The 221,683-nt window shown below is 57.6% G+C and overlaps 11 protein-coding genes across 25 annotated transcripts; 10 read left to right on the top strand and 1 right to left on the bottom strand.

The window, feature by feature from the left end:
• Positions 1-12,247: 12,247 nt before the first annotated feature.
• Positions 12,248-33,621, top strand: IP6K2 (inositol hexakisphosphate kinase 2). The gene is made up of 6 exons (XM_048069383.2): positions 12,248-12,365; positions 26,530-26,813; positions 28,923-29,145; positions 29,853-30,028; positions 31,315-31,490; positions 32,837-33,621. Exons 2-6 carry the CDS (start codon positions 26,612-26,614, stop codon positions 33,332-33,334), a joined length of 1,275 nt encoding a protein of 424 aa, XP_047925340.1. The 5' UTR covers positions 12,248-12,365; positions 26,530-26,611; the 3' UTR covers positions 33,335-33,621.
• An 8,592-nt stretch (positions 33,622-42,213) lies between these two features.
• On the top strand, positions 42,214-90,833 carry NCKIPSD (NCK interacting protein with SH3 domain). Of its 4 annotated transcripts, XM_048072597.2 has the most exons (14): positions 42,313-42,452; positions 55,662-55,845; positions 61,445-61,557; positions 62,308-62,509; positions 66,213-66,300; positions 68,484-69,112; positions 75,669-75,839; positions 77,277-77,363; positions 78,144-78,282; positions 83,390-83,470; positions 84,762-84,890; positions 86,814-86,906; positions 88,461-88,633; positions 89,196-90,833. In XM_048072597.2, the coding sequence occupies exons 2-14, from the start codon at positions 55,807-55,809 to the stop codon at positions 89,397-89,399; spliced, it is 2,148 nt and encodes a 715-aa protein (XP_047928554.1). In that variant the 5' UTR covers positions 42,313-42,452; positions 55,662-55,806; the 3' UTR covers positions 89,400-90,833. The 4 variants fall into 4 exon arrangements, with proteins under 4 accessions (XP_047928551.1, XP_047928554.1, XP_047928561.1 ...); XM_048072594.2 differs by lacking the exon at positions 55,662-55,845 and having other exon boundaries at positions 42,214-42,452; XM_048072604.2 differs by lacking the exons at positions 42,313-42,452; positions 55,662-55,845 and adding an exon at positions 52,792-52,839.
• Positions 90,834-92,333: 1,500 nt separating this feature from the next.
• On the top strand, positions 92,334-121,083 carry CELSR3 (cadherin EGF LAG seven-pass G-type receptor 3). Its single transcript, XM_048072476.2, is given in 36 exon segments — positions 92,334-95,506; positions 100,321-100,953; positions 102,096-102,318; positions 102,451-102,566; positions 102,875-102,963; positions 103,208-103,365; positions 103,575-103,738; positions 103,922-104,047; positions 105,360-105,529; positions 105,716-105,901; positions 106,029-106,096; positions 106,098-106,140; positions 106,394-106,562; positions 106,828-106,969; positions 107,147-107,267; positions 107,550-107,733; positions 107,823-107,924; positions 110,017-110,111; positions 110,325-110,534; positions 110,993-111,176; positions 111,338-111,487; positions 111,820-112,000; positions 112,234-112,401; positions 112,746-112,872; positions 113,030-113,236; positions 113,322-113,496; positions 113,700-113,812; positions 114,098-114,177; positions 114,809-114,935; positions 115,622-115,735; positions 115,853-115,989; positions 116,085-116,191; positions 116,900-117,073; positions 117,234-117,434; positions 117,617-118,697; positions 119,120-121,083. Coding segments are annotated over 36 exon segments (9,438 nt in total). The 5' UTR covers positions 92,334-92,421; the 3' UTR covers positions 119,148-121,083.
• A 136-nt stretch (positions 121,084-121,219) lies between these two features.
• Positions 121,220-129,090, top strand: SLC26A6 (solute carrier family 26 member 6). Of its 2 annotated transcripts, none has more exons than XM_013184237.3 (19): positions 121,220-121,512; positions 123,507-123,661; positions 123,783-123,922; positions 124,030-124,140; positions 124,429-124,604; positions 124,704-124,868; positions 125,020-125,172; positions 125,380-125,462; positions 125,557-125,704; positions 125,805-125,918; positions 125,993-126,070; positions 126,223-126,318; positions 126,422-126,528; positions 126,652-126,721; positions 126,886-126,978; positions 127,223-127,327; positions 127,912-128,097; positions 128,191-128,245; positions 128,554-129,090. In XM_013184237.3, the coding sequence occupies exons 1-19, from the start codon at positions 121,495-121,497 to the stop codon at positions 128,781-128,783; spliced, it is 2,283 nt and encodes a 760-aa protein (XP_013039691.3). In that variant the 5' UTR covers positions 121,220-121,494; the 3' UTR covers positions 128,784-129,090. The 2 variants fall into 2 exon arrangements, with proteins under 2 accessions (XP_013039691.3, XP_066859077.1); XM_067002976.1 differs by lacking the exon at positions 121,220-121,512 and adding an exon at positions 122,770-123,251 and having other exon boundaries at positions 124,517-124,604.
• A 284-nt stretch (positions 129,091-129,374) lies between these two features.
• On the top strand, positions 129,375-138,525 carry UQCRC1 (ubiquinol-cytochrome c reductase core protein 1). Of its 2 annotated transcripts, none has more exons than XM_048072493.2 (13): positions 129,375-129,531; positions 129,889-130,029; positions 130,518-130,604; positions 131,608-131,737; positions 132,522-132,720; positions 133,376-133,455; positions 133,563-133,678; positions 134,076-134,219; positions 134,951-135,111; positions 136,122-136,207; positions 136,713-136,801; positions 137,359-137,434; positions 138,268-138,525. In XM_048072493.2, the coding sequence occupies exons 1-13, from the start codon at positions 129,472-129,474 to the stop codon at positions 138,330-138,332; spliced, it is 1,434 nt and encodes a 477-aa protein (XP_047928450.2). In that variant the 5' UTR covers positions 129,375-129,471; the 3' UTR covers positions 138,333-138,525. The 2 variants fall into 2 exon arrangements, with proteins under 2 accessions (XP_047928450.2, XP_047928460.1); XM_048072503.2 differs by having other exon boundaries at positions 129,399-129,513.
• Positions 138,526-148,871: 10,346 nt separating this feature from the next.
• Positions 148,872-177,687, top strand: COL7A1 (collagen type VII alpha 1 chain). 9 transcript variants are annotated; one of them, XM_067002838.1, is made up of 120 exons: positions 148,872-149,081; positions 151,056-151,137; positions 151,390-151,570; positions 151,647-151,806; positions 151,887-151,980; positions 152,088-152,246; positions 152,414-152,577; positions 152,649-152,778; positions 152,911-153,030; positions 153,542-153,691; positions 154,339-154,458; positions 154,545-154,694; positions 154,795-154,911; positions 154,985-155,134; positions 155,315-155,443; positions 155,557-155,703; positions 155,819-155,944; positions 156,016-156,159; positions 156,243-156,368; positions 156,448-156,594; positions 156,673-156,801; positions 156,875-157,021; positions 157,168-157,287; positions 157,383-157,529; positions 157,608-157,744; positions 158,106-158,232; positions 158,310-158,453; positions 158,549-158,709; positions 158,805-158,846; positions 158,986-159,012; positions 159,119-159,163; positions 159,344-159,436; positions 159,671-159,742; positions 160,086-160,121; positions 160,195-160,248; positions 160,404-160,472; positions 160,556-160,669; positions 160,900-160,926; positions 161,076-161,129; positions 161,224-161,286; positions 161,377-161,436; positions 161,519-161,554; positions 161,703-161,747; positions 161,950-161,985; positions 162,088-162,132; positions 162,240-162,275; positions 162,351-162,386; positions 162,474-162,506; positions 162,667-162,738; positions 162,847-162,906; positions 163,006-163,041; positions 163,212-163,292; positions 163,436-163,471; positions 163,554-163,598; positions 163,689-163,760; positions 163,931-163,975; positions 164,092-164,118; positions 164,192-164,233; positions 164,338-164,418; positions 164,545-164,580; positions 164,676-164,711; positions 164,833-164,913; positions 165,068-165,103; positions 165,312-165,383; positions 165,526-165,570; positions 165,760-165,795; positions 165,953-165,988; positions 166,101-166,205; positions 166,324-166,359; positions 166,473-166,508; positions 166,672-166,710; positions 166,814-166,849; positions 166,950-167,081; positions 167,262-167,471; positions 167,555-167,590; positions 167,772-167,816; positions 167,985-168,056; positions 168,235-168,279; positions 168,528-168,590; positions 168,947-168,991; positions 169,283-169,318; positions 169,525-169,560; positions 169,683-169,727; positions 169,944-169,976; positions 170,119-170,181; positions 170,270-170,305; positions 170,409-170,489; positions 170,595-170,663; positions 170,752-170,787; positions 170,869-170,910; positions 171,012-171,056; positions 171,160-171,204; positions 171,326-171,361; positions 171,449-171,508; positions 171,650-171,775; positions 171,903-171,974; positions 172,114-172,149; positions 172,382-172,441; positions 172,573-172,617; positions 172,698-172,733; positions 172,838-172,873; positions 172,955-173,011; positions 173,138-173,209; positions 173,293-173,364; positions 173,449-173,484; positions 173,565-173,645; positions 173,721-173,774; positions 173,953-174,006; positions 174,082-174,144; positions 174,235-174,297; positions 174,490-174,606; positions 174,882-174,959; positions 175,035-175,088; positions 175,283-175,331; positions 175,440-175,487; positions 175,750-175,839; positions 176,094-176,204; positions 176,368-176,481; positions 176,603-176,782; positions 176,870-177,687. In XM_067002838.1, the coding sequence occupies exons 2-120, from the start codon at positions 151,065-151,067 to the stop codon at positions 176,920-176,922; spliced, it is 9,117 nt and encodes a 3,038-aa protein (XP_066858939.1). In that variant the 5' UTR covers positions 148,872-149,081; positions 151,056-151,064; the 3' UTR covers positions 176,923-177,687. The 9 variants fall into 9 exon arrangements, with proteins under 9 accessions (XP_066858939.1, XP_066858938.1, XP_066858933.1 ...); XM_067002837.1 differs by lacking the exon at positions 148,872-149,081 and adding an exon at positions 150,016-150,162; XM_067002832.1 differs by lacking the exon at positions 148,872-149,081 and adding an exon at positions 150,036-150,162 and having other exon boundaries at positions 154,548-154,694.
• A 128-nt stretch (positions 177,688-177,815) lies between these two features.
• UCN2 (urocortin 2) lies at positions 177,816-179,734 on the top strand. The gene is made up of 2 exons (XM_048072131.2): positions 177,816-178,407; positions 179,074-179,734. Exons 1-2 carry the CDS (start codon positions 178,405-178,407, stop codon positions 179,533-179,535), a joined length of 465 nt encoding a protein of 154 aa, XP_047928088.2. The 5' UTR covers positions 177,816-178,404; the 3' UTR covers positions 179,536-179,734.
• A 140-nt stretch (positions 179,735-179,874) lies between these two features.
• On the top strand, positions 179,875-200,757 carry COPG1 (COPI coat complex subunit gamma 1). 2 transcript variants are annotated; one of them, XM_048072111.2, is made up of 24 exons: positions 179,875-180,100; positions 183,839-183,891; positions 184,048-184,128; positions 184,893-184,964; positions 185,416-185,495; positions 185,951-186,026; positions 186,163-186,255; positions 187,517-187,603; positions 187,704-187,861; positions 188,478-188,611; positions 189,380-189,447; positions 189,879-190,067; positions 190,537-190,632; positions 192,130-192,373; positions 192,758-192,833; positions 193,777-193,880; positions 193,988-194,113; positions 194,520-194,588; positions 194,963-195,105; positions 196,092-196,263; positions 197,238-197,335; positions 198,656-198,794; positions 199,774-199,872; positions 200,457-200,757. In XM_048072111.2, exons 1-24 carry the CDS (start codon positions 179,890-179,892, stop codon positions 200,585-200,587), a joined length of 2,799 nt encoding a protein of 932 aa, XP_047928068.2. In that variant the 5' UTR covers positions 179,875-179,889; the 3' UTR covers positions 200,588-200,757. The 2 variants fall into 2 exon arrangements, with proteins under 2 accessions (XP_047928068.2, XP_066858940.1); XM_067002839.1 differs by lacking the exon at positions 179,875-180,100 and adding an exon at positions 181,122-181,270.
• Positions 200,758-201,084: 327 nt separating this feature from the next.
• HMCES (5-hydroxymethylcytosine binding, ES cell specific) lies at positions 201,085-206,223 on the top strand. Its single transcript, XM_048072121.2, has 6 exons — positions 201,085-201,354; positions 202,864-203,007; positions 203,173-203,292; positions 203,987-204,156; positions 204,602-204,794; positions 205,212-206,223. The coding sequence occupies exons 1-6, from the start codon at positions 201,172-201,174 to the stop codon at positions 205,416-205,418; spliced, it is 1,017 nt and encodes a 338-aa protein (XP_047928078.2). The 5' UTR covers positions 201,085-201,171; the 3' UTR covers positions 205,419-206,223.
• Positions 206,224-207,462: 1,239 nt separating this feature from the next.
• On the top strand, positions 207,463-209,379 carry LOC106037920 (histone H2A type 2-B). Its single transcript, XM_048072143.2, has 2 exons — positions 207,463-207,567; positions 207,679-209,379. The coding sequence occupies exon 2, from the start codon at positions 207,739-207,741 to the stop codon at positions 208,117-208,119; it is 381 nt and encodes a 126-aa protein (XP_047928100.1). The 5' UTR covers positions 207,463-207,567; positions 207,679-207,738; the 3' UTR covers positions 208,120-209,379.
• Positions 209,380-213,271: 3,892 nt separating this feature from the next.
• On the bottom strand, positions 213,272-214,346 carry H1-10 (H1.10 linker histone). Its single transcript, XM_048072127.2, has one exon. The coding sequence runs from the start codon at positions 214,224-214,226 to the stop codon at positions 213,555-213,557; it is 672 nt and encodes a 223-aa protein (XP_047928084.1). The 5' UTR covers positions 214,227-214,346; the 3' UTR covers positions 213,272-213,554.
• Between the last annotated feature and the right edge of the window lie 7,337 nt (positions 214,347-221,683).

Genomic DNA, 221,683 nt, shown 5'->3' with positions numbered 1-221,683 from the left:
AAGGATGCTCCCCGCGGTGAACACATGGGGACAGGGTGAGGAGGTGCTGTCCCCTTGCAAAACAGCTACCAAAAATAGCCTGGGTAAATAACGCCCCGTATGCCCTTGCTGACTCAGGACCTTGTGCAAGTCTTCACCTGAACCCCCCCATCGCTGCTCAGGCTGCAGGACCCCGCGTGGGTCCGAGCTGGTGTCATCCTGCCCATGGCCTGGCCCCGTGCTGCCGTGCTGTGCCGTGCCATGCCATGCCAGCCAGGGCTTGCTGCAGCCCCTGCTTTAACACCTGCACCCCCGTCTGGCTGCTTCCCCGGCTCAGTGGATGAGCACGGGTGGGTAGTAAACAGACTCAGGAAATGGGAATGTGAACCAGCACTGGTTCCCCGCAGGTTAAATAGGAATTACTGCACCCGCTAATCCCTTGGCTCGGCCACCAGGAACAGCCCAGCCGGGACAAATCCTGCATTTCGCAACCCTGTGCGTGTGCTGGAAATAGGCTGTGTTTTCCCCCTGTCCTTGCAGCCACCCCTCCTGTTCCCCCATGCTTGGGATCTGCACCTTGTGCCTGTCCCAGAGCCTGGTTTCTCATGGCTGTGGTGTCTCCTGCTGTGCCAGGCTGCTCCGCACGGAAAGTCCCCAAGGCTGGGAAACGAAACAGAAACGGCTCTGGGGCAGCCTGTGCCTTGTGGGTCACAAAGGGCCAGCAGGGCAGGAGGGATGTTGGGCACCCTGGTGCCACTCCTGCAGGTTTGGAGATGGTGCCCCAAGCACCGATGCTCGCTCTGGTGTCTGGGGGCATTTCCTGATGGCTGCTGCCCATGGAAGCCCCCAGCCAGGGCGGTTTCACGGCTCGGAGGCACGCATGACCCTGGCAGCGGTGCCTGGGCAGCGCTGGCAGCATCGGGCGTCCCCGGTGCCCCGTGCTGGGCCCTGGCCAGTGCCCTTGGGATCACTCCTCTGAGAGCTAAAATTAGCCACGACATCAAAGCAGGGAGGAAAAAAGAGAAAGAGAGAGACTTTGTTTACTTTAATCAAAAATAATTTGCGGCAATGCATCTTCTTCCAAAGCAAACAGAGCAGGAGCCCGTCCTTACTAATTTGGGAAGCTGAAAGGGAGTTAAATAAAAACCCGGACCTGTGACAGGGAAATGACCAGTCTGCCGTGCGGAAATAGAGCTGCAGGAGCCAGGCAGCTCGGCCCGGGGAGCGGGCAGGGCAGGGGAAGGGGAGAGCCAAGAGGGAGGTGCGGCTGCGCTCCGGCATCGGGCATGAAATGACAATAACGTTGGGCTGCCTGCGCCGGGAGCCCAGGGAAGGGCGCCTTACTTGTGCTTGTATACGAGGGCAATACATAATGTGTGTTACTAAAACGTATGTCTGTGTTGTAGGTGTGATCACACGCCTAAAACCTCGCAGCCGGCACAGCAGTGCAAGGCTGGAGGAGCACGGAGGAGTGTGCGATGGGCACTGCTGCTCTGCGACTGCCCCTTTGCTCCACGAGGGATGGGGCTGGGGACGAGCTTGTCCCCCTGCCCCACGCGGAATCCCCTCCGTGTGCTGTAGGTGGGCGACAAACCCATCATTTTGGGTGCCGTGGCTGATGCTGGGGATGCTCCCCTCGCCCGCAGGACAGGAGCCAGGCTGGGCAGCGCGGTGGGCTGCAGCTGCAGAGCTGAGCACTGAGGAAAACAAGCACACGGGCAAACCCCAGGGCGAACACGAGCACCCAGAACACCCACACCCTAATGACAGGGCGGGCTCCCTGCCGCCGCGGCTGCCTCTCCAAAGACAGAGCCGTGCGCGTCTGCCCCCGATGACTGCTTGAAATGGATGGATAGAAAGTGGGTTTGTGGCAGGGAGACCGAAACAAAAGCAGTTTTCTCTGTGGTTTGGTCCCCAGCGGAGGGCTCTGTAAGAGCGGCACAGCCCTGCGTGCGGAGGTGCAGAATTGCCCCATCGGTATCGCCACTGGAAAAGGCGTTTTGCAATGCTGGCGGCCTGAAAAAACAACCAGCTCCCACGGCTGCCCGTGCCAGCCCGACTTTCTCACCCGGGGTGAATGCAGGCTGATACCATCTCCAGTGATACAACGTGTTTTTTCCCCCGAGGGCATTTCTTTAATTGGAAAATTGGGCTGAGGAGAGCCCTTCCACTGGGCGCAGGTGATCGCTAACAGTAGCAGGCGGTTTGCTGGGTGCCAGCCCTGACTCAGGGTAATTCGGCGCTCCCCACCCAGCCAGCTAAATTGGCAACACTAAAATAAAATAAAATAAATAAAACAGCTGAAGTGTTCATAAGGGCCTACCACAGCAATGCTTGGCAGAGCCTCTTGAGAGCTGGGTCACAGCCGGCCCCATGGGGACGGGTGCCCCCGGCTGGGTGCCAGCCCCGCGAGCAGCTCCCTCGGGTTGTCCCCATGTCCCTGCCCCTTGCGTCCCCACCCCAGGGCTCACCTCTGGGATTTCTCTCCAGCACGCCGGGCAGATTTTGGCCAATTCTGCTTGCGGCCCCCCTGCTGTGTGTATCCACAGGGGAGAGGGCTTGTGTCATCTTCCTCTCTGAATTTCAGTCTGCTTTTTCAGCAGGCTGAGGGTTTGAGTTGCTGAAAGCAGCACAGCCTGACACAGAAATGTCTCCCACCACTGCGGGAGCCCTGCTTGGTGCCCCCACCTCAGCGTGTAGCTTGTTCGGAGACCCCTCGGGGCCGGCAAATGGCCATAATCGTGGGGCAGAAGTTGTACCTGTGGCCCCTGTGGCTGCTGAATGAAGGCTCTTTGATTATTTTTACCTTTATTTTTATTTTTTTTTTCTGGGCCCTGTGAAGACCCCAGGGACTGCTCTGTCCCACGTCTCCCAGGTTAATTTCCTCGGGCAGGTTATGATCTGTTAATTCGGTAAGAAACACCATGGGTGAGGTTTGGGTTTCACCAGGCGGGAGGCCAAGCGAAGGTCAGGCTCTTGGCTTGTCCCCAGCCTGGTGGCTCCCCATGGCCACCGCTCCGTAGCGTCTTAGTGGCGTGGGGCTGCGTGTGGGAGGGGACATTTTGAGGGGTTTTGGTGGAGCTGCTTGCGGTCTGTATGCACGGCTGACACCTCAGGGGCTGGTGGCCTGGTTGGGGTCCCCAGCGAGCAGGTCCTGGCGTCTCTGGGCACCCAACCACCACAGGGGTTCTCCTTGGGGACAGTTCTCCTTCAGGAGGTCGCCCTGTGCCCTAGCCATGGGATGGCGGGGGGCTGCCCCTCCGCTCTCCGCAGCTCTGCTGCAAGCAGGCCTCTCCCCTCCTCCCCCTTTTATTCCAGCACTTTGATGTCCTTATAATGTATTTTTGCAGGCCAGTTGTTTTCATGATAAAATGGAAATGTTTCCCGTGGGCGGCTTTGAAACGAAAGGCTGAGCGAGGAGGCTAAAAATAACCCCGGGGAGCCGCTGGCTGCCAGAGCTGCTGGGCCCTGTGCTCCTGCGGAGGGGACCTGGTGGCACAGTCACCAGGTTGATGAGGGGACCCTCACCAACATTTAACCCTGGAGCTTGCAGGCTGGTCCCAGGGCCGAGCCCTGGTCTGTTTTCCCCTGGAGCTAGGCTTGGGTAGGCCTCATTTGGGGCAGAGGTGTCCCCGCCATGGCGGCTGGTGGCCCTTGGCGGTGTGAGGACGTGAGTGGTCCCCACAGGACCGTGGGTGACAGTGGCTCACAGGGGTGCTCTGCGCTCCCCGTGCTGCCTGCAGCAAGGTCGGAGATGGTGAGCAGGAGCCGGTGGTCACCGTGGCGGGGTGGTCACCGTGATTTGGGCACAGAGGCAGGACAGGGCTGTCAGCCGCCGTTTGCTGGAGGTGACACTGCTGGAAGTGACACAGGCCATGGCTCTATCTGAAACAACTGCCCCGTTAGCGGGAAAGCTCAGCCCCGCTTGCCCTGCTGACGCATCACCTTCCCTGTCATCTTCTCTCAGTTGTAGCTCATTATATGGACTATAAATAGGTTTTTCTCCCCATGGCCGTGGCCCAGCTGTCACTGTCCCCCTCCCAGGCGTGACGTGAGCGGCTGGCCTCCTGGCAGGGACTTGAGCGGCAGTGGGCGAGTGGCTCTGTCTGGGGCCGCCTCCTCTTCGCCTTATTTTGGGCGATTTCTTGGCAACAGCCCCCCCTGACGCTGCTGTCTGGATGTCCCCGCACCACCCCTTCCTGCAGCATCCTGAGCCCTGGTGCCAGCCGGTGCGGTGACAGGCTCTTGGTGGCCTCAGGGGACACCGCGCTGGGGTGGCCACGCAGGAGGAGACAAGCAGGAGCCCGTGCCCTGTGCATCTTCAGCCTGAGGCTTCTACGGGTTTGGTTTCCAGTGCTGGGTGCCAACAGCAGATTTTTAGGGCCAAGAAGAACAATGATCCCCATTTAGTGCCATCTCCTCCGTAACAGGGACCATTGTGACTCTGACATTCCTTGGCAGCTATTTGCGCGGTTAATTACCCTTGCTCTTAAGCAAACGGGTAATTGTGCTGAGGGGTGGAGGCTGCTGACAGAAGAGGTTGGGCGCTGGAGCTGCTTCCACCTTGAGGAGCCCAACTCCGTGAACCCGTACAGGTTCGGGATGAATTTTGGTGCATAATGAATTGATCACTTGGCGGATGGAGGGGAATGTGACAGCACCACCCGGTAGCTGTCAAAGAGCTGCCATCGGAAGGGAGAGGCAGCCTGGGACCTCCAAGACGGGGACTGTCCCAGGGAAAGCAGCTGGGGACCTCTGCAAAGAGGTGTGGGCAGGACTCATAGCCCAATTTCCAGAGCCAGTGCTGCCCTCAGACGACTCCTGGTGTCCGCCTGCACACTCGCAAAGACCTTCTTGCCCCAATTACTGCCGTGCCCTGGTGTCTAGGTGCTCCTTGCATTAACGGCCAGAGACATAATGATTTTAAAGTCAGGGCTGAGATGCTGGAAGCTGCTCCCGCAGAGTAGCCCACTGGGGCAGGGCTGTGCCAGCTGAGCTTGCTCTGTGATGACCCCAGCTCTTGCTGAGCAGCACGGAGCTCGTTTCTGCGGGATGACGGAGGTAACGGATAATGATAATAATAACTGTAATAATAATCCCTCCCAGCTCTCAGCAGAGGTGCTCTGTGTGCTTCATGGGCAGGGAGGAACTAAGCCTCTTGTCGCCTTCGCAAGGATGGGAAACCCAAAGCGAGCCCGGGTGCGTGCCCGGCTCTGGCCTTGCACCTCCCCATGACGCCAGTTCGCCCGTGGCGAGGGAACCAGAACGCTGGGGCCAGCAGGATTTTGCAGGCTTTTTCATTAACCTTGGCCCAGATAGTTTGCTTGAATAATCCCTGCATGCATTGCCCAGATCAGGGCAACGTCTGCCTCATCTCTGAGATGAGAGAGAATCACTGGGAATATTTTTTCAGATAACTTCTCCAGTGTCATGCCCCTGTTGGCAGATTGGGACCAAGAAGGGGGCAGCAGCGCTTGCTCCGTGCCAGGCAAAGCTGCCACATTCTTTCCTCACTTTGCTCACAAGCCTGCCCTGCTCCAGATCAGCCCACAACATCTTTTATTTTGAGGTCAGTGGCAGCTGCTGGCACGCCTGGCCTTGCTCTCTGTTTATTTTTTAAGCAGCTCAATGCAAATACAAAATTAACTGCTTCTTTGGGTCGCTTTAACTGTTTCATTATTCCCCTGGAGGAATTGAGGACGAATTAACGTGTTGCTGGTGGCCTCTGCACAGCTGTGTCCATTTGCACCGGATGAGGCTTTGGTCCTTCTGCTTAATCCTGGGCTTGGTCATTGAGCCCTTGCTAATCGCTGCCTTGCCCTGGGCTCACGTACAACCTGCAGCGTGACTCTGCCTTTGCTTTCCTCCAGAGGACGGAGGAGAAGGGGAGAGGGGTCTGTGCAGCTCTCCGGTGACCGTCTGCATGCTCTGCCCGCCAGGGATGCGGGGGGGCCCTGGGGAGGTATTTGTCCCCCGGCCCCCCGCCATGGCCCTGCAGCGACAGCAGCCAGGAGCGGCGGGTGGCCAGCGAGACGTCATCTGTGTGCTGGGAGCACACGCTGTTCCCTTTCTGCAAGTGACTCGGGAGGAAGGAATTTAATGCAGAATTTCCTCCTTAAGGGCTCTGGCCCTCGTTCTGGGCGCAGGCTCTCAGGGGAGGGATTTTGGCCGGCTGGGATGCAGGGGGCTGGGGGGGCTGCGTGGGATGCTGCTGAGGGGCCATGCAGGGGTCCCCCTCTTTCCCCCTTTCTGCTGATCTCTCCTGCACAGCTTTCAGTAGCTAGCAGGGGAGGCTGGAAGACGGGGCGGCTGGGAGAAGTGCGGTGGCGGTGACAGTGCCAGACACGCTGAGGGCTCGCGGCCCCGCACATGGCAAGCCTGTGGCAGGCTCACAGTGGAGCCACGTGGCCGGCCAGCACGTGAACTGCTCTCGCCCAAAAGCAAGAGCCTCTCGCCAGGCTGGAAATCGTGAGCTTTTTGCAGGAGCAGCACTCTGTTATGTGCCCTGCAGCCGTGATATTTGGCATTCACTCCCTGCTGTTTCAGCCCCGCGGTGGTCGGGGTGCTGGGAATGGGCAGCAGCAGCACTTGCAGTGCCATCCACTTGTCACGGGCACTGAAGCTCTCTGCAAATTCCCCTCTAAGAAGTAGGTCAGCATCAAATCTCTCTTTGGAAAGAGGAGAAGTGGAGACGATTAATTAACTTGCTTGGTATCTCACAGCCAGGCAATAGCGATGCTGCCGGAAAGCATCCCCCGGTGCCAGGGGGAGCCAGGCTCTTTCGGTGGGCGCTGCTCGGGGCACCAGCAGCACGGAGGTGCTCCTTGCTTCTTCTTCCCTGGTGGGTGCAGCCTGGGCACCTCCCAGCTGCTGTCACGGCAGCAATGCGGCTTGCTGTAGCTGATGCCTGGATGTTCGCAGCCAGCTTCTGTTTAAAAGCAGCTCGACTGGCGGTGATGTAACCCGGCACCAAAAATAGCTGCAGGAAGAGTCCCTGGAGCAGCAGGAGAAGCTGCCGGGGAGGGCGATATGGGCAGGCTGGATCCACAAGAAATGACATTTCCAATCAGTGCTGCTTCGCCCTGACCCCTTGGCATTGCCAGTCCTGCTTCCTCCCCGATGGCTGCATTTTGGGGCAGGCTGATGGATGAGCAGGCAAGAGAAAATAACAGGAGGAAAAATGCATCCAGGCTCCTCCACGGGAGATAAACCGGGGGCTGTCTCTGGGGACAGATGGCTAAAGGGATGAGGAGGACAGAGGGGCTTTGGTCCCTGCTGCGGCAGGTTAGTTCCTGTGTGCCCTTGGCACGAGCCCCGCGGTTATTCGGTGGCTGCAGGTTTGGCTGACAGGGAGCAGAGCTGCCAGCGAGCTCAACAAGCAGGATTCACGCTGAATTTCTGCAAGGAAGCAGATCTGCCATGTAGCGCTCGGCCCATCTGCAGCAAGAGCGATGAGCGAGGAGTCACAAGCCCTTTTCTTCCTGGCTTGGCTGCACAAAGGCACCCTGTGATGTGTGAAATACAGACAGTCTCCTCTGAACCGCTATTTTTGCCAGCGTTTCTTTCCCTCAGTTGATTTACTTGTGCAGAACCTTGCAAGCATTAAATGGGCTTGAATGGGGACGAGAAGTTCTCTGCAAAACTGGTTCTTCACCGGGGTGGCTCAGTGAGGGACATCTGCAGCTCTGACCTCCTCCTGCCTCGCAAACACCTCACACGGGGTCTGCTGGGGCCCTGGTCCTGCAGAAACACAAGGACAGCAGAATTTGGGGGGCACATCTCCGAGTGAAACCCGGCTGTGCAGAGCAGTTGCAGAGAAGATGGTAATTGGAGGGTGCGGATGGCAAGCTGGCAGCAGCTGAAGGACGAGCTCTCTCGTTTTGATTGATATTTTTAGCTAAAGTGGCTTTTCCCTGCCCTAAATAGCCCGCATGGCTGAGCTCCTCCAAGCAGTGACGGCGATGTCTGCGTGGGGAGCTGCGGTGGGGTGGGAGCGTGGCACATTGACCAAACCCTGGTGTCAGCCGGCGTGGGAAGTTCTCAAAATGTTGCCCCAAGGAGCTTCACCTCCCAGCCGTGCTCCTCCGCACCCCAGGGAGCTGGTCTTTGCTGAGGTGAGACCACGGCAGGGTGAATGCTCAGAGGGCAGAGAGCCGCTCGGCGTGGCACAGGCTGGGCGCCGAGATGGCCCCTGTGCCACTGCCTGTCCCCACTGGGATGCGGAGACGAGCAGGAGAGCAGGGATTTATTCACTGAGAAACGTCTGAGGGAGGCTCAGGAGAAGCAGAAATAGAAAGTGAAGCTGCAGGAGGGCGTACGGTGGGGGCCGGAGCTGCCTGAGCAGAGAAGCGAGAAGAGGAAACCAAAACCACCGGTGCTTTCCTGTCGGGACGGCCACCCTGCACCGAAACGGCTGAGCTCGCCCACGGCGCAGAGCCCCGGCAATGCCACCCTGTGCCAGGGCTGCAAGCCCCGGGGAGGTGGCACCCACGGGACTGCAGGCACTGCCTTGCCGGGCAGGAAAACATAGAAAAATTGCAAGGAAGAAAGATTCTTATGGCCTGCCCTAACCTTTGGGCTATCTACATATTGTTCTGCTCATGTGCCTTTTGACAAGTAATGGTTTTATCTTGCAAGAGCGCAGAGGAATTCTGCTGTGCCAGCAGCTCGCTAGGGAAGAGAGAGTCCTGCTGGAGAAGTGCAGCCGCAGGAGACATGGCCGATAAAGGCTGGGGAAGGAGAGACACGGCAGTAGCTGGTGTTTTGTTATCAGGAGCCCAAGCTGGATCTATGTAACACCCAGATCTCTGAAGGGGGCGAACATCTCTGTGGGAAGGGGCAGGGAGCAGTTTGCCCGTATTCCTGGCTCAGAGCTCTTTTCCCGGACACTCTCCTGCTACTTTCCCGGGTGCAAGCAGGTCCCAGCAGGACCCTGGCGCACGTAGGGCATCCAAGGCTTTGCAGGACATGGAGAGGCGCAGCTGGGCCGGTGAATACAGCTGGGCTGTGCTGCTCGGTGACCGCTCTTCCTGGCTGGGCACTGGTGCTGCTCACGGCTTCAGCACTGCTGTGTCCTCCCCGCTCGCCTGCAGCGCAGCCAACAAACCGAGCCCGTAAACCATAAGCTACAGATGTTTTTGCTTGTGGTTCCTGGATCTGATCAAATCAGTTAAAAGGAACTTGGAGGGGGGAAAAAAAAAAACATTCCATTAATCACAGCCTCCTGCAGGAAAGCGCGGATCCATCACCTGTGACCCCTCATGCCCTGGCTCATCAGGCAGTGGCTGTCAGCTCCCCATCCCCGCAGCTCTTGAGAAATCCCAGAGCAGAGCTTCCACCCTGGTAAACAGAGCCCGGCCGTGTTTATGCGGTGTTTATCCCTGTGCCTCAGCCCTCAGCCTGTAACTGCTCAGGGGTGACAGAAGGTGCTTGGCAAGGCCGGCAGCAGAGCTGCAGAGGCTCTGGCAACCAGCTTTGCTGCCCACGCACAGAAATCCCCCCATCGCTAGCCTTCTCCTTCCAGCTCCATGCTCCTAATATTATTATTTTTGACCCCGCCAGGACTGAGGATAGAGCATGGAATCTATTTCCGTGCAAGGCATCTTTAAAGCATGACATTTCCCATCTTCCTTATTAAATTAAGTGCTGTCCTCCTTTAGTGGCCTGGCTTTTTGTGTACTGAATCAGACACAGCATCTGATGAAATGTTTTGCAAGTAAATAATGAGAACCATGTGCATTAATTTGAACTAATGTAGGCACAACAAAAATGGCACAGACCACAGGCTGAAGACTGAGTGTGAGGATTGTGCAGTGGGGAAGAAAACTGTCTTGGGTTGGAACTGGGCTGATCTGGTGAGAAGTGACTGAATTTTTTTGGCTTACATCTTCTGATTCAGGGTCTCAGTTTTCATTTATATAATGAAATTTCGCAGCCCTCATCCTGGCAAAAGTAATATTGAACCATGGAACTTCAGAGCATTCCTCTGCTCCCTGTAAAAGAGGAACAGTCCCTTGGCCCTTGGCCAGGAGACAACAAAATGAACGTGCATGAACTTTATGTTCAGGGGTGTTTCCTCTGGGTCGTGTATTTAACACAGCCCAGCAAAGAGGATTTTTCTCTGCTGCTTCTTATATTGTATGAGTTCTGTTAATAAAGGGAAGTGCTTGTTCCTTTAAACTGTCAGTCTGGTGCTTTTCAACGGCTCTTTAAAAACGCGAACATAGATATACACGCACACACAAGGGAGAGGAGGGTGTTTAGGGAAGCAGGATGTTTATTGCCTATTTACTTTGTGAATGGTTTTGGCAGTGTGAGACAGGCACCTTTCCCAGTGCCTGCCTGAGCAGATCCCTACTGGCTCCAGAGACACCTCCGCTGTCTCTGCGAGCAGCTCCCCGGGGCCTGCGGAGCTCAGCGGCTTCGGCTCCATAGCCCCGCGCCATTGCTTGGGGTGCGATGTTCCCCAGCAGTGGTGTGGGGCAGCCCCAGGATCAGCCCCGGGTCTGTGTCTGTGAGCAGGGCTCGCTGCAGGCTGGTGGCAGGGAAGTGACCGTGAGCCACGTGCGGTCAAGGGCAGCGGGGGAATGAAAGGGGCAGCGAGAGCCGAGCAACAACACAGCCCTGCCAAGCCACGCTCGGTGTCAACGTCTTCGCATTACAGGCATGACCCGGATCGGGGAAGCTGATCGCAGGGAGGCAGGAGATGTCTGAGTGACTCGTGTAGCCTGGAATTGCTCCCTGGCTAATTAAGAGGGACGGAAAGAAGAGCAGCAAGAAGCAAGGCTTGAGGAAACCTAATGCTTCCGTGATCCTGTGGGAACGTCCCCAGCGCTCGGAAGGACCGTGCTGTCACACAACGGGAGCTCTGCGGCTCCCACCTCCCTGTGGCTGGGGGCATAAATCAGGCAGGAACTTGGACCAGCTCTGGGCTGTTTGTAGTATTCCTGGGCTTGCAAACACAGATTAAAACTGGTAGCATGTAGTGATAATCTCCAGTCATAACTGCCAGTCTCTTGGGTAAATTACTGACCTGACCACTCATGGCCAGCTTCAGCCCAAAGAGATTGGACTTAAAGTCTTTAAAAACCCAAGGAAGGTCACCAGTGGTGAATGGTGAGAGACGCATAAGAAAATGCGTTTTGAAATTAAGACAATTCTTATGGCACCAACCAGATAAATCAGAAAACTGTCAACAGGAAGCCCTGCTTGGCTTCAACTGTTACCCGAGCGAGACTGATGTATTTTAAGCAGTGAGAACCAGCACACATTGTTATTTCTTATAGAAGACTGTATGCACGCTAGTGTTTTAGTACAAGGAGAAACCCAAGACCTCCTGTCCTCTGAATCTCTTTCATGAACCTATGCTCAGGCCTCTGGATCGAGCAGCGTTCCCGGGCCCTGTGGAAAGCATTTGCACCCCAAGCCCGCGCTCGGCGGTGGGAGCTGTGCACGGTGCGTGTCCCCAGGGACACCCTGTGCTCCCAGCCCCTCTGCAGCTGGTCTCCAGAAACGTCAGCCTGCCTCCGCAGACAAAGGGTGCCTTTTGCTGGGTGTTTTGCAAAGCAGAATTGTGGCGGCTTGCGCAGCTTTTAGCTCTCTGACCTTTATTTAAATGAAACGCGGAGTAATTTGTATCTAAGAGGAGTTGTTCTGTCTCATTAACGTGATTAAATAGATGGCAGGGCGTCACTAAGTTCATTGCCAGAGAGACTGTCGCTTAGTAATTTAAACCGCAGCAATCCCATTATTCAGCCTTTTTCCTTCCCAGCCCCGTGTTGTCACAGGCCCACCGGCGGGCCGGCACACAAGCCCTGACTGCTGCAGTGGCACCACGAGGTCCCTCAGGGTGAATTGAGGCAGGGTCGCCCCTATAAAACCTGTGTAACCCTACAGATGTTTAGGGTCAGATGTTTAGGGTCAGATGTTTAGGGTGAGCCTAACACGCACAGCCCCATGGGCCTGTGTGGCCTCAGTACCGGGGCTCCTCCTTGATGGGGAGGCTGGGGAGCCACCGAGGGGGCATTATTTGAGTGTTTTTGGGCCACTAGTAGTGATTTTGGACGACAACCCGGGGCAAGACCCCTGCCACCTCAGCGGGGCCCTGAGGGGGACAAGCTCCCCCCCTCAGGCGGCCTGAGGCGCCCCGCTCCCTCCCGCCCCGCTCCCCTAGCAACAGCGGCAGCTGGCGGCCGCCCAATCAGCGCGCGGCGGCGCGGGCCGAGCCAATGGCGAGGCGGGCCCGGAGGCGGGGCGTGGCCTCGGGCCGGGGTGGGGATGGGAACGGGAGGGGGGGAACGGGAGGGGGAGGCCGGCCCCGCGCCGCCATTTTGGCGTCTGAGAAACAAAAGAGGCGAAGCCGCCGCCGGCGCCGGCCCTGACAGCAGGTAATGGCCCGGCCGCCGCTCCGCGGCCCTCCGCCGGCTCCGTGCCCTCCTCAGCGTCCCGGGGGTGGGCTCTGAGGGGTGTGGGGGGGGCCCTCTCCCCACCAAGCTGCGCGCTGGGGTGCTCCGGGGGTGGGTGGTGGTGGCTGGGGCTGGCTGTGGGGTGAGGGAGGGAGGGTGGGGTGAGTGGGATGGGATGGGGTGAGTGGGATAGGATGGGATGGGGTGAGTGGGATGGGATGGGGTGAGTGGGATAGGATGGGTTGGGGTGAGTGGGATGGGATGGGATGGGGTGAGGTGAGGTGGATGGGTTGGATGGGATGGGATGGGGGGTGCTGCCCCAGTGTCACCCCATTTGTGCCCTGCGCCGAGCTTTCAGCCTTATTCTGCCTCATCCCACTTGGCCCTGCCTCGTCCTGCCTCGTATTGCCTTGTCCTGCCTCGTCCTGCATCGGTGCCCCCGCCGGTGCGGGGCTTCTGGCCCGTCTGTGGGAGGCCGCAGTGGTGTAGGTGTAGGTGTTAGCCTGCTTCGTGGAGTCGCCGAGGTCGGAAAACCCCTCCGACACGGTCTGGTGTTGGTTTGTGAGGTGTTGGCCCTGTGCGGGATGTGCTGCAGGTTTGGGGTCTGCTTCGTGAAATTGCGGAATGACAAAATAACGTGTTGGGGAGCGTTGCGTAACGGGATGTGCCGTTCAGCGACGCCGCCGCGCGAAGTCGGAAGCGCTCGGGGACGTCTCGCTACGTGCTGCCCCGAGCATCGCGGGCTGCTGCGGCATCCTGCTAACGCGGCTGGGGGCCCTCGGGTCCCCAGCAAAAACACTTGGGGTTGGGGCTTTGGAAGTCGGCGTTCAGCTAAAGGAAATAAACGTTATCGTTGTTGATAGAATAACAGCCTCTTGGTAGCTACACCCTGATATGTCCTTGGCCTTAATTCCACTGTGAAAAGTACACATGTTGAACACAGATACCTTTCCTGATACAAGCTGGAACTTAATTGCCCTTACTTCTAGTCTGTCATCTTTTACTTTTTGGCGTGGTGCCTTATGTGTCCCATGGCTACTCAGATATTTAAAAAATGCATCCAGTGCGTGTGTGCTTCTTATCCTCATGGACATCTAAGGGGGCCCTTCTGTGCCAAATAATGAGGTCAGAATTTTAGTATTTAGTTCTGAAACGTTTAAGCTAATGCGGCTCTGAGTTAAGCTAATGCGGCTCTGAGTTCTTTTAACTTTTGAGTTAGATGCCATGGGATGTGTTATTGGTATTCAATGTGTGAAATTAAGTGGGAATATTACAGGTCAAATATGATCCTTGAGAATAAAAAGATCAGGATTATTTTGGCTTTTTAAATGTCTTGAAGAATTGGTATCCGTGCTCATGGCTTTGTTTATTAAAGATAAACGAACTATTTGTAACATTTAAAATTGCCTTTGAGTTGTTTTTGCATATTTTCAGGGCATATAATATCCTGGAGTGGAGACTGCTTTTATATATACATACATGAGCACACCAGTATGTGTGCTTTAAAATGGATTTGCCACCTAATGCTTACTTCCATTTGGGTTCTTCAGCATCTTCCAGACTGTTGTTGAAATTTGTAAATGTAGGGGGGGGGAGAGGGAGAACAGGGGACAACAATTGAACTGCAAACAGCCAGGAGTGTTTCTTCTCCTAAAATAGTCTCAGGTGACCAGAAGTGTAGCCTGGTTAAGGCTTGCGGAAGGATTTCAGGGAAGAACTGTAAGATGTTGGCAAGGATTATAGCCATTCATGTATACTTCTTCCTAAAAAATTAGGACCTTAAACGGGGCCAAGTAGCTTTTCATAAATTTAGATTCATTAATGTAATTGAAAAGCTCTTTTTCTCTCTTCTGCCTTTGCTGTTTATATCTGCCTGGAGTAATCTGTTAACTTGTCTGCAGTACTTTGGTTGTACTAATAACATAAGATTTATGTCGCTATCTCTTCTTGAAGCAAGGTAGATCAGAATGAGCATAACGACGTGGTACAGTAACTTGGGATGAAGCTGGAAATCTGGATAGTGGTCAGACATGTGAACGCGAGGCTGTGTGCTCTGAAAAATTCCTTCCCTACCAGTTGCTTGCAAAGAATACTTCAGATTTGTCAGGCATGAGGTTTTGTAAAAGCAGGATGAGAAAAGATGTTAAAGAAAGAAACTCTCAGCCGCCTGTCAGTGGTTGGGCCCGCAGCCAGATCAGTGGTATGGTGACACTTTCTAATTGTCCTCTGATCAGCTGGGCGGTGAGAGAGGATGTTTTCGGGATGACTTTTTTCTTCTGAAGGTTGGGGAGAGTAGGCATGCCTTGTCATGAGGGAGAGTGCCTCAGTCTGTCAGCAGTGTTGCCGTGGTCACAAATGTCTGCCTTGGTTTAGGGAAAGGTGGCGGCACAGCAGTGTATGGTGTCAGGCTGATGGTGAAAAACCTGCTGGTGATAGAGAGTCCGTGAAGAAATTTCACCTAAAGTGATAAACGGTAGTCACTCTGAATCTTTAAACACTCTGAATCTTTAAATCTTCACTGTCTAAGTTCAGGGAACTCAGGTAAAGGTTGGGAATTTGGGGCTGACTGGTATTAAATGTCACTTATTTTGTGATCTTCTTCTGGGGGCATTTGGAAATCAGGGGAGCCGGGTCAGGTGCTCCTCCAGGAAGGCAGGAGCGCTGCTGCAGGGCCAGGGAACGGAGCTGGTGCTTCCCTGAGCTCTGGAGCTGCTCCAGACCCACAGCATGCGGAGTAAGTGCCTCTGTGGTGTCCCTTTGATGCTGCCCTGCCTGGGGGAGCCGCGCTTCGCGTGGGAGAGACGTGGGGCAGCCGTGGCGAAGGCGGGGTTTTGGTGTGAGGTACGGTTTGATGTGGCTTGTGACGCCGAGCCAAGGTATAACTTCCTCCTTTTGAAGAAGTTCGTTGGTTTCCTTCATATTTCTGTACCAGTGTTTAAATGCAGAGCTGGTGTGATGGGTAGCAATGCCTTCCAAAGCTGAGGTGCTACATCGAAAGGTGGAAAGGGCAGAAACGGAGCCGCAGATAAAAATTTAGACTTGAACGCCCTCAGTACGTCAATATTTTTATATTCATCATGGGTCTTGTGCATCTGTCGGGCAAAGACTAGAGCCCCGGCACCAAGGCAGCCAGGTATTTTACACTGGCATGGACAAACCCGCTGCCTCGCACCCGCTCCACGCACTGAGCGGCGGCTGAATGTGCTGACGCTCGGCTCGTCCCTGTTGGCAGGCGGCTGCGCGCGGTGCCTAGGCAACGCGGGTCCGGCTGAGCATCTCCGTGCCTCGCTCCCAGAGCTGAAAATTTTCCATTGCAGGGGAGAGGATTTTTCCTCTGTCTCTAATTCTTTTATCTGGCTTTCCGTCTTGCCCAAGGTTAATGTATCTTTGAAACGGTATAGGGATGGTTTTCAGGTATTAAGAGGCCACGCTATATGGTTTTAAGGTATAATTGTAGGTGGATATTTCTCTAGCTTTTCTTAGAAATGCCTCAGTACAATGTTATTTGGGGGCTTTTCATAATAACGATTTGGTTTCAAAATAATTCGTTTCTTCCCCTTTGCAAAAAGCTCGGTGACACAACATAATGAGCTGGAAGTAGCCAGAATATTTCTGTTCCTGCAAAGTCTGAATTTCTGCTGATGCAGTGGAAGCAAAATTGTTCAAATGAAGGTTGTTTGCTGATGTTTAATCAAGTGTTTAGGAGCTTGGAATCATCACTGGGTGTTTCATGCTGCCTCTTGACTTGTGTAGGACTAAGTCTTTGAGATCCTGAGCCTGCCTCTGAAAGCCAGGGTGTGTTGGAATAGGGCAGTGATAACCTTCGTAATAGGTACAGAAAGTACTCCCGCTGTGCTGGCTGTCGGATTCTTAAATTATCTTTGATGACTCTGCACCCGGATTGCTGGTGCAGATGGAAGGTCTTTTCCTGGAGGCGGCTGGAGCCAGCAAGTGCCCAGTTTTGCATTGTTTTACTGGAAGAAGTCAAGGTTTGCTCATAAAATGACTTGGGTCTCTGAGAGTCCTGCTTGGTGAAGACAAGCTCTGTGCGTGTGCCGTGATGAACGGCTGGGAGGCAGTGCACGAACTGGGGTTGGTTTGGAGCTGCGTACGTGCTGATCGGCCAATTAGTAGGCCCCACAGAAACAGTAATTACTGACTTCACACAGCAGCCTGTTAGTGGAACCGCGAGTCTTGGTCCCGGTGTTCTCATCCTGCTGTGCTGACACTGACGGAGCTGGAAGGAGCTGACGAGGTGGGGACGACTCGCGGAAACTGGCTGATGAGGCCCCAGGTTGTGGATGGGGCAGGCAGACCCAAGGGCAGCAGATACAGCTCTTGGGGCTGTCCTGCCTCGGAAGATCGCATTTGGAAGAAGGAAGCGTTTGGGGGCTTTATGCCAGAACAAGACCGGTATCACAAGTACCATCGGGTCCGCATTAGAACAGGCATAGCAGAAATGTTGATTTTCTTCCTGAGGCACAGATGGCTCTGACGGCAGTACCCAAATAGCAGCGCGGTGCTGTGATGCAGAAAACTTCAACAGTGCCTGAAACCCTATCAGGAATTGTGGGTGCTGCCTAATTTTATGCTCATTGAGGATGACAGCTTCCTTCTAACAATTGCTCTTTTGCTTTTCACATCTTTTTCCAGAAGAACAGCACAGTATCTGTCTTGTGCTTCGGATATACGTTAAGAATGCGATGGCAAATTACCGCTTTAATCTGACGTCAGCCTACAGATGCTAATGTAGTACCTTGTCCTGAAGTGGAACTGCGGGCACGATAGGCATCATCTTGATGTCTCTGAGGTGTTAGCTCTTTCAGAAGGTTGGTTCCATTTAACTAGAGGTTTGAGGTTAAATTTGGTGGATGTGTTCGTACTGAAATAATTAGCTTTGTAACAGGGAATAATACATGTAAGCAAACAATAAAAAATCGGGTTTAGCTCGATATAATTGGCCGGTTTTCTGGAGGGAAGCCTGTGAATATTAAACCAAAGGGAAAGTTCTAGAGGAGGGAACAATGTGTTGGAGAATCACTTCAGAATTCATAGAATTAAGTAGTCTCCCAAGGATGGGGGGTAAATTGAATAAAGGCTGATTAAGGCACAGCGAGTTGAGTGGTGAGAGGGGGGCTGTCTGAGGCTCATTCTATTGAAACAAAGCCTTTTACATATTTAACTGTAAATGCCTAATGGTGGTTTCTTGTGTTTAAGAGTGAATAATGATCTAACATCACCACACAGTTTGATCTGAAAAAATAAAATGGTCTTTCATGAGCTTGATTTTTCCCTGACACATTTTTTTCAAACAGTAGGCTGTTTTTCAGAAACACAGAATTGGAACGTGAGCACAGCATGGATGGTGGTGCAGTATTGCAGGGTTTTGAAGAAAAAATAGTTTTTTGGCAGTCATCCTGTCTGAGCCTTCCCTTTTTGGTTAGTGATGGTGTCTCTTTGAAGGCACTTGGGCAAGCCGTGCTTGCTCGTGCTCTAAAAACTTCCTGTAAAGCAGCAAAGGTCTTTGAGGGCATAAAAATTATCCTGGTTGTGTCCCAGTTAATGGACTAATAAAACTAGCTCATTTTTTTGCATTATTGAGTGTATTTCAGCCTGCTGGGGCGTGAGAACGATGCAGCCAAGCTCCTGTGAAAGCTTCCTTTTACGGATTACTGAAACTGATAAGATTTTTGTCAAGTGTTTCTGTACTGCTGTTTGAGTATGTAAACTGTGCGAGATGAGGATGGATTAATTCTTTGACAGTAATTATTATGTGAGCCTGTAATTGGTCCCAGATGGTGTACTGGGAGATCACTGAAAGATGAAAAATGTAAATATTTTTTAAAAGAAACATTTTTTTTATGTTAGCAAGCATACTTGTACAAAAGGCCCTTGTCCCTTTTTATTGTGTAAATAAAATAATATTGTGGTTTTACTGTGCTGCACTGGAGTCATTCTTGTAAAACTCCTCTCCTGTCCTGACCTGCTCGTGTCCAATCTGTACTTCAGCAAGAAGCACAGAGAAATCACTCTTTTCGTGTCCAATCTGTACTTCAGCAAGAAGCACAGAGAAATCACTCTTTTCGTGTCCAATCTGTACTTCAGCAAGAAGCACAGAGAAATCACTCTTTTCTGTGTTCTGGAATTAAATTTCTGTAGTGCTTAGGCATCCTGGAAGGAGCTCATGTTCAAGGTCTTGGGACCGAATTTTATTTCATTATCCCTCTAAGAAGCATGAAAGGGGAAAGAAGAGTGTGTAAAATTGCTGAATCATGTATCGTCTCCCTTTAGGATGTGAGTCCAGGCTTTTAGTTGGTTAGAGATGTGTTTTCAGTAGCTTGAAGTGTTTTGAAACAAATGCAGTTTCAAAAGATCCGTTAAATGCATCTCGTGAACCTCAGCTGCTGGGGAGTGGAAACTCCATCTGTCATGAGCATCAGAAGTAACATCTCAAAGCCAACACTCGAGGAACCGTGGCTTGAACTGTGGATGAGCATTTCACGTCTGCTTACTGGCTCTGTCTGGGTTGTTTTTGACCAGTTTCTTCTACAACAGGTTGCTTTTTTGACCAGTTTCTCCAAAAAGGGACTAAACTTTGTTTGGAGTATGTCGGTGGCCAGCAGGTCTAGGGAAGTGATTGTGCCCCTGTACTCGGCTCTGGTGAGGCCGCACCTCGAGTACTGTGTTCAGTTTTGGGCCCCTCGCTACAGGAAGGACATGGACGTGCTCGAGCGAGTCCAGAGAAGGGCGACCAAGCTGGTGAGGGGTCTGGAGAACAAGTCTTACGAGGAGCGGCTGAGGGAGCTGGGGTTGTTCAGCCTGGAGAAGAGGAGGCTCAGGGGCGACCTTATCGCTCTCTACAGTTACCTTAAAGGAGTCTGTAAAGAGGTGGGGGTTGGTCTGTTCTCCTACGTGCCTGGTGACAGGACGAGGGGGAATGGGCGAAAGTTGTGCCAGGGGAGTTTTAGGTTGGATGTTAGGAAGTACTTCTTTACCGAAAGGGTTGTTAGGCATTGGAATAGGCTGCCCAGGGAGGTGGTGGAGTCACCATCCCTGGAGGTCTTTAAAAGACGTTTAGATGTAGAACTTAGCAATATGGTTTAGTGGAGTACACGGTACAAATGAGTATGCATATAATTAGGAGGCATGAAATAGGTAACTGTAGGTTGTTGGCGCTATTCTTCTTGTAGTTTATTTATAGATTATCTTTGTTTGGCATGGCATTCCTGGAAATTTTGGCTCAAGGAGTTGGACTGGATTTGGACATGTAAGCTTGAGTTTAAGACCTTTGGAAGGGACTTGATAGCTGCACTTCAGAGCAATTCTCATTTAGGACAACTTGGTCACAGTTTCAAGGGCCAATCCCAAAAGTGCCGTGTCCTTGGATGGAAGGGTTGGAAACACAGTTACCAGGCTGCCGACTTCATGGTAATGAGAAAGGTGTGGACATGAATTTATTTTAACTTCAGTGCTTGAATTTCGCTTTCTTTTTTGTCTTGAATAACACTTTCACATGTGCAGTCCATGCAATTTAGCTCTTGCTGTCATATTTTCAGAAGATTAAAGGCTGAGTGCTATTCTGGCTTCTCCATTACAAAGGGCAGTATTGTCTTTTTATAGCAACTGGTGTTTTTAGCCACTGGTGCCAGAATGCTGTTTTAAGATGGATCAGTTTCTAAATAGGAAGTTTAAGTAGCTTAGCTTTGGTGGTTCGGGTTTCTTAGTTTCCATGGCATTTTTACTTGGAAAAGAGGCTAGTTCTTAAATTACACAATCCCTGGAAAAACTGCATGGGTCAGAATTGTGTGTTCTTTTCTGGCTGGGTATGCTTAGTAACCTGTAACTTGGCTTTATTTTAGTTCTAGGGAGATAAAATAGCTTTGAGGGGTAAATCTGGCATTTCTCTGCAGCTTTGCGTCTGTAGTTGTTAAGCTTGCAGGTTACAAAGGGCGTAGGGAAAGCCAAAAGTGTTGCTTTTTGGTACTTTGTACTCTTTGTACTGAGCACCCAAAATCTGCGTTGAGGTTGGAGAAACTGCCTTCCCTGGCTGAGCGGCTGCCCTGTGTGCTCCTGGTAAGAAAAAGCCAGAAGCTCTTGGAGGCTGCCTTGGTTACTGCCTCGCTTTCTAAGACAAAATGTAGGGGAACTGGGCTCTCCTGGTGGTGTAGGGCTGGTTTAAGGTAGGGATGATGGTCCTGCATGAGGAGCAGTGATGGAACATGATGCAAGTCAGGCTTTTGTGTTTGTTTTGTGAAGTTGTATCCAAAAGTCCTGCTGGTATCTGCTACAAGAGGTGGTCTGCAGCTGTGGGGTTACAGTTACAGGTGTGAATGACTCTTAACCTGTGGGGCAGTGGCTTTCTCCCATAGTAAATATTGCTGGGATTGGGTTATATTTAAAGGAAAAAAATAGAACTCTGTGTTAAGAGAGTAAAAGGAGATAGTAAAAATATTGCTGATTTTTGTTTAAAAAGTCCATGAAAATATACTTCTTTCTATATGTGTGTCAGTACTGGAATGCTTCATCTTTCGTTTGTATGTTACAGGTGAAAGTGGTGTTGGCCAGGAAGGGCCCAGCGCTCTCCCTGCAGAAGGGGCTCTCTGTAAGAGGTGCTGGCTGTGGCAGCCAGTGCCGGGCTGCCCTTCCCTCCTTTCAGTGCGGGGGAAAAAGGTCGAGTGCCTCTAGGGTCACACACCTGACGATGTCCTCAGAGGAGCCTGGGGTATTTCAGGGGGTTCTCCTGCACATCCTAGTTGTTTTAAACACCCCTCAACTTCTTTGGTTTGTTTAGCACTAATTTCGAAGAGCTGTAAAACTGGTAAAGGCTTAAAAAACAGTGAAACTTTTTTAGAACTAACTGCTTCCAGCTGTGTTTTGCTTGTCATGTGCCAGTGATGGATGAGCTCTGGCACAGAGCACAGAATTTTCTTAAAAGCTACTGCCAGTGGGTGTGTTCCAGAATTTATTGCTACGTTCCTCCAATAGCCCAGCAGGAAAAGTGTACACAACTTGGAATGGGAGTGCCTGTAACTGTGCGCCGGAGGGCCGCTGCTGCTGCTTTAGTCTGTTGAGCTGGTGAGCAGGTACTTTCCACCTGACAATAAGTATGCGTTTTTGTTGGTGGGAGTCTTTTGTATGTCTGATGTTAAAAACAGGATTAGATTTCTACCTCAGTGGGCCAAGGCTGCTAGCTGGTTAGTTCTGTCACTTGCCCAGAAGGGCTTTGCAAGCTTGTTTTGTGTAAACTCCGTTCCAGGATTCATGAATAATTCTGGGTCCCTAGGTCCATCTATTTTGTGGGATTTAGTAAAGGACTTCAAGGAATCTTTTTTCCTTCGGTGAAGTTTTTTCGTTGTCCCAAACTACATCAGTGTGTCACTGCAATTGCCACCCATTTGATAAGGGCAGAATAGAGGAAAACTTATCCTGTGTCAGCACTTCTAAGAAGCGGGTGGTTTCTTCTCCTGGCCTGCCCCAAGCACCTTACGTTCCCCAAGCAGGATTCGCTTTTTTGGATTTTTGTACGGGTGGCTTGCCGTGGGGCGGTGGGGATGAGCCTGTCATTGCAGCGCCTGACTCCCAGCGCCCTCGTGGCTTAGCAGCGAAGGCTAGAGCAGAAATATTTCTGCTTGGGGAATGAAGCACATGGAGCCTCGGTGTGGAGGAGTCGATAGCTCACTCCTTTAAGTGTTCCTGCTGAGTATTTTTACAAAGCCTCATGCTTGCTCATCTCTGAGTACGTGTCCTGGAGACAACTTAATTATCATTAGATTGATGAATTTGCTGCAGAGGAGCTTAAGTAACGTTGGTTTGCATAGAAATTTGTAGCTCAGCTTTTTTCTTAGTGGTCTCAGTAAGTGGTGTAGCGAGAGGCATCACAGCTGCTCGGCTTAATGCCGCGCTTAACAAAAAGACATTTTTTTTCCAATCTAGTCAGTCTTTAAAAGAGAGCTCAGTTGTGAAGTTTTCTGAAATACAGGGTGGAGTGTTGGGGGATATGCTATCCAAATTTGTTAAGGAACCTTGCAAAGACCTACAGCGTGCTGCTGCCGTCTGTCTTTGCTCCTGCATTTAGGGAAAACGAAATGAGAGAAGTAAAAAGCGCAGTGTGCTCGCCTGTCGGGTCTCCCCTTCCTGATTCTGTGGCTCTTCGCCCTGTGCTGGAAGCACTATTAAATCTGCTGTGCTCCACTTATGCTTCTGCTCTTTGGGGAAGGGCTTCTTGTTTACAGCAAAAAACGTTTTTGGAGACTTTACAGTGCGAGCACACGCGTGTAGTGAAGATGACCTTTTCCCTAAAAATCAGTTACCAGAATAGGTGATTGTTTTCTGGAAGTACGCAGAATGTGAGGCTGCTCTCAGCCGTGGCTTTTGGAAGCGTGTTACTCTGTGGGCTCAGCACTTCTACCCTAACGAGAAAAAAATGCTAGAAACTCTCTTTTACTGTTTAACCTTAATTACATTGTTGTTATTCAAGGTAGGAAAGGTTTCAAAAGCATTTTGTGGGGCTGTTTTTACCTTATTTAGAGGTATAATGATCCTGAAAGTTAGGAATCTAGTAAAACAGTTGTGATAAAAGAATGCGGAAGGTGGTTTTTTTTTTTTCCTATCGAGAAACAGCCTATTGTACAGGGCTTGGTTCCTATTCTGTATGCAGTTTATTTCTATAGTTTTGTATTTCTGACACTGTGGTAAGGTAACTGACTGAGCACTGGAGGATTGGGGTATCCCCGTTCCTGTCTTAAGATCTCATGGAGTAAAACGCACCAGAGCAGCTTCTGTTCATGAGCCAAGCAGCAACTACAGCGAATGTCAGAAGCAGTTCTTCACTGATGCTAGATGGGGCACGTGTGCTAATAAAATAGTGCTGTGTGTTTCCATCACGATGAGCCACAAGTTGTGCGAGAGCTTTGAGCCTGGGCCCATTTAACCAGTCTCATGGCTCTGATATCCCAGCGCTGGGTGCTCCGCGTTGTTGGGTTCACGTCCCTCACGGCTCGGGAGTGGGAGACTTGCAGTGCTGGTGGCGGAGCAGGAGAGGAGGCTGGCCTCCTGTGCTACACGGGGACTTGTAGCACACCTGTAACTGCTGCAGTTAGGGATGTGGTAGGTTCTTGGTGTGCTTCTTGCTTCAGCTGTGAAGGGTCGTTCTCTCCGGTCGCTGTAATGACTTACCTCTGAGACCTGCGGTATAAGTCCAGATCTGTGCACAAAGCAGGTGTTGGGTTTCGCCAGCTTTCCGTAGCTCTTCGACACTGATGTTCGCATGTTCCTCCATCCCTTTTCAGCTGGCGTTCTGAGTATTCTTCAAGTTGAGCCGGCTTTCTCTTTGGCTGCTTCAGTGGCTCATGGATTTTCCTCTCTCCTGTTGCTGGCTGTGTGATTTTCTCTTTCCTCAGAACCACTTTGGCTCGGCAGGGTTATCACGTCGTGCAGCAGCTGTGCCGTGCAGGTAGCTGCTCTGCCAGCTTCCCCTTTGCACTGCCCAGTGAGCCATGGGAAGGCAGGCAGAAAGCTTTGCCTTGTCTGTCGTGCTGCAAAGCTGACTTGGGTCTCTTGGGAGCTGCGGGTGGCCGCCTGATGTAAAAGTCTCTGCTGGGGGAGCCCGGTTCAAGCAGACTGGTTCGGAGGGCAGCTCTGCATCAGAAAGTCTGCTGTCGCAGGGGCTGGGGGAAGGGGGTTGTTTTTGCCAGCTTGTTGTGCAGTAAGGAGTCGCTGCCTAATTGAGAGCCGTGCTCTCCAGAGGCTGCGTTCGTTAATGCAATTCCGTGTGGGACTGAGCGGAGAATCTGTAATGCCATGAAATACCTGCCAAAGGATGCCGTCACCTGAGATTAATTTTAGTTTTAAAACTCTGCAAAGATGAGTGCATTGTGGTGTTCTGTTGCTGGTCACTGTCATGCTAGGCTGAGAATAAGATGTCATTACACATCACTCTTGTTTTATAGATTGGGGTTTTTAACATCTTTTGCTGCTTACTGTGAGAATGACATTGCTCAAGCTATTGTTGTGTCTAGACAAGTTTGTTTGCCTCCTTCAAGTTACGTCAGGTTTTTCTTAAAATGCTCGACACTTGTGAAGGAATTGCACATCTGCTTTTTTTTTCTGATGTGTTTTTTGAACAAAAGACTCCATCAAAGGCACTTAGAAGCGTGTGGTGGTGGGGTAAAGGGCAGAGTACACTGAGCCTGAGTTTAGCGTCTGGGAAAAACGCTGAAAAACAGCTAGCCTGTGCGCTTTTTTCTCTGAAGAGCATTGAAAACAAGCTGGTTACAGAATCAGGTGATGTACTACAAAAATCTGAAATATCACTTGAGAGTTGTGCTGTGTTTTTGGGAGACAAACCCAGCAGAGCTTGTTAATGCAGGCACGGTAAAGTTGTCTTTTCTGATGCGAGTTCCCTCCTTCTCCTCGGTATTCCCGTTTGCCTTGTGGTCACGCCGACCAAGCGCTCTGTGTTTGACTTGTGTAGATGTTTCTAACATTTCTCGCAGCCTGCCTAAATATTGCGTAACGGCTATTTTTGTAATATCAGAACTATAAAAAACCCTCGCTTTGTGAGCCCTTGAATGAGAGGTTGCAGCGTGTGATGTGCTGCCAGGTCTGGGTCTTTCAGGAAAGTGAAGTGGTGCGAGCAGTCAGGGCTGTGCTCCGCGATCCCATCTGAGTGCGTGCGCGCCGTGGCGAGGGATGTTGTCCAGGGTGCTTGGGCACCTGTTAAAGAGAACTCCCTGAGCTGCTGCTAGTGAGCTCCCTGAAGATGCGCTGGGTAAACGAGGTGGTGCGTTGCCTGTGCCGGAGGTGCTTTTTGCCGGGCAGTGCTTCCTGCAGCAGCAGCGTGCGCAAGGCTCAGCTGCTCGGGCAGCTCTGATGCGCCGGGACCGGGGCTCCCCAGGTGGTAGAGGACAGGGGTGTTGCGAGCTGCTTTTGAACCACTGCAGGTGCCAGTCGGCGTCGGTACTGCGGGGTAAGCAGGAAGGCGGCCTCAGGATCAGCGGCTTGTGAGGAGCGCCCCTTGCAGGGGCGATGCGCTGCGGTGCTGGTGCTGTTAGAGGCGCAGCCGTGCTGGTGTAAGGCTCCCCCAGCACGGGGTCTCGCTGCGTGTGCCTAGCCGTGCCTCCCTGCCTCGGCAGCACTGCTCTGGCTTTCGCTGGGAAATTCCAGCAGTGTTGGCTCTAAGAGATCCCCATTAAAACTCCTGAGTCCTAAAATCACTGCTGCGTTATGCAAGTACAGACGGGTGCGTAGCAGTTCTTTGGCAGCACGTGGCAGAGCCGTGCTGGGGAGCGGAGCAGCTCCCGAGGCGTGTTTGGGGAGGTGGTGCCTTACCCAAGGTGAGCTTGGGGTGGGCTCCCGTGCGTGCAGAGGGGTCCTGCCCGGCAGTGCTCGGTGCCGTGGGGGTCGGGCAGGGCCTGCCCCTCTCTGTGCTGGTGTGGGGCTTGGAGCCAAGCGGATTTGGCAGTGGCAGGTGTCCGGGGTGAGGCCGGGAGGCTTTCCCTGCCTGTTGGTTGGTGCTGAGGGGGGGTGAGGGTGCTCTGGGAGGAGCTGCAGGTGATGAAAAACACCAGGAAAGCAGCTGGGGAGGGGAGGCTTGCTGATTCAGTGCTGCTCTTGAGGGTCTTAAAAGCAAAGGGGGAGGAAAAAACCCAACTAGGAGGTGCGTAGCGAGTAAGCCGGTATCGATCTGTTATCCGCGGGCGCGGGTAAACATTCCGGGAGCTGAGCTGGGCTGATCGATGAGGTTCTCCGAGCAGTTGGTTACTTCCAGTAAGACGGACGGGGCGGGCTGCAGGTGCTAGCGGTCCTCAGCTCTCCGAGGGGAGCGCCTGGGAGGCCGAGCAGAAGCAGAGCCGTGCCCGGGACGCCCGGCAGCCCGTGCGGGCGGTGCGGGACCGCTGCTGTAACGCGGGACCGCTGCTGTAACGCACCGCGCGGGGGGGGGGGGGGGGGGGGAATGACCCCTGGCCCCGCCCACCGAGTCATGGCCACGCCCCCGGTTCGTTGGCCACGCCCCCCTCCGCTCGCCATTGGTCGGCGGGCGGTGGGCGGGGCTTGCCGTGGCGCCCTTCTGGCTGCTCCCCCGGCGCGGCCGCAGTGGGGCGGCGGCGTGCGGGGCTGAGCGGGCGCCCTGTGCTTGCCTCCGCAGCCGGCCGCGCTGGAGCCCGCGCCTCGGCCAGCCCCCTGGCTCCCCGCCGCCGTCCCCTGCCTCTGTCTAATGCGCTACAAGGATGAGCCCAGCGTTCGGAGCCATGGAAGTGGAGCACTATTCCAAGGGAGTGTTGCTCGAGCCCTTTGTCCACCAGGTCGGGGGGCACTCCTGCGTCCTCCGGTTTAACGACAAGACCATCTGCAAGCCCCTCATCCAGCGGGAGCACCAGTTCTACGAGACCCTCCCGACGGAAATGCGTAAATTCACTCCGCAGTACGAGGGTAAGTCGCCGACGCTTAGCGGGGCTGGGCGCTGTTTCCTCTAACTGCGAGCGTGCCGTGCTCTCTGTTGTCTCTGAAGTCTCTTCTACAGGAAGAGATTTTAGGGTTTTCTTTTCATGTATTTTGATGTTGTCTGAGGCAGGGTGGAAATGCTTGCCAAGTTGGCGTTTGGGCTGACTAACAGCATTAGAGTAGAGCAGCTCTGCTGGTGATAGCCCATATATCTCCCTTAGGCACAGGTAAGTAGCTAACAGCCTGTAAATGTTCTCAGTAATTTGCTGCTGCTTTTTTTTGTGGATTCTTTTTTTTTTGCCACTTGTTTAATGTCTGTTTACAGGGATTTAATAAGATTGGTTGCTGGTGTTTTGTGTGAGCTTAGTTGTGGTCTCTCTTACTTTTGGATGTGTCCTCTCTCTCTCATTTTGATCACAATAAATACATGTCAGTAAAGTGTCTTGTTAACTATGTGCAGTGTTGTTTCTGCCATTAAGGAAATGAAAATTCATGGCATTGAGGTAGGCAAGGATCAAGTAGCCGTGATGAGGCTGAGTCAGATGTTATGTAGGAGTGGAAATTCCAGTTCTCCTAAGCGTTGCGCTAGTTAACAGAAATACTTCTCTTTCCCTTTGGTATTCCATCCACTGCTGCCTAGTGATTAATAAATAATGACCGAAGCATTTTTTGAACGGAGTTGCTTTTTAAAGCACACTGACTTGAACAGCTGTAAGGGTGACCGAGTTTTGCATACTGTTTGTAAAACTGGTGGAAGACTTCAGAGGAGATGTCGCAGAGTTATGCTCCCTGCGTGCTTACAGAGACGTTCTGGCACATCGTACTACACATTATGTTGGACTGGAAGAAAATGTGGTCATTGAATGATACTTTTCACAATGTAATAGAACAATTGTACCAGTGTGTGTGGCTTTTGGGGGAGTGTGGGGAGGGATAAGGGGCCTCACTCGGTCCTTCTCTGTTATTTTTTCCAGGATAAAGCCAAAGGCCATTTGCTGGCTGGTTTTCCCCATTTTTTCCTGTTGTCCTTTCCTTTGTGGCAGCAGGACTGTCAGAGCTTCTGTGCTCCCTGCCCCAGCTACTGTAGGTCTCAGAGCCGCCTGCCCAGCTCAGAAGTGCCACTCTCTCACCGAGACCTCTCCCCTCTGGCCTAGCGATGAGCTGCAAGAACTGTGCAGATTGATTGATTTGAGAATAAAGAGAGAGGACTGAAAAATAAAATTAAAAGACAATTCAGACAACCGTTATGGCTCCTTTGCTAAGTGTTGAAATGTGCTAATGTAGCACTAAGGGCATCTGTCAGAGCGCTCTGCTAAGACTCTTAAGACGCAGTGTAGTGCTCTAGAGACTCTTGAGAGGGAGTTTGAGAAGGAAGTGCTTTCAAGGTTCACCTTGTTTCTGTGTACCACAGTCAGATTTGTTCTGTATCGCATTCTGTTATTTATTTCACGAGACTGCTGCATTACCAGTATCAATAAAATATATTCCAAAACAGAGGAGAAAATGTATAATTAAACGTGGTGATTCTAAGGAGAAGCGTTTGGACTAGTTTCTGTTGTAATGCGATGTTTTCTTGTGTTGTTGCCCTGCTTGCAAGTCTTTCCTTTCCCCTGGGGTTCTGTTAACCAGATCTTGTTTGGATAAGTGCTCTTTGTTTTGCTGCCATGCAAAACTCGCAGCTTTTGTTGTTTTTTTTGTGCAGGTCACTTCTCACTGCAAGATGTTAACACATGCTTTACATCTCACTTAGGGTCAGACCAGTCAGGTTTTTCAAATTAATAAAAGCTTTTATTAATTGAAATTGTCTCCTGTTATTATTTGGTTCTTAATTCTGCATCAGAGAGAGAAAAGAACTTTTTGTATCGTTGTCTTGTTAATGTGATGAATTGTCTTTTGTGGGGTGTCATTTTTGTCTAGGTCTTTTGATATTTGTTAGGTTGACAGATGAGGTTTGGCCTGTGGCGAGATAGAAACTAAGGACAAGGGTAAGAGAAACAAACCAAAAGTTGCTCTATTCTCAGTGTAACATTACGTGTTGTAAAGGGCTCGCTCCTCACTTCAGCAGTTCACAGCTTCTTATGTTCTGTCTCTCTTCAGGTGTGGTGTCAGTGAGCTTTGAAGAGGATGAAGATGGAAACTTGTGTCTAATAGCATATCCGTTAAATGGGGACCACGATAACTTGGAAAACTTAGATAATTCTGACTGTGAACCCAAAAGTAAGCTGTTGCGATGGACTAACAAAAAGACAATGTTGTTAGAAAACGAGAAGATATCTAAGGAGTGGGTACGACAGCACAGGAAAGAGGAAAAAATGAAAAGGTAGGTTTGCTAGGGAGAACTGGACTGCAAAGTGTTAAAGCAGAACGTTTTTTTCCTGCCAAACTGGGGTGTGATCTCCAGAACTCCAGAGAATTCTCCAGACCTCCAGCTTTCAGTTTCTTTTCACATTTTGTTTTTCCTGATCTCAGTGCAGTCAGGGTCAGTAGTGAAACTACTTTGTGCTCAGCCTGCTAGCATATTGAGTCCTTTTTGCTGTGATCAGTTGATAAGAGCTTTCCAGTGTTGGACAACATATATTACAAACAAACCACCACATTTCTGCTGTGCTGGAGGATCCTGCTTTGTCCCTGTTAGTGATGCATTCCCCCCACCCCACATTTACAATAATTGTGACCACTCTGAGCTGTGATGCATTGTGCTAAACCACTGTCCTTAGCAAAGGGTAGACCTTAGAGTATCGGTTATTTCTGCAGAAGTAGCTCAGATAAAGAATGTACAAATAGAATTACTAAATGTTCTGTAACATGACTCGGCTGTATGCTGGTCTGTACTAATGTGGAAGTAGCTTTACAAAGGTTGATACATTATTGATTTGGAAGTTGTCCAGATGTACAGAAAGCAAAACAAAACTTAGGCTAGCTGTTGGTGAAGGTGAGCAAAACAGATCAAAAAGTTAAACCCACTGATGAACCTTTCGAGGAGCTTGTTTTGGAATTTGACTCTAATGTACTGCTTCTGTTTTCTAGTCACAAATTGGAAGAAGAATTTGAGTGGCTGAAGAAATCTGAAGTTTTATATTATACTGTAGAGAAAAAAGGAAATGTCAGTTCACAGTTTAAACACCATAATCCTTGGAGCATGAAATGTCACCAGCAACAGTTACAACGGATGAAGGAAAATGCAAAACATCGGAATCAATATAGTATCCTTTCCTGAAAAGACCTCATGACAATGGAATGAGAAGGGCTCTGCTTTTTATTTCTTGGACGTGGCAGATAAAAAACTCAGCACAGGCTTAACTGTAATCCAGAGAGACTCTGTGAAGCAGTCGTTTACTTGGTGACTTTGAAGGGATTGCCAGCTCCAAAACGCAGGCTTTTGTAGCATGTAGTAAAGTAGCTAGGCTAAGAAATCTAAATAACTTGATTTAAATCTACATACTGTGCATTAGTTAGTGGAAAGGCTTTATAGTATGCTGTGTTTGGGATCTTCCACAAAACCAGTTTATTAGCGTAAGCTTTCAAGGGAGAATAGGAATTCTGTAGCTTTTTTTTCATTGGCAAGAACCACGAATATTTGCGTTCAGTATTGGTGATCTTAAAAACAAACTTCCTCTTTGCTTTTCCAGCAACTTCTCAGTGTTGCTTTAAATATAAGGGATAGGATGTTCTGATGCAAGGAGTTGTCTGCTTCTAGGAGTCTCCTCATAGTGAGACTTTTTGATAAAGAGAAGTTGGATATAAACTGTCAGGATGGGAGTAAAGAAAAAAGTGACAAAGTGCAAAAGCTGAAGCCCACTTCTGGGCTCTGCAGCTGTAGGTAAACATCTCTCCCCTGTGCATTCTTGGGGGGTTATTGCTGTATGCAGGCTTGCATGCAACCAGTAAATCTTGCAAAAATATTAGTGTCTATTCACTTTCGTAAGCAAATTCCCCTATGTGAGGAGTTCTGGTGAATGAATTACCAGAACAACTCGGTGACTAAAACTGTTCAGATTGGTAGAAAGTACTTGATGGCTGTTATCACCTACAGTGAAGCCATGACGATTATTGAATTATCTAAGTACTAGTGTGTAATGTCTCTGAAACAGATAGCAAATGTTCTGAAGTATTATTGAACTTTGGCATTTCAGATGTGGAAATGCTTCGGCATTTTTTCAGTAGGAACTGAAGCACATGCAATCTTAATTTCCCACAAAAGATAAGTCTTCTGCTAAGTAGGCAATACTTCATAATTCGAAGTCTGGCTTATCTGCCAGATCGTGTTTCTGTGTGACCTAGTTATATTTTTCCCACTTAATGTAGAAAATTGCTTGTCTTTTTTTAGAGACCATTGGAACTGGGAATAGATATTCACTATGATACCAAGTCTTACCTAAGTTTTGATAGGCTACTGTATACTTGGTGTGCTTAGAATGAAGATTGTGACACTAAAATCTGTCTGCAATAAGCTGCATTCTGTTGTGAGGGTTGTTCCTTAACTAGTCAGAATTCATTTTGCTGGAAAACCTGACATCTCGATATGAAGTACCATGCGTGTTGGACCTCAAAATGGGAACCCGACAGCACGGAGATGATGCATCAGAAGAGAAGAAGGCTAATCAGATTCGCAAATGTCAGCAGAGTACATCAGCTGTTATTGGAGTCCGAGTTTGTGGCATGCAGGTGAGAGGAATTACATGCAAGGGGACAAGCTTGCACCCGTTTCTCTTGGTGTTTTTTTGGCTTAGGTAGTAATCCTGTATGTTGCTGTCCTTGAGATGCTGTGCTTCATTCCCTTCCACCAGTTGAAGGTGGCAGCATCTGCAGGAGCAGCCTGTAGCACCTTGTGCATCCCAGTGATTGTGTTCTCTGAGCAAGGAAACAGACTCCTGCTCCATAACAGTAGCTGAAAAATGTGTAGTAAATTTATTGATGTGGTTAACATCTTAGGATAGCGTAAGAAACAATTGAAGGTCTGTTGGCACATGTGTTTTAAATAAAATGCGGAAATTTGCCAAAATATTAACTAGTAATTAGGTCCGTCTTGCAGACTTTGCAAAGCCATAGATCTTTCACTGCTTAAAGTGGAGTTGTTGTGAAGTGTTGACAAGAAGTGGATTAATAAGCATGATAGAACTATTGGTCAAACAAGATAGATGTGCGGACTTTCACCTGAGTTGTTTACTTGTTTCTGTATTCCTAGAGTGACAAGTGGGAAACAACTTGTTTGTTTTTGAGGCTTTTCCGAAGCCTCTCTCCTCCCATCCAGTAGATTCCAGGAATGCCAGCAGTGTTTGCTAGGACTTGTTCCACAGCATGACTCTTGGCATGCTTGGTGTTCAGCTCACTGTTTCAGTTCGGAGAAAAGCACGAGGCAGAAACAAAAGTGTGGGAGCTGCATTTCTGACTGCAGGGCTGGCTTGCCAGTTCGTTTTCCAGTTTAGACCTGTGGCGGAAAACAGAGGCACCTGCAATCCTTACGTGATGTAGATACTTTGGCATTAGCGAGCTGTGTGATGTATGGAACGCTGTGCTATAGGAAGCAATCTTCCTGCAGGAGCAATTCTGACTTCTTTGAAATATAGAGGATTATGGGGCACACCTTGTCTTGTAAAGTGGTGGTTGCTGTCACTTAGAGCCCAGCATTCTGGGACTCGTGGTGTGCCTGTGAGCAGAGGCAGGTAACGAACTGAGTGAGTGGCTGTGGTACAAGCTGGAGCGTGACTTTGGAGATCTTGGCCACAGCTTTCCTCATCTCACTTAACCTCCCCATTCTTACATTCCAAGTGGAAAAGCTCAGATCTAAACTGAAGGAATTTTCCACTTCCTCTGTGCCTCCAAGCTCCATAGACACGGCTGGATGTGTTGTTGCTAACAGTTTCTGTAACTACAAGAGCAGTTTTAAGAGCAGTACCTTGTCTTGCAAGAGCTTTGCATAGCATGTCTCCCACACCTTGTCCCCATGTCTTCGCAAAACTGTTGCCAACAATTTTAACTCTTCTTTTCTCTTGTCTCCTTGAAACATGCAGGTCTACCAGGCAGGCACTGGCCAGCTAATGTTCATGAATAAATACCATGGAAGAAAACTCTCAGTCCAAGGATTTAAAGAAGCACTTTACCAGTTCTTTCATAACGGCAAATACCTGCGCAGGGAACTCTTTGAATCTGTTATTAAAAAACTGACTGAACTCAAGTCTGTCCTGGAGAAACAGGAGTCTTACCGCTTCTATTCGAGCTCCTTGCTGATCATTTATGATGGGAAGGAAAGGCAGGAAGTCGCTGTTGACTCAGACCCAGAGGACTTGGAGGACCTTTCAGAGGAGTCTTCAGATGAGTCAGCAGGAGCATATGCCTACAAACCCACTGCTAGTACTGTTGATGTTCGCATGATAGACTTTGCCCACACAACCTGCAAGTACTATGGAGAAGATAGCGTGGTACATGAGGGCCAAGACACGGGTTATGTTTTTGGACTTCAGAATTTAATAGATATTATTAAAGAAATAAGAGACGAAAGTAGCGAATAAACAGTGTGAATGCACAGCGGTAGAAAGCACTATTGTGACTCTTCGTATTCCAAAATTATTGGCCACTTTCTGGTGGTAGGAAACTTTACAGGCTCTGCAGGGATGGTCCCATCAGAGTCAGACTTGTTCGGAGGGCATTTACTTACATTGGTGCTGGACCTAGCACTGGCAAAACTTGGTATCCTTATTTATTTTAACTTTCTTAAACATTCCATATTTGATTACTCAGATACCTCTGTTATCCCTGTGTGTATACGTTCCAATAAAATTCTTTTTGTTCATTGTAAGCGCTGCTTCTGTCATTGCTGCTGGCTGAGGAAGAGGTGAAATTCCGAGATCTTCCTGGGTGCGTAATGCAAAGGCAGCGTAAAACCAGCACGGCTCACCTGGCTCGTTACGCTGCGTGCAGAATAACATCACTTCTGGGCTTCCTCTCAAGAACGATGAGCAAGTCCAGTGGAGAGCTGCCAGCCTGGCCAGGGGCCGGAGCACCTGCCTTTGAGGAGAGGCCAAGGAACAGGGCCTCTGTAGGTCAGGGAAAGAAAGACAGCTCAGAGCAACCAAACACACAAAGGCTGGATGGAGACCTCCAGAGGTCTCCCAGCCAGAAAAAAAAAAGTGACTTTAAGTGAGAACTTGTCTTTTAAAATAGCCAACAAGCTGTTTCCAATTTCAGGACCTTGTAAACTGAATCCCCTGCTGTGTAACCCGTTTCTATATACATTTTCTTAATCTAGGCTGAGCCAAGACATACGTAAGAGACTCCTACAGGATTAGCTGTTACAGCAGCTCCCAGGGCAGGGCTGCAGAGCCTGAAAGTTACCCTAAGTAGCTTAAAATCTTACTCGGGACAAATAGGTGGGAAGAAGTGTCAAAAGGTGAGAAGACAGTGAATAACGGCACCAAAGATAAGAGTAACTCCACTTTTCCTTTTGGAAGAGGCCTGTTTGTTTATCTAGCCATTATTTATCTAGCCATTTTTTGCTGGCTGACTTCTCCCCTTGGGCAGCTTGCAAGTCATGGTGATAGCACAAATGGGAAGCGGGCTGTGAGGAAGGCGCAGGAGCACAGGAATGCTGTTGCTTATTGCAGTTGTTCGGAATAAAGCAGCGAGGGCATGCAGAAATGAAGGGGTTGTGGAGTTGGGGTGGTGCTGGGGTGCTCTTCCCCGGCCCATCCTCTGCCCACAGGCATGCCAGGGCAGGGGGACACAGGGAAGGCTGCGGGTACCGGGGCGGGAGGTCGTCCTCCTGAGTCCCTGGGTACCCCCCAGTGTCTGGAGGGAGCATGTGATCGGCAGGGCGACAGCCAGGCTCTTGCTATCAGCTTCTCCCGTTCAAAGTCTGCTGGCTGTCCTGTGCTCTTTTGTACTTTTCTGAGAGGTTTTTTACCTTTACTCTTGCAACACGAGTTGGTGGTTGCTTTTCTTGTTTGTTCCATAGTACCTGTGCACAAACTGGTGTTGGTATTGAAGGGTTTTTTATGTTTTGCAGTCACCCCGCTGTTCTGTGGCCGCACTTGGAGGTGGGGGGATTCCCCAGGAGGCAGGTTTGTCCATCACTCCCTTGCCATTTTGTGCTTCGTGAGTCTCCGTGCTCAGCCCCGCTAAGCTGCTCCTGCCCTGAGCTGTGAAAATGCCCGGGGAGGGGGCTGGGGCCGTGGGCTCCGCGTGCTTTTGGGTTGCAAAATGCTTTGGGCAGCGATCAGCGAAACTCCCTGCCGTCCCTCCGCCCTGTGCCCCAGGTGTGAGTCAGTGCCGGGAACCAGGAGGGGGACTGGGAAGCAGGAGGAGGATTGCTTGAAGCAATGTGACGTTTACTTTCGGGTTCTGCCGCGCAGGCTGCGGTGCCCTCTGCTAACGAGCTAATGCCGAGCCTCCTGGCAGGCGCTGCAGTCACCCAGCGCCGCTGCGGAATATAAATAAGCCTGGCTGTGCAGATTCATCTGATACACGGTTTGACTTTGTAGTCTGAAATTAGCAGGGATAAAGTCCTCTAATGTACTTGTGTTACGTATGAACTCTGGAGGGAATTCATAAAATCCGATGAGAACAATCGCATTTGCTCTGATGCAAGCTGCCTCCTCAACAAGCCCTCTTTGTTCTGCTGCTCGCAGGCAGGGCTCTGCCCGGGGAGCGGCGTAACGGGGCTCGAGACTGCTCTGAGCCCCACAGTGCCCGCAGTCAGCCCTGGAGCAGTTGGGGTGTGTGATGGCAATTATCCGGGTGCAATGGGTGCGTGAGAACAGGGGGAGATGGACCTCGCTTCTCCCTGCTTAAACCCTTTTGCCAGTCCTTTTGCTTGACAGAGAAGCAAAGACAGGGTCGGGGAGCGGGATGGGGAAAGCAGGGGCAGCTCTTCTTTTAGATGCTTTAAAAGGAGCAAGATCAAAATGTTGGGAGGAGGACGTCCCTCGCCTGCCCGTGATCTAAGCCCCTTCTCGTGCTGGCGCTTGGCCCAGCCCACGTCCTCCAGGGTTAACGTGGGGGCGACCCAGACAGCGAGCGGCTCTGAATGGAACATTATCCTGCAAAGTTCAAGAGCGGGGCTGTTTTCCTTCCATGCTGCTCTGCACAAATTCCTCCGAGCGGTTCCTTGTGTTTGTGGAAAGCGAATTACGTAAAGCCGGGCCGCGGCAGCAGCAGGGCTCCTGCTGGCACCCCTGGGCGCGGGGCTCTCGGGGACTGTCCTGCCTTTCCCTGGGGCCGTGCACGCCCGGAGCGGACACTTGTCCTGCCTTGCTCCCTTGGGACCAGGGCGGCCGCCCTCTGCCCTGGAGCTGTGTATTTGTGCGAGGCTTTTCTTCCAATGCTCCTGTTTTTTTCCTGTTTTTCCAACATCAGCACAGGGCCGATGCTGGCAGGCAGCAGCAGGCTGACCTTGTGCTCTGGAGATGTCCCCTCGTGGCCGGAGGGACACCCACGTGTCACTGCAGGTACCAGGGAGGAAACCTAAAGCAGAATAGCCCCCTTCCCGTGGCTGTAGAGCACAGAGAGCTGCAGACCGAGCACTGCCTTGGCCGAGGGTGATGCTGAGTGCACGTCCCTGCTCCCCTGACCCCTTCCTCGTGGCGCCGCTGGCTCCCCGGTGTCTGGTCTCCTCCCCGGCCGTTTCCTGATGCTCGGAGGAGACCCACCTTTTCCTGCCAGCCCTCCTGAGCACCCCGCCTTCCCTCCCGCTGCTGCCTGATGGCATTTTGAGGGGCCAAGCGAGGTGCAGCGCCTGGTCCGGGAGCCGGGCACCCGCCGCCCCGCTGCCTCCCCGCACGATGCTGCGCCAGGCTCACGGGGACCACTCATTACACAAATAGGTCACTTCTAGCCCAAAAACTGGGGCAGGAGGCGGCTGCTGGGAATCGCCACGGGTCGGCTGGATGGAGATGAATCGCATTCCTGTGGCCGGAGCTGCGAACCGAGCCCCGCTTGGACGGCGGGGACCTGCCAGCAGCGTGTCCCTGGCACTCGTGGCCCGGGGGGTCCCCAGGCTGTGGAGGAGGTCCCGCGGCGCAGGGCGGCCCCGTGCCGGGTGCTGCGGCTGGCAGGGCCGGGCTGCTTCCCCCGGCTGGGTCCCTGCCAGCAGGCAGCACCAGGCAGCACGGAGCAAGGGCAAAACGTTTCCTCAGCGCTGCGATGCCCGCCCGAGCGTGCGTCCCCCCAGCCTGCAAAGTGCTGTGCCCCCAGCAAGGCGCAGGGCACGTCCCGCTGTGGTGTCTAACAGTGCCGGATTCAGGTTTATGTAACCGGGGCAATAAAACTGGTTTCGAGCCATTTCCACAAGACCATTAACTGGGAACAGAAACTGCTACCCTGCGGCAGAGCGAGGCGTCAGGCTGCGCCCCAGCCAGCAGCGCCGCCGCCAGGGGATGAGCTGGGGTGTCGCGGCTGCACGTGGCAATCCCCGAGGGCATCCACGAGCACCCACGGCCATATGCCATAGCGGGGCTGGGGCAGCCATCTGTCCCACACACGTGTCCGTCCGTGGCACCGGGAGCTGAGGGTCCTGTGCTGGTGCTTGCCCGGTGCCGCAGCCCGGAGTCCCCGGGGCAGGGTGGGGAGGACACGGAGCAGCGCGTGTCCCGGGACGGGAGCTGCCAGGAGGCGAAGCCGCCTTCCCTGCATTGTATGGAAATGAGGGCGAGACGAGCGGCCTCCCGCAGCCCTCGGCCTCCCAGAGCCTTCCCTCGCAGCCTGCGGCCCGGCGGAGGCAGCACAAAGCCCACGCCGAGCCCTGCATTGCGGGCTGGCAGCCGCCACGCTGGGCTGTCTGCGCCGGGCTGACAGCTCCTCCCGGGGCCGTGGGCTCTGTCCCACTGCCTCTTTTCTGTCCGGGGCGCAGCTGCACGGAGCCGAGGGGTTGTTTTTCTGAGCGGAGCTGGCCAGGAGAGCCGCTCGTCGTGAAACCTGCAGCGTGTCTGCGCGTGCAGGCTGAGCCCCCCGGCTGTCCGCGCCCGCTGCGCTCCCTACACCCGTCCGACCTTCTGTCTTGGTCGTTTCTAGGAATTGCAGCTGTTGACAGCAGCTGGATGTTCCTTCCCCAGAGCCGAAGGAGGGGCCCTGGGCCCCGGCCAGCCCGTCCATAGGCTCCGTGCACAAGCGTTGCGCAAGGCAGCCCCGGCCGCTCGGCTCCATGCTGCTGCTTCCCATTTGGGGCCCCCCCAGCTGCCCCACACGGCCCCAGTCTGGCTGTTCCCCATTGCTGGGTGTGTCTGAGGGCTTCTCCTGCCAGGGATTTGGGGGAGCAGGGTCCCACAGGGCGCACAATGGGGCCTCATGGGGATGGTGGCAGGAGCCAGGTGTCCCTGGTGGGTGTCCCCCTCTCTGCCGTCCCCTCTGGGGTGCTCACCAGCAGGGTGGCCAGGACCAGGGGGTGCCGAGCCACCCGCTCCCAACCCTAGTGAGTTTTTCCACGAGGATGAGCTGCCAGGATGCCAGGAAACATGAGGATGGCAGAGCAGCATCCCGGTGCCGCCTCCCGGTGCCATTCACGGTCACCCCGCTTCCCGGTGGACTTGCCCGGTTTCCGGAGCCCGGGGTCCCGCAGCGCCTCCCGCCCCGCCTGACATTTCACCCAGAGAGGCCCCGCGGGAGCACAATAATATTTGCACACCTAAAAGTGGAAGGATCGATCCCGCTGCTGTTTTGCAACTTGTTGACGAGCGGGCGGTGCGGAGTTATATAAGTGTACATAGCGCCGGCGGGTTTGTGTTGCGATCGTATGAGCGCCCTTGTGCAACGCTTCCCATCCGGGCACCGCAGCGGCTTCCCCGGGACCACTGCTGCTGCTCAGCACCGAGCCCCCGCGGGAGCAGCCCCCTGCCCGCGTCAGGGGCTCTGGGGGTGCTGTGGAGGCAGCGGGGATTGAAGGCCTCGTGCCTCCCTGTTCCACCTCCAGGCCTGGGAACCGTTTTATCGCTTTTTCCCTCGGTTTCCCAGTGTGATGGCGTTGGTCTCCCCTGCTTTGAGGGCAGCAGATGAAAGTGCTGTTATCTGGGGGCTGAAGGTCACCTCTTGAAGTCACACGAATGACGCAGTGGGATCCTTGCTCGTTGCCCCACTCAGCCCTAGATAAATCACCTGCAGCTCGCAATTAAGAGCCGGTTCCTCATCACCGTGGGCAGCAGCCGCTCACCCTGCTCTCAGGGTGCCGTCAGAGGCTCCTTGCCCTCAGTGCACCGCAGCCGGGTGCGGGCTCAATGCGCTGCCCTGCGAGCCCCTGGGCGAGCCCCAGCCATGGGGCACGGCACAAAGCCCCCCTTGGGGGTCTGCTGGGACCAGCCCAGGCGGGTGTCCTCACCCCGCCGCGACGCCCTGGGGCAAGGAGAGGGGCTGCTTTGGGGCTCCATGGGACAGGCAGAGCATCGCCTCGGCTTCCCCACCCCGATGGAGGAAACCCAGGCCCCTTCCCGATGTGCTGAACCGAGGGAGTGCCCACGGTGCTCGTGTGGGAGGCTGGGGCCTCCACGTCCCGGGGCTGCCTTCGCCTCCCGGCACACGCTGTGCTGCTGGCTTCACGGAAACGGAGCTCCCTTATCCCAGTGCAAACAGGAGCTGGGCCGCATCCAGGCCCTCACCCGGCGGCCTGCAGGGCAGACACCTCGGCCCAAAGCGAGCCCCCAGCAAATGGTGCTGATCCAGAGGCTCCAGCACTTCTCTCCCAGCCCGGTGACCGTAACGCCCGCAGCGCCTGTGCCAACGGGTGCTGGGCATTCGCTGCCCGTCCCAGCCCCCCGGGGATAAGTGCAGGGGGGTCTGCAGCGAGCGGTGGTGCTGAGCAGTCACGTAGCTGGTGCCGTGGGGCTCCTGCACGCCCAACCCGGAGGGGCCGTTCTGCTCGGCGCAGCGATGCCAGCCACGATAGGGGACGCGGAGCCCTCTCGGAGGAACACAAAACAGATTTAATATTGTCCAGAGCAAGGAAACCTCACCCTGGAATACAGCTAATCTCTACGGAAACACCAAACCGCTCCTGTTCTGAGCGCTGGCTCTCCACCTATTCTTTCTGTGCCCTCAATTGGCGCCGGGCGATTTCCACGGCCCCTGCAGCTGGCAAGGGCACGGGGAGCCCGGGGCCCCCCCAGCCGGGCGGTGACCTGCACCCCGGGGGAGCACAGCCCCGCTGGGACCCCAGTGTGAACCCGTGCCCCGGCAAGGTGCTGCTTTTCCAGACGCGTCCTAATTACCTTCCCAAACATCCGTCCTTGAAGGCGGGTTGGAAACCGCCCCGAAGACGGCTCTGCAGCACCAGGGTGCTCTCCCACCCGGCTGTCGCCGTGCTTTGTGACAACACACACAGCAGACGGGTTTTTGGGGTGTCCCAGGCCGGAGGGCACCGTGCATGCCCTGGTGCCGGGCAGAGGCACCCCACAGCCATGGTGCGTGGCCTCCCCAGCCGGCGGTGCTGCAGGTGGGTGCCGAGGGCAGCACAGCACCCTGCCCGGCCGCCCCGTCCTGCTGAGCTCGGGGCCTGCAGCGGTGCCTGTCCCCGCAGCCTGCAGCCCGCACAGCGCTGCAGACAAACCTGCAGCCGAAATGCGTCCGCGTCAATTCGCGAGCCATTGGTGCCCTCTGCTGAGCAGCAGCCTGCTGGGGAGCACCTGCACCATGCACCTGTGAGCTGCGAACTGCGTATTGCTGCACCCCCGCGTCCCTGCACCTGCACCCTGCACCCCTGCGACCCCGCGTTTATATCCTACACCCTGCATCCCTGCACCCTGCATCACTGTGACCCTGCACCTAGATCCTACGCCCTGCATCACTGCACCTGTATCCTACACCCTGCACCCCTGCACCCCGTATCCCACACCTGCATCCCTGTGCCCTGCACCCCTGAATCACTGCACCCCTGAACCTGCATCCTGCACCCCTGAACCCTGAGCGACTGCACCCCTGCACCTGTATCCTACACCCTGCATCACTGCGCCCCTGCACCCTACATCCTGCAGCCCTGCAGCCCTGCAGCCCTGCACCTTTATCCTGCAGCCCTGAACCCTGTATCACTGCATCACTGCACCCTACGTCCTGCACCCCCGCATCACTGCACCTGTATCCTACACCCTGCATCACTGCAGCTCTGCACCCCTGCACCCTACATCCTGCGCCCTGTATCACTGCACCCCACCCCTGCACCTGTACCTGCATCCCGCACCCTACATCCTGCACCTGTATCCTGCACCCCGAACCCTTCATCACTGCACCCCTGCCCCTATATCCTACACCCTGCACCCTGCATCCCTGAACCCTACAGTCTGCACCCTGTATCACTGCACCCTGTATCACTGCACCCCAGCCCTGCGCCCTGCACCCTGCACCTGTACCTGCATCCCGCACACCATACATCCTGTACCTGTATCCTGCAGCCCCGAACCCTTCATCACTGCACCCCTGTACCCCTATATCCCCACGCCCTGCACCCCTCCCCCTGCACCCTGTACCCCAAATCCCCACCCCCGTACCCCCAAATCCCCACCCCTGTACCCCAAATCCCCACCCCCGTACCCCCAAATCCCCACCCCCGTACCCCCAAATCCCCACCCCTGTACCCCAAATCCCCACCCCGTACCCCCAAATCCCCACCCCCGTACCCCCAAATCCCCACCCCTGTACCCCAAATCCCCACCCCGTACCCCCAAATCCCCACCCCGTACCCCAAATCCCCACCCGTACCCCAAATCCCCACCCCTGTACCCCCAAATCCCCACCCCTGTACCCCAAATCCCCACCCCCGTACCCCAAATCCCCACCCCTGTACCCCAAATCCCCACCCCCGTACCCCCAAATCCCCACCCCTGTACCCCAAATCCCCACCCCGTACCCCCAAATCCCCACCCCGTACCCCAAATCCCCACCCGTACCCCAAATCCCCACCCCTGTACCCCCAAATCCCCACCCCTGTACCCCAAATCCCCACCCCTGTACCCCAAATCCCCACCCCGTACCCCCAAATCCCCACCCCCGTACCCCCAAATCCCCACCCCTGTACCCCAAATCCCCACCCCTGTACCCCAAATCCCCACCCCCGTACCCCAAATCCCCCCACCCCCGTACCCCCAAATCCCCACCCCCGTACCCCAAATCCCCACCCCCGTACCCCCAAATCCCCACCCCCGTACCCCAAATCCCCCCACCCCCGTACCCCCAAATCCCCACCCCCGTACCCCAAATCCCCACCCCCGTACCCCCAAATCCCCACCCCCGTACCCCCAAATCCCCCCCACCCCTCTCCCCATGCACTCCCCTCCCCGCCCCGTGCCCTCCGTGCCGCCAGGGGGCGCTGCAGCACACCTGGGCGCGGGGGGCGTGGCCACGAGAAGGGGGCGTGGCCACGGCGGCGTCGGTGGGCGTGGCCAAGCGGGGGCGTGGCCGCGCGGTGACGCGCGGGGGGCGGGGCGTGCGGCGAGGGTTGGCGCGCGGCGGGCGGGCGGCGCGGGGTGGGAGCGCGGCGGTGCCGCCATGTACCGGGCCCTGTACAGCTTCCGCTCGGCCGAGCCCAACTCGCTGCCCTTCGCCGCCGGGGAGACGTTCCTGCTGCTGGAGCGCAGCAACCAGCACTGGTGGCTCGTCACGCGGGCGGGCTCCGGGGAGACGGGGTACGCGCCGGCCTCCTACCTCCAGCGGCTGCAGGTGGGCAGCGGCACCGGCACCGGGACCGGGAGTGGGAGTGGGAGTGGGACCGGGGGTAGGACCGGGACCCACCGGGACCGGCACTGGGAGCGGCACCGGGAATAGGACCGGGAGCGGGACAGGGAGCCACCGGCACCGGGAGCGGCAACGGGAGCGGCAACGGGAACGGCACCGGGAGCGGCACCGGGAACGGCACCGGGAGCCACTGGGACTGGGACCGGGGGTAGGGCCGGGACCCATTGGGACCGGCACGGGGATCGGCACCGGGAATAGGACCGGGAGCGGGACAGGGAGCCACCGGCACCGGGAGTGGGACCGGGGGTAGGACCGGGACCCACCGGGACCGGCACCGGCAAGGGGATCGGCACCGGGACTGGAACCGGCACCGGGAGTGGGACCGGGGGTGGGACCGGGACCGGCACGGGGAGCGGCACCGGGAGCCACCGGCACCGGGAGCCACCGTGGGGACCTCCCCGCGCCGAGGCCGGGTCCCCGGGGGTCCAGCCCCGCCGTCCCTCGGTGGAGCTCCGCGGGGCCAGCGCCGCTCCCGGCCTCACCGAGCGGCTCCGGTGCCGGCCCGCGGCGTGGCGGGGCCGCGTTAGTGCGGGGCAGCTGCGCGCAGCCCTGCGTGGGCCTGGCCGCGGGGCCAAGCCCCGGCATCCCGGCGGGATGGTGCTGCGGGTGCTGCTGGTCCTGGCGCTGCTGGTGGTGCTGGTGCTGCTGGTGCTGCTGGTCCCTGGGGCGCTGCCCCAGCCCCGTGCAGAACCAGGAGCTCTCCCTGCAAAAAGCCAGCCGATCCCTTGCCTCTGCCGCACAGCAGATCGGGCGGCCAGGAGGGGCCATCCCTGGATAAATAAGCCCTTAAGCTCCTTACGGGGGCTGTTTAGTTGCAGGGCAAAGGCCCCGCTAAACGCCGGGTTGTAAACCCCCGCGGTGGCGTTGCCGCTCTGCAGCCCCCGCTGCGTTTGCTTGTGTGGCGTGACGCCTGCTCGGCCGTGGGTGCAGGAGGCTTCTCCCTTGCAGCAACTCCTTTTGGAGCAGCCTCCCTGTGTTGTTCCACCACGCTCCCTCTGGTTGCAAAATCTTACAGGAAAAGCGTGTTTTGCTGAACTTGCATTCATTTTAATGTGCTTAATGTTAACACTCAAAGTGCTCCGAGGTCACTTGCAACATGCCGTGGGTGACTCCTGACAGTCTGTTACTTCACTGACACTGGTGTAGAATTGCTGGTGACTTTGTGGGCGCTCTCCTCTTGTTTAGATGCAACTTCCCAAATGCCCTTGGATCTGGTGGCAGGAAACAGAAGAGCCTTCCCTGCATCCTCCCATCTTTTTTTGGCAGTTAGGTTTCCGGAGCTAGGACTGGCCTGGTGGTGCGTGAGGCAGCAGGACCTCGTTTGCTGCTCTGCAGCTGCAGTCGTGCCCAGCGTGCCTGGCTGCTTCCCGCCGTAGCATCCTGCCGGCTCTGAAATCAGAACCCGCTTTTATTCACGGCAAGCAAGCAGGCCCAGCTTGGGAGTGAGCATCCTCTGCCTGAAAGCTTGCTTGTGTCTGTCTGAGTGTCCGGATAGGAGTATAAGCAATTTGTCACCCAGCCTCGCTTTAAAAAGGACACCGATACCAGTTAGCAACGGTGATTTGGGAGGCAATTAGCGCTGCCCCATACATCACAGGAAAAACAGGGGTAACGATGAGTGTTAGCATGCTTAGCAGGGAGAGCAGTGGCCAACAGGAGTCACCATTGTAAAAGTAAGCCTGGGGCTCGTTAGCAGTGCAGTCAGGTTTCAGGTAAGCACAAGGTTGCACAGCAGTCGCAGCCAGCAGCAAATCTCCCGAAAGCCCCTCGCAGCAGCCCGCCGAAGTGAGGCTCGTGGGAGAGGATTGGGCTGCTTTCGCTGGTGCCATCCTCTATGAGGAGCATTAGCTTTCTTCCAGGCTCCTCTCAATTTTCGGGTTTTTTGCTCAGCTTTCATAGATACAGGTAACTCGCGCCTTGGCTTTTCTAGAGGGGAAAAAATAATTCCCATTTATTATTGAAAGCTTATTCTCGGCTGGTGTCTCCTTGTCGCAAATGCTGCAGAAGTTTGCACTGAAATCCTTGTGGCTAGCAGTGTTGCTATTCAGAGAGTTGTAGGGAAAAGAAAAAGAGACTCTCCAGAAGCACATAATGCCTCTAAGAAGCGAGCTGGGCCCCAGCCAGGGCGCGTGGAGCTGCAGATGATGCGAAGTTAATTGTGGTCAATTAGGAAGGCCCAACTTCAGCCGGTATTCCTGCTGATCTTACTCTTCCGTGGTTCCCCTTTGGCTGTGTTATTAAGAGTCATTTCAAGTCGAGTGTGGCTCCAGGGATAAATACTGGAGCCACCAAGGAGCAGGAGGGGAGGATCAGGCCGTGGGCTGCTGGACGAGGGTAGCATGCGAGTTAAAAGCAGAGAGGTGCTTGCCCAGAGGCCGGCCTCGTGCGCGACCGAGCCCTGGCTCCGCAGGCCCGTGGTGGTGATCGCAAGCAGGCCGGCTGCAGCACGAGCGTGGTCCCCTCGAAAAATCGTCAGAGCGAGGGACAAGCGCTGGTGTCTGGGGGATCTACTGCCGGGCAAATGCTGCTGCAGTGGAACTGTCGGCACGAGTGCCGTGGCTTCTGGCTCTGCAGAGAGCTGCCCGTCTGCACGAGGTTGGTCCCGTGTCTGCAGCGATGGGCTGGTGCTTACGTGGTGGATGGTGGAAAAACGTGGAGGTTAAAATGGAGCTCAGGGTTCCTCTGGGGTCAGAAAGTCACTCCAGCAGATGGGCCTTCTGGTGCTTCATAGGAAGTAGTAAAAGGTTCAGTTCAGGAAGCTTCCTTAGGAGCAGGGGGTGATTTGGTGTCGGGACGGGGGGAATGCCAAGCCTAGCAAGTTAGGGTCCTGTGACTGGCTTAAGTAGTACATACATTACCATGATTATGGTGGGCCATGTAATTTCGTAACAGGAGTCTGGATTACTCCAGTTTCGGCTGAAGGCTGCAGTGGTTTGCTCCTGGATATGGGACCTGCATAGGGAGCAGAGTCTGTGTCGGCCCTCATCTTCTCCAGACACCACAACTGGTTTTGCCCTGTCCTCGGTCCGTCCTAGCCCAGGCTGTGTTCCCCCATCAAGAGAAGTGTTGATACTACACACTGAGGTGGGGGTGGCAGCTGGAAACCACCGGGCTTTGTTGGTGTATGACGGTGGCGCAAAAATAAGCGGCAAGTTGTGGGGCTGGTTTCACATGCTGCCCGCTGCCCGACAGAGGCAAGTCAGCTGCGCAGCTGTGCTGAGCAGTTAGGAAATAGCTCTGAAATTATTAATAGCCTTTTCAAAATTCCTTAAAGTTCATTTCTAATAACTGAAAAACGGTTGGAAACGTTGAATCTCTGGTCGGTTGAGGCCTTCTCTTAGCTCTTGCGCATTCCTGTTGTAGCTCTGGAAGAGCAAGAAGGGAGTTGTCTAGGTGGGAAGGTGCTCGTGCTGGTTGCCAAGAAGCTTTGGACCATCTGGTTAGAAAATGGACACAGCCAAGAGTATAGCAAGCATTTGAAGGATGCCTCGGGTTGCTATTTGCTGTATCTTCTGCAAGAACAAACAGGCATGTGATAAAAATAAGAGGCTGCTTCATGCAGCCTAGCAACAACTGAGAATCCCCCTGCAGCATAAGCAGACGCACAGAGGCACAGCGCAGGTACTGCCGGTTTGTTTGGTGGGCACGGGAATGGTTTCGCTCCCCGAGCTGCAGAGAGAAGCGAGGGTTTTGTCCAGGAGTGAAACGTGAGCTCCATTTGCTCGCAGGAAACTCCTGATTCATTTTGTGGCGTTGACGCACGCTGTGGGCTAATCTGGCTGCTTTTCTGCCGAGGTAGCAAACGCGTTGGTTCAGCAGCGAAGCAGCACGTGCTGCAGTGCTCACCGAATGCTCAGATGCTCCGTTCGTGATGCTTGTTAGGAGGCAAATCCCCAGCCACTGGAAATTTGAGCTTTAGCAATTGTGCTCAGCTGTAAGGGAGCTACGTGGTAGAGCTGTTCTCCCTCATCTGCGCCAAATCCGGCTCTGGCTGCTGGCAGGTTTCTGCCCTTGCTCCTGGGCAGAAGACACAAGTGCAAGCTGTTGAACGTACAGACCACCTCCTGCACTGCTCTGGAGCCTCAGTTGCCATTTGTCATCTGTTTCGGATTTGACAGAGCTTTTAATGGGCGTGAGAGCTTAATCAGAGCGCTCAGATCCTGAATAAGCACTTAAACTAAAAATAAAGTTTTATTTTGGAGAATAAGCAGCTGGCAGTGCTTTGCAGCTGAGGCTGTGTTTCTTGACACACGTAAGAAACTGAAAGAATGAGACATTTTTCCCTGGGCTGTGGAAATAACAGAGATGCTATCATATCAGAGCTGCTAATGCTTCGAGATCAAGTTTTATTCTTGAAACTAAATTACACAGTCAGGGGAATTATAACCATTTCTAATTACTGTAGCTAAAGACTCGAAATTTTAGCCAGAAGTTCTGCAGTCTTTCACAGCTCAGAATGATTAAAGTAGAAATGCGCTAATGATCTTCAGCTTTTGCTTTGCTACGAAGATATGTTCTTACTTAGGGTACTTTGACTAAAAATAATTAGGCATTTTGGTTTCAGATGCAGTCTGCCCCGAGAGCTGGACTCCCCCATTTGAGCAGTAGGGGCAGGCTGCGCTTATGAGTGCGTATTAGTACTTTGATCAGGAGAGGAAGGTTAAACTTTCTTCCCTTGTTTACACCTGCAAAATGACTGATTTGTTATTTGTTATCAAAGGGAAGGACTGCTGGGTTTGGACAAAGACAAGAAGCGTCTGCTCAAAATGGTAGGCAAGGTGCTGAGCCTTGTGGGCAGAAAATGCAACCACCCTCCCTCTCACCCATTTGCAGGGAAAAGACTTCAGTAATGACTGAATTGTGTACACTTATCGAGCGAGGTGCGTCTGTGATTAACACACGGGACGCAGGATCTGGTTTCTGTTCAAATCCCCCACCAGCTCGCTGTGGGGCTCCACGCACGTGGCGCTCTCTACCAGATCTCGATCCCTGGCCTGTAAGTGAGGAGGGAGGCAAGAGGCCACGATGCAAAATGTAGTGGATGCGAATCGAAGGTGATGGACTCTGCGATCAGCCCATGGGAGAGAAGGAGCTCCGAAGAGCAGGGAGAAGAGATTTGTATTGCTTTATCTTGAAGGAAAATGTGCTGGTGTTAGTGATGATGGGAAAACAGCGTAAAGAGGGTGAAGGGCTCCGCGCTAGAGAAGAGTGACCTCCGTGCTGGGTGCGGGCTGTGTGCTGGGAGAGGCTTTGGCAGCAGCAGGTTGTATCGTGGTTGCTGACTGGCCTGGGAGGATTCCCTGCAGGGTCTGGGGCACATTAATTCCTGGGGGGAAGGTCAAATCCCAAGGTACAAAATAGGTATTTACATCTCTCGGCTGAAACCTGGAAAACAGCTGAATCTGTTAAGATCATTGCTAGGAGAGCTCTGTTGGAACAGGAACAGCCTCCTCCTTTTCTTCCTTGTATAGCTCAGATGTGCATAAAAATAAACAGAATTTTTAAGAGCATCCCAGCTTTACTCCCTCATGAAGGATTTAAACTTCGGCATTCCCATTCAAGGTTATGTCTTCAGCGTTTGAACTGTCAGTCTGGGCCCTGGAAAAAGGGTAAAAAATTCCAGAAGGGGTTATAAGGCGAGAGGAAACGGTAGCCTTTGTGTGTGACTGTAGCCTTAGATAGTCCCTAAGAAAACTGGACTACACAGAGGCTGCCATCCGATGTGGTCAGTGCTATAACCAAAATTTTACAAGGCGCAGGTTCTGACGGAGCTCTGTGTGCTGGCTCACAAGTCAGGCTTGACCTTTACTTGTCAGGCCTGATGTGCCTTGATTTTTATCACACGGCGAAACCTTTGCTTTAAAAACAAACAAAACAGCAACCCTTTGAACTTGTCATAAGCGAAGTGGATCCGAGGACGTGATTCACGACCGCGTGTGTTTCTCTCTGCTCCCCTGCAGCCTGCCATTGCTTTTGTGCCGTGGGGACATGAAGTGCTGGTTTGGGCAAAGCTCCCTCGCCACTAGCAGAGGAGCAGAGCTGTCCCAAACGCAAGACCTGCTAACCTGCAGCAAGAGAGGAGAAGTAGCTTTGTGTCAGCTTCATCTCTGTTCAGGCCCTGCTGTGCAGAGCTGTGTGCTTTCCTTGCAAGGGAACAAAATACTAAATACTTGTTCTCTTTTTCGAATAAGGCTTAGACAAGAAGGGGAAGTAAAACTTTGGCAGCGTGGGCTTTTTAGAATGGGATGGAAAGTTCCCGGCTTTGTGTTTCCTGGTTATTTGTTTGCCTGTGCGAGTTGTTTATAAGGAGCTGTCACTGCCTTCCTGCTTGGCAGCTAGGTGGCTTTGATCGCATGCAGGCTGCGTCTGTCCTCCTGTCTGTCTGCTGCAGCTATGGAGCCAGCGGCACGCAGCTGCGAGTGGATTAAACCCACTCCCCGAGCTTGGGCTGTTGCCTTTTGTTCCAGCAACGTGGGTCCCATCTACACCATGTTGTCCCTGCGTCCTGCTCAGGCTGCTGGGCTTGAGCTTGTGAGCGTGAAAGCAGTCCGAGACACTGACTTCTGTGCCTGGCATCTGGAAATGCCAACATACACTGATATTTCGCTTTGTTCAGCTGCTCAAGAGGTTTAATTTAAAAGAAAAAATAAAAAATGAAGCTGTCGGACTAAGTGTGCTAGATAATTCCAGGCTGTGGGTCATGTCTTGCTAAATCACTGGTTCCAGATTCAGATTAGATCCAAGTAATAGCTATTATTTCTCTTTATTTTTCTTCCCCCAGCACAAGTTGCGTAGTGCATTGCAGGATGGAAATCCGAGGGCAGGCCCCAGCTCCAAAGCTTTTATTATATTAGTAAAAAAACCAAAGGGGTGAGGGGGAGATGTTGGCAAGACCTGCAAAAATAGTGACTTGCCTACGAGGAGGAAGGGCTCAGATGGGGCGGACAGGAACAGTCCTCAGTGCCTGTCACGGTCTTGTCTTTGCTCTCCAAAGCTGCTTCAGGACCTGGGGCTGCCTGGCTCAGTGAGCCACCTGCAGATGAGATCTGTGGTGCTTTTGTTGGAGAAAGGTCTCTGTCCGTCCCACCAGCAATGGGCAGGAGGCTGAGCCAAGCCCCAGGGCTGCATCCTCCCACCTCTGGTAGAGGAGGAGGTAGGAAGGAAGCCTTGGCAGGCCAAGCAGGCGATTTTCATCCTCTTGCAAGTGGAAGATCAGAATTGTTGCTGACAGATTTTCAAAGTCGGGGGTTTGGTGCCGGTCGAGTTCAGCGCAGTGTCTGTGCGCTGCCATGGGTGTGCTTAGAGCAATGGCAGCTCCTAGAAAAAGCAGATGGCTGCCTGAAGAGATCAAACTGAAGCTCCCCACGAAGCAGACAAACACAAACCTCCACAGCCTCTCGGTCTAATGTGGTGACAATTCCATTTTGGGTGAACTCGGTGAGTTCTGGGGCTTCCCAGGCTGCTCGAAGTTAGCCTTTTCTCCTCCACTCCTGAGGAAAGGATGCGTGTTTGCGGGGGAAAGAGGGACTAATGCGATTTGACCATCTGAGAGGAAGTGCGGTATGCCCGGTGGATAAATGGCAGGACCGCGGTCCCTTCCTTTTGGTCCTGCTCCCGAGGAGCATGTGGGAGAGGCAGGCAGCAGCCGGTCGCCTGTGCAGGAGCTGTCGGGAGTCTTTGTGTCAAGTGCTGCTGTCAGTGGAAGCCCACGTTTGTTGACAAGTAAAAATAATAGCTGCATTCAAACCCAATACCTTAACTAAGAACAATAAGAATAAAAATTCTTTACATACTTAACACATAAGCTTAGGGACTTCCCTGAGCCTTGTAGAATCAAAGTGTTTGTAGCTGAAGACTTTTTCCAGTTGACATCACGTCCCTTGAAGTGCTGTGTTCTAAGTGATGAAGTTTTTGTCTGCCCTAGAATCACCTTTATTGACTGAGCCTAAAAAATTTATCCCCTTTAACTTGTTTTTGGAATTGATTTAGGGCATCTGTCTTCAGTAGCTTGATTACAAGAGATAACTGCAATGAAATAATTAGTTATTATGTTGCACAGGCCTTTTAATAAAACTTTACATCAGGGATAGAAAGAAACCCCTCCAGCAACCAGGGAAGCATCATCTTGTCTGTGGTCTCAGGCTCTCGTAGAAGCCTTCTCCTGTGTTACGGGCTGGCATCTGAGACTTCGACCTGCATGAACCACGTCTGAACCGGGTGTGCTCTTGAGCTCTCACTCAGAGGCCTAAGGTCTCAAGATGACATTGAGCTCTGATCGCTTCAAAAGCTTTTAAATGTACTATGCTATTAATGGCTGAGCAAAAAATTCTCCTGACAAAACCACTGTTGACAACGTTTGGTCTTGCGTAGCTCTGGAGATGTGGAGGAACACCTGACCGTCTGAGAGTTGGGCCGTGGGGTGTGCAGAATCATCTAGGCTGGAAAAGATCTTCTAGAGCATCAAGTCCATCGCTAACCACCAGCTTGACCTACCAAGTCCCATCACTAAATCATGAATGCGTGAGGAAGAGCAAACAGCTCAACGTGTAGGTGTTTGGAGGGCGAAATACGGGAGAGGCAGCCAGCTTGGGCTGCCCAAAGCGCGCACATGAGAGCTCCTGTTGCCTCTTGCTTGCTATCAGGCAGCTTCCACCCACTTCTTGGGGTCTTGGGCACCAGAGGGTTCTTCTCCAGGTCCCCCCATGGAGGGGCCACCATCTGGCTCTTGGACTTGAGCTAGGTCCTGGCCATCTCCCTTCCCACAGGATTTGTTGTGCTGGAGATGGGCTGGAAAGGCTTCCTGCAACGTGTTCATTTTAATTTGCTCTCGTGCTGTTGAGTGAAGTGAAAGCTGACAAGGGTGAGTGGGGCATGTGAAAAGGTGGACGTGAGAAATCAATACTGTAATAAGACAAATGAGTCGGGGTGAAAGTTTTGTGCCTGAGAAGTGAGCAGTCCAACAAATGTAGGTTTTTCTTATCCGCTGCCTTGGGAAGTGAGGAAAACAGGATTATGGCTGTTCTGCTGCCTTTAGCACAATGTCCTAAGAGGACATTTCCCTCCTGTTCCAGTTTCTTCATGTTTTCTGGGGAGCCAGTGCCATTCTAAGCTGCAAAAGGAGATGGGATTATAACTTGCAGCTAGAGCAGGAGGCTATTTTTTTCCTGCAGATAGTGTGGGACACTAATGAATTGCTTTTCTTCCGTGACCCACCTCCTATTTCACTATGGGTGAAATGTCAGCAAATCTAGTTGAACCCTTTAATCTTCTCTACAGGGGGGAGAAGAACACTAAACAACCCACGGATTTGTTCTTGAACTGAATCTGACGATAACAGCAAGTTAGCCTCATTCCACTGACAAACATAGCTAAACTTGCAATTCTCAAGATACTTTTGTAGGTCAATGTGGAAACTGTCACTGTGTCTAAGTTTTGCAGCACAGAAAAATAGTGCATTGTCCACTCCCACCATCTGCCAGTCAAAAAGCAACTCACAAGGCTGCAGAGTCTTTATTTCACAAATTTCTGGCTTTTTTTGGCTTATGCTCTGCCATTTTGGTCGTGCACATAACAGTTCTAGTTGTAAGATGCAGCTACGGATCTTGATGGTGTCTTTGTTCCTTTTGGGGCAAGAGTTCACGTTAGATTTATCATTGTCCCAAGATAGCTCAGTTGCGTCAACTCCCTGAATTTGGGTAGCGTCTCGGTGCTGATTGCTTCAGCAGAAGCATCCCCTTTACCAGGAATAAATGTGCTTGCAGCAGCACCTCTTAACTAATAAGCATGTTGGCATACTTGGGATTTTTGTGTATGGCCAATTAGCATGATCCACCTCTTGACAATGCAGCCTGGGGCATATTTCAGCCCTTCCGATGCCTTTTCCCTCGCTGCCCTGCACCTGCACCCTCAATGGTCTTTAAATGGCTTTGTTATAATTAGCCAGCACACTTAACTTCGTGTAGCTTTTCTGTATAGCTCGCTAATAAGGCAGTGGTGTGACTAGCATCCCCTGCTGCGTAGCGCAGCTCGGAGCGTGCCAGTACATCTGGTTGCCACAGTCTATGGTGATGGGGGAAAAGGGCGATGCCCATCGTCGTTCAGGTGTTCCTAATGGCCCACCTGAAAGCAAATGAGCATTTGAATCTTGTCTCGAGCCCAGCTGTCAGGTTGTGTGCAGGCTGTGTGAGGAGGTCCTCGGTCTGCTCCCTGTCTGCAGAGGCCTTATGGTTTGCTCGTACCACCACCAGCAGCCTGGGATGACGTGCGGTCTGTTCACAGGATGGTGGAGCAGGACGTGCCTTTTAAGAGTCAGGTAGCTCTTGTTTAAATCCCTTATGGAGTATTTTGCACCCAGGTTAACGTCACGAAAGAGGGAGGTGCTGGGGCGAAAGGCTTGTTTGGGGGCACCGGTGGAGCCGATGTGTGCAGCCAGAAGGTGCTGGGGAGGGAGTGGCTGCATGTCGTAGGGTATCCTGGTCTCCTGGTACTGATACTTCAGACACCTGTGCCTGTGAGCCAGGGAGGCTGTGGACAGAAGAGACATTGCTGGTGAGATCTGTAGCAAGGGAGCGTTATATAGAAATGAGTTGTTTTTATGGGGTACCTACTTTGGAAAAACTTCATAAGTGTGCTTGCTCTCCTGGGTCCCTGGCTTGAAATATCGTTAGCAGAAGTCCTCAAGGATCTCGGTCCACCTGATGTGCTCCGGGTTGTCTGAAAGGATGATGGTAAGAGGACTATTTACCATCCGTCCACCTTGGAACGGAGCCTTGCTCCTTGGGAAGGTGGTGCTGCTCTCCCTGGGCATGGCGGCGGTGCAGGCCTGGCCTTTCTGGTTGCTGTTGCATGGAGCAATTTCACTCCTTGTGCCAAATGTTCAGGGATTTTCGTATGGTGTTTTGGGGGCTGTTTCATCTCACAGTATAGGTGTCGTATCTGATCCCATTACCGTGATAAGCTGCATTTCCGAAAGGACGTGCAGATATCCTGAAGACGAGAGGTGCTTGTTACAGAGGAAAGCACTGGGTTTTCTGGGTGACATAATATGGTTTCTGATTCTGCCCTGCTGACCTTCTTTTAGTTTTGGGGCTTGAAGAGGGAGCCACATCCCGTCATGGCAGAAGCAGCTTTTGCTCTGCATGCAGAGCCTGGGATGCTGGAAAACTTTTTTCTCTCCAGACTGCCAGCTGATCCTGCGGCAGGCAGGCTGCCTTTCATCCTTCCGACCGGAATAATCTTTGTTTGGGGAGAGCTTTGCGAGGCCTCTCTCAGGTTTGCTGCTGGTAACGCGAGGCAGGTTTCCATCCCGCGGTGACGGCTTTGTGGGAAGGAGCTGATAAAAAGATCCTGGGGACCGATGTTTGGTTTATGATTTTGTGCAGTTTGCATCTGTCTGGGATTAAAATGAGCTGAGGACTTTCCTGCACTCGCCCTGTGAGGATGGCAACTCCTTTTCCTCATTAGTGGCTGTAATAAAGTCCGTGTGGCTGTTCGTGCAGCAGGCACCGGAAAACTGCGCTTGTTCTCTGCGTGACGGGCCTGAGTTGTTCGAGCCCGAATCTGTGGGTTCTGTGTTCCCTCAGATCTGGAGCTGTCAGCTCTCCTCTCCCTGTTCCCTTCATCCCTGGCCAGCACTGCTGGCAGCCGCCGTGCCTCCGACTTCTCTGTCCGATGTTCCCCACTGGTCCAGCGTGGGCTGCGACGGCAGCTGGGCTTTCTGCCACAGCCCCCTCTTCCTGCTCCTTTGCTAAGAGGAGCTTCGCACTTTGCCTGCCGTTTTGGCTTTTGGCAGTGCATTAATTATGCCTGGAGAGCAGCATAGCTGCAGTTTGCCTTCTCCCTCTGCCGTTCCACAGGAGAGGAAGGATTTTGGAAGAAAAGCTGATAAATCAGAAACGGAGATGAATCACAAGTTATTGCCTCCGTCTCACGTAGCTGTCTGCTCTGGAATCTGTGTCAGGCTGGGGGATGCGGTAGGAAAGTCCCCTTCAGTTTACACGCACGTACATGTTCTCCTCTCGCATATGGCTTTATGCATCAATGGCATTGACAACCTGTTTGCAGATTTTTGTGCTTGACCCCTGAAAACCTTGCTTAGTCGATTCTTGTGTGCTGGAAATTTACTCCATGGCAAAAACTTGAATTTCCTGGTCCTGCCTCTTGTATTACTGTTACCTTCCCAGCATTTTGCTACAATCCCTTCTATAGAAATAAATTTTGAGAAAGCAGGACCTTCCTTCTTGAATGAGGAGCCAGGAACTTGCATGGTTTCCCAGGCTTGTTTCTTCTGGGCTCCATCTTTGCCCCATGTCTAACTAACACTTAGCAAATGTAATCAGCTGCAAAGTGTTTCTGCAGCTAGGTTTTTGACTCACATCCATGTCTTTGTTATTCAAAATAAATATGGCCTGAGACTTGTAGTCTGCACTGCATGTCTCCAATGCTCTGGGAAGTCACAAATTAGTTGCATTTGTGATCATGCTTAATGTAGATTCTTCTTAATCCACTTGCAATAACTGCATGTATGTAACCTAGGAGCTGTACTGAATCTCCCTGAGAAATGAGGGGCATCTGCAGTGGGTTTTTTTGGGTTACCAAACTGAAGACTAAGGATAACTGCAAACACTAGCACAACTGTTGTGGTATTTTTTTCTTCTTTTACTGCTAATATGTCAAAAGTCCTGGAATAGCTTCTTGCACTTCACTGCAGCAGCTTTCCTTCCACCTTTATATATCCTCGTTCGTAATCCTGAACTTTCTGCGGTGTAGAGACTATCTGCAGCTTTCTTTTTCAGTAAGTAGCAGATGGTAGCTCTAAAATATATATTAAATATATATATACACACATATGTAAGTAGAAACATGTTTCCCTTGCACAGATGCAGTGATTGTTACTTGATCATGCCTGATATTTTCCCTTCTTGACGATTGTGTGCCAAAAGGATATTAAACAGCGAAACCTTAAAGAGGGGGAGCTCTGTAGTCTGGCAGCTATTTGCCTGGGACAGAGGCAGAGAAGTCCCCCGAAGCACTGAGAACCATAAGAATTAAAGCATCAGGGAATGGCAAGATATGTAAGTATGTGTTGACTGCTTTGTTTTAAAAACCTATGTCTCTGTGCTTTTATTCTCTTAGCGTGTTTTGGCTTAAGAGACGTGTTCTGGTTACTGGAGGGCACAGAATTGCAAAGGGAAGAAAGCAGGGGCTGATTCTGCTGATCAGCTGCACGGGATCATCGTGGCCAGTAAGCAGGGTCTGAGCATGGCTTGAGAGACTCTGGATGAAGCGTTGGCACCTTCGGAAGTACACGTGTGCATTGGTGGGTTGCATGCATTTCGTTGTCCCTCAGCGTGTCTCTGCCGCCTTCTCTCTGACTGCAGAGTTGCCTGCTGCCGAGGGAGAAACCGGCCTCTGGCTGCAGAGCAGTTGAAGCTTGGTTGCTGTGCGTCCCTCTGCTGCCTTTGGGATTTTGTGTATTCCAAGAGCCACTTCTGCCTCTGCTGTCCCTAGTTAGGATATCTCTCTTGCCAGGGACTCTGGCTTCTGCTTTAGCATGATTTGCACAACTTAAGCCCTTTCCCTGGCTCTCCTTTCTCTTCATTTCTCATTTGTGCATGCTGTCCGCTTGAGCAGCAGCTGTCAGCGTACAGCAGAAAACACTGATCTGTTAAAAACCCACTACGGCGTATCAGCAGGAATTCAAGATCCGTTTCTGGGCTGACTCTTTGTCAGAAGAGCTCAGCCATGTCTTTGTTTGCTCACTAGCTAGGAGGAGATGCTGCAGGTTATTTGGGAGCATTTCTCATATTATTTGCTCAGTAACCAGGACAGTTGCCCGTTGTTTCACTTGCATTTTTATCATGCGTTTTTAAGTGCTGCAAGGCACAGCAGATTCACACTGACAAGAATAAGTTAATGCCTATCTCTTAGCCAGCGGCCTTGGGACTAAAAAATTCTGATTGGGGCTCTAAAAAGGGGAAGAGGAAAGAGCTGAATTTCCAAAAGTGATACAAATGAGCTGAGTTTTTTTTTTTTTGTATGAGCTGTGTGTTTCAGAAGAGGGAACTCGTATTGGGTACATCTCTGTCACGGGCCTGGCAGAACAAAGGCTGGTTGATTTTTTTGTAAATTGCTGCAGCGATCATGCAAATCTGGAAGGATTACAGTGTGCAGACAGTCGGGCGGTGACTGGGGACGAACTGCATGTGACCTAAGAGGTGGTGTTTGTCTCTGATTTGAGCAACAAAGAACCAGTCTGTGCCTGTGTACGCTAGCGGGATAAATATCCTAATTTCAGCAGTAGTCCGTGTCAGTGCAGCTGCATGAAAACTGAGCTGTCACTGGAGACAAAACTTTGTCTGTCTTGTTATGAGAGCCGGAGCAATGACATGAAGGTAAAAATCAGCAGCCCTGCTTGGGCGCTGCTATTATGGCAAAAGCTGCTGCTGGCAGCTGCTGAAATGAGGGCACCGATTCCTGCACATGCTGAAGAGCAAGCGCCTTTGATCATGAAAAACTGGGGAGGCAAGGGAAAAAATTCTGTTTTCCTTGGATCAGCCTCCTGCAGAGGCAAAGAAAAGCCTGCCATACGTTAATGGGCCACTTTCATAAAATGTAGGAGTCTTGCACGCACAGGGTGGCTCAGCCTGTGTTTGCTGCGCTGATGCAGCTGTCAACCTGTTTGTCTAGAAAATGCTTTTCTGAAAGGTATGATTATTCTAGACTACTGAGCAAGTTCTTCTGTGTGACTGCATTTAAACAACACAGGTGCTGAGCGGGGCCACGCACGTGGAAGAAATCAAAACAAGGAGGGAGGGGGACGATGTTTTGGGTACCCCTGGGAGACCAGGGGAGGAGATGGTGCTACCTGCCTGGTCAGGACACTGGCAGTCTTAGCCGTTCAGAAAACACTCAGTTTTCTCCGCAGCCCATTCCTCTGCACATGGGGAAGGCAGAGGCTTGTGAAGGAGGCATCCTGTGCATGTCTTCTCTCTGGGGAGGCTTCTCCCGAGGCAGCGTTTTCTAGCGTGCGGAAGATGAAAGCAACATGAGCTGCAGGGACAAACGCATCCTCGCTCATGCACATGCATCCGCACCCCTCAGCGTGGCTGTGCCCGGCGTTGGCCACGCTCAGGTACTGCAAAATGTGCTGGAAAGATGCTTCTTGAAAGCATGTCTGTGGCTCTGGGAGAGGCATCCGTCCCCTGCCGGCTGAGGAGCGGGGAGGGGGGTGTGAGGAGCTGGGGCCTGGTCCTGCCCCTCCTCACGTGGGGAGTCTCCTGTGGATGGGGGCAGAAGGAAATTGGCTGGCGGCTCTGGGGAGAGCCTCTGTTTGCTCATGTTATTAGCAAGGAGAGAGGAAATAATGATTTATTGATGCTGCTGTAATTCTCCTTCACTGGGCTATGAAGGAAGAAATTCAGATTTCTCTCTGATATTCCTGGGTCTAATTGAGATGTAACTCCTTCCTGGAGGGGAGCTCACCTGCAGGGGGGAGCTGTTGGGTGCTGGAAGTGCCCTTCATTCTCTACCACAACTCGAGCTGTGTGCGAGGCATCCCATTAACCAGTCTAGTTGGTGATTGCTCTTCCTCAGCCCCATGGTATATCCAGACAGGCCTTGGCAGGCTGTTCATAGAGTCCAGGGTTTCTCTGCTGCAGCACATTTGATGGTACCAGGGGTACCTGACAGCAGGGTGATGGCCGCTCCTCTGCGGAACGAGATGCTGTAGGAATGGCTCTTCAGATGTATCGATGCATCACCCAAATACTCCTCTCTTTTCACTTACTTTGAGCAGAAGAAAGTCCTGTTGCTTCCTATCACACAGATGTCTATGCCACCCCTGCTGAACAAGAGCCTGCGGGTGCCACCATGCACCTTCATCCCATGTGGGCCTTCCCTTCAGACACTGTCCCCACAGGATCTCCGCTGCCTTGTCAACCCTGTGCCTTTTAGGGGATTTGTTAGGGTGTGTAGTTAACAGCTAGCGTGATGCAGCGGCTGCTCAGGGCTCTCTGGCCCCCATTACCAGCACACTGCAATAAATCTGGCTGAATTCCTGGGCTTTGTGCGGCGTCTCCTCTGACAGCATGCCATATAGCCGTGCCCTTTTCATCTGCTCCCGTCTGAGCCGGAGCTTAGCGTGCGATGAGCAGGGTTTCGTCTCTGTGTATCCTCGAGTGTGGGAGGGGACAGGGAGCACGTTTGTAGTGAAGGACCCTGGGGGGACAGTGGTGCGAGTTTCCCTTGCATCAGCTTGGTGGCTCTGCTCCCTGTCCTTGGTGTCCCTGTCCTGCAGGCCATAGGTCTCCAGGACGGCACACAAGTGTGCAAGGAGGTGCAGGAATGCACTGCGTGACCAGGATCTGTGCCTGTGTGTGTCCAACGAACTCTGAGCTTCCTTGGGAGCAGGTGCCGGGCCCGGCAGGTGAGTCTCTGCCGGAGCTGGCAGTGTGGGGTCTCTGGTCCCCAGCCAGTGCAGGAGAGTGCCCGTGAGCTGGTCACCCTGCGAGCCCTCGGCAGGGGGAAGCGGTGCCTGAGGTGTTGGCAGACCTGGCTTTTACCTCCATGCAGTCTGTGCTCCTTTTAACTGCAGTGGGCTTGTTTTTTCCCTCCCATCCTGTTCAGACAAAGCGATGCTGTTTTGGTTAACCTCCAGGAACGAGTGGCTGACTTGTTCCTTCTAATCGCTGATTTATGCAGGATCTTGATTTGTATTTTTTTGAGTTTATTAACATAGTGCTGCGTATCCCAAAAACCCCCGATCTGCCAGCTGAACAGACCAGCGAGCAAGGGAAAGGGACGCACTTTATGAGCAGCATGATCATCATAAAGTGCAAGTGGCAAGTTAATGCTGCTTTTTTATTCAATCCCTTTTTGACAGGGCTGTGTTAATAGAGGGTTGGGTGGTGAAAACAAAGGAAAGAGCACAGCAGCAAAAAGCCAGTTGTCACAGCACTGTTGCATCAGTGTGAAAATGCTGTGCTTTATCAGAAAAGAAGCACCGTCTCCGTAACAAATGGCATCACACAGAGCGAGCAGCAGCACCAGCCTGCGGGTTTCTGTGGCCGTGGTGCCAGGGGCAGCTGTGTTATGGGTACACCGGGTGCTGCCCTTGCTGATCTATGCGGCCTTTCAGTCAAGGGTGGGAAGTAGGGTTCGCTTAAACGATGGGGAAGTCAGCAAAAACTATGTAATAATGTGTCTTTCCTTCCAACGTCCCTTTGAATGCATTGGAATGAGCTGTGCTCCATTTCCTTACTTAGAGCTGCAGTCAGAGGCGGTGAAATTCTCACCATGATGGGGCTGCTTGGAGGCTTTATCACAAAGTTGCATTCTCAGTGTTTTTTTGGCCTTGATTGGATACCTTAATGGATTTTGTAGATTTATTTTAACACACCTGCTTTTTAAATTTATTTTAAGATTTCCTGCATTGCTTTGTTCTTTATCTTTCTTTCCTAGGAAAACAACCAAAAAAAATTCCTCCTAAATTTTTCACTTTCAAAGCTGAATATTCCAGAGAAGGCCTCTCATCCCCACCTTGTTTGGTTTGTATTTTTTTCCACAGTCTGCAGTCGCTGTTAATTCACGTTTGGTTTAGTAATTAATCAGGATATAAATAATACATAGCGTGTTTATCAGGAAGCTGCATGCCAGTGCTATGGAGGCAGGCACTTTTGGCCCCTGCAGGGAGGGGTTGCCTTCTGCTGCTCGGCAGCCCCCTAAGGCCAATTAAGGTGCATCCTTGATGAGATTCCAGCCGCTCCTTGGCTGGATAAATGGCTGCTGTGATGCAGGGAGGGGGGCACAGCGAGCGAAGATGAAGGGGATGTTGGTGTTCAAACAGCTGCTGCAGGTGCCGGAGCCCAACCTCCCCCCCTGCCCCTGCTCACCCCCTGCGTGCAAGGGCTGAGGCCGTGAGAGGAGATGGCGCTGGAGGTGTTGAGGAGCTGGCGGTGAGGAGATGGCTCTGGCGGCCTGTGGCAGGCCTGCAGCTCTCCTGCACATGTGGCAAAGGCTTGGTAGCACGTCCTTTGCCTTCAGCTTCTTTCTTGTAAAGGTCTTTTCTTTTGAAGATGTGTCAACTGTTGTTAAAGCCTTGAAGAACATCCTAGGCATGGAAACCTGCTTGTTGTTCCCTTGCCCCTTCACCACAGCTCTCTCCCAGCCTCCCCCATAAGCCAGGGGAATGACGCCTTTTGGTATTTCTTGTTTCAAGGCTGGTGTTTATTTCGGCTGCAGCAACGAGTGCTAAGCTGGCTGGCAGGAGGAATAAATGTTGCTATGACAGTTTGGGTGGAGATTTGGAAAAGCCACTGCAAGTTGCAAAACAACCGTCAAGAAAAACAGCAAGCAAAGATGCCAACCCAGAGCCAGGTGGCTTTGAAGGCCACCAGCTTGTGGCTGGGCCTGTAATACTTATGGCTGCATATCTGCTCTAGCCAGGGCAGTGAGAGCAGCGAGAGTTGAGCTTGCAGTAATGGGGTCCCGAAGGCTCCCTGTAGCAGGCCGAGTACCCGGGGCTGCTGCATGCTGCTGGAGCTCTGCCCTGGTCTTCCTGCAGTGATCGTGGGACTTGAGTGCCGGAGGGGTGAGGGAGACAACAGGGCTGTGGTGTGCTTGCTGGAGCTCCACACAGGGACTTTGTTTTCCAACCATAAGCCTGGAATGGGCAAACCGTGTTTGAAGCACAGAATCGTGTATGCTTCCTTTGGAGGGAGGAGGGAGAAGTGAGCCTGTCACAAGATAGATTCAGGCTCAGGGACCTGCATGTTGGCCTTTCGGCTCATGCGGTGTCTGCGCCGTGGGTTTCGTGTACTGCCGTCTCTCCTGCGGTAATCTCTGATGCTCCCCCCAACCCCACCAAAAGAGTCACGGCTGAGGCAGTACAGTAACGTGCAGGACGTTGTGTTTCTCAGGTGCTGGAGCAAGATGTGGTTCTCCAGTCTATCGACCGTGCCATCGAGGCTGTGCACAACGCAGCCATGAAGAATGGAGGGAAGTACAACCTGGAGCAGAGGGATGTCCTTCAGTAAGTAGGACAGGAGCCGGGGTGAGGTGCAGGTGGAGGGTGCTCGCCGTGTGATGGGTGTCTTTTCTGTTCCTGGGGGAGAAGTTGGATGTCACTGATCTGAGTCACTCTGCTGCAAAGTGCTGATGTGCTCGGAGCTGGCTAGTGTTTGAGCTGATGCTACTCCTGTCGACCATGTCCAGTACAGCAGTGCTTTGGTCTTGCCACTCTCTCCCTGTACCTGTAAAGAAGAGGGAACGTTTAGCTGCACTATAGGCTTAGAAGAGCAATCCAAAATCTCTCTGGCTACATTTTCTCCTCTCCACCAGCGAGGAATTGTAGAGGTTGTCGGCTATGTGGCACAGAGCCCTTAAAATGTTCTCAAATAATTGCTTGTGAGGAGAATTTTATTTTTTTCCTCCTCTGACACCTTGCACTCTGCACTGAGGCACACTGGTTTAATCTCAGTTGAACAGTGATTCTAAAGTGCAGGCAATTTCTGAAGCTTGCAATGCAATATGTGACTCTCCCTTGAGGAAGAGGCATTTTTCTCCTGTGAAGTGATGAATAAATCATAGGCTTCTTGCAAAGCCTCTTCCTTCCTCCCCCAAAAGTGCTTCCTTAGTTGTTAATGAAACTGGAGTCGGTACTCAGGGTAATATAACCCGTTCTGGTAAATATAACCCCAAAGCAATATATCATTTAAATGTTTCAGCATAGTCGCTCCCATCCTTTAGCTTTGCTGTTCCTGATGTCGTCATTCCATTTCAGAAAACTGATCCATCACCGGAAGGAGACTGTGTCCCGCAAAAGTCACTCTCCCACCCCACAGGGGATGGTTATGACACAGTCCACCAGCGATCACCATCTGGATGTGGCACGGCAGCCCAACGGGGTGTGCCGGACGGGATACGAACGACATCACAGTCTTCCGAACACAGAGTTCGAGGAGGAGGATGAAGGTCTCTATCAGGTAACAGCAGCTGGATACCTTCTAGGTTCCTCCTTCAGTGGTGTGATATTGCTTTTCTTGTTTAATAAAATGCCTTTGTAGCTGAAGCATATCAGGTGTTGTGTTGCTTGCCTGGGGCTGTTGCAGTGTCCCTGGGTGCTCTAAATTGATCCTGTGCTCTATCCAAGAAGTCTGGAACAGTTCCTCTGTCGTTTACACTTGTAATGGCTTTTGGGATCCTTGACGAGATCCAAGATCTTTTGGTGATGTGCAAGTGCTGGTCTAGATTGCGTGACTGTTTCCTGATGACTTTCTAAAAGAGTTGCAAGCTCCCCAGAGAATACTTTGCAAAACAGCTTTGATGTAAGCAAGCAGAACTCCCTCTGAGGACTGAGCACTGCTCTGTTTCCCCCTTGTTAAATCTGCACAATACCATCTTCGGTTCTTAAGTGTTTATCTGCTGTGGCTGCCAATGTTTACTACTTTTTTTTTTTTAAAAAAAAGATCCTTTGTCTGAATATTCCTTGTCATGCTGCATTAAAGATAAAATGCAGGGAATATGATTTAGAGCGGATTTTTTATTTTTAATCTAAGTGGTATACAGTTCCAAGGTTACCGCGTGGCATCAATGAGGCTTCAGAGAAGTAGCCAAGGACAAGGACGGATGCAGCAGTTGTTCAGGAAGAATGATGGGGCAGATTATGCTGTGTGGGTATAGCTGGATGTTAGGGCTAAAGGCTAAGCGGGGATGAGCACAAAGATTTTTTTTCTCCTATAGATGATCATGTACACCATAGTTTGTCTTCATCTCCACGCAGTTATCTTAAATGGGCAGTGTTTATAAGGTACTGATATTCTGTCACTCCTAGCAGATGAGGCTTCTTTTACACACAAAGAATTGCAAGTTTACAGAGATGAAAGGTAGCTCTGGCTCATGCAGAATGCAGTGATCCCTACAAACCCCATTTTTCTTCTTAGTTTTCTTTTCTGGGCAGCCAAACCAGCTCCGTTCTCAAGCCTCTACGTTATAAGCTAAGAAAATGGAGCACCTTAAGGCCCATTCACCGTGCTGATTTTCCTTCTTTATCTGGCATGTGGTTTGGTTGCTTGCCAAAAAGGACTCCTTGGCTAACAGAGCTGTTTCTGTCTGGGTGACACTGAGGATGCAGTCGAAGGGATCCTAGCTTTGCCCTGTGCTGAAAGGGCTCGTTGATCTTATAACTGCTCAGTAGAGGAATTTCCTGTATGCTTTGAAAATACGAAAATGGAGGAAGCATCATAGCTTTCTTCCACTGTATCTGGTTATGCAGCTGCCTAAGAGACCTACTGAAATCTGCATTTTTATCAGTAACTCCAGAAAAGCAGAAGTCTCGGGATGTGCTTTTCTTTGCTTTGGATTTTCAGGGGCATTTTATGTTTGCATATAAAAGCTTGAGCAGAATTTGAAGTGCAAATTTCCTGTTGGTAGCTTTGCTCCCTGGGAGCTGAACTGGATAAAGTCCTTGGTGATGGCACCCATGCTGAGTCTCTCCTCTGTAGTTAGCATGGGGCAGGAATCAGGGGCAGTTCTACACCAGCTGCCAAAGGAGGAGGTTGGGCTCTTGGAATATTTTCTCTGGTCCCTTGGCAAGCTCCATCCTCTGTTCTTGCCTCTGTACAGGAGACGTCAGAGCTGCAAGGACTCCTGTATGGCCGCCTTCCCCACGGCAGCTGGACAGAGGGTGTTCTCTGCCCTTTCTTCCCCTTCCCTTGACGATTTTGGTGTTGTACATCCTCTGCTTGAACCCACTCGGTGGCTGGAGCGCAGGGACAAGGGAGCGGACAGCCATCTGTCACCCCCCGACGCCTGGCCGTGCCGCGGCTCGCAGCTTGGGCAGGCATTAATGCTGCGAAATTCACTTGATGCTTTGCATTCCCATTGCAGCCGCTCGGGCTGCGGCATGGGGCTGTCTGAACGGGGCTGGAGGGCTGCCTGCGTGAGGCTATGTAGGGCTCTGAGCTAACAGCAGCCGTGCATCTATTAATTTACACACTAATCCGTAATAGTTGTGTTAAACTTGCATGGTAAATTTGGAAGGGACTGAAGCCGTGGAAATACTCCAGAATGACCCAGCCCTAGCAGTCTCCAAATAATGTCACGCTGCTGCTCTAAACTCTACGCCCGCCTGCCTGCTAAATCCTGCTGCTTCTGTAATTGTGGCTGTGCTGTGCCAAGCAGCTCCGACTCGTGCTGTCAGCTCTGCCCGTCTGCGGAGAGGGGTCTGCTTTTAGCACAGCTGAGCTTTCCAGATTTTGGACCAGCCTCCCAGCTGCACGTTGCAGAGCCCCTCCTGATCAGTTTTGGCGCTCTCAGCTGTGCGGTCTCTTTTTGGATCGCTTTAAAAAAGGACAAGTACCTGCTTGCTGGATTCCATCTGGTTCTGCGTGCAAGTATCATGTAGCATTTTGCCCAGATAACAGTGTGAGATGGATTGACAATAACAGCAGAGCTCAGCCTGGGAGTTTGCAGCAGTATCTCATTGTCATCTACTGGCTAAAGGCACTTGTAAAGAAGTGCCTTGCTACGTGATGTAGTAAAAGGTTGGATACGTTAGGTGTTAGGTGGGAGAAGGGGATCACGAAGCCCCTTTCTAAAGGTTCCTCTGTCTGGTTCACAGAAAGGCTTCTCTTCCAGGGCTAAAGAAACCTAGAAAATCATCACTGTGTGATGGCCTGAATGCCACTGGCAGATTCCAGCTGGTGCCAGCCTGGGCTGTCAGAGATGTTCACCCATCACCTCCTGTCCCTTCCCATTCGGAGCTGAATGGTTTTGTTGCAGGCAGCAAGCGCAATATCTCATAAAAGCAGAGGCACGTTTCAGGCAGCCAGCCTCTGAAACAGAAGTCCCGAGAGACCCAGATGCGCATCTCCTGACCCAGGGCATCGGAGTACTGATGCAACGTGCTTCTGCTTAGTTTGGCCGTTGTGTTCAGCTTCCTGCTGAGCAGGGGTTAAACCTGAGGGTGCAGCTCACCGGGGAGATTCTGAGTGAGAGAGCTGTAGGGGACCACGGTATCTGAATCAGAGCACAGGAACTTGCATGTTCCTCCCTCAGCATTCCTAGCAGAGGAGACGTGCAGCAGGGACAGCAGAGTTAGTGCAGCTCCCCAGCAAAAGCCTCTCCCAGCGGGTTTTGTTGTAGGTAGTGTAGGATTGCACAGAGGTTCCAGCCCTATTTTCTCCCTCCTGCATGAGCAGGAATAGCAATGAAAGCATGGAAAAGGCATTTACACATCTCCAGTCCTTGGCTTTGTCTTTCTGCAAGGGTATTTGTAGCTGATGTAATGGATCTCTCCCGAAGAGTGTCTAAATACGCGCTCTGTTTGCAGCCTCTGTGGAGCTATTGAGAGTAATGTAAAGTCACGGTGAGTGTGTGGGATTGCATTTGGAAGAAAGGAGGAGTAAATGCTTGACAGGTCTACACGGCGTGTGCTGTGTGCTGCTGAACACAGCAATTAAACAAGGGCTGCTTTTCCCGTCGCGGGGAGGGGATGAAGCAGGTTTGAGTCCTGCTTTGTTCTTCTAGGAAGCCGCCTATTAATATCTGTCCTCCCGAGAAAACTTCCCGGAATGATGAGAGAGATGTAAGGACAAATTTACACACGCACACAAGAAAGAAGGTTTCATAACAGAGAATGTCTTTATTGTCTACCTCCTTTGATTGCTCTGAAATCTTCCCTTACAGATCCCACCACAGCCTCGACGCGCTGCTCCTATCACGCCCCCACCTCCAGAGAAACGCAAGAACGCCCAGATTGCTGCGCCCGCGAAAAGTAAGGACAGCCTGCTTTGGGGATCGTGGGCAAGAAACAGGCAGCACAGCAGTCACAGTGACCAGCTGCTTTTGCTTTCTGCTTAGAAAGACATCCCTTCGGTGCCAGCAAGACCGCTAGGTCTTAAATTCCTGCAGGTTTCAGGCCCAGTGACGTCGGGCTGGTGGCCAGTGCTCCTTTGTGTGTCCTCTGGTCTGTGGGGGGCCCTGGCAGCCTGGCACGGTGCTTTCTCCTGCTGGCTGCAGAAAGATGCTGGGTACGGTGTCCCCCTGGGAATCAGACCAGCCTTTCTGCCTGCTCACCCAGCTAGAGCACTGCCTCGGGGTACAGGAGCCTGGTGGCCATTTCTCTCCCGACACCGCATTGGGACTTTTCCAGGCTGTGCTAAGTGCAGTGGTTCACCAGGGGGAGCTCACAGGTAGTGCTTTTGGGACAGGCTCAGGTCTGCTTTTGGCTGCCTGCCCGTCGGGTGCTTTCTTTGTACAGTGGTCAGATGAGATTTTCATGAAATCAGCGGCTGGTCTCTGTAAGAAGCAGTGGTAATGCCAAGGGCATGTACGTGCTGCCAGCAGGCAGGGGGACCACTACTTGTGAGCACTTCTGAGCAGAGCCAGGCGTCGGGGCCAGCACAGGAGCTTCTCCGCCTTCAGCACGGCGGGGCTGGCAGAGGGAGGGAGCAGTCCTTTTGCTGAGATGCTGTCAGCTTGCCCAAGGGCTCTCCTGTGCTGTGATAGACACGCAGTTAGTGACACAGCTCATTTCAAGCTTGCTCCCCTGGTGAGAAGCAGGGCAGATGCGTTGAATTGTAGGTAGTTGATGGAAACTTGAGGCTGGCACCAGCTTCCGTAATGGTATTGAGCCATTTTCACCGTGGTAGTGGGACATGGCAAAGGTCAGTTCCCTTGAACTCATTATCTTGATTAATGAAACAGTGGGGGCTATAATTTGTGTGCCCTCCTCTGTGAAGGAGGGGAGGAGGAAGAAAGGGACGCTGACCCCCCACAGTGGGAGGGAGGGGTCCTTCCTTTCTGCGTAGCTTGTGCTTTGCCATGAGATTGGAGCCTTCCTACCGGTGGCTGGACTGGTGGAGGGCTTCCAGAAACAAAGGGCAGGAAGACTGGGGTCTGGCCAGCAAATGCACAGCAAAGGGTGTGATTTGTGCTGGCTGCGAGACACACAGGAGGTGTTCCACGTGTCTGTCCCACCGGACCCTCATCTGGTGAAGGGAAGGATATTTTGCCTGAAGGCAAGGACATAAGCAGTTGTATCAAACCAAACAAACCCTGCAAGGCAGCAGGGATACTTGGGCAGGTGATATCAGCTGCGCTCCCTGAGCTCTAGGTGAAGATATCCCAGTGTTTGCCCAAGTAAGTGTCTGTTTTTGTAGTCAGGGAAGGGCCTGGATATGTTTCTGCCCCCTAGAAATAACTGGGCAAGGTTCACCGCAACTGTATATTAGAGCGGATGCTAGGAAAGAAAACTCTTAACGCCTCTTTGGTTGTAGTGTGTTTTTTCCTGGAAAGGCTGGACAGCCACCCCTGCTAGAGTGAGTCAGCACTAGAGAAGCGTGTAGAAGTAGGGTAGAGCAGATAACGTGGCGGGATGTAAAAGCAGTGTGTGCCAGCAGGCCTGTGGGACTCGTGGTCAAACGTTCAAGTGTGCTGAAAAGGAGTGACTGCAGGTGTGTGCCAGCCAGACGTGAGCCTCGCTGTTGCACTGACCGTGGTGCACGCTGGTGCTGCAGCGAGAGGTCTGGGCAGGAGAGGGGTGCTGGCATGCGAAGCCATCAGTGGCTTGCAGTTCTCGGGCACCAGTATTCAAAAGTGAGGGCTCATATCCTGAATCCAGAAAAAAGACCATGCTAAGCCAGGGGAAAAGACTCTTTCTGTCCCTTAGTCCTGTTTCTCCCTCCCTCCTTTCCCCTGCGTAAAATACTAAGCCCTTTGAAGGGTATTTATCTCAATAGGGTAGTTTTCCCCTTTCTAAAGAGGTGATTGTGTGGGAATGCTCCAGAGGGAACTTGATACAATTTTGCTTTGAGATAAGTGAGGCAGGAAGAGGAGTTAAACTGCTCTGGTAGCATGCACAATGAACCTTTTAATGGACCGCGCTGTAGCAATTTGTTTTTTCCTTTTTTCCCTTTGATGCTGTTGCTAAGGCATTTTTAATTGTTCCCTTTTCAGATGCTGTTGAAATTATCCCCGGGTCAGCTTCTAGTGCCTCCTCCATGAGCACGACATCCCTGGATACCTTGTACACCGCTTCCTCCGCCTCGGAGACCGCTCTGCCGACAGCCACCTCCAGCCCTGCCAACACGCCTCCCCCCGTGCCCAGCCGCAGCGTGCACACCACCATCACGCGCAATTTGGACGCCGGCTCCGTCACCCACTCCCGCTACGGGACTTCCTCGAAGGACGGGGCCAGCAAATCTCCCCAGAGCAAGCGGGCTGCCCCAGCACCGCCGTCTGAAGGCGGGGTCCGGAGGTCCCACACCGTGGATGGGGAGAAGGCCCCGCAGGGGAAGAAAGCCGCCCCAGCAGCCCCAGCAAGCCTGGATGCTTTCAGCTCCCTCTGCCTCGAGGATAAGAAGGCGGCTGCGGTGGAGCCGGTGCCACCAGAGCCCAGTGGGCTGGTGGCATCCGTTCCCAAGACGATAGGTGCCGAACTGATCGAGCTGGTCCGCAGGAACACCCACCTCAGCTACGAGCTGTCCCGCGTGGCCATCGGCGTGGTGATCGGCCACATCCAGACCTCCGTGCCGGTAACCAGCGGCATCATGGAGCAGATTCTCATCTCCGTGGTGGAGAGTAAGGTAACGCACGTGGGGTGCTGCTGGCTGGCTGCTCTGAAAGGCCACGGCGCCAGTGTTAAGAGCTCAGGAGAAATTCTGTCCTGGTGTTCGGGCTGGGAAGTGCAGGGAGATGCCAAAGAACAGGGGAAAGCACGAGCTGGGTGTAAATAACGAGCTGGGGAGACCAAGGGTTTAAACCAGGCGTGAGTACTGGCCTCAGGGAAATGGAAGACAGGAGTTTGTTCCCCAAACAAGCTGCAGATATCCAGCTTAAATCTGAGTTTGGAGCTGGGAGGCGGTGGTGGAGGGGTGGGTGCTTCGGAGGAGGTTTCAGCGGGGGAAGAGGTGGTGGTGTGGGTGGCAGTGAATTGAACCACATGAGGGCATCGCTGGGAGATGACCGCCTTCCGGGTCCCAAGGGCGGTGCTGGTGACCGAGCAGCGATGGGATGGATGCAGCAGGACTTGAGATGACAAGCAGGGTTTATTCGGGAGCATTTTTTTGATCAGATGGGAAGGGGAAATCATGAAGCCTGTGCTTAGCAGTCATGATTGTCGTTAATCAGTGAAAGCTTGCAGAGGGACCCTAAAGAACTCAAGAAATTAAAAGGGAAAAATAAATAAAATTGCAAGAGACTTGCTATCAAAGAATGGGGAATAATCCAATGAGGCTGTGTTGAATGTTTAGCATTAATTCACTGTACCTGTGCAGAAGCAAGAAGGAGAATAACTATTCCAGCTTGTGGCTGTGGCAAAAAGATGGATTGGTATTGAAAAAAATAAGCAAGCTTACTTGTTTTCCTTCTCTTTTTACTCTGATGCAAGTTGCTGACCACTGATTGTGAAAGCTTATGGAGAGCCATTGTGGCAGCATAAAATCGGAGAGAAATTAACAGTGACTTTTAAAAGAGGTATTTTCTGCTACAGATGCAACAAATAGAAGCTGTGGAAAATGGAGCCTTAGTAATAAGCGCTTTTTAATAAAAGCCTTGTAATAAAATAAGGCATTGTATAAACTTTTTCTTCTACTGTGCTGTACATACTCTGCATAGATTCAGCATGCCTATGCATAGTATAAATCCGTGTGGTTCTTGTCTCTCTTGACTGTGGAGTTCCCAAAGTTTCTGTTTGTCTGGCTTGGTCTTTCATCAAAGTGATAAAAACTAGTTTTTCACAGATGTGTACTTCTCTATTATTACATTAAAACATTCCTCGGCCCTATTTTTTTTTTCAGAACAACTGCCAAGGAGTAGTTTTTCATCCACTGGAGGAAGAGAATTATCTTGACCTTGTTCTAAACCTTATACCAAATGATCACATTGTTCTTCCTTCCTCTGTTACAGACAGAGAAGGGGGAAATAAGAGTGCTTCTTGCAGCAGTCGTTGAAATAGCAAAGCACATCTGGGCAGCCCTCTGCTTTAGTTGGAGGGATAATAAGTTTTAGCTCCCACTTGTTAAATACAGCCCCAAGGAGTGCGTTTCCTATCAACATCTAAGATTGGAGTTCCATTGCTGATGGCAAAATTATAATGAACTGCTCAGAGGCATTTGAATATGAAAACTACTGGCATTCAAATTTCAGATCAAATCATGATCTAGTTAAACGTCTCATGGAATAGTGTCCCGTAAGCAATCAACAGTTCTCAGTTTGTGGCTATAACCCGACGGTTAATTGCTTCCTGCTTCAATAACAATACAGGGTAATGTGTGGGCTAGATTCAGCAAAAAAAAAAATTAGCTGTTTCACACAAATGCTTTGGCTCTGACTCTGTTACTAGGATCGTGGACAAGACTTGAATATTATTTTTATCTTTATTGTATCCTGAGAACAGGTGTTGAACGTAACGCCACAGAAGTCAGGTTGTGGAAGGTGATGGTGTGCCAGGTTTCTGCAGCTGGGATTTGAGAACCTGTTTCATGGCCATCGCTGCAACCGGTTTGAAAGGCATGGGAAGAAATTCTGACGGTGGCGCGGGGGCGAGGATGGATCTACCTGCAGCTGATAGATAGGTCACTTACAACATCTGTGAGGCTTAAAAATGCCTGGTACAGTCTGCCTGTCTCTGCTTAAGAGACTTCATTACGTATCTTGAGCGGCGCTGCTCTCAGAGGGAGAGGCAGGGCTGGCTTGCCCAGCGCTCGGATGTAAGTGTCGTGGTTAGGGCGTGTGTTTTTCCTGAGCATCCCACAGAGATGTATCTCCGCTGATGGACAGCAGCCTGGTGCCAGGGGAGGTTGTTCCTTCTAGAGTAAAAGACCAGCTCTAACTGCAAGGTGGCTGTACTGCTGCGGCTCCACCAGCCCAGTTTAATGGTACAAATTACTGCTGTAGACTTTGTGTTGTTCAGTATACCAAATCGTTCCACCATCTCAGGGATTTCTGTGTAGATTTGTTGCTGAGTCGTCTGTTCTAGGTCAAGGGCATTTTCTTCTTTAATTTATAACTTCTGAAATCCCTCTGCACCCCAATCCATGCAAATACATGGTTGATATTTTTGCATGCTTTCCTCAAGGTTTTTCTTCTACCCCCTAAAACAAAGTGAGATTTTATCCTTGATTAAAACTTTGCTGTGGTTATAGTAGGTATACCTGTTTCAACCTGTTGTATCACAGCCTTTAATTAGTTGTATCCTTTCTGCTCTTATTCCAGTCTTAATTTGAAGTCAAATCACTGGTTTACTAAATCAATTTCGGAATCCATTACCTCGCTCTTATTCCCAGTGCTCTCTGAAGGTTGAATCGCGGTGGCATTTCCCTTTTATTTACCTTGCTCCTCAACTGCGGAGTCTGTACAACCCAGAAGTGGGTTTTGTGGAGGGAGACAAGACCCCTCTGCTGGGGCAGCCTTGCACCCCAGCCTCTGGAAAGGTGCTGCAGTGGTAGGCTGGGAGAACAGCTCAGGCAAGGAGGGCCCGCAGGGGCTCATCTCTTTCAAGAGAGACTTCAGAAATACCGCACTGCTTTGGGAAGCCTGACCCGTGGGAGCAGAAGTGCCCAATTGGCTTCCCCATTTAGGAATTGGCCTGGCCTTGGCAATGTCCCCTCCTTGTGAGCAGGGTGGTGACTGGGCAAAGCAAGCGAAGGGAGATGACAGCTTCCTTTTCGTTTTCTTTTCAAATGCATCGCTGCAAGAACCGTGTAAGCGATAAAGTGGAGCTGGCTTTCATGGGATCTCTTTGAAATTTGGCTGTAGCTGAAGACAGTATAGATGCTGCCTGATTTCCAAGCATCTAGAGAATCGCTGGAATTAGTATGTGTCGGTGATGTGTGATTGCATTCAGCTCTGCAGAATTATCTCTTGTCTGAGAGGAGGGGAGAGCACCGCAGCTGTCTTGTCTAGGGAGGTCGATTTCAGGATTTGTTAAGCTGAGTGTGAGGCAAGAAAAATCGCCTAATAAGATAGCTACACCTTGAGTGAGCGTGCTTAGAAATCACTTACCTGCTTTTTATTGAATTAGCAGTGCCACTTGTTACTCAACCATCTCTGGTTGCCTTCGATTGAAGCTCGGAAGCTACCGACAAAGCCCTGTCGGTCAGCTGGGGCGTGGAGATCTGCCCGGGCTGCTGGGTGAGGTCAAACGGTTCTTGGCCATGCTGGAGACGGAGGAGCAAGGTAGGGGGTCGGGGTGGGACGTGAGAGGGCTTCCCTTGAAGGGCTGGGCTGTGACCTGTCACCACTACATGTGCTCATGATCCGCCTGCTGTCCCCGACGAGCCCCGTCAGACCTCGAGGCTGGCGTGGCCGCGCTTCTCCAGCTCTGCCCCGAGCCCTCGCTGCCTCTCGCCTTCAGTTCCCCTTCGTTCTTTGGCTGGCTCTGCTTAAAGAAGAAATTGCTTTTAACGAGACACAAATGCTTCTCTGGGGTTTGGCTTTTCTCCGAGGGAGTCTTTGTCCCTTTGCTTTCCTGGGATAATGGGGAAGTCAGCGGGGTGAGTGCTTTCAAGGCTGACTCATCTGGCTGTGCTGTTAGCGTATCTAAGCAGGGCTCCTCCTTAGCGAGATATTGTAAGAAACGTGAATGTGGAGGGGGGAGGAATGCATTAGTGCTTAGGCAAGTCCTTTGCTCGCTAATTGCTAGAGGAGCAGCCTTCACAGGGCCGTGCCAGCGTTCACGCAGCCGTCTGCGCTCAGCGCTGGATGGGCCGCAGTCACCCGGAGAGAGACCAGTACCTCTGCAGAGCAAGCGTTTGCTGGGCTGCAGATGGCACACCTGAAAAGCAAAGGCTGCGAAGACCTTACCCAAACACGGCCAGCGTGGTGGGAGCCAGCCCAGCTCCCCTCTGTCTCTGTGACACCTGCGTGTGGCAGCTGTGCCTCCCTGCAGCGCCGCATCCCCGCGGGGGCCAGGTTTGCTGCCCCAGCAAAGGCAATTCCCAAAATGATCCCCCTCAAGCAGTTGTCTCAAATCTATATGAAAAGCTGCTGTATGACTTCATCGACTGTACGACTGTTCCTCTCCTCCGAGTCCTTTAGGAGCTCGATGTTCGGTGAAGGTGTAAGGGCTGCAGGTGAGGGGTCGGAGGAAGCAGATGTGTGATAAGAGGTTGAATCAAGCGGTGATTAAAACAGGTAATTGTTGAAGTGCTCACCCCGAGACACCCCGGCAGTGGAGCGAGGTATGGGAGCGGGGAGCCCTCTCTGGCAGCTGGGGCACGTGAGGCCAGGAGGCGACACTGTGGTGCCGCAGGTCCTCCTGCAGAGAGGGAGGTGGCAGGGCCAAGCGAGCCCTCAGCAAACCTGCTCTGTGCTCAAACACCACGCAGCACCGACTTCTTGTCTGTGCTCGCGTACGGAAAGCAGTCCGTCCTCTCTCAGAGCTGGCTGCCCAGTTAGCTGCTTGGCCATCCGCAGCTCCCCGGTAGTTTAGAGAGAGAGTCTGATGTTAGAATTAAACTTGCGCGTGTGCTCCTTCATTATCTGCTGGCAACGATTATGTAATGAACAGCCGGAACAAAAATATTTTCTTATTATGTAATTGAAACATTGAATCAAAGCCTTAATTAGTTCACACCCCAAATACCACGAAGCAAATTGCTAACAATCCCGTCTCTAATAAAGCAGATTAAATGTTACAGTTAATAAACTTGGAGCCGTTCTCCCAAGAAGGCTGCAGGGCTGACGATGCACAGGAGGGGTGCGTGCTCCTTCGCTTGGCAGGCGCGTGCCGCCCTTACTTTGGGTGTGTGGCTGTTTGTTGTCCCTGGCGGAGGACACGGGCTCGTTTTTCTGTGCAAAGTCACTCTGCTGGTATTGTGAGCTCAGCTTAAGGCTCGCTGCCACCAGCTGCGCAGCCGACCTGCTGAAAGGAGCTGTGCCAGGGCAGGATTAAATCTTCTCTGGGTGTTCGGGAGGTGAAGATGCTGCGCGGCAGCGGGGTGCCCTGGCTGATAGCAGGGCAGGCCTCTTCACACTGAATGCTCGTGACTTGTCACCACATGCTGCAAGACAGCTTCATCCCGAAATTGCTAAGGCTTTGGTCTCGGTGAGTTGGTTAGCCCTGTTGTCTGGATTTCTCAGCTCATTTCTCTTCTACCTTGCTGATCTCCTGCTGTTTGTTGTCACTGCTGCCAAGCCCTTGTGTATATAATTTAGGTTCTTCTGCAAATTAGTTCTTACCTCTCCTAATGCTGCCTAAGCTCATCATCTGTAATCAGCCCCATTCCGTGTGCAGGTTCCTGATCTTGCTCTGCTTTCAGGAAACCAGGTAGTTCTTACGATACCCTCACATCATTCAACATCTTGTTTGTTTTGCGGGGAGTAACCCTGGGGTTCAGCGAGGTTGGGGTGCCTGATGCTCGTGGTGCACACCGGGCTGCTTTTGTGAACAGTGCAGCAATGTTTTGCTGCCCCGTGGGAAGGGGGAATCAGGGTTTGGCTGGTGCTGGGCGTAGTACTCTGGCCAAGCGTTTTGAATCTTCTTTAAATATTCAGAAATGTGCAGAGGGCTGTAGTCATCTGAGCTGGCTTGTTGCCGTAAGTTTGTCTTATAGTACGTGGGCATTCCCCTTAGTGCAGCATTCACCCCCTGCACAGGGAGATGGCTGCTGCTGTTCTGTGAGCACGCTGCCCTGCTGCTGAGGGAAGTGGGAAGTTGGTGATGTGCGAGTCTGCTATGTTACCGTTCTGTCACCCAGAAAAGAGCTGGGAACATTGGCTTGACTGGCTCGGCCATAGGCTGTTACAGGCAGTAAGGAAAAAAAGGGTGTGAGTTGCTTGAGTGAGGCTTCTTGGATATTTCAGCATCCTTGGAAGCCAGCGAAAGCTCCAGCAGGGTGATGACAGCTTGGATTTAAAGACTTTGTGACTGTGCACCAGTCCTGGCACCTATTTTTGAGGGCAGGAGTCCAATTTGATTCATTGGCTGCACTGGCTGTGAAAGGAAAGGGGGGGGAGTAGAGACCCCAAAAAGTAGGAAAGCTGAAATAATGGCCAGGTCTTAAATTTACTGTCTTTTTGCTGCCAGTTCTTGACTGAATGAGGCCAACTGCCAGTCCTGAGACGAAGATTGCATGAAACAATCACCCGAACAACAGCTACCTGTCAGGACCCCAGTGACCACTGACTGTCCTCTTGCAGGATCTGAGCTCAGGGCTGCCCTCGGGACAGATCTGCCACGATGAGCAGCGGCTGGAGGTGATCTTCGCAGACCTGGCCAGGCACAAGGACGATGCTCAGCAGCGCAGCTGGGCACTCTACGAGGACGAGAACGTCATCTGCTGCTACCTGGAGGAGCTGCTTCGCATCCTGGTGAGCAAATTTCTCTCTTTGCAGGCATAGCACAGCAGACAGATGCTGGTGAAGTTCCTCTTTTTTTTTTTTTCTGGTCTCCTTTGTCCTTGTGTTGCCACCAGATTTGCTGTTTCAGGGAGTATAGGCTTCTTGTGCATCTCTTACAGTTGGTGTGAAGCCTTGCCCCTTCTGTGCAGGGTCCTCAGTGCTCTTGAACTGCCTTTCACTCCGCCTTACAAAGCGCTTATGAAAGGAATCACAGAACTGTTACTCATGGTGGTTGTGGTATATACCTCTCACAGGAGAATACTAACCTCCCCTTCAAAAACAAACAAACAAAAAAACTCCCAGAGCAAATATTGCACAGGTAGGTCCATTTAAAACACCTTCTGTGGCTGGTGTGGCTGACCAGTGTGTGCAAGTTGACATCAGGGTCTGTGCCATATCCTGAGCGCTCCCTTCTGTGGTCTGCTCGTACCCTCCCTGCTGTAAGTCTTTAGTGGAAGCGTGATATAGAGCTGCACCAAATTGTAGCTTCCAAAGCTCTGCTGGTCTTTGTAACCAGTGTCTTAACTGGCTCTAAATACGTGGAATTTCTCAAGTATACAGCGTGTCCAGGCAGACCAAGTTATTTTCTCCCTGCCTTTATTCCAACAAGTACTTGGAGGGTGATGCCCAGTAAATGCAAAGATGTGAAAGTTCTTCAGTTCTCATGAAAGAGAGCTTCAAAGCTGGTTTTGCGAGCAAGTATAAAACACTTATAAATTTATAAAACGTTTGTGTGTATGGGAGAGGTGCATCCCCGCAGTGCACAGCAGGGGGAAATGCTGTTCTGGTGCTGTCTCTAGGCCGTATAAGCCCGCCTGTGTACGGGGAGCACAACGGTATGGGAGCTGTCACCTGGTGCAGTGACATGGCCTGTGTTACAAACAGGCGCCAGCACTGACTTTGCTGTGGCACCTGTTTTGTATTCCTCTCTGGTTCTGACATAAGCAGAACAAATTTTTATTTTTTTGTGTAGTAAATGCCGTTGTCTTTTTAGCTCAAAACATGAGCTACCGTCTCACTGCGGGGCCTGCTTCTTTGTGTAACAATTTCCTCCAAATTCAGCGTGGGGGGAGGTACAGTGCTTCTCAGTATGGGACCGGCACTGGAGCTGCCATACAGAACTGCAGTACATTCATCAAGGTACTGCTCAGGTCAAGGGGTTTTTAGATGTTTTCAGCCCAAGACGTGCTGTACTGCAGAGATGTTTCTTAAGAATTCGCTTTGATGCAGAATCTCCAGGGTGGTGGGTTTGGAGCTGTTTGTGCTCTAGCTTTGGTTGCTTTGTAAGGTGGTTGAGCTGGGGCTACTGAAATCCAAGAGCAGCTATAGCCTCCCTGGAGCTCTCTGCGGCGGCCGCCTTGCTGCTTTGATGTGTCACTGGGCTGACCAGTTCATTCCTGCTTCCAGACAGATGCAGACCCAGAAGTTTGCAAGAAAATGTGCAAGAAGAATGAGTTTGAATCCGTCCTGTCCCTTGTGGCATATTATCAGATGGTAAGGTGGCAGCGTGCCTTGAATATCTCTTCTTTTTGAGGCTTCCCTGAAGATGCAAAAGAGCAGGGTTGCTCTGATGAATGTATGAAACACGTTCCCCCTGGACAGGGCAGTTCTGTGAACTTGTTGGAGTTGTAGCACGTCTCTTCCCCGTGCTGGCAAATCTCGTGTTATGCATGCACGCTGCATGGAAGAGCAGAGGACGCTACAGACGCCGAAGCGGAAGCTAGCCCTGTGAAGGGGAAAGCTTGCTGCTTTTATTAGCTCCGTTGAGGGACAGAATCACCATCTCTAATGTCTAGAGAATGGATATCCGAGGATGCCTTGGGTAAGCTGACAGGCTGTGACTGCTCCTCATTTAATTGATGCACTCCTGTGCATTAGTAAATGGCTTTGCTTAGGAAAGTAGGTTGTGAGCAGAAGCCTTGGGAGTGAGGAAGAAAATCAGTATTCACAGGAAGAATGGAAGTTTTGCCTTCAATGGCTACGCAGCGTTGCTTTGCTCCCCTCTTTCCTGGACCTTGCTGCCATAGGATGCTGCGGGGCTTGGAGGCTTTTCCCCATCCTGTCTGAGTCCCCAGCTGCAGCACATCAAGCCTTGCTGCGTTTAGCTGTCATCTGGCACATCTGTATCTGAACCCAGAGCTCAGCATTAGGTTCTCTGTTACCCTGGGAGGATCTGTAGCCTTCCCAGCAGTGGGAACTTTAGCCAGTTATGTCTCTCACCTTTGGGTAACCCTCATCTGTGACATGATTTGATCTAGTAAATTGTTTTTGCAGGAACACAGGGTGCCACTGCGGCTGCTGCTGTTGAAATGCTTTGGAGCCATGTGCAACTTGGATGCTGCAGTTATCTCAACGCTTGTCAACTCTGTGCTGCCCATGGAGCTGGCCCGGGACATGCAGACTCACACACAAGGTGAGCCAGAGCTGCTGTGCTCAGGTCTCCAGGGCCATCTTTCCCTTAGATAGATGGATTACAGCAGCGCTGGTAGCCTGTCACTGCCTGACTGCTCTACATGCTCAGTGCTCTGGGGGTAAGGGTGTCTGTTTTTACAGTTTTTCAGGTTATTACAGATGTAAGTGGAGAATGCATGGGAGAGGATGTTTCAGTCCAATGATGCAAGGCCCTTCAGCTCTTGAACGTGCCACTAGTGATCTGTGTCACTGCTTGTACAGGTCTTAAAGCACGTTTTGAGCTGTTCCAGTTTGATTCATGATGCTGACCAGAGACACCTGCGGACCTGGAGGTTGTGTTGCCAGATTTTGCTGTTGTTGTCCCCCAGAGCTCCTACTTAGCTTGGTATCCTTTGTCTCCCAGGAAGAACCAAAGAGCAAGGTGAACATGCAGTAATACTGCCATGACATTACATTCCAGCCCCTTATGCATTCCTGGCCTGGGGCAGTCACAACTTTACTTCTCATTTTGAGGTCAGTCTATAGGCCACCAGTGTTGCCAGTGGCATATACTACATTTTCCCTTAAGTGGATATTGAAAATGTGTTTTGTTCTAATTGCGGCCTGCAATTAAAGTAGCTGTTGAGTGACTGTGTGGATCAAATCAGAAGAAGCTGCATATTGAGGTCTTGCTGCCTGCGCACTGGTTGCAGCCTGCACCCTGTTGGTTTGCTGTGAGCGTCCTGGGGCCGATGGAGAAGTGCAATTTGGAGATGAGCCTGTAGGGTGACGGTTCTGCTCAGAACAGGACCGTCACACCCATTTCATGTGAGCCAGGGAAATGTCCAAGATGACTGCCTTGGACATGCATAATAGTTGTCCCTGTCCGCAGCGTGCTGCTACGGCCTGTGCCAAACAGCCTGTGTGGTGGACAGGGTTCATGGGGTTAATCCGGTGTCTGGGCAGGGGTGTGGAGGGTGAAAGCCAAGCCACGAGGCTTTGTGATCACCTTTGCTTAGATGCTTTGGAGTGCAGATATTTCTCGTGTGGGGACTGACTGAAAAATCCTGTTTGAGCTGAGGGCTGCACAAAGCGCGCTGGGTTAGTGTGGAGGGGGACTGAGATCATTACGGCTGTGTTGGCTAAGCTTTCTCCTTGTGTTACCGCAGCATATCAATTATATGCAGTGAACCTGTCACGCTGTTGGTGTTTTTTCTGAGTATGTGCATGAGAAGCCTCTTCCCTAGGCGGAGGTATTTCTGCCTGAGAAGCAAATAATACTCGGTTACAGAGCTATGACTGTGCTTCTCTGACAATGCTACTGATTTTGTGCTGCCAAAAATAAACTTTATTATGTACCTGTCACTAACTTGTAAAGATTGTCTCCAGGTGAACCTCTCCTGTGCCATGCAAGCAGCCTTCAGTCTTCTGCTCTGTTCAGCTGATCCTGAGCTGTCTCAGAGCCCCTTGTTACGTCCTGCCTGGTCACGGCGTTGCTGTCCAGGGCATCTTCCCAGGGGCTGCATCATCCCAAGTAGCACAGCTACCTCTGCCTGTTGCTTGTGCTGGAGCATCAAGCTCTGACATGGGTGACTTCTGTACACCTTTGCTGATCTACCTGTGGTGGGCTGAGTCAGGCCCGTCTCCTAGCAAGTGTGAGACTCTGCTTTGGGGACCTAAAAGCATTGCAGCGGAAGTGAACGGAAAGTGGCTCTGCTACGTCCCCTGGACTTCTAACCTGCCGCTGTGTGGTGTCCCTTCTTTCCTTAACTTTGTCTCAAGTGAGATGCTATTTGCCCTCTTCACTGTAATATGTAGGCAATACTGTTAAACAGTTAAAAGCTGCTCTTCTTTGGTTACAGGAGCCCCTCAAAGTGATGTCCTGATGCTCTGCTGCCTTCCTCGTGCTAATGCTTGCAAGCACCTCATCTGTGCAGCATCCAATCCTCCTGGCCTTCTCGGCAGGGCTGCGGCGAAGTAACCATCCTTGACCCAGACGTATCTGTCCTTCAGAGGTGACTTAGGGCATTAGTAGTTCCCTGCTGCCATTCTGGTGCTTACTGCTTCGTGTCCTGCTGCCAAATGGCAAGCAGTACCTCGTGTGAAAACACGACCTTGAATGCTGGAATGACTTGAGCGTATTTTGGTACTAGGAACTGGGGAATAGCAGCTGATCCATGACATCCCGTGCAATAGCTAATCCCTTCTGCGGATGGCAGGGGCTGGAGCAATCAGTGCCAGCACTGAGCCACCGGGGACTGTCGAACTGGCTGCAGCAGCTCTGTGGGATCCCTCCTGGCTTGTTACTGAAGAGCAGCCGAGGCTGAAGCTCTGCGCGTGGATGCTGGGTGCCTTTGATGAGAAGGAGCTTTACCCTGGGGTCGAGGCAGGCGTGTTGGCTGCTGGCCAGTTCTTCTGCCAGATGCTTGGGTCTTATTGCTTCTGGACAGCCACTTCCCTCTGATGCGCCTGGCCTGCACATCTATCAGTGTTAGAAGAGCTTATAATAAGACACAGTGAGGCAGAATTAGCCAGAACAATTCCATAGAAAACAGACGGGGATAATCCACTCAGTAATTGTGACTTTCTCCCCTGTTGCAGCTCAGTGTACATGCAAGTCAGCTGTCAGGCTCCTTTTATTTGAGTTGTAGACAGCTGCGTCTGCTCCCAGCGCCTGAATTCGTGCTGCTGTGTTTAGAGGTGGAAAGCAAGGTCTTTGAAGGCCTCTGAGAAATTCCTGTCACACATAACAGCAGCTTTCTTGCCAGCACCTCAGCAGGCTCGGGAAGTGCAGGCCGGTGAGCACACAGCCGCATCTCTGCCACCCTTCGTGGCCACTTGAGTGACATTCATCGGTCTGACGTCAACAGCGTCCCTCTGCTTCAGGAGAGTTGTGTTAATGCTATTTACGTGCTTGCAGCCACGCGTGCTGCTCTGGAAGGAAAAAAAAGGCTGTGCTTCGGCTGGCAATTACTCTGTTCTTCAGCATCTTAAAGGGCGCAGCCTTGGATGAGACTTGTGACAGCAGGAACACTCCAAAAACTTGTAGAGTCTGTGGTGAGCAAGTGCACCAGGTTAATCCAGATTTTCTCCGAGTTCAGCTTTCAGACTGTTTTCATCATCCTTTCATTCAGCATTCTTAGGCAAATCCAACAAGATTTGCCACCTAATAGTGAGTCTGCTGTCAGCCAAGATGAATGGACAATAGTTCATGGCAGATGGGCCAAGGACATGTGAAACCACCCTCCCCATCCATATCTAATTAATCTCCTTCCCTATTTTCTACAACTGTATGTTTATCACTGGCTTCTAGTTCTCAGATCATTATTTTATCGCTCCTGATGCGATGAGAGAAAATGCTTTGATTGTGAAAGCCTTATTAAGAACACAGGAACAGCAGGTCCCTATATCTACTGCAGCATCCCGCCTCTGGTACCGGCTCCAGATGCCTTGGAGGAAGGAGTGAAGAGACCACGTAGTGAACAATTAGGAAAAAAGCACTCCCAAATGTGGGAACATGCCCACGGTAGCTGGTTGGTTACACCTAGGAGCAACTTTTACCTGTCAGCTCCAACCGTGCAGGTTCCTGCTACTTTTGTCAGTCTGTTCCTACTACAGTGAGCTTTGGCATCACTGACACCTTGTAGCTGGGAGGTCCTTATGTAAGTATGAAATATAGTTAAGTTATTGAATGTCCTCCCTCTCCATTTAGCAAGAGTAAACAGCAGTTCCCAGCTTTCTTTGCTGCCACGTGGTCCAGACTGCTCTCATACTAACTCTTAATCTTTTTAATGCATAAAGCCCCAAATGATACGTTCTTACTAAAGTATTTGCTGTTCGAAACCTCAAGCATCTTGTGGAGTTTAGACAAAGTCTGCACGTTCCTTATTTACAGAGACTCTGCTTATTGAGATGACTTCTCAGGATTAGTAGGCAGACAGGATTTAATTTTTTCCCTCTTGCTAACAGTAAGTCTGTGAGCTGCCAAGTGCTGCAAGTCCAGTGGCCAATTCCAGGAGCACCTAGTAGCAGTGAAGGCATCAGCCTGCGCAGTCAAAGTCAAACTGCAGGACACAGGTGCTTAGAGCTGGATCGATCTGTGCACAGAGCAGTGATGTGTCGTAATGGGTCGGTGGGGGAACTGGAACCAGTATGTCTTGCAGGGAAGGATCAGACATCAAAGGGACTTCTTTTTTTCTGGTCCAATAAGAAGTACTGTTTTGGTCTTCTAATAACAAAACACATGGTTTTCTTGTAACAGGTGCAAGTAGGCTATTTGTAGGCTATTTGGGCAGAGGTAGCTGAACTTTATTTAGCCAGTACATGTGGTAACCTGCTTCATAAAAATAGTACAACTTTTCTTATCATCCTCAGAATCGCTAAAACGGATGGAGGCTGCCTTTTGTTACAACACAGATCGTATTCTGTGACTTTTTTTTCCCCCTGCAAATATCTACTGAGGTGTATCAGTTAATTAAAATTCCGGGAAGGCACCGGCTGTGGTTCTGTGGGATATTTACATATAGCTGCTGCCAGCAAAAAATTGTGTTGGACTAGCAGGCTGCAGGACGTGTTAGCGCTGGAGATGCGTGTGGCCTGGGAAGCGGGCAGATGCACAGCCGGAGTCGTGAGCGGGGATCTGGGCTCCCCAGAGACCTCTCGTACCTCCGGGCAGAGCTGAGGTAGCACAAGTGGAGCAGTGCAGAGACGGTAACGAGCAGCACAGCGGTCCGGGGGTGGTGCTGGTTGGAACAGGCGGTATTTCAAGGTGGCCAGATGGATGCTTTTTTGGGTTCAGTAATTGCATAACTATGGTATGCGTCCTGGGACTGTGCAGGGGAGGTTTTTAATTATTCAGATCGAGTTTGCCCAGATCCTCTTAAGTGGAAGGGAAAAAAAAATTGAGAATTTTGTTGTATTTTTAAATTGATTTAGAAATGCATGGCACAGAAGGCTTGTGCTTAAACAAGGGGAAAACACCCTTATAGTTCAATAAATACAGGAACAAAGAGCAGTCTAATCAGTGTTAAATGTCTGTACGGAATGTGTGACTTTGCCTCTGCAGCTAGGGAATAGCGTGTTGCACCCTCAGAAGAATTAATGGCAGGACCTCTGGGTTTGTCTTGCAGATCATCAGAAGATGTGCTACTCTGCCCTGGTGCTGGCAATGATATTCTCCATGGGGGAACCCCTTCCCTATCATCACTACGGTAAGAGTGGCACGTGCTCGTGGCTGGGTAGGATGGCAGAGCTGATGCTGGGACATTTAGGGCACGTCAGCAGGCACAGGAGAAGAGAGGGAGCTTTTCTGGTGGCCAAATCAGGGACAGCTAGGGGAGAGCTCAGCGTCAGCAAGGCAAGAATGGGGTCTGCTCTTCACCACTAGAGCCTGCCTGCTGGAAACAGCTGAGATGACAGATTTTCAGAACAAGCAGCACACGTCTGGGTTGGAGCGGTGGAGGGCTGATGCCATGCTGCAGAAGATGCAGTTTGGCCCATCACTTATGGCTAAGTGGCATACTTATCCAAATATTTTTTTTACTGCTGTCCTTCAGGATAACACGCGCCTCATTTGTCTGAGACATTCCGTCTGCTGATGAGGCTGAGTCCAGATTGTTCCACGAACGCCCACTAAATCCATCAGCTGCATAATGTGGCCTCTCCTTGCTCTCCCTTGTAACAGTGTGGTGCAGCCCTGTGAGTTTCAAGCTCTTAGTGAGAGCAGAGATGATTGAGAGTATTGCAATCAATAGGGAAGTGCAAATGTTCCAGATCTGTTTTATCCATTGTCCTCTCATTCCAACCTTCAGCTAGAAAGCACTCTCTGCCTGTCTCTTTCCTTGGCCAGGTATTGTTTTCCCAATACTTGGGAAGCTCTGGGTTCAGTTTTCCTCAGTTTTCCTATAGAAACACAGTAGAGATTTTCATAATCATCTCCTCAGCAGCTTCACCTTAACACCCCAATAAACACGTACAAGATTTAAGCCGGTGCAGCAGGGACTGAGGAGTGAGCCTCCACATCTCCTGCTTTTCTCTCCTCGTGTAACCCTGGCAATTATTTCCAGCAGGTGGACTTATTTGCATGAGCTCCTGAGCTTTCTTAATAGCTAAATTGAAAAATGGGTTATTACTAATGATCTGGATGATTATTCTTTTTTAAACAGACGGATTAGACCCGTGGTCAAGAATACAAATCTCTTCCTATCTGAAGCCTTCCTTGGTAGCAGTGATGCTGGAACAACAGCTAAAGCAGAATTTGGCATTTTATTTACTCCAAAAAATTGCCAGTGGGAGACCAACATTCAGCATTTGTCTGAACTGTGGGTAGTTCTCTGAGTCATTTGTCTCTTGCACAAAGACATTTGTTAATTCCCTGGTGGCTGACACTGGCACTCTACTAATGGTTTTAAGCATAAAAGCATGGGGAAGTGGTTTGCACGGTCCCTTGTTACTTGGTTTATTTTCACAGTGCTGTAAATGCCCATCTTTCTCCTTGTGCAGAACATCTCAACTCTCAGTTTGTGCAGTTCTTGCTGGACGTGATTGAGGACGGGCTGCCCTCAGACACCACTGACCAGCTGCCTGACTTGTTTGTCAACGTCCTTTTGGCCTTCAATCTCCACATTCCAGGTTGGTTTGGTGCTGTTCTGCCTTGGCAGGATTTCAGTGGTCTGGAGCAGCAAGGGGATGAAGAATGGGGATGCTGAATCTCCCTGGGACTTAAAGGTGCTGTGATAACCTGTCCAGCTCCCATAGCCTCTGGCAGTACACTGTTTCCCCCAAGGCTTTTGTGTTGTTCAGTATTGTTCAAAACCCCAGAGGAAAGAACAGCCTGAGAGCCCATTTCCTACCAGCTGACCCTCTGAAGCCCAGTGGATTTCTCTCCATACTTGCAAGCTGGCTGGATCAAAGCAATTGCTGGCCTGTGCTTGTAGAGCGTGCACGTGGCTGACTCAGGCACAGTTAATTTGGAAGAGAAGATGCTCCAATGGGCATTTCTTGAAATCAGTCCAAAAAGAAAGTCGTCTGCTTTTTGTAGGTCTTTACAGACCTGCTTACGTCACTGCACCTCTTGCGCTTCATTCAGTGCTCATGCACTGGGGCCAGGCTCTTCAACCTTAGCCTGAGCTGCACGCTCTCCTGGCTCCCCTCATTCTCAATCCTCCCTTCCCTGCTGAGCTCCTTAATAGACAAAACCTCTGGTCCCTAGAGAAGGGCATTTGCCCTATCCCTACCAGGGCTGTCTGTGAGCTTCAAAGTCTGCTGTTGGATGACTGGAGTAGTGCCATGTCCTGGTAAGAGAGGCCGCTTGTTCACCCTGAGTGTGCAAAACCTCCTATTGCTCCAGTGGTCTTTTAATTATTTCCTCTTGGTCAGCTTCATGCCTTTATCCTTGGCTTTGTGGAGAGAGGGGAGGATAAAGGAACAAGGACATGTCCAGTAATTTACCTGTTATCTTGAGTTGTGCTTCATTAATATTTGTGGGAAAGTTTCTAATTTCATGTGAAAGTTGATTGCACAGAGGCTGATCAAGCATAGTCTCTGCTGCTTTCGTTCATTACACCTTCTCACAGCTACCCATATACTTCCTGACTGCAGTAATTAGGCAATAATGCATGACAGGCGGTGTGTTTCTGGGGGATTATTGCCCACCTGGGGTGTAGCCAAGAGCGGTGACTTGTTCTCTGATGCTAAGAACATGTTAAATGATTTTCAGGTTGCTTATTAGTGGATGGAATTTTTATTCCTCTGTCTGCAAGGTTCATCTGTCTTGTATTTCAATTGTGTGGAGTTAATATAATTCATTTTAGCAGATTTTTTTTTTAAACTGATGCCTTTCAATGTGAAGGATCCTAAAGCCCTTCACAGCCCATGAAATATTACAGGGTCGCCAATCCCGATGCAGAAGTAGCCACACTGTGCTGTTCGGATGCTTCTCAGCAGGCACACTCATGTGCATGAGGTCTGCTGGGGTGTGTGTATTTTAGCTACAAGAACTCACCCCCAAAGCAGGTCAGGGGACATCTCCCGGAGGAACTCTTCAACCCTTCCTGTGGCACAGCCCAGTGCTGAGTGTTGGGAAGAAGTACTTTTCCCTTCTGGCATGCTTCTAGGAGCTGGCCGTCACCTTTTGTGAGAGCTTGCAAGGCAATAAATTCCAGTGGGGCACTGCTGATGCAGAGTGTGAAGGTGCTGGAGAGAGGAGCCCTTGGCTTCAGAGGGCTGTGAGCAGGGGCCACGTTCCACAATATAAAGCCTCTGCAAGGTATTTTGGCCTGCTGAACTGAAGCCCACATGTGAATCTGATGCACACAGAAAGACCTAACTATTTAATGCATTGCTTCCAGACTTGTTTCACCTCTCCTATCGGTCCCTCTCCCTGCTTGCCCGTTCTGGGGGGCTGAAACTTTTTGGTTCACGCTGGTTCCCGGTAGCTCCCCAGAGCAACGATGTGGAGTAGGAGCCCTCTGCTGCTTTTTTTTTGTTGGTGGTGGTGGTGTTACTGTGGTCTCAGCAAACAAAGGCATGTGCTGAATGAGGTTTCTTCCCTAGTTCCAGAACACAGCGTGATCATGACTACGATAAGCAAGCACTCGAATGTCAAGACGTTCACGGAGAAGCTGCTGCTGCTGCTGAACAGGGGAGGTGAGTGTTCGTGGCATTGTTACGGGGCTGGTGGGGGGCGCAGCTAATGGTGACTCAGGGAGAGGAGCCCGGTGCTCCTGAAGGGCTGGGATGTGTCGGATGCAGGTAGCTGAGGAGCTGGGGGCTCGGGCAGGATGCGGTGCTTCCCGGTGAGTTTGTGGGGGTGACAGGCTGCATTGCTGAGGACGGAGCTGCATAAAGAATGAAGCGATACTGACTGCAGCAGGGAAGGGAGAAGAGGCCTCTGGGCCAGCTTTTCCATGCAAAGTGGTGTTCCTGTGTCAGACCAGCCCCGTCTCGCAGTGCAGCTGCCTCTAGGCAAGCTCTTGTCGGGAGGAAAGCTGGTGCTGGGCCACTTCTGTCCTCGGACAGACGGGGCTCCGTCAGCGCTGGCACACAAACCACAGCGTGTGCTGGCAGTCAGCTGCTCCGGGGGACAGATCCAGAGGGAGTTCCTGCTTTCCGACAGGCCGCTTAGAGTGAAACTTCCCATCTCAAAATTGCCAGCAGAGGGTTAGCTCCGTGCCTGCTCCAGGCGTGGAGTGAAAGCCGCTGTATGTGCAGAGCTTTTGCACGGCAGATTGTTAGAAAGCTGGAGATCGCTGCAGGCAGAGCAGTGCCAGGTATTTCTGCCTGTGCTGCATGCCACTATTGTGCTTTCTAATACCTTCTGGATCACAGGGGCTTTGCTGCCTGAGATTCATTTTGTTGATTTGCTGGTAAATAACTCATCCTGTGATGCTTGCAGCTCATCTTACTCAGGCTTTAGTTCTCTTTGGGGTTGCAAATCAGTCTCCATGCTATATCAGCTTGAGGACAGCCTGGATATCCGTGCTCCTCTGTCTGGCCTCGTCCCAAAGCCTTTGTTTAGCCTTTTCCATGCCAGATTCCCTACAGGGATCACCTTACTGTGAGGGGCTGGGGGAAGAAAGGGGGGGGGGGGGGGGGTGAAAACCTAATGAAGATGCTTCTCTTGTGCCCTCCTTCTGCTGGAGGGTCCTGCAGTGTTCTAGAGCCCCTCTTGGGGTCTGCAGGGACGTGTTTTGGTAGAAAACAGGACATGACGGCTAATTTAAACTTGGAGGTGTTTCTTTTCGTGCTTCCAGGATGGTACTAGCCTTGTCTCCATGGTGAAAGCGTGTCTCTGACATAGGCCCTGGTGGGCTTTTCAGAGGGGTCATTCGACCAGACTTAATAAACCAGGGCGAAAATGAGTGGTAGCTGTTGAGCAAGGAGGGGAGGCACTGGGAGGAGGTGATGCACTAATGAGCTTTCACCTGGGATGTTAGGTGAAACATAAACAATGATTAATGCTAATGCTAATGAATTTGGACTCTGCTTGGTGCCCTGCAGAGCTGCCATCCTGATTACACAGCTTTGTGTGAGGCACGGAGGTCTGCCAGCACAAAAGCTAGCTGTAGGGCGGGGAGCAGCTCACAGAGGTCAGGGGCAGCCTCCTCCAAATCCTGTAGGGCCTAACGCAGGGGTTGACACTGAAGACGGAGGAGGTGGGAGGAGTACTTGGCCTTAATGCAATCTCTCTGCCACCTCCAGATGATCCAGTTTGTATCTTCAAGCATCAGCCTCAGCCGCCACACTCAGTGCTGAAGTTTCTGCAGGACATCTTTGCCAGCAAGGATACAGCCAGCATCTTCTACCACACAGACATGATGGTCCTGATAGACATCCTGGTGCGGCAGATCGCTGATCTCTCCCCTGGAGACAAGGTGCTCGCAGGAGGCTGTAGGCTTTGAAAAAGGGAGCACAGTCCCTAAGAAATAGTGTTTTTCCTTGTCCTCTGTAGGGCCTGCTGATGCAGACAGGAGTGGAGTCCTGGGGTGGGCACAACATTTCTGGGTGCCCAAATCTGTCTTGGGGTCTGGGGAGGAGGAGGGGGGATTTATCCTGCCTGGCACACCGTCGTAGAAAGGTGTATTTGAAGAAACATCTGCCAGGCTTTTGGTGGTCTGCACCCTTCTGTCCAGCAACTTTTGGGCCCCTCTGTGAGTCGTAGAAGTAGGAGGGACCTCTTGTTTTTTGTTAGTGCAAGAGGAGGGGGTGTGTCTGTTTGAGTTGGTCAAGAGCAATATTAAGGTGCTGCGGGAAAAGTGCAGTTTTCCATACCACTGAGTCCTTAAGCAAAGCAGGTGCCTTTGGAGTTGCTCTCTGGCTGGTCGTGCAGCAGCAGCTGTTCCTGTGCTCATGCTGTAATGGAGGCTGGCATGCTTGTTTATCTCACTTTGAATCTTTCATTGTGCTCTCTGTTTTTTCTCCCCTCCCACTTGGCAGCTGAGGATGGAGTATCTGTCTCTGATGCACGCCATCATCCGCTCCACGCCGTATCTGCAGCACCAGCACCGCCTCTCTGACCTGCAGGGCATCTTGCAGCGCATCCTAGGGGAGGAGGAGGAGGGGCAGCAGTGCCAGATGGACAAACTGATCATCTTGGAGATTTACAAGGAGTTCCCAGAAATCTCTCCTGGTACCAGCTAACTGCCCCTCGGCTCGGACTGGAGTTCGAACCACTTGGATCAAAGACGTCTCTTGTTGACACTTTCTCCTCGTTTCCTTCCAGTACAGCTCATACCTTATATTCCTCCGTGCGAGGCCTAGGTTCGGACAGTGTTCACCGGCCCTTTAGAAACGCAAGCAGCAGAAAGGGCATGGGGTGCCCTGGGGCCTGGCGCTCCGGGAGATTGGCGCTGGGCAGAGCGGGGTGGGCGCTGGCACGTGGTTTGCCTCCAGCACTCGGGCAGGAGGCATTTAACCAGCACGAGGGGCAGAGAGCTCGAGAGGGACTTAGCCAGGGTGGCGGTGTGCGTTCAGCTGCGCTGGTGTCCTGAGGTCCCGAAGCGAAAGGCCTTTGCCTTCGAGTATCACTTCTTTTCCATGTGCATCTCCCTGCAGTGTCCAAGTGGAGTCCGCTGGTGCTTGGAAGAAGCTTTCGTAACATCTGTTTTGTTCGCTGCTGCTAGTGCCAATGTGCTGCAGCCCTGCCAAGGGAGGTAGCCTGCTCGCTGTCTAACGCCTTGTCTAGTGAGCCTTCCCCTCCCTCCTGGCCCTCAGCTTTGACTAGAGGTAGCAGTCCACGTAGGGTCATAGAGGTCTTAGCGCAGCAGCTGCTTTTTTCAACCTGCTTTCTGTAGTGATCTTTAAATCTGAATTTCTTGCCCACTGTGGCAGCCTAGAGCTAACGGCTGCCTGGGCGACGCTGCTCTTAGGAAGCCTTTGGCGTGGACACAGTGCAAAGACACGTCCTGCCAAGCAGAAGCTGCTGCTTGCTGCCTCTCTAGCAGCATTGCCCCGGGCAGAGGGGCTGCGTGTGGGCAGGGGCACTCTCTTTGTAAAGCCTGTGGATTTTCTTGCCTTGAGCTTTGTAGCAGCTCTGCCTCGCTGCCCTTCCTCTCCATGCGGCAGCGCTCAGAGGCAGCGTGAGCCTGGTGTCCAGTAGCTGTTTGTGACTATGCACGAGTGTGGGGAACCCTTATTTATATTTCCTCTATGTTTCTAGCAAATGGGATTAACCTGTTTCCCTGTTACAGATGGTCACACACACTAACATGGGTCTCTTAAATATTCGTGTCCGCAGTCTGGTCACTCCCTGTCCCCAGCTGTTCCTTTGCAGTATCCTGGTAGGAGCTATTGGCATTTGGAACTGGAAGTACTGGGCGCTGTGTTTTATAGCTTGAGGAAACGACACCTGAGCTCTGCTCTGCAGGCCTGGGCTCTGGGCACAGGGGCAGCGATGCTCAGGAACAGAGGAGTGAGGACCCCCTCCAGTCAGCCTGGGAGCGTCCAAAGCATAATAACCGCCCTCATAGAGAAACCTATTTTTCCCCTGTAAAAATGTATGAATGTCAAAAGGGGTCCTGTATTTTCTTAAACACTAAGTGTAACATGCAGAGGAATAAAATGTCTTAAACTGGACTTGTGTGAATGTAGCTCTGTCTGTCCCAGCGTGGTGTGGGTGAGCCCTGTCGAGGGGGGGACTGAGGCAGAGGGGTGGCTGGGTGCCGGCTGTGGGGTGGGTGTCTGCTGCCTGGAAAGCAAAGCACCGGCTGCTCACCCCAAATGGGAGTGGTGCTGCAGTCACTTTTCCCACACTTGGCTTCCAGCACTGAGACACGAGTTTCCATGAGCCGTTTCAGGCCGTTATTAGGGTGCTATCTCCTCGTATCAGCGTGTTTGCGGCAGCTCGGGGTGTTGGGGGCCTGGTGCAGCGGAAGCAGTCTGCGACCTCCACCTCTGGTTTATTGTCTGGAATGATTCAATTACGACTATTTTGTGGCAGTAATACCCCGATGACTTCCTCATCCTCCCGAGCTGCCAGCTGCGTAATTAGAGCAAATAAACTTGAAAGCTTTCCTAATTTTTTTAAAAGCATCACCTCTCTTCTGATTGGATTTCTTGATGGGAAATGCTGTGGTTAAGGAGGCACGATGCCTAAGGAGCCGGTGGCAGAGGCTGGCGTGAAGCTGGCACGTCCTGGTGGGGAGGTGACAGCGCCCGGTCTCCGATGCTGGCCTGAGGGCTGTGACACTTCCCCGAAGTAGGTCAGGCTGTCACCGGGCCAGGGCTGCTCTGCCACTTGCTGTTAGGCTAACAGGGCTGGGGCAGGCACCCGGAGAATGTGAATCCCCCCGGGCACCGCACGCACACAGCTCGGTGCTGACGCACACACTGGCCCGTTACAAGCTCTCGTGCCAGCTTCTCCGGGGCTTAGCAACCTGCACCCACCACATGCTGTCCTGAGTGGTGGTGGTTGCGCTCGGTGGGCGCAGGGTCAGGGGCCAGAGGTGGGTTTGACACTGGGGTTCGCGCTGCAGCAGCAGTATGTGGGGTGTTGTGGCCCCGTCTGCAGCCGGTATGGGGCTGCTGAACCCCCCTGGGGACCCAAACCCCTCGGTGGCCCCCAGCCCGCTGTGCCCAGGGGCTGACAGCATCTCCTCGCCTTCCTCCAGGTGTGTCGCCCAGCTGGGCTGGGCTGTGCACGGCGGCACTGGGTGCACCCAGGGTGCTCCCTGCCCTGCTCCATCCCCACTCCTCCCCACACACCGCTCCCTCATTTACTCTCACCCCGACGTGTCCCTTTCTTCCCCAGCGCGCACCCCGTAACCTGCACCTCACGCTTCCCTGGTGCTGGACGCTAACGGGACCACAAAGCCCATTACCGGGGAGCCCGTTACAAGCGTCAGCATCTCGGGCCGCGCTGTTCGGCACCGAGAACGAGGTGACAACGAGAACGAGGGCTGTCGGTTCGGCACAACCCGGCGGCACCGAGGCCGAGGATCCCCCGGCCGCCCGCCCGCCCTCCTCAAGATGGCGGCGGCGGGCGGGGCGGGGCGGGGCGGGGCGGGGCGGCGGGAGCCATGTTGGGGCTGCGGGAGGAGCCGCCGCCACCCCCGGCCGCGGCGGAGCGGAGCGGGGCGGGGGGCGCCCATCGCCGCCGCTAGGCGGGGGCGGCGCCGAGCCCAGCCGCCGAGCGCCCGGCCCGGGCGGCGGCCGCCGAGCCACCATGGCGGCGGAGGAGCAGCAGCGGCAGCAGCCGCCGGCCGCCCCCAGCCGCCGCCGCCAGCGGGGACCGCCGCCGCTTCTCCTCCTCCTCCTTCTGCTGCTGCTCCCTTTGTTCCCCCCCGGGCTGGGGGCCGCCGCGCCGCCGGGCAGCGGGGGGTGCCCCGCCGCCTCGCCGTGCTGGGTGGCGGCGGCGGCTGCCGCCCCCCCGGGGCTGCCCCCGGGGCTCCGCCGCCGGTCCCCGCAGCGCTGCCCGCCCCGCAGCGCCCCGCCGCCGCCGCCGGCATCGCGGGGGAGGCGAGCGGCCCCCAACCGGCACCCGCTGTTCCCGCAGTACAACTACCAGGCGGAGGTGGCCGAGAACCAGCCGGCGGGGACGGCGGTGGTGGCGGTGGCGGCGCAGGACCCCGACGGGGGCGAGGCGGGGCGGCTGGTGTACTCCATGGACGCCCTGATGAACAGCCGGTCGCGGGAGCTCTTCAGCATCGACCCGCGGGCCGGGCTCATCACCACCACCCAGGCCCTCGACCGGGAGAGCATGGAGCTGCACTACTTCCGAGTGACGGCCGCCGACCACGGGGCGCCCCGGCTGTCCGCCACCACCATGGTGGCCATCGCCGTGGCCGACCGCAACGACCACGACCCGGTCTTCGAGCAGGGCGAGTACCGGGAGACCATCCGGGAGAACGTGGAGGAAGGCTACCCCATCCTGCAGCTGCGGGCCACCGACGTCGACTCGCCGCCCAACGCCAACATCCGCTACCGCTTCGTCAACGAGCGGGCCGCCCACGCCGTCTTCGAGATCGACCCCCGCTCCGGCCTCATCACCACCAGCGGGCCGGTGGACAGGGAGAAGATGGAGAGGTACTCCCTGGTGGTGGAGGCCAACGACCAGGGGAGGGAGCCGGGGCCTCGCTCCGCCACTGTCAAGGTCTACATCACGGTGCTGGACGAGAACGACAACACCCCACAGTTCAGCGAGAAGCGCTACATCGTCCAGGTGAGGGAGGACATACGGCCCCACACGGAAATCCTGCGCGTCACCGCCACGGACTTGGACAAGGACAACAACGCACTCGTTCACTACAACATCATCAGCGGGAACAGCCGGGGCCAGTTCTCCATCGACAGCGTCACTGGGGAGATACAGGTGGTGGCCCCACTGGATTTCGAGGTGGAGCGGGAGTACGCCCTGAGGATCCGGGCGCAGGACGCAGGGCGCCCTCCCCTCTCCAACAACACCGGCATGGCCAGCATCCAAGTGGTGGACATCAACGACCATGCCCCCATCTTTGTCAGCACCCCTTTCCAAATCTCCGTCCTGGAGAACGCCCCCCTCGGCCACTCCGTCATCCACATCCAGGCCGTGGACGCGGACTACGGTGAGAACGCGCGCCTGGAGTACAAACTGACGGGGGTCTCGGCCGACACGCCCTTCGTGGTGAACAGTGCCACAGGGTGGATCACGGTCAGCGGGCCCTTGGACCGGGAGTTGGTAGAGCACTATTTCTTTGGGGTAGAGGCTCGGGATCACGGCTCCCCGTCTTTGTCTGCGTCTGCCAGTGTCACCATCACGGTCATGGATGTCAATGACAACCGCCCCGAGTTCACCCAGAAAGAGTACTTTATCCGCCTGAACGAGGATGCGGCTGTGGGGACCAGCGTCCTCAGTGTCACAGCAATTGATCGGGACGTGAACAGCGCCATCACCTACCAGATCACGGGAGGCAACACGCGGAACCGCTTCTCCATCAGCACGCAGGGTGGGGTGGGGATCATCACTCTGTCCCTGCCGCTGGACTACAAGCAGGAGAGGCGCTACGTGCTCACCGTGACGGCCTCCGACCGCACCCTGCGTGACAACTGCCATGTTCACATCAACATCACCGACGCCAACACGCACCGGCCCGTCTTCCAGAGCGCCCACTACTCTGTGAGCATCAACGAGGACCGGCCTGTTGGCAGCACTGTGGTGGTGATCAGTGCCACGGACGATGACGTGGGGGAAAACGCCCGCATCACATACTACCTAGAAGACAATGTCCCTCAGTTTCGCATCGATCCAGACTCCGGGGCCATCACTCTCCAGGCAGAACTGGACTACGAGGACCAGGTCACCTACACGTTGGCTATCACTGCTAAGGACAATGGGATCCCTCAGAAAGCAGACACCACCTATGTTGAAATCATGGTGAATGACGTTAATGACAATGCGCCCCAGTTCGTCAGCCCTCATTACCAGGGCATGATCTCTGAGGACGCACCTCCCTTCACCAGCGTGCTCCAGATCTCTGCCACCGACCGGGATGCCCACACCAACGGGCGAGTGCAGTACACCTTCCAGAACGGGGATGACGGGGATGGAGACTTCACCATAGAGCCCACCTCAGGCATCATTCGCACCGTCCGCAGGCTGGACCGCGAGAACGTCCCTGTCTATGAGTTGACTGCGTACGCTGTGGACAGGGGCATTCCTCCTCAGCGAACTCCTGTCCATATCCAGGTTACCATTCAGGACGTGAATGACAATGCCCCTGTCTTTCCAGCCGAAGAGTTTGAGGTCTTGGTAAAGGAGAACAGCATCGTAGGCTCTGTCGTGGCCCAGATCACAGCCGTCGACCCAGATGAGGGACCCAATGCCCAAATCATGTACCAAATTGTGGAAGGCAACATCCCCGAGATATTCCAGATGGACATCTTTTCTGGGGAGCTCACAGCCTTGATAGACCTGGATTATGAGACAAAACCAGAGTATGTGATTGTAGTGCAAGCCACCTCTGCCCCTTTGGTCAGCAGAGCCACGGTCCACATCAAACTCATTGACCAGAACGACAACAGCCCTGTTCTCAAGAACTTCCAGATCCTGTTCAATAACTACGTGTCCAATAAGTCCAACACCTTCCCCTCAGGGGTCATAGGGAAGGTCCCAGCATATGACCCCGATGTGTCCGACCGCCTCTTCTACACCTTTGAACGGGGAAACGAACTGCACTTGTTGATTGTAAATCAGTCGAGCGGGGAGCTGAGGCTGAGCCGCAAGCTGGACAACAACCGTCCGCTCGTGGCCTCCATGCTGGTGACCGTCACAGGTAGGCTGCGAAAATCTTTAAATGCCTTGTTGCTCTGGGGTGATAACGCCTGCGGGCTTTGCGTGGTCCTCATGGGCAGCCTGTTCTGCACCTGGGGTGTTGGGGACTGGCAACAAGGTTTGGATGGGGACTTGCTTCAAATCGGGAAATCCCGGAGAGTCTGGGAATCGTGGAAGGGGAGATGTGCTGTACGAGAGCGTTTTGCGAGGGGGGCTGAGGTCGGTGGTGGTCTGTAAGAACAAAGCATCGTTACTCGGCTGCGAGGATCGCATGCAGCTGCCAGCGAGGCACCTTTGGAGGTGCTGTCACCGGCAAAGCTGTGCCGTGGGGCGCCGGCCAGGCGAGCAGCGGGTTCCTGGGGTGGCCGCTTCTCCCCGTGCCCCTAATGAGCCGTCTCCCTGCCGGCAGCGGGTGCGCTTCCCGGCCGTGCCTGGGAGCGACGAAGCCGGGCTGCTGGAGGGTGCTGTTAGCAAGCAGCTCGGGTCTGGGTGCTGGCCGTGGTACCTAGCGGTGGCTGGGGCTTCCAAAATGCGGTGCCGCCGTTCTGAAGCCAACTTCGTGTTGCGGATGACGGCTGTAACAGACCTCAGGTGCTTAAAACTCTTGCATCGTGTGTGTTGCTGGGGTAGCTGAATGCTTGTGGTAGCTCCCTGGGGTTGTTTGGGGAAGTGCTAGGGTTGCCTCCAGCCAAGCTGGGAATGGGGCGAAGATGGACAGGGCTGGTCTGTGAGCGAGCGGGGTCTGCACCTGGAGCCCCCCGCTGCCCAAGCTCTGCCGGTACCACGGGCCTTTCTTTGCCTGCGGATGTGTGATCTGAAATGGAGGCATCCATCCATCCCTCCCTCCATCCATCCATCCCTGGCTGAACTGAGGAGCAGTGCTGGGGGAGGGAGGGCAGGAGCCCTTTTCGGAGGGACCAAGCACCAAATTCCCGAGCGTGCCTGGGGAGCGGTGCGTTAAATCGCGGTTCTCCCCTGGCCGCCAGCTGACACCCTTCCACCCGCTCTCCATCCAGCTAATTGAGCAGGGGGAGGATTTCTTTCAGGAGATGGAGCGGTGGAAGCAGACCTGCTCAAGGCAATCCGGCATGGCCAGCTCCAGCCTGCCGGTGGATCGGGGCTCTTTGGGGACTAATAGTAGCCGCAGGGCTGGCTGGCACCGCACGCTATGGGCTATATGCGTGCGGGTTGCCGGAGATGGGGGCCGGTTTTGACCTTTCCAGCTTCTGCCCCGGTGTTTACAGGAGCCCTGCCTCCTCACGCACTTAACCCCGCACAAAGGCAGGAGAAAATCACGTCCTGAAGTCCTGCGCTGAGCCGCCTGGCAGCGAGAGGGCCCCTGCAATTAGCGTGTCGTCATCTTCCAGCGGGAAGGGAGAGTGCGAGAGGTGCGCCGGCGGAGGGGAGGATGGAGGGGAAGAGGTGTGCCGGGGGGATGTGTGCAGCCAGGCAGTGGAAAGCAGGCCTTTTGTTGGCTTTGGTGGAGCTGCAGGGGTCTGGCTTGGGTTTTTCATTCTTTACCATCAGACCTCCCAGCCGACAGCCCCCGTGCTGTGGCTCTGTGCAGGGGTGGGGGCTTGCAGAGAGGATGGCCGGGTGGCCCAGACCCGGCTGCATTGTCTGCCTGGCCGGCTCCTGCCTCCTGCGGGAAGGTGACAAAAGCACGTAGCTGGGTGCTGCAGGGCTCAGCACCCAAGGCACGGGGTCCTCCGCAGGGGGAGCCTCGCAGAGGCAGGGGGCCACCAGAAACCGGCCCCTTTCTGGGGGACCGACGGGCTCAAAACCGCCTGCAGCTCCTCGCAGACGTGCGGGCACCGACGTCTGCTCTAAACAGCTGTGCCCGCGGCCAGCAGCGCGGTGTGGGGTCGGTGTGTGGCTGGGGGCTGGAGAGGTGCTGAGAGGAGCCCAAGTGCTTGTCCTGGTGTCCCTCCGTGCTGGCCTGGGCTCCTCCTGGCTGCCGGGCGGGTTTGCCCTGGTGCTTTCGTTCACCCACGATGTCTCCTGGCAGGGAGGCTGCCCCCCAGAACACGTGTGTCCCCACTCCTGTGTCTGAGCAGCTCCGAGCCTTCATTTCAAGTCAGGGATGGGGTCCCAGGGCTGCCTTTGCCCTGTACAACTTGCGTGTCTCTTCTCTCGAGGAGCCCCATCCAGGAGCCTCCTCCCCTGTTAGGTCCATCACGGCTGGAGGAGCTGACCATGAGTTAGGGTGGGAGGTGTGGGCTTCCTTTCTGGTTAGGGAATGGTTTTGGAGTTGTCCTGAGGCCTGAGGGATGGAGGAGAGGGGCTGAGGGCCGCAGCGTTCCCTGACAGCGACGGGGACCCCGAGGTCCTCGGGGTGGGTGTGTGGGCTGGATCCCGTGCCTTTGTGCCACGTAGGAGAAGGGGGGTGACAGGAGGGATGCGGTCTGGCCCTGGCTGTAGCTGCCCCCCCTGCTGCTTTTGGAGCTGGTGGGCGTCACACTTGGACACGCAGCCATGATGACCTGGTGCTGCTCGGCACCGGGGTCGGAGCCTCCCGCGGCCCCTCTCTCCCTGTAGGCGTGTTCTGGGGCTCCTCGCTCTGCCGCATGAATATTCACCAGGCACCAGCTCTCCGGCCCCAGGATTTAATCAGAAAGGGTGAGCATCCATGATTAAAATGCCTCCCAGGGGGGTCGGCGCCTCCAGCCAGCTTTGGGCTTTCTTTTGGTAGCCTTTTTTTTCCTTCCTTTTTTTTTTTTTCCTCCTTATTTACCGAGGGTCATTCTCCCAGCCATCTGCTTCCCCTTGCACGGAGCCAGCGGGGAGGCAGCCCTGGGTGCGGGGTGGAGGCTGGGCAAGGAGTTACGGGGGAGAGCTGTGCTGCTGGGGCAGGACCTCACGCCGCAGGGGGATTTGCCCCCCGTCCCTGTGGAGGATGGCGCTGGAGGTGCCAGGCACCCCGCAGCACGACCTCTTCCCAGGCTGCAGCCTCCATCCTCCTCGGAGACTTCGCTGCTCCCCGGCCTGCCTCAGACCTTAGCGTGGCGTTAGCTGAGGCTGAATAACGGCCGTAAATCAGGCGGACGCCTGCCTGCCGGCTTCCACGTCAGCGTGGAGCAGTTTGATTTCAGAGGGAGGTGCCCCCCCCTTCAGCAGGAGATGAGCCCCCGGGCGGCTGCTGGCACCTCTGCTCGCCCGCTCCCAGCCCCGCGCCTGCCTTATCTGCGGAGCGCCAGCCCTGGGATTTGCAGGGTCGCTGGAGAGCCGTCACCTTCTGAAGACGGAGCGAGAGAAAAGGGAGATGTTTCGGGCCTTAAATCTTCCAGCACCGCAAACTTCAAAAGGGGTCGGGGGGGAATCAAAAGGCTCTGCGGCGTGTGAAGCAGCGAAGGCGGCGTGGCAGCGAGGATGGAGCCGTGGCGTGGGCAGGGGGTGGAGGCTGGGTCCCCAGGGGAAGGAGGTGGCTGGTGTTCCTCACCCGTCGGCCGTGTGTATGGGATGGGCTGGTGTAAGTGCTGTTTTGGGGTGGTGGTGGTGATGGAGAGCTGGCTTTCCAAAGAAACTCGGAGGCTTCAGGCTCCCTGTTCCGTGCGGGGTAGGAGAAGGAATCGTGGGTGACCACCACGTGCTGCCGACGCACGTGGGGATGGTGCGAATGGGCTGGGAGGTGGCTCGCCCCGTTTCCTTGGGAGCGGTGGGGCTCTTGGTGAGCCTCATCAGGCGTTTGTGGCGGTGGGCTCCCCGGGTGGGGTGCTTCTGGGGTGGCCCAAGTGAGGGGGACGTTGGCTGTTTTATGGGGCCAGCAAAGGGCCAGGCGCTGGAGTCTGGGGCAGTGTAACCTGGTGAGGCAGGGGAACGAGCTGGGGTGGCTGTGTCTGAGCAGGGTTTGGGGCTTGCTGCCCTGGCACACCCCTGGCTCTCCATCCTGCTGGAAGAGGTGCTGCGTGCAGGCTCTCCTAGAGAAAGTCGGAACATGGTCGCTTCTGTCTGTCTGTCCTGGCAGCCCTTGTGCTTCCACCCAGACGTGGCCAGCACCGCGACACCGGTGTTTTGCAAAGTACTGGTGGCTGTGAGAGGCTCGGATGGCCACGTGCTGGGAGGCAACCCAGCAGGTCACGGCAGGCCCGGTGGCTTTGCACGGGCTGTCCCCCTTCCCCAGGACTCATGGCTGTGGCTGCCGGTGGCTTTTCAGCACGCCTGGCAGGGGCGAAGCTGCTGCCAACAGCCCCGGCGCTGGCGGAGCGCAGCCACGCTCGGAGGTGGCTCACGTGGTGCGGGGTCCCAAGGGGCAGGGAGTTTGTTTCCAAGGAAAATAAAGATTAAAGGGAATTAAACAAACCAGAGATGGGCCCAGGGAGGACGGGATGCGGAGCAGATGGTGAGAAGGGGGAAGGAGGGAGCTGGGTACAAAAGCCTCGGAGGCCCTGGAGGAGAGAGGAAGGAAACGGCAGGAAGAGAGCGTGGGGAAAGGCAGCGTGCAGGGGGCACGGGGCGCAGCGGGGGCGGAAAACACCCCGGGCGCTGGCATCGGGCTCCGGTGTTTGCCCAACCTCCTGCTGGGACCTCCTTCTGCCTGTTTCTCACCACCATCCTTGCTGACGAGAGCTCAGTTTGCTGCCCAGAACCAGGATTGGATGGAAACCTGGGAGTTATCTCAGTGGAGATCCTGGCGTGGGGGACAAAGCTCAGGCGTGCATGTGGGGACGCCCTGGGGCACGTGGCAGCTGGATGCTCCCTGGGCCGTGGCTTCAAGCTTCCTTAGCTGAAGACCCAGGCCTTCGGGGGCCGTTTTCGGGTGCATGGCCCGGGGTGGGAAGGAGGAGACCTGCAGCGCGTCCCTGTTCCCTCCCCCAGACGGCATCCACAGCGTGACGGCCCAGTGCGTCCTGCGGGTGATCATCATCACGGAGGACATGCTGGCCAACAGCATCACGGTGCGGCTGGAGAACATGTGGCAGGAGCGCTTCCTCTCCCCGCTGCTGGCCACCTTCCTGGAAGGGGTGGCCACCGTGCTCGCGACGCCCAAGGAGGACGTCTTCATCTTCAACATCCAGAACGACACGGACGTGGGCGGCACGGTGCTCAACGTCAGCTTCTCGGCGCTGGCGCCGCGGGGCGGGCACTACTTCAGCTCGGAGGAGCTGCAGGAGCAGCTGTACATGAAGCGCATGGCGCTGACGGGCGCCTCCATGCTGGAGGTGCTGCCCTTCGACGACAACGTCTGCCTGCGGGAGCCCTGCCAGAACTACATGAAGTGCATCTCCGTCCTCAAGTTCGACAGCTCGGCCCCCTTCATCGCCTCCCCGTCCACCCTCTTCCGCCCCATCCACCCCATCACCGGCCTGCGGTGCCGCTGCCCGCAGGGCTTCACCGGCGACTACTGCGAGACGGAGATCAACCTCTGCTACTCCAACCCCTGCCTCAACGGCGGCACCTGCACCCGCAGGGAAGGGGGCTACACCTGCGTTTGCCGCCAGCACTTCAGCGGTGAGTGCCGGGCCGGGGGGGGTGGGGGGGTCTCGGCCTCGCCGCCGAGGTCCGGCCGCGCTCCCCGCTCTCCTGTTTCCATGGCGCTGGATGCGCAGGGCTGAGGTTGCCATAGAAATGTGCCGTGCGGGGAGCTGGGATGGAGGGATGGAGGGCTCCCGGGGACCTTTGGCGGAGCGGGAGGAGCGAGCTGGGCCTCGCCTGGCTGGGGTGCGGGGTCCTCGGCCCTCTCCCGCTGTGGTGGGCTGCGGGACTGTCTGAGGTGCTGTTTTTTTGGCCAGTGCCGGCTGGTGTGGCGGGGCTGCGCACCCCATGCTGGCACTGCGGGCGATGGGGAAGCTGCTGCCTCAGCCTCCCCGCTGAGCGTGGAAGGGGAGGCTGGGCCTCGCTGCCCCGCTGGGCGGGATCCAGTCCTGGCTTTGGGGTAACGCCAGGGGCCAGCCAGTGCCTCACTGCCACGAGCCCCCACCAGGCTGCCGAGAGCCGTGCTGGCCACCCTCAGCTTGGGGTCGGGTGAAGGAGGCCCGTGGCTACCAGGGAGGAGGAGGAGGAGGCCCTGCCCTGCCCTGCCCTGCCCGCCAGGAGGGGTGCTGGGGAGGCAGGGGAGCGCGGCAGCAGATGGCTGCCTTGGAGCCACCGTGGCTCCTGGTGAGATAAGCAGAGGCAGTGGTAATTAACCCCCGGCATTTGAAGCGTGAACAGCCATTAGCAGAAGGGTTAATGAGCTCGTTTCCCTGTCACTTCGTGCTGTCTCTGCATCCTCCTCCTTGGGTGCTTCTGAGCAAGTAACGGGAGCTGGGCCGGGGGCGTAGGACTGCGGCTGAGCAATTCATGGCCCTCTGTGGGGCCAGCACAGCCCCCTGCGCCACGCCGCTGCCGCATCAGCCTCGCCAGGGGCCTTTGGGGTGGACAGAGCCAGCTGAAGAGAGGCCAAGGAAAGCTGGCAAGCTGGGCTCTGAGGTCAGCTGTGGGTGTGGGGGAGAGGGAGAGGAGTTCCCAGCCCTCTGCTGGAGCTGAGCAAGCCGGTTCATAGAATCATTCCCGTCCTCCGCCTGCCCCAGCTGCCCCACAGCTGGGCCTGTGCCCCGGGGCGAGGGTCGGCCGAGGGGACGTGTCCCAAACCCCTTGTCGTGCTCCCACAGGCGAGAACTGCGAGGTGGACAGCCGCTCGGGGCGCTGCCAGCCCGGCGTGTGCCGCAACGGGGGCACCTGCACCAACGGCGCCGACGGCGGCTTCCGCTGCCAGTGCCCGGCGGGCGGCTTCGAGGCGCCCTTCTGCGAGGTGTCCGCGCGCTCCTTCCCGCCCCGCTCCTTCGTCATGTTCCGGGGCCTGCGCCAGCGCTTCCACCTCACCCTCGCCCTCTCGTGAGTGCTCTCCCTCCTCTGCTGGTCCCTCCTCGGGACCCTGTGTTACCTCGCCTCGTCCCAGTGCTGGGACAGCGGGGTTTCTGCACGCGCCCCGTGCACACCCTGCGCTCCCGCTCCCTCCCTGCCCAGGTTCAGCACGGTGGAGCCCAGCGGCCTCCTGCTCTACAACGGGCGCCTGAACGAGCGGCACGACTTCCTGGCGGTGGAGATCATCCAGGGGCAGGTGCAGCTGAAATACTCCACAGGTAGGCTCAGCCCTGCCTGTCGCGGGATGTGGGGTGTCACCGGGAGCTTCACCTCCAGCCTTGGCCACGAGCCGGTCTGGGGATGAGGACCCTCTTGGGTGGGTGCTGGTTGTCCTCCTGGTCCCATTGCCTTGCCTGCCCCGGGGGGTGCCAGGATCAGCAGTTAGGAGCACTGGGCACAGCCTGCATGCAGGTCTCGGGCCCTGGAGCTGCTGGGCACCGTCCCAGGGCTGCTGTCCCCTACCCGGAGGGTCTGACACGCCGCAGGGCCACCCGGCTCCCCACAGCACTTATCCCTGTCTCCGCAGGGGAGTCCAGCACGGTGGTGAGCCCCTACCTGCCTGGGGGCGTGAGCGACGGGCAGTGGCACACGCTGCAGCTCCGCTACTACAACAAGGTACTGTCCCCTGCTGTCCCCCTGTGCGTGTGGGTCTGTCTGCCCGTGGGGCCACCCGCCTCGTCCTCACCTGCACCCACGTCGGGCACCGCGTGCTGTCCTCAGCCAGGCGTGTCCCTCGTGGCTCACCTGTGCCCGGCGCGGTGGTGCCGGGGCCACCCGCCCTTTCCCTGCTGTAGTGTGAGCCGTGGGGTGTCCGGCTCCGGGGGGCCGTGAGCTGCTGACACCCCGCCTTTGGTTTCAGCCCAAGGTCAGCGCTCTGGGGGTGGTGCAGGGCCCCTCCAAGGACAAGGTGGCCATACTGACAGTGGACGAATGCGACGCCTCGGTGGCCCTGCAGTTCGGCAGCGAGATCGGGAACTACTCCTGTGCCGCCGAGGGAGTACAGACCAGCTCCAAAAAGTGAGTTCCCCGGGGGCTGCCGGGTGCTGCTGCAGTGGAGAGAGGAGCAGGGCAATGGGGTCCCCTGCAGAGTCTGCCCTACATCTGGGGCAGCTGTAGCATCAGGGGCCCCAGCTGTGTGTGCCTGTCCCCGGGGATGTCAGCCTCCCAGCCCCTAGCCAAGGGAGCCGTCCGGCCAGCCTGAGGTCACTGGGCTTCTCTCCTTGCAGGTCCCTGGACCTCACAGGTCCCTTGCTCCTCGGAGGGGTCCCCAACCTGCCGGAGAACTTCCCCGTCACTCACCGGGACTTTGTGGGGTGCATGAGAGACCTGTACATCGACAGCAAACGCATCGACCTGGCCTCCTACATCGCCAACAACGGGACCACTACAGGTACCGGTGCCTCTGCCCCCTGCCAGTGCCTGTCTTCTGCCGCAAGGAGCAGGGGCTGTGCTGAGCGGCTGGATCTGCCCCTCGGGCAGCGGGGCAGGGCTGGGGGTGGCGGTGCCTCGCGTGCGGGCTGGAGGGAGGGGGTGACAGGGTCGAGGCTGACGTAGGCACCTTTGGTACCTCCAGGCTGCCATGCCAAGCACACCTTCTGCGACTCCAACCCCTGCAAGAACGGCGGCACCTGCTCGGTCAGCTGGGGGACCTACTCCTGCCTCTGTCCTGTGGGCTTCGGGGGCAAAGACTGCCGCCACAGTGAGTGAGCGGGCGGTCCTGAGCACGGGCAGGGTGGGTGTGGGCAGGGTGGTGCTGTGGCAGCAGGGTAGGGGGTACGTGTGGGGAGAGCTGGCTCTGTTGTCCCTGCGTCTACTGATCCCTGTGTATCACAGTATCACAGTATCACAGATTTCTAGGTTGGAAGAGACCTCAAGATCATCGAGTCCAACCTCCAACCTAACACTAAGTACTCCACTAAACCATATTGCTAAGCTCTACATCTAAACGTCTTTTAAAGACCTCCAGGGATGGTGACTCCACCACCTCCCTGGGCAGCCCGTTCCAATGCTTAATAACCCTTTCGGTAAAGAAGTACTTCCTAACATCCAACCTAAACCTCCCCTGGCGCAACTTTCGCCCATTCCCCTGTCACCAGGCACGTAGGAGAACAGACCAACCCCCACCTCTTTACAGCCTCCTTTAAGGTAACTGTAGAGAGCGATAAGGTCGCCCCTGAGCCTCCTCTTCTCCAGGCTGAACAAGCCCAGCTCCCTCAGCCGCTCCTCGTAAGACTTGTTCTCCAGACCCCTCACCAGCTTCGTCGCCCTTCTCTGGACTCGCTTGAGCACCTCCATGTCCTTCCTGTAGCGAGGGGCCCAAAACTGAACACAGTACTTGAGGTGCGGCCTCACCAGAGCCGAGTACAGGGGGACAATCACTTCCCTAGACCTGCTGGCCACACTGCTTCTTATACAGGCCAGGATGCTGTTGGCCTTCTTGGCCACCTGGGCACACCGCTGGCTCATATTCAGCCGACTATCAACCAATACTCCCAGGTCCTTCTCGGCCAGGCAGCTTTCCAGCCACTCATCTCCCAGCCTGTAGCTCTGCTTGGGGTTGTTGCGCCCCAGGTGCAGGACCCGGCACTTGGCCTTGTTGAACTTCATGCAGTTGACCTCAGCCCATCGCTCCAGCCTATCCAGATCCTCCTGCAGAGCCTTCCTGCCCTCGAGCAGATCGACACACGCACTTAGCTTGGTGTCATCTGCAAACTTACTGAGGGTGCACTGGACACCATCATCCAGATCATCAATAAAGATATTAAAGAGGACCGGCCCCAGTACCGAGCCCTGGTAGCATCACCAGTTCTTGGAAAATGGAGTTGCTGTGGCTCCATGCACAGGAGGCATCAGGGAGGACAAGGTGGCTGTGTGCGGGTGCTGGTGTCACTGAGCCAGCAGCATGAGCTGCTTGCTGTCCATCCTCAGCCTTCAACGGCCCTTTGTCCTGCAGTGCATGAGGGCAGAAGAAGGTGCTCCCCATCCCTTCTCACCTCCACTTTCCTTTCCAGCCATGCACCATGCCCACTATTTCCAGGGCAACAGTGTCCTGACCTGGGACTTCAAGACGGACGTGAAGATCTCGGTGCCGTGGTACCTGGGGCTGGCGTTTCGGACGCGCCAGCCCGACGGGGTGCTCCTGCAGGCACACGCCGGCCAGTACACCACCCTGCTCTGCCAGGTAGGGCCTCAGCACCCGTACCATCCTCCCCAGGGCGGCTCTGCCCTCCTCACTGACCCCAGCCCAAGCAGAGGGTGGTGTTCGGCAGGGCTGGGCTTCCCTCCCCGTGCTCAGAGTGCGCAGGGAAGGTAGGATGGAGGCAGCTCACTTGGCTCACTGCTGCCTTTGCTGCTTCCCTCCCTGCAGCTGGCGGGGGGCCTGCTCTCCTTCACGGTGAGCAGGGGCTCGGGGCGCAGCACCAGTCTGGTGCTGGACCAGCTGCAGCTCAGCGACGGGCGATGGCACGACCTCCAGCTGGAGCTGCGGGATGTCCGCAGCGGGCGAGACTCGCGCTACGTCATCACCCTCACCCTGGACTTTGGGCTCTACCAGGTACGTGCTGCGTGCGAGACCCCAGCCCCGGGACAGGAACCACTGGGGGATGCTTTGCCTGCACCCTCAGAGGGGGCAGGGATGGGATGGTGGCAGTTGGCCCCCGTTAATCCCTTTTGTTCTGCAGGATACGGTGGTTGTCGGGAATGAGCTGCATGGCCTGAAGGTGAAACATCTGCACGTGGGGGGAGTCCTAGGGCTCTGGCGAGGTGCAGAACGGGCTGAGGGGCTGCATACAGGTGAGTCCATTGCTCTGAGCCTTCCCTTTCAAGCGGGTCTGTTAGGTGGAGAGGCGGGAACGCAGGCCTGGGAGCTGCTGCCAACATCCCTCCTGCTGGTGATGCTCCCCCTCTGAGCATTCAGGGCTCCGAGGTGCTGTGAGGCAGCCTTAAATCCGTGGAGCGGGGTCAACGGGGAAGAAGGGTGGCTGCACCCAGGGGTTGTGGAAGTTAGGCAGACTGGGGCGTTGTGTGACTCTCCCCTGTGTTGCAGGGTGTGCGACTGGGTGACAGCGTCACCGGGACCGTGCTGCCCAAGCCCAGCCATGCCCTGAGGGTGGAGGCTGGCTGCAGCGTGCCGAGCCCCTGCGACTCCAGCCCCTGCCCAGCCAACAGCGTCTGCAAGGACGAGTGGCAGAGCTACTCGTGCGTGTGCCTGCCAGGTAGGGCCTGCAGAGCCCTGCCACCCCTTGGCTCTCCACACTGCGCGTCTTCTCCTCTGCCCCTGGGGCTCCCACAGCCTGCCTGTGACTGCTCTCCTGCCCCTTCCTTGGGCAAGTTGTGTGCCCAGAAACCCCTCTCAGACATGCAGTGGTTTTTGTGGAGGGCAAAATCCCCCCCGAGCCCCTTGAATCCACTCTTGGGCTCTCCGGCCGCTCCTGTGGAGAAGGTGCTTTCCTTACGTGGTGCTCTCTGTCTGCACCTCAGGGTACTATGGAGGGGACTGCGTGGATGTCTGTCACCTCAACCCCTGCAAGAACAAGTCCGTGTGTCGCCGCAAGCCGGGCTCGCCCCTGGGCTACGTGTGCGAGTGCGCAGGGAACTTTTTCGGGCAGTACTGCGAACACAGGTGAGATGCAGGGCGCACAGCAGGGCCTTGGCCTCCAGTGCCTGGCTCTGTGCTGCTCGCCCATCCCAGCTGTGTGACACCTCGCTGCCACCCTGCTCCTTGGAGCTGCTGGGCTGCTGGGAGGAGAAGGCCCAGGAGATGTGGTCGGTGTAACGGCGGGGACGTTTCTGTCCCTAGGATGGACCAGCAGTGTCCGAAGGGCTGGTGGGGGAACCCCAGCTGCGGGCCGTGTAACTGCGATGTGAACAAGGGCTTCGATCCTGACTGCAACAAAACCAACGGGCAGTGCCACTGCAAGGTGAGGGGCAGCTGTGCCCGTGGGGACATGGCCTGCCTGTGCCTTGTCCCCTCCTCAGGCCTGGCAGCTGCCTGGGCGCTGCTTTGTGTGCTTGGCCCTTGCTCACCTCCTTGTGGCCCTCCCGGCCCAGCAAGGTGGCGATGGGGCCAGCCAGCGGTGCTTGCAAGTGGGGATCTCTGTGACAAGTCCCCAGTGGGCAGCCCTGGCTCCAGCAGTTCCCCAAGCACCTGCCTGGGCTGCTGTCCCCATGGGCAGTCTGACGGCCGTCCCCGTCTCCCCCAGGACTTCCACTACCGCCCGAAAGGCAGCGACACCTGCCTGCCTTGCGACTGCTACCCCGTGGGCTCCTCCTCGCGCTCCTGCGACAAGGAGACCGGCCGCTGCCACTGCAGGCCCGGGGTCATCGGCCGCCAGTGCAACAGCTGTGACAGCCCCTTCGCCGAGGTGACACCCAGCGGCTGCGAGGGTGAGCGGGGACGTGGCAGGGCGCTGGCACCGCGGGGCTGGGTGCGAGCTGCCCCGCCGTGACCGGCCCCGGGCCGCCTGTCTCCGCAGTGCTCTACGACGGATGCCCCAAAAGCCTGAAAGCAGGCGTGTGGTGGCCCCAAACCAAGTTTGGCTTGTCGGCTGTGGTGCTGTGCCCCAAAGGCTCCTTGGGTGAGTTGGGCATGCAGTGGGGAGGGGAGAATCCGGGTGTTGTGCGGGGGCTGTTGCAGCCCCAGCAAGGTCACCCCCTCGCAGTACTGTGCCGGTCCCGTTTAGCTGGGCTGGAGGGCTGGGAGCAGGAAGGTGGAGGAGAAAGCACCCAGCCCGAGGGCGAGCACAGGGGGCTGGGAGCAGGCTGTAGGGCCAATGCCGTCACCCAGCCTCTGTCCCCACCTTCTCCCTGCTGCCTTTCGGTTTCATCGAGGCTGGGGTCAGGCCTGGCACAGCGAGCGCTGTGCGGGGAGCAGGCACGGTGTTTGGTGAGTGCCTCGGGTAGAAGTCACGGCCCCGGTTGGAGAAGGCTGTCCTGGGTGACGGCAGAGGTGCGAGCAGGGTGTCTGGGACTGCAGGGCAGCGCGAGCCCCAGGGGACAATACAAACCCTGTCCTTCTCCAGCCGTTCGCTCCGGGAGGAGGCAGGTTCGGCTCCTAACTGTTGTCGCTTCTCTCCCCGGTTCTCTCGCCATCCGTGCTCAGGTTTGAGGGGTGCAGGTAAGGTTGTTCCCACCTCCCTCCTCCCCTGCTCTAAGGACTGTGCCACGTGGCTTTCCCTCCCTGCTCCCTGCCTGGCACCCTGCACACCCCTGCGCTTTCCCTGCCGCTTCTGGAGCTGCCGAGTGTCTCCCCAACGCTTTGCCTGGCCTCACCGCTCCTACACGCCGCTTCCCTGCTCCCAGCACACTAACCAGCACAAACCTGGCTCCCGCTGTCCTTAGCCTGCAGCATGGGCTCTGGGTGGCCCCGGGGGGCTGCTGAGCGGGGTCTGCGCTCTGTGCCCCGGCCGGGATGGCTGCTGACTGTCCTGGGCTGCTTGCTTAGGCTGGGAGGGGAAGGAGCTGGTGATGAGCGCTGGATGGCAAGGTGGGGAGGAATGGCTGCGGGGCGGAAGAAGGGGGAGCTGCTTGGTGTGGTGGAATGGGGCAGGAGCTGTGCAAGGTCCCGTTCCTGCTGCCCAGCAGGCAAGGCGGAGGCACACGGGGTCCGGATTCTGCAGCCGAGCCTGGCCACAGGCATGGGTGAAGGCCTGTTCTCTGCCGGGGGAAGGCCGGCAGCAAGGAGGTTTCTTTGTTCTGTTTGCCCCCAGCTGCGGTGGTGCTGGTCCCTGTGCTTATGCAGCTGGGGAGGGGGCGGTGGGGATGCGCAGTGGGGAACTGGGGCTGGTGGGAGGGAGCAGGCTTGGCAACGGGGCTTGTCCAGGCAGGAGCTGGGCTCTGCCCCAGGCTCCCTCTCCCCTCCCTGGGCACGCTGCTGCCTTCTCCCAGCCATGGGCGCTCGGTGAGCTCCCCTGCCCTGGCACCTTCCCCAGGAGGGACTGGTGCGCTGGGGTCACCCTGCTCCCTTGTGCTCAAGGCGCGCACGGTGACGCTCCCGGTGTGGGCGCTGGCAGTGCTGTTAGTGGTGTTAGCAGCCGATCCCGTTCCCTGCTGGTGTCTCTGCTCCTGCCCAGCAGTGCTCGGGCCCCAGCCAGGGACGGGGTCTTGCAGTGGGTGCTGTACCCGTGCTGCCGGATGGGTTGTCCCCCACCGCCTTGGAAGACGAGCCCCTGGAGCAGGCTCACCAGTCCCACCGCAGGGCTCTCGTCCCGGGGCAGCTCCCCCATGCAGACGGGGGCAGCCCCTCAGCAGGCGTTGCAGACTGAGCCAGGGGAAGCCTGGGGCTGCGCGGGCTTCTGTAGGTTGGGGTCAGATGTGTCTTGAGGACAGGGACACGGCCCCACCAGGAGCCAGGGGGTTCACCCTTAGCCCTGCCACGTCACTTATTGCTCTTTACCACTCTGTGTGACGGTGCCTGCTGCCATGCAGGCTGCGTGAACCACACGAGGAACCAGCTCACGGAGAGAGGGGCTGGCAGCAGCCTGCAGAGGTGGTGCAGACCAGAGGTGATGCTGGTGCACAGCAGGAGGACAGCTCTGGGGTGCCACAGGCCCTCCCCATCACTCGCTGGTGCTGCTCTTTGGGGTTACCTGGTGCAGTGTTCTGCTGGGGGGCACAGGGGGGGAGCTGCATGTCCTGCACCCTTTGATGCGATCTTCCTCCCGCCTTCAGGCGCAGCCGTCAGACACTGTGACGAGGAGAAGGGCTGGCTGGAGCCAGATCTCTTCAACTGCACTTCGCCTGCCTTCAAGGAGCTCTCCATCCTGGTAATGCACTGCTGCGTGTCCCTTTGTCTGCCCGAGACTCTCCCTGCCCAAGTGACCACCGCTGCGAGTGTCCTCAGCTCGTGCTGTGGTTTCAGAAGTCATTCCTGGGCCCTGCAGGACCCGCAGCACCCCACAGCCCGCTCCCTGGGAGCTGCGGGATTCCCCGGGGAGGAACCACTGCGGGCTAACCCCCTCCTTTCTCCCTGCTGGCAGCTGGAGGGCTTGGAGAGGAACGAGACCGAGCTCAACACAATTGAAGCCAAGAAGCTGGCCCACCGGCTGCGGGCGGTGACGGACCACATGGAGCACTACTTCGGCAACGACGTGCACATCACCTACCGCCTGCTGTCTCGCCTGATGGCCTTCGAGAGCCGGCAGCGCGGCTTTGGGCTGACAGCCACGCAGGATGCCCACTTCAACGAGGTGAGGCCTTCCCCTGCGTCGGAGCGGCTGCTGCTGCTGCTCCTCTGTCAGCCACCCATGTCTCTGTGGGGTTTGAGGAGGTTGTGAGGCCGCTTCGGGGTGCTGGGCTCCCCAGCACTGTGCAGGCATCGAGGCCCAGGAGCAAGACCAGCGGAGGCCGCCTGCGTGGCCAGGGCTGGAACACAGGAGGGATGAGGAGAGGCAGAGATGGGTTTGCTCAGCCTGGGGGAGGGAAGGCAAAGAGAGGTCTCAGTGCTGTTCCCAATTCCCTATTGGGGTGGTGCAGAGATGTCTCTGCAGGACACTCACTGATGAACATTAAGGTGGGTGTCCATCGTAAGAGAAACCACCACGCTGGGCAGAGGGGTAGGGTGCTGGCAGCCTGGGGGGCAGGATGTGTCCCAAAGGCTCTGCTTCCCTCACCCCGTGCTCCCATGTGCCCCATCTCTCCCGTGCAGAACCTGCTGCGCGCGGGCAGCTCCGTGCTGGCGCCCGAGAACCGGGAGCACTGGGCCATGCTGCCGCACAGCGAGCACGGCAGCGCCAGCCTGATGGAGCAGCTGCGGGACTACTCGGGCACGCTGGCCAGCAACATGAAGCTCACCTACCTCAACCCCGTCGGCGTCGTCACCCCCAACATCAGTAAGTCGGAGCCGGCTGGCGGTGGGGCCTGGCCGGGGTGGTGCAGAGCTGTGGCTCCTGCAGTCCCTTTGCCAGAGACATCAACCCTGGGGTGCCCCGGAGCGTGGTTGCTCTCCAGGTGGCCATCCTAGAGCTGGCGTTCACTAACATCTCCTCCGCAGTGCTCAGCATCGACCGCATGGAGAACCACTCGCACATCCGCCGGCGCTACCCGCGCTACCACAGCAGCCTCTTCCGCGGCCAGCCCGCCTGGGACCCCCACACCCACGTCGTGCTGCCGCTGTCGGTGCTGAGCCCCCCGAAAGCTGAAGGTGAGCATCGCTTGGGGCACAGCGCGTACAGGCATGGCTTTCAGGGGATGTGTGCCCCCGCTGAGACCTAGCTCCTGATGGTCTCACGAGCCTGGGAGCCCTGCTGCTGCCAGCAAACGCCAGCACCGCTTCTCTCTGCGGTCCTCACCAGCTTTGGGTGAAGATTGTGGAGAAAAGCCCCCAGATCCCGTGGGCTAGTGAACGCAGAGGGCACTGGCTGCCTCCTTCAGCCTGGCTGATGCCCAGAGGCCAGGGCACCGCTAGGGTCCCCCAAGAAGGCGCGAGGCCGTGTGTGTGTGTGCCCATTCTTACTGTCCCCTCGTGTGCCTCAGCTGCCCCCACGGCAGTGCCTACGCTTGGTGGGGGCGAAGGGAACTACACCATGGAGAGCTCCTCCCCGAGGCAGGCGCTGCCGGAGCCCGAGCCCTCCCTCACTGTCATCATCCTCATCATGTACCGCACCCTGGGGGGGCTGCTCCCCCCGCGCTACCAGGTGGATCGCCGCAGCGTCAGGTACGTCCTCCTCCCCTTCACCTTCTGTGAGCACTGGCGGGGAGAGGCTGCCTGGACTCCCCCGAGTCTGGGTGCTGGGGCTGGGGTTTGGTCCCGCAGCACTCTGCCCCATGCTTCCTGACCCCTTGGTGTGGGTTGGGCAGAGCTGTTCCTCCCGAGGTGTCAGCACGGGGCCTTAAGGAGCCCTGCAGCCCCCAGGCACGGCGATGGCAGAGCTCTGTCGCTCCTTGCAGGCTCCCCAAGAATCCTGTGATGAACTCCCCCATCGTGAGCGTGTCCGTGTTCAGCAATCACACCTTCCTGCGGGGGCCCCTGGACACCCCTCTCGTGCTGGAGTTTCGCCTGCTGGAGACGGCCAACAGGAGCAAGCCTCTCTGCGTCCAGTGGAACCACTCCAGCCCGTGAGTTGGGCATGACTGGGCTCAGCACTGCCCCACAAACCGCTTGCTTTGAGCTGCTTTCCGCAGGCAGCTCCTAGTTCCCAGAGTCTCTCTGCCCGTGACAGGCTGTGTGCCTGGGCAGCACTGGGATGTGGGGGGTTCTGCTCTCTCCCAGGGGCTTCATTCCTGCTGGTAGGGCATGGTGGGGTCCCTGCAGGGCTCTGGCTCCAGTATTTCAGCTGCGGGAGCGCAGCTGTATCTGCTGGTAGAAAAACGTTGCTGATGGTCCCTCTGCAGTTCCTTCCCCAAGCACCATGCTCATCTGCCCTCTCTCCTAAGCGCGCTCTGCTTTTTGGTGGCTGCAGGACCAACCCGTCGGGCTTCTGGACAGCCAGAGACTGTGAGCTCGTGTACCGAAACACCACGCACGTCCATTGCCAGTGCTCCCAGTTTGGCACCTTTGGGGTTCTGATGGACAGCTCGCACCGAGAGGTAACCTCAGCCTGCAGGGCTGGGGGCAGCGGGGGGAACTTAGCCACCAGAATAAGCAGGCACGGGCAGAAAATTCCCTGTGGGACGCAAATAGTTTGAGAGCTTCCCACGTCTCCCCCTAACGCTGCCATTTGCCTTTGCTTCTCTGCTGCTGCAGCAACTGGAAGGTGACCTGGAGACGCTGGCAATTGTCACCTACTCCTTGGTGTCCCTCTCCCTGGTGGCCCTGCTGCTCACCTTCTCCTTCCTGACCTGCCTCAAAGGCCTCAAGTCCAACACGCGTGGCATCCACTCCAACATATCAGTCACCCTCTTTTTCTCTGAGCTGCTCTTCCTCCTGGGCATCAACCGCACCGAGAACCAGGTCCGTGGGGTTGAACAAGCACACCCGTGAGGGCAATGAGCGCTGGCGCAGCGGGGCTGTCTCTGAGTGGCTTTTGTCTCCCCAGTTTCTCTGCACTGTGATTGCCATCCTCCTCCACTGCTTCTTCCTCTCTACCTTCGCCTGGCTCTTCGTTCAGGGCCTCCACATCTACCGCATGCAGACCGAAGCCCGCAACGTCAACTTCGGGGCTATGCGTTTCTACTACGCCATCGGCTGGGGGGTGCCCGCCATCATCACCGGTAGGAGCGATGGAGATATGGTTGTGATAGGGAGAGTGTGCAGGCACTGAGGAGTGCCGCGTTGTCCAGCTGGGGATGTGTAGCACGGGCTGTTGCCTTGCTTCCTGGGGACAAACAATCCCTCGGTGCGTCTCTCTGTGGCCCCCTGGATGGGCACGGGGCGCCTGCTGGGTCTGGAGCCGGCCTCTCCCTTCCTTCCCCAGGGCTGGCTGTTGGCCTGGATCCTGAGGGCTACGGGAACCCTGACTTCTGCTGGATTTCCATTCATGATAAGCTGGTCTGGAGCTTTGCAGGCCCCATTACTGTCGTCGTTGTGGTAAAACCCTGTCCTGTTTCACCCACAGCCCTCTCCTACCTCCCTTCTCTGCACCACGGGCACTGCCTGCCCCTCTCTGTATTCTCCTCTCTCTGCTAGAGCCCCTCTCTCTGTCCCTGCTGGCTCCAACCAAACCTGGGGGAGGCCAGGGCTTGGGCGTTAAGGGGAAAGGAGGGGAGCTTCATGTGTGCCTGGTGGACCTGGAATCTGCCCATGCTCTGTGCTGGGTATATTGGGTCAGAGCCAGCCCTTGGCACAGCTTCTAATCAGTGCCAACACTTTCAGATGAATGGGGTGATGTTCCTGCTTGTGGCCAAGATGTCCTGTTCCCCAGGCCAAAAGGAGACCAAGAAGAAATCGGTTCTGTGAGTATTAGTGGCCAAGTTCCCAGCAGAGCTCCCGTGGGTCATGGTTTTCAGCATTTTCAGCGATCATCCCTCCTCTTCCACCATCGCAGAGCGCATCAGTGTCAGCCTTGCAGCTGCTCTCCTCTCCACCTGGTGGCCATGTTAACTCTTCCTAAACTTTGTCCTTTCCTCCTGTTCCTTCATCCCTGTCTTCACACTGTCCTGACAGTCTGTCCCCTTCCCTGCCTGCCCTCACAGCCACCCGTCACATCTGCTCTTGCCAGCTCTCAGCGCCAGCTTCTTCTGCTCCTTAAATGCTGCTGGCAAAACCTTTCCCCACTCACCCTCCTCTTGGGCCAGCCCCGGAGCTTGGCTCAGCTCTCTGCGGCTCCAAATGACCTGTGTCGTTTGGGCCCTGTGTTTGCCACGTGTGATCCAGAAGGGAAGGCCCCGGGCACGGGGGTAGCAGAACGGCTGCGTGGCGACGTGCCTGCAGCGGGGAGCAGCCCGTGGGGCAGCGAGGAGGGCTGGGCAGGAGACACACCTTCCCCTCTGGATCTCTGTCTGCGAGCGCTAGACTGTAGATTAACAACACGCACTAACCTCTGGGTGTGTGTGTGTGCCTGTCTGTCTGTCTCTCTCCCTCCAGCATGACGTTACGGAGCTCCTTTGTTCTGCTTCTAGTTATTAGCACTACCTGGCTCTTTGGCCTCTTGGCTGTCAACAACAGTGTCCTGGCTTTCCACTACCTCTACACTGTCCTCTGCAGCCTCCAGGTAACTGCCCAGCCTCCACCAGGGGAGGCCTGGGGGGCGAAGGTGCTTTCTCTGCCCCCCACCCCACTTTGGGGCTGCGGGGGGTCCCCTGCAGAGACTGCGATGGCCTTCGGTGAGGCTGGGGTGTGAGGGGCGGGAGCACCCTGCCACCGAACTCGCAGCTCCTCCAGGCCCCGCGTGCCGCTGCGGGGAGGAGGTGCTGGGGTGGCAGGAATGGCACGCGTGTGGGCGCGAGGTGCTGAGCTCAGAGCTGGCACCCACGGGGCAGTGAGGGACATCTTGAAGGGGCGTCCCTGCTCTCGGAGGGCAGAGCAAGAGAACAGCCTGCAAAAAGAGGTGTCGCACCCCAAACATGACCCACAGCAACACCACGGCCACCACCACGGTCACTCTGAGGCGCCTTGCTGGGGATACCTGCGTGGGGCTGGTGGGGCTGCGGGGGACCTGCCAGCCCCTCCTCGGGCACTGCCTGCCTGGGGGACTCAACATCCCTTTCTCCCGCACCCACGGCCACCGGCCCAGGGGCTTGTGCCTGTAGCTCTTGTGGGGATGACTCTTTGGGGGCCCAAGAGGGCCACCACGTTGGAGGCCAGCAGCCAGCCACCCCTCCTGCCCCTGCCGCAGGGAGCACAAGCCCGCTGCCAGGGGCTCCCCACGGCCCGCATGCTCACGCTGTCTCCCCCCAGGGCCTGGCCGTGCTGGTCCTCTTCTGCGTGCTGAACGAGGAGGTGCAGGAGGCCTGGAAGCTGGCCTGTCTCGGCAAGAAGGGGCAGAGCGAGGAGGCTGCTCGGAGCACGCAGGTGGGGGAGAGCGAGAGCAGCCCCGGCTGGGCGCCTGGAGGTGTGGGAAGGAGGGAAGGTCATCCCCTGGGCTGCGTCTCCTTAACAGAGCCCGTGCTTCTCTCCCTGCCTTAACAGGGCCCCAACGCGTACAACAACACGGCGCTGTTTGAGGAGAGCGGCCTCATCCGCATCACCCTGGGGGCCTCCACCATCTCGTCGGTGAGCAGCGTGCGCTCTGCCCGCACCCACTCCAGCCAGCGGGGGTACCTCAGGTAGGGGAGCGGCACGGGGCTCCGGGGTGCGCAGAGCGCCTGGGCAGAGCCAAGGGCTCGTGGCAGTGTCACCACTCGGGCCCTGTGTCTTTCAGAGACAACATGACGGCACGTCAGGGCTCGGCCCTGGATCACAGCCTGCTGGGTCACGCCGGCCCCACGGACATCGACGTGGCCATGTTCCACCGTGATGCTGGGGGAGGTAAGGCTTTGGGACTGAGCCAGCACGCCCTGAATTAACTCGGGCTTAAAGAAATCATTCCCTGGGTAGGCTGCGACTGCGTGGTTGTGTCCTCCAGCCCGTGTTTGGCTGTGACTCCCAAACAGGCTGCAGATATGAGGGAGAGGCAGCACCTGTGTCGCTTAGCGCAGCTTTTCCCTGGACAGATAGGAAAGGGCATAATGAGCCTCCGGGGAGCTAAAGATGGAGGAGGCAAGAATTGCCCTGGGAGCTGTCAAGGGGTCCCTGGGGACATGTGTTGTTCCCAGGCAGTGATACAGGACGAGAAGAGGCTGAGGGAGCTGGGTTTGCTCAGCCTGGAGGAGGAGGGGGCAAAAGGGACCTTAGTTCCCTTGAAGGGAGTGGAGAGATGGAGCCGGGCTCTTCTCATGGGTGTCTGGTGGTAGGGCAGAGGCAGCAGGCTCAGACTGCACCATAGGGATGGACAGTAAGTTGTGAGAGGGCAGTCGGCCCCGGTGCAGGTGATTCTGTGTTCCTGGAGGCAATCAGAGCCCAGCTGGCTGAGGCGCTGGTCACGCTGCTGCAGCTGGCCCTGCCCCGGGAGCAGAGCCCCCTGGTCCCTCCCTGCCTCTGTTACTCAGCGTCTGTCACCTAACTGCTCGCAGGCACTAGTCTGCCCTTCCTCACCCACCCTCTTCCCGAATGTCTCCCCCACACACGTCCCTCCAGACCAGGACTCGGATTCGGACAGCGACCTGTCTCTGGACGAGGAGCGCAGCCTCTCCATCCCGTCCTCGGAGAGCGAGGAGAACGTGCGCCTGCGGGGCCGCTTCCAGCGCCAGTTCAAGCGAGCGGCGCACAGCGAGCGCCTCCTCACCAACCCCGCCAACACCACCCCCAAAGGCAAGGCCCGCGGGCTCTGGCAGGGGAAGGGGCGGCCTCGGGTCTGCTGCGCCACGGGGAGGCACGGGGCTGGGCCATGTCTTGCTGTGACTTCGTTCACCCCTCATAGAAGTGTTCTCTCCCTCTTCCCCGGGGTCTATTTCGCTGCGTCCTCCACCAGACGTGGACGGCAACGACCTGATGTCGTACTGGCCGGCGCTGGGCGAGTGCGAGGTTCACCCCTGCTCCCTGCAGAAGTGGGGCTCCGAGAGGAAGCTGGGGTTCGATGTCAACAAGGATGCGGCCAACAATAACCAGCCGGACCTGGCCCTGACCAGCGGGGATGAGAACTCCCTCACCCAGACCCAGCGGCAAAGAAAAGGTAACAGCCTGCAGCACAGGCGGGCGAGCGCGGTCTGGCCTGTCTGAAGTCACTGTGGCCCCAGAGGCTCAGCATCAGATCCATCTTGTCACGCCCCCGGGGAGGTACAATGCATCTCCCACAACTTCCGTGCTGGTTTCTCTGCTCTGCAAAGATCTGACTTCTCGTTCTGTCTGGCGCAGGGATTTTGAAGAACCGCCTCCAGTACCCTCCAGCTATCCAAGGCTTGCCGTCCGTGGGCAGGATGACCAACGAGCTGTCCTGGTACAAGACCTCCACACTGGGTCACAGGGCTGTGCCCGCTGCCTCCTACGGCAGGATCTACTCCGGGGCGGGCAGTCTGTCGCAGCCGGCCAGCCGGTACTCGTCGCGGGAGCAGCTCGACATGCTGATGAGGAGACAGATGTCCCGGGAGCAGCTGAGCAGGAACAACTCGGGGGAGTGCTTGGAGACTGTGCCCAGCCGACACGGGTCCAGGGAGGAGCTGGACACTATCCCCAGCAGGCATGGGTCTACCGAACACCTAGAAAATATCCCGAGCAGACATGGGTCGAGAGAAAACTTGGATCTGCTTGCTCCTCGGCCCAGTCAGAGAGATCACGGGAACACGCTGCCCCGGAGGCAGGGCTCCAGAGACCACCTTGAAACTTTACCCTGCAGATTTGGGTCAAGAGAGCAGCTAGACTGTGGGCTGGTAAGAGAGGTCTCGAGAGAGTGGCTAAACACATTGCCAAGTAGGCAAGTGTCTAGAGACCGAATAGATACATTGCCAAGTCGAGATACTTCTCGAGAACAATTGGATTTGCTTTCTAGAAGACAGCCTTCAAGGGACCAGCTAGCATCGGCTAGACAAACTTCAAGAGAGCAGCTGGACTTTCTCTCCAGAAGATCTAATTCCAGAGAGCCTCTGGGTACGGTGCCCAGCAGGCAGCCCTCGCAGGAGAATCTGGGGAGTCTCTCTAGGAGACAGCTGTCTAGGGAAAGCCTAGAGCCGCTGTCTAGGAGGCAGCCTTCCAGAGAGAACCTGGAGGCCATCCCCAGCCGCCATCCTTCCACTGAACAGTTAGATATCCTTTCTTCCATCCTTGCTTCTTTTAACACCTCCGTCCTGTCCTCGGTGCAATCTTCCAGCACGCCTTCGGGCCCCCAGACCACCGCCACCCCCTCTGCTGTGCAGACCTCCTCGCCGCCCTCCGCAATGTGCCCCTCGACGCCTTGCTCCACCACCTCCCACAGCATTTCGGAGCTGTCGCCAGATTCAGAGTAAGTGCGTCCCTTCCTCAGCCAGGTCTCGTGCGTCGTGCGGCTGCCTGGCTCCTTCCCTCGGGGTTTTTGCTTGGAGGGGAGGGCCGTGTATAGGCGAGCCCCCAGGGTGGGTGGCAGATGTCTCCTGGCCCTGAAAGGTGGCTGTGTAGGGAGGACCCTTGGCTGCGGCAGCTCCAGGCCGTTGCAGTGCACAAGCAGAAACATCCAGCTCTGTACCCTGCTGGCACTGCCGCCATCCATTCCTATTCCATCCCCCTTTTCCTATTCCCTGAACGCAGGGACTTGGACACAGTGGTTCCTGCCCTGACCCGGGAGCAGGTTTCTGTCCCCATCTGACGTAGCCGGGAGGCAGTAGGGAGCGCAGCTGGAGCCCTGGGGAGGTGCTGTGGCTTAACGCTGTTTTTCTTTCCTCCGAGAAGAATAATGAGAAATGAGGGCCATTCCTGAGGGGCCGAAGCCGTCCACAAGAGAAACAGAAGAGGCAGGGCCCTTCGCCTAGCCGGACACTGCCAGCTGAGGTTTGGTGTCCCCAGGGGCGGGGGCCAGAACTGATGGTGCTCAGAGGCCCCAAAACCAACCCTGCCTTTCCCTGCCCTCCGGGCTGAGGGGCCAGCAACCCAACCACCCGCCTCCGGGAGCCTGCAGGCTCCCTGCTGCTGTGCTCCCCTCGCCTGCCCGCTGTGAGAGGTATCGCAGGAGCCCGCTCAGGCGAGGGTCGCGTCGCTGACCCCCCGGGGCTGAACTCTTCCTTTGCAACCCGTTTCTGTGCGGGGGGCACGTATGTGCGTGCGTGTGTCTGTGTGTGTGTGTGTGTGTGTGTGTGTGTGCGGGCAGGGGGATAGAAAGGGAGCCCAGGACATGGGGGCAGGGGAGGGTTTTCTACCTTTTTGTATCTTTGTAATCAGAGAGAAGAGAAATTTCTATGGTTATTTTTGCGGATGGTCTGTTCCCAGGACCTGGGGCACCTGTCTCACCCTTTTCTGGCATCCCTGGGGTACCAGGGACCAGAGGGCTGGATAGAAAGCACTGGGCAGCCCTCAGGGCTTTGCCAGCACCACTGCTTCCCCTCCCCAGGGCAGGCAGCGAGTGCCCAGCCAGCCCTGCTGCCCATCTCGCCCTGCAGCTCCCCACGCGTCTCAGTGGGGTCCCCCTGCTGCCGCGGTGTCCCTCAGCCCCCTGCAGCCGTGCTGGCCCCGCAGCCAGGCCTCCCCCTGCTCTCACTGGGGCTGCCCCCGTCTGCAAACCAGGGCTGTGCATGAGCGAGAGGGCTCTGGGCAAGGAGCTGGATAGCCCTGGCCCCGTTTGGGGCAGCTCAGCAGTAGGTGAGGCTGTTTCAGAGCCGGTGCTCGCCCTGCAGAGGATGACCAAGACATGGCTCTGGCCTCCGGTGCTGGCATTGCCCACAAAAGTTATTCCTGGCCGCTTCCCTGCAGGCTCTGTGTATGCACGCACACATCCCTGCGCTCCCCTGCCGGCGGAAGCTCCCAGCTCAGAGCAGCCTGGATTTCAGGAGATGAAGAAAAACAGCACTTTGCCCCCTCTGGGAATCCAGGCCGCTCTGCGGGCTTCTCTGTGAGCCGGGGGGCTTGCCCCGTCCCCAGCCTCCCCCTGCCAGGCAGCTCGTTCTGTGCCTACACCGGCCTGGGAGCGGGGGCCGCCGGCTCGGGGGTCCGGCACGCTCCCCCCGGCCCCCCCGAGGCCGTGTCCCCGCGGTGCTACCGGGGCCGTGCCCCCGCACGCCCCTCGCTGCCTTACTGCCGCCTCGCCTCGACGCCCGGGATGTTTACATGGGGGAACTCGTGCTTGTGCCACCGTCCTCCGGGGCTCTGCCCGGGCAGCAGAGGGAAGGGCTGGCCTCCAGCCCGCTCCAGGCCCGGAGCTGAGCGGCTCTGTGGGCCCGGGGGGGCTGCGGCCCCTCTCCCCGCGGCGGGGAGGCTCGCCGACATGTTTACACACCCTACGGGACCACTCGTTTACACGTTTCTCTCCAGCTCAGGCAAGGGGACCGCAGCCTGCTAGTGCCAAACGGAGAGCAAGTGACAAGTGCCAAAAAAAAACAGGAAAAAAAAAGAGCATGCAGCGGAGCTGGTGGCGTCTGGGCAGGGAGCAGGGGGCAGCCTGTGGGGCTGCGGCCCGGTCCCTGACTGCGGTGCTGTGGCCTGGGCTCCGGGGAGCATCCTCCTGGGGTTTGGGTTTGTTCCTTTTGGGGGTTTTTGGTTGTTTTTGTTTTTGTTTTTTTTTCTGTTTTTGTTTTTCTTCGGTTGTTGTTCTCTCTCCATATCCCGACTCTGTGGGCAGGGAGAAGCCCGCACTCCCTCCCTGGCTGTGTAAAAGTGTATCATGGAAGCGCCAGATTTGGAAATAAAAAGTCTATAAAACGGCAGCGGGCTCTCTGCTCTCTCTCCCTGCGCCCGGGGCACGCGGCAGAGGATCCACACCAGGGGCTTGGCAGCGGCTCGCAGCCAGCGCTGCCGTCTCGGTGGCCCTGGGTGAGGTGACGGCAGGTGACGGGGGACCGCAGGCCCTGCCAGCGGGCGGAGGACTTCAGGCCAGGTCACCCGGAGATGGAGTCGGCTGCTCCGGTGCCCCGTGGCCCTGGCTGGCATCCCACAGGCCTGCGGAGCTGCCGTGTGTGTGGTTAGCCGTGGGGCCCTGGCAGCAGCCTGTGCTCGCAGCCAGCAGCCTGGGTGAGGCCAGTGGGAGGAAACCTGAAGGCAACGGCATTGGTCTTGGGCCACGAGGAAGGAAAGGAGGCACCGAGCGCGATCCCGTGTCTTCCGTCCCTCCCTTACTGATGGAGGGGAAAGAGCAGGTGAGCAAAGGGCAGCATTGACCCAAGCACCCTGAGCAAGGTTTGCTATCGACGAGCGCCGTCCCTCCCTACACCCTCCTTATCGCTGGCCTGAGCCCAGGCAGCCCCCGAGCTGCGGGCCTGCGGCGCTGCCATTGCTCGCATCCCCTGGGGAGCCCCGCGCTGACGGTCCTGGGCATCCCACGGGGACTCCCACGTTGGTGGTCCTGAGGCTGAAAAAGATGGGCTGGGGACGGTCGGGTGGCCAGGCCATGGCCAAGGGGCTCGGGTGGGTGGCCGTGGGCAGAGCGTGCCAGGGTGGGGCAGGGTCAGCAGCTGGGGTACAAGAAGCAGCGATAAGGAGGCAGTAAATAGTACCTGCTGCTATCAGCTGCTACCGAACGGGAGCCCTGTGATGGCCTCTGGTTTGGTGCCAGGTGATCAGATAAAACCGTGGGGAGGCAGCGGGGGAGCGTGCGCTGAGCACTGCCTCTGCCAGCCCCGGTGGGCTGCTGCCCGGCCCCAGCACAGCTGCCCTGGGCCCGTAGGAGCCGCTGCCCCGGGCTGGAGCACCGGGGGTGCTGCAGGGATGGAGGGGAGCGGGCTCGGTCCTGCTGCTGAACGCCAGCCGAGGAGGCTGCGTGCGATGGCCGTGGTTGTGCTGAGCTTGGGGAGGGCCAGGATCCCCACGGGCTGCCTCCCCCCCAGCCAAATGGGCCCCGACCCCAGGGATCGTGGTCCCGTATGTCACCTCGTGTCACGCACCAGCCCCTCTGGGTGCTGAGCACCGTCCCACCACCGAGGCACACCGGGACCCCCCGGTATGCAGCGGGGCCCGGCCAGCCCAGCCCACAGGTGCCTGCGTTCCCACTGCTGCGTCACGGTGAATCCGGGCCAGGCGTGGCTCAGAAATATTCCTGAATAACGGCAATAGGAGGTGGTGGCAGAGAGCAGGGGAGGTGTGAAAGGGTTCAGCGGTACTCAGGTGCCCGCCAGGGAACTTTGGAACAAGATAACGGCCGGCTCTGCTCACGCTGGGGGGAGCGGGGCAGTCCACAGGGCACAGCACGCCCGTCCCCTGCAGGTAAACAGGGGCTGCAGCGTGCACAAAACACTCGGGGTGATGCAGCCAGAGGTACCCCTGCGCCTGGCCGCAGCTTCTGCTCTGGGATGTGCTGGGGCTGCAGGAGCACCCATGGGAGCTCTGCGGACACGGGAGGGTGACGGCTTCCCAGGAAGCTGGCAATTCCTTGGCAGGGCAGGAGGAGGGCATTAGGGAGGGAGCGGTGTCTCAAAGATCACAGGAAGGTATTAATAGGAGGGAGCAGAGCGTGCGCCCGGCTGGTGGCACCCGACTGGCGTGGGCACAGCAGGTAGGAGGGCCGGGGGCGATGCGGGGACTGGGGCTGGCACAGCCCTGGGGCCCCCACGAGTGGCTCGTGTGTCCAGCCACGAGCAGGCAAGCATCCTTGGGATGGAGGCACCTCAGCACGAGCCCCGAGCAGGGCTGAGCTGCGGGTGTGCATGGAGACACCTCTGTCCTGCCGTGCAGATTCCCCCGTCCCTGCCCCGCAACTCCGTGCCCCCCGGCTCAGCCCCCGCTCTGCAGCACAGGGGGCTGGGGCACCGGCGAGCCCGTGACGCTTGCCAAGGGTTGAAATTCCTGCTCCCCTCATGTGTAAAGGGACAAAGTCTGCGGACGAGGCTGGGGGGCTGGCCAGGGCTCTGCTCCGCAGCAGCGCTGCCCTGGCCGTGCCGCAGTACGTACGGGCTCTGGGCTGGATGGAGGAGGAGGGCAGGCGGTGCTGAGGGGGGTCCTGTGCAGGTGGGCAGAGGGGGACACCCCGCTGCACCCCAGGGTGACAGATGGGGTGCCACCGCCCCAGTGCCATCCAGCGCCGCCTTCGTGCAGCGGCACCATTCCCGTTAGCGCTGCTTTCTGTGACCTTGGAGCCCTCCCTGCTCCTTGCCCCGGCTCCCCAGGCGCGGCTGAGCCCTTGCTCGTCTGCCCGCAGCGTGGGGGGCCAGGGGCCATGGCCACGGAGATGGTGCTGAGCCACCGGCCCGGGGTGCCCCGTGGCGAGGTGCTGAGCGAGGCCGAGCTGGAAGAGCTGGCGCAGCGGAAACCTCCCAGCAAGACCTCGGTGCGCGGCTGTCTCCGGAAGGCGAGGTAGGGCTGGGGTGGATGGAGCTGGGTGCTCCCCGCGGGGCCGCATCCCTGGGTCCCTCCGCTCCCTGGCAGCGCTGGTGCCCCCACGCTGGTGCTCAGCTCCTGCTCCTTCCCCCGGCAGATGCTCAGCCTCCACCGCCAAGTCCCTGCTCTTCCGCTTCTTGCCCGTCCTGCGCTGGCTGCCCCGGTACCCGGTGAAGGACTGGCTGCTGGGGGACATCACCTCGGGCTTCAGCGTGGGCATCATGCACCTGCCCCAGGGTGAGTGAGGCGTCCCCAGACCGTGCCCTGCCCAGGGGCTCCCCCCACAGCCGGGGGGGCTGGCGCTCACCCATCCACGATGTTTCTCCCCGCTCTGCTGTGCCCAGGGCTCGCCTACGCGCTGCTGGCCGGGCTGCCACCCGTCACCGGCCTCTATTCCTCCTTCTACCCCGTCTTCCTCTACTTCTTCTTCGGGACATCCAGGCACAACTCCGTGGGTGAGCCGAGGGACGGTGTGCTCCCACGGGGATGGAGGGGAGGGAGGATGAGGGGGGAGAGCCTTCATCTGCACCACAGCATTGCCACGCCAGTTGGGGGATCGGGGGGGGACTTTCTTCTGCCTTTACTTTGCCCCATGGGGAAGGCATTTGGCTGAACCAGAGCCAAAGTACCACAGGCATACTGAACCCAGCCCAGGCGTTCAGGTGCCTGTGTGCCTCGGGGAGGTGCTGCCTGGGTGCCGGTGCTGACCTCGGGCTCCGTGCCTGCACCCTGCACGTCCCCAGGCCCCTTTGCTGTCATCTCCGTCATGATCGGCAGCGTGACAGAATCCCTGCTGCCCAGCGAGAAATTCTTTATATCTGTCAACGGCAGCAACACCACGATAGTTGATGAGGTGAAGCGGGACGCAGAGAGGGTGCAGCTGGTGGCCACGATCACCATCCTGTCGGGCGTCTTCCAGGTAAGGGGCTGGTGCCAGCCCAGCCTGGCAGGGACCGAGGGGCATTGGTTCCCCGTGGCCACGGGCTGTGGGAGCTCCTCCTGTCACCTCTCCTTCCAGGTGGCCCTGGGGCTCCTGCAGTTCGGCTTCGTGGTTACCTACCTCTCGGACCCGCTGGTGCGCGGCTACACCACTGCCGCCTCTGTGCACGTCCTCATCTCCCAGCTCAAGAACGTTTTTGGGGTCTCCGTGGGCGAGTACTCGGGGCCACTCTCTCTGTTCAAGGTGAGCAAGGGCCTCACTGCCACCCCGGGACCCCCGTGGTGCAGCTGGGGCGCATGCTTACCTGTTGGACTCATGGAAACCCCCCCCAAAAAAAACTACCAGCGAGGAGTCTGCTTTTGCTCCTGAGCCTGTTCCCTCCTGCATCTTCCAGACCTTCATCGAGATCTGCCGGAAGCTGCCGCAGACCAACGTGGGCACCCTGGTGACAGCCATCATCGCCATGGTGGCCATCTTCATCGTGAAGGAGCTCAACCACAAGTTCGCCTCCAAGCTCCCCATGCCCATCCCCATCGAGCTCATCACGGTACCTACAGCTGTCCCAGCTCCCCGTGGGGACGCAGATGTGGCCCGAGGCTGGTGCCATCACCCACGGGTGGCCCTGTCCCTTGCAGGGTTGGTGGGGGTGGGACAGGGTGCCCTGGTGAGGGGGTTCCAGGGCATGCGTCCCCTCCTTCTCCTGCACCATGGTCCCCGTGCAGGGATACCCTGCCTCACCCCACCACCCCCACAGATCATCATCTCCACCGGCATCTCCTACGGCGTCGACCTGAAATCCAAGTTCGGCATCTCCGTGGTGGGCGACATCCCCAGCGGGTGAGCGGGGCCGGGCAGCGAGGCCAGCCATGCCGGGGCACCGCGCTGCCCACGGGACCCCCTCCTGAGCTCCATCTCCCTGCCTTGGCCGTAGGTTGAAGCCTCCTGTGGTCCCTAAGACCACCTACTTTGGGCAGGTGGTGGGCAACGCTTTCGCCATCGCCATAGTGGGTTACGCCATCTGCATCTCCCTGGGTAAGATTTTTGCCCTGAAGCATGGCTACAAAGTGGACAGCAACCAGGTGATGCTCCGATACGCGCGGAAACTTCCCCGTGGGGGGGCTCACGGCTTGCAGCCCCGGGATGCGCAGCGCTTCCCTGACCGCTGCTCTGTCCTTGCAGGAGCTGATCGCTCTGGGCCTCTCCAACTTCCTGGGGGGCTTCTTCCAGTGCTTCGCCATCAGCTGCTCCATGTCGCGGAGCCTGGTGCAGGAGAGCACGGGGGGCAACAGCCAGGTGGGTGAGGGCGGCACGGCCTCCCTCTGCTCTCCAAAATCCCTCCCCACCCTCACCTCCGGCTCTCCCCCCAGGTGGCTGGTGTCCTCTCATCCCTGGTCATCCTGGTGACCATCCTGAAGATCGGAGAACTCTTCCGGGACCTCCCCAAGGTGCGGCCAGTCCCACGGCCTCCGTGCCCATTCCCAGCCCCCTGCCTGTCCTGGGGTGGGATGCAGCTGGGGGCAGCCCTGGGTGTGGGCCACAGCAAAGTGCCCCTCAGAGGTGCCTTCAGCATCCTCACAGCTGCAGCCTTCTCTCCTAGGCTATCTTGGCTGCCATCATCATCGTCAACCTCAAGGGCATGTTCAAGCAGTTCACAGACTTCCGCACGCTCTGGAAGTCCAACCGCGTGGACCTGGTAGGGCACCAACTGGCCCTGCGGCTTTGCTATTGCTCTTTGCTCTCCTCCACACCGTGGTGCCATGGGGAGACCGTGCTGTGGCTGACTGTCCCCTCTGCAGATGATCTGGATCGTGACGTTTGTGGCCACCCTCTTGCTGAACCTGGACATTGGCCTGGGGGCCTCGGTGGCCTTCGCGCTGCTCACCGTCATCTTCCGGACCCAGCTGTGAGTAACCCCGGGCTGGGTGCCGGGGGGACGTGGTGAGGGGAGGCAGTGTTGGGGACCTGGTGCTGCTTCCCGAGGGCAGGGGAAGCCCGCAGTAATGGCTTGTTGCTCTGCTCCCCACAGCCCTCACTACTCCCTTCTGGGACGCGTTGCCGACACCGAAGTCTACAAGGATGTGGCTGAATACCAGAAGGTAATAGTGCCGAGGTGCCAGGGTGGTGGTGGGAGAGGCAGGGGTGGTTTGGAGCACTCCTGAGGGCTTTGTGCTGCGGCAAAGATTGGGGGGCACTTTGAGGGAGGGCGAGAAGGGGCACATCTCCGTCCCCAGGGTAGCACGTGCTCCCCATCCGTCCTCAGGCACAGGAGATCCCTGGCGTGAAGATCTTCCGCTCCTCCTCCACACTCTATTTTGCCAACGTGGAGATGTACGCCGAGGCGCTGAAGAAGAAGGTAGGAGAAGCAGCCTGCTCCCTGGGCACAACCCCAATATCCCTGCAGCCCTGCCACGGGGATGTAGCCCTGGGCGTCAGGGACAGTTTGGCAGCAGTGCGGGGTCCCTCTTGCACTGCCACGGCCGGGGCCCCAGCACTGCTCTGGGGGGAGAGAAGGGCAGAGCCCCCCTGGTGCTCCCCCAGCCCCTTGGGCTCTGCCCCTCGGGCCAGCACTGGGGCCATGGTGCTGTATGGTTTCGCAGAGTGGCATCAACGTGGATCGCCTGATCGCGAAGAAGAAGAAGGTGCTCAGGAAACTGAAGAAACAGCAGAAGAAAGCAGAGAAGGAGAAGGCAAAGAGGAAAAAGGTGCTTCCCTGAAAAAAAATAAATGGGGCCTTCCCTGCCTCCCCCAGCACACTCCTCCGGTGCACACCCACACCGCCAAGCTGCCCAGCCCCAGCCCTCCTGCCCGTACTTGGGGCTCCGGGTTTGGTCTATGGCCACTGAGCAGGGAGAGGCACTGGCACAGGTCTGCACCACCAGCGTCACTTCCAAGGTTGGCAGGGGAGGCTACAGTCATTAATGATTAAGTAGTGGAGCCCAGTGAGTCATTAGCAGTCTGTGGCAAGTTAATCATCAGAATTAAGTGTGAGAGCAAAGGCTGACTTAGGCCAGCAGGCTAATGAGGCAAATTCCAGAGAGAGTCATTAGGGAGAGACCCTGAGATGACAGCAGACCCAGGAAGAGCCCAGAAGTGGGGCATGGGTGTGAGCAAGGTGCTCACTCCAGGGGCCACCAGCTGCCCTAATGCAGCCAGAGCCTGCCCAAACCCTACTGCTCTATAGGGCAGGACAAACCTGGGGTCCTGTGGGGGACACCACCCTGCCGGCCTGGCCCAGGGGGCAACCAGCACCCGCATGGTGAAGCCACGTCTCCCTCCCTCCCTGCAGGCCACAGAGGCTGAGTGCAACGGGCCGGGTGTTGCGGTGATCGAGCTGAGCGGGGAGGAGAGCAGCGCGCCTGCTGAGCCCACCCTGCGCTCCCTGGGGCTGCCCCAGCCCGACTTCCATGCTGTCATCCTGGACTTCAGCTCCCTCAATTTCGTGGACACCGTCTCCATCAAGATCGTGAAGAATGTAAGGGGCCAGGGCGTCCCTGGCGCTGGTGCAGGGCAGCTGGATGGCAGCCGCCCCGTCCCTTTTTCCTGACATGTTTTCTGCCACTTGCAGATCTTCAGGGATTTCCGTGAAATAGAAGTGGACGTTTTTGTTGCCAGCTGCCCAGGTGAGGAGACATTGCAGAGCTGTCATACCCTGCTGGGCACAGCCACTCTTTTAGGACACAGCTGCTGGCCACAGGGCTTCTCTCCCCTCGGTGGTGTCCTCATCCCCAGGCTTCCCCCAGGAGCCAGCAACTGCAGAGCCACACCAGGGGGTGCCACTGTGCCAGGCTGCAGGTTGTCCTGAGGATGCAGCCTGAGCTCTGCAGCCCCCCCGTGTCCCTCACAGCACAGGGGGAGGGAGGCATGTTCAGGTGGGGACTGGAGAGCTCAGCTGGCTGCCATAACTTTGGGTGCTTCTCCTCCTGCACAGCATCTGTCCTCGCCCAGCTGGAGCGGGGCAACTTCTTCAGCTCGACCATCACCAAGCAATGCTTCTTCCCCTCGGTGCACGATGCCGTGCTCCACATCTCTGGGGAGCAGCACACAGCCCCGGTGAGGACCTGTCCCGGCTCTCCCCACCACCGCCATGGAGAAGGGCAGCCCAGCCGTCCCCTTTCTTCCTCTCCATCCCCACAGGCGCACCTCAGCACCAAAATGTAGCCCTGTGAGCGGAGATGTCTCCCGGAGGAGCACGGCCACGCTGCTGGGGAGGCTTCGCCGCTCACCTGCACCAGGGCCTGGAGCCCCCATCCCACTGCCAGCCCCTCCGGGTGCTGGGACCCAGGGGCCATGACAGCAAGGGGACAGCGGCACAGCCTGTCCTGTCCTGGGGGCTGGTCCCGTCATGGGGGGGGGCACCACACAGCCCCCAGCTGACGGGGGCGGCAGGCTATCAGCGGGCTGTCAGTGGGCTCACAGCCCCGTTTTGGCAAAGTTTTGCTCAATAAAAGAGTCACAGCCAGCGCTACCTCGTCTCTGTGTGAAGGGCGGGTGGGGACAGGACAGGACAGGGTTTCCCAGGGCTGCTCCTTCCACCCTGGGGCTCCCCCAGCCCGGCCCCGCCGCCATTTTGTCTCCCCTACCACCAGGGGGCGCCGCCATTTTGTCTGCCCCACCACCAGGGGGCGCCGCCATTTTGTCTGCCCCACCACCAGAGGGCGCCGCCATTTTTTCTGCCCCACCACCAGAGGGCGTCGCCATTTTGTCTCACCCACCACCAGGGGGCGCCGTACACCCCGTGCGCATGCTCAGGGGGCCAGCCAGGCTCGCGCAGCGCGCACGCGCACCGGCCGCCCCCCCCTCCGCCGCGCAGGCGCGCTGCAGCCCGGTCGGCGGCGGCAGGGACAAGATGGCGGCGTCCTCCCTGTGCCGGGCGGCCGGGCGGGCCCTGGTGCGCCGCCCTCACAGCGTGGGTGGCCGCGGCCGGCGGGGGTGCGGCGGCTGGGAGCGGGGCCGGGAGGCTCGGCACGGCACGGCACGGCTCGGCACGGCCCGGCGGTGCGGTGGGGGCGCGGGGCGCAGCGCGTCTCCCGGCCGGGGAAGGTCACGGGGACGCGGCGGGGCCCGGCGGTTAGCGGGGGGTGAGGGCTCGGAGTGAGGGCTCGGGGTGAGGCGGCAGCGCCCGGTGTGGGCGCGGGGCAGCTCCTCGCACCCGGCTTTAACCACTCGTGGGCCTAGGAGAGGCTGCTCACTTGTAGTCTGCGTCCCGGAGGTTTGCTTTAAGAGGGGAGTTGGTGTTTGCGAGTGACGGCTGCCTTTCCTCTAGGCACCCTTACTGACCTTGACGAGGAACCGAGGTGCCGCCACCTACGCGCAGACACTCCAGAATATTCCCGAGACACAAGTCACCACTCTGGACAATGGCCTCCGTGTGGCTTCAGAGGAGTCTAGCCAGCCAACGTGTACGGTAAGGTTAACATAGGTTCAGGACTTGCTTGAAACAATCATCGTTATCTAATATGTTCCTGATTTTCCAGAAGTGACAAGCAAGCATTTGAACTGAAGTTTCTGACAGAGACCATCCCAATTCTCTTTGTTAATTGGTCAGAGTGATATAGCAGTAGAAAGCCTGGCCAGGCTTTGTGCAAGTCTATAGTCAAGCTTTCATGCTCTACCAGTTTCCTCAGCTGTACAGTTTTTACATGAAGATAGTCTCGTATGCGACCAGTGACCAACCAGAAATAGTTGTATCTTTAGCAAAAGTTTCAAATGCTTTTGTTAAGCTGCTAGGTAAAAAGACTAAATGCGTGCTGGAAACACTTGCTGGTGCTTGTTTCTTTTTCAGTGCTAGTAGTGGAGTGGACTGCTTTTCCCTCTGTTATATTTGTGGTGTGAGGCTTGAACATGTAGTTTGTGTTCTTTCCTAATATGTGTGCTTGATGCCTTTGCTGTTAGGTGGGCGTGTGGATCGGGGCGGGGAGCCGCTATGAAAATGAGAAGAACAATGGGGCCGGTTACTTCGTGGAACATCTGGCATTTAAGGTAAGTTTAAGGCAGTGTGCTAGGTCTGGCATAGGACTTCATGGAGGCAGTGTTCTAGATGTTTGCTGACACGTTAAGCTCTTGCTTTTGGGGGCTCTAGGTGTTAAAAGGGACTGTAAATCTGTTCATATGAATCCCAGAGACTTTGCACATAGTATAAAGATAAACGTAAAAGGACTTCTACTCTATATGGTGTTCTTCGTTTGAATATGCAGCAACTTCTGAACATACATGAACTAAAGCAGCTCTTATTTACTAGCTGGTATTTCCCACCATAAAGGAAAAAACTTGTGAGTAACAGGTAAGACTGAACCTCTGATGCTGTGGTTCCTTACTATCCCAGCTGCTACCTGGCACGCTCATAAGATTACAAAGCACGTTTCTTTAGGCTAGCAGGCAGAGCTGAAAGCAGCGTTTCATTATAGCCATTTATTCGTCTTTGGCTTTGTTAGTGGATCAGCAAAGTTTGGAGACTACACCTCTTACTTTGCTAATAAAGTGTCTGCTGGGCAGGCCTAGGACAAAAGGCATCTGAACCTGGGACTTGCTGACTCAAATCCAGTCCACACCATCGCAGGCAACTGCAGCATCTGGTTTGCTCCTTAAGGGATGAGCTATGTTGTAGAAGTCATTTTCTGCTCCTGTTCTGGCTTCCTCAGAATATTTCTATTTGAATAGCTAGAAACCTGCTTCTTATTTGCGGTGTTGGCTTGTTCTTGGTTTGTTTGCACTGATGTGATCTTCAGCTACTGTTATACTTTGGCATACGTCTTCTCCTTCCCTGTTGGGTTTCAGATGGTGTTTCAAAATATATTTCAGTCTACCTTTAGCTAGAGTAAACAAACCAAGTTCTAAATCTCTTGCTTTCTGTACTTGCTCTTGGCTTTATGAATCAAATGACAGCTTTTATTGTTTTAGGTCTTTATTGTTCTTTTTACTGGTTTAGTTCTGCCCCTGGGGAAATCTGTTCGTTTCATAATTGTGTATTCCTGCTTTCTTTTAGGGCACAAAGAAGCGTTCTTGTGCTGCCTTTGAGAAGGAAGTGGAGAGCATGGGTGCTCACCTTAATGGGTACACCTCGCGTGAGCAGACTGCCTATTACATAAAAGCCTTGTCCAAGGACATGCCCAAAGGTAGGGTGGCAAAGTTAAGGAGGTTAAGGATAAAGCCTTGTTTCTCCCCCACCAGCATACTTTCTAACAATTGACCAGGCAGTGAGGTTGTGGCTGAGCAGTAAATTTGAGGTTCTAGTTGGCAGTTGCAGAGAGCACTGCCAAAAAATGGTGCCTCAAGGCTTCAAGCTCACTTGTTCCTAAAACCAGCTTTGCAAAGCTCTTGTGTCAGTCTGCACTGTATGCCAGAAGGGAGGAGGCGTGGAGTGGGGATTCAGTAGTGTGTGGATTTATGGAGCTGAGAAAATAAGGTCAGCAACAACTACTGTGTCAGGAGTGCTCAGTGCAGCTTTTGCAGGTGTTGCCTGTGCTCTGTACTGCCGTGTGCAGGTTCCTGTTTGCATCAGCTCTGTCCAGAGGTGGTGATTTGAGTCAGAGCTAGTGTAATTCCACTGTAGATGAGGACCACACCATAGCTGTCACCAGCCCTCTGCAAGAGCTCAACTTGTTTCTGCAACAGTACCTTGTTTCTGATGTGCTACAGCTTCCGTGTTTGTTACTTGCTTTGTGCTGGTAGTGGCACTTGACAAGCTGACTTGGAGATGTTTTCATGCTAAAACAGGGATGTTTTTCCTTCTCTGATGCTGTGGGAACGGATAGTACTCCTGACTGTTACACAGTGGCCCCACCCCAGCATGGTTTCTTTCCCCCCTTTGTGTGTCCCTGCTGCCTGCCTGCCTTTTCTCCTTTCTGCACCGGGTAGCAGTCAGGCAGCAGGATTGCTAACACAGTGAATGTGTTGCAGTGGTGGAGCTTCTGGCTGACATTGTGCAGAACTGTGCGCTGGAGGAGTCTCAGATTGAGAAGGAACGTGGCGTCATCCTGCAGGAGATGAAAGAAATCGACAGCAACCTGACGGATGTTACCTTTGATTACCTTCACGCCACTGCTTTCCAGAGCACTCCCCTGGCCCACACTGTCGAGGGGACCACGGAGAACATCAAGTGAGCAATAGACTGGATGCACTGCACAGCTTGTGGGTCCTGTCCTGGCGTTACTTCTGCTTCTCAGTGGTGATGTAGCTTCATCAGTAGTGTTGGCCACACAAGGAAACCAGTCCAGGGGGTGTGCAAGGAACAAATGGTGTTGTACACAGAGGTCTGTGCCTGTGGGCTACTCATTTTGTCCTGACTGTGTTTTCTCCCTTGGTGCTGGTGGATGTGTAATGCTGCACACGTTCTTCTGTAGAATTCATCTTCAGGCAAGATCTGATGCTGGTAGGGCCTGGATGAACCTTTCCCCTTACTTTAGAGAGATTAAGAGCTGGGAGTGCTCATTAAAGCAGTGGCCTTGAGCATATGCACCTGTTTGGGTATCGGTAGCCCAGTGGCCACAGGTTGATACTCTCTAGTCAGTTGGAACTCTGTCCTTAACTTTCCCTTTTGACCGCCTGTTTCCATTCTCTGTGCTGTGGGATTAGAGTACAGGGAAACCAGGCAGTGTAGCTGAAAACAGGCAGTACAGTTATACTTCTAAAAAGTACTGATACCCTATAACAAATAAAATCAACGTCACTGCTGTCTCTGCGCTGCGAACTAAGCCTCTCGTCCCTCCAGCGCTGAGAAGCTGATGTATTAGGTCTCTCCGTGTGTTTTCTAGGCATCTGACTCGGGCGGATCTAGCTTCATATGTTGAAACTCACTTCAAGGCACCTCGTATGGTCCTGGCAGCTGCTGGAGGTAAGACCTAGATCCTTGTGGTGCTGGGAAGCCTGTTTGTTGTTTGTTGTTTGTTTTTTTTTTTAATGGAGCTGTTTAAAACTGTACACTTCTCTCATTGTTGCCAGGTATTTCCCACAAAGAGCTGGTGGATGCAGCTAGGCAACACTTCAGCGGGGTGCCCTTTGCGTACAAGGAGGATGCTGTGCCTGTTCTGCCGCGCTGTCGTTTCACAGGGAGCGAGGTAAAGTTGTTCTGGTCCCTAACAAGCCGATGTTGCCAAACTGTTGAATGGATGTGAAACCAGCTATAGGTGTCTCCGAGGAGAAAAATCTGTTCGTTTATCTCAGAAGCTGATGATGCAGTATCTCAGTAGTGCCCTCACGTTCTGTTCTTTAGGCTTGTTGTCACAACGTGTTGCGTTTTAGATAGAAACAAAAATCACGCTAAGAATGTGAAGCTATTGCTTACATCATCTGTTGTAAAACTTGTATTGGAGCAACTGGGTTGTGTGCAGTGATGTCAGATGATTTTCACTGGGATAATATCAAGCCCTCCAATTTCTCAACCTGGCATTGCAGCAGCCTGCAGACCAAACCAGTGCTCATTCAGTTCTCCCCTGCTCCTTGGTGACGTTACAGATCCGTGCCAGAGATGATGGTCTGCCCGTTGCCCACGTTGCTCTTGCTGTGGAGGGGCCCGGATGGGCTGATCCGGACAACGTTGTCCTCCACGTGGCTAATGCCATCATCGGGTGCTACGACCGCACATTTGGAGGTGGCAAGGTGAGAGACCTGGGGATGTGACAGGGAGAGCCTGGAGCCTTTTACTGTGAAATACTGTGGAGACCCTGGGGAAGGTGCTTTGTGGGAGGCTGTTGTGGTTAGCTTCCAACCATGAAGTGATAGGAATCTGGAAAATAGGACAGGAGTATAGTCGAGGCTGGTCCAGGACAGTTCTTGAGATGCAATGCTGGGAGATGAGTTGAGCCTTCTCTGCTAAGTTCGGAAGAAATTCAGGCGATGAATTCTCAGCAGCTTTTCCTGCCTTCGTGAGCTGACCAGTCAGTGGGGATGGAAGCAGGGCAGAGAAGTCTGTATTCTCATGGTGCAAGCGTGCCTTGCAACTGTAAAGCAGTTGGAACTTGTTTAAAACCCACTGTTACATCTGTTCTTGTCTATAACTTGTTTTGTCTGCATAACTGTGCTAACCCCTGCTGAGAGGCCTTGTACTTGCCATGTTCTCCCACTCCTACGCTGCTATGTATACCAGCCCCTCATCTGCTGCTGGGAAGGGAAATGATTTTGCTCTATGGACTCTTAGGCCATTGTGTGTGACTTTTCCAACTGTTACCCTCATCTGTTGACCACCTGAGGGGCCTAAATTAAGCTCTCCTTTGAAAAGCGTTACACTCCGTCATGTCTGCGGTCTTTGTGAAAGCAGCTCAGCTGGAAAGAATGTGAGCTCTGAGGAAGCTGTCAGATTGAAGCGGCTGATGGTATCTCCTTATTTACAGCATCTGTCCAGCAGGCTAGCTGCGCTTGCAGTGGAGCATAAACTCTGCCACAGTTTCCAGACATTCAACACTTCCTACTCTGATACTGGCCTCTTCGGTTTCCATTTTGTTTCTGATCCTCTGTCCGTAGATGATATGATGTTTTGTGCTCAGGGCGAGTGGTAAGTACAACTTTGGCAAGCATTTCTGTTTAAGATCTGGTTTTCCTGTAGGAGATTGAGCTGGTGGAGGTCATGTTAGGTCCTCAGAGTGCTGTGTCTGTGTGAATGTCTCGGTAACTCGCATTCTGGTTGAGTGATCCTGACAGTGCTTTCTGTAATCCTCAGGATGTGACTTGTGAGGAGCTAGTTTGACCCCTTAGGGTTCTTCAGGTCTTTGGCTCGTTGCTTCCACATATTAACACTGAGGCTTTGGTTCTTTATATCCAAGTGAGACCATTCCTTAGAGACGAGGCTCCCCTGGGTGCCTAACAGATGCAGCTCCATTGTCCTGTTAAGTCTGAGGGAAGCCGGCAGAGTCCCTGCCTTCCGAACGGCTGTGTTGTGACCGATGTGTGCCGTGCTGCTGGAGCCATGCCAGCGTTCAGGGGCCTTCTGCCGGTCCGGCTTTATGCTCACACATCCCAGTGGTGGTTCAGGGCTACATCTGAGATTCAGAGCCGAGACGAGCCGTGCTGCGTATGGAGCAGATGGAGCTAGCCCTTGCCCCAGAGACGTTGCAGTTGGCAGGGGAGAAAGGGATTTAGCAGCTGGAGTCCAAACAGGCTCTTTAGAACTGCCTCATTCTTTCAGCGTCAGTTTCCATAGCAGCTTGCTGTGTTTGGGAATAGCTGACACGCCTTTCTTCTCCTGAGATAGCTTGCTGCTGTGCCTGGTGGGCAATCCAGAGTCAGCATCAGAGCTGTTTAGACCTCTGTGAGTGTAGCTCAGCACGTGACTGCTGGCTGACGTTCCCCACCTGTGAGCTTGAGTTCTTTCTCTTGCCTCCTGCTGTTCATTGCTTCCCCAGTTCTTAGCTGCTCTGCAGTGGCCAGGAATGAATCTCAGGCCTGCAAGACGAGTGGTGTTAGTAGCTTATTTCTGCAGAGGCTTGGGAAAGGGAGGAATGCTTTTCCTGTTTGAGTACACAGACATCTTTAACAGCTTTGATGGTCATCCCATCTCTTCTGCAGGATGCGTCTGTGCACTAGCACCACAGAGTCAGAGGTGAAGAGAGCCAAGAACTATCTCCGAAATGCCATGGTAGCTCAACTGGATGGTATGTTCTGGTTTATGGATTGACCACTGTGCAGCTTTCAGAGGGTTAACCACTGATGTCTCTAGTGGGAAGCAGGAGCTCTGCTAGGTGTTATGGTACTACTAGTAAATGCTGTGCAAAATTCCCTTTCCCCTGCTCTTTGTTCTTCCTCCCACGTTATCAAAGTAGCTGATCACAGCCTGTTGTGCTCCAGGCTAGCTCTGACTCTGTAAACGTCTGGTCATTTTCTTGCTGCGAGTGAATAATCATTTGCATGCTGCTTGGTAAACTTAGAATTTGAGATCTGCCAGCTGGTCTGCTTTTGCAGTAACACTTTGGAGACCAGGGAGAATGTCTGTATTGCTTAGTTTCTGTTGGAGCTGCTTGGTATAGTAACGATGACCGAGACTTTTTTAGAACCTGGTTAACGGCTAGAGTTGCTTCTGTCTGCTTTGACTCACGATCAGTCTGTGAAATTTGAGAAGTGTTTCTGCTTTGCTGACAGTGTGATATCTTCAACATCTAGGTACTACTCCGGTGTGCGAAACTATTGGAAGCCATCTCCTAAACTATGGACGCCGTATCCCTCTGGAGGAATGGGATGCCAGGATTTCTGTAGGTATCCGTTTGTTCTGCGTGGGTGTCCTGAGCACACTTGGCGTTGCTGGTTTCTGGCCTTAATTTACCACAGCAGTGCAAGGTTTACTTGTCCCTTAGACAAGCTGCCTGGAGCCCAGGCAGTCGTCTCGCTGATAGGAGTACATTAGAATAGCTGGCTGGTGTATCGTGTCCCTGTGGCTGGATCCAGCCCATACCAGGAACAGTGCATACAGCTGTGTTAAACAGCACAACTAGTCCCTCTGACAGCTTCCCTAGATGTGAAGCGGTAATCTAGTTTGTATAATTCTGTTTGCACCATCTAGTCTGTGTAATTCTGCAGCCATTGTATCCCTTGGAAGGCTTCAGGTTTTGGACTGCCACATCTTCTGTACCCTCAGAGGAATGCGCTGTGTAGAACATGAGCCATCCTTGCAGACAAGGGCTAGACTGTTGGTACAGATACCTCCCAAGAGTCTGACAGCGTGTTTTTAATGATCTTGATATGTCATGGCAATAGTAACTTCCAGCTTTGAGAAATGTAAGTCGTTAATTGCTTGTTTGTTACTCATTAGGCTGTTGATGCAAGAATGGTGAGGGAGGTCTGCAGTAAATACATCTATGACAAATGCCCCGCGCTTGCTGCAGTTGGTAAGTGACCAGGCACGATAGCCCAAAAAAAAAGAGGTGGTCAAGAGCTGAGCGGAAGCGAGGTACAGGCACTTCTTACATGTCTGTTCTGGCCTCTTAACCGCTCTGGTTCTTTGCTGTTACCCTCCTACATCTGAACATGAGGTGTGCCAAGGCACGTCTGCCAGGAGATCAAAGGTGCAGGTGATGGAGGCGCAGTGGCAGTGAGCTGCTGGCTGTCCTCCCACCCCTGCTCCCTGTGGAGCTGTGACTAAGACTGGGAGTCCCGCAGCTGGGCGTGGGCCCGGAGGTATCTGCCAGGTGTCCTTACCCTGGGGTCACGGTGGTTTATGTAAGGGAAGTGAAGGGGCCCGATTCTCTTGTGCTGCTCTGGCATGTCTGTCTGGCCAAGGACAAATTCCTCTCGGGAAACCTGCCTGAGCAGCTCAGCTCCGCTCCGCTGCCTTCTCCTTCCTGTGCGTTGTGGATTCCCCATCTCCGTGCAGCTGTTTCGTCTGGGCCTTCAAAGTGGAGCAGTGCAAAGGGAAGCAGTGGAAAGGGGAAAGGGTTTTTTGAAACCATCTCCCGATGGAATGAATTAGTCAAAATCTGTGTGACTTGGTGGCTCCCTGTATGTGAACCTACTCTGAGGAAACCAGTAAGGATTTTTATGTCAGGAGATGGCATCTGCCAGTTTCCCTGATTTAGGTTTGAGCTGAAGTTGCCTGTTTTTGTGCGTAGCTGCTCTGGATTGTGAGCGCAGTCTGCTCTGCCACCATCTGCTTCAGAGTCATGCAAAATCACACAGTGATTTTAACTACAACTCCAGTGATTAACTTGTTCTGCTCACTCAGGTCCCATTGAACAGCTCTTGGATTACAACCGTATCCGCAGCGGCATGTACTGGGTCCGTTTCTAGGACGTGTACCTGCTGGATGGAAATAACGAAGCTGTGGACCATGACAAGGCTCCCGGCGTTGTCTGACTCTGAATGTCTTGTGTACCGGGGCAAGGAGGAGTCCCATCAAAATGGCTGTCTTCTCGGTATTAAATGTATAATAAAAAAATAAACATATCCTATGCGGAGTTGGCTCTGCTGGATGTAGACCATGTCTTGCTGGGCCGTGTGTGTGAGCATTGTTAATTTTGTCAAACTGGTGAGGTAATGGACCAGGAAGTCTTGGTTTGTCAGGGCTCGTGCTAGAACCCTGTCTGTCTGTCTGCACCCTTCCCTCTGTCCTGAGCTGGCTCTGTCCTGCCAGGCCAAGGCCCTTGCTTTAGGCAGGTTGAAGGAACTCTGTTCCTTGGTACGAGACTGCTGAGGTAGCTCTGGCCAATTCCTCTGTGCCCTTCTGTGGAGTGGCAGCATGGTCAGGCTGGGGTTGTGGCATTCCTGTTTGTGCAGACCTGAGAACGAAGGGCCCTATCTGAGAGGACTTCTGTGCTCTCCCTACCCCTTGTCAAGGGGATCAGAATGCATCTACAGAAAGGTTGCCATCTTCCTGTTCCCTGGGGTGTGCCGGTAAACTCCCGAAAGGACAGCTTGTGTAATGTCTCTCCTTGATCACTGTCAGGTAAAACTGGCCAGCTGGGCTCCCATTACCTCTTTAAATTGATGGTGATCCGCCTGGCCTCGCCTGATACTGCCTCGGTGCAACTGAGGCAGCTATCTAGCAGAGTCAGCTCCAGCTCCTCGCAGCGTCCTGGTGCTAGACAAACACCTTTCCGAAGCCTGTACTGGGACATGGTACCTCTCATCTTCAGTTTCTTGGGTAGCTGAACGGCAGCTCAGTGACAAGCAGGGACTGCTGTGGAGCTGGTTGGTGTTTGTCTGCCCGTTCCTCCCGCAGGTGAGAGATGAGCCTCCGTCCACTCAGTCAGTCCCACCAATGCAATAGCTTAGAAGCTGTTGGCTGAAGTGTGGAGTGACTTGTCCTATACCTGGAAGATAATCTCTGAGCGCTTGAAAGAGCTCTGCAGCCCTTTCTGCTTTGTCTGGTGGTGGTCTGGTGGGTGCTCCCGTGCCCTGCCTCTGGGAAGCTGGAACGTGGAACTGAAAGCAGACAGGATGAAACAGAGCAAGGATTTCAGAGAAAAGCTTCCCGCCAGGTGGCACTAGTCTGTCACAGCTACACCGGGACGCTGCGAGGTGCTCCTCTAATTCTCGTCTTTGGAACAAATCTCACAGGGATTCTCTTTTAATTTCCAGGTGCTGTCCTGACAAGTGGGATTTAAAAATAGTGTAAAAGTTTCTAAGAGTTAGTCATTGCACTTGAGACTAATCCAGTGTACTAAATCATTTGTGCTGAATCTGGATTCTTGATGAGAGAGTCAGTGTGTCTGAACTCATTGCGTATACTAGGCAAGTTTGAAACTGTTAAATGTTCTTGATGCAATTTGGATTTAACTATCATCGCAAGCTCTGGCTCGTTGTAAGTGCGCTGAGGGCTGAAAAACTAAACAAGCTCATTTACGCCTTAAGCCTCGTGGAACCAGTAAATGGTTCTGTCTTGGTTTTGTGATCGCAATTAGACTGTAATCCTGTCTTCCATTGCTAGATACACTTTTACTCCTCGGTGAGCTTCCAGGGCACTTTACAGGTGGTGGGAAATACAAGGAAAGGAAGGCATGCATCCTTGCCTCAGCATTTCCTACAAGTTTTCTCTGCAGGTATCTTGGTCGTTGTATAATTCCCCAGCCCCTCCTGAACTACTTTGTACTGAGGAACAGATTCAGCCCCCTCTGCAACCGTCGCTTTCCAGAGTGCTGTGTTTCTGTGCAAAAAGGGGCAGGCTGCACAGGGCAATGTGCTCCTGGCGCTTCAGCGAGGACTAACACCCAGAGGACACGCTTCTGCAAGGGTGGCTGGGTTATGCAGCACCAGAAGGTATTTTCTTAGATGCTCTTATCCATGCAAAAATCTGAGGATCTGGGCTGACGTAGACTAGGAGCAGTGCCCTGGTGAGAAGCGTTGGGTGCTGTTGGGTGTCCGCTAGCTGCTGGGGGTTGCTGGCTGAGCAGTGCCGTGCCCTCGCGTTTGTTGGCATCTTCTGGCTGCAGCTCCCGTGGCACTTTGCCTTGCAGTGCCTGTTGTGTTTGGGTGCTGTGGAAGTCTGTGCTTCCAGAAACACGGGCGTCGCACCAACTTCAAGAAGCGCGAGGTTTGTGGTGCCACACAGGTGATATTTTCCCTGGTAAACAGCCTTTGCAAGCAGCCAGACCGGGGATCTGGGAGGTGAGGAGGGGAAACCCGTTCAGGAGTCTGGAGTATTAGTGCTTGGCAAAGTTACCCTCACGCTGAGCCTTAGTGAGGGGCTTGGGAAGCATAAAGTTCGTGCAGAGTCGTCAGGTATTTGGCAGCCGAGCCACTCAGTGCTGGAGGAAGCGAAGCTCTAATCTAGTTGGCAGGTCTCTTGCTGTTTGAGCTGTAGGTGTGTGGTTTTGTTCCTCCATCAGAGCAGCCTCGGTCCAAGGGAATCCAAACTGGGAAACGTCTGGCACGAAGGAAGTGTCTTACCTAAATGATTTTCCTGAACCTTGAAAAAGTGAGATCCTTTGCTGGAGCTCTCCCCTCCCCTTCCTGTGGTTGCCTCTGCCCAGCAAAGGGCAGTGGCAGTGCCAAAGGAGGGAGTTGGAACCATCCCTAGAACAGGGCAATTTCACTGAAACTGGAGATGGCCTGGGTGACCTAATAAATCTGTTTCCTAGCTGCCCAGACAATGCAGGATTGTTCAGCGGGGCTCTTTGACCAGTCTAGTTTTCAATGGCTTAAGTGTTTTATTTTGCTACTTCCCTTGGAAGGTTAGTTGGGATCCCATTAGCCTGCGCCGATAAACCTAGTTTGGTGTACGAATTGGCCTTTGCTCCCTCCCCTTTCGCACAGCGTTAACTGTCTCATCCTTTCTGTGTGAAGTTCCCTCTTTGAAGCTTACACCCTCTGCCTACCTCTAGGCAATCGTTTTCCCTCCCTGACACCTTGGCTCCCCCTCTCCTGGCTGGAGGAGAGGAAGCCTTGGAAAGGAGGATGCTGTGCGTTGCTGTGCACCCTCGTCCACGGCTCCGTAAAGCCACCCGCGCAGTACTTCAGCGACTTTCTACCACGCGGAGCTCTTCCAGGAGCATAAAATCCAGCAGCGAAAGCGGGGAGCGCTCATTAGAGACTTGTGCTCGGGGTCTCCGCAGGAAGAGCTCTCGATGCCCCCAGCACCGGGTTGCGGGGCCGGGGCAGATGCTCAGGGTGGGTCTGCCCGTGGAGCAGGCAGCCCCTTTGATATGTGAGCTGCTCGTTTGGGAGCCGGGCGCCTGCCAAGAGCCGGGCCGCAGCAGCCAACTGTCGGTAGTTGCCTCACCTGAACTAATTACCCCCCCCCCCCCACCTGGAAAGTACAGTTGATACTAATCATAGGTGCTGAGCCAAGCCTGTCCTCAGGGGACCAGGGAGCTGCGGAGAGGCTTTCACACAAACATGACTTGGAGCCATGCCTCCCGTCGGTGCCAGCGAGCTTCTGGGAGGAGAGCCCTCAGCCCTCCGGGCCTGGTTCCCTACCAGCTCTCCTGTTGGGGCCAGTGGAGAATCGCTGGGGGCGCAGTAGGTGAGCGGGGTTTGCAGGACGGGGTAGAAGTGCGGCTCTGCTGGTGCTTTGTGTGGCCGCATCCGCGTCCTGCTTGAACCCCTTGGTGCAGGGATGGAACCGAGGCAGTGGCGTGGCTGCGACCGGGGATCTGCTCCCCAAAATATCCTCTGTGTGATGTGTTTTGCTCAGAGGAAGGCTTAGTTTTCCTTACGAAGAAGTGTCACCACAGTGGGGCTCAGTGTTACTGGTGTGAGGATGGTGCCTGGTGCCTGGCAGGCTCTGAGGCTTGGCCTGCCCAGGCCTCCTGCGCTTCTCCTCGCCCCTCTGTGCGACGTGGGGCCTGTGCACGCCAGGAGGCAGCAGTATCTGGATGCGTATCCAGAAATCCGGTATGGAAACGGCTCATCTAAAGCCTTAGTGCATTCATCGCTCGGAAAAGAAGCGGACAAAGGGCCCATCCAGGCCTGACTGCCAGCGACAGCCGTCCCAGACGGGTATGAGATTGAGTGGGGCACAGTGACGGCACCGGTCCTCATTGTCTCCGCTCTTTCTTCCACAGCCTGTGTGGAAGGGGACGAGACTGAGCGCTGGGCATCCTCATTAAAAGCTGCCTTACCCCACACGCCACCCAAAGAGGATGAGTGGTTCTCACTTTTCCATGTGTCTCCTTTCCCCTGCGTGTTTTCTGGATGCGCTGAATCACCCGCATGAGCCTCCTGCGTGCTCGCTGAGCCTCTCGCGTGCTCCTGGATTATTTAGGGCTCCGTACACTATTCTGGCATGAGAATTACATAGCACAGACCACACAAGGACAGCAAAGGAAGTTGGAGCGAACGCCACATGACCTGATTTGAGCGAGGCTAATCGTGTAATTAAGACGCTGGAACAGGAGCCCGAGCACTCGAGCGCTGCTCCTGGTTTCTCCAGGAGCCTCCAGTGGGACGTGGAGCCTTTGGCTTGTCCGGGCACCGCTTTGTCCAGAGGGATGGCGACATCCAAAGCGTGATAGGCAAACGGAGCTGCTCTGGGTGCCCTGCCCTCAGCACGGTGATTCAGGTGGGCGATGTGTTTGTAATACAGTGCCAGTGCTGGGCGCTATTTCCGACTGATGTGTTCGGAGCAGGCACTGGGATAAAGCTGTGAAGGAAATGTGCTGCCTACCCTTTATTTGCTACCTTTAGGTTAAGAGTGAATTGATACTTTTGGGGGGTTGGCTGGAGGGGGGTATTTTTTCCTGCATTATTTGAATAACGAAGATTCACCTAGGGAATTAACATCTGTGCTGCTTTGAGACTTAGGATTTGATGTATATTCAGCCTCAGAAAATTGACGTTCTGACCTCTGTGTACTACTTCACGGTGCACAGATTCATGTACACTAAAATTGTCACCTCTCCATCTAGATCGCGTAGCTCTTGAGCGCTACTCGTAGCCATCAAGATGTGGACTTTGACGAATCTTTTACCAATCAGGGCTGGAACAAGTTTCCAGGTACAAGGAGCTGTGAGACAATGATTCCCCATGGACAGGGGGCCGGGCCTCCTCAGGGGAGGCTGGGGGAGGCGAAGGCCCAGCCTGAACGAGGGCTGGCACTGGGAGGGCAGCAGGGACGGAGCAGGAAAGCTGGCTGTGCCGTGGGGCAGGGAAGTGGCCAGGGACAGGCAGCAGCGACTCGGGGAACTGGAGCGGCAGGCAGAGCCCAGCAGCTGTGTCCCCACAGAGAGCTGCTGCCTCGGCTCGCCTGGCATGGAGGAGCACCTTGGCGTGCCGAGGAGACTTCCAGGAAGAGGAGGCGTGCTCCAGCCCCGTGCGTGTCCTGCGCCTGGGCTCCACGTGGCAGCTCTGCACTTCCACCCCCTGTCCCTGCGCCGGCTGCCGCGAGGCTGAAGGTCCCTCTGTGCCCAGCTGCGCTCCGCTGCGGCTCTCCTGCTTCCCCTGTTTACAGACCTTCCAGATGTGCCGCGCTTGGCCGGAGCCCCCGTGACATGGGAACACAAATATCTCCTGTCACTGCCCCGCACGCGCGGCTGTGGCTCCCAGGTGAACTTGGCTTGGTTTGCCGAGGAGGACGGGGGGGGCTGAGGGTCCCGGGCTGGTGGCTCCTGAAGCTGGTGGGGATCCAGGGCGCAGGATGGACAGGAGGAGGGACGCCGAGGTGCTGGAGGAAAGCTTTCTGCAACCAGCTGGAGCTCTGACAGCCCTGGGTTGTTCCTCTGGGGTCGACCTGCTTGGGTGCAGACCTTGTCCGTGTCCTCCGCAGGAGGGTGACGGAGCTGGCCGCGGAGGTCCTTGCGTGAGCCGCGTGGCCGGCGGCCCCGTGCCATGCCGGTGACGCAGCCTCCTGCTCGCGGAGATGTGAAGTCATCTCGGATGGGTCCGCGCAGGGGAGGAGTTCCCATGGTGACAGACAGCGATTCGCCCCGGCGGGGCAGGGCGGATGTTTTGTCCTTTTTCTTCTTTTCTTCTGGAGTCGGGCACCCAGCCAAAGAGCCGAAGGAGCAATGGCACAGCCTCTCGGGGGAGAGCGCTGAGGACAAGTCTGGTCTCGTGAGCTGCACAGATCCCTCCGGAGAGCAGTCCCCCTGCGCCCAAGCAGCGGCCCCGCAGGCAGGGCTGCTCCCATTCCCGCAGCCCCCGTCCTCTGACCCCAGCAGGGCCGCGGCCAAACCTGCACCATCCTTCCCTCGGCTGCTGCAGGAAGCACGGCGTTTGCAGCAGACGGGCTTGCTGCTGGGGTCCGGTGCCGGTAACTGGTGTGACTGGTACGGAAAGGCACAACGGCACCGTGCGGGTAAAGGAGCTTGGTAAAAGTGCCTTCACCCAAGGCGTGCTTGGAGATGTCTCCTTCACAAAAGTCTCTGCCCTGGGCTCTCCAGCGGTGCGTGCCCCTTTCTGGGCCCCTCTCCACCCAAACGCGTGCCAGTGCCTGCCCGCCGGGCTGTGGTGTCCCCCCTCACGTCTCCCGCCGGTGATGCTGCACGGGGGGGGGGCCCTTGTGCAAGGAGCAGCCAAGCCCTGGGCAGAGCGGGACGGGGGCTCTTTTATGAGCGTTGCCAGAAATCCGTATTTTAGAGGGGCGTGGGGTGTTGGTGCAGATTGTGAAACATTTTAATAGACACAGAGAGGAAGCGTTGAGCAACTACCCCGTCCTCCCAGCACTTAGATCTGCATCCCGGACTGGAAAACGGGGAAATTAGAGCAGGATTATCCCAGAGGGAAGGACATGCAGGAGAGCGGCGTTTGGACGAGCTCTTGTGTGTTTCCAGAGCAGGTCCCCAGCAGTAAGCGCCTCAGGCCTCTGCTGTTGTTTGAAGGAAGGACAAACACTCAGAGCCACGTGAAACCATGGAGCCCCTCCTCGAGGAGCTGCTGCTTGCTGCTCGGCTGGCAGCACCCGGGGCACAGCCGTCTTCCCACCGCTCATCCCCCTGCCCAGCGAGCAGCCATGTGGCAGGGGTCTTCTCCTCCCTCCCAGGTCTGTGGGGTCCCACGGCCACCTTTGGGGTGGGGAGAGCTGTTTTCTGGGCCCTGATGGGGGGGAATAGCTGGGCACTGGCTGCTCCCCGCTGCAGGGCTTGGAGGAGGAGGGATGGAGCAGCCACGGCCACGCGCTGCTGTAACAGGACACAGGGGTGCTGCAGGAGACCCAGCCTGGCTCCGTGCGGCCCGCAGCAGTGCCGTCCTTCTGCCCCGTGTCCCGCTGCCGGTGACGGTGCCCCGGGGACCGTCGGCACGGGGCAGGGCGGTGCTGGCGTGCGCGGGAGCCCGGTGCCGGCGGGCACGGCCTGTCCCAGCCGCCCGGCGTGTCGAGTCACGCTCAGCGCATCGCGGCCGCGCTCCTGCATGCCCTGCGTGTGCCGGGGGCTGGCGGCTCGCCCCCCCCCCCACCCCGTTCTCCTTCTCCTTCTGCAGGCAGCTGGGGGAAAAAAGTGCTCTGCTCTGCCAGCTCCAGCACCGCGGATGGGTCCCCATGTCCCTTATCGTGCACAAAATCACCCCAGTGGGTGCTTGCAAGCACCCAGCAAGGGCTTGGCAGTCCCAGCTGTACTGGAGTGCCCCCAGGGCAGGCAATTTGCTGCTGCGGAGAAGTCTGAGGTTTCGTTCTGGGGCTGCACGTAGCGAGGTGTGCCAGGCTGGCTGGGGACGTGCGCCCCACGGCACCGTCAGCTCGGGGAAAGGCAGCACCGGCTCCGTGCAGAGGTGCTGGGGGAGCTTTGCTGCACCCAGTCCCTGCGGTCCCCCCCTGCCCCACATCCCCATCCCTGTGAACAAGTCGGGTTACTTTGCAGAGCCCGCTCCCTGCTGCGGGTGGGGGCTGCGGGGCCGGGAGCGGAGGGGAGCAGCCTGTGCCCCAAGCTGGATTCCTCTGGGACGGGCCAGGCTGCGTGGGTGGTCGCTCCCTGCAGCGTGGGCACGTCCCCTCCTGGGACACTTCAGCCCCTGCCTGCTCCCACCCTCCCTGTGCCCCCCCAGCCCCAGCAGCCTCTCCGGGCGTCCCCACGGCTGCCGGCACCCCCCCGAGACCCCTGCGGGAAGCAGCTGGTGACAGCTTGTGACACTGGGATCCTCCTGCCCCGTGTGGCAGCTGCCCCGCACACAGATTGTTGCCAGCGCCCACTGCTCTTGTCCCCACTGTCACCCTCCCTTCCCAGCACCCGTTGCAAAGCACCGCTGGTGCTCAGCGGGACCATCGCAGGCTCCCATCGCTGCTTGGCTTCCCCTCCCTCGCTGTCCCGGAGGGCCGGCACAGCCCACGCCTCTGCGGTCAGCCCGACCGGGGCTGCTTTATCCCTCCTGACTCAGCCACGGGGGGGTCACATCCCCGCGCTGTCACCGCTCCCTCCGTGAGCCCCGTCCACGTCGGCGGCGGGGGCTGGCCGTGGTCCAGCGCAGCTCCGTGAGAGGTTGGTGTGCGGCAGCATCTGGGCTGCAGCCTCCAGACACAACAGTTTATGGGCAGGGACAGGCGTCCCCTCTGCTGCAGCCCTGGGGAGCCCTGACACGGGCATACGGGGACCTAAACGGGGCCACGTCTCCGTTGCCCTTCACCCACATCCCGGTGCTGCCCCCGGGGTGCCCATGACCCCACAAACGGGTGCATCCCTCATCCCGCAGCCGCTGGGCAGGGAGGGGGCTCTCCGTCTGCCACCTGAGCGGCAACACCAGGCGGGGCGCGCCGAGATGCCCCCTCGGGCATGGAAGAGCTGTGCCCGGGGTTTGCTGGGGGGGGCCGGTGCTGGGAGACATTCCTGGAGCGTGTCCCAACCAGCCCCGCCACGGGCGCCTTCCCCTGCGGCCCGGCCAGCTCCTCCTCCCCGCGCTGCTTCCCCGCTCGGTGCCAGCCCCGCAGCCCCCGTGGCCCCTGCTCACGAAGCCCCCAGCACCCTGCTGGGGGGCCGCAGCTCTCCCAGCCCCGTGCACCCAGCCTCGGCCGCTGGAAGCCGAGCCCCGAGCAGCCCCGGTTCAGCCTCGTCGTGGAGCCAAAAGCCCCAAATCCTGCAGCGTGTGAACACAGGGCCGTGGATAGGGTGGGCAGAGGGGCGCAGCTGGCTCCGCGCCCTGAGCCTGCACGGCCCCATCCAGCTGTGCCGCGTGAGTCACTAATCCTGGGGCTGAAACTTCACCTGGGGCTGCAGAAAAGAGATCTGCTCTCGCTTCCCACCACGCGGCGGTGAGGCTGCCTGCCTGGCGTGCGTGGGGCAGGGCAGGCTCCGCTCCGGTGCTTTCCGTGTGTCTGCTCTCAGACCGGTGCCCGGCGGGCAGGGGCGAGGGGCTGGGATTAGGAATAGGGTTGGAATTAGGGTTAGAATTAGAATTGGAATTAGGGTTGGAATTGGGGTTAGAATTAGAATTGGAATTTGGGTTGGAATCGGGGTTAGAATTAGGGTCAGCCTTGCACATTTTGATCAACGCAAGCGGAGGGGGATCCACGTGCTCCCCTTTGGGGCCAGCCCAGCTGCGAGATGGGGAACCCCGGGCGTGGGCTGCAGGAGCAAGCGCTGGCTGCGAGCCTGCGTGGTTTGGGAAAGGACCAGCAGCCTTCTAGGATGATCCCAGCGGGGCTGTGGGGCGCAGGCCAGGCCGGGGGCTGTGGGGACGAAGGCTGGAAGGAGGCAGGGAGCAGAAAGCTGCGTGGGGCTGGTGGGTGCAGGGTGCAGGGGCTGCCTGCAGCAGGGTCCTGGGGGGGGGGGGGAAAGGGGCTCGCGCACCCCTCGGCAGCCCGAGCAGCGTGAGTCACTCGCACCTGGTGCTGCCCCTCCACGGAGGCAGATTCCTTCCCCAGCCCTGGTATGCGGGGCGCGCCGCCAGCCCCTTGTGTCGCAGGTAGGGACGCCCTGATTTTGGGGTCCCGTGCGTGTCCCCCTCCTGTGTTAACACACAGGGGATGCTGCTGGTGAGTTGGTCCCCGTGCCAGCAGGGCTTGCTGGCCACCCTGCACCGGTGCCGGCCACGCTGCCGGGGTTGGGGCAGCCTCCGAGCATCACCCCGTGTGCCAGGGCGACCCCGAGCCGCCCGTGCCCGCTGCTCCGCCAGCGCCGGGCCCGGGGCCAGCCGCGGAGCCCTTGGCAGCCCCCTCGGCTCCCTGTTTAACGAAGCCCCTTGTCTAATTGGGACAGGCCGCCCTGCCTTCATTAAGTGAGCTCTGGCGGGAGGAGGGTTTGGGGACGGTCTTGACCAGGGGATGCCGGACCTGCGGCTGGACCCACGGGCGTGGGCCGGGCAGGGGGAAACCCGTGGCCACGGTGGTCTTTGGAGCAGTTTGGCCAGGTTTTGGGGCCGGGGCTGGGGCCCAACGAGGGGATGGCTGATGAAGAGGAGGGGATGCGCTGCTTGCTGCGCCTTTAAGAGGAGAGGGGGCATCGCCGCTCCTCCCCTGCTTGGGAACAGCCTGTGCCTGGGAAAGTTGCCTGCAGCCGGCCCTGGAGCATCCTCGCTGGGTGGCAGGTGGCCCTGTCCCGGGCCCCCAGCTGCGAGGCGGCCCCGGGGACCCCCTCGCCACCCGCAGGAAGATGCCCCTGGAGCTGCCCGCTGCCCCCCTGCAGTCAGAGGGGAGCCCCTGGGCCACTGTCCCCAAGTGGGGCAGCGAGGGCACAGGTACGTGCGGCATTGGGGGAGGTTGCACGGGGCACGGGGTGCCCATCGGCCTGGGTACGCCTGGGTAGGAACAGGCACCAACGGGAAGATGGGGTCTCATGAAGGGCATCCATCAGGGCAGGACCTGAGCCCAAACCCTAATGTGTGGTCCTGCGGTGGGCAGGAGGTGAGGCTGGGGCACCAGGGTCCCCCAGAGCCAGGTCCCCCAGAGCCAGGTCCCCCAGCCTGCCCACCTTGCTGGGCATCCTCTCGCTTTGCCCCCTCCCACCAGCTGCAGATGCCCTGCTGGGGGCTCTCCAGCAGCTTTGGGGCAGCTCTCGGCCGCCAGCATCCTCTGCCCTTTGCACCAGGAGATGTGGGGCAGGAGGGACCCCGCGGCTGGCTCCAGGGCAGGCGTTTGAGCCCCCCGGGGTGACCACGGGCTGTGGCACAGATCTCCTGTGGCTGGTAAGGTCCTGGCCAAGGCCCTTCCAGGAGAGCTGTGCCCAGGCTGCCACAACCCTGCCCTCTGCCAGGGTGCTTCCCGGGGCCGGTGCCCCCCAGCAGCTGTCCCACAGCTGTCCCCACCACCCTGGGACCAGCCGGGATGGAGATGCTGGGAGGAAACGGCTTTGAGCCCCTCCAGCTCCGCACTGGGGCTGCTGAAACCCAGAAAAAAAACCTTCGGGGGGGGGGGGGGGGCTCACCCCTCCCGGCCCGGCTGCGGGGGGGTCGGGCGCGGCGGCAGGGGCCTGTTCCCATTGCTCCTTCCCCGATCCCGGGGCATTTTGGGGTGGAAAACGAGAAAAAAAAAAGCCGCCTTCCTCCCCAAATTCCCCCTGCGCCCCCGCCCTCCCAAGGGAGCGGGTGGGAAAAGCCCTGTTTTTGGGGGGTAGGCGGGACGGGGCGGGGGCCGTGGCTCCCCCTCCGTTGCCCCCCCCCGGCGGCGGCACCGAGCTCCGGGCCGCCCCGATTAAAGGGGGCGGGAGCGCCGGGGGCCGCCTGCGCTCGGCTCGGCACGGCTCGGCTCGGCACGGCTCGGCTCGGCACGGCTCGGCACGGAGCGGCACGGAGCGGCTCGGCACGGCGCCCCCGGGAGGAGGTGGGGGCTCGCAGCCCGCAGGCTGGGTGCTGAGGGCGGGGGGGACACCGGGGGGGTGCCGGGGGGGGCCGCGGAGGACGGGCTCTGCCTCCCGCTGCCGGGGTTCCCACGCTGGCCCCGCGGAGAGGTGCGCGGGGGGCTTGGGCATCCGAGGGTCGTCACCTTTCTCGTGCCTCCTGCGCTCGGACGGGTCGTGGTGGTGTCCCACGGGGCCAGGCTGGGTGCAGTGCCCCGGTGCGGGGTCGGTGCTGTGCACCCCAGCACCCCTAACGTCTCCATGCCCAGCTGGGAGCGCAGGAAGCAGCGGGGTGTGGGTGCTCGTGGGCACCCCACGTCCCAGCACTGCCGTTCCCGGGGTCGAGCACCCCGCTTGTGCCACCCCGCCGCAGGCAGGGTGCGGGGTGCCGACGGGCAGGAGCAGCGGGGCGAGCGGCACCGAGGCACGGCGAGGCTGGGAAGGCGCGCGGCAGGAGGCAGCGGGACGGGCCTGTGGAGGCAAGAGCCCGAGCGCACCCTGCACCCTGCCTGGCAGCCTCCCGCCTGGTCTGGGCACCATCCTGCTGGTCCTGGGCACCGGGCAGCGAGCGGGGCCACAGCCGGGCCCAGATGGGTGGCACGGGGAGGGCTGGAGCGGGGCCAGGCGCTGGGCATGCACGTGGCTGTGCGCTCCCACGCGGGGCTGCTCCCTAACGTGGTTTTCCCCACGGATCAGCTTTCCCATCCGCTGCCTGCTCATCCTGCCCGCATCCTGCAGCAGGCAGCTCTGCAGCTCTCCGTGTTTGTCATTTATTGCATTTTACTTCTTTTTATTGCTTCTGCCCCACCCGCCCAGCACCGCCGTGCCCAGAGGCGGGGGGCAGTGGCGGCAGCACCCTGTCCCCGCTGTCCCGCAGGCTCCCACGATGAGTGGCCGGCTCCTGCTCCTCGCCGTGCTCCTGGGCCCCCCGGCTGTCGTGGCACAGAAGAGGAGCCAAGGTGGGTGCTGAGCGCCGGGCACCAGGCTGCAGGGGGGCAGAGGGGCCCGGCTTCTACTCCCTGAGGGCTCTGCAGCACCCCAAGCCCTTGAGCTTGGGCACGGGGAGTGCTGTGGAAGGGGCACCGGTGTGATGTGAGCACAGGGATGGGGGACAGGTCCGGGGGTCCCGTGCCGTGGGGTACCCGGGGTGCCAGCCCCCCTCCAGCCATGAGGAGGGGGCAGGTGCCCTGAGCACCGGTGCCGTCCCGCAGTGGTGTGCGAGGACGTGCTGGAGGCCGACATCGCCTTCCTGGTGGACGGCTCGTCCAGCATCGGCAGGAACAACTTCCGCGCCATCCGCGCCTTCATGGAGGACCTGGTGGCACCCTTCGTGCACGCCGTGGGCGAGAAGGCGGTGCGCTTCGCCGTGGTGCAGTACAGCGACGAGCCGCGGTGAGCCATTTGGGACACGGTGTGGGGCTGGGGGACGGCAGGGCTGGGGGGTGACCTGTCCCCCTGTGCCCCCCAGGGTGGAATTCACCTTCTCCCAGCACGCCAACGGCACGGGTGTCCGGAGGGCCATCCAGCAGCTGAGCTACAAGGGTGGCAACACACGGACCGGTGCTGGCCTTCGCTACATCTCTGACAACTTCTTCGGTCCCACACATGTCCGGCCTGGGGTCCCAAAGGTACACGGGGGGGCATTTGGGATGCCCCAGGGGGTGCACGGGCCTGGGCTGAGTCTCATGGCTCTCCCCTGGCCCTGCAGATCTGCATCCTCATCACGGATGGCAAGTCCCAGGATGATGCTGAGCAGTCGGCCGTGAAGCTGAAGAGCCAGGGCATCAAGGTCTTCGCCGTGGGTGAGCGAGTCCCCAGCGTGCCAGCTGCTGCCCCGACCACCGGGTGAGGGGGGCTCCCAGTGGGGGCTGGGGTTTCCGCCCTCACCCGCTGCCCCCGACCCCCCCAGGGATCAAGAACGCCGACGAGAAGGAGCTGGTCCGCGTGGCCTCGGTACCCACCGACTTCTTCTTCTACTACGTCGGCGACTTCAAGCTGCTGGGCACGCTGGTGCCGCTGATGACGCGCCGGGTGTGCACGAGCTCCGGGGGCACCCTGCGCACCCTGGGTACGGGACCCCCTGCGTCCTCCTCCGTTTGGGATGGGGCTGCTGGCAGAGCTCGCTACCGCTCTGAGTGCAGCTGCCGTGGTGCTGTGATAAAACCCTCATCCCCATCCCTTGTGGGTCGGTCCCCCCTGGGGACCTCGCCGCCCCCGGGGACTTGTCCCCCACAGACGGACCAGGCCACGCTGGCCCCTCCAACCTGGAGATCCTGGAGCGAGGCCCTGACCTTCTGCGCATCCGCTGGACCCCGGCCAGCGGCCCCGTCACCGGCTACAGGGTGCAGCACGTCCCGCTGACGGGGCTGGGGCAGCCCGTCGTGGCCGAGAGGCAGGAGGTGAGCCCCGCGCCGGCTTGGGGTCCCCAGGGTCCCCTGCCTGGCCTCGGGGTGACTCTGCCCCTGCCCAGGTGAGCCTGGGCCCCCGGGAGACCAGCGCTGTGCTGCGGGGGCTGCGCGTGGGGACAGAGTACCTGGTCACCGTCATCGCCCAGTACGCCAACAGCGTCGGCGAGTCGGTGTCGGGCCGGGCGCGCACCCGTGAGTACCTCTTAATTCCCCTGAGTACCCGTGGGTACCCCTGAGCGCCCACCGGGAGGCACGGTGGGGCCCAGGCAGGCGCTGGGTGCCTGCGGTCCATGGGGGCTCATCCCCGCCCCCGCGCGTCCCCAGAGAGCCGTGCCGGCGTGCTGGATTTCCGCGTGGTGGAGGCCGGAGCGTCCTTCCTGCGCCTGGCCTGGCAGCCCGGCCCCGAGCCACCGCAGGGCTACGTCCTCAGCTACACCACGCAAGGTGAGGGGACAGGTCCCCCCCCCACGAGGGGACGGTGCCACCCGGACCCCCTTGGGTGAGCGGTTGGGGCGTGCGCCAGGACTGCGGCGAGCACACGGGCGTGCACACGCGTGCGTTCGGGCGGTGCTCGTGCCCCAGCTGCGGGGCGTGCGGGGATCGCAGGCGCACAGGGGCTGGGTGGGGGCTCCCGCACCCCGAAGCTCCAGGCAGGGCCCTCACCCCGAAGGGCTCGGGGCACGCTTCTGGGCGCTCGTGACCCACGGGCGCACGTGGGGGGCGGGCGGCGGACCCCCACCCCGGCCGTGCCGCTGCACCTGGCGGGCCCTCCCTGCCCCCGGGTGCTGCAGTGCCCGTGCCTGGCCCCCGTCCCAGCCTCGCCCTGTGCTCCCCACCCCTGGCACTGCCTGGCATCCCCAGGGCGAGGAGCCGGCCCGCAGACACCCCTTCCCTGCCGGGCCCGCCACGGGCCGTGTCCCTGCCCCTGCTCATACCCCTCTGTGTCCCCCTGCAGGAGCAGCCCAGGGCGAGGAGAGGAGCCTGGGGGCCGGCGCGCTGTCAGCCACCCTCAGCAACCTGCGCCCCGACACCGAGTACGTGGTGACGCTGCGGGCACGCCACGCGCAGCAGCCCGCGGCCACGGCCACCCTCACTGCGCGGACACGTAAGCACCGTGCGCCCGTCCCCAGGCGTGGCAGTGGCAGGGGGCAGCGGGGACAGCTCCTCAGGTCACCTCAGGGGCCCCCGGGGGTGGATAGGGCTCCTCCCTGGCCTGTCGCTGCCTCCGTGGTGAGGGGTGAGCACGGCTGGTGGCTGCGGGGTGATGCTCTGAGCCCCTTCAGCTCCTGGCGCACCCCTTCAGCTCCTTCGCAGCTTTCTGGAGGTGTCTCCACAGGAGCTTTCCCCCAAGTGACGTAAAAATGGGGATGAAACCCCCCATAGTTTCTTGTTTAATTCAAGTCCTGAGCTTTCTGGGAAGAAACGGCGGTTTCCACAAGGGAAGAGGGTGGTGAAAGCATCTCCGGGCAGGGCTGGGGATGAGGCCCTGGGGAAACACCTTTTGAAAGCCTCCAACTTTGGCAACCCAACCCCTTCAGCCGCCCCAGCCAGCCTTAACCCGCAGAAAGCATTCCAGGCCCTAAAAGCAAGGCGCTGGGGGCCCGGCACCGCCTGCTCGGGAGGGGAGCTCTGCGGGGCGGTGCGGCACCTGGGGGCGCAGCGCTCTGCGCCACCCCAAACCAGGCGGTTTTGCGAGGAAAGTGGTGCTCGGTGCCACCACCCACGGGTACGACGGCCGCATCCCGCCCGCAGAGCGCCCGGCGGGCGTGCAGCACGTGGCCGTGCACAACGTGTCGGCGCAGAGCATGCTGCTGGCCTGGCAGCCCGTCACCGGTGCCACCGGCTACCGCCTCTCCTGGGCTGCCCTCGCAGGTAGGTGCCGGCCCCAACCCCGGTGTCCCCGAGGGAGGGAGGGGGACGGGAGGGCAGTGGTGGCACCGGCGCTCCTCCTCCTCCAGCAGGGCAGGACCGGCGCAAGGTGGAGCTGGACGCCAGGCAGACGTCGCACGTGCTGGGGGGGCTGCAGCCCGGCACGGACTACGTGGTGACGGTGGCCCCGCTCTTCGGGCAGCTGGAGGGGCCCGCGGCCTCCGTCCGGCAGAGAACGGGTACGTGGTGGGCTCGGCCCCTGCTCGCCGCTGGCTTCTGGCTCGTCCCGGGGCAGGGACAAGGGGACAGGGTGACACAGCCCACCGGGTCTGTTTGCAGAGGCCAGTGCGGAGCAGACGCTGCGGACCAACATCCTGGGCCCCACGGCCATCCAGGTGCTCTGGGTCGCCCTCCGCGAGGCCCGCGGCTACCGCCTGGAGTGGAAGAGAGCCACAGGTTGGGCTCGGGGCGCCCGGTCCCCGATGTGACCCGGGGCTGGCAGCCCACGGTGACACTGCCATCCCCGCAGGACCAGAGCCCCCCAGGACGGTGTCGCTGCCCAGCAGCGTCAGCAGCTACCAGCTGACGGGGCTGCAGCCGGGCACCGAGTACCGCATCACCCTCTACACGCTCTACGATGGCGGGGAGGTGGCCACCCCTGTCACCACCTTCCAGACGGGTGAGTGGCCCTGGGGCTGTCCCCAGCCTCGTTAGCAGTGCCCTGGGACTGAGATATCACTCGTGGCATGCTCAAGCTGGGACCAGAGCCACACGACTCCCATATCACCAGTCCCAGCCCGGGCCGAGGACAGGGTGACAGCAATGCCACCTGGCTCCAGCTCACCGTGTCTCCTTGCAGGCGTGGAGGTGCCCGTGGGCGCCGTGACGGACCTGCGGCTCCTCGAGGACATGGGCAGGAGGGTACGGCTGGGCTGGACCGGCGTCCCTGGCGCCACCGAGTACAAAGTGACGGTGCGCAACGCCCAGGGTGAGCCGGCAAGATGGGGATGGGGGGGCACCGCTGGGGGGGCACCGCTGGGGTGACAGCACTGGGGACCTCGGCCGGTGCTGAGGCTCCTGCGGCCGCCCTGCTCCCGGCAGATGGCACAGAGAGGACGAGGCGTGTCCCAGGCAGCCAGACGGTGCTGGAGCTGGGTGACCTCCGGGAAGGTGTCACCTACCTGGTGCGTGTCTCAGCCCTCGTGGGTGGCCGGGAGGGCAGCGCCGACACGCTCAACATCCGTGTCAGTAAGTCCACGCTGCCTGCTCCCCCCGGTGTGCTGTCCCCATTGAGCACCAGGGTGGCCATGGGGCCCTTGGGGGTGGCCCCGTGCTGATGCCCCGGTGCTGTCGGGCGCTGCAGAGTACCCGGCGGTGGGCAGCATCTCCGAGCTGCGGGTGACGGAGGCCGGTCCCAGCCAGCTGCAGGTCACCTGGAGGGGGCTGCCAGGCGCCGGGGGCTACCGGCTGACGTGGCGGGCCAGTGACGGTGAGTGTGGGGGCTGCGGGGTGGGGTGGTGATGCTGTGGGAGCCCTCCCCACCCCGGCTGTCTCTCCTAGGCCAGGAGCAATCCCGCTTCCTCCCTGCCGACCCCACCACCTTCACCATCGAGGGGCTGCGAGCTGGGACCGTCTATGCCATCGGTGTCTCTGCCATCGTCGACGGCCGTGAGGGTCCCCCTGTCACCACCACGGGGCGGACAGGTGAGGCAGCCCCTTGCTTGCTGATGCCAGCTGTGCCATTTGCCGTGGGCACAAGTGACAGTGGCCTTCCCCTTGTCACACAGCGCCCGAGCAGGTGGGGACAGTGTCCCGGCTGGAGGTGCAGTCGTCCAGGAGCAACGTTGCCCGTGTCACCTGGGTCGGCGTGCCGGGAGCCACCGCGTACCGCGTGGTGTGGAGCCGCAGGGACGGTACCGTGGGACGGAGACAGGGGATGGGGACAGGCTCTGATGGTGGCAGGGTCCGGGGCTGACTCGTGGTCCTCGGCAGGGGGCTCGGAGAGCAGCCAGCGGGTTCCCGGCCACATCAGCTCCTTCGACATCCCTGACCTGGAGGGAGGCGTCTCCTACACCGTGAAGGTCACGGCGCTCATCGGCAACCGGGAGGGCAATCCCGTCTCCATCATCGTCACCACCCGTGAGCTCCGGGGGACGGGGACAGCACTCCGGCGGGGTGCCCTAAACCCTGCCCTAATGCCTGCCCTTCTCCCTGCAGCGGAGGCAGCCCCGGTGCCCCCCATCAGCGGATTCCAGGTGACGGAGGCCTCGGAGCAGCGCCTGCGCCTGGCCTGGGTGCCGGTGGCCGGCAGCACCGGGTACCGGCTGACCTGGCGCCCGGCCGAGGGTGAGTGCGGCATTGTCCCCGTCCTGCACGGCCACGCCGTCCCCCGGCCCCTCATCTCTCTGTCCCCATGCAGGAGGGCCCCAGCGCAGCCAGCAGCTCCCGGCCGCCTCCAGCTCCTACGACCTGGGGGGGCTGGAGCCCGGTCGGCGCTACCATGTCAGCATCACCAGCGTGGTGGGCGGCCGGGAGAGCTCGCCCGTCACCGTCACCGCCGTCACCGGTAAGGGGCTGTGTGGGGCCGAGGGAGCATCGCCCCTCCACCACGGGGACCCAGTCTCAGGATGGAGAAGGGTGGTGGGTGGGAGGTCGGGAGAGGGACGGGGGCTACCCCATGGGGCCGGGACACCCCATTCTCCCCCTCGGCAGCTGCCCCCGGCCGTGTCACCAGCCTGCGGGTGACCGACGTGCGGAGAGACTCCGTGACGCTCGCCTGGACCCCTGTCCCCAGTGCCTCTGGGTACGTCCTGTCCTGGAGCCCTCCTGCAGGTGAGGCGGGCACGTGGCTTGGGGGGAGGCTTGCTGTCCCCAGGGGGGGCTTGCTGTCCCCATCCCCATCCCTGCTGACTCTCCATGGGTGGCAGCCGGCGGCGAGGCACAGCGGGCACTGCCGGGCACCGCCAGCTCCCAGCAGGTCTCCGGGCTGCGCCTGGGCCAGCGCTACACCTTCACCATCCGCCCGCTCCTCGGCAGCGCGCCGGGGGCCGAGACCTCCGTCAGCGAGCGCCCAGGTACCGCCGGGTGCCGGGGGATGATGCGGGGCGGTGATGGCCCTGTGCTGGTGGCTGCCTCACTCCTTCCTCTGGCAGTCTGCAGGGACGCCCGAGGTGACATCGTCTTCCTGGTGCACGGCACCCGTGACAGCTCCTCTGGCGCCGACGCCGTGCGCAGTCTCCTCTCCAACACCGTCACTGCCCTGGGACGCCTGGGCCCCGATGGCACCCAGGTACGGGGCTGCCGTGGTGGTGGGGGGCGGTGGTGCCACCCCTGTCCCTTTTGGTACTGAAAGGGGGCTTATAAAAAAGGTGGAGAGTGGCTATTTACTTGGGCAGATAATGATAGGACAAGGGGGAATGGTTTTAACCAGGAGTTTAGATGTTAGGAGGAAATTCTTTGCTCAGAGGGTAGCGAGGCACCGGCACAGAGGAGCTGGGGGTGCCCCATCCCTGGAGGTGCCCCAGGCCAGGCTGGAGGGGGCTGGGGGCAGCCTGGGCTGGTGGGAGGTGCCGTGCCCATGGCAGGGGGTTGGAGCCAGGGGGTCTTTAGGGTCCCAACCCGAGACGTTCTGTGGTTCCCACACCCCGCAGGTGGGCCTGGCCACCTACAGCTACCGCAGCCTGCCCTGGCTGCTCCTCAACCGCTCCAGCGACCTGCCCGCCGTGCTGGAGCAGATCCGCACCATGCGCTACGAGGAGCCCAGCGGCAACGCCATCGGTGAGGGGACGAGCTGGGGCTGGGGCAGCGGCCCGCGGGACCTTGTTAACACCCCCTCGTCCTTTTTCCCTCCCCAGGAGCAGCCATCACCTTCGCCAGGACCTACCTGCTGAGCCCCGGCGCGGGGCGCCGGCCCGGCGTGCCGGCGGTGCTGGTGGTCCTGGCCGACGGCCCCTCTGGGGACGATGCCATCGCTGCGGCCAGGGACATCAAGGCTGCGGGTGAGGGGGGACGGGGTCCCTGCAGGATGGGATCCCCATGGGTTGGGGCCCCCCCGGGTGCTCCAGCTCAGGTGCTGAGGGTGCTGCTGGCGCAGGGGTGCGGGTGCTGGCGGTGGGCTTGGAGGGGGCAGACCGGGAGCAGCTGCGGCGCATGGTGACGGCCGAGGACCCGCGCTTCGTCTTCCCCAGCCGCGGCGCGCTGCAGGAGCTGGAGGGAGAGCTCACCGACGACCTCTGCACCATCATCTCCACCAGGGTGAGGGGCCGGGCTGCCTGGGGGGAGCAGCCCCCATGGGGAGGGTGCAGGGCTTTTCCTCCCCAGGTTGACGTGTCCTCCCCTTTTCTCACCAGCCCGAGCCGGAGCCGAAGCCCTGCGCCGTGCAGTGCCCCAAGGTGAGTGTCCCCGTGCTGTGGGGGCTGAGCGGGCACTGGGGACTCCTCGTCGTGCCCACAGCATCGGCACAGTGTGGGGCTGAGCGTGGGGCTGGCAGAGGGGTGCAGCCCCTCACCCCTTTACTCTGTCCCCTTGCAGGGCGATAAAGGGGACCCTGGAGAGGCGGTAAGTGTTTTGGGGTACCCCCCTGTAGCTGGGGGGGGTCTTTGTGACCCAAATCCTGCTTGTGACAGCCCGCAGTGGATGCTGATCACTGGCTTTGTCTCCACAGGGGCCACAAGGGCGTACGGGGCAGCCGGGCCCTCCCGGAGAGCCGGTAATGTCCTGCTTGGGGGTGCGGGGGGAGGTGGGGGACATCACAGCCCCCGTGTCCCCCTGTCCTGCCGGTGGGTGGGTGCCGGGGCAGGGATCGGCACAGCCCTTGCCGCAGCAGTGGAGGGGACAAGCGTCCCTTGGCCACCACCTGCCACCAAGCCTGTCCTCTCTGCTGTCCCAGGGCCGCCACGGGCTGCCTGGTCCCCCAGGACCTGTAGGACCACGGGGTCCACCAGGAGAGAGCGTCGAGCAGCCAGGAAAGAAGGGGGACAGAGTGAGTAACCCCCTACCCGCACAGCCCGGGGTCCTCAGGCACAGGGACCTGGCCCCCGGGGGCCTCTTTCTGCCCCTCCATCCTCTCCCCCAAAATTCACCTGGTGAGGAGGGAGCTGGGGGGAGCCCCACTGCTCCATCACACCCCAGCTCGGTGTGCAGAGGGAAGGTGGCACTGGGGCCAGCGCTGCTGGGGTCACCTGTGGCACTGCTGTGACACTTCTCTCCCCTGCAGGGATTCCCTGGAGCTGATGGGGGGCCAGGAAGCCCTGGCCGCCCCGGGAACCCCGGGTCCCCCGGGCAGCCGGTGAGTGTGGGTGTCCCCGTGGGTGTCCCCGTGGGTGGCCCCGTGGGTGAGCCGGCACCGATCCAGCCCCAACTGATGGCTCTGTCCATCACCCAGCCTCCCCTGCTTGCTCCAAGCTCTCTGCTCACCCCTTCCTGGCACCAGGGGGTCTCCTTGGCTGGTGGGGTCACCGCTGTCCCCAGTGCGTGTCCCCCAGGCCAGGAGTACTGGGCAGGTACTGACCATCCTGCCTTGGCTGGAGCCCCCGTCCCCATCCCATCCCCATCCCATCCCCATCCCACCCCATCCCCTCTCCCCATCCCGGCAGGGATGTGCTTTCACCTCCTGAGCTGTTGTTTTCCAGGGCACCCAGGGCGTCCCCGGCCCCCGGGGGGATCCTGTGAGTATGGCCCCATCCTCCCCAACCCCGCGCCCCCCACGAACCCCTGCTCACTCCCACCTTTTATCCCCAGGGGCCGCGGGGACCGACGGGGCTTCCTGGCCTCAAGGGGGAAAAAGGCGAGCCGGTAGGTGAGGGGCACGGGGCTGTGGGGGGACATCTCACCACCTGCACCTCCTTGGGCGTGGTGCTGGGGAGACCCCAGGTTGTCCTGCCCCGGGGACATGGTGGGATCTGTGGGGACGCCGATTTATTTTATTTTATATTTTTCCCCTCATTCAGGGAGAGCCCAGGGTGATTGTGGATGGAGGACAGGGTCTGCCCGGACGGAAAGGGGAGCCGGGCACGCCGGTATGGATGGGGGTGTGGATGCTGGGGGGGTTTCCACCCGCACCCCGTGCCCCCCCAGCTGATGGAGCATCTCTCTCCTCCAGGGCAACCCTGGCCCCCCCGGCAGCCCTGGCCCACGGGGGCCCTTTGGAGATCCAGGCCCTCTGGGTCCCACGGGGCCCATGGGGCCACCGGGACCTCCGGGAGACTTTGTAAAGGTACGTGCCCCCCAGTGCTGCATGGGGACAGAGGGACAGCCGGCAGCTTGAAGCTGCTCCCCTAACGTGATGCTCCCGGTGCTGCACGGCTCCTTCCTTGCCGTGTTTGCTCTCCGTGCCCTCCTCCATCATCCATGCCCCTTGTGAGCCGTTGCCCCATCATTTGGGGGTGGGGTGAGGCATGAGGAGAGCCCAGACCCACCCTTACCCTCTTGCTTTTACCCTTGCAGGGGGAGAAGGGTGACCGAGGGGAGAGGGTAAGTGGCTCCACGTGCCCCTGGCTCCTCAGCCCCCCTCGGTGCCTCAATGGGGGTGAAGATGTCCCAGGGCACTTCAGCCTCCCTGGGAGGGGCTGAGCCGTGGGGCTGTCACGCCAGGCTCACCAAGCTCACCCCTGTCTCTGCAGGGCCCCCCCGGACTTGTGGATGGGGCAGCGCCCCGAGGGGAGCCAGGCCCCCCGGTGAGTCCGGCCCCTGGGCCAGCGAAGGGGAGCGGGGCCGCGGGCAGCCGGGTGCCCCCAGGGGCTGAGCTGTCCCCTCGCTGCTCTCTTGTAGGGTCTGCCTGGGGACCCCGGCCCGCGGGGGCCTGCTGGCACCCCTGGACCCAAGGGCGAGAAGGTAAGGGGGTGGTGGGCCCCCCCCGCCGGCTCTGCGGCGGGGACACACGTCCCCATCTCATGGTGTGCTGCCGGCTTTCCTGCCCCCCAGGGTGACGGTGAGGACGGTTTGCCAGGGCCACCCGGCCGCCCAGGGGACCCAGGGGACCGGGTGAGTGTCCCAGGACAAAGGAAGGTGGGAGGTGACATCCTCCCCCCACGGGAGGTGACATCTTCTCTGCCCTCCTCTGCAGGGCCCGCGGGGACTGCCCGGGGAGCAGGGCAGGAAGGTGAGTGGTACGAGACCGAAGGGCGCTCCCGCGGTGCACCCGCATCCCCCAGCCCCTCTGGGGGGAGAAAAGGGGCCCGGGGGCTGTGTGGGGACCCGTGCCACCCCCTGCGGGTCCTGCCAGCCCCCAACCCCATCTTCTGTGCCAGGGAGACCGCGGGGCGCCAGGCGAGCTGGGAGAGACGGGCGAGAAGGTGAGGTGGGGACAGGGGCTGCCTGCTTCGGTGACCTCTGGGGTCCCCGTGGCACTGGGGAGGCTGTGGCCCTGGGTGACCGCCAGGAGTCTCGGGTGGGATTTGGGGATCAGCACTGCTCCCTGCCTCATCCGTGGGGCCTGGGGCAGCGTGTGGGGCGGGAGGAAGGCTGCCTGAGACGCTCCTCTGCTTCGCTCCGCAGGGGGACCGTGGCGCGCCGGGTCCTGAGGGCGAGAAGGTAGGCGGGCTGGGGGGCCGTGGCCATGCTGGGGCGACGCCTGCCCTCCCTAGGAGATGCAGTCCCTGGCACCTTCCTCTTCGTCTTTCTCTCTTCCTCCAGGGCGAAGTGGGAGCCCCAGGACGGCCGGGGCCATCGGGCAGAGAGGTGAGCATGGGCGGTGGCGATGCCGCCCTGAGGACGGCGGGGTGGCCGTGCCCTGGGTGCGTGTCCCCGGGCACCGCCAGCCCCCTGAGGTCTCCTCTCCTCACCAGGGAGCTCCGGGACCAGCCGGACCACGGGGCGAGAAGGTGAGGGAGAAGCAGGGTGCCGGGGGGCTGTGGGCTGTGGGGAGGGGGCCAGCACTCACGCCCGTGTTTCCCCAGGGTGATCCAGGAGCGCCCGGCGAGCCCGGCCAGCCGGTAAGCGGTGCTGCCCGGCACCTCGCCCCATCCCTGGGACAGGGAGCTGCGGCAGCGCCCAGCACTGTCCCAACGCTTCTCCCCCAGGCAACCAGCGTGGCCAGTGCCAGAGGAGAGAAGGTAGCCCTGTCCCTGTCCCTGTCCCTGCCCCTTGTTGGTGTCCCCGGGGCACGGCAGGGCTGGACGTCAGCACCATGGGGACGCCCGTGCTGCTCCCCAGCTACACGGTGGGGAAAAGGGAGGTCTGGGGGGGCTGATGGTGGCACTTCATCTGCTGCAGGGTGACAGAGGCTTCCCAGGACCAGAAGGGCCTCCTGGCCCCAAGGGCGATGTGGGAGAGAGAGGTGCCCGCGTGAGTACTGCCGGGGCTGGGCATGGGGGCACGCAGCCCCCCCGGGCACCCCCTTGCTGTCGCATGGTGCCAGTCCCGTTGCTCCAAGCTGCTCCCCTTTGTGTTTAGGGTGACCCTGGTCTGAGCATCCCGGGCCCGGCCGGCCCCAAAGGCGAGCAGGGCGATCGGGTGAGTCCGGGTGAGCCCGCGGGGCTGGGGCTGGGGGGGTCTGACCCCGACACCCACCCCAGCCCCCCGTAACACGTGCTGTCCTTCTGCGACCCCCAGGGCATCCCTGGCCTTGCTGGCAGGAGCGGCCCCAAGGTAAGGGCGTTGCAGGAGGCATCGCCCCTCCGTCTGTCTGTCTGTCCATCCGTCAGGCGCTGGAGGGGTAGTGCCTGGGGGAGCAGAGGGTGCTGTGCTGAGCCCCTTTTCCCCCTTTCCCCCCCCTCCATGGCACCCTGACCCACTCCCCACTTGCATCCCCAACCTAGGGGGACCCGGGGGAGCCGGGCGAGAAGGGCGAGCCGGGCCGAGCGGGCACACCAGGGCAGACGGGGCTGCGTGGCAAGGAGGTACGTGGGGCTGGGGGCCGGGGGGACATTGGGGGGGGGATGCCGTGGCCCCGATTTGGGGTGGGCTAGCGGGGAACAGCACATGGGGATGTTGGTGACTTGTCCTTTTGTCCCCCGGCCGCTGCTGCTGACCTGTGCCTCAGGGCGAGCGTGGAGAGAAAGGTGACGAAGGCACCCCGGTGAGTGAGGGCCCTGCCAGAGCACTGCCCCCCCTCTGCCCCCCCTCTGCCCCCCACCCCGCTCACCCCCTCTGTCCCGCAGGGCGAAGCAGGCCTGCCTGGCAAACCCGGAGACAGGGGCCCGCGGGTAAGTGCCGGGCTGGCGGGGAGACCGGGGCTGGGCGAGACACCTGGGTGGCTCAGGCTGACGTCTGCCCCCCTCTGCCCCCCGAACCAGGGGCTGCCCGGGTACCGCGGCCCCCCCGGGGAGAAGGGCGACCTCGGGGACCCGGGTCCCGAAGGCAGAAACGTGAGTACCACCGTGGGCGTGCCCGTGGCACCCTCTCCATGAGGGTACCCCCTGTCCCTTCCCCATGGGTACCCTTGTCCCCTCCCCGTGGGGGTACCCTCATCCCATGGGGGTACCTTCTTCCCATGGGGGCACCCTCATCCCCTCCCTGCCCATCCCCTCTCCTGCAGGGCGCCCCAGGAGCACCAGGGAACAAGGGTGACCGTGGCGAGCCGGTGAGTGACGCTCCCCCCGGCGGCACGCAGCCACCCGCCTGTCCCCCACCAGCCCTGCTGTCCCCTCCTGGGACGCACCAGGTCCTGCTGACCCCCTCCTCTCTCCCTTCTCGCAGGGGCCTCCTGGACCCCCGGGACGAACAGTAAGATCTGCCCAAACCCCTTTCCCCATCGGCGGGTCAATGCCCGCTCTGATGGCCCCTCTCTGCCCTGCAGGTGGATGCGGGGCTCGGAGGAGCAGGGGAGAAGGGCGAGAAGGTAACCAACAGCCCGCACCGGGCGCTCGGCATCGTGCTGTGGGACCTGTGCCTTCTGTGCTGGCCCCAGGCAGTGCTCTCTGACTGCCGTGCCTCCCCCCGCAGGGGGACCCTGGGGACCCCGGCGAGGACGGAGCGAAGGGTGCCAGGGGTGACACCGGCCCCCCCGGCCTGCCGGGAGAGAGGGTACGTGCGGGGTGCCCGTTGCGGGGGCGATGGGGCACTGAGGCGAGCAGTGCTCTGGAGAGCTGGAGGGTGAAAGGTGGGCACTGGGGCTCCCCCTGCCCCACCTGAGCAGCTTCTCTCTTGCAGGGCATCGAGGGCCCCCGCGGCCCCCCTGGCACACGGGTGAGTGCCCCCTTCCCCACGGCGGGGTCCGTGCCCTACTCAGCCCCCTGTTGGGGGTGACAAGGGGCTTACTCCCTCGTCTTCCCACCCCACAGGGTGACCCTGGGGACCGAGGCTTGCCAGGAGAGAAGGTGAGGGGCTGGGGGCTGCCCTGTGACACCCCCGTCCCTGCCTGTGGTGGCACCTCCCTGCCCAGGCTCTCAGGCTGGAGAAAGCATCCTGAGTCTTTTTTTTCCTTTTTTCTCCTTACAGGGAGAGCGTGGCCCACCGGGGCTGGACGGCCGCAACGGGCTGGAAGGGAAACCTGGGCCCACAGGGCCCCCCGGGCTGAGGGTGAGCGTGGAGCTGGGGGGGGGGCACCGGGAGTGGGGGCTGCAGGGGCTGGAGGAGGTGATGGAGCAGAGGAACCGTCCCACTGCACGTCCTCTGCTTCGGGATGGAGATGCTTGTGGCAAAGGTCTCTCCCTCACATCCTTCTTGTCCGCAGGGGGACCCAGGGAAGCAGGGGGACCCCGGCCGGGATGTAAGTACCTCCTGGGAGCGCGGGTTGGGGTTGTGCTCCTGCTGGGGACATTGCCCTCACAAGGCACTGCGGTCCCGCCCCGAGCTCCCTGTTCTGGGGCCGCACAGCGGGACCGTCCCCAGCCCGGGTACAGCGCCGCCATCCCCGGCCCTGCTCCCTCCTCCCAAATTCGGCTGCAGAGGCCTCCCCCTGTCTCCTCTCCCCGCAGGGGCTGCCGGGGCTGCGTGGGGAGCAGGGCCCGCCTGGCGCCGTGGGACCCCTGGGGCCGCCCGGCCTCCCCGTGAGTACCAAACGCCCTGCGCCGCGGGGACGTGCCCTGCCCCGTGCCCTCTGTGGCTGCTCCCAGCTGGTTCTGTCTGCCTGGAGCCCCCCTGGCTCCCTGTTCTGGGGGGGGGTCCCTCACCGCCTCTGCTTCCCACCAGGGCAAACCCGGCGACGATGGCAAGCCTGGCCTCAACGGCAAGAACGTGAGTAGGGGAGCGGGGCTTGGCTTCGGGGCACCCCCGGGGACCCCGAGGGCTGGAAACCCCAATCAGACACGAGGGTGAGGGGGGTGTGGGGCAAAGGGCCCCAGCCCTGTGCCAGCCAGTGCCCGTGGCAGGGGCACTGGGGTCGGGCACTGGGGTCTGGCACTGGTTCACAGCCTCCATCTGCAGGGAGAAGACGGGACACCAGGAGAGGACGGGAGGAAGGTGAGGAGCAGAGCCTGGGCCGTCCCCGTGCCCACAGTGGGCACCCCATTCCCTGGGCTCTGGGGCTGGGGACGCAACCTTCTGAGTCCTTTTCTTCTTTTTCTCTTTTTCTCTTTTTTTATTTTATTTTTTATTTTTTTTCCCTTCGCAATGCCAGGGCGATAAAGGCGATGCCGGGGCCCCTGGCAGAGACGTGAGTACCTCCGAGCTGGGGCTCCCCCGCTGCCCCACGTGGCGGTGGGGTGTCCCCACTGGGGACAGTGCCTGGGCACCCGTGTCCCAGGGTGACACCGCTCTCCTGGCAGGGCCGCAGCGGTGCCAAGGGCGAGCAGGGGGACAGCGGCGTGCCCGGGCCCCCCGGCCCCCCTGGCCTCCCCGGCATCCCTGGGCAGGTCGGCCCCCCAGGCCAGGTTTGTAGTCCCCAAGCCCTCGGTGCCACCCAGGGCCAGCAGGACCCCTGCCCCACGGCTCCCTTGGGGCACTGCCCCGTGTCCGTGGGTGCCATCGTGTCCCCTCCGTGTCTTCTAGGGGTCACCGGGCCTCCGCGGGGTTGCTGGACCCAAGGTAGGTGTGTTCCTGACCCCAGCCCTCCATGGCAAAGCTCTGGGGGGGACCATGCCCCAAGGGACGAGTCCTTTGGGGCCCCTGCTCCCCCCAACACCTCTGCTGTATTTCAGGGGGACCCAGGGGAGCCTGGACCGCGAGGGGAGCCGGTGAGTACCCAGCACTGAGCCCAGGAAGCTGGGAGCACCCCAGAGAACCGCAGCCCTGCCTAGGCAGCACCTCGTGGATGTTAACTCTGAAACCTACTGAGGGCAGCACCAGCCTGCTCCCCTTGCCCGCCGTACATCTCATTCCCTCTCACCCTAAATATAGGGACGACCTGGCATCCGCGGTGACCCCGGGACTGCAGTGGTGAGTTCCCCACCACCACCCCACGGGGCTGGAGGAGCCCCCAGAGCCCCAGCGGTGGCAGCGGCACGACGCCAGCTCCCTGTTTAATGTCCTTCTGTTGCAGAACGTCGAGCGTAGCCTGGAAGCCCTCGGCATCAAGGTGGGCAGGCTGGGAGCTGCCCTGCGCTTGGCGGGGCTGGTGATGGCGCCGTGACTGGGGAGCACGACCCCCTGAGCCGTGCCTCTTTCCTCCCTCCCAGGTCTCATCCCTTAAGGAGCTCACGGGTGCCTACGACGGGAGCTCGGACTCGTTTCTGCCCGTGTCCGAACGGCTGCGGGGGCAGAAGGGCAGCCGGGGGGAGCCAGGAGAGAGGGGCCCCCCGGGACGGGAGGTGAGAGCTGCTGGGCTCCGGGGGCTCCTGTGGGCACCTTCCCACCCCCCTGCTGTGCCCAAATTCACAGCCCCGTGTCCCCCTTCCCGTCTAGCTCTGATCTGTGCATCTTGGGGTGCCCACCCCACAACCTGGCACGGTCCTGGCTCTGGCAGCCCTGCTTGTTTTTTTTTCTTGCAGGGCTCCTTAGGCTTCCCCGGTGAGCGAGGACCCAAAGGTGACAAAGGGGACCAAGGCGCCCCCGGCCCCCAGGGCCCTGCAGGCCGGGCTGTGGGCGAGCGGGGCCCCGAGGGGCCGCCCGGGCAGCCGGGGGAGCCTGGCAAGCCGGGCATCCCGGGGGTGCCGGGCCGGGCCGGGGAGCTGGGGGAGGCCGGGCGGCCCGGCGAGAAGGTGAGTGAGGGGGTGCGGGCTGGGGGACCTGGCCCCCGTGCTTGGGGACAGCTCCGTGACCTTGCACTGCCTCCTTTCCCCAGGGCGACCGGGGTGAGAAGGGCGACCGGGGTGAGCAGGTGAGCCCAAACCGGGACAGCGTCCCAGTGTCCCCCCTCTGTCCCCCGGTGCTGTGATGGGGAGATCCCCGGGGGGCACAGGGCTGCCCCATGGGGGCCAGGGTCAGCCACGCAAGGGCTGGCTCTGCCTCCTTTTCCTCCGCTGTCTCTTTGATGCTCCCCCTATTTTCCTTATGGCTAGGGCAGAGATGGCTTGCCAGGCCCCCCAGGCCCCCCAGGGCCCAAGGTAGGTGACGGATGCTGCCGGGGACCCTCTCCAAGAGGTGCCAGTTGGTGCCTCTGTGGTGGGCGTCCACGTCTGGCCCCCCGGCACAGGGGCTCAGCGAGGGCTGTGCCACTGGGGGACCTCCCGGGGGTCCCCTGGGTGCCAGCCCTGACGGCGCTGTGCCCGCAGGCAGACGTGATGGAGGGCAGCCTGATGGGCTTCCCAGGGGAGCGCGGCCCCCCCGGACCCAAGGGAGCGAAGGTGAGTGCCTGGGGAGAAAGGAGCAGGGCGACAACGGAGCCAGCCCCCCGGAGCTGTTTGGGAACGATGTGACAACCCCGAGCTGGGCCGGGGCAGGGGACAGCGGGTGGGCATCCCAGCTGCAGCACGTGAGGCTGGCAACATCCCCTCTTCCTCCTCCTCCTCCTCCTCCCTGCAGGGTGAGCCGGGTGCCGAGGGCGAGCGAGGACCCAAAGGAGATAAGGTCTGCGTGTAGTAAGTCTCCCGTGGCTCCTCCGCTTCTCTCTTCCTCCTGCGCTCCCTTTCCGGGCTCGGCACCAGCTCTCTGCTCTCCCCTCTCCGTGTGCTGCCAGCGAAGCCCCGGGCAGGGGCGCAGCTGGGGACGCCCCTCTCTGGGTGCAAGAGGGATGTGGGGCCAGGCGGGGGGACGGGGACGGGGACGGCCTTGCCTGCAGCGCAGGTCCCACAACCCCGCACCTCTCCCCACGGCAGGGCGAAGGCGGGCCGCGGGGCGAGCGAGGAGAGCCTGGCGAGAAGGGCAGGGATGGCTCCCCGGTGAGTATGGCACTGGACCTCCGTCCCCATCATCCCCGTGGTCTCCATCCCCATGGTCCTCATCCTCATCCCCATGGTCTCCATTCCTGTCTCCATCATTCCCATCCCCATCATCCCCACGGTCTCCATTCCCGTCCCCATCATCCCCATGGTCTTCATCCTCATGCTCATGGTCTCCACCCCCAACTCCATCATCCCCATCCTCCTCATCCCCATGGTCTCCACCTCCATTTCCATCTTCCCCATCCCCCATCTCCGTTCCCGTCTCCATCTCCGTTCCCGTCTCCATCTCCGTTCCCGTCTCCACCATCCCCGTGGCCCCATCTCCACCCCACTGTCTCCACCTCTTCTTCCAGGGCCTTCCAGGAGAGAGGGGTCTGGCTGGCCCCGAGGGGAAGCCGGTGAGTGGGGATGCGGGGGGGATGTGTTCTGGGAGGGGTGGGAAGGTCCCGTGGTCCCACAGCAGCTGCCACCAGCCCCAGCGGGAGCATTCACATGTTGTTTGCCTCCTTCCCTCCCCCACAGGGCCCGCAGGGCTTTAGAGGGCCCCCCGGCCCCCCAGTAAGTACCCCGCAGCCGGGTACTGCGCAGTGGCACCGTGCTCATCCCCTGGGGAGCTTCTGGGGCAAGCGGGGCCGCTCGGAGGTGCCGGGGTCCCGCTTACCCCCTGGCTCTGACATGCTTCTTTGCAGGGCTTGCCAGGCTTCCCCGGCGTGCTGGGACGCCCGGTAGGTGTCCGCCCCCCCCTGCATGTCACCGTCCCCCTGCATGTCACCGTCCCCCTGCATGTCACCGTCCCCCTGGCTCTTGCTCCGTGGGCCCTTGGCACGGCGCATCCTGGTGGGATCTGGCCGGGCTTGTCCCTGCTTGGTGTGGGTGCCCAGAGCCACCGTGCACCGGGGACCCGCTGACCGCATCTCTTCCTCCCCCCCAGGGCAACCAGGGAGAGCCGGGGCCACCAGGACCTCCGGTAAGGACCCCCCCCCGTGTCCCCGTGCTGGGACCGCGCTGTCCTGCTGCCCCCTCCTCGTCCCGAGGAGCCGTGCCACCAGGAGGCACCAGGAGGACATAATGTCACCTTGTTCCCTGCAGGGCACCGCTGGCCCCCCAGGGACGCAGGGCCCAGCCGGGATGAAGGTACATCATCATCATCACCACCACCACCACCACCACATTTGACCCTGCAGAAGAAAGCACGGTGCCCTGCTGGCACTGGGGGCCGTGGGGAAAAATGTGGGGCTGGTCCCCTGCTGGAGCCAGCCCCTGGGGGGTTCAGGGGACGTGGGGACGCGGTGTGGCTGCGGTGGCAGGGGCGTCGGGGCACGGGGACCGACGCAGGTGCTGTCTCCACAGGGTGACCCGGGGGAGCCTGGTGCCAGCATCCGGGTGAGCCTCCACTCCCTCCCCACCAGCGCCAGCCTGGTCCCCGAACCCACAGCCCTTCCCAGGGGACAGCTGATGTCCCGGCTGTCCCGGAGAGATGTGCCAGGGTGGCATCTCCTCTCTGACCCTGCTTTTTCCATTGCAGGGCTTGCCCGGTCCCCAGGGCAGCATGGGACTGCCTGGCCCCCCTGGCCCCCCCGGCCTGGTGGTAGGTATCCGCAGGCACCCATCCCTTGAGAGCTTCCCGTCCCTGTGCCTGGGTCCTGGCTTAATTTTTGGTCGTGCCCCCATTACAGGGTCCGCAGGGTGCCCCCGGGCTGCCAGGACAAGTGGTGAGCGTGCCTTCCCCACCCGTCGTCCCGCGGGGATGCCGGCCCCCAGGGGCTGGGGGGCTGCGGGGTGCGCACAGCCCCATCCCCGCTGTGCCGTCCGCAGGGGGAGAGCGGCAAGCCGGGCGTGCCGGGCCGGGACGGCGTGTCGGGGAAGGACGGCGAGCCGGGGATGCCAGGGAAGATGGTAACGAGGCCGGGCAGCCCGGTGCCATCGCTCCGGGGCTGAGAGGCTCAGCACGGGCTGCGGAGCTTTGGCGGCCGCGGCTGAGAGCTGCGTGCTTTGTGCCAGGGTGTGCCGGGACCTTCGGGCCCTGCCGGCCCCAAAGGGGAGCCAGGGGACGCCGGAGCCCCGGGGCAGGTAAGTGCAGGGCTCCCCGCAGCCTCCCCTGCTCGCCGGGACGCAGCAGAGCCCCCCTAACCTGACGCCTCTCTCCCCTGCGCCCCAGGCCATCACCGGCCCCCCCGGTGCCAAGGGCGAAAAGGTAAGGAGCTGGGGTACGTGGGGGGCCCCCACCCCGCAGCGGGCAGGGGTCCGCAGGGTGCTGAGCCTCGTGTCGCTGCAGGGCGAGCCGGCGCTGCTGGAGGGAGTGCTGCTGGGCGAGCCGGTGAGTTGGTGCCCTCAACCTCTGAACTGTGCCCCTCCGGGGTGCTGCAGCCCCCCCCGGTGCTGCTCTCCCATCCCTAATGCCTCTCTCCCCCTCCCCAGGGATCCAAGGGTGCCCGGGGCTTGCCCGGCCCCAAGGGAGAGAAGGTGAGGAGTTGTCCCAGGCACGGAGGGGGCCGTGGGGGTCCGGTCACCTCCGCTGCCCCCCCTAGTCACACCCCCCTGCTGTCTGCTTGTGTCCCCCTGTCAGGGGGAGCCCGGAGGATCCGGAGAGCCGGGAGACCCCGGGGAAGACGTGAGTAGGGGGCACTGGGGGGAGGGCAGCACCGTCACCTCCCAAGGGGAGCCCCCCCTTACCCCGTGCCCCAGCCACCCCCCAAAACCCAGCCCTCCCTGACGGCTCCGTGTCCTTGCAGGGAGCCAAGGGGGCGTCCGGAGCCAAGGGGGAGAAGGTAAGTGTCCCTGCCGCGGGGACACGCTGCCCGGGCACCCCATGCCCCCCAGGGGTGACCGTCCCCGTGCTCTCTGCCACCACGCAGGGCTCTCCGGGTGTCGGTGTGCGGGGACCACCAGGACAGGACGGGCCTCCGGGCTTGAAGGTAGCCCCTTCCCTTGTCCCTGTCCCTGTGTCCCCCGGCTCTCGCCATGTCCCAGGTGCCCGATGCCATCCCGGCCCAGCCGGACAAGGCAGAAGCACGTTCCCATTTCCCTGGGCCACGTCTCTTTTCTCCCCGCTGCAGGGTGACATCGGCTTGCCAGGACCCCCAGGACCCCCGGGCTTAGCGGGCATCGCCGGGGCACCGGGACAGCCGGGCCTGAGAGGGGACAGCGGGCAGCCTGGCGCGCCAGGTGCCCCAGGAGAGCGGGTAACGGCAGCGGCCAGCACCCGGCCTCGCTGACGGGGCGGCCTCGGGCAGCCCCAGCGGGGTCTCAGCAGCCCCAGTCCCGGTCCCTGCCCCGGTCCCTGCCCGCTCAGCACCGTGTCCCCACCAGGGGCTGATCGGCTTTCCCGGGAGGGACGGCGCCGCAGGACCACCAGGACCCCTGGGACCCCCGGGGCCAGCGGTGAGTAGGGGGGGCTCCAGTACTGTGGTGCCCCCAGGGAGGGGGCAGGATCTGTCCCTGGTCCCATCCTGGCCCAGGCGGGGTGGCTGGGCCCTGGCACCACCTTCCCGTGGCTCGCTCACCCTCTCCTCTCTTTTAGGGCACACCTGGGGCCGCTGGCCAGAAGGGTGACAAGGTGAGACCGGGGACGGCCCTATAGCACGGGGGATGTGGGGCTGCAGCCCCCACCTCGGGTGGTGCTGAGCCCGCTCTGGACGATGGCACGTGGGCACCTGCCCTGTGCCAGGCTCTTGGGGCAGTACAGGGGGGGGTCACAGGATGTCCCCTGGCATGGCGGGGGGGGGACACAGCACAGCTGGGGCCATGGGCAGCTGGGACGGGGACAAGATCTTGCTTTCCCCCTGCAGGGTGACCCCGGGGCCGGGCTGCCAGGAGCCAGAGGCGAGCGTGGCGACCCAGGACCGCGGGTAGGCACCACCACAGACCCCCCCCATCCCACCACCAGCCCCCCCATGTCCCCACCTCAGGCACGGGGTGCCGCTGGGGGTGCCCCCATCCCAGACCCCTTCCCTCACATCCCCTTTTCTCCTCCTCGCAGGGTGAAGACGGGCGCCCGGGGCTGGCAGGCGATCGCGGGCCGACGGTACGTACCCAAAGCTCGCTGCCCCCCCGCCAGCTGTGTGTGTGTGTCCCCCCCAACCGCCCCTCTCCTCTGTCCTGCAGGGCTTGCCTGGGGCCCGAGGGGAGCGCGGGGACAAGGTAAGGGACCCCCCCCGGGGGCTGAGGGACTGGGAGGGGGGGACGCCTCCCCGGGGAGGTGCTGCCCCCTCCCATCTCCACATCTCACCGTCCCATCCCCGCAGGGAGACGTCGGGGCCATGGGGCCCAAGGGAGACAAGGTGAGACCCTGGGGCTGGGGTGGTGGCGGGGGGGCACAGCAGTGCCGTGCCCCCACCCTGCTCAACCCAAATCTCTCACAGGGCGATAGCGTCGTGGTGGAGGGGCCCGCCGGGGCGCGGGGCAGCAAGGGGGAGCCGGTAAGAGATGGGGGGCTCCTCGCTGCCGGGGGGCGCGTTGTCCCCACGGTCCTGCCCTGGGGAGCTGGCTCCCCCCATCCCAACGTGCATCTCCCTGACCCCATCCCTCCGCTTCCCCCTCTGCAGGGAGAGCGTGGCCTGAAGGGCTCAGAAGGGGACAAGGGGGACAAGGGCGAGCAGGGCATGCCCGGAGAGAAGGTATGGGGCTGGGGGACGGGGGACTGGAGGGCTGGGGGACACACAGGAGGGGGCGTCCCCGTGCCCCACGTTTCTGCTTGCAGGGGGCGAGGGGCGAGCAGGGCGAGAAGGGCTCCACGGGCTTCCCCGGGGCACGCGGCCCCGGCGGGCAGAAGGTAAGGGGCTGGGCACCCACTGGGGGTGCTGGGGGTGCTGGGGTCACCGTCCCCTGGCCTGAGCCCTGCCTTCGCCTTCGCCAGGGAGAAGTCGGCGTGCCAGGGGAGCCGGGAGAGCCGGTGAGGAGACACGTCTCGGTGCTGCCGCCACGCTGCGATGGGGCAGGATGGGTCCCCATCACGCTGTGCGCTTCCCGCAGGGCCAGCCCGGCCGGGATGGCATCGCTGGAGCCCGGGGAGAGAAAGGAGACGTGGGGTACCTGGGCATGCGTGGCCCCAAGGTGGGTCGTCCCCGCTGCACGACGGCCAGCACCCGTGCAGGCCGGGCAGGGCGCTGACTCCCCCCGTCCCCACAGGGTGACCGCGGCATGAAAGGCGCCTGTGGCCTCGACGGGGACAAGGGCGAGAAGGTGAGCGGGTGCCCACGCTGCGGAGCCCCTCCGTCCGTCCCTCAGCCACCGGGGATGGCTGAGCCCGGACCTCAGCCCCACAGAGGCATCACAGGGACCCCGGTGAGGGTCCCCTGCTCGGGGTGAGCCCCGAGGGCGAGGACTGACGCCCGCCCTGCCTCTCTCCTGCCTGCTGTAGGGAGAGCCGGGGCTGCCGGGGCGCTCGGGACTGCCGGGGAGGAAAGGCGAGCCGGTAAGCGCCGGGGTGGCACTGGGATGGTGTGCGGATGCACAGCGGGGGCTCACCGATGTCTGCTTCATCCCGCAGGGAGAGCTGGGGCTGTCAGGAGTGCCGGGGGTCCCCGGGAAGGAGGGACTCATGGGACCCAAGGTAGGGCAGGGAGAACCATGCTGGGACCTTGGGGATGGTCCTGGGGCTGCTCCCCTCCATCCCCCACTGCCTGCGCCTTCCTCTCCCCAGGGCGACCGGGGATTCGACGGGCAGCAGGGAGCCAAAGGAGACCAGGGGGAGAAAGGAGACCGGGTGAGCGGGCTGGGAGGGGACGTATCCATCGCACCGCTTTGGCTTCACCAGCATCAAGCCTTGCTCCGTGGGGCATCGGAGCCTGATGCTCCCAAAAGCCGGTGCTCTGGGGACACCCCAGCTGTGGGGACAGAGCATGGCCCCGGTGCCTGCTCTGGGACGTTTCCAGCCCATCCCTCTGCTGTCCCGCAGGGTGCTCCAGGCGTTATCGGTGCCCCCGGCCCCCGGGGCAGTGACGGGGCTCCCGGCCCCCCTGGCCCCCCAGGCAGCATTGGCCCGCGAGGTCCCGAGGGCATGCAGGGCCAGAAGGTGAGTCCGTGCCGCGGTGGGGGCAGGACCTGTCCCCGGAGAGACCAAGGAGGCGGCGGCATCAGGAGTCGTGTCCCAGCTCCGTACCTGCCCTGCCAGCTCCATGGCTTTGGGGACCTCCCTTGTGTCCCCCTGCCCAGGGAGGGGACAGGAGAGGGGAGGTTTGGGACCCTTCTCCTGGGGCTGGGCTGGACCCAGGGCACCGGGGAGGGCAGGGAGACTCCGGGGCTCACAGGGGAGCCACCGGCCAGACCCTGAGCCCGTGTCCTTCGCAGGGGGAGAGAGGCCCCCCCGGGCAGGCGGTGATGGGGGCTCGCGGCGTGCCCGGCATCCCCGGCGAGCGAGGAGAGCAGGTGGGTGAGCGGGCACCCGGCCCTGCCCCGGGGAGCCCCGGGGGCGGCTCCCACCTCTGCTCTGCTTGTCCCTAGGGCAGTCCTGGTGCTGAGGGGCTCCGCGGGGAGAAGGGGGAGCCGGGCATGACGGTAAGGGGCTGGGGGACCCCGGCACAGGGGTGACGGGCTGGGAAGGGCACCGCATCTGTCCCACTGATGATGATGGAGGAGCATGCCCCACCTCCGGGCTCTGCTCAGCACGTGAGCCCGGGGGAAAGTTTTCCGCATCTCTAATCCCAATTTCCCTTGTGACACACATCGTTCCCCCCCCTGCTCGTCGGCAGGAGGAGGAGATCCGGGCTTACGTCAGGCAGGAGATGAGCCAGCACTGCGGTGAGCATCCCCTGCCTGCCCCGGGGCTGGGGGTCTGTCCCCACAGCCCCTAATCCCCGCAGCCCCTGACCCCCCCAGCCCCTAACCCCTGCCCCGTCTGTCCCACAGCGTGCGGAGGGCAGCTCCCACGGCGCCTGGATTCCCGTGAGCACTCAGGTTGTGTCCCCGTCCCTTTCCCTGTGCCCCTGCCCCTCTTGGCTGCGCTTCCAGATAGGCCACCATTTTTTGGGGGGTCTAGAGGCCACTGGGACCCCCTGGGACCCCCTGGGACCCCTTGGTACCCCTTGGTCCTTGCTGTGGTGTTGGGAGCCAGAGCCGGGACAGGCGAGCTGGCTGGGGATGGGGGCACAGTGTTGGGTGGGATGGGGCACGGGGGCTGCGGGGGGGCACGGGAAGAGCTGGGGGCTTTGTTTCCAAGGAGGCTGGGGGAGCCAGGCCAGGAGCATCCTTCACGCTGCCCACGGAGGAGGAAGAAGTGTCCGCCAGGAGAGGGAACGCGGCCAAACAGGTGATGGAGAGCCTGGAACCCCCTCCCAAGAGGAGCCGTGTGGCATCCCTGCTGTGCCCGGGGCTGGCAGCAGGGACCTCCGAGCCTCTGGGGGACGCGGTGCCCCCAGCACCCCATCCCTGGGCTGCAGCAGTGCCTGGGAGGTGCTGGGCTGCTCTGCACCCTCAAGGGGAGGGTTTTCCTTGGGGAGCAGCAGAAAAGTGCCCCAGGGTCCCCTCGCATCCCACTGATGCCCGTGCTGTCCTCCCCCCCAGGTCTATTTTCCCAGTACCCCCCCACCCAGCCGCTCCCTGCTCCCAGCGCTCACCTCGTCCCTGTGCTGAAGCTGTCACACGCCGAGGAGGAGGAGGAGGAGGAGGAGGAGGGTTAGTGCCATCCCTCTGCTTTTTGTCACCGTCCCTTTTACGCCTGCTCTGCGGGTGCCCAGCCCTTTGCTCACCAGTACCTGGGGGTGCCCAAACCCCCACAGGGCTGCGAAGGGCAGCGTGGGGGGTGATGGGGGCTGCTCACGGCGGGTGCTGCCTGCAGGGCAGGACAGGCGCGTCCTCATGGACACCAACGACCTGGAGTACGACAGCACCTACGCCGATGAAGAGGAGGAGGACTACGAGGCAGACAGCTCGGAGCAGCCTGCCGCTGACGGTGAGCTCCCGCTGCCCGCAGGGAGAGCAGCTGGGCCGGAGGTGCCGCGGTGCGGGGCTGCCCCGTGCCTCCAGCGCCGCTGCACCCCGTGCGCCCTCACCGCCGCCCCGTGTCCCCGCAGCCTCGCCCTGCGGGCAGCCCCTGGACGAGGGGGGCTGCGAGCGCTACACGCTGCGCTGGTACTACAGCCAAAGAGCCGCCGAGTGCCGGCCCTTCGTCTACAGCGGCTGCGGGGGCAACACCAACCGCTTCGGCAGCCGCCGGGAGTGCGAGCTGCGCTGCGGGCAGCAGACGGGGGCAGGTAGGCACGGCACGGCACGGCACGGCACAGGCTGTGCTAACATGGAGCAGGGACGATGCTCTGACGCCACCTCGCCTCTCTCCGCAGGTGCCCCCCGGGGCGGCGCTGGCAGCGCTGCGGGCGGGCGGCCGGAGGCGTAGGGCGGGCAGCGTCCCCTCGTCCAGGGCTGCCCGGCTGCTGCTCGGGATGGAGCTGGGCTGCCCCGGCCCCCCGCAGGAACCTGGTGCTATTTCTAACGTCTCTTTTTTGTTGCTCATGGGTTCTTCCCTTCACCTTTCGTTTTGTCGCCCACTAAGGTGAAATCTTTATCAAATTGGAGATCGGCCCCTTCGCAAGCCTTTCACCCCCCCCCCTCCAAACCCGAGCCTTCTCAGGCTGCTGCTGGTTTGGGTTTTAACTTATTTGCTGCCACTGGGACAGCTCCTGGCCCCGTGTCCCCTCTTGGGCTGCCTGGAGCTGGGACTGGGCATGGCTGGGCCCCCTCCCCGCCTCCATCACCCTCATCCCCGAGGTTGAAGGCTCCCCTTGTCTCCCCCTTGCCCCTCCAGGAACTGCCTCCTGCTCCGTCCCCGGCCGAGGCGGTGCCTCCCTGCACAACCCCCTGCCCGCCCCAGCCACCCGCTCCATTTGAATAAATTTCACCTCGCCCAGGACCTGGTTCCCCTTGGGCGGGCGCGGTGGCTTGGCAACACCCTGCCAGCGCCACGCCTGCCCCCAACCCGGGAGCCGTCAGGGAAACCCTGAGGATGGTGCTATGTTAGAGGAGGTTCCTGCCCGCCTGCGCGCCCCCGAAGGCTTTGGGAAGGCGACGCGGGCTCCTCCGCGTGCTGCTGCTCTGTGTATATCTGTATACAGCGAATGTATATGTGTATCACGGCGGGACAGTAAAGGTGTGCTCACGGAAAGGCGCCCTGCTTCTTGGTGCGTCGCCTCTCCCCTCGCAGCCCGTGTCCCCCCCCCCAAGGGGCTGTCCCCACCCCGGGGACCCCGGTGCCCGCTCCCTGCCCGTGGCTGACGCACGCGGGCACGTGGGGCTGCGGTTCTGCGCGATGTGTGGGGTGAATCAGTGCCTCCGTCTAATTTTGGCTGCTCTGACCAGCCGGGGGGTGAGTTCCTGCCCCGTCTCCGGGAGAAGGAACAGAGCCCCCGTTATTTCCTCTCTCCGCCAGCCTGTGGGCACGGGGCAGGGGAAGAACCCTGGGCGGGCAGCCCTGCTGTGCTGGCTCCGTGCCACGGCCAGCCCCAGCCTCAGCACCCTTGGGTGCCCCCGGAGCCTCCTTCCGACATCAGGCTCAGCCCACGGGAGGGCTCGGTTAGCTGGAGAAACATCCCCTCGCGTGTCCGACGTGAGCTAATTATGCCTGAGCCGCACCAAGCCCCTGGAATCCCCTCCAAACCCAGCCCTCGTGTCGCGAGGGGGGCAACCACCCACTCCCGGTCCGGGGTGATTTCATCTGTGATTAGGCAAAATGTATTAATAACATCCCCCGCCGCGTGTCGCCGGGGGGGCGGGAGGTGGAGCTGGGGCAGGATAAGAGCCGGGGCTCGGCGGGGACCGGGGCAAACCCCCAGCTGCCACCCCTGCACCCCGAGAGCCTCAGGGGGACGAGGACCCGCTGGAAATGGTGAGGCTGCACCCCACGGTGCTGCTTTCGGGGGAATTTACCTGGGAAATGGGTCACGGGGGCTTGGATGCTTTTCGCCACCCTCTTTCCAGACAATCCAGCTGCCGCCGGCTGCCTGCTCCGGTGCTTTCCAAAGGGTTTCACCCAGGAGATGAGTTGCAGGAGGCTGGATGCTTTTTGTTGTCCTCTTTCCAGCTTTTTTTCTAGCCAGCCCCGGGAGGAGCGCGGGGTCCCGGGCAGAGGAGGATGCTGAGGATGCGGCGCACGTGGCCGCGCTCGCGCCCTCATCACCCCGCTGCTTATTTTAGTCAAATTGCTTCATGTCCCATCCGGCCGGGCAGCTTCTGCCCCAGATAGCTGGGCACCCCCCGCGGGGGTGGCACCCACTGGGGACAGCGTGTGAGGAGGTGGCGGTGGCGTGAGCCCCGCTGCCCACGTCACGCGTCCCCGGCCAAAGGGCAGGTGTTGCGGGACGGGGAGCGGCTGCGGGAGGAGACGCCGCTGTCCCTGGGTGTCCCCTGCCACCGCCCGGCCCTGGGTGGCAAAGGGCTGGGGGGGGGCCGAAAGGGAAGGGACGGGGGCATCTGGATGGGGGCAGCAGGGGGGACAGGGACAGGGACACGTCCTGGGGGGTGATGCTGAGCGCGGGCTCTGTGCTCCCCGCAGGCTGCGCTGTGCCGCAGGGTGCTGCTGCCCGTCCTGCTGCTGCCCTGGGTGAGCACCGGGCAGGGGCTGAGCCTCCCGTGGGACCCGGCGGTGCCCGACGCACCGGCACGCTTCCCCTGGGACGGGGGCGAGCCGGCCGCCTGGGAAAACATGGGCACCAAGGGGCTGCTGCAGGGTCTCCCCAAAAGAAGCGACCACAACTCCATGGAAGGCTCCGAGCCGGACCAAGCCACCCTGCTGCTAGAGGAGTCCATGAGAAAAGCCTTCCCCTGGCTGGCGAGCCCCGGGGCCGGCGGGCACGCGCCGGTAAAAAAGAGCAGCGCGGCGAAAAAGGTGTCCCTGTCCCTCGACGTCCCCACGCACATCCTGAAAATCCTGCTCGACCTGGCCAGGGAGAAGGAGCTGCAAGCCAAGGCGGCCGCCAACGCCGAGCTGATGGCCCGCATCGGGCGCAGGAGGTGACGGCCCAGCCTCCCGGAGAGCACCCGCGGCACCAGTGGCCGTCCCCGTGCCGGCACCAACCCCAGCCCCGACCTCAGAGCAAACTCATCCCCGGGGCGTGCTGCCCGGGGGCTGGCGGTGAGCAAGCAGCAGCCACGGAGGGGGTGTGTTAATGGCCCCAAAATCGGGGAAAGGAGCAGCCGGGGCTGGCACCCCCACGCCGGGCGAGGTGGCCTCCTCGTCCCCATGTCCTGGCGTGCCCCAAAAGGACACATCCGCACCAGGGACACACGGGTTTTCCACGTACCTTCTGTCTGTACACCTACAATGCTTTTCTATCCCATAAAATCCTCCCCAAACCCCCCCGAGCGTGCGATGGAAGGTGGCAGGAGCGCCGCCCCGGCTCCCTGCGCAGCCACCGCCTCGCGGGCCCAGATAAGCCGGGACGCGGGCGGAGGGCGGCCGCCCCGTGCAAAGTACAGGGCCGCGGGCTCGCACGGGCGGCCGGGGCCGGGGGAAGGCCTCGCGGGGCCGCTGGAGCTCGCGGCGGACGTGGCCATGCTCTTTGAGGAGTACCTGGCCCACGGTGAGCGGGGGCAGCCCGGCTGGGGGGGGGGGGGGCAGGATTTGGGGAGGGGGAGGTCAGCGTGGCCCCAGGACGGTTTTGGGGACGGGGAGGTGAGCGTGGCCCCGCACGGCGCGGTGAGGACGCTGCTTGGGCAGCCGGCGAGGGGGAGCGGTGGTGGGCATGGGGGTGAGGGGTGCCCTGCAGCCCTGCTCACGGGGACGTCCCGGTGACAGGGCTGGACCCAGGGGGGGCTCGGCACTGGTCCCCCCGCCCCGCTGTCCCAGCTGCTGCCGCCCAGTGCCACGCTGTCCCTGCTGCCCCCAGCCCAGTGCCCCCAGCCCCAGCATCTCCCCCGTGCGGCCTCTCCTCTGTGTGTCCCCCCCCCCCCAGTCCCGGTGTCTCCCAGCCCGGTGCCCTCCCCAGGCCCACTGTGCCCTGCTCCCAGTATGCCCCCCTCCATCCCAGGATGCCCCCCTGCATCCCAGTACCCCCTATCCCAGTGTGTCCCCTCCATCCCAGTGCTCCCGGTCCTGGGGTGCCCCCCTCCATCCCAGTGCCCCCAGCCCCACCACGTGTCCCAAACATACCCCAGTGCCCCCCATCCCAGTGCCCCCTGTCCCAGTATGCCCCCTCCACCCCAGTATGCCCCCAGTCCCAGTATGCCCCCTCCATCCCGGTGACCCTCATCTCGGGGTGCCCCTCCATCCCGGTGCCCCCAGCCCCACCAAGGGTCCCATACACATCCCAGTGCCCCCCCTCCACCCCAGTGCCCCCCCCATCCCCACCCCAGTGCCCCCAGTCCCGACGCCCCTCCATCCCCAGCCCCAGCCCCGGACCCCCCCAAGCCCCGCCCCCCTCCCCGTCCCCACCAATCACGCCTCTCCCTCCCCTCCGGGTCCCGCCCCCTCACGCCAATCACTCCCACCTCCCCCCGCCCCGCCCCGCCCCTCCCCGTTAGCCCCGCCCCACCCGGGGCAGCTCCCGGTAGCAGCCACGTCGGGGGGGGGGGGCCGGCCGCGCCTGCGCAGTGCGGCGGGTGACGGCGGCGGTGACAGGCTGGCAGGAAGGGGCGGGGCGGGCACCGGGACGGGCACCGGGACCGGGAGCGGCACCGGGACGGGCACCGGGAGCGGGGTGCGGCGGGCGGCGCCATGCTGAAGAAGTTCGACAAGAAGGACGAGGAGTCGGGTGAGGGGACGGGCGGGGCGCCGGGGGGCGGGAGGGGAAGGCCCGGTGCCGCTCCCGGTGCGGGCTCCGCGAGGCGAGTCCCGGCGCCGCCCTGACCGACCTCCCCCCCGCCGCCTGCTCCCCCCGCAGAGATCGCCCTGGGGCCCGCCGCGTGTCCGGAGCCTGCAGGCCGCTCCCCCGGGGCCGCCGCGCTGACCGGGCGCCGGGGCCGGGCGGCGGGCGCGGAGGGTAACGGCGGGGCCGTGGCGGTGGCGGTGGCGGTGGCGGTGGGGTCACCCCGGTGGTGGTGGCGGTGGTGGTGGTGGTGGTGGTGGTGGTGGGTCCCCCGGTGGTGGTGCCCCCCGCTGTTCCCGGCCGTGCCTCCTCGCAGCCCTCCGGCCCTCCCCGGGCTGCCCCCGGTGGTCCTGCAGCCGGTCCCCGCGGGGCTCCGGGGCTGTGACCCGCTGGCGTGCTCGCTTCTCGATTTGCGCTGCGCTGATCCCGGAATCGGTAGGGCTGGCGAGATCCCTGGCATCGCCCGGTCCGAGCACCGTCGCCCACCGAGCCCTGTCCCCGAGCGCCACGTCCAGCAGAATACAAGGGGGCGATCGCCTCCGTCGGCCTCGTCCAGAGCTCCCACGATCTCCGATGAGCAGGGAGCTTCACGGGGGGAGCCCCTCGTGGGGGATTTTGTGGGGTTGTTCTCCCTTTGCACCTGCCACAGGTCTCCAGGTGGTGCCTGTGGCCGGGGCTGGCAGGAGAGGCAGTTCCTTGTAGCGTGGGGCTGACTCGTGTTGGTTGTGTTCGTACCAAAAGCTCACAGAGCTCTCTCTCCTTACTGCCTTCGCTGCTTGCACACTTCCCAATGCTTCTCCTTCACTGTTGCGTTTAATTCTGATCCCTTGTTTCTGTGTTGAATGAAGGCACCCAGCCCTTCCTGCACCTGCTTTTCTCTGCTGGGTTCTCGATGTGTCCCACATGTAACCCTTGTCATTGCTGGTCTTCCATGGAGTGTTTCATCCCTGAATTCATGGGCCTTGCCTGTCTATTTCTTGTCTATTCCATGGCATGGCTAATGGGACAGTCTTTTAGTTGAGATGAGCGTCTGCTTCCTTGAGTCCTGTTTCTCTTCCTTTCGTGGATGATTTAGGTAGCTTTGGGTGAGCTGCTTCCATTGACTCTCAGCAATGCACTCAGAGATGTTATTTTGGGCATGTAACTGCTGTAAGACCCTTGCTTGGTCAGTGATTATTTCTCTGCAAATCAGTACAAATTGTTGTTAGTCACCCAGTGCTGGGAGCGTTCTGGAGATGCTGCCTCTGCCTTCACTGTCTGTGTTTCTCCTTCTCTGATCAGAAGAGCGTTTTGACGCAGCAAGCTGTGAAGATCAAGACATGCTGTGCAATGTATTTCAAGATGCCTAGTGCTATGAGATTTTCAGAGGTGATACTCTGCTGATGGCAGATTCAAGGCTGTAGGCATATTGGGCTGCTAGGAAGGTTTTTTCCAACCATTTTCTTCAAATATCTAAGAAACTGGTACTAGAAACATTGTTTTTATTCCTTTCCCCTCGTTTTCATCTCTTCCCAATGCCGCCTAAGTGCCCATGCTTCGTTCAGCCACCTGCTGCATTTGCAAATTTTATCCCGAGCCAGAGGAGGGCAGTTACTGAACCTGAAAGGAGCCAGGGTGCAGATGTATTTGCCTTTTAAATGTAAGACTTTTGCAAAGGCTCCTGGCAGCAGTGTGCGATGCTTCAAGCACAGGTCAGACCGGAGCTGGACCTGGGGCTGTGCTCTCCCGCTCAGGCTTGTTAAATGGAGGAGCAGCACTGCAAGTGGCTCGGTGCTGTCCCAGGTCAGGCTGAGCATAGGTACTAATTAAAACCTGGTCATCAATAACTGGCAGCTTTTGAGAAGCTGCAGCTCGCAGATGCTTAGCAGGAGGCGAGTTAATAGGGACCATGCAGAATAATAGTGCTTTTCCCTCTGATTATTTCGTCCTTAATTGGTGAGTTTTTTCTTTATTTAATATAATTTATTCTATTAAGTGGAACAATGAAAGTTATTCTGTGTCCAGACTCTCTTGTCTGCTGTCTTGTTCTCTTAATTAGTGACAAAGAATGCATTACTGGTGGATTCCTCATTGCTTTATAACAGGGGTAAAGCACTCCTGACTCGCCAGCCTGGCAAGCGGTGTCTTCTCTTGTCTGCGACTCTCTGAGCTTTTGTTTCTAGGCCCGCCTTGGTGATGCTCTCACTGGCACAAGATCCCAGCCCTGCAGTTGGAGATAGGTCTTTGGGGATAGTGGTGGAGCGCAGTTACTTTGCAGCTAGTCAGTCTGCCTCAGCTCTTGGCTGGTTACTCCTTGGGGTGATAAATCAAAGATTGTCCTGTCTGCTCTGCCTTCCCTAATTGCTCTAAAGTCATTCCATCAATGCTGCTTAAAAGAGGGAGTGCTGATTGCTTGGTATTCATGCAAAAATTACCCCCAAGTGCTCTGCCTATTATTAAGCTATAGGCGTGTTTAGAAAGTAGCTTTCCCATAGCGCTGTTCCTGTAAAGACTCTTGTTATCTTTATTTTGCAGGTGGGGGTTCCAACCCGTTCCAGCACCTGGAGAAGAGTGCAGTCTTGCAAGAGGTAAACCCTTAGCTCTCCTTTGTGTCGCCCTTTCTGGGTAGAGTCTCTTCCTCTCTTAAGCAGGTTGTTGCAGAACTTTAGCAAGGAAGTGGGGGTTTGTTGCAGGTTTGTTGGGGGGTGTTGGTATCAGCATCTTTGTCTGTGCTTTGTTTCCAGGCACGGGTGTTTAATGAGACTCCCATAAACCCGCGAAAATGTGCTCACATCCTCACCAAGATTCTGTATCTCATAAACCAGGTAAGGGAGAAAAAATGAGCTGACAAGCGCTTTTGATTGTTAGGTTTTCTCTAACTAAACTTTTCTGAATATTTCTAATGTATAGAACAATTCTAATGCATATCCAGTACAAATTTTTAGTAAGCAAAGCTGCTGTGCTGCCAAGTTCCTGCTCACTTTCTTGTCTAAGAAGCTCTGTGGGCTATAGAGGGCAGGAATGAGGAAATACAAAGAGGCTGATACCTATGATTTATTATTACTTGGGAGCTGTTAGTTTACAACGCTGTGGTGCCAAAGGTGGTTTTGAATCCTGTTCTTAGCCTTCAGAACTTAAAATCTGCGTGCTCTAAGGATCAACTTTGTAAAGGCATTTACTGATCTCGTGGGGTTTCCCTGCCCCAGGGCCTCTGCATCTTATATGTAGTAACTAGCTGGCTCTGCCTAGCTGTGGTGCCTATGGAGAGTATGACATAAGCTTTCCTTACATAAGCCATGGAAATCCAACCCAATTCTTCCCCGTAAGGAAGCTGTATTGTCACAAGTCATTTTTTGGTAACGTAATAAACCATGCTGTCATCTGGATCAACAACTAAGCCGATTCCAGCCATGGCTGGGGGATTTCTCAGGCAGCATGTTACTCTGTTGAAATACACTGGCAAGGGAGAGACCTGCCGTGCTTCCAGCCACGTCGTGCCTGTTTTCCTAATGCGTGTGAGGCTGAGTCTTGTACCTACAGCAGACCCGACTCTGGTTGTGGTAACTGGGATTTCCTTCCTTCCGTCTAGGGGGAGCACCTTGGTGTCATGGAAGCCACCGAATCCTTCTTTGCCATGACAAAGCTGTTTCAGTCCAACGATGTAAGTCTGCTTGCTGATTTCTGCTGTGTATATCTGGTAGGACAAGTTGTCAACAGTGTCTTTTTCAGCCTTGAGGTGTCTTTTTATGGAATCAACTTTTCCATCTTGCCTGGATGCATTTTCCACTACATGATCTAAGTGAGAAGAATAGGATGAAAGTTTAGAAACAGGTCAGCTTCATAGCCTTTCCCTTGTAGCAGCTTAACTCAAATATTCCCTCAGGAACAGAGAATAGCCCTGTCGCTTCATCCCAAGGTTGAGGGGTTTAGAAAAGGAAGGGATGTTTTGTTAATGAACATGAGTTTTGTACGCCTTTTTTGCTCAGGTGCTGTGGCTCTCTGAAACTATCAGGTTATTGATCTTTGTGATAAAGTCATGGAAGGAGGAAAAACTGAGATCCCTTCTACCTGGGATTCCCTCAACTGATGTGTCTTCCCTCTTCCCTTGCTAGCCAACTCTTCGCAGGATGTGTTACCTGACTATCAAAGAGATGTCTTCTATTGCAGAAGATGTAATCATTGTTACTAGCAGGTCAGTCGCTTTGGTTTTCCCACTCTTACATTCATGCATTCTCCAGTAATGCCCTTTCAGCCTCTTGGAGATAACTGTAGTCCCCAAGCAATGTGAAGGCAAGGAATGCTCTTGGTGAGGAAACAAATCTCCTTTAAAAGAGGCTATTAAAATACAGGCACTGAACTACTGGTGATGTATTTGAAATGTGCTGTGTCCCCATATCCCGTACACTTGGGTATTTGTTTTGTCACTTTTGGTTAAAAGATGTGGCAGTGCTGCAATTCTTCTCCCCTGTTGCAAGAGGATCTTTTCCTCCTGCCTTCCCACCCTGATGGGACTTGCTTGGGTCCTGCACTTGCCTGCTTGGTTTTCGGCTGTGGTCCTGTCTGCCTGCTGCTCTGTGGGCACTGTGCTTGCACCTAAGAGCTGCTGGCTCAGGAGCGCAGCATTGAGAACTTCCTGTTTCCAACCAGCTTAACCAAAGACATGACCGGGAAGGATGACAATTATCGAGGCCCTGCAGTGAGAGCACTCTGTCAAATCACCGATGTAAGTGCAGCTTTTCTTTTGGGGCTGCCCTAGGCCCTTCACCCCACCTTTCACCCTGCTTCCCATGCCTTTGCGTCTCCTCTTTCACGCTCCTGACAGCTTTTCTGTATCAGCTGTTGTTGCCCTCTCCCTGCAGAGCACCATGTTGCAGGCCATCGAGCGTTACATGAAGCAGGCGATTGTTGACAAAGTGCCAAGTGTATCCAGCTCTGCTCTGGTGTCCTCCCTGGTAGGTACTCCCTGTGGGGTGGGCCTGAGGGACAGTCTAACTGGGAAGTGGTGGTCTGTGGTGGGACTGCACATCTTGGGAGTTTCACATGGGAGCTATCCTTTGGTAGAGGATACATGAGGGAGAAAAAGAGGGGAGGAAAGAGAGAACTACTTTTATGCGGTGCAATACAATTCAGTGTCAGAGTAATTTAATCCCAAAGACTTAGCGCTCCATTAGAAAACAGCCCACCCTTTCTCCCTGTCTTCAGGGAAAAAAAATTATCACCAGTTTGATGTGGCTGGCAGTGCCTCCTAGGAGCCCAGGCTGTCGGTGTGTTGGTACAGGCGATGCAGGATGAGAGGTGCTGCGTGCACGCACTGCACAGAGCAGCAAGCAGGGCGGCTGCTGTCTGCACCAAAGTGTGCAGAGGGGGGAAGCTTGCCCAAGGGCTACCCATGCTGCACTTAGGAAAAGCAATACCATGGCCACAAGTCTTTGGATCTCTCCAGTTAATTAAGTGGATTTGTGGCTGGGTGCATCTTTGAGAGGGGAATTAATGACCAGCTTATAAGTGCAAATGTCTCTGTGATGCTCTCAAGTGTCCTATTTAACACCAACCTGCAGATTTAGGAACTTCAAGGTTTAAAATGGGATGTGGGTGTGAGAATCCGATGGCATTTCTGTGGTAGTAACCTGGATAGGGAAGCTGTCCCTGACTATTGCAGAACTGTGGGGGCTGCACGATATTTGTGTAGGCACTGTGGCAAAAATGCTGGTGGTCCAACACTCATGATAGCGCGCATGCTCTTCTTCCTGTTAACGAAGGTGCTAAATGTAGCCTGAGGAGCTTTGGTCTGTTGAGTTCTTGTTAAGAGATGTAAGATCTGCAGGCAAGATTGGAAGGGTTTGTGTGTCTTTGTGGTACATGGCCACTCCAACTCTGACCATGGTGCAAGCATCACAGTGTTATTTCTTGTCAAACTGTTTCCTTTGTCCTCTGCATACAATCCAGGAGTGTTTCTGCAGGCTGGGGTTTCATTGTTGCTATCCCCTTCCTTTGTGAAGTGAGGAACTGGTGCTGACTTTGCAGGAGGTGTTTAACCTCTTGAGGCCACAGCTGACATGGGCAGGTCTCTGCATCCTAGTCCTCTGCTCTTTATAAATTGCTGCCTCCAGCGCCCTCATGGGGAAGGTTTGTTTTTTCTTAATATGAGCTGTTATTCCCAAAGCTTCCTCCAGCCTTCTCTCATGGGCTGTCTGTGACTTTGTCTCTACCCAGCACCTGCTGAAGACCAGTTACGATGTGGTAAAACGCTGGGTGAACGAGGCTCAGGAGGCAGCTTCCAGTGACAACATCATGGTGCAGGTAGGAAACCCACCTGCTGGTGCTCAGCCAGCTATCTCCAGGCCACAGAGGGGAGTGAAGAGCCCAACGTGGGTTTGTGACAGTCTGTTTCCCTGCACAGTATCATGCTCTGGGCTTGCTCTACCACGTGCGGAAGAATGATCGCCTGGCGGTCAACAAGATGCTCAGCAAGTTCACGCGCCATGGCCTCAAGTCGCCGTTTGCCTACTGCATGATGATTCGAGTAGCCAGCAAGCTGCTGGAGGAGGAGGCTGGCAGGTGAGGGGCCTCTTTTGCCCTGCTGGAAGAATTTCCTCAGGTCCTGCTTCCATCTCCTCTTGTGGGCTAACTTTTCATCTGATGAGAGCAATTATTTCTGTTTTTGAAGAGCAGTGTGTGACTTCTAACTTACTGATGGTTAAAAGGCAGCAGAATAAATGACAGGGTGCTTTCCTGTTATGGGATCGCTTCTGCAAGTCTTGTCTGTGTATGTGCTTGCACATCAAATACTTGCTTCTCTTTCCTGTTTTGTGTATCTGTTCTTTATCGAGATAATCTCTTTCATGTTGTCTTCTGTAACCGTGGCTAGCATGTGTGCGCTGGGGTTCCTGGTGGATAAGATCTCTGGTGTGTACAGTGAGCTCTGAGTAACTGAGTTAAGGGAGATTCCTGTTAGCCTGTAAAGCAAAGGCTGTTGTCTCAGATGGCAGCCAAACATGCTGGAAGTACAATGTAATGACTACTGCAAAATATGAAGTTTGGGGGGGGGGGGGGGGGGGGTTGTGTCTGTTTTTACCTTCTCAGAGGCGATGGTACCTGTCCAGTTTTGCTGCAGGACTCTTTGTTTCTGTTAGCACCCTTGTTTTAATTCATTCTTGTGTTTTTTGTCCCTCAGCCGTGATAGCCCCCTGTTCGACTTCATCGAGAGCTGCCTAAGAAACAAGCATGAGATGGTGGTCTACGAAGCTGCTTCTGCCATCGTTAACCTGCCCAACTGCACTGCCAAGGAGCTGGCACCGGCTGTCTCAGGTAAATGCGGTGCTCACAGCAATAGCGAGGGAGTTATGGGTTGGTGTGGTGATGCCTGCTGGAAAGGCCCTTATGTAGTTTCAGGCTTGTAAAGCTGCCATGCTCCTGGTTGTTTTATGCTGGTAGTGAAAGCCTGTGGTGTGTACGAATAGCTTTGCTACTGTAAAGGTATTTGCCTGAACTGTTCAGGTGTGGGTTACTGAAGGTTTTGGGGTTTTTTTGTTGTTGTTTTTCTTTTTTTTTTTTCTGTGAAACAGGGCTGGATTCTAACTGCTAAATCTTCCAGCTTTAGATTGAGTGTAACTGTGTAAAAATCCAAGGTGTTGGGGACCTGCCTTCCCAGCTCAGCCCAGTCCAGAGGTTCTCCTGGGCTGGGACCGTGGGCATGTAGGGAGGGTGTTTTTCATGGGCAAGCCCTAGGAAAGGAACAGGGTTTGCAAAGAAACAGAAGGCAGCAGTTCAAATTGACTCAACAGGAAAGATGATAAAATGGTGAAATTGGTTTCCCAGAGGAGCAAAGGATAGCAGCATCATGGTAAAAAGAGGGAGATGGGTGGGGGCTGGATGTCAGCAGGAACATGTGGTGAAGGGAACAACAGGGAGGGAGAAAGAAAGGAAGCTGGTAAATTCAGGGTTGCTTCTTAAGTATGCTTCTAGTTATCTTCTGCTTGCAGCTGTTTCTTCATTTAATCTCATGCTTTAGGTATGAAATGCTTCCCATCATAGATTTTCTAAACGTCTGCCTTTGTTGGTTTCCCCACCTTGCAGTTTTGCAGCTGTTTTGCAGCTCCCCGAAGGCAGCGCTGAGATACGCAGCCGTCCGTACCCTCAACAAGGTAGGAGCAGAGTCTCTTCGGAGCTGTAATCTTTTCTCATGCACAGGGAGGTGCAGACTTTAATAGAGAAAGGAGGTCAGATTGGGCAATGATTTTTGTGTAAGTAACTTCTACCCTGGGATACAGCCTTTCTTGTCATAGCTTATGAGTGGAATAAAGCCTCAAGGAGCACTTTACAGAAGGAAAAAAACCGACCCTGTTCACAAGTCTGTGAGAGTGTGCCACTGGTCTTGTGTTATTCCTGGCCCTTTTGAGCTTCCTGGGGTGAAGGAGCTCCTTGTAAAAACGTAGATCAAACCTTGATGCTAACTGGACTGCTCCCTGATGGTCTTTGCTCCAGCTTTTCCCTTGACCTTGACAAGGTTTGTTTTTTGCCAGCTGGGCTTTTTGCATGTATTCAGTGACCTTCCACTTTTCTCCTTCCTTTCCAGGTGGCCATGAAACACCCCTCCGCTGTGACTGCCTGTAACCTAGACCTGGAGAACCTCGTGACAGACTCCAACCGCAGCATAGCCACCCTGGCCATCACCACGCTGCTGAAAACCGGCAGTGAGAGCAGCATTGACCGGCTCATGAAGCAGATCTCCTCTTTCATGTCAGAAATCTCAGATGAGTTCAAAGTAAGGATGTGAGTGTATGAGGAGGTGGTACACAGGTTCCTGAAGGTTGCCCTTGGTCTTTGTCCATGTTTGTGTGTGCGCTTTGAAACCTTGGATGGAGCCCCTTCCAGCACCTGGGCTGCAGCATTTTTGCTGGGAAGAGAAAGAATCTGAGGCTATCAGCCCAAGCCAGGCGTCAGTCATTCAGTACCCAGCTCCAAAGTCTGGGGAGAAGCCCTTTGAGTATTAAATCTCTTTCTTGCCCCCCCAGTGGACATGGGCTTTTGCTAGGGGCTGACCAGCACATTAAAGACCAATCTTCTTGTCTAATTCCTAAGTTTATATCCTCCTGGAACTGCCTTTATTGGATAACTAGAGGCAAAATTGTAGCTTCCAGGCCAGGGAACAGCACCAAATTGACAAATTTCAGCCTTTCTTTTTTCTGCTCAGCTTGACAGTCCTCTTTTTGACTTGCCCCTCTTTGCTCTAGGTTGTAGTAGTGCAGGCCATCAACGCGCTGTGTCAGAAGTACCCTCGCAAACACGCCGTCCTCATGAACTTTCTTTTCACTATGCTTCGGGAAGAGGTAAGTTTGCAAGCAACTGCTTTGTGCTTCTTTTTTGTATTGTCAGAGATCTAGGGACTCCCAAATGCATAATAATGTAAGTACAGCTTAGTACATGTCAGACAAAAGGTTTTTATTAACTGTGAACTTACCAGGAATTTTACCACCACCATATGCATGAACTGCAGGACTGCACGGTGGCCTCTGCGAGAGTTAAGTTTTCACTGATCATTCTGTGCAGTAAGATTCTCTACCTGTCCTAAAAGGCTTGCAGTCTGACAGAAATGACCAGCTGTGCATGACAGTGTACACATCCTAGCATATTTTCAATGTGGTTCCCATTCTTTAATTTTTCTGGGGGTTTACTAACTCAAAGCAAATGCAGGCAACAGCAGATCTGTTGGCAGGCCATGTGTGTTTCACATTTGAACCAGCCTTCTTTTATACTTTGACAGCAAATTCCAAGAAGTTTTGTCCTGTACCAAAAGATTATGTAACACCTTATTTATTGATGACACAGGACCGCTTTTGTTCTGTTCTCTGAGCTGTGACAGTGAAGGGATCACGAGTACCTATAACCACTCACTGCATTCAGTCAGACAATTGCAGAAAGACAGCTTTACAGAGGTTTGCTGAAGCTCATTTCTAAATGAGCTAACGCATGCAATGCAGCTGGCACCGCTGCTTGCTCTAACGTCACCTTCTGCCAATTACAGCCTCTTGTTTGGGAACAAACCAGAGCCCCTTGCTCTGCTCCTGTGAAAAATGGACTGTTCTACTTTCCCAGATTTTCTGTGGGTGGATGGCATCATTTCGAATGTGGTTTTGTAGTTCAAACCATTCTGTTTTACATTTTTTTTAAATCTAAAGTAGCTACAGAAAGATCCCCCAAATGCCTAGAACTGTGCATATAATTGGCAGAGGATAATGTGCAGTTTAATCCCATGGTGTGTATCGAGGACACGAGTAAATAATGTCTGAAGATAACTGAGTGTTAATGGCATGTCAGGTTATAGGGTGTGCCTGGGGAGGTATTGATTGCCTGTCTTCCCACACTAATAGGGCCATTTACTGGGTCCTGCTGTGGCAGATATGATCCTTAATATATTTCTCTTGTGATTCATCCTCAGATGTCTGGTGCTAAAGGGGAGAGGGTTGAATTTTTCTCCTCCTCCCACAAGGCTGTTTTTTATGCGCTAATTCTAGCAGCAGAGAATTTTGAAGGAGATATAAACCCTTCAGGCTGATGGATTCCGTTTCCCTCTCTACGATCTCTTTTTTTCTTAACTGCAGCCATTCTGAAGGATGCTGGCAGGCGAGCTTGAATATTAGCTGGTCCTCTGGGACTAAAGAGGGTCAGAAGAGGTGGGCAGCGTTACTGCCCTTCTCCTTTCAAACACAGATTAAAAGCATTGGGTGTGAGTGACCTTTTCAAAGGAATTTTTTTCCTGCCTGGCTAATTCAGAGTGTCTAACGTGCTTTGAGCTTTCCAGCTGAGCCGTTCCCTTTGCTCCCTAGGGTGGCTTTGAGTACAAGCGAGCCATTGTGGACTGCATCATCAGCATTATTGAGGAGAACTCGGAGAGCAAAGAGACAGGCCTGTCTCACCTCTGCGAATTCATCGAGGACTGCGAATTCACCGTGCTGGCTACTCGTATCCTCCATCTCTTGGGCCAGGAAGGGCCCAAAACCAATAACCCTTCTAAATACATTCGCTTCATCTACAACAGGGTTGTCCTGGAGCATGAAGAAGTCCGGGCAGGTAAGAGACAGACCTGGAAAAGCTGTCTGGCCTATGACAGAATGTCAAGGAAATATAGTGCATGAACACCTCTGCTTTTGAGGATTGTGATTTGCTGTAGTCCTGAGTGGATATTTTTACACAGCAAAGACCCTGCAGTCATATTGATGGAAGAGTTGGTCTGCGGCTGAGAAATGGAGGGGGGGATGCAGTGACTTCATGGAACTAGACAGAGGAGATTTGCAGGCACTTCACTATGATACATCTGCCTCTCTCTCTAGTTACAGCAATGCTTTATACTAGGGCTAGCATCTCTGATGTGACATTTGAACACAGCCAGGAAATGGTAGAAACTTCAGCTGATTTCCTTGTTTGCTAATTCTGTTTTTTTGACTTGCGCTATAGGTGCTGTAAGTGCTCTGGCCAAATTTGGAGCCCAGAATGAGGAGATGTTACCCAGTATCTTGGTGTTACTGAAAAGGTGAGTGTCACCCGATGTTACGGGGACAAACAGGTTCTTTAGGGATCCTGCTCAGAATGAGGATGCTATGAAGTTGTAGTTATAATTAGAACTCTCTGAAATAATAAAGATTATAGTAGCACAGGATTTTACGATCAGTGTTATCATGGTTTAGTATTTGTTCTAGTCACCCGAACCCTCTGCAGGTCAAGTCAAATCTTAATTCTTGGCACACAAGATAATAATAATCTAGACTTGGAATATGCTTGAAGGAATACCAGTTGCTTAGGGTAGAGGCACCCCTGATCACTGGGGAATCACAGGTTTTGCCATCCAGCAGCAGTTCCCGTCCAAGTCCCACTTAAACTTTCAGCTGCTTGACCGTATAGGCAGTGTTCCAAGTGCAGTTACACTTCCTTGTTCTGTGACAGCCACCACGTCCGGGTTGGCCTGGTGCCTGCAACATTCGAGGCTGGTGGGGAGGGAGAAAGTTGGCCTGGCACCCAGGGTCTTCAGGGCTGGTGAGGAGGGGGAAAAGGGAAACTGACACGTGACCAGCTCACGTACAAATAATGAGCATTTACTTGCCAAAAATGGCATTGGTTATGCTAACATTATTGTCAGGAGTGTGGGGTACCGTGAGTTGTACCTCAAGAGTTTCTCAGCATCCTAGGTGAACACTCCTGTTGGCTTGAAAGAGCTTGTCAACATCTGCATGCTTGTCTACTCTTCTATCTGTGGGTCTGAGGAGGTGCAGGAGGTACCTGGCATCCTGTGATGGGATCACCAACGGCATTCAGTACTGCACAGTGTGGTGGATGATTGCTTGTCTGATACAATTGCTAGTAGGCTACTTGTCTCTATAGCATGTTCCTTCTGGCCCTGTAAGGTGGTTAGTCACCTGGTTTCATTCATGTGCACTCTGCTGCCTTGTGCTGAAACAAGTTTTCTGCTTTCTTCTCAGGTGTGTGATGGATGATGACAACGAAGTGAGAGACAGAGCCACGTTCTACCTGAATGTTCTGGAGCAAAAGCAGAAAGCCCTCAATGCTGGCTACATCCTGAACGGTAACACAAGAAGTCCTCAAACAAGCCTGCACTTACTTCCTGGTTTAACATTCCACAAAGAGCTGGTGTTAGCTCTGGTTTCAGTGACCTGTCCCTTCTGTCCCCAGGTTTAACAGTGTCCATCCCTGGCCTGGAGAGGGCTCTGCATCAGTACACCCTGGAGCCCTCTGAAAAACCCTTTGATCTGAAGTCCGTTCCTTTGGCGACAGCTCCTATTGTTGAGCAAAGGGCAGGTAAGGCACAGTCCCCTGAATGCTGGGCCCAAGCCCTTGGTCAGTAGTCCACATCGGGCTTGCTGGGAGTTGCTGAGATCCATCCTATTTACATTTTGTGGAATTTTATATTCTGTAAAGACTAAGGCCAGCAAATTTAGTTGTTCCCACATTAGTATTTCAACTCCTAGTTAGTCCAGCTGCTAATAATAGTAATAGTTGGAACTGCCGTAGCTCTGGTGAGGATTACCAAAGGTATTTAGGAAGCTAAATACAGGTCTCTAATCCATAGCAAGATGAGAAATGAGCTGCCTTTCTTTCCTTAGTCAAATCTCTCTCCAGATATTGATTTATTTTCTGGTTTAGTTACTTATTACTATTCACCTTCACATCTTGTTTGTGTGGTTTTTTTTGTTTTCCCTTGCAGAAAACGTCCCTGTTGCTGTAGTCAAACAGCCAGAGAAGGTGGCAGCAACACGGCAAGAAATATTCCAAGGTAAACTGATGGCAAGGCCTCTCCTGCACGCCTGTGTGTAGGAACCATATAGCTACTTCTTGCTGAGCCTGCCTAGCCCCTCTAACTTCTCCCACCTCCTCTTGGGGAGTGACACAGGCACCCAGCTGTAAGTCAGGTATTGACCCCTAGGGTTGTGGGGATGCTTGTAGTCCTCTTCTGTCCAGCTTGCAGTAGATGTGGGCAAATGGCAGCTGACTCTGCTTTTAATTTTAGAAGTCCCTAGTGAATGCTTACGGCTGTTTGGTGAATGGTTCCTTGCTGCAGCAGCTTCTGGCTGTTTAACTGAGGGCTTTGAAACTACTAATGCTTTTCTGTGGGTTGGGGAAGGCAATGGTTTGTGTCCTCTGTTTCAGAGCAACTGGGGGCAATCCCAGAGTTTCGGGGACTGGGCCCGCTCTTCAAGTCTTCCCCAGAGCCTGTTGCCCTGACGGAGCTGGAGACAGAGTATGTGGTTCGTTGCACCAAGCACACGTTTGTCAGCCACATGGTGTTCCAGGTGGGTAGCTATGGCATGCGGTGCCAAAAGAGGATTGGGAAATAAGCTCATGACCAGTTTAAAAAAAAAAAGCCCAAAACAAATAAAAACAAAACAGAATAAATACCTCAGGGTTATCTTTGTTCAGAGCATTCACTGGAATGAGTCCTTAGTTTCTCACCCAGGGCAGCAGAGCCCTGGAAAAAAATTTAAGGAGTGTTTGTAGTTTTGGTTCAGCAATGCACACATGTATGGTCAAAATAACAATCGGACAGGCACTAGGTGGGGCTGTTCTCATTGAGTACTTGGCAAGAGGAGCTGTATTCTTTCCTCAGGGACCTAAGCATGTGCTTTGGACATAGGAGGGTGAAGCTTACCATATCTGAAAGGCTGAAAACATTACCAGAGAAAGACACATGGTGGTAGAGAGCTCCCACCCCCTGCGTTTTGTTTCAGCCTTTGCAGTACAGGTGCTTGTTTCTGTGAGGCTTGGCTTTGCCTGTGCCTCCCCTGGTGCTGTATGTGAGGAGATGTAGGGAATAGAGTAGTAATACTGCCTTACAGCAAAGAGTTAACCTGGGAATTATCTTCCTGGGAGGAAGGACAAAGTACATTTAGAGAGAAAGTTCCACGCTGATTGGTGAACTGAAACAAGCAGAAGCTGATACACCCCTGCCCTCATTGGATTTGTGTTCCTGCCTGGGTTGCAGAGGTCACACACTGGATAATTTTGTGCTGGTATAAGTGTCATTTTCTTTTAAAAAAATAAAAAATAAAAAATGCTTGAGCACTGGAGTACCCTGAAGGTTTTTAGCTTCTCCCCTAAAACATTTATATGCCAGTTCCTCTGTGACTAAACTGAAACGTGAGCCCTACTGATAGCCAGATTGGTTGCTGAGATAGAGGCAGGAGTTCACAAGCTGACACCATGCTCCAGCTATGCCTACAGTGAACCTGCTATTATAGCTGAGAGCTTCAAGCTGGCTTTGTTCTCCCCTCCCGTTTAGTTTGACTGCACGAACACCCTGAACGATCAGATCCTGGAGAATGTCACGGTGCAGATGGAGCCAACGGAGGGCTATGAGGTCATTGGCTACGTCCCTGCCAAAAGCCTGGTGTACAACCAGCCGGGTACCTGCTACACGCTGGTTGCACTGTCTGAAGAGGATCCGACAGCAGGTAAACAGTTTGTCCTCTATTTTTCCTGATATCCCCCAAACGAAGCGTACCGTATTGCTCGCGCCCACACACATTCTACCTTGCATCCTAGCCAGATATTTTTAGCCTGTGTGTGGGTGCAGCCCTGAGTGATGCTGAGCATGACTTCTCCTCGCTGTTTGAGGGCTGTCAGGCCTCCCTTCTCCTCTCCTTGTTCCCTCGTGCTGTGGCATTGTCGAGTCGGGCTGTGGGAACTGGCAGCTGAGCATTCAGATCTGCTGAGTTATCTCCCAGGCACCCTGGCACGTCCTTTAGCCTGCCTGTTCTTTGCGTTAGTATGTGGGGAGGTGGGTGGTTGTCTGCCTGTCTGTGAAGAGCTACGAGTGCCCAGACACCGGGTAGCAAAAGAATATTTCAGACAAATGGCCAGAACTTCAGTGATGCGTCTTCAAACTGAACACGAACCAGGCTCTACCTGTGCTCTGGTCTTGCTGCTTTGTGTTGAGGCTGCTCACCTGTGTGTGGCTGCCCTTCATCCAGCAGTGCCTGTCTTCAGAGATGAGTTGCCATTTCCTCTCCCAGCCGTGTGGTATTAATCATCTGCTGTGTTACGGTGCAAGCTGGTTTCGTTTCCGATGTGCATGAGCTGATCCCTAGATAAAGGATCTTGCCCCCTTTGCAAGATGCTGGTGGGACATGTTTAGTTAATATTCCCAACGCAAGTTGAGGTTCATCAGTAACAGTGTTTGATCTGAGGATTATGGTTTTGTACAGCTATCAGGAGCCTGTATTTATCACTGTTAGACTTACAAAGAAATACTTTGTCCTGGAGAGAAAGAAGCAGTCAGAGTGCTCTCTGGGTCGTGTGCTAAGCCTGTGCTGCTGGCTGTGAGGAGGAGAACCCAGCTGCCCCAAGCTCCCCGGCCCCAGTCTGTGCCAGAGGAACGCAGATCTGGTGGTAATGTGAGCTTTGCCTTTGCCTCCCCCATCTCCAGTGGCCTGTACGTTCAGCTGCATGATGAAGTTCACTGTCAAGGACTGTGATCCCAACACGGGTGAGGCGGACGACGAGGGTTACGAGGATGAGTATGTGGTAAGGAGCTGGGCATGTACCCCGTCATGGAAGCTGCAGTTGTTTTGGGGGACTTTGTGATCTGTGCCCACTAACGTGCCATGCAAGCAGCGATGTAACCACTGGCGCTGCTGTGGACAGAATGACAAGAGGAGGGTCTCGTTGCCTCTGTGGCATCTGTCCCAAGGTGTGAGATGCGGGTTTGGAGACGTTGTCTGTCTCAGCTGGGCTGCTGGCCATCTCTTGCTCTCTGCAAGTTGTTCTCTGTGGTTGCACCGTTAATTGCCCGGTGGCTTGCCTGATGCAGGGAGATTTCCAGCTGTGCTCTTCCTCTGGGGAAGGTTGGGCTTTTCTCTCCCCAGCACTGAGACCGATGAAAGCACTGATGCTGTGAAAACACCTCTGTTGGCTGTTTTACCACACAGGAAGAAGCTCAGCTTATGCTTGATCAGAAACTGGGACTGCCTCTCAGAGGGTGGTGCTCGCCCTCCAGAGACAAAGCGATGTTGTGACACAACCTCAGCCTGTCCTGTTAGCTCCAGAAGCTGTTCTCTATGCGTTGCCTGTCACTGCTGCGAATCTGATTAGAGGCACTGCTGTGCAGTGAATCACTGAGGACACGGCGTCCTCCCAGGAGTGGGGAGGGTTTTTTACAAAGGAACACACGAGGGTGACCCCTCTGCCTGCTTCCCACCAGTCACCAAGGCATTTAAGTGATATTTAAACAAACTCTTCCATCTGTTTCAACTATACTCAGCAGCAATTGCTGAAATGAGTGCAGGCTGGTGTCTAGCCAGTTCTGGCACTGCCTGCTCCTAGATACATACTCAGAACTAGGTTTGTCCTTCCCGCCTCACATAGACATCACAGCAGCAGTTCAGCTAACCTGGCACGTGGTGTTAGGTGACAGCAAGCATCTGACAGCGTCTCACTATACTTTACCAGCTACAAAACAAGCTAGAAAGGCAAAATACAAGCTTGGGGCAAATGGTACATCTGAGTGAGCACCAACAACTATTTATTAGTTTCGTTTTGCCCTCTGTTTTGGATGTTTGCCTAGTGCTTTGATCCTTGTCAGGCCAAGGACTGTGCTCGGAATGGAAGCCTGCTCTGTAAACCCTGGAATGGCATGACGTGGCTTTCCCAGGCCAAGCAGTTGCTCAACCAACTGTTTGCTTGAGCAAACTAGAAGGGGCAGGGCTTGCTCTGACATTCTCATGAGCAGAAGCGGAGGCTGCCTCCTACATTCACCAGATCTCACGGAATCCTGTCTAAAACTCTCTCTAGAGAGAGCAGGGTGAGTAACAAACATGTTTCACTTGAGCCTCTTCTTATCATCAGCTTGAAGACCTCGAGGTAACAGTGGCTGATCACATCCAGCGAGTTCTGAAGCCAAACTTTGGAGCAGCGTGGGATGAAGTGGGTGATGAGTTTGAAAAGGAGGAAACCTTTACTTTATCTGCTATTAAAACCCTTGAAGGTAAGGTGGTGTCTGAACCCAGCAGGGCTCTTAACATCTCTCTCCCTCCAGCAGGCACAGACTGGAGATGCAGTCTGGTTCGTATTACATCTCTCACAGAAAGGCAAATAGGGCAAAACCCTTCACAAGTAATTCCACCACAGCTGTTAAATGTGGGCCTGCAGTTATTGTGATAACAAGATAGTTCAGGCTTCAACAAACAAATGAGTATTCTGGGCCCTGTGGAGACCGGGCTGGATTGTGGGAGGCAAGAGAACACTTGCACTGTACCCTCCCAAACAGATCAGTTAACCTGTGAGCTCCCACTTTCCCTCTGTGAAAGGAAGAGCTGCTCTGACCTTGGGACTCAAGACCAAGAAAAAAAGATGCAAAAAGCAGAAGATACGAGGTTGGCAGGCAGGCTTATGGTATGAGCCCTCTTCTTTCACCATTTATTAAAGATTTATTGTTCCCGAGTAGCCCGTAACAACACGGTCCTTCTGATGACTTAGAAAGGTGTCCTTTGCCTGTAGCCCTGTCCTGTTTCCTTGCACAGCACCTTGGGCTTGAAGTACCCTCCCCGAGGCCTTTTCAAATTCCTCTTAAAGACCTGTAATTCCTGTCAGGTGTTGTCTCCCTTCTGCATCCATCTCCAGAGAAGCAAGCTTGCTGTCAGGGCTGTGCAGTAAGCGTGCAGCCAGCTGCACTCCATTTCCTGACTCATTCATTCTCTTGTTTCGGTTGCAGTGGTGCCTTTGCTGCATCAGATAACAGAACTGCCGTGTGGTGGCGGCTTTTTGTGTTGTTGTTTTTGCTTGTGTGGCTTGCTTTTGCCTTCCTGATGGCCTTTTAAAGCACAATGCTGGCCAATGCCTCAGGACAAGGACATGAACTACAACATTAAAGCAGGGCTTTTATTGCCTTTTGATGTTCTCTTCGTGTCCTTGTCTAGACACTCATGACATGGAATCTGTTTTACTCACTTTTTTTTTTTTAACAGAGGCAGTTAGTAATATTGTGAAGTTCCTGGGGATGCAGCCCTGTGAACGATCGGATAAGGTGCCAGATAACAAGAACTCCCACACGTTGTACCTGGCAGGTGAGCTGTGGGCTGAGGTCTCCGCTCAAGCAGTAGCCCTGGGAGGTTGCACAGAACCGACTGAAAATCGGAACAGGAGGTCGTGATGGAACCTGTTGTGCTCAGGGCAGGATTTAGAGGCTTGTCCCTGCTGTGGTTTCCGTCCCTGAAAGTACAGGGCAACTGGTACTGGAATCAGAAGGGTGCTAGGGTGGGGGGATGTTAGGATCAAGCTCAGCTGGGTGGAAGTTGCTGTCTTGGTGAGCTGGCATTCTGGTTTGGAGTGAGGCTGAGGGGAAAAGTACAGTACCCTTGCCCAGCAACGTCAATGTGTGCTGGAGGTTGAAGGTGGGTGACTGCTTGCTGAACAGGTGCCTGGCTCTCTTCTCAGCTAGAGTTTAAAATAAACTTTCATGAGGTTTTACAGGGCAGAGTCCCAGGTACAGTGTAGTGAATGCGACACTTGCCACTCGGGGTCTCCTCTGGCCCCCTGGGGATTTGCTGGCCTACATCCACGAAGCATCAGCCTTCATTTTGGGGCTTTCAGCGTGCTGGGGAGCGCAGCCTGTGGACTACTCACTCCTTCCTTCTGCCTTGCCTTCCAGGTGTGTTTCGGGGTGGCCATGACCTCCTGGTACGGTCTCGTCTCGTCCTGACGGACACAGTGACGATGCAGGTCACTGCCCGCAGTGGAGAGGAGCTCCCAGTGGACGTGATCATGGCCTCTGTCGGATAACTGCCTCCTGCACCGCTGCCCCCTGCCTCCCAGCCCCCAGCAGGGCACTGCTTCTTCCTCTCTGCCAGCAGAATAGGGATCGTGTTCACTACAGCAGCTTTTGTGTCCCCTTAACTACACCTAGGACCTGGATGTAGGGTTCTGTCTATTAAAAATAATGCTGTTTTTAAGGTCTGGTTTTATTTTTATTAAGCAGTTGTTGTTTTTTTTTTAAGGGGACCTTTTTTTTTTAAGGTCTCCTTTGTCCCTGCTCTGGAGCCTTTCAGGGGCGGTTGCCAGACCCAGCTTGTCTGCACCTCCCTTTTCTCCACCAAAACCTCTCCCGGCCCTCTCTATCACCCCTCCCAGCGCCTCCAACCCCTCCGCCAGCTGCAGAGGAGGCGGCACCGGTGCTGCCCCTTCCCCTGCCCCCTTGCTGTGGTTCCGAGCCGCCGGTAAGGCCCGGGGGGGGCCGGCTCCGGGCGGGGCCTCCCTTCGCCTCCTCCCCGGCGGCGGGGCCGGCCCCGGCCGTCCTCGGGGCGGAGCAGGGGGCAGGCCCGGACTTTCCCGGTCCTGGCCGGGCCGTGCCGTGCCGTCTCGGCGGGATGTGCGGCCGCACCGCCTGCTCGCTGGGCGCCGACCTCCTCCGCCGGGCCTGCGCCTACCGGGACCGGCGGGGCAGGCGGCGGCAGCCCGAGTGGGTGCGGGAGGAGCGGTACCGGCCCTCCTACAACAAGGGCCCGCAGTCCAGCGGCCCCGTGCTGCTGTCCCGCAAGCACCTCCAGCAGGTAGCCCCCGGCCGGGAGCCAGGCTTCGCCTGTCTGCGGGGGGGGGGGGGGGGGATGGGGCTGGGGGCGCCCGGCCGCATCCTGCCCCTGCGGGGGGTGCGGGGGGTGCTGCGTGCAGCGCCCGGTCCCTGCGGCCGGGGGGTGCCGGGGGGGGTCTGGGTGCCGCTCCCCGGGGTGCTGGGCTGGGTGGTAGCCGCGTGGTTTGCTTCTTGTTCCGCCCGGACGTTGAAGTGGCTAATTGCAGATTTCTCGGCAATGTTTGCCTGCTCCTAGGGAGGGTGGGGGGTCGCTGCCGGCGTGATGTTTTTTAGAGCAAGTTTGTGTGCGGGTAACTCGCCTCTGTAGGGATTTTGTCCCGGCTTCTCTGAAGTCGCCCCGTGGCTTTGGTTGTGCTGTGCCGAGACTTGCTTTCATTTCATAGCGCTGCCGAGTGGCCGCCTCGCTTCGTAGGGGAGAGCAGAGGAAAAAAAACCTCTCGGAGTCAGGGCTGTACAATGCCCCCACACCTGTGCTGACCGTTAGCCGGCTAATTGAAGCCTCAACAGCCCGTCCCAACGGCCTGCGCGGTGAAACTGCTGGTGCATCTCGCTGGGTTTTGCACAGGCGGGTGCCCACCGACCTGCTGCTCTCCGGCGTTCAGCGGGGCAAGGCCGGGGGCGCTGGGCTGAAACACCCCTCCTGCCGCTCCTCCTGCCCGGCCACCGGGGCGGCTGCAGCAGCCCCAAACCGGGAATGTGCTGGGTTCATCCAGGGCTTCCTTGGAGAAATCGCAAGTATTGCTTTTACACCATAAAGCACTCTTTGCACCCTGCTTTCCTGCCTCAGGGGTCCTGCATCTCCTCTGCAGCAGCTGTTGAGCTCCCAGAGCAGAAGGGGGGGCCCTATAAATATATTTACATATATATATGATATATATATAAAAATATATATATTATATATATCCTATATATATATATAGGGGTCCTATAAATATAATAATAAAAAATATAATAATAAAATATAAATGTAATAACGTAATGCGGGTCCTATAATACTCCTATAAACGTCCCGCACCACCCCGTAGCTCTTAGGGCACAGTCGTGCCCCGGGGCTTCGCTCGCCCCTGCTGCCCTCCTGCGGGGGCTGGTGGCCGCGGGCAGAAAGTGAGAGTGAGCTGGGGGAGAAGTGAAAGCCACCGAGCCGTTTCCATTGTCCAAACTGAGACAATATGCAAAGAGTGAAAGTGAACCGGGTCAGCAGAAATCACGTTATTAAAATGAAGGTGAGATTCAGGCCCTTTGGGACGCGCTCTTTAAATAGGGAAGTTTAGAGAACCTCAGCGCCGGCCTGATGTTTGTTAAACACAGAAGGGACGGAGTGCTCCTATCGCTGGGCTCTCGCTGCTGCAGAAAACCTGCATTCGTTACTCTGGATAGATACGTGGTACATACGAATTCTTAGAGTGAACATCACCAAAAATGTTGTCATTTGTGGGCACGCTGACACAAGGCGTCTCTATTTGTTTGTAAGGATGCAGACTCCTCTGAGCGGGTCCTCATGGACATGCGGTGGGGCCTGGTTCCCTCCTGGTTCAAAGAGGACGACCCCTCCAAAATGCAGTTTAAAACCTCCAACTGCCGCAGCGACACCATGCTGAGCAAGTTCTCCTACAAGGTGGGTGAGCCGCTGCTCCCCCCGTGCCGTTACCGATCCCACGGGGACGATCCTCCGACGTGCACCCTGCGCTGCACAGGGGGACGGTGGTCGCAGCAGTGCCCGTCCCCCCTCTCATGCTGCCCGGGGCTGTGGTTTATGTCTCTTGTGATTTCTCTCCCCCAGGGCCCTCTCCTCAAGGGCAAGCGCTGCGTGGTGCTGGCGGATGGCTTCTACGAGTGGCAGCAGTGCAGCGGGGGCAAGCAGCCCTACTTCATTTACTTCCCCCAGACCAAGGATGACCTGGTACTGAGCCTCTCTTGGTGCTTGAGCGCTGAGCTCTGCCCCCCTGCTCCCTCTGAGCGGCCTGGGGATATGAATGAGAAGCCCTTATTTACCTGGCGAGGCACACGGGGTGTTGGAGGGGACGAAGCTGGGAAGTGCAGATGGGAATTCCCTTTGGAGGGCATTTCGCTGCTGGTTCCCCCGAATCGCGGCAGCCCTGCAGAGATGTGAGCCCTGACCGCTTGGGGACAACCACCCTGACGCTGAGGTCTCTGTCCCGAGGGGAAGCTCAGCCCTGCCACGGGCTGCCCAGGGCATTTCCAGGCAGGGCTCGGAGCTGCAGAAGGCTTCGTGGGGTCCCGCTCTGCGGGGTCGCTGATTCTGCAGTCCCGTGGCCGTACCCGGTCCCGCGGCGTCCCCCCGTCACGCTGGCTGCTCCCCTATTTGCATGGGCGGGTGATGTGTTTCCCAGGGGACTCGGCCGCGAGTTTCACTGCCTCTTTTCCTTCGGCCGGGCTGGTGGCCGGGATGCAGAGAGGGGGAGGAAGGCTTGAATTTGGGAAGGTGAAGCTCCGATAACTGTCCTGCCCGGGGAGCCCCCGGTTAGTTTGGATCAGGAATGAGATGGCAGGGCAACGACTCGCAGGGCTGCGGTGCTTCGGCTGCCCAGGAGCTGGCGTGGGGTGGAAATGAGGGGGCCGTGTCTCTCCTCCAGGCCGAGGGGGAAGGTGGGGAAGATGGAGACGAGGAATGGAAGGGCTCGAGGCTGCTCACCATGGCTGGGATTTTCGACTGCTGGGAGCCGCCGGCGGGAGGAGAAGCGCTGTACACCTACACCATCATCACCGTGGACGCCTCGAAGGACCTGAGCTTCATCCACCACAGGCAAGTGAGACGCACAGCAGGGTCAGGGGCTGCCTTTAAACACCCCTCTGCTAACGTGGGCAGGGAGCCCTGCCTCCTCCTGATCTCAGAGCCAAACGTTACAACATTACCAGCTCGTTTCAGGTCACTGCCTCACGCCCTTTCCATAAATCCCCATCTCAGCACCCTGGCGAGGAACAGTTGGAGTCGAGTTGCTCTCGGGCTGGCCAGGACCCGCCGATCTCCCCCTTTGCCTCTCCACCTGGGCAATGCATGCATGCTCTGCCTCGAGCATCCCACAGATGATTTTTCCCCATGTGGCTTCTGAAAGGCAGCGCCGTGCCACGCTGCCAGCTCTGTGCTTGCTCACGAATCTTGCTTTTGATGCCCTGCTCTGCCGCACCAGCGCTGGTGCTCGGCTGGCCTCGCCAGTGCCGTGACCGCCCGGTCCCCTCCTTGTGCCTAGGATGCCGGCCATCCTGGACGGAGAAGAGGCCATCAGGAAATGGCTGGACTTCGCTGAAGTGCCCACCCAGGAGGCGGTTAAACTCATCCAGCCCACGGAGAACATCGTTTTCCACCCCGTCTCCACCTTTGTCAACAGCGTGCGCAACGACACGCCCGAGTGCCTTGCACCCATCGAGCTGGGAGCCAAGAAGGTGAGCGCTGGGGTGGGCTCGGCCAGGACCTGCCCGGGGGGAGATGGTGTCCGGGGGTGTCCCTGCGCAGGGACGGTGCTGCCAGGCTCCCCAAGGGGCTGCAGCCACCACATGGGCACGTGTGGGATGCTGGAGAGCAGCAGCCCCGAACGGATTCCCTTCCCTCCACTTCCAGAAATAAACCGTGTCGCCCTGTGCCAGGGTCTCTCTGCCAAATGAGGTGAATTCCGTGTGAAACGGGGCTTGGGACAAGCTTGTTCACAGCAGCCCCGGGAGCCTCCTGCAGACGTGCTGGCTGCCCTCGCTCCAGCACCCGCATCCCGCTCTGGACCAGCTCTGAGTCGGCTGCTCTGCGCACATCCTTCCCGGCCCTCGCTGGGCATCTCACTATTCTCCTGCTGTCTTTTGTCTCTCCAGGAGGTCAAAGCCACCGCGAGCAGCAAAGTGATGCTGGGCTGGTTAAAAAACTCCCAGGAGGCCTCCCCCAAGAAGAAAGAAAATGAATTGCCCAGGTGGACGAGCCAGTTCATCCCCAGCCCTTCGCCCAAGAAAAGCAGCGCAGGTATCCTGCAGCAGTGGCTGGGGAAGGAGGGAGAGCCGGCTGCAAAGAAACGCAAGGCTTAGCGGCAGCTGGGATGGCTGGCCATCCCTCTCTCTCCTGATTTCCCGGAGCAGAACGAAGAATGTTTGTTGGAAGGCTTCGCAGAGTGCTGCTGAGATTCTCCAAGCCTCTCAGGAGTTGATCTGATGTCCTGGGTTGTTGTCTCTGTTCTTTGTGTGTTCTGAAAGGGCTACTGTTTGCCTCCTCTCATTTCCTTTTGTTTGTTGTTGTGTGTTTTTTGTTGTTTTTTTGTTTGTTTGTTTTTTTGTGTTAAACTCATTCCTCTTTTCCATTTAATTCCATATTGCCTCTGTACAAACTTCCTTTCTAATGCTCCCACCCTCAAAAAGCGCCGGCAGTGCAGAGAGACGTGCGATAAGCGCTAAGAGGAAACCCAAGGCCGGGAGGCTCTCCCAGAGGCATCCTGCTCTGCCCAGAGCTGCAGCCGGCATCCATGGGCCTCAGGGAACGGGTTAAAAATTCTCCCTGGAGGAACTGGACTTTGCCTGGGTTTCCCTGCAGGGAGCGGGGTGGGCAAACGTCTCGGTCACGTTGCTTGTACAATCATTTTGTTAATGGGATTGGAAGACTTAGAGAGGATTTTCTTGATGTGTGGATGGATGCGCTCTGCCTTGCCCATAAAGGTCACTCGTTAAAGCCCAGATAACCACAGTGCCACCGCAGAGCAGCACGGGGCCGCTGGTTTTGAGGTCAGGGATTTTGTAAACAGAGGCAGATGTTGCAGGCCAAAAGCCTTATGTGTTGGGGCCCTTGCTGGAAAGCGGTTCTTAATTTGTGCTGGAATCAGTAAAATGGGATTGACTGGTGGATGTGTGCGTGTCTGCGCCCCCGTTCCCCACCGCAGCGCCACTGCCTCCGTTTGCCAGGCACGGCTGTGTTTCCCTGCCAGCTGCCGAGGGGACAGCAGCCAGCAGCAGCTGAGCTGCCAGGGCACGGGCAGGATGCTGCTGCTGAGGAGCTGCTCTTTGCCAGTGAAAAATATTCCCCGGGGACCCGTTTCGGGGCTGCTCTCGATGATTTGTCCCTGGGGAGCAGCAGGGGTGGTCCTAGCAGGGGTCTGTCCGGGACAGGCAGCCAGGGAGCCTACAGGGCTCTCAGGGCCAAATCCGTACCCAAATCCCTCGCGTGCCTCGGAGGCAGCTGAGCCCAGAAGGTCTCCTGGCTTATGGGAAGCTGGGCTGGGATTAGGATTTCCAGCCAGAAAGCCGGTTGCTGGCTGGCTCCTCGTCGCTCCCACGGTGACTCAAGGCAAGAGAGTCGCTGCATTGGCAGCTCCTGGCAGAATCAATCAGTCTGCACCGCTGGGGCTGTCACCTCTGCGCCTGCCCTTGGAGGTTTCTCTCCCCGTCCCACAGCTCCCCAAGGGCGAGCAGACAGCTCAGGCAGCCCCAGAGCAGGCATTTCCAAAGGGCAGGCATTTCCAAAGGTCACCGTCTCACTGCAAATTTAGGCCAGGTTCCCAGGTGCCGTGCGGGCAGGGAGGATGCTCTGAGCACAGGAGGACGCTCACCTTCCCCTGCTCTTGCCCCTGGGAGCCGCCAGCAGGAGGACGGCAGCTCCCTGCCTCCGTCCCCACACCCGGGGGCACCGTGCTCCCTGGGGAGCCGAGGGTGCAGGCAGCTCCGTGCAGGCCGTGAGCACGGGCAGCGCCGTCACCACCTAAAACCTTTGCTGAGGGCTCAGTGGGGTGGCGTTACGGGGCCTGCGGGCGGGGCTGCCCCAGGGGGACCCAGAGGGGTCAGGCAAAAGGGGCGGCGGGCGAGGAGCGGCCCCACCGGGGCACGCAGCGGCTCCGCACCCCGCCACCCCGCCAGAAGCCCCAGCCTCTCCCCGGGCACAAACCGGCCGGGAGCGCTGGGGGGGCTCCGACCCGGCCCCGCCGACCCGGGGGCTCCCCGCGGGCACCGAGCGGCCGCACCCCGCCGGGCGCTGCCCCGAGCGGCCCCGCCGCGGAGCCGGGGCGCGCGGAGCCCTATGCAAATCAGGGATCGGCGCGTTGGCCAATGGGAGCCGCGCCGCCCGCGGTGCCAGCCAATGGGGAGCGGCGGCGGCGGGGCGGGCAGCGATATCCGCGGCGCGGCGGCGGCGGCGCGGGCAGTGCGGCGGCGGGCGGCGGGCGGGGCGGAGCGGCGGCGGCGGCGGGCGGCAGCGGTAAGGGCGGCGGGGGGACGGCGCTGCGCGGCCCGGGACCGCTCCGTACGGCCCGGCACAGCTCGGTACGGCCCGGCCCGGCGCGTTTTAACGGCGTTTGTCTCTCCGCAGGCGCCCGGACCGTCAGTGCGCGGCGCTGCTGGGCGGCTGAGCGGCCGCTGCCTGCCGGCCATGTCGGGCCGCGGCAAGTCCGGCGGCAAGGCGCGGGCCAAGGCCAAGTCGCGCTCGTCGCGGGCCGGGCTGCAGTTCCCCGTGGGCCGCGTGCACCGGCTGCTGCGCAAGGGGAACTACGCGGAGCGGGTGGGCGCCGGGGCGCCGGTGTACCTGGCGGCCGTGCTGGAGTACCTCTCGGCCGAGATCCTGGAGCTGGCGGGCAACGCGGCCCGCGACAACAAGAAGACGCGCATCATCCCGCGGCACCTGCAGCTCGCCATCCGCAACGACGAGGAGCTCAACAAGCTGCTGGGCGGCGTGACCATCGCGCAGGGCGGCGTCCTGCCCAACATCCAGGCCGTGCTGCTGCCCAAGAAGACGCAGAGCTCCAAGAAGTGAGCGCTGTGCGCCCCTCCCCTGCTCCTGGTCCCCCCCCGCCTCGCTGCTGCCTGCCCTGCCCTCCCCGTGGGGATGGGGGTCCCCTTCCTGCCCCTCCAGCCCGGCTGGGCGGCTGGCCCTGGCTGCAGCCCGCCAGCCCTCTGCTAGCCCCCCCGTCCTGGGCTGCGGTGGGGTGCTGGGGGAGCATGGGTGAGGTCTGCTTGTGCCCCCGCCCTACCCCTCTTCCCTCTGGAAGAAGCGTTTTTGGAGATGACAAGAGCGTGGCCGTTGGTGGTGTCTGGAGCCATGTGGTCGGGTCGCTGTGCGGAGCTGCTGCTAGCTGCTGAGGACTGTTTTGGCTGCCGTGGGGATGGACGTGGGTCCCCACAGCTGCCTCTGGCAGCCCTGGGGCTCTGCGGGGCCCCCCCCGGCTGGCCCTGCTCACCCCAGTGCAAGGATGGGACTTGCCCCCGCTGCGCACCCCCATCGACACCATCCCGGCTGCACTGCGGTGGAGAGGGCAGGGGGCTGGAAAATGTGAAAGGAGAAGTTTCTCCATCAGCAAGAAGTGACTGTTAGTCTTAGTTCTGTTCATGGTAAAGCTCGTGCGTTGCCTACTGTGAAGAAGCTCTGGTCCTATTTATCTTAAGTTCTCATATTTCGGGGTCCCTCCCTGCCAAGGCACCTTCCTGCAGCTCCCCCAGCTTGGTGGGCACCGAGGGCTCTGCGGTGCCGTGGGTCCTGCCGGCGGGGGGGTGCAGTGACAAATCCCCTCGGAGCGTCGCAAGGTCAGGCGCCTGCCGCGGGGAGCGGGAGCTGCCATCTTCTGCCGTGGCTCCGTTCTTCTCCCGGCGCGGAGTGGCTCCCGGCTGCAGAAGCCCTTCGTGTCACTGAGAGCTACCTTGCACCCTGGTTGCACTTCTGGAAATGACATGCTGTGTCTCCTTTCTGTTTGTTCAACATGATTTTGGGGTTCTGAGAAATAAAGTGACGATGCTATCTGTTAACTGTAACCCTCCATGGATTAATATTTATTTTTTAAAAAAATGCTAGAATTTGTATTAAAGCCCGCTCCTAGCTAGTACGGTATTTATTTAATGGCTGTGTGGATAATGTATGAGCATGGGGTCAGGCTGGCTGTCCCGTGACACCAGGAATAGCTGATGCAGAGACAGCTTTCCTCGCTGCCCGGAGCAGCCTGCCTCTGTGGAGGCCGATTGTCATGTGCATGCAGCAGTGTCTGGGCAATCGGGCTGTTCATAACCTGTTTTTTTTTTTTTTTTTAAAGTAAAATGGTCAACTTATATTTCTGTGCTGTAAGTAGCATGTGTTCAACCTATTGACTCCGCTGTTAATCGTGTGGATGAAGTAACTTAGCCTGGCTCTGACTTTATTATTACCTAGAGTAGAAGAACCTGGATGCTTGTCAGCCGGTTTTACGAAGGGGTTTTATGCTCTGTTGTAGGACATGGAAGCGGTGTGTTCGTTCGTGTTGTGCTCATGGGGGTGCAGACGTGTCCCTCGGTTGTGCTGTGGTCCCCTGGCCTCAGGGTGGGGGGGACACCCGGCTGCAGCCCCCCTGCTGGAGCACAGACCTGCTGGGGTCCCCCTTCCTTCTGTAAAGGGACCGCTGCCAGCGGTGGGGTGGGGACGAGGGGCTTCTTCCCACGCGGGGCGCTGCCTGGCGTGGTGGTCTCCGTGGCTGCATCCAAGGGTCTTGTTCTCTCCCTCTTGTTTTCTCCAGGGCTGGTGTTCTGTACATCTCGAGAGTGCTTTGTATTTCTTAGAAAACGCGGGACTTGTGATACTGAAAAGAATGGTGCAAACCCGATATCTGATTAAACTGGATCCCTGTTGAATGCTGTTGGACGTGCTGTGTCTGTCACCTCACCAACGCCGCTCGGTCTGGTGCTGGTCTGCAGGAGCAGGCTCTGGTGGCAGCTGGGTGGCTGGGCTTGCTTGTCTCTAAGCAGAAAGGAGCAGATCAGGCCTAGAACCAGTGCTGCTTGCACTCTGCTCCTACAAAGTCTTTTCCTAGCCCGGGAGCAGGTCAAGCCCTTCTTCAGCTCTTCCGCCTGCCCTGGCAGTGGTGTATTGCCTGGTTACTCTGTTGCCAATACCTGGAAGCCTGAGGTTCTGGGAGTGAGGAGTGCACCCAGGACCTTCCCTGGGTACTGGAGGTGTTCTCACCACCAGAGGCCCTTGAGGACCCTGGGGGTGACCCAGCAGGCAGAGGGCGGTGGGGCTGGCATGGGCTTGCGGTGGTCAGATGGGAAAAGCTGACCCAGATGGGGAGGTTGGAGGCCTGGGGCTAATGGGGCTGAGTCTTGCTCCCACACCTCTCTGTTGGATGTGTCCTGGCTTGCCAGAGCTGCTCAGTGCCCTCCCTGCCTGGGTCCGGGCAGGAAGGGCTCCAGGCGGCTCAGCCGATGCCCGGCACTGTCAGGGTCGGGTGCTGACAAGACCTGAGCTGTGCCATCAAAGTCGTATTTCAGGACTGGAGGTGCTGGACTGGCTGTTGTAGGGAGATACGCCTCCTGCCCTACCAGCAGAGTGAAAACCCAAATAACGAAAGGCACGGGTCAGTGACGTGCGGCTGGGGGTGCCCTGGGGAAGGGCAGGGAGCGGGGCTGGGATGGGCAGGAGCCGTGTGCGGCACTGCAGTCCTGCGGCCATCTGGTTTTTGGCCAGGCTGGTGGGATGGTGCCCGCAGCTGTACCTGGGAGCTGGGCTGTGCGTGGTGCCCTCAGCAGCGAGCTCTGGCTGGGTCGTGAACTTCCTCTGCCAGCCGCACGAGCGAGTGGCAGGGCAAGCCTGACTGCTGCGCGGCCGACCGGAGGAAGCCCTGTCTGCCTGGCCAGGCGTTGCTCAAGTGCCTGAAGATGCGAGCGCCATGTACAGACCCGAGCAGCGGGAGCACGCGGGCGCTGTGCCACCGGCCTTAGATGGCCGGGACAGCCCTTCACGCCTGCAGCTGGGGAGACGGGCCTGGTGGAGGTGGGCCTGGTGGCTTCCTGGAGCGGTGCTGCGGGTCCTGGTTCTGCTGAATGCCTCAGAGCGCCAGAGCAGAGCTCGGAAAACATGAAGGACTCGTCTGTGCAGAGATCATGCGAGCCTGCGAGGTGGGTGTCAGCCCTCGCCTCCTGGGCGGGGAGGGCTGGGGTCTGCGGGGCCCTTCCACCGCCGCCTGGTGGGCGTGCTGCAGGCGGGGTGGGTGCGGGACAGTGGAAGTGGAGCCGCCGCTCGTCTGCGTGCAGCAGCACCGCCACTGCTCCCTTGTGGCAAGAGGGAAGTGGGGGGGGGGGGGGAGATCCCCCCCCCCCCCACCAGCACACACAGCCCCCAGCTCTGAGCCAGCCCGAAGCGTGGCTCTGCTTCTGCCTGAGCCCAGCCAGGTCCCAGAGCTGGCAGCCCCCGAGCCCCTAAAACCTGCAGTGTCATCTCCTGCCTGCAGAGAGCTGCAGGTTGCTGCCGGGGCGCGGCGGCTCCCCCACAGTACCAGGCCTGGGGGCAGATGCTGGAGCTTGGTGGGACTTGCATGGGTGGAAGGACGGTGCCTGGCCTGCCCCAGCGGCTGTGCCCTAAATACAGGCCCGGGGGAGGCTGCAGCATCCCGGAGTCAGGGCACTGCTGCTCTTTTCCAGGCCTGCTGCTGGCAGCTCTTGCTGGGTGTAGCTGATGGACGGGTCTTCGGGGAGTGAAACTTGCTTCCCTCCTGCCTGTGCACTGAGCACAGCAACAAAGCAGCTCCCCAGGCAGCTGCGCCCTGGGGGGGGGGGGGGGGGAGGCTGCTCCTTTTCCAGCGGCAGGGAGGTGGGCACGGAATGCCTCAGGGTGGGGTGCCCCCACCCACCCCCCTGGGCCTGGTGGCCCCCTGGGGGGCACAGTGAGCTGCTGCCCCCCTCCCCCCATCCCCTCCTTGCAGGGCCCCTTGGACTTGTCCGCAGCAGCCCTACAAGGTATGGCACGACTCCACCTCCCCTCGCTGCCCCTGCAGCGGGATGCGCTGGGGCCCTCACCCGTCCTGCAACCCCCCCCCCCCTCGTGGGTGCTGGGGTTTGGTGGAGCTGCGGCCCCCCCCCCCCCCCCCCCCCCCCCGCAGAGCCCGAGCTGCAGGCTCGCCCCTTGCCCTGCGCGCCGGAGGTGGAACAAAATGGCCCAGCTCCCTGGCGGCGCTTTATGCAACCTCACTGGGGCGAGCTATAAATAGGCGCGGCTGATGCGAGGGGTGGCTCCGCGGGGCGTGCGATGCGCTGTGCTGCTGGAGCCGCGCGTGCCTGCGGGTGTGCACGCAGCAGGCAGCCCAAGCTCCTGGGGGGGGGCTCAGAGCGAGGGGGCTCAGAGCGGTGCCCAGGGAGGTGGCCCTGCTACCCTGAGGCTGGCTGCGGGGCAGCCGAGGGCTCCTCCGTGTCACTGCCAGCTGCAGCAGCCCAGGGACTGCTCTCCTCCTGCCTCCGTGCCAGGAGACCCCCGCTGCCCCCCTGCCCTCCCCTCGCTGCAGCCCCCCCCCCCCCCCCCCCCAGCTCTGCTCCTGTGCACGATTCCGGCTGCGGAGCCCCCTTGTCCCCCCCGCCCTTCCCCTTCCCCACGACAGCTCCATTTATTTTTTTTTTTTTTTTAACAATTTATTTGAAACGACGACAAATGAAAAGAGAAAAAAAAAAATTAAAAAAAACAACAACCTCCCAACCCCCGAAAATACGTAACCAAACCCACCCCTAAAATGCTTTAAAAAAAAAAAAAAAAAAAAAGAAAAAAAGAACGTAAAGGCCATCGGAGAGGCGACCTGAACGGCAGCCGCGGGGCCCTGCGCCGGGCCCCCCGGGCTCCCCCGCCCGCCGCCAGGGGCGGGAGGCCGCAGGGGAGCCCCGGCCCTTTAAGAGCGCCAGACGCCGCGGCAGCCAATTGGCGCCCGACGGGCCGTTGCCATGGCGCCGGGGGCCGGGAGCCAATAGGGGGCGCCGTGGCTTTTCGAAATGGCCGCGAGCAGGCACGGTGCGCCCGGCGGGCGGGGCGGGGAGGGGGGCGCGGGCGGCGGGAGCCGGCCCACGTGGCGCGGGGGCGCCGCAGAGCGGCTGCTATGGGAACCGGGCGGGAAGGGGGACGGGGGGGGGGGGGGGGGGGAAGGGGGGGCACCAGACACCGTCGTCGAGCGGGGAGGGGCACGGCCGAAAACAAAGGGGCGCGATGGGGGGGGGGGGGGGAAGCCGCGAGGTTGGGGGGCGGGGGGGTGGAAAGGCGCCGGAGGGTCGGGGATAGGGGGGGTAAGGGGGGGGCTGGGGCAGCCGCAGCCCCGCTCACCGCGCACGGCGGCGGCTGCGGAGCCGAGTCGGCGACACAAAGCGGGTCCCCGGGGGTCTGTCCTCAGAGCAGTCCGTGCCGTGGGGCTCCCAGTCCTGGCGGGGAGGGGGGGCCCCTCCGCCCCCCCCCCGCCCGGGGCTCCCCGCGCCCCGCTCTCATGCCTTCCTGCTCTTCAGCGCCTTGGGCTTCGCGGACTTCTTCACCTTCTTGCCCCCCGGGGACGCGGCTCCCTTCTTGGCGGCCTTCTTGGCTTTGCCTTTGTCCTTCTTCGCCGCCGCGCTGCTGCTGGTTCCTTTCTTGTGGGATCTCTTCTCGGGCTTCTTGCTCTTGGCCGCGGGCTTCTTCTCCGCCCGCCGGGTCGCGGAGGCCGCCGCCTTCTTGTGGGACTTGTGGGCGCTGCTGCCCGCGCCCCCGTCCCCGCCGCCCTCCAGCTTCTTCCTGTTGAGCTTGAAGGAGCCGTTGGCGCCGGTGCCCTTGACCTGGAGCAGCGTGTCGTTCTGCACCAGCGCCTTGATGGAGTACTTCAGGTAGGTCCTGCCGTTCTGCTGGTCGAACCAGGCCACCTTCTTGGCCTCGTTGTAGATCTTGGCCAGCGAGGAGCCATTGCGCTCGCCCAGCTTGCGGATCGTCTCCACCACCAGCTGGCTGTATTTGCCCGGCTGGTTCTTCTTCTTGTTGTTCTTTTTCTTCTTCGAAGGCGACAGCGAGGAGCCGCCGCCGGCACCGGCGGTCTTCGCCTTCTTGGAGGCCGCCTTCTTCTCGGCCGCGATCGGCACCTCCTCCGCCTCGGTCAGGGGCAGATCGGCTTCTTCCAGCTCCACCGACATGGTGCCGCGGGGGGGACGGGCAGCTGCAAGCGCGGCGTGGCGGAGGCCGGGCGGAGGGGCGCTGCTCTCCGTCTCCGCTCCGCTCCGCGCCGCCGCCGCCGCGCTCTGGCGGGGCTGGCGCCGCCTCCCGCCTTTATATGGGCGCGGCGCGGACCACGTTGAGAACAACAACAGCGCGGTCCGCCGCCAGCCCCGACTTGTGCTTCTTGGGGCCCTTTCGCGGGGCTCCCGCGCCGCCGCCGGGCCCCCCCGCGCCGCTCCGCCCGCGCCGCGCCCCGCGCCCCGCCGCCCCCCGGCCCGCCGCCGCCCCCGCGCCCCCCGCCGCCCGCCGCCCGCCGCCCCCCGCCGCGATTTCGGGAGCGCGCCCGGCGCGGCGGAGGGAACGAGGAGGGGGGCGCCCGGCGCGGCGGCCGCTGGAGCCCGACCGCGGCCCCCCCGCCCCGCGCCGCCGCCGCCGCCCGCAGCCGAAAAGGGGCCGCCGCGGGAGGGGGGCGACGGAGGGCGGCGGGGGGGGGCGGCGGCGGCGCTGGCCCCGGGTTCTCCGGAGGGAACTAACACAGGCGACGCCCTCCCGCGGCCGCCGGCAGCAGCGCGGAGACGCCGAGCCGAGAGCGGGGGTCCCCGCCCCGGCGATGGGGGCCGCGCCCCCCACCGCCCCCCAGCCCCGCTGCAGCCCGGACGGGGCCCCCCGGAGGGGGGGTGTCCTGCGGGTCTCATGTATCGTGTGTTACCCCCCCCCCCCCCCATCGGGCATCGCCCCGAAGCGGAGCGGTTGGGGGCAGCGCGGCGGGACCTTGGGGGCTGGCGGGGGGGGGGGGGGGGCTGGGGGCACCCTCAGATTGAGGGGGGCGGGGGGGGGGGGCGCAGCGTTGTCGCCTCCGGAGCCCCTCCGCCCTGCGGGGAGGGGGGGGCGGCTCCTCGCTGCAGGCCGCAGCTCTGCAGGGGCTGGGGGGGCAACAGCGGTGCTAGGGACACCCCCCCCCCCCCCAGCCCCCCCCCTTATACACCCACCCCACTCCCCCAAATCCCACCGGGGAGACGAGGATGCGGGGGGGGGGGGGGGGGGAAGACACGCGAATGGGGCCCCCTTGCAGAGCCGCGGGCCGGGCCTGGAGGGGCCCCTCGCCCCAGCACCTGGGGAAGCGAAGGGGGGGGGGTTGTGTGGGGGGGGGGGGGGGTGGGGGGGGGGGGTCCGTGTGCCCGCCAACGTTGCCGGGCCGGGGGCGTGTGGGTGCGCGGGGGGCGCCCCCGTGCCCGTGGGAGGCCCCCCGCGTGTGGCGGGACGCGGGGCACACGCGCAGGGCTGTGCGCGCACCTCCACGCACAGCCACCCCCCCCCCCACATACATGTGCGCCCCCCCACGCGCTTACACACATGTGCACACGCGGCACGCCCCCTGCCCACGCACGCCGCGCCGAGCCCGCACCGCCTCCTCCCCTCCCCCTCCTCCTCCTCCTCCTCCCCCCTCCCCCCCTCCTCTTCCTCCTCCCCCCCCCCCCATCCCCCGGCTCCTCTCCGCCATTTCCCTCGCCCTGGCCCCCCGCCGCCGGCCCGGGGGCTCCCCGCCCCCGTCCCCCCCCCCCCCCCCAGCCGCTGCCTGGAGCCCTCCCGGGGGGGGGTCCCCGGGGGTCCCCGCGCTCAAAAATCGCAGGGGGGTGTCCCCAGCACCCTCTGCCCCTCGCTGGGGCCGCATCCTGCCCCACGCCCCCCCCCAGCCACCAGCGGGTGCCCGCCGCGGAGCCCCCTCCCCGCGGCCCCCCCGCAGCATCCCCGCGATGAGTTGCGGCCGGGCTCAGCCTCCGGCGGGGCCGGGGCCTGCGGGGTGCTGGGCGCGGGGCTGGGCGGCTGGGGGGGGGCACAGACCGTGAGCAAATGGGCGCTCACAGCCCGCCAGAGGGTAACTAGGGGTGTGCAGGTCGGAGGTGTGATGTGTGGCGCTTATAACACGCTAGTTCTGTGTGCATTAAGAAAAATATGTACGTGCACACATACACATGCACACCCAGGTGTATTTTTTTATAGATACCTACATATAGAGTACAAATAAATCGTAGCGGGGGGATATAATTTGTGCCTGTGTGCGAGGCAGGCAAGGCAGCACACCGCCCGCACACCCGTGTGGCTGTGAGTGCCTGCAGCGAGTGCAAGGAGACCTGCACAAGACACACGAGCACACGCATGCACACGTATGATGGACGGCTGGGGCAGCCGTGTGAGCACGCTCACGCCCCGAAGAGGTGGCTGAGAACAGGAACACAAAGGTGTCTATATATGGGGGTGTAAATATGTAAGTAAAATATGGGGGGAGGAGAGTGTGAGGGTCTGTTTGTAAAAAAAAGGATAATAGAAAACGACACAAATGGGTATAAATATATGAATTTGTACATAGTTGAAAAAAATACGTGGGGAAGGGGAGGAGCTGTGTGTATATATGTCCTTTTATATATATATATATTCACATACCATATAAAGAGAATGTGAGCAACATTCTTTCTCTTCCCTGCTCTCCCTCTCTCTTTGCCCCTGGCTATATACATAGATGTATCTACATTTATACATGCACACAGAGGGAGAGAAAGGCGCTCTCTCTCTCTCTCTCTCGCTCTCTCTCTCTCTCTCTCCATATCCTTGGAGAGATGCTCACACACACATAGATGTACAATATTCCCTCTCACTCTATGTAAATATATATGTGTATATGTCATATATACTGTGTGTGAGAGCTGGTCTCACACACTGTTCTTTGTGTGTACACAAATACATCTAGACTTACATATATCTAGACTTACATATATGTACATATAAAGAGAGAGCTGAGCACAGACGCACACACTTCTCGCTATGTATGTGTGCGTGCATGTATGCTGAGCTGTTCACACAAACACAATGCTCTCACTGTATATGTGAATATGGCTGTTCACACAGAAGCATACTTACACAGTTCACTGTCTCACTCTGCAAATATATAGAGAAAATGCCTGCTAATTTCACACTAGTCTGTCAATAAAGCTATACACACCTATATATGTGCACACAGAGAATGTACACAGGCACCCCCCCCCCCCCAATGTAAGCATGCTTATATATACATGTATGCTAAGGGAGTTGTTCACACATACACATACTTTCTCTCTCTATACACATAAATAATGAGTTGTATATACACACTACTTTATATAGCTATGCTATATGAATAGGTACTTACATGTACACACACACAGAATAGGCCACAGCCACCTGGACGCACACGTCTCACTGTATGTATGCACATACACATACATGCTGAGAGCTGTTCACACCTCAACAAATCGCTTTATTGACACTTTACAAACATATATAATTAGTGCTGTGCGTGCGCGCGCGCACACACACACACACAGAGCTCTTTCTCTGTACAATGCATATATACGGAAAGTGAGCGCTGTTCTCACACACACACACACACACAGCATGGCCTTTCACCATATGGCTGTATGTGCACATACAGATAGCAAGAGCGAGCTGTTCATACGCAGACACACACTCTTCTCTTGCCCGCTCTGCATGTGTGTATATGTGTGTATATATATATATATATATATATATATATACACACACACACACACACACAGCGTGAGTGCTGGTAACACGTTAGTCTCCCTGTTACTATGTATATACACCTATATTCAGACACATACAGATATCATCCGCTCTATACACTTTTTATTTATATATGTAGTTGTGTGTGTGTGTGCATGTGTATGTACCCCCCCCCCCCCCCCAAGCACTTAGCAACACATACTATCTTGGGGGGGGGGGCATACATGTATGTATTTCTCAGTAACTAGTCTCTCTCTCTCTCTCTCTGTATGTGTGTTTATATGGGGGGGGGGGTGTTTTCACACAAATACTGTCTTGCTATAGATACATAAACATGCATATATACATGTATATTTTTATATATAAACACAGAGGCTGTTCATGCATGCAATTTGCTATAGCTACCTAGATGTATCTGTATGCATACATGCATAGAGATAGTGCTGTTTGTACACACGTCTCTATGCATGTACACATACATACTGAGGTCTTCTCACATACTCCTCTCTTGCTGTATCTATATGCATGCATAACATATATACACATGCTACATAGCTGTTCATGCACATAATTCTCTCGATTTTTATATGTATGCATATGTGTATAAGCATATGTGTATATATCTCTATCTGTAAATGCATGTGTACACACAGACTTGCAGATGAGGGGAGGGAACCTAACCCCTCTCTCTCAGCAGACATATATAATGAGAGAGAAAGAGAAGGCTCACACACAAGCAGTGTTCCCTCTCACTTTCTCTCTATGTGCAGAGAGAGAGAGGGAGTTCACACAGAGACATCCCCATACACTCCTCCACATATATTTTAAGTATTTACTTATTTATGTAACTGTGTCTGTATTTTCTACCTCTCACCCCCCCCCCCCACATGTACATATAAATCTAATACGTGTGTATCTATTCATATTTAAATATTTTTATAGCGAAATAGAAATAAAAATAAATAAAACAAATAGAAAGAAAATTTATATGAGGGTAGCCATATTGAGATATATATATATATATATTTAATCTCTTTGTATGTAATTACAAAAAAAAAAACCAACTATACACTGGATGTGTGTACATCGGTAAGCCTGCAGCCCCCTCAGTGTATTTGTGTCGCTGTAGCTCAGTAAATAGACGCCTGCCCACAACTAAACCACGCTGTGCTCTCTGGCACCGGGGCTGTGTCCGTGTAAGTGTACCGGGCCAAACACACACAGGTGTGCCCCATGGACCTGCCGGCTTGCCCACGCCCTGCTTCCTCGAGCTCCCTCGCTCTCCAAGTATGCACAGCCATATATACGCACATTATAGTCCATGTAAATTTATTTGTAAATGTAAATCATACGCAAATATTCAGCTAAAACCAGTTCTGCACACCTATACAGCTGCAAGAAGGGTTTCCGTGCTTCTGCGCCCACATCCCCCCCACGCACCTGGGGGCTGCGGTTGGGGCACGGGGGGGCTGCGGGTGGGGGGCTGCGGGTGGGGGGCTGCCGACGGGGGGCTGGCGGCCGTTTGGCGCCGCAGGTGCACAGGGCCGGGGCTGGCTCCCAGCCAAGGCAGGGGCCGAGCTCTCCCACCCTGGCATCGCAGCTTGGCCTTCGTGCCGGCAGGGAGGGCGGCAGCCTCGCACCCAGGACGGAGGTTGGCTGCTCTTTGCTCTGATGATGCCCCCCCCACACACACAGCGCCAATGCCATTGTGAAGCTGGTGCCCCGCAGAGCCCAGCTGCCCTCTGCAAAGCCCCCCGGGGAAAAAAAGGGGCCGCAGGCACCCACCGCCTGCCCGCGAGCTCCACGTTGCCCCGGCATCGCGCCGTGCTGTGAGCGGAAGGTGCTGGGGGCTGACATCGCTCACTGCGCTTGGTGGTAGCAGTGGTGGGGGTGGTGGCACTTCTGCCCGATTTCTGCCCCTGAGGGCGGCAGGGGGAGCGAGGCTCTGGGGGCGAGGACCTGCTGTGCAAACAGCAGCTGCTGCCCCCGCTCCCTGCAGCGGGGCCGAGCGGGAGGCTGCCCGTGGTGATAGGGTCCTCGCTCCTCCCAGCTCCCTGACGCTGCTATGGATGGGAAGGGATAGGAGGGTGGTATTTTTCAAAAAGCTTGAATGAATTTTGAATTCGCTTCAAAGCAAATTTAAAAGAAACGCTGTCTTGCACGTGCCTCCTGCATGGAAGTGCTGGTGCCCTGCCGCTCCCAGCAGGGGGTTCCTCGGGTCTCCCCTTCCCACCCTGGGGAACAGCAAGCCCAGGGCCAGCCCCCCTGCATCAGCCCGACGCCCCCTCCTCCTCCTGGGTGGGTTCTCCTCTGCCATTTGCTCAGCACAAGTCTCTGCTGCACACATCACTGTGCCTGTCATCAGGCAAAAAGGTCAGTGAAGGAGTGAAAGCCATGAGGCTGTGCTGGTGCTTTAGAAGGGTTTGAGCAGAGAAGTGGCTCGCCCGAAACATGCTGTACCCTGCAGGGACGATCAGTCCAAGCAGCATCTGCGTCCCTGAGCTCCTTCAGACCACGGTGAGGGCTCCATCCTGCAGGAGCATGTCTGCCAGCATCAGCTTCTCCATGTCTAACAGCAGGGCAAGCTCAGGGCACCACTTCTCAAGCCACTCGCCTCCTGTACTGTTTTCTGTACGCTTGCGTGCATACATATCACCTTCCCACCTCCAAAACTGTTGGTCTGTAGGTGGCGTATCAAATCCTCCCCTCCCCTTTAGCATCCATAACATCCTGTGGCTAGGAGTACTGCAGCTGACCTACCTATGTGGAGCTCTGTTTACTCTGCGCAGCTGCCTGTTTGATGTGATAGAGATTACACAGTGTCTGTACAGGGCTCTTCCAGAGCTGCAACGCGCAGCCCTTCTCATGCTCCAGCCTGTCCCTTGGCTCCAGAAGCCCCAAGGCCCAAGCAGCAGGCTGTATGTGCAGAATTAACAATCCTTTCCCCAAAATATCATGGTGTAGGTACTGCTCCCACCTCCCTCAGCCTTTCTCCCTGCTAGAACTGTACGGAAAATAAATGCAGAGCGATGCTTTCAGTGGAGATGAGCACAAAGCTAGAGTCTTTCAAAAAAGATGCAGAGAGGAAAGTGGCCCCACCAGGACACAGCGCTACTGCAGCATAGCTGTTTGAAATGGGTGTGGACAGCAAAAGCCCAGTCAAGCAAGAGAAAAGCGCACAAGGATGAAGCCATAAAGTAGGATACAGAGCACAAAAACTGTTAAAAGGCTCTTGAAATAACTGGCCTAATTTCTCTACGCTTTGTTTTCCATTTCACTGCAGGCACAGCAGCAGCGAGCTAGGCATTGCTGAGTGCAAGCAGAGGGTCATGCCCAGGCACTGGGAATTAAAGGCCTAAGCTTGACTAAACTGTACCAAGGAGGGGTCCTTCGCTCCCTCTGGGGTCGCTGCTAGCCCAGGCATTGCAACTGCTGGCTGCATCTCCCCCCCACAATCTGTTTTTTAAAGGTGAGGTTCCAGCCATCCTGCAGTGACAGCAGGGCAGATGGTTCAGCCTGAGAGCCAGCCTCCAGCCTTCTGTCCCCTCTGCTGGTGCTGCCTTCAGGTGAGCTGTAAGCACACCAGGGCAGCCAGCACTGGAGGCTTTGCTAGAGCAGAGCCCCCGTAGGCAGCCTGCTGCTCCTGCAGGAAGCCCTCCAGCTGTAGCAGGTACCAGTGAGCTGCTCTTCACACCTTGTGGCATGAGAAGCTTTAGCACCACTGCCCTCCTTTGTACCCTGCCAAGGGTTTTTTGCATGCCCAGGACAGGGATGTGGGACTGTGCCAATACGAGAATGACCAGATGCAGCACAGTTCCTGCCACTGCAAGCAGCTCCAAGAACAGCAGAGTGGTGTTTGCCCTACCCCCATTTCTAG

The sequence above is a fragment of the Anser cygnoides genome, chromosome 10, assembly GCF_040182565.1.
Source record: "Anser cygnoides isolate HZ-2024a breed goose chromosome 10, Taihu_goose_T2T_genome, whole genome shotgun sequence".
In the NCBI taxonomy this organism is placed as follows: domain Eukaryota; kingdom Metazoa; phylum Chordata; class Aves; order Anseriformes; family Anatidae; genus Anser; species Anser cygnoides.
This window is presented reverse-complemented; position numbering and strand designations above follow the sequence as displayed.

Bases quoted from the DNA above. Each gene is read 5' to 3' on its own strand.
- IP6K2 (XM_048069383.2), top strand. From the start codon at position 26,612: ATGAGCCCAGCGTTCGGAGCCATGGAAGTGGAGCACTATTCCAAGGGA. The intron at 29,146-29,852 runs GTAGGTTTGCTA...TCTGTTTTCTAG, and splicing joins AAAGAGGAAAAAATGAAAAG to TCACAAATTGGAAGAAGAAT. The intron at 30,029-31,314 runs GTATCCTTTCCT...TTAACTAGTCAG, and splicing joins AAAACATCGGAATCAATATA to AATTCATTTTGCTGGAAAAC.
- NCKIPSD (XM_048072594.2), top strand. From the start codon at position 42,282: ATGTACCGGGCCCTGTACAGCTTCCGCTCGGCCGAGCCCAACTCGCTG. The intron at 42,453-61,444 runs GTGGGCAGCGGC...TGTGTTTCTCAG, and splicing joins CCTACCTCCAGCGGCTGCAG to GTGCTGGAGCAAGATGTGGT. The intron at 88,634-89,195 runs GTGCTCGCAGGA...CCCACTTGGCAG, and splicing joins ATCTCTCCCCTGGAGACAAG to CTGAGGATGGAGTATCTGTC.
- SLC26A6 (XM_067002976.1), top strand. From the start codon at position 122,966: ATGGAGGCACCTCAGCACGAGCCCCGAGCAGGGCTGAGCTGCGGGTGT. The intron at 126,979-127,222 runs GTAGGAGAAGCA...ATGGTTTCGCAG, and splicing joins CCGAGGCGCTGAAGAAGAAG to AGTGGCATCAACGTGGATCG. The intron at 127,328-127,911 runs GTGCTTCCCTGA...CCCTCCCTGCAG, and splicing joins AGAAGGCAAAGAGGAAAAAG to GCCACAGAGGCTGAGTGCAA.
- UQCRC1 (XM_048072493.2), top strand. From the start codon at position 129,472: ATGGCGGCGTCCTCCCTGTGCCGGGCGGCCGGGCGGGCCCTGGTGCGC. The intron at 133,679-134,075 runs GTAAAGTTGTTC...GTGACGTTACAG, and splicing joins GTCGTTTCACAGGGAGCGAG to ATCCGTGCCAGAGATGATGG. The intron at 136,802-137,358 runs GTAGGTATCCGT...GTTACTCATTAG, and splicing joins AATGGGATGCCAGGATTTCT to GCTGTTGATGCAAGAATGGT.
- COL7A1 (XM_067002838.1), top strand. From the start codon at position 151,065: ATGAGTGGCCGGCTCCTGCTCCTCGCCGTGCTCCTGGGCCCCCCGGCT. The intron at 151,138-151,389 runs GTGGGTGCTGAG...GCCGTCCCGCAG, and splicing joins GGCACAGAAGAGGAGCCAAG to TGGTGTGCGAGGACGTGCTG. The intron at 174,145-174,234 runs GTAGGGCAGGGA...TCCTCTCCCCAG, and splicing joins AGGGACTCATGGGACCCAAG to GGCGACCGGGGATTCGACGG.
- COPG1 (XM_048072111.2), top strand. From the start codon at position 179,890: ATGGAAGGTGGCAGGAGCGCCGCCCCGGCTCCCTGCGCAGCCACCGCC. The intron at 184,965-185,415 runs GTAAGTCTGCTT...TTCCCTTGCTAG, and splicing joins AGCTGTTTCAGTCCAACGAT to CCAACTCTTCGCAGGATGTG. The intron at 198,795-199,773 runs GTAAGGTGGTGT...TTTTTTTAACAG, and splicing joins TGCTATTAAAACCCTTGAAG to AGGCAGTTAGTAATATTGTG.
- HMCES (XM_048072121.2), top strand. From the start codon at position 201,172: ATGTGCGGCCGCACCGCCTGCTCGCTGGGCGCCGACCTCCTCCGCCGG. The intron at 203,008-203,172 runs GTGGGTGAGCCG...TCTCTCCCCCAG, and splicing joins TGAGCAAGTTCTCCTACAAG to GGCCCTCTCCTCAAGGGCAA. The intron at 204,795-205,211 runs GTGAGCGCTGGG...TTGTCTCTCCAG, and splicing joins TCGAGCTGGGAGCCAAGAAG to GAGGTCAAAGCCACCGCGAG.
- LOC106037920 (XM_048072143.2), top strand. From the start codon at position 207,739: ATGTCGGGCCGCGGCAAGTCCGGCGGCAAGGCGCGGGCCAAGGCCAAG.
- H1-10 (XM_048072127.2), bottom strand. From the start codon at position 214,226: ATGTCGGTGGAGCTGGAAGAAGCCGATCTGCCCCTGACCGAGGCGGAG.